The sequence below is a fragment of the Astatotilapia calliptera genome, chromosome 5 (assembly GCF_900246225.1).
Source record: "Astatotilapia calliptera chromosome 5, fAstCal1.2, whole genome shotgun sequence".
NCBI classification, from domain to species: domain Eukaryota; kingdom Metazoa; phylum Chordata; class Actinopteri; order Cichliformes; family Cichlidae; genus Astatotilapia; species Astatotilapia calliptera.
The window spans coordinates 31,039,206-31,327,563 of record NC_039306.1 but is presented as its reverse complement, the minus strand read 5'-3'; the positions used below and the strand labels follow the sequence as shown (position 1 = coordinate 31,327,563).

Genomic DNA, 288,358 nt, shown 5'->3' with positions numbered 1-288,358 from the left:
CTAAAGTGAAAAAATGCAATACAGTCACCAGGCAACCACTGATTTCTTCTGCTCGCTGTCCTGCTATTACTCCAGTGTTATTAGGCAATGTTTAAAATGATTATATAATAAAGTGTTATCTAAGAAATCGTTAAGAACAACATGATGATACTAACACCCTCTCATTCTTTTTTTAAATTTAAATTTTTTACTTTCTTTGTTTTTTAATAATTGGACACCTCATTATAATAGACATGTTTCAGCTGCAGGCAGTTCAAATGAACAATGAAATTAGCAGCTGGTAAGTGTAATGGCACCCACAGACAAATAGAGCCAGTTACTGCATGCAGCAACAAATACCATAAATCATCGAGAGGCATCGTAGAGTAACATGACATTAGCAGATTTGAGAATCACAGTTTTCATGTGCTCCTGTCCCTTTAATCAAGACCACTTAAATTCTGAATATTATAACCTTTGTATGTAAAATCATCCTCGAGCCCCAGTGCCTAAAGAGAGCTGTTTCTTCCTCACTAGTTTCTATGTTTCCAGTTTGTATGAAAATACTCCATTAGAAAGATTTTCTTAACAGAAAACCTCATTTTTGAAATATGCAGTCTGGACTAACAAGGGTGTTTCTTCTTTTAGGGTTTTTTGGACCTTTTTCCACAGAGCCACAAAAACAACTTCTCTCTTTGATCTTCCCATGAGCTATCATTCATACTGAGCTGTTTTCTCCACCTGTATCTCAGGCATTGTTTATCAGAAATTAGTTTATGCAGTAGTGGCATTTATTACTACACAGAGTGGAGAAGAGCTCAGTTAATGATGGAAGGTCTCCTGGGAGACCATGGCAACATAAATAAGGTGCGTGGTTCAGGATAACCTAATCCAACCGTAACTATAACCCAAAATGTAAAAGTACAGAGGGTGTTTAAGGCCAGACTGGAAGCTGGATGCACCAGGAGAAGTAGCTAGATAGCTTTTTATGACCTGATATTTTTTTAGTACCTCCTTCATGACCTGCTTTTTTCAGCCTTTTCATGACAGTAAATTTCATGACATAAAATGTGATTAGAGTGTCAGTTCTTCAGCCAAGGCAGGATAGATTTTTGGTATTCTTTCCAATACCAAAAAGCTATATATACGAGCTACATGTGCTCATCTATCCTTGAGCCTTGAGTCTTAACCTACCTGCTCCAGCGATGCTTAGGAAACAAGACTCCCTTGAGGGATAAATGGAGTATATAATAAAAACATTGCTCTGAGGTCACTTCCCAAGCAGCAAGGGCAAAAAGTGAACATGGGATGTGCTTTATTTTGATGTTGCTTCAGAAGATTTTTCCCTCACATATTGCAAAATGTATCCAAACAGAGCAGACAGGATATTAATAATCCATTTGTGTATTCTCTGGAAAGCAAAAGAAGAAATATGAGGTGGAGAAATCTAGGTCTTAATTTTTTGGCTCTTATTTATCCCCCTCTGTCTTTCTTTCTTTCTTTCTTTCTTTCTTTCTTTCTTTCTTTCTTTCTTTCTTTCTTTCTTTCTTTCTTTCTTTCTTTCTTTCTTTCTTTCTTTCTTTCTTTCTTCTTTGCTTCAGATCAAAGACCTTCTTTCAAACTGTTTCCATTCAGGTCTAGGTCCAAGCAGACTTAAACCGGCTGCCAGCTCAAACTGCCATACTGTGACTAGATCCATATGTTGAGGAAGGGTTAAACATCTGCAGATAAGCAAACCACTTTTATGTGAAAAGGAAATCAAGACGCCTGGTGCAGAACACTGGCAATGTGTGAACCAGAAGGTGAAGCGAGCCATGTTTCCTCTCACACCACAGAATCTGAGATGTTTACAGTGGTTTCTGCGCTCACGCGCCGGAAATACTCAGGAAAATAGACGATGTAAATAACTGTGCAACATCATCGACGACTTCAGTGCACTGCTGTTTATTCTTATTGAGCCGCAGTCGGGAAGAGGAAAATTTGAATGACTCATTCAACCCACTTCTTACTCACTACGCTACTCTAGCTGTACACCACTGAACTGATATTGAAAAATTTCAAGAATCAGGTGTGGTACGGTTCTAGTTGTGCATTACACGGGAAAATTCAAACTACAATATTTCCAGGAAGATGGTAACCAGCACCAACAGCTGTCAAAGCTTGTGCTGGTGCATTTTTGTCAGGCAACACTAAGAAAGAGAAAAACGCGCAGTTCTGATCTTTGCTGCACTTTCATCTTTCAACCAAGCTGAACGAACAAATCAATATTTCCTGTGTTGAACTGTCAAAATCATCTGAGGAACAGCTGACAAAGCACCCATAAACTGTATATAAAAGATGGACATAATCACTCTGGCATGAGCTACTAGATTCAGGACTCCACAATTTAAAGCATCGACAGTGACATGTTGGCATTTCTTAAACCAGAAGTCACACTAGATGTACGGTTATCACATTTAGGCCAACAAGATTAGTAAACACGCTGCATATATAAACTGTATGGATGCCTGTTTTTAGTAAAAACTTACAAGCTAATACAGTACTTGAATTTCACTCACCGAAACTGGAGCAGAGACGCCTTGGATGGTCTGTACTGCACAGAAACTTGTGTTATTTTTCAAGTAATAACACTGTAGCCTAGCAGACAGCGATCAGCTACAGCTGCCTGTGGATGCACGTTCAAAATGTCCTCGCTACATGTGTTACAAATGGATAATTAGCTACAAAGACCCTAAAGATAAACCAGACTCTAAATGCGTTATTTTCATAGCTGAAGTGGAAGTGGGGATTTACGGCATTGTACAGCAGCTGTTTTGTTTACTCTCAATTTTGATGGTGCTATTAAAGATTAATATCCATTTGTAAATGCTCCAGATAGCTCCAAATAAACTCGGCGCTTTTCCTTAACATTTTGCCGCGACGTTTCAAAGAGCCGGAAAGTAAATAAACGGCAGCTGGAAATGACGCAGGTCGAATGGTCTTACGTTTCATGCATGCGCAGTACAGGAACGTGGAGTTTTCAGCGTGGATGAAAACAATTGAAAACGACAGAGCATTTTTAGACATTTTCAGATGTATCCGGATGGCTAACGCAGCAATGCAGAGTCAAATGAGAGCTTTAGCTAAGTTCCTATAAAATGTGCCGCACCTCCTTGTTCTTAGTCTGTGTTCTTTTTCTTCCACTGTATTCTGCGTTCACCTGCCTCTGTCATCATATTCAGTGTTAGTCTACTCGTGTCTGTTATTTCTTGCTGATTTAAATCGAACATTAGTGTTTTTCTATGTATTGTTTTGGTTTTACTCTTAGACTTTCTATCCCGCCCTCACTCTTTCACCTGTGGTTCATTGTTTCCAGCTGAACCAACTGTTTTGAACACTTCAGGGACTTCTCATTTGTGACACTTTGAAAGTTGAGCTTTACTACTGGTTCCAATCTCAGCTCCACTTGTTCACTTCTCCCAGTACTTTAGAAAACGTTAAACAGTCCTCGCACAGGTCCAGTCTGGGTTTGCTGGCAGATTGGCAAGATGTGACATTTATTGACGGAGGCTACGGAAACCTTGGCAACAAGTGGTGGTAAAAATGATGGTCGCTCTGTGGGCAGAGCCCTGTTCATGCAAATTTGCATGCACGTGGATAACCAGTCAGCGTGTGCGTTTTCAACACTGCAGGGTGTACCCTTGTGAAAGGGCAGCACTGACCCCTTTTTGTCAAAGCAAAACTAAACCAAAAAAGAAATAAATAAAAATGATAAAGCAGCTCACCTTGCTGTTTTTAGGCTTTTTTCCGATGCTGAAAGGAAAGGTTCCCTATCATTTACGCCGTCCGCGCCTTCCTTATCAGCGAGGTCCAGCTGTCCAGAAGTGCCACAGCAGATCCACCACTTACAGTCAAACAAAAGAGATCTATGTTAGTGATGAAGACACAGTGGAGTCTTCAAAAGTTTCAAATCTCCCGGTAAAATTTGTGTAAAGATATCGTGAAGTGGACACCGCTGCCCTGCCTCTGAGGGCGACGCTAACTTCTGAGTGGATGCTTTGGGTGTTGCCACAGCGTGTTTGTCAAGTAACCGCTGTTGTGCCTGATACTGAAGCATCTTAGCTGTATGCTTGCTCACAGTTATGAAATACAAACACCCCAGGAATACTGTTAGGTAACAAAAACATTTGCAGACTTCTGTTGTGTTCCTTCTGTTGTTGAAATTGATTTTTCTTTCCTTTTTTGGGGGGATATTTCAGCAGGTAGCACCAGCCAGCCTGGCACTTCTCTCCTCTTTAAGTGCAATAAGTGTAGTAGTTTCTAAATAAAGCAGGGATGGGAAATAAACTAGTATTTTAAAAAGCCACATTAAAAGTTGGATTTTTGTTCTATTTCACATAAACTAAACTTAAAGTTTAAGGACTTTGAATGTGCCATGGTTGTTGGTGCCAGTCAGGTTGGTCTGAGTATTTCAGAAACTACTGATCTACTGAGATTTTCCCCATACAATCATCTCTACAGTATCCGGAGAATGGTTCAAAGAAGTGAAAATTTCCTGTGAGCAGCAGTTCTCTGAGTGAAAGTGCCTTGTTGATGTCAGAGATCAACAGGATAATAGCCATACTGCTTCAAGCTTACAGGAAGGCAACAGTAACTCAAATAACCGCTTTTTACAAGCAGAGTATGCAGAAGAGCATCTCTGAGCACACAACACACGGAACATTGAAGCAGATGTGCTGCAGCAGCGGAAGACCTCACCTGGTGCCAGTGCTGTCAGCTAAGGCAAGGAAACTGAGGCTGCAGTTCACACAGACTAACCAGAATTAGATGATAAAAGACTGAAAAGGCAGAAGTGGACAAAACAACACATCCAGCCTTGTATCAACAGTCCAGGCTGCTCCTGGTGGTATGGGGGATTTAATTGTTACAAACTATCTGAATGTTGTTACATCTCCATCCCTTTATGCCCACCATGCACCATCTTCTAATGGTGGCTGTAGGATAACCTGCTCTGTCACAAAGCTCAAATCATCGGTTAATAATAGTTTTTTTTTTGCCTTCACTCCTCAGTGGATGTGGTGGAACGGAAGATTCACAATCTGGATGAAGCTAACAAATCTGCCGCACTGTCTGATGCTGTCGTGTTAATATAGACCAAATTCTCGGGGGAATGTTTACAGCTCCATGTTAGATTTGTGCAATGAAGAGGACCCAAATGCTGTGGAAGTACTAGCAAGGTGAATGTATTCATGTGTTGGGAATCTTTTGCAATTAACGTGAGCATAGATGATGATTCAAATAGGCACCCAAAGGCACTAAAGGGTGGCTTACTTGCAGATGGACTCTGATGCAGGTAAAGAGCAAAAAAGGATGACACTTGGAGATCACATCCATAATCACAGGTTATATATAATGGCTATATAAAATGGCTTTTCAAAAAGTACCTAAATTCATAACAATGATGGTTTGAAAGTGTTGATTTCAGCTGGCTACTCCAGAAGCACCAATATCAGCCATTGTGCCCAGAGGAGCATCAGCAGACTTGCAGATGGGTTCCCAGATTAGTTATTCATAAACCCATTACTGAGTTTGTTCATACTACAGCAGACTTTTATTAAACAGGATATTACTTATTAGCAGCTGGGATGTGACCATATTTTCCTCTACCCTCGCAGCATCTGGCAGGTGTAAGTATATACTGAAAGCGAGGAACTCACTTGTGACGTGAAACCCATTTTTATTTGATAACGTGCACTCATTTAGCAGACACTCGGGTACCAGTCTAGGTCTAAACCTATGAAAAACTCAACACTTTGTACACATTAAAGCCTGCCCACAGCCAACCCACCCACCTCCATAAGAGGGCCAGACCAAAACAAGCTAAAACATGTACTACTTTCCCCTCTCCCACTGCCAATCTTTTAATGTTTTATGATAAAAATAATAATAATAAAAGGTGGAGGAGCAGTGGATTCTTCATGTGAGGTGGCTATTGTGACCAGCAGCTTGTTAGACAAGCTTTATATGGTACTTAAAGGTCACATCAGTGTGTTTAAACCATTGAAATCAGCCCTTCTTTCTGTCATTGAGGATCAATGTTGTGATAAGCAGATTCCCAATAAAGATAAGCTGTAAAGATCACACATATAATCACTGCCATTGTTACCAGGCTCACACGAACCAGCTGATATAAAAAAGTGCATTGTGAGACATAAACCTCAGCTGTCCCTGTTTAACCTTTACAGCTGTAAACAATAGAGGGAAACACTTATTTGGCGTTCATCAATCAACGTGACATCGACCTTCATTCTGAGGGAACGGATCTCTCATTGCAAACAGCGCTGTGCAATTGTGGCTGAGCAGTGATGATAGCTCATCCCCGAGATGTCTATTTATGGGCAGACGTCTGACTAAAGAGCTCCGTGGTGTAATTCTATTGACGTTGTTATGACAAAGCCCGTGAACATGTCTCAATCAGTGACACACCGTGCCGCGCACCGGAGTCCAGGCGTTAAGTCGTGCGCTCACGGGGGTCCACGGGGAAGCTCCAGCTTCAGCCGTGATTGCTCACCGCATGAGTGAGCATCGCTCAGCCGTGAGTGTTAACCACACCGACACGATCAGAGTGGGCTGCCATGTACGATCGTGCGCCAGTACGCGCGCGAACGACGCAGTAGCAGAACAAAGAGAACAAAGTCAGACTTTTTTTGTCTGCTGAGATCAAATCTCACAATAAAAAGTGGACGATAAAGGATTTATTGAGCGGCAGCCCGATGCTCATAAAGTGGGACAGTAAATCTCCGCTGAAGAACTTTCCCTCTTGTGTTTTCCCCTTCAGCCTGTCCACGGGTGGACATCCCCCCCCCCCCCTTTTTTTTTTTTTACAGCTGCTACATATTTTCTTGCTGTTTAATGCCAAGAGCTAAACAGAAATGCTCATTGCAGGCAACTGTGCACATGAGGGAGTATTCAATATACCACCACCACACACACGCACAGGGACACACACCCCGCAAGCTTCACTGTAAACGCTCACAAGAGCGATCGGCCTGTTTGTTATTATCTGCGGTTTGTCAAGATGATACAAGATAATGAGGATCATTTTATAACCTCAGACCGATATTTATATGTGCGTATCCATAAGCGTCTGCGCGCACATATTGAAAGTGTGTGTGTGTGTGTGTGTGTGTGTGTGTGTGTGTGTGTGTGTGTGTGTGTGTGTGTGAGAGAGAGAGAGAGAGAGAGAGAGAGAGAGAGACAGAGAGAGAGAGAGAGAGAGAGAGAGAGAGAGAGAGCACATAATGAGCACGCTTAAGGATAGTGTTAACATGACCGGCGGTGCAGTAAATTATTGATGAACCCCGGAGCTTTGGGAGGCTGGTAGAGACGCTTCACCTGGAGGTCAGAAATTCAGCTTCTGATATGTCACAGCTCGCCCTCAGGGCCTGCTCGCTGCTCTCTGACACCGTTTAGACATGATACTGAGGCGGGAAATACATTAAACATGACCGCTGTGAGTTTTATTTGGATTTGACTGTAGGGTTTGTTTTTCTTCCTAAGATCACATGACAAACTATGTATGCATCTGAGTGGAGTACGCTCAGATTTAAGCAAATAAACCCTTAAGCTGCACGGGCTGTTGTGGGTTCCTGTGCTTTTTTCCCCTTCTCCTGGATGCTCGATCTTCTCTCCCTTAATGGGGCTATATTACTTTATCATTTAGGCTAATTACTGCTGAACAAATGGTTTCTCGCTGCCTGTCAGCCTGCAGTGTGTAATCATTCTTGACCTACTCACTGAACTCTATGTTTTAAGTATGCGAACTGTATAATATTCGCCCTGCTTAATTATTAATAGGATCAAACAGCGTGGGATGCGCCATCCATTTAATCTGTGCTCCTAATAACTGCAGTTGCACAGCCCAGTGAATTCATGGGAGAGAGGGGGGGGGGGGGGGGGGGGTGAATTGGAGCCAGGATGACGGAGAGCTGATCCAAGCAGGCTTCTGTAATGAAATATGATAGACAGAAACACACGGGCCAATGCAAAACAGTTTGGAAAAAGAAACTCATTTCTGGTGGAGCATCTAGGTTTTCCACAAATAAAGGGACATTTTTATTCCTACCTGCAGTAAAAGGTCACATGCGGACAGGTTTCCAAACACCAGAGTGCTCCAGGAGAGCTTATAGGGAGTTCACCCCCACAAGTTTGTTGCCATATGCACGAAGAGTGGGGACGGCCATGTGGAAAATGTTCAGTATCACAAAAATGAAAACTACATGTTAGCTTAAGAGTGCAGAATTTATCTGCAGGAAATTAGGAATGTGGCCAGAAGGAGTTGCTTTAAACTGGGAATATTATCTGAATCAAATGTATGCTAAAAGTGATGCTTAATTGAGGTCTGATCAGAAAGTTCTGGGAGCACATCTCGAAAAACACAGTTTCAAATTTCTCATCTCCAATTCAAGGTAATCTTCTCAGGCATATCCAGGCAAAGTCCAGCATGCTCACTGTTTCTGCGTCACAAGTGTGTTTCTGTTTCAAGCTGGAGAGCTGGGCCTCCAGTTGTTTTAAAGAAGCCACTGGTTCCGAGCCCAAAAGGCAGCACATCAGCTAAGGAGCAGCCAGTGTCTGATTTTTCCAGGCTTCATTTAGCTGTTCACAGAGAATTATTCCCCCCGGGGTGAGACTGATTTCGTGGACTTCTGGGGAGTCCTGAGGAGTCTGGAGAGAACATTGAGCCAAAACAGGGTGAACTGTGGTGCGCAGCAAAGTCCTTTCAGGTGCCAGCTCAGGGGCTTTTGAAAATTCTTTGCTCACCACCTGGACCACATGCCTGATTTGCCTCCCTGCCACTTCTTCCACTTCTTGAAAATGAAATTCAAGTTGAAGGATAAGTGTTTTGCCTCATACAGCAGAGGCACGAGTCCGAAGGGACATAAATGGAATGATACAGAGGGACCTAAAAATAGCAGTGATGCTGAAAACACACCAGAGGCGAACAAGAATATGACCTTGAACTTGAGATCAGCCAAACTCATATCAGCTATGATGTTTGTTGGAAACAATTCCAACATTCAAATAAAAAATAATATATAAACATCAAAATATTGATGAGTATTTCCCTGTAGATCTCATAAATGTGGAACAGCTGCCTGGGCCCTGGACTTACGCTTTCATAGGAATTCTGAACATTTTGTGGGATAAACATTTTTTTCTCTGGGATTTTTCATGATCTTGCAAACAAAACTGTATGTTCTATTTTTGGATTTTTATGTGTTTTGAATATAGTAAAAATACCTCTCTGTAAGTATTAGGGACTCACAGAAACAGCACGTTGCTGTGAATGTGCCATTTTGATTTCACGCATTAAATGAGCAGTTGTTGAGAGTTTGTAGCAGCAGCACCCTGGGAGCCACAGCCAGCTGCTGCTTATTCACACGCACGTTTCCACTGTGATTTAAATAGTAGCACTTTACATTGTTAGCTTCTATTAGGTTTTAACATATATAGTTGCTGCAATCAAATTGAGCACAATGAAGTTCATGTCAGAAATCCTTAACGGGCCACTCTTTCTCAACAGACTCTGTAAGAAAAAGAAGTTATTTAATATTGACAAGACTCACTGATGCACATGGGGAGTGAAGGCTGGCCTGTGTGGTCCGACCCATGCCAAAAAAGTTCATGCTGGTTCTGATAGAAAGGTGTCAGTGCATCACAGTTTGTTTTGGACTGCATGGCTGCAGACCAGCCAGGGCGCCCATGACTGGTGTCCTCCAATGGGCACATCATCCAAACTTAAACATGGAGCAATGGAAGAAGGTGGCCTGGTTTAATGAATTGTGTTTTCTTTGCATCATGTACTCTGTGTGTGTGTCCGTCACTTACCTTGGGATCACCTGGCTTTAGGATGCACTATGGGGAGAAGGCAACTCAGAGGGGGACAGTGGAAGGCTTTGGGTAATGTTCTGCTGTGAACCCTTAGATCCTGTCATCCATGTGGATCTTACTTTGACGTATAGCACCTACCTAAGCACTGTTGCAGACCACAAGACTCTTACATGGAAACAGTATTCCCTGATGGCTTTGGCCTCTTTGAGCAGGATAATGCTCCCTGCCGCAAAGCAAAAATGGTTCAGGAATGGTTTCAGGAGCACAGCAACGAGGTGTTGACTTTGCCTCCAAATTTCCCAGATCTCAATCCAATTGAGCATCTGTCGGATGTGCTGGACTTCTGCCAGATTCCTGTACAAGATTAATTACCAGTTTATACAACTGCTTTTATCTGGATGGGTCATAATCTGTAGACACATATAAGCATGCCCATAGAAATAACAAAGGTTTGTCCTTGTTAAACTTTAACATCGCCACCCAAAAGTGTTTGTGGTTTACAGACTAATGAGACAACACTTTCATGCGATTCAAGGCAATGTTATGAACCCATTGTTGTCAAGAACCGTAGTTCTAACACGCAAGCTGGACCCAGAAGCAAAACACAATACGCAGGAATGCACGCAAAATAAACTTTATTTTTTAACTAAAGGTAACCTGGAATAACCAAAGAAAACACGCTATTTTAGTGTTACAAGAAGAGACCGGGAGATAAAGGATTCGGGGACGCTGTGATCAGGACCGTGGGAGGCTGCAGCAGAAAAGGGAGAGAATTACCGGGGAGCAGGGAGATAACAGCATACAACGGGGGTAGAGCTATTCTGAGAAACCATCCTACTCTGACAAAACATCCTACCCGTATTATAATTTGACGGTGACTTGCGACTAAACCTAACCCTACCCCCAACCTTACCCCTAACCATAACCCTAACCATAACCTTAACCTCTTAAGCCCCAAGCCTAACTGATCTCCTGCCTTTTGCCCCCGTATCAGGGGGAGTTGGGGCTTAAGAGGTTAAGAAGTATTCCGGATGGGTGAGAGAAAAAGTAGTTAATTTGGCGTTGGTGTTGTGCACATGCGCCGCATCTGCGCAGAAACATTGGGTAGGATGTTTTTCCAGGTAGGATGGATTCCCAGAACACCGGATCGTGGGAACAGGAGGGAGGGGTGAGTGTCCGCGGGAGAGGATTCCAGGGAGACGGAGAGGATGATGACGGGTGGTTTCTCTGAACTCCAGGCGGTAGTGATGTGTCGGTCGCGAACGAATCGGCTCTTAGAGCCGGGTCTTTGACGTGAACGACGCGAGCCGACTCCTCATTGCAAGCTGTGGGTTTGTTTTGTTTTCTTTCTCTCACCCTCTCTCTCTCGCACCTTTTTCCGCTTCACTCTGCATGAGAGCCTTGTGCTTTACGCTGGGATGAGGGGAAAGGGGCGGTAGTTACACTCAGTAGCACAGGAACAGAGCGGGAGGGAGAGACAGAGAAAGAGAGCCAGGGACAACAACGTCACATTAGAAAGGTCTAGTAATCATCCACAACTATTTTCAGTATTTTCAATAGTCCCCCTGATGATCGCCTGGGATGGGATGCAGGTGTGAAGACGACAGCCACACCGAAGGCGTGGGCATCCCAACCGCTCCTCAGACACCGAGCCGCAGACCATGACAGCTGTGATGGTTTTGTTTCCCCTTTTTTGTTCTCCACACAGTTTTTTTCTGCACGTAGCCAGAGCCTGCTACAAGTGGACTTGGAGTACAAGTGGACTAAAAACAGGAATATGAAAGTTTCTGGTACCCAAAGACTGGTTCCTTGCCCAAACTTATCTGCAGCTTTAGTTTCACAGATCTGTTTTCATTGGTTACCCACTCGCTGTGCCTCAAAACCATTAGAATTCTCTCCAATTTTCTTTTTAAAGGGAAAATATATCTTCAATTGGTTCCCACAGATAGATGTGTTAATATCAGGAAATCACTTTTTGACACATCACTGCACACTGAGGTTTCACTTGTGTTTGGTGGTTTGTTTTCATATGTGAGTTAAGACTGCGGCTTCCTTTCTGCATAGTGATGCGCACGAGTGAAGATTTGTGTCTGTAAATGTCTGGATTGCATGATTGGACGATAAGATACATGTTCGGTTTTTGCAAATTAACCCAGACACAAGTATCACCACATGTAACTGGTATGCTCAGCACACCCAAAGCATGCTAGAAAACAAAGAAGCTTTTACACATCTGTGAAAACCTGCTGGAGCTCACACCAGTTGCCTCAATATTTGCTGCTTTGTGCAACTCCTTATTTTCTGGATTGGAGAAGCTCAGAGCAAAGTTAGCATGATCCATAGAACCAATGTTCCCTCTAATTTTTCATGTGTCTGAGCGAACACACCAACTCCCTGAGCGGTCCCTTGGACCACTGTGAGCAACAGCAGACGTGTGCACTGTGGTCACGCCAGCATCGAATCCATCCAAGTTACATGGTTTATTAAAGTAATCAAATTACAGCATTTATGTTAGACTACTTTTAATTAACCGCTTTAGCCCACTTACAATGAAAATTAAAAAAAAATCTTGTTCATGACCTGTGTAGCATGTTAACACTATTGGAAGTAAAAAATAACTTGAACTCCAATTTTGAAAACTCAACTTTATTTATTTATTTATTGCTCTGACTTGTATTATGAGTCTGTGGTCTGTGAGAGAGTCTGTAACTCTCTGTCTGCAAAATACAGTAAATAATGACCAATGTTGGGCAAGTAATCATATAGTTACTTCTTCAAAAAAGTAACTGAGTTTTGCAAACAACAAAGTTTTTTGCAGCTGTTTACCTAAAAATGCAGCCAAGGTGTTTTTTTAAATAAACATTTCAAACTATTTACAGAACAATCAGCTGTTCTGCATCAAATCTGATGCCACACAGATTATTTGTGCCACTCCAAAAATAATTTCTGTCCACTATGAGATAAAGGAGAACAACAGCCTGATACCTGCAGGCCTGACAACAGGAGATGTATCACTCCTGTAACACCTGTAACATTCAGCAGTTGCCTCATTGTTCTGACACACACAACAAAACTATTGACTACACTACACACTAACTACACAAGATTTGTGCTAAATGTCGCAAATCTCTCACATCTTAAAACACCGCAGTCACTCCTAAAACTTCCCTCTTCCTAAACAACTAAATGCCATGTTGCCATGTCATTTTTTGATTGCTCCACATAGTACATTTTTCCACCAACAGGAAAGGCTGGGGGGCAGAGGTTTGCTCAGCGGAGAGCACTTTCGAGCGTTTTCCTTACAAAACGCCGTTTTTACCGTTTCTCCTGCAGTAAATATAAACAACGATAGTATTCAGGAAAAAAACAAAACATTGCAGATATTTTTTATCATAAGTCTGGTTTTACATGGCCTATCAACACAATTTAAAAACTAAATTGTATAAAACTGAATTAAAATTTTATTTTTTATGTAGAAAATTGTATACTTTTTTTTATACAATAAAAACTGTATAAAAACTGTTATAGTTTTTAAATTGTGGTATAAAGTCCACACTTTTTCCGTCAATTGTTCCGTCTGTCCTGCTCACATCTCCAATGGTTGGACACGTTGTCATTAACGTGGCTTCACTCCACATCAGCCACGCCGCTTTGCTCGCTAAAACACCGGTGTCGACACATAAGGACGCTGTCATAGCCTGTCAACGACGTTGATCAGCTGCGTATATACGAATGTGAATTGCATTACTGGCTGGACTATGGGATAAGGTGGCATCGTTCCAATCCCATACTGGAGCAGCCAGTCACTTACTGACTAACACTGCAAAACAGTGTAATGTATTTAACGTATTTATTTTAATTTCAATTCAGGTTAGGGTTTTTTTTGTGCGCAACACAGATTTTCTGTGCGCAGACACCGTGCCAGCAGTGCACAATTGTGCACGCGCGCAGCTTAGAGGGAACTTTGCATAGAACCACAATAACCGCATGAAATAAACCAGAACTGTCCTTTTAAATCTGCCGCAGTTCAGTTTCAACTGCCTGGCTGAAACACACCTGCATCATCTATTATGCACCTGTCAGGAGAATGCTTTAAGTGTGAGGCAGGCATTTAACAAAAATATCTGCAAACTCACTTATGTTCTCCTATTGTGCGTTTGTGACACATTTGAATGAGTGTTTGTGTGCGATCGGGCTGCTCTGAGTGATTAGTGCTTTCCTCATTTGAACACAAACTTTGTTCCACAGACAGCCCCCTCAGGGCCGCTCTACCCAAGCAGCCGACCATCATTCACGCTGCTGCTCATGCACCGGGCTGACAGTTTGGCATGACTCCAAACTTGTGTTTCCATTTGGGAGCCATCCAAACAAAACCTTGAGTGCTCAGCCAAGCTCCTAATGAGCGATCCAGGGAACTAGAGTTAGGCTAACATGAACTCATTCACTCGGGGCGTCCCTGGGCTTTGGTAGGTCTTTTTGCTTTTTTTTCCTGCTGGAATTCAAACATCACAGCAGAGGAAAAGAAATTCACTCTGAGGTCAAACTAGTTCCCCCAAAATGCATTCACATCACAGGATTGCTTAGCCCCGAAGAACACAGTTTGACAGCTTTGCCATTTGTGTTTGAGGTAGAGATGGAATAATGAAGCGCTCAACTCTCAAATCCTCCTCCAACTGGGGGAACCCTTTGCTGACAGTCTACATTTGCAACTACGTCTTTGCTGCTACTGCTCTTACACCTGTCAAATTAAATGCTTACAAACACCTAAAGTCTTCCTCCTTTACAGTAGTATCCCAGATTTCCCCAGTCACGATAAGAACAAGCTAACAGTGCAGAAGATTGTACGCTTAATGTGCGGAAAGCTGAGATTGTTTACAGGAGCAGCTATCACAGACTGACACATGAAGAGACCACTTCAAAAAAAAAAGAAAAAACACCACCTGATGTGCTGAAAAGAAGAGCACCCTTATCACCTCACAGATAACATAATCTGCAGCTTTGGCTGGTGGGGTTTACAGGGATTTCACCTGTCAGCGCCTGCAAAGTTGCTTGCGAAACTCTGATGTTTATCTGAGTTCTAGGTAGTGATTTCGGAGACTTGTGATCTTCTGATCTTCGCGACGGCGAACGCAGCAGAGGTGGCAGCAGCAAGCGCCACAGCTGCTGCCTGCGCTGCTGCAGCTGCGCCGACTGATAATGAAGAAGATGCAGGAGAAGAAGAAGAAGGAGAGGAATGAGAAGAGTTGGAGGAGGGGGATTAGAAATCTCGGGGGGGGGGGGGGGGGGCAAAATAAAGGGGCTTCTGCTGAGACATTTAATTCACAAGTGAGAGGTTGTCGTGTTCCGGGGTGATTGAAAAGTGCCTTAGCTGCTGCCTGATTATTTTCCGAGGCTTATGTGTAGCTGTGAAAAGCCCTCTTCTCTGCAGCAGAGAGCATAATGAGATGTTGAGAGGAGATAGAGCACAATATGTATGAGCCCCAGTCTTATTTCAGGCTCCGGTGAGGATGTCGTCTGGATTCAGGAACGGGGTGGAAGAATGAGGGGGGGGGGGGGGGCATATGGGATGCTACAATCCTGTTGAAGATGTCAGTACCTACAAGGGCTGCGAGCGGTGCCAGCCGACGGCTCCCCGTTGCCAACTGGCACGACCAGCGCTGCATATTGAGCGTCTCTCCTGCAGCGCCCACAGAGCATCGTGGGCCCCTCGGAGTCAGCGAGCCAGTGAATCATTTATGTTCTCGCTTCAACTTGCCAACGCTTGTATGACACACTTTTTGGGGGGAGGGGGGAGGATGTACTGTAAAGGGAATTTAGGTGTAAAACAAATATAACAGGAGAGAGGAAAAGCTGTGGCTCAGCTTTGTTTGCAGCAGTCATGAATCGCATTGGTTGTTTACACCCGTCTCGCTGTTCCCTCGCAGCCTCAGTCAGACTGATGTTTTCACAGTCTGATTGAGATGCAGGGGGACTTACAGGCAGAAAAAAAAAAAGGAAAAAATCAACCCACTCTCTCCACATCACCTCGCTAAACCTCACCACACCACCCCAACCAGCCAAGGCAGAATGAAGTGAAGGAGGTGTCTGTTGGCTTTAAGATAGAAATTGCCTCTGCTCCTCTCATATATTTCATCAGCATTGGAACTCACCTCCATTCTTAGGAATTAATGGCGAGGATTTCTATGAATGTGAAAGCAGGCTGCTGTGCCGTTATGCACCTCTGCTGCTTCATGTGCTGCCGTGGAAACAGGGAGGTAGCCAGCCAGCCACAGCAAATAGACCCTAACCAAAAATCATTAATGCGCTCCGTATTGTCTTAGTGAATCCAGAGTCACTCAATAATGCTTTATGTTGTTTACATTTACGGGTGCTCCTATACAATGAGCGTTCAATAGAGACGTGAAGTCTGTGTAGTGAGTTTTTTCCTCGTCTCCATGCTCCACAGACGCTGTTTATCAAAGCCCAGGGCTCTTTGTGTTAGACACTGGCTAGATGTTTACTTATCAACAGGTACCAGCATCATTTTCTTATCAGGACAAAGTGGGACGCTCTCTCCTGGGTGAACTCCAGCCGCTCAAGATTAGACGTAGTTGAGAATCAACCCGACGACGGCCGCTCTAGAGCTGTGACATTGTGTGTTACAGCTGAGCGGCGGCAGATTTTGATTTAACGTCAGGTTTTGATGAATCCTCTCTCTGCGTAGGAAATAATTACCAGTTAACATTAAAGAAATGAAGTTAATGCTCTGGTTTTGCCAGTCGTCATAGTGATCATGCTGCTGTTATGCTACAGATTCAGTAACTCTGAGGAAGGACCACAAACCGCTGAAGGCAACAAACCAGGATTCATTGATTATTGGTGAGTTAATAACCACTGACAGACAAGTCTAGCTGCACATGTTATGATAGCAGGCAGCATGAAGGATCTGAATCACAGATACTGCCTCAATGCATTAATTCAAACAACCATGTTCATCTGCAGGAACGTGCAGAAAGCACTTGATGATCACAGGCAATGACGATCCAGTGGTTTCTGCAGTATTATACTTTCACTTCATTGTAAAGTCATTAATCATCGATCATTGCAATGACTGCTAGTCATGAAGACATAACCTCATTAAAACTGCATGCACAGAATCACAATCAAAGCAGCATCTCTTTGAGGTCCTCCTGCACCTGCTCCTTCCTGCCGCCACACACGTTAAAGTGTTTTGAGCCTCAAGTGCGCTCTTGCATCAGAGCAACAAGACAATGACACTGATATGCTTCCAGGTTTAGACATTATGAGACAGATTCGTTTTTAGTAAAAGGAAGGGGAAGGATGTCAGTGTCACACAGCTGCTTTATTTCTGTGTTGGGATTTTCCCATAGATTTATACTCAGGAGGGGTTGATATAATAGTGCTAATGACGATGTAGTCATGTCATTACTTATTATACTTACTATATTTATATGTTACTATTATCTCAATAGCCGTACCTAAATTCTCATAGAAATGCGTTCTTCAGCTTTTCCACACTTTCCACAATGTGTCTTTTGTCTTGTTTCCCTGCCCTCAGCCTCCCCTCAACAGGTGGCGGCAGATGGACGCCCCTCCCCGAGACTGGTTTTGCTGGAGGTTTCTTCCTGTTAAAAGGGAGTTTTTCCTTCCCACTGTTGCTAAGCGCTTGCTCATAGGGGGTCATCTGATTGTTGGAGTTTTCTCTGTGTTAATTGTAGGGTCTTTACCTTATAATAAAGCACTCTGAGGTGACTGTGATTTGGTGCCATATGAATAAAACTGAATTGAACTAAATCCTATAGTAAGTGCTAGGATGAAGTTTAAAGAGGCAACCTGGTCATAACCCAGCTGGGAGAGTCAACATTTCTATTGGGATTTTCCTCTCCTGGCAGGTCTTGAAGCAATAACTTCAAAGGGTGACCTCTGAGGTGCCAGAACTCAGCAGCCAGTATAGCTATCCAGTGGCCAGTCCACATAAGCGCCCACATAGGTCTAATGTTATGCCTCTGAATGCGACACCAACAACCAATCACTGTTTTGTCAATACCAAAAGCTTGTGAACATTCAGTATGTCAAGGCAAAAACTAGGTCAAAGGTACCCTACAGTATCAATTATTAATGCCTAACAAGCCATTTTACAGTAACTATCCCCCAATCTCTTACCTAACCTGCACAGTCCCAACTTGTCATACTGTAACTTATATAAAAATTATATAATAATTGGTTTGATCCCAGAAAGCACAACAACACAACAGAACAGAAATGAGTCGATTTCATGGTTCCTTATATCATCAAAAATTATTTTCTTTCCTCTAACTTTCAGATAAAATCTGAAGCTTGGATTTTCTCTATCAGCACTTTGTAATGTTTTTCAAGGAGGCTTCAAGGAGTACAAAAAGTGCCGTCATTAAGGCAAAGAAATGTTCTGAAAATGTTCGTCCTGATTTTTATGTGTAATAATCTTTTAGCATAAGTAGAAAAAAAGCTTCAATTATTCTTGTATTTATATCAGGCTTAAATATAAACTGGGAAAACTGGTTTCAGTTCAGTGATTCACTGGTGCCTGTAAGCGCCTTTGTGTCTGCGATTTGGCCATTATTAAAGAGATGAACGTCTGCACACCCAAATACAATACCTGGCAGATGGTTTTCCTTGAACACGACTTCATTGGCAGGTCTCTTCCCATCAAGCTTCTAAGGAGGAAGCGAGGATGCGAAGAAAGGGCTCAGTCGATTAGATACCTTGTGTCTGTTCCACTGCCAGCTAGTGGAAATCCAGGCTCTTTCTGCACTGCTCAGCAGGAGATCTGGAAAACACACACTTAGGCGTAGTCTGCAATCAGAGCCAGACTGTCTAAGCATCAGTAAACAACACATTTAGATATATTAACAAAATGATTGCAGGTATTGTTTTTTCTAAGCTCTGAGACTGAGCTGATGCATGGATCTGACCTGTACTGCTGATTGCAGTGTAGATCTGCTGATCCTATAAACATCTACGGGTTTTAAAGTGTCATCTCTTCACTCTGCAGAGATTCATGTATGAAGAACTTTACGCTCTGAGATAAAACAAAGGTTACGAAACACCTCTGAAGAAAAGAGTGAGCAGCCTGGTATTTTTTTTGAGTAGTCCGACTGTGCCATCTTGTGGTTGACATTGGGGTTTTTTCCTTTAAGAAACTCCCCAAAACAAACCAAAAGAAAAAAGAGTTCTGGGGCTTTAAACCATTTCTGACTCTAAGAATAAATCAGCGGCCGACTATTCCCTGAGTGCTGGAACCTGTTGTGACAGCAGCCCTGGTCCCAGTCAATTAGGCCATTGATTGAGTTGTCAGGGGCGGAGGGGGAGCGATGATATGATGTGATCAGCAGTGACACCATGTGGTAATGTGTCGCTCCTGGTGCTTGATGCTCCATCCAGCTCATTTGGCCCCTGCGTCTCCCTCCACTTAATCAGATATGACAAGCTCCCCGGGTCTCCACTTACGCAACGATCACAGGCTACCCTTCTCACCCGAGACCGTCCTCTCGTTCAACGCTGGCCGTTAAGGAGGGGGTGATGCGCGCCTCTTAGCTCATTTGATCTCTCCTCTTCATTGTAAACACATTATTCTCAAGACAGCCTTGGAAACACAGCAGATGTCTAATTGGTGTGTTAATTATCATCATGCGCCACTTATGAGTCTGCCGACAGAACTCTGGCTTTAAACCGGAGCTGCCGTCAGATGGCATGTGAGCTTTTCCAGCACCAATTTCTGAGGCTGCCTAAACTCACTGATTAGATCCATAACTCATCATCAAAATATCATATCAAACAGGGGGCGAATATTCAAGAGTCTCCAGAGGGGAACTAGGGGTCTGTCTGGCTGTCATGGAGCAGCGCGTTAGGAGTCATGTCTCTGCTTTGGCACCAGCTGACCTGAATATTCACTCCACTCTGCAGGGCAGGGATGCAGAGCAGGCGTGTTGGTGGCAGGCCCTTCAGGCTCCTGTCTTTCCTTTCTTCCACCAGTAGAGGAAGTGTCATTTCACCTTCTCGCTCTTTGGGGCTTCTGTGAAATGGGCTTGCAGCAAACAAGCATAGCAGGACCCTCCCTGCTTTAGAAACGTTCCCAGTCTCAATCTTTCCACCCTGCCTTCGTTTACATATGCAGAGCTTCTCATTTTGCTGCGTGGAGCTTTGTTCGCCCACATGATATTCATTTATTTAATCACTTGATGATGGTGGAGGAGAGGACAATCTAACACCTCACTTGAATCTCACATCCTCTAAGTGTTCAGCTACTGATGTGAGCGTGAAGGCCGTTTAAAACGCCTCACATCATTTTCACACCTCTTTCCAGCGCATTCGCTCCGCAGTGCCGTTATCACCAGTGAACATTAGCACAGTTCAAACCCTGTCCACTTTATTTTAAAGTTCCTAGAGATTCCAAAGTTTGTGATATCAAGGAGGATTCCTTAAAGCTGACAAAATGGCAAAGCTTTTATTTTAATTGGACCAAAGCAGCCTGTGTTTAAAACTGATCTCGTGCCTCACAATATCAACGAGTTCCTTTGCTTTTTATGTGAGTTCATCAAACGTGACGTCTTTCACATGTCACTGCTGCCATCTTTCAGTTGTCTTGTTTATTGTATATTGCTGCTTGCTTTTGTCTTTCACTATGTGTCGTGATATTTTTGGCACTTTTTGATCTGTTCTGTGTGACATTCATGTTCTGCTCTGTGTTTAGTCCACCCCCCTAAGTAATCTGCTTTTCACTGTCTTACAAATCATATTGTAAACTTGTTGTTAATAGTGCTATAAACCCATCCATCCATCTTCTTATCCTATTCAGGTTTGCAGTTGGGATAAATTAAGTTTAATAATAACTTCCATCCATCCATCTTTCACTTATCCAATTCAGGGTCACTCTCAAAAGATGAGAAGCAGGGTATATCCTGGACAGGTCGTCAATATGTTGCAGGACTAATAGATGCCATAAAAATGAGGTTTATTAAAATTAATAATGTTAAAAAGTCTTTTCATTGTTCTTCTTGAGGTCTGTAGAGTATTGCCTCAGTAACTGGCTGCAGGCATGACATTTAGTACACACATGGTCCCTTCAGCATGGATTGTGTCGGCATGCTAACACGCTGAGCTGAGCTAACCAGCATGGCAAACATAAACCATAGCTGCTTAACTTCATGAAGTTAGACGCATCAGACTGAGCGTGCCAACATGCCATCGTTAGCTTTGGGCTAACATTCGCTGGTGTATTTATAGAGTGGTGTAAAAGTTGCCTGCTTTTTGTAGCTTTGTAACGCTTTTCATTGCATCGGTCCTCTTTTAAAATTCACTGAATTAATACACTATGGCCTTTCTAAAAATAACAGAGGAAAGCCTCTACTGTTTTAGCCTTAGATTTCCTAACTTAAATGCACTGAATTTTAAATGCAGGCTCTCAAAAAAACATTAGCTCTTGCAACAGATTAAAGACTGTAATTTCTTTCCTCCAACATGAAACAGTGGGTCTCTTCGGTCCGTGCGGCGCTCTTAAGACCCTCTGATGGGTATCTCCCCCTTTTAACAGACTGATATTTATAGGATAGCCATCTGAATAATTCATCTTGAGTTTGAAGGAGCAGGCCTCCGAAACTGCGTCACGAGGGCACAGAAAAAAAGCCCAATAGCGGCTCCGGATGGAGTTAGTGAAGCAGAAGTTTCTGACAAAGACGGACGAGGGAGAGCTGCACCGCTCCACTCTTTGCTCTTGAGCTGACATCTATTTGGAGCTGGTGGTTGGCGCCTTTCACTCTTCATTCTGCTCCTCTGTGTTTGCTAAAGGAAGCCGCTCGCTGTTCTGGAGCCTAATTTCATTTAACTGCATTATAACAAATGTTTTGAACTCTGCCACATCAGTATAAATTTGCATACATTTGCACATATTAAACTGATGCAGGGGGAATTCACACTGTAGAAAATGCAAACATGCAACTGTAGAGCGGGTACAGTATGCTGTGTGCGACGATACAAAAGCGAATCGTCTTCTTGTTTTATGGTAACAGAGTCTCTGGTGTTTGATTACCGCACACCACTGTTACAGCAACTTAACACTAGAGGTGGGCGAATCAATCTAAATATCAATAATATCGAAACCAATGCTGGTATTGGTATTGAATTCATACTAGAGTAGGCCTACAGGCTATAAATGTTGTTTTTTTTCCAAAAACTAAAGAATTAATTTAACACAATCAGTGGAATACATACTGAACTCAGAGGACAACAACAACATCCTATTAGGCCTATTACATTTAAACAACAGACGCTGACCCAACGTGCTTTAGAGGCGGACACGTTTATACTTCAGGTCTCTAAAAAACACAGTTTTAAAATACATGAAAAGGTGTGTTTTGGTCTGTTAGCTGATTATTGTGGAAAGTAAAAATCGCAGTGATTTAGTGGTCGTTAAAATGCGTTCAGAATTTGGAAACTGGTGATAATTCATCTCATAAATCATGAAACGCTACTCTCCCCTACATAGGCTGCCTTTAGGATTTGAAAGCACTGGTATCAGTAATATTTATTTGGTATTGGCTTGATACCAAAATTTGAACAGCGCTACACAAGACTGGTGGCAACTTTCAGTTTTGTGCTAATAAGACCTTCCTCACCCCTTCATTTTTAATGAACATAAGCACCAAGGTTGTGTAATTGGTACACAACAGAGCACTTTCATCATATGCAGCAAGAAATTGAAAAATCATAAAAATGTCACATGAATATTCAGACGGCTCCACGCTGCCTGAGACGGACAACAACAGCTGTGCCCTTACATCTTTATCTTCATCCTTCCACATCATCCTAATTATGGGGATATGCTAATTGGGCATCTGTTGCCTGGAGTCAAACTCCTTTTTTTCACTCTCACTGCTTTCCTCCCTACCTCCCTCCTTCTGCTCGTCCCTGTTCTCTGCCTCTCTGACTGGCTGAGCTGCCTCCGAGGTGAAATCAGCTCCTTGGCCCGAGCACCCACCACTACCAGCATTTTAAACGGACACGCATATACATGCACACGTGCATGCATAGAAACTATAAGCAGCAGCCGCATATATATACTCATCTCATGCATGTTAACTCTTGCAGTTGCCAAGATGCCCAAACTCAGCATATGGAAGCAATGGCAATCTGGAACTGGAGCTGTGAGGCAAGCTGTGAAACCAAATCAATTAAGGAAACATTAAATTTTTTAGGAAGTAAATATGCAGTGCACTGGTTGCTCTTATAAGGTTGCATGCTGCCATTTGGCAGATGATTTAAACAAAGTGCCTTGCAGTTTTGTGAGTTTCAAGTTCTTTTTTCCTTTTTTTCTGCGTGGAAACGAATCAAATGTTTAATCTGCGGTGGCAGTGCTGGCGCCAGGCGGGGGAACTACACTCTCTAGTAAAGGCCAGTGCAACAGAGGTTGCTTAAGGATCAGTTGGAGAGTAATGTCAGATGAAATTTCACAAAGAAGCTGAGTGCTGGCATGTCACTTTGTCATAAATGTTTAAAAGGCTCTTCAGTTTTCTGTCTTCCCATCATGTCTCGGGGTGGACGTATGGGATGCAGGTGTGTGCGGCAGGCTGAAGAGAGACTTCTCCCTCTCGTCCCCAGGAATGCCACGATGACATCATGAAAGCAAGCAAAAATAAACCTGAGGAATCAGCTAAAAGTAGCGATCACACACTGAAAACACAGAGAATTAGACTTTTTACTCCCCAAATCCCAAAAGCAATGGTATTGATTTACAAATTAGCGATCCAAGCAGTGGTAGAATGAATGAGATGCAATTGCAATGAACTAACCAACCAAAATAGGTTTCCTCAACAGGGTGGAGGGGCTCAGCCGTTGAGAAAAGAGTTAGGAAGTCAGACACTGGGCAGATGTTCAAAGTAGAGTTGATGCATGGATCAATCTGGGCTATCTCAAAATTACATTTCATTTTAATAAAATGCCTTTAAAATCAATAAAAGTGTTGCTAATGTCAGTGTGAGGCCATTTTTAACATAAAAATATATGTACATTAATAGATCAATGCTGACTTTACCTCAGTCACTTTGCCACAAATGATGTCTTAGAAAGAGGAGAACACACAAGGGTTTTAAATTCAAGTATTCGTGTCAACTTGAAAGATCAAATTGGAAGAAAAATACAGTTTCATTCAGAAACAGTGACATGGTTATTCACCTAAGTTTGAGCACAACTTTCAGAGCCATGAACAATTTTCAAACACACTCTTTCGAGCTTTTCGCTGCCCGCTCTTCTGTTAGTCTCTATAGCACATGTTGTCTAACAACTGCTATGGCCTTTAGCTCACCACACTCCCCACTTGACTATATTTGGCTCCCTGTGACTTTTTTGTAAAAATTCCAGTAGAAAAAAATGCACCAAAGATCTATGGGGTGTTTTTCTGGATTAGGACAGCCTCCTAGGAAGCTCATACTTGCACAAAATAAACATTAAAGACAAATATATGTGCTTTTATTGCAGCTAGTGCAAGGCCAGCTAAGCTCATCTGCTTGATTCACATTTTCCCTTCAGAGAACCACCTTAGAAACCAATTCTTTTAAAGCATTTCTTTCTATAGTTGAACTACTCAAACTTCTAAATTTTCTTTTCCTCTGTTGCCCCTGGAGGCGGGACAGAGTCCATTTATGGGCAGCATTAGCACTCTCTAACGATACATCCCTGGCTCAATTAGCCGTGCTGACGCCAACGCCTCTCTGAAGATATCTTGGAGGCAGGAAAGATGAAGCGGCACAGGATCCTGGGAAGCCAGAGAACTATTTCGAGTGACTCACAGCTGTAGTCCATTGCCCACGCAGAGGTGTGCTCGAGGTGCAAGATGGAGTATGAGGAAAGAGTGATGCCCTCTTATTTGACAGCTCTGCCAGATAATAGGAGTCCTTGAGAAATCTCAACACACTGTTCACTGTGCTAGCTAACAACACAAAGGCTTTGCAAACATGTCCCTTTGTTCAGAGTCAGCTGGGTTAGAGAGTATTTCAAAGGTATTCTATTGAATATGTATTCAGATCCACTTACTGACCAATTTATGAGATAGATGTGTTCATCTGCTCAGTAGACATGGCAGCATTTTCAGAAAATGCTGATTTACTGGGATTTTGCATATTCATCTCTGGGATTCACAGAGAAAATATCAACTGTGCGGTAGTTGTGCTTCAAGCTGATGTTCTACCAAGGTACGGAAAGAGCAATTGTGTGTTGCACACACACATGCAACACCTTGAAGGGCTACAGCAGCAGAAGACTCGGTGTCAGTGCGGTCAGATACACACAGGAAACTGGCTGCAGTTTGCACAGACTCATCAAAATTGGACAACAGAAGATTGGAGAAACCTCGCCTGGTCTGATGAGTCTTGAGTTTCTTAGTTTGGAAGGTATGGGTGATCAAAATGTGGTATAAATAAGATGAAAACATGGCTCCATCCTGCTTTGTGTCAGTGGTTCAGGCTGATTGAAGAGCAATGGTGAGGAGGAAACACCACAGTCTACATGAGTGTTGTTGGTGACCATCCCTTTATGAACCCCAGTGCACCCATCCTCTGACAGCTGCATGCAGCAGAATAGTGTGTCACAAAACTCAGATCCTTTTAAACTGGGGTTTTGAACATGACAACGAGTTCCCGCCAATAAAGCACTTTTGTGATGAGATTCCCATCATGGATGTGCAGCCGACACATCTGCACCAACTGTGTGATGCTGTCATGACAGTTTAGACCAAAACCTCTGAGGAATATTTCCAATCAAGTCAGAACTGAGGGAAACAGGCGGTTGATCCCAGTACACACAAAACAAAAACAAAAAAGATTGAAAGACAATTCCTTACCAGCATTTTAAGGGTTTAAATGTACATTATTGAGCAGGGCTGTCAGTTCTTTGTTTTTTCTCTGTCAGTGCGATAAATCTGTATAAAAGGAAGATGGCAATACTGGAGACAGCTTATGTTTAAGCATTGGGAATGGTAGTCCAGATACATTTGTCTGTTAGCAGCAACTATGCTACATAAACAGACATTCTCTGCAGTAAAAAAAAAAAAGAGGAAAAAAACTTGGAAAATCATTTCTTTTGATAAAGTCTTCAGCACGGAAAGGCTGACTACTGATGCACATCAGGTCTCACAGCGAGCTTTTCCTTTATCTTGTGCTGTACTCACCACACACACACTCAAGCCTCCAGAGGATGCAGGGAATCTCTGCTCCACATCACCCCCACCACCACTCCTACCCCCCCATCTCTCTCTCGCAGTGAAATGTCTGGCCTTGATGTTGGATATCACAGTGCGCCGGTTTCTGGCACGGCACCAAACTGCGCGAGGGATCTTAGTTCCGCCTTCTGGTCATTTCTCTCAGTATCAACACCGCTTTGCTTTCCAGGAGGTGGGAATCAGCCAAGAACAATATTATGGCTAAAGCAGGGGCAGCAGGGTGAGCCAATGCAAAGAAAATCATGCAGGAATATCCAAAGAAAAACACAACATTTGACATTAATGTGGAAGCTGTTAAATTAATGCTAATCTCTTTCACTAGAAAAAAAAACTGTTTTGTAATATCCTTATATGTCCACTTCTTTCACGTTTGAGTGATTCAGGGAGGACAGGACGGATTAAATCAGAACTGAATTCCACAACAGCAAAGTTTGCTGTCAGCACCTTTTATTAATGACTTTTTTAGTATTACACAGGTATTGCAGTTAACAATCTAAACAGAAATAACTACATCTGCTGTGCTGTGTCACAATGTTGCATCACATCCAAGAGATGTTTTTGTTTATCTGCCCTTTTGTCTTCACGCACTGATTCTTCTGAGACGGTGGTCTTTTTTTTACAAGTGAGCTCCGTCTATGAATAAATCACTAAAAATGAGTACCGAGACAAAAAAAAGGAACACATCTCCCAACAACAAAGCCAGAACAAACAGGCTGTGAAAAACACTAACAAAGCCCCACTGCAGACATAGAGAATAGCAGAGAGGCTGCAGTGGGGCTGGAAATGAACAGGAGGAAGAGTGGTACACACGGTGGTATACCTTCAAAATTTTGAAGAGCCAAAAACCGCAAAACTGGAATCAGAAGCGACATGATACTCATCTGAAAGGCTTAAATATTCCATCCAATTCAATTTGCAGTTCAAGTCACTTTAAGGCAGCTTGTTTTGTAAAGACCTACAATAATGCACAAACTACACAAAGATCAAAGACTATATGGCACATTACAGAGGGAAGCACTGTGTTTCTGGGCAGCGTGATTACCTGGTTTGGAACAGGTTTAGTAAAACATTAGAAGGAAACTACACAAACACGAGAAGCCATACAAAAATGACAAATAACCAAAGATTTAAAAGTAACAGAAATAAAACACAAAACTATGAAACAGACAGTTCAGTTCACTTTAATTAGGTTTTATTTATGTACAGGGAGTGCAGAATTATTAGGCAAGTTGTATTTTTGAGGAATAATTTTATTACTGAACAACAACCATGTTCTCAGTGAACCCACAAAACTCATTAATATCAAAGCTGAATGTTTTTGGAAGTAGTTTTTAGTTTTAGCTATTTTAGGGGGATATCTGTGTGTGCAGGTGACTATTACTGTGCATAATTATTAGGCAACTTAACAAAAAACAAATATATACCCATTTCAATTATTTATTTTTACCAGTGAAACCAATATAACATCTCCACATTCACAAATATACATTTCTGACATTCAAAAACAAAACAAAAACAAATCAGCGACCAATATAGCCACCTTTCTTTGCAAGGACACTCAAAAGCCTGCCATCCATGGATTCTGTCAGTGTTTTGATCTGTTCACCATCAACATTGCGTGCAGCAGCAACCACAGCCTCCCAGACACTGTTCAGAGAGGTGTACTGTTTTCCCTCCTTGTAAATCTCACATTTGATGATGGACCACAGGTTCTCAATGGGGTTGAACAAGGAGGCCATGTCATTAGTTTTTCTTCTTTTATACCCTTTCTTGCCAGCCACGCTGTGGAGTACTTGGACGCGTGTGATGGAGCATTGTCCTGCATGAAAATCATGTTTTTCTTGAAGGATGCAGACTTCTTCCTGTACCACTGTTTGAAGAAGGTGTCTTCCAGAAACTGGCAGTAGGACTGGGAGTTGAGCTTGACTCCATCCTCAACCCGAAAAGGCCCCACAAGCTCATCTTTGATGATACCAGCCCAAACCAGTACTCCACCTCCACCTTGCTGGCGTCTGAGTCGGACTGGAGCTCTCTGCCCTTTACCAATCCAGCCACGGGCCCATCCATCTGGCCCATCAAGACTCACTCTCATTTCATCAGTCCATAAAACCTTAGAAAAACCAGTCTTGAGATATTTCTTGGCCCAGTCTTGACGTTTCAGCTTGTGTGTCTTGTTCAGTGGTGGTCGTCTTTCAGCCTTTCTTACCTTGGCCATGTCTCTGAGTATTGCACACCTTGTGCTTTTGGGCACTCCAGTGATGTTGCAGCTCTGAAATATGGCCAAACTGGTGGCAAGTGGCATCTTGGCAGCTGCACGCTTGACTTTTCTCAGTTCATGGGCAGTTATTTTGCGCCTTGGTTTTTCCACACGCTTCTTGCGACCCTGTTGACTATTTTGAATGAAACGCTTGATTGGTCGATGATCACGCTTCAGAAGCTTTGCAATTTTGAGACTGCTGCATCCCTCTGCAAGATATCTCACTATTTTTGACTTTTCTGAGCCTGTCAAGTCCTTCTTTTGACCCATTTTGCCAAAGGAAAGGACGTTGCCTAATAATTATGCACACCTGATATAGGGTGTTGATGTCATTAGACCACACCCCTTCTCATTACAGAGATGCACATCACCTAATATGCTTAATTGATAGTAGGCTTTCGAGCCTATACAGCTTGGAGTGAGACAACATGCATGAAGAAGATGATGTGGACAAAATACTCATTTGCCTAATAATTCTGCACTCCCTGTAGTGCCAAGACACAATAACAGTCACCACAAGGCGCTTTGTACTGCAAGGAAAATATCCTGCAATAACACGGAGAAACAAACTCCAACAATAAAACAACCCTGTACGGGCAAGGACTTGGCAAAAGTGGGAAGGAAAACTCTCTTTTAACAGGACAAAACCTCCAGCAGAACCAGCGAAGGGCACAAAGGACAAGGAAGAGAGCAAAGTCCACTGGTAAATGTGGCTCTTGTAGATAAAAACTATTTTAAATAAAAACTTTTGTTGGGCTTTTGTGTCATCAGGTCTGAGTATTTCTCTAGACTGTGGAAAAATGAGCTCTTTTGTACACAAAAACCATTTTTCATAAAGTACAACAGCTAAAGTTTAAACAGTGGAGTCTGTGAGTCTGTGCTGTCTCCCGAGGGATGATTCATGCTTTGAGTTGATTGATGCATCCTCAGTGGGCTGGTCCACTGTCATTTTCTCTCTCGCTTAATGCAGTCTCGGGAACACTGCTGCCATTTACCTTTTTCTCCATTAGGATTTCCACATTGATGTTCAAAGTGCTTCTCTAGTCTACGTGTTTGTTTATAGGACACATCCCATCGTAGGATAGTCTGTTTCTTCGATAGCACCCCCACTCCCCCCACCGCGACTCCTTTCAGAAATAAACAGTGATTATTAAATTAGTTGCAGTGTGGAGCCCGGCTCCGCTGTTGAAGTCGTCATTAAGCATTCCTTTGATTCCCATTGAGTCAGAGAGAGAAAAAGATCTCTCTTGCTCTGCGCCGTCTCCCGGCTTTGTAAAATCTCATTTTTGGCAGGAAATTGAAAACTTAAATTACGCTACACCTGCAACATCCCCCCCAGGCAACTCGGTGGGATGCCTCTATCCTTTTAATACCGGCATATGAAGGGTAAGAGGGGATTTTTAGAACAGTTTTTCCTTTCTCCCCACATTTTGCAAATTTGTTTCTCTGTTTAGCTCACTGTTTACATCATCCCTCTTCTAGAGCTTTAGAAGAATCTGTGCTTTCAGTGAAAGCCCATATTTTTATTTATTTATTATTATTTTTTATTTTTCCTGCCATGTGACACATCCCCCAGAGCTCTCGGTTGTGTGCCCTATTTTTAGCGGAGCACTCTGGCAATTTAGCTGAACAATGTGCTGGAGTCGCATCTTTGCTTCCACGTGATCTGGTGGGATGTTGACTACGTGCATCGCATATTTGCATTGTATGTGAATCTATAGTATTTCTTTTATAGACCTAAAAGGCTTCCTTGGATATTATTACATAAAGATACACTGCATTCACTATAGAAAAAATGTAGAAATGAGTCATTAATAATTCTGAAATGCTGCACATTTGAAAAAGTCATTTCTTAAAAAGTAGCTGTGATGATTTTAAGAGTTACCCTGCTGCCACGAATAGATGCATAAATGGATCTAGCTGCATAGGAAGCAACAGCGAGTGTCCTATCTGTCTGTGTTACTATATTAACAGTGCAGCTGGGTTAATTAAATGGAAGCCTTGTCATGTCCTATAATTCAATAGAACAAAGCTCAATTAACCACCAAATTAGAAGCAGAGCTTGCATGAAATATGTGAATTCACCTTGGGCCCAATCCAATTTATTGATTGATGCCCTCTGAAAGAGTCGCACTAAAATCCAATAAATTAACAGAGACACAAAGACGAGGTTATATGCGTGGATCTGAAGGACTAATATTGTGATTGCTTGGTTGAGACAAGTATGTTTGCCTTTGCCTCACATGCTCTTCTTTTTTGCTAGAACTTGTATCTTGTGGTCAATGTGCTCAGTTGTCCTGGAGTCCTGTTAGCAAGAGATGAATTCAGGACTGAGATGTCATCATCAGTGCATCACTTACCCCCGAAGTAATACTTGAAGTGCACCTTCCTGCAGTGAAACGTGAATAAAACTCAGTGGGCTCTTTCTAAAGGAGATGCCAGATATGAGGGTATGCAGGGAGAAACCGTTGGCAGATGGTGTACTCAGAGGAGTAGTACATGGGACGAAGGCAGCCTGACGAATGGGACGAGAGCCATTAAAGTGACATTGACAAAAAGGCAGGATGTCAGATTCTCATCCAGAGGGAAGGAAGTGTATTAAAGGTGATAGCCTTGCCCTGCAGTAGGTAAAATGCAGAGTCTGGGAGGAGTAAATGGCAGGTTGGGTCTTTAATCATCCTGCCTATGTGATCTGCTAGTTCAGAACAGGTGGGGAAAAAAGGAGTCAGGAACACCTCCTGTCTAATACTGGACTGTAAACACAACAATAAAACACAGTCCACTCACAGACATAATAACACTTATGATTAAGTCTGGTGATATTTTATTTTTCTTGGTATCAACAAAAAGAAAATGATTTTACTAAGGATTATTGTGCACATTTGAGTTTGGCTGCAGTTGTAACCATAACCATTCATGCTTGAAGCATGCTTTGCTGCAGTCGACTCCTAAAGGACGGGTACGGTTGCTCGTACAAGTTGAGAAGCTGAAACAACACCAAAGCGTGCCACCAAGTGCCAGGACAAAGCTTAGCATCAGCTGCTCATTGCAGTGCTCCTTTGTTTAAGTCTGTCATTCACATTTTTTAATATGGGCAGTTTTCTTTATTTTTTTAATCCTGGTTACATTTTCTACCAGGACTACACACTGGTGCAAAAACTCAGCAAATGCATTGCCTCCAATGGTAAAAAAAAAAAAAAAAAGGCTGACAACTAATTACGGTTTGGCCGATCTCCCTCTCAAAGTAGCCTCCTCGAGCTGTAGCGCTTTCAGAGTGGCTGTTTTCACACACATGTGAGAACATTCAAGTGGAGTGGACAATCACAAGGATATCACAATCACAAGTGCCTTGTGGCCTTTTGTGCTGAAAACCTCTGCGTGGTGTCTGCTTGTAGCTGGAAATCTGGATCTCATTAGCAGTTGCAAGGAGTTTTTTCCATTTCCATCCAGAATTTTACAATCTGTGGTGTGGACACACAAGTGCTTATAACAGCACTTTCACTGGTCATACAGGACGTGGTCCAGAGGTGCACAGTGAGGTGACCTTGAAGGGGACATTTTCAAAAATAAATCAGAATAATGGACCATGTTTTGGAACTTTATCTTATTTAAAAAATGAGCCTTTATAAAATAACTAGTAATGGTGATATATTTACAAAAAAAACAAATTATACTTTTAATAAATCTTCTTCTTTTTGTTGCTTCATTTTTATTTTCGAGGAATTGGTGCTGCAGCTGCAGTGATCTGACGCTGTACCGGTCTATCGTGGTGAAGAGAGAGAAGAGAGTGTAAAAGCGAAGCAATCATGATGACTCACAATTTACCAGTCGATCTACGCCCCTACCCTCACCTATGGTCACGAGCTGTGGGTAGTGACCAAAAGAACAAGATCGCGGATACAAGCAGCAAAAATGAGCTTCCCCCGAAGGGTGGCTGGCCTCTCCCTTAGAGATAGGGTGAGAGGTTCAGCCATCTAAGAGGGGCTCAGAGTAGAGCCGCTACTCCTCCACATCGAAAGGAGCCAGTTGAGGTGGTTTTGGGCATCTGACAAAGATGCTTCCTGGGCGTCTCCTGGGTGAGGTGTTCCCAGCACATCCTGTCAGGAAGAGGCCCTGGGGCAGGCTGGAGAGATTATATCTCGCAGCTGGCCTGGGAATGCCTCGGTGTTCCCCTGGACAAACTGGAGGAGGTGGCTTCTCTACTTAGGCTGCTGCCCCAGTGATCTGGCCCCGGATAAGCAGAAGAAGATGGATGGATTTTTATTTTCCCAGTCTTTTGTTTGACTTGCATATTCACAGACATAGTTGTTTGAAGTGAGTGGGTAGTCTCCGTGGACTTTCACTTCTTTCTCTGAAAATATCTACATGAGTCTATAATGCTGCCTTTACCTGCGGGATACTGGGGTAAAAATTCTCTGTGGCTTCATAGATGACTCCATCTACAAATATATAAATTAATCTATTAAACATACAGCACGCTTTCTCTGATCACGTTTTAGCTTCTTTCTATTGAACTGCGACCATGCAGAGAACGCCGCCGCTTCCAATGAATGACACTAACGTCAACATTACAGGTGCGGCTGCTTATATTTAGCTTTGTCAAACAACTGTTTGCTTTCTGAGCACATTTTCCACACAATAAGCAGAGTGACAGATTGAAGGCTTTGGTTTGATATGTTTACAAGTGTCACATCACCTTAGCAGCAGACAGAAGTGCGTGTGTGTGCACGTTTGTGTTTGTGTGGGATTGTCATATGCTGCCATGTCAGATCCTGGGACATCTGTCATAAAAGATATAGCGCCGTTCCACTTCGTTCCATTTTAAACCAAAAAATCGTAAAGTGCAATTGTACCTTTAAGCGCAGACACAAAAATATAGCGAACTGTCACAACTTCCTCTTTGTAAAACTTCAGCTGTCTATATTCATATCCTGCCTGCCCGACTGGCACATCTGCCACGGAGGCTGCAGCTTCCGTCGGAGAATCAGGACAGTCAGTCAGCTGTTCCCCTGTAGACATGTACACATTTAGCTGTCTTTGACTTTTTCTGTCAGTGTTACACACAGAGCTGTGTGAGAAACAAGGACGTGCGATCCTTGGCCGATAGCCAGTGTCAATCCTGATGACTCACAACTCACACTGATCTCACAGCTCCTCAGTGGTACTTGGCCAGGTACAGTATGAGCCCAGTTATATATACAACGAGAGAGAGAGCTCATCTGCCTTGATTCAATAATGAGATATTTAGGTGATATTTCCAAAAAAAAAAAAAAAAAAAAATCCCATACTGAAATTAAGAAAATGATCAAAGCAATCAAGTAGGAAATATTCTGGGAATATAATAAAACATTTGGTAGCACATTTGGATGCAATTCCTCTGTAATTAAATGGAATTTTAACGTGTTTGACACCAATGACATGATATTTAGCGACACATTTTACTAGGGAAGATGAATGCACTCTATAATACGGCCTGTGCTCTCAGGAGTATACAGCGCATGTGCGGAGTAAGTAAATATCGTTTGTTTTCTCACTAAATTACCAAGAATTTACACAGTACCTAAAATTGTTTATTTAAAACTACTTACAGTATCATCTCTATCGCCTTTCCTGTAAAACACACAGAAGCTAGGCACTACTTACAATTATTTCTGCTCTGTTTAATTATTTCTTCTTTCTTGTAAAACACATTAAGTTGTGCAATATGTACAAATTATTACAAATTATTCTGTATAAGTAATTTGAAGTACTGTGTGCCTCCATTCCTGTAAAATACCTGAAGTTATGCAATACTTAAAATGACTTAATCATTACTTAGTTACAGATTAAATTTACTTATATTACAATTATTCCTTTGTTTTTCTGTAAAAAACAAAAAAAAACTTATTCCAGTGTTCACAGCTTTAAGAATTTGTAGGTAAATATAATTGCATCATAATTTCAAAGAAAATGCATTAGAATTTCATTTAAATACAGTGGAATTTAGTTGCAGGCTGTATTTTAAATTCTTACTAAAATATATTTCTTTCTTTCTCTGTATCCACAATCTATCCACTGTGTGAGTGGATAGATTGTGAGGTCCTCTGAGGGTCCTAACCCATTTACCAGCTCTGCTGCATTACCGACTGACACATCTGCTCCTCATCATCTAATCGCTCACCTGCTGTTTTTCAGGACCGGCTCATCCACCCACTCACCAGCAGAACATTACAGCAGTAATAGTGGTAGCACTTTCAGAGGGTTTCATGCTCTGGCTCTCCCTTGTGTTCTGAATCTCTCGTGTCTGTCGGTCAGACCTGTCTCTCCAAGTCAACTCACCTGAAAACAAGGCTCTGTTTACCCTGGAATCTGCTCCTCAGTTAACTCTAAACGCCTGGGCCCTGTGCTTCGTACGTCGCTTACTACATCCAAGATCAAATGAAACATCCAAGACCAAATCATCGCGCTAACTCTGAGCTCGCTATTCCGGTTCCCCGAACACACCTGTTGTTGACGATTAGTATAGCTGGATGAAGTAATGTGAGATCACTGGGTGGCCCAACAGGGGCTACGCATCGATAGTAGAAACATTGATCGGCAACCCGCTGATTGGTCGGCGAAAATGTCGAAGGAGCGCGCTCGGTATTTTTCGGCAGCAGAGCAAGAACTCTTGAGTGAGGGATTTCAGGAGTTTCAGAGTTTAATTAAAACGCAAGAGAACACTGCAAAGGCTGCAAAAGCAAGGAGAGAGGGCTGGCAGAAAGTTGCTGACAAATCAAACTCGTAAGTAATTTAATAATAACAATAATAATGGAGTGGATTGATATAGCGCTTTTCAAGGCACCCAAAGCGCTTTACAATGCCACTATTCATTCACTCCCACATTCACACACTGGTGGAAGCAGCTACGGTTGTAGCCACAGCTGCCCTGGGGCAGACTGACAGAAGCCAGGCTGCCATATCGCGCCATCGGCCCCTCTGGCCAACACCAGTAGGCGGTAGGGTAGATTTATCATATCACACCATATTATCCAATATTGTATTACATTATATTATATTATAATATGTTATATTATATCCCCTTTCACATTAGAGCCACAACAGGACCCACTAGAACATGGGAACAAGTAAAAGTGAAATATAAGAATATTCTACAGAATGGTAATATTTATCACTTATATTGCTTGTCGTCTCTTGGAAAGAGACCCTGGAATAATCTGTTTGTTTGTTCATAACAGCAACCAAGAAAAGGGCAGAGCAAAAAAAAAAAAGACAGGTGGTGGTCCTGCACCCCCTCGTCAACAAGTTGGTTAAGTGAATAATACCCTCACGGGAAAATCGATATCTCTCTATGAGCACACTGTCGCGCTGAGCTAAAGGATCCTGTCTGTCCCGCAATGTACGCTGAATTCTGAGGACTCTCCTTATCAATCTTGCACCTTCCGCAATGGGTGGCTCGCGTAAACGGACAGGATATGACTGCGACAGACTTCCCAAATCCACCTTCGCTTTTATAGCCGTGGTCTCTCATCTTGATTACACGAAGTAATTTACAATTACTACTCTGAAATATGAATTACATCTGTAATAATCACATACATGTAATAGAATGTTAATAGTACATTTCCCTTTTTTAGGGAATGACCTGTATGTATCTGTGTGAAATCAATAAAAGGATCAAGTGCTGCATTATCTTTAGTTACATTGATGTTATTTATTTATGGTGAAACAGTGGTGGAATATCGCTGTTGCTTTCGTATGAATGACGCGGGCATACCTGCGTGGCCGCGATCTAATCCTGTTTACATAAAGTAAACCTGCTCCCCAGCAGGTTTACGCTTACGGCTCTGTTGCTATGACAGCAAGTCCCGGATGGGCTTCGGGGAACCGAACGATCCAGGATCACGCGAAATCGTCAACAATCTCATCCAGCTAACTCACTTAGCGCGGTACGAAGCACAGGCCCCTGCTCACTATTTTCACTTCAGGCCACTTGATTCCAAATTCTCTGACTCTGTCCTTTCGAGCTGGTCTTTGCTGTCTGCATCCTGTCTTTTTAAGTCCATGGTTTTCTGTGGTTTTCTGTGCTTACTGTTGGCGACAGCTGTTAAGTTCAAATTACAAACACCATGACTTTTTTAGGGCATTTTTGTGGCATTGTTATGTCATTAGTGCGCAAGAAAATTTGATATTTTCAGATATCTGATATCGGATCAATCCCTTTATGCATTTCATTTTCAAGTCTCTCTTTACACCAGAAAGGTGTGAGATTTTGTGTGCAGAAATACAAATTCATTTATAGTCTGAACTGTCAGCAGCTGGCAGGTTCAAATGATGTGAGAACTCTCAAAGACTTGACACTTCTTGTGGTGCAACTAGAGTGTGAAGGCTGCTCTGGAAAGCTTTCAGTGTTAGATTCCATGATGGAATTACATCATCAGCTTGACCACCTTGAACAAAAATGCATCTCTGTCTGAAGCTCTAATTGAGATACAATCAGTCAGAACAGATGAACAACAACGGTTTGTTTTTTTTCGCACAAAACATTTTCATCAGTGTACACGGTGAAAAGTCTGACTTCCTGGAAAAGAATAAGGTGAATAATCAAATTGGGTTGCAAAGATAAAAGATGAAAGGCAATGTACTATTCTGCGGCATCCTGCATAATATATGTGATGCCCTTCTACAGGGCGGAAATTGTCTTTCTAAAAATATTAACGGAATAAAGGGAAATTTGTTTGAATGGGCAGCTGAAAATGATTGCATGTCCCTAATAACCACAATGCTTTTTTTAATTATAGATTAAATAAAATTGTATATTATATTTATAACTGAACCGTTGTATAACAAACTATTTTAGAACTAACTTTTATAAGTGAGGTTTGAGAAAAATAGAACATAGTGTCTTGGGTTTGGTACATTTTATAATTCAAGGTTTATTCTCATGTATACACTGCAAAAAACGATTTTCAAGAAAGTAAAAAAACCCTTGTTTATGTGAGTGGGTAAGTAGCATTTGCTCAATACCACTCTGTGTTAATCATGAGTGATGTATCTTATCATCTTTTAATTTTTACCGTTTGTACCTGTTAGGAGCATGTTGCTAAAAAGCTAATGAAGAGACTCTCCAATGTCAAAAGTCCAAGGAACGGCAAAAAACCTCCTGCGAAGAAGCCAAGAAAGGATGGGAATGAAAGCGTTGCAAAAAGTGACAGCAGTGGGGAGTCCAGTGCATCAACTATTATTCTAGATAAATCACCAGTTAGATCGATGGGCACCCCAGTGCACCACCAGGATGGCAGTGATGAAGAATGTAAGTATAATATAATGCACCCTCTTATTACAGCCTGAGTGTAAATGTGGTTTGGACGATACTTTTTGTTTTTTTGTTAAAAATTCTGCTAACAATGGAACACAACTACTTCACTGTTTATCTTGGAATCTTTGTGTTCCATTTAATAGTGACAACTTCACAGGATTAATGAACAATTTTAAGATAGGTGGTTAGTTAATTTGTTGATCTAATTTACAGAAATATTTTGGTATTTTTGTATTATTGTTTTGCACCAATAACAGATATATAAAGCCTTACTGTGGCAATAAATGATTTACACACCTCTGCTCTGTGTGTTTAGCTGGTTCAGCTAACTTCTTTGACAGCCAAAAAACCCAGGCAAGACACTACAAGACACTTCAAGAAATATACAAGACCAAAAAACCGAACAAAGCTGCTGTTACCCAACTGCTGAACCTGGAGTTTGAGTCTAGAAGACAATTCATTAACTCTGATGCTATAAAGGAGCAGGACAGAGCAGTGAAGATACTAGAGGCATATCCTTGTTTCAGAGAACTGGACCATGTAAGCAGCACTTATTTCTTTTAGCCATCCTGTTATTCCTTTGGGGACATTTTGATATGATTTTCAAATTTCTTAAATACTGGCCCTCATGTTTAAATTGTTATCACTTATTGTCAAGACCAGATACAGAGCTAGACAGATCTATCTCAGTTGGGTTTCTGTCTGTATTTTTCAGGTCCTTGATGAGCTGCGGAGAATTATTCAACCATCCAACTTGAAATACATTTCTGAGATGAAGGATAGATGGGAAATCTTCTACTCGAAGGTGCAGTTTTATGGTGTCATGAAGAAAGTTATGAAGCCGCCAAAAACTTTGGATGGAGGTAATGCTACAGTATCTTGATTTGTCTACATTTATGCTTTGCAGATTACATTATTTGCAATGCTTAATGGTGTTGCCCTGTCTTATTTTTCTTTTTTCAAACCAGTGGAACATGCAGCAGCTGTGTTCAGAGCCCTTCCCGTGCTTTTCCCTTCCAGCACAGTACCACCTAAGAAGCTGGGCATCTGTAGTGAGGCTTTTTTCCATGTCCTAAAGGTAAGGCTGCAATATTCTATGTGTATATATTGTTGAATTTTGCAGTTACTCATGTTTTCATTTTATATATTTTACTGTGGAGTCAGTCAAATATTCTTAAAGTTCAGATCCCCATAACATGTTGATGTTAATAAAACCTACAAAAAAAAGTTGATCTATTTTAAACTGTAATGCAACTCAAAAATTGTATTTCTTACGGTCTTGTTCTAATCCTCTTTTTTTCTGTCATGTAGACTTCAGAAGACCCTGAAGGCTACCTGCATCAGCGACCCCTGGCTTGTCCAGTTCTGCTTGTCTCTGAAGGCAACTGCATGATAGCTGTTGGAACCACACCAGTGAGCACTTTTGACCGGAAGGATCTTAATGAGGGACTGCTCTATCTGATGGCATATTACTATGCCCTCCACCTCACATATCCAAAGTGCATTTCCACGCTGCTGTCTGTCTTGCAAACTGAAATACTCAAAGACTCCATCCATGACCGAGATTCAACCCCCTCTTACAGGAAGGCGCTTGGTGAGTGGAAGTCATTCATTGAGTGAGTCTCTCAGATGACAGACTCCATCTGCCTTGTTTATCAGACTCAGTGTTGGTCAGTGAGGTTGTTTTTTTTCTCTCTAGAAAAGTTGTTCAAATGTAAAACACATGTTTGTTTGTGTGGTCGTTGAACTTGTTCTTCTAAAATGTTATGTAATATAGGATTTGAAATAGTGATTGTTTTAAGCTTCAGCAAAATTTATTTTTGATACCAGCCATGAGTGTGTTATACTGTTATTATTCATGTTAAGAGTATCTGGAATATGCACTTCTTATATTGGCCATGTTACACAGTACCCTGCTGAAATGTATAATTTTAGGCATGATTCTCCTGGAACAGACCTCAGTGAGTTACTGACCCATTGCTGTGTCAATAAAAGCGCAAAATCTAAGAGTGCTTTTGCTGTCTTAATTTAAGATGAATTCCCTTATTTTTAGTAGCTTTTTGAAGAGATGGTGTCTTATTCTCAGGAATTTTTGCTGATTATTGTTCTCAGAGTCGAAACATAATTCTTATAGTTAGCTCAATCAAGAAAGAAACAATTCAGTTTTAAGAAAATTTGTCCTATAGTAAGGTGTTTTTTTTATGTGAAAAATCTAAATTAAGGTGTCGAATCTTAAAGTAAGCAAATAATTCTTGAAAACAGCTTGTTCAAGAAAGCATAATACTCAGTTTAGGTACAGATTTTCTAAATATCAAAGTATCTTTTACTTATAATAAGTCATATTTTCTTCAAATAAGCATACATTTTAGACAATTTTGTCTAGTTAAAAGGCATATGGCAGTTAGATTAATTTGCTAGTTTTAAGAATTCTAGTCAAGCAACTTTTGCTTACCCCATTGGCAGATTTCTTTGCTCAAAACAAGAAAATTTTGTCAGATTTAAGAATATTTGGCTTGTTTCAAGTATAGCTGTTTTTGCAGTGTAATACAGTGTTTTTGTATTGTTCTAAATACCTTTTTTTTTTTACTCGTACATGTACTGTATGACCACAGTTTATCATTGGGAGATTGGTCATCAAGAAAGGGAGATGGTCAGCAACAATATCCCCCACACCATCACACCACCACCAACAGTGTGAACTGTCTACAAGGCAGGCTGGATCCACGCTTTTATGTTGTTTACACCAAATTCTGCCTACTATCCAACTTTCAACTATTATCAAATCTTGGTGAGCCTTTTATGAACTGTAGCCTTACGAGTGGCACCAGGTGCGGTCTTCTGCTGTTGTAACCCATCTGTTTCAAATGACTGAAAAAGCCAGCAAGTGATTATTTAAGTATTGCTTTCCTGTTAACTCAAAGCAGTCTGGTCATTGTTCTCTGACATCAAGATCTTCACACAGAGAACTGCAGCACAGTGGATATTTATTTTCCAGATTTTCCGTAAGCCCTTGAGATAGTTCCCAGAAAGTTGGTTCCGTTCATCTGGACGTAGCGTTCTCAGTGGGACAAACGTTTTGTCACTGATCCATGTGACTTCTTCAGTCTCAGCTGACTGCAGGTTTCACCAACCTTATAAACAGTACCTTTGCATCATGGCTGAAACTTACCCACCTAATGAACAATGGGCTGTGAGGTCAGTTCCTTGATCATTAATATGCAAATTGACCATTGATCAACAACCTCTGATCAATGGTCATGAGTACCATTCACTGAGAGTTGGGGAATGGCTGTAATCACAGTATTGTAAGATGGTGAAAGACGTACCCTTAGGCCCCCTCCTCGATTCAGAGATGGTCTTTCCATTTTCACGTAAATGGCCTCCTTGACTCCACGCTCAAACCAGCGTTCCTCCCTGCCCAGGATGTGTACATCCTCATCATTGAAAGAGTGTTCGCTGGCCTCTAGGTGTAAACAGAATGAGGAGTCCTGAGAAAAAAATATGCAGATCAGCCATGCTATGTTCAAAATAAACTTAAATCTCCTCTCTGAGATGAGAGGATGCTAGTTGTGGACCTTAGAAGGTAGTCTTGATGTTGTACACATGCTTAAATGTACTGAATTGCAGTTTTGTGATCGACTAATTAGATACTGGTGTTATTGTGCAGCTTAACAAGTGTAGCTAATGAAGTAGCTGGTAAGTATATTTGAAAAAGACATTTAAAAATGATCAGTTCTTTATATGTGTTTGAGATAAAGAGTGTATTTTAACAGAACACACAGACTGTATGTAAAGGAAGGACATAGCTACTGTGACATCCCACACTGGTTTGCAAACTCCTTTTTATTGATTCTTCATTTGAGCTCTGTGAATGTTGCCATGTTGTTTTTGTTGTTTTTAAATTTAGTGTCAGAAGTGACCAAATTAGTATGAGAAAATTATATTGTCAGCTATTGTTATCTAATGTGGCTAGCAGATTTCAAAGATTTAGATATCTTTTACTTAGTGCTAACTAAACACGTGGTCATTCATCTTACCTGTAAAATATTAAAAACACAACGGTGGATGAGTTCCAGTTCAGTGACTTAAATCAGCAAAAGTGAAGCCTAGCAGACAGCTAAAGGCTACAACAACCTGTGTCTGCACCCGTCTGTGGCTTAAACATGGGGACTTCAAGCTTTTATAGAACATAAATGGGTGCATTCGAAGGAAATCATTACCCAATAAAGTTAGTAATAAAGTTAGTAAGGAAAAATAAGTCTGGATACCACAACCTGTTTGGTGCCTCTAAACATATTTATTTCTCTAAAGTTGGGCATGTGAGAGTCTGTGGGGATTTACTCATTTTCACAGTAAGCCTATTGCAGCAATTACAGTTTCTATAATTGTGTGTTGCCTTTTTTTTTTACCAGTCCCAGAGCTGTTTTCAAACTGTTTCATTCGCAGGGAAGTTAAAAAATAAATAAAACTCAGGTGCAATATTGTGCTACAGAATTAACTGTGAGATTAAAACAGTCTCCTTGCTGTGAATTCCCACTCTTTCATTGTGTGATTCATTCAAAGGCACAAAGCCGAACAAATTATTTTCGCAAGCTGAGTTAGCTGGTGTTGTGTAGATTTATCTTTCACAGATACAGTTTCATGACACAATATTATTTGGAAGAACAGAGAAAGGATGTTTACCTTACATAGACTTGACCTCATACTGGCATGCTAAATGTAATGCAAAATCAGAAAGGAAATAGCTAAAGGGCTAAATCGAGGACACAGCAGAGTAACTGGATGATTTAAACCAGCTGGGCCATCGGCCTGGCAATTTCCCTGTGTCAACTCATTCAGAAACCTGAAAATATTAAAACTGTGTTAATGGACTCATGGCTACTGGAGGGCAGAAAATGTTATTACCCAAAATCATCCTTGTTAAAGTTAGCTAAAATTAGCCACCGAGCTACAGATGCTAGCAGCCTACAGCGTATCAGATGGATAAGGCAGGTTCTCTGGTTTAAAAGGTTTTCTTTTGATTTGTGAATGCATTCTTCTTCACTGTTGCTGTTCTAAATGTAGTTCAGATGATGTTTCAAACTCTTGGCTATTTATTCAGTGTTTTTGCTTCAGTAATAACAATAATAATGGCGGCTACACTGGTTATTGTTAACCTATCAAAAGGCAAGAGAGACTACATTTACAAGGTGTCTCTTGTGACTTTCTGTGCTGCAGAAACAAATGAATAAATGAACTTCCAGATCCATTTTCCAGCATTTCCTGCTGTTTTTAGAATAATTCATCGTCTGCTGCAACACATGCTGCATTTTCCATGCTACAGTGTTACACGGATCGCTTCACAAACAACTTCAGTGATGTTTGCGTTTTCTTTATAATAAAAAAGCCAGACCTGGCTGCTGTAATTCTGTGCATGAATCATGTTACTCATTAACACCCAGCGGTGCTATCTATGGACAAGTCTGCATATTTATGCACAGTAACTGCTGCTCCAATTCTCCCCACAGACGCGGTGTGTTTACTCACAGAGGATGTTTGACATGCAGCACGACCCTTCAGGATAGAGCTGTGCTTCATGTTTTTATCCCTCGACAAACAAATGTGTTTGAGAAGGGATGAAAACATGTTGTATTAGGGGTCCGATCCCATTACCAGATACAACAGCAAGATAAAAAAAAAAAAGTGGCTTCCAGATACCAGAGGAAGAAACACAGAATCACTGAATTATCACCCAGTCACAGCTTTAATGCTCTTTATCAGAGAGGCTGACCCTGTGGATGATAGAGGAGGAGGAGAGGGCTCTATCTTGACATACGAGGGGAGGAGAGAGTTTCCCAGAGGAGCACCTTGTTATCCTGGATTCATGCTGTTCATCTCTTACCCTGGAGCACATGTCTGAGGATGGAAGTGGTGGGGGAATCGGTGGGAAACGGAAAGCTTACAAAGGAAAAACATACACTAAGATTTGTGTGATTACTAAAAGCCCTAAAAAAAACTACAATTATACACAAACAAGGAAAATATCATGTCCCATCTAATACAGGTGGAATAAATATGAAAACAAATTAAGCTTTGGCAATTCATATGATACAAATACACATGAAAAACATTTAAAAATACTTTTAAAAAACTGTGAAATATGGCTGACAGTTAAATAGCCGAGTGCTTAGTAACTGTAGCTGTTTTCCATCTGCTGTTGTCCAGAACTGAGATATTTGTCTTACATTAAATAATTAAAATTAATCACACCTTATTAAAGCAACCAACCAAAAATAGAAACATTTTTTAATAATAACGGTACATCTTATACACATTTGATCCATTTTCTTTCACTCAGCACTTTTACTTTTTATGATTTATATTTCTCATAGATGTACTAAAATAGCCACCAGTGCTGTACTTTTCTCTTTATTTTCCATGCAGAACTTTATTTTTAATCTGTAGTATTTAGGATGGCAGCAGCACGGTGGTGCAGTAGTAGCACTGTAACCACAAACAGCAGATGGGTTTTGAGTTTGAATCCAGCAGGCAGCTGGTGTCCTCCCTGTGTCTGTGTGGGTCCTCTCTAGCTTCCCCCCACAGTCCAAAGACAGGCATGTTAGGTTAATTGTTGTTCCAAATTGGCTGTAGGCATGTGACAGACTAGCGACCTGTCCAGGGTGTACTAGTGATGTGTCGGTCGCGAACAAAACAGCTCTTAGAGCCGGGTCTTTGACGTGAACGACGCGAGCCAGCTCCTCATCACGAGCCGTGGGTTTGTTTGTTTTTTCTTTCTCTCACCCTCTCTCTCGCACTTTTTTTCTGCTTCACTCCGCATGCGAGCCTTGTGCTTTATGCTGGGATGAGCGGAAAGGGGCGGTAGTTACACTCAGTAGCACAGGAACAGAGCAGGAGGGAGAGACAGAGAAAGAGAGCCAGGGACAACAACGTCACATTAGAAAGGTCTAGTAATCATCCACAACTATTTTCAGTTGCCGATGATAAAGGATTCAGAAAGTTTATTCATGCAGGTCCATATGACAGAGAACATGCATCTTCTTTTTGTTTTCATATTTTAATTTATATTTAATTGTGTTGTGGTTTGCAGTGTTTTGTGTTGTTTCACTTTAAATTTGTTTAAAAGGAAAAAGCTGAAAATTTAAATAGTTAAAAGTTGAAATGGGTTTGAATGAAATTGGTTTTTGTATTATATGATTTATTTATTACATTTTATGTGGAGTGAATAAATAAATGTCTATTTATGGTGGCCCCTAGAGACAAAGGACGTACAAACTTCAAAACACGTACAAACCCTGAAGCACGTAAAAACTCCTAAACATGTAAAAACTCCAAAACAGGTACAAAAGACAACAGAAGTGCTCCAGAATGCTGGGGGCAGTGTTGAGCTTTTGTTACCTAGTGGCTACACAAGCCAGCAAGTACCAACGACCGGATTTGGTGTGTGGTAGTAACAGGTAAATGAACATTTTTTTTAAATTATTTGAATATATATGAGTGCCTGTGTATAAATACACAAACAACAAGATAAGATAAGATAAAACTTTATTAATCCCTCGGGTGGGTTCCTCTGGGAAATTCGGTTTCCAAAAGCACAGCACCGACAGAAGTTACAGAGTTACAGAATATTATATATATACACACACACACACACACACACACACACATATATAAATACAGAGACATATATAAATAAAATATACAAAGGGGATAAATAGAATCAATAGGAATAAAAATAAAAATACAAGTGAATTGCACATTTCAAGTATTGAGTCTATTGCACCATTGACTATTAACTATTAAGTATTGCACAAAAGGTATTGCACAGTGAAGTGAGGAGGCACTACAGCTTAGTTGTTCCCCCCTCCTTTGTCCACCTGTTTCCCCTCCCTCTCCCCTCCAGAGAGGAGTTAAACAGTCTGATGGCGTGTGGGACAAAGGAGTTTTTAAGTCTGTTAGTTCTTGTCTTGGGGAGAAGCAACCTGTCACTGAAAAGACTCTTCTGGTTGTTAATGGCCGTGTGCAGAGGATGCCCAGCATTGTTCATAATGTCCAGCAGTTTTTTTTAGTGTCCTTTTCTCTGCCACTGTCACCAGAGTGTCCAGCTTCATGCCGACCACAGAGCTAGCCTTCCTGATCAGTTTCTCCGGCCTGGATGAGTCCTTCTTTGTTGTGCTGCTCCCCCAGCACACCACAGCATAGAAAAGTACTCCAGCAACCACCGACTGGTAAAACATCCTCAGGAGCTTCCTGCAGATGTTAAAAGACCTCAGCCTCCTGAGGAAGTACAGTCGGCTTTGGGCTTTTTTATACAGGTGCTCTGTGTTGCATGACCAGTCCAGTTTATTGTCCACCCACAGCCCGAGGTACTTGTACTTGTTGACCACCTCCACCTCCTCCCCCTCTATCTGAACTGGCAGTGGACCTTCTCTGGACCTCCCGAAGTCCACAACCAGTTCCTTAGTCTTTGAGGTGTTGAGTTGCAGGTGGTTTGTGTGACTCCATGCGACAAAGTTCCTCACCAGACTTCTGTACTCCTCTTCCTGATCATCCCAGATACACCCCATGATGGCCGTGTCATCTGCAAACTTCTGAATATGGCATAATTCAGAGTTGTAGCAGAAGTCAGAGGTGTACAGGGTGAAGAGAAGAGGGGACAGCACAGTTCCCTGTGGTGCTCCTGTGCTGCTGACCACAGTGTCAGACGTGATGTCCTTCAGCCTGACGTACTGTGGTCTGTCGGTGAGGTAGTCGGAGATCCAAGCCACCAGGCAGGGGTCCACCTCCATCCTGTTCAGTTTTTCCTGAAGCATACAGGGCCGGATGGTATTAAAGGCACTGGAAAAGTCAAGAAACAGGATCCTGACCGTGCCTTTTCCCCCATCCAGGTGTGAGTGGGCTCTATGCAGGAGGTACAGGATGGCATCCTCCACTCCGACATCCGCCTTGTATGCAAACTGTAGTGGGTCCTGGGCATGTTGTACCTGTGGTCGGAGGAGGTTGAGGAAGAGCCGCTCTAGAGTCTTCATAAGATGTGACGTCAGTGCCACCGGTCGGAAGTCATTCAGCTCATTGGGCCGGTTCCTTTTGGGGGCCGGGACGATGCAGGATGTCTTCCAGAGGGCGGGCACTCTCCCCAGTCGCAGACTGAGATTGAAGACTCGTTGTAGCGGCTCCCCAAGTTCAGCAGCACACGCCTTTAGCATCCTAGGACACACCTTGTCTGGGCCTGCTGCCTTTCTGGGGCGAAGCTTCCTCAGTTGTCTCCTGAATACACATATGCTTTCAATTGTGTAATTTAGGTGAACTAGGTAGCTCTGTTTTGGAAGTTCAGTTAATGCTAGAAATGTGTTTTGGAGTTTGTACGCGTTTTGCCTCTAGGGGCCACCGCATATATTTATATATAAACATATATAAGTAAAACCACTTTTTTTTACATTAGTAATTCCTTTTGTGCATAATTTTATATTATTGTTAATAATTAATTAATTAAAGCAACAAAACAACCTGAAGAGCCGGTTCGGAGCCGAAAGAGCCGGTTCTCTAAAAAGAGACGGAAATCCCATCACTAGGGTGTACCCCACCTCTTGCCCTCTGTGATCCTAAACAGGCGGAGCAGTTTAAAAAATCGACGCCTTTAGCAACATAGTCCATTAAAAGAAAATCTTGGTCTACTGAATTTTTTCCATCTCTTTAACCAGGCAGCTGACACACAAACACCAGTGATCTGCTCACCCTAAAACAGGTTTGAATAAAGAGCTGTCTTCACTATGATTACATTGATTAAATCAGAGTTGGAGGTTACTGGAGTCTATACCAGCAGTCATGGGGGTGAGATGAGGGGTACGCCCTGGACGGGTCGACAAACAGGCAACCATTCACACTCACATTCACACATAGGCTAATATAGAATTACCAGTTAATCTTAGAGGAGCATGGACTGTAGGAAGACTCAGAGAGAGCCCGTGCAAGCACAGATGCAAACGCCACACACCTGGATTCAAATACAAATAACCAATACAGTCAACATCTCCCACTGTGATGCTGTTTTTTGTTTTCATGTGAGAGAAGACTTCACATTCAGCCCAGCCTGGGCCTGACTGCTGCTACTGACAAACACTGGAGTCATGAAAAGGTTTGCTGGATGTGGATAATTATAAAATCATTAAGAAACCAAACATATTGGCAGTGTGGTGGGTGTGGGTACAGCAGCTTAGACCTCATGAAAGTCAGAGCAGCAGTTTCCTTGCCATTGAGGATTCTGTGCGTTGAGAGCATATTAGCGAATATTTAAACAGTCAAACCTGAGACAAAAGTCACAGTATTTATACTTTTACTAAAGTAAAGGATCTTAATGCTTGAACCTGTGTGGTCTCCTTACATCGTAAAGGAAATTTACTTAGTAGCTTTGTAGTTGTATAATGAAACTTGGGGCTGTAGGGTTTACTGAAGAGTGCAGTACGGCTGAGTATCAAATAGCCAACAACCCAGGTATCAAACATGCATGTATTTCTATCCTTTAATGAAGTAAACATCAAAGTAAAACTCCAAAGAGGAATTGAAACAGTTAAAAAGATGAAAGATAAATCAGGAGCTGGACCCCAATGTTCCCGGACATTGACAGGCGTTTAAGACCCTGATTGCCTTCTCTCAAATAAGTGAGTGACCCATATCTGCACTCTCGTTCTGTGTTTCACTGCTGGAGACACGCTGTGTGTGGTCTGCATCCTCAAATACTCTCCGTACTCTCTTTCTGCAGGCAAACTCAACCTCTTGTAATGAGACATTCTGTTTTTGTGTTAGTTTTGCCTCACAGTCTGTACTGAAATATATTTGAGGGTTTTTTGAAAAGATAAAACTTGTTTTTAAATGTTTTTAAATATGCAGGAAATGGAAAGTAATTTCTCTATGGCTTAAATGATGAAAGGAAAAGGATGGTGACGGTATCAGTTATTCCCGAGTTTGCAGAGATCCTGCATGTGCAAATCACAGATGTATCTGTGCTGCTACAGTGTACACCACATCTATAGCTTGGCTAGTCACTGAATAAGGTCATGAAGCCCCGGGCCATAATTAGTCTTCATTATAAATGCACAGTTCAGCTGTGACATCACTTAAAGCTTCCTTGGGCATTTGAACTCATGCACTTGTGTGTTAAGGGTTATTTCTAGAATGTGCACTGAGCCTAAACATTAGATATTTTTAAGTAAAGTGGAGCATACTGGTGATTAGTAATAGTCTCAACAACAAGTGTGTTTCCCTGAGGCTAAAAAATGTTTTTAATCAGTCACCAGAGAGCCACACTAAGGCCTCTGTGAAACCTGGAATATAGTTAGGACTGATCCACTATCACCACCCACTTACGTGGGCACTCAAATATCGTATCTCATGCAGTGAAGCGTCATCCCCAGAGGCCATTTGAGCTTATGTTAGCATCATAGTGCAGCAACAGAAATGTGTGTTTTTCAAAGAAGCTCCAGTGTGTGCCATGTCTTCACTGGTTTTCACTGGCATGCTTTGAATGAGATTTATGGGATGTAGTGCCATAAACTGGTTGTAGTAGGTTACTTTAAAAGGATGTGTTATAATTTTTCTTGTTTTCTGTTAAGATGACAGATGCTCATATTAAGGTCAGTGTATATGCAAGTACTGAGCCAATAGCTCCGGCTTCAGATTGCTCTAAATGATTGATTTCGCACGCACAGTTACTTCTGCTCTTGGATTTGTATGATGTCAGTGAGAGCAGATATCCATGTTTTTAGGAAGGGAGGAAACAGCTGAATGATGGGCTGCACCAGGACTCGGTGTAATATCAAACAACAGTATTTTGAACTGTAAAACATGCAACGCTAAAAATATGTTTTAGTAGAAATCTGTTCGGTCCTGTGAAAACCTAAGAACACTGCATAATTCAGTAGCTTGTAGAACCACCTTTAGCAGCAATAACGTAAAGTAATCATTTTCTTTATGACTTCCTCAGACTCTCAAATCTGAAGGAAGTTCAGAAATTCCAAATGAAGGAATTTTGGCCCACTCTTCTTTACAACGTGGCTTCAGTTCGAGAGATTTGTGGAAAATGATTTATGCACAGCTCTCTTGAGGTGTCTCCACAGCATTTAGGATGAGTTAAAGTCTGGACTTTGATTGGACCATTCCAACACCTTGATATTTTTTTCAGCCATTCTGTTGTAGATTTTGTTACCTGTTGGACATATGGCCTCACACCTGACAGTTTCCAGAATACTTTAATATAAAGAGGAGTTTATGGTTGGCTGTGATTGCAACACAAGCCCAAATCATGGGCTTGTGATTAACAGTTGGTATGAGGTGTTTGAGTTGACATGCTGTGATTGGATTTCTCCAAACGTGGTGCTGCACATTATGGCCAAACATCTCCACTTTAGTCTCATATGTTCAAAGGATATTGTTCCCTTCAGTGTTTTTTAAATTCCAATATAAACAGTAAGGAAGGGTTTATGATGACACATTAGGGTCCCTTTGACTGGAGCTAAGGGGCTGAGTCCAACTCCAGGAAAAAAAAACACACCAAAATTTACACTTGGCAGTCAAGTAATGTTCTCCTGGCAGCCGCCAAACCCAGACAGCGTGATTCATCACTCCAGAGAACGCGTCTCCGCTGCTCTAGAGTGTGATGGTGCCGTGATTTACACCACTGCATATGATGCTTGTAGTGGTGATGTAAAGTAATTGAAACCATTCCATGAACGCTCTACACATTGTTCTTGAGCCAATCTGAAGGTCACATGAAGTTTGGAGATCTGTAACTATCAACCCTGCAGAAAGTTGACTTCCTCTACACACTGTGTCCCCCAGAATCTGCTGATCCTGCTCTGTGATTTTACATGGCATACCACTTCATGGCTGAGTTGCTTTTGTTCTCATTCGCTTCCACTTTGTTATAATACCAATAGCAGCTGATGTGGAATATTTAGTAGAAAGGCAATTTCACAACTGGATTTGATGCAAAGTTGCATCCTATCATGGCACCACGCTGGAATTCACTGAGCACCTGAGAGCACCTTATTCTTTCACAAATGTTTGCAAATGGCCTGTATTTGTATAGCGCTTTACTTAGTCCCTATGGATCCCAAAGCGTTTACACTACATTCAGTCATCCACCCATTCACACACTGGTGATGGCAAGCTACAATGTAGCCACAGCTGCCCTGGGGCGCACTGACAGTGAGGCTGCCAGACACTGGCGCCACCGGGCTCTCTGACCACCACCAGTAGGCAACGGTGAAGTGTCTCGCCCAAGGACACAACAACCGAGACTGTCGGAGCCGGGGCTCGAACCGGCAACCTTCCGATTACAAGACGAACTGCCAACTCTTGAGCCACGATCGCAGAAGCAGTCTGCATGCCCAGCTGCTTGGCTGTATACACCTGTGGTCCTGGAGGTCATTGGAGCACCTGAATTCAATTATTTGGATGGATGAGTTAATACTTTCAGCAATATAGTGTATGGCTGTAGTTAGAAATGAGAACAATAGATCTCTTTAAGAATTAGAACTCTTACCTTCAGCTTTTCTGAATCGCTTGACAATCCCTTGTCTTACCGTTGCAGCAGAGATGTTGTTCTCCACTGCTGGCGTTGCAGCATTAACACCAGCTGAATTAATGACATGGACTGGCATTACTGCATAATCTCCCACAGCTTTCTCTGTGTGTGAGTTAGCAAGACAAGGACCCTCATTAGAGTCAGTTAGGTTATCTGTCAGTTAAAGAGGACAAAGAGGTTTTTTTGTTGTTTAGTTTTACTGTTTATGAGTGGCTCATTTTTTAGCTGTAAAGTAAGAGCAATGGCTCTAATTAGGTACTCATTTAAAGCATGTCACAGTAACAGCGAATCAAGATATTTTATTTTTCCTTTTGCATTTTTTGACACTTTTGGATGCTTTGAGACTTTGACCCAACGGTCCCCGTGCACGAGATGCAACGAAGCTCGGCACCAACATCACCCCAGAGTCTCCGCTGGCAGCATTTTAAAAACATGTCAATGAAGTTGTTATGATAATGAGCATATATACTCTCTCTGTTTTGTTTTTTTGTTTTTTTAACTTAATGAGACACCTTGGGCTTGTTTACTGAGGATGACAAACACTAACAATCCTTTCATACTTGTGAACGGCATTAAAAACAACCTTTTATGTCCACAAGTTATGAGTCTACAGGGGAAGCGTTAGCATCCACCACAATGGTTGCACTGATCAAGCTCCTTAAGGTATATGCATGTGTGTATATTTAGCAAATGTGCTACCAAAGAGAGTTCATACAAAGAGCTTGACGGCTGGTATTTCCTCCGTGGATAGAGGTGTGTTTAATTTGGCATTATTCCTCGTTTGCTGTAGAGCCAAATCAACTGGTTCACCCAGGCTGCTAAAGTCTCGCTGGAACGTGGCGGCACCATTCACTCCATTTTCCCGCTGCAAAAATACATTAATCAGACAGACAGAGAAGATAATTGCATTCCCAGCAGCTCAAAGTGAATTTTGAATAGCAGCTCCTTTGGTGCAGATGATTCATGCACACTGAAAAGCTGCAAGTCCTTTGTACCGCTTCCCTCTGTTCTATTAGATGTAGACATGCAGACATGTAAATAGACTAGTAATATACACACTTTCTCATTTAATGTTTTTTTCTTTATTTTTACAACTTTCTACATTGTAGCTAGATACTGCTACGATGGTACTGGCTCACATGAGGACTGCCCCAGGAAAGGAGGACCAAGATCACCTCTGCTGCTGAGGATAAATTCATCTGAGTCATCAGGCTCAGAAATCACAAGTTAACCACATCTCAGATTAGAGCCCAGATAAATGCCACACAGAGTTCCAGGAGCAGACACATCACTACATCAACTGTTCTGTGGACACCGCACGATTCAGGCCTTTATGGTCAAATAGCTGCTAAGAAGCCACAACTAAGAAAAAGCACCAAGCAGAAGAGATTTGTTTGGGTCAAGAAACACAAGGAATGGACATTAGACCAGTGAAAATCTGTGCTTTGGTCTGATGAGTCCAAATCTGAGATCTTTGGTTCCACCTGCCGTGTTTTTGTGTGACACAGAAAAGGTGAAAGGATGGTCTCTACATGCATGGTTCCCACTGTGAAGCATGGAGGAGGTGTGATGGTGTGGGGATGCAACATGCATCTCATCCAGTTTGCATTTAGTTGGACCATCATTTAGTTTTCAACAGGACAATGACCCCAAACACACCTCCCGGCTGTTTAAGGGCTATTTAAGGAGAGTGTTTAAGGAGAGTGATGGAGTGCTGCACCAAACAGCCTGGCCTCCACAGTCACCTGACCTAAACCCAACCGAGATAGTTTGGGATGAGACGGCTCGCAGAGTGAAGGCAAAAGGGCCAACAAGTGTTCAGCATCTCTGGGAACTCCTTCAAGGCTGTTGGAAAACAATTTCAGGTGACGACCTCATGAAGCTCATCGAGAGAATGCCGAGAGTGTGCAAAGCAGTAACCAAAGCAAAGGGTGGTTATTTTAAAGAATCTAAAATATAAAACATGTTTAGAGTTATTTCACACTTTTTTGTTTACTACATAATTCCATATGTGTTCATTCATAGTTTTGATGCCTTCAGTGAGAATCTACAATGTAAATGTAAAAATAAAAATAAAGAAAAACCATTTGATGGGAAGGTGTGTCCAAACTTTTTACTGGTAGTGTTCATTCATATAAATCATTTCAGAATTTCATTCTCCTAAAACATTACATCCTCTATATTCTGTGGTAAAGGACTTTCCATATATAGGCTGCATATTGTGAACATTTTTTTCCTATTTACTAATATTATATATTTCTCTCACCTTTAAATACATTTATACACTCTGGATGCAAATGAAGCCACATACCAAGACATGTTTTTAGTCACACTGTTGTAGAATATTATATTCTGCCAGCACCTCTTTCCACACTCTGAAAAACGTCTGAACAATACAAATTGAATTCACAAAACAGCAAAGCTGACCTCCAGCTGTCAAAGCTCGGACAGCACTGACTGCTGAGCCTCAGTAGAGTTTAATGTCAAGCTATGTAATAATGTACTGTTGGCTGATCTAAAGTTCTAATGTTTTAACTCATTGAATTTCTTTTGAATGGTGTATAACACAGAAAAGCCACAACACTATTCTTTATCAGATAAAAACACGCAAACCCATGTTGTCACCTTTTATAGCACATATATTTGAGTGAAGACAAACATTCAAGAGAAATTTGGCCATTTTATTCAAAAATTGGATTCACAATTTATTCATATCTCTCCAAGTCAAGGAGCATTGATTTTGAATTGAACCATGGAAATACTTTCTTATCTTTTTAAAAAATCTTATTAAGAGTGAAAGCCTGTTATTCACATTACATTTAGCTGTTTCCTGCTGCAGGAATTAGAAGACAGCTTCAGGGCAGCATGCACTTTTCTGTGTGGTCTGAGTCCAAGAACCATCTCAACAGTATCTGCTTGAAGATTGTTGATCGGGACGATTAAAAAAAAAGGGAAAAAAAGACACAAAACAGGGTTGCAACCATTGGCTGGAGTTTATTACTAAATGCTTACATGCAGAACAAAACTGCAAGAGAAGCAAATACAAAATCTTCTTCAAATGGCAATTTTTCATAAAACACAGCAAACAGCAGCACAGAACATTTTTTATCATCCAGGAGCCATTGTGGTTGTTTACAAAAGGATTTTGTTATCTTTTAAGTGAGGTGGATCCCTCTTGCAATGAATAACATTTCTGAGAGGGGTGGTTACACGTCACACACTTGTTCATGTAGTGAAAAAGTATCTGATGCTGTGCATTTAAAAAACATTAGAATAGGATTTTTCTCTTGATTTGATTACAAAAGATAAAGTTTTATGTATTCTATATTCAGAGCATGTAAAGCGAAATATTTCAAGGCCAAGTCAGGAAAAACAAAGGGCCAGTATCAAAAGAATTTGAGTAAATTAGTATTCAATTAATAGAAACATTGTGCATCTCTAGTTCAAACACTGAAAAATAGTCTCATTGGCTGGAAGGGAAGTGTGGTGGAGATAGAGATTATCGAGAAAAGTCAATTTAGGAGCTCTTGAGAGATTCATAAGGAGTGGACTGGTCCTGGTGTCAGTGTATTATAAGCCACTACACACAAATGTCCTCAGGGAAGAGGCTACAGCTGTTGCATTCTTGACATCAAGCCACTCCTGAACTGGAAACAGTGTCAGAAGCGTGTCAGTGGGACTTCTGCTCATTGGTCCAAAGTTCTCTTTTCAGATGAGTCCTGAAGACTAGAGGAAGAGTGGAGAGATATAGAGTCCAATGTCTCTGAAGACCAGTATGAAGTTTCCACAGTCTCTGATAATTTGGGGTGACACTTCCTCTGCTGATGTTGGGCCACTTCTGCTTTACAAAGTCCAAAGTCAGCACAGCCATCTACCAGGAGATTTTAGAGCACATCATGCTTCCATCTGCTGATAGGCTTTAGGGAGACACAGATTTCCTTTTCCACCAGGATGTGCTCACACAAAAACTGCTTTACTGGTTATTACTGTGCTTCATTGGACACCCAACTCACCTGAGCTGAACCTCACAGGAAATCTATGAAGTACTGCCAAGAGAAGAAAGAAAAAAAACACCAGACCAAAAAATACAGATCAGCTGAATGTCACACGCTGAAGATGTGAAAGTAAACCCAAATATAGCTTCAAGCCTAAGTCGCATGAACAAAAATTAACATTTATTTGGCAAAGGTGTAATCCAGCAACAGGCAAAAACAAAGTCCATACAGAAAGTGTGAAAAAACTCACAGGCAGAGCAGCAGGGAACAAGGAACACCTACCACAGACAGGAAGGCTTCACAAAGAACACAAGAAATTGGAAATTATAGCCAAAGCTCTGAAGTCTCTGAACTGAGAGTATAACCCTGGACAGCAAAACTCAAAGCACCATACAAATGCAAAACCAGGAACCGAGAACTCAAAATAATTCAGAGGTTAGATAAAAAGGAAACAATAGCTACAAGTATCTGTAAAGCCACCAGCACAGAGAGTGGCCAGTCATGCGTCGAGCAAATCTTCACCCTCCGCATGATCATTGAACAAACGTTGGAATACCAAAGGAAGATTTCTATTAATTTCATTGACTTCGAGAAGGCTTTTGACAGCGTCCACCGGCCGACTCTATGGGCTATCCTACGCCACTATGGAGTCCCTCAGCAGTTTGTAGATGCCTTTCGTTGTCTCTACTCCAACTCCCGTTGCTGCGTCCGGACGGATGACGGCTGCACAGATTTCTTCAAGATCAATACTGGCGTCCGACAAGGATGCGTGCTATCCCCTTTCCTCTTCCTGTTGGTAATTGACTTCATCATGCGACGATCAGTTGACCAAGCTGGCATCGGTGTGTCCTGGCACGAAGCGCGTAATCTCACTGACTTGGACTTCGCAGGTGACATCGCCCTGCTGGGCTCGACTCAGGAAGACCTCCAAAAGTTGACCGCGGCCCTGCAGAGGGAGGCGACGAAAGTTGGATTAAGAATCAGCGTCAAAAAAAACCAAGGTACTCCGAGTTGGCTATGCATGTGCCCGCATTCCTGTCATGATCAACCAACAACGTGCTGAAGAGGTGGAGAATTTTACATATCTTGGCAGCATCATCTCGAATGACGGGGTCTCTGATCGGGATGTTGACGCCAGAGTAGGGAAGGCAGTTGGTGTCCTGCGACGTCTCCAACCTATTTGGAACTCGACCTCCCTGAATGTAAGGGTCAAGATCAGACTACTGAACTCTATCGTCTTCCCTACTGCACTTTACGCTAGTGAAACCTGGCGCTCAACAAGTGCAATTATTCAACACCTGAAAGTGCTTCAACAACATGGCCTGCGGCGAATCCTGAGAATTTCCTACCGGGACCGAATAACAAATGAGGAGGTCCTACGAAGAGCAGGCACCCGCCCATTAGCCGATGTTGTTGCAGAAAGGCGCTTCCGCTTTGCGGGCCATATTTTACGCCTACCCTCTCATCGCCCAGCTAAGATTGCCATGACATGGCGTCCACACACTGACAAGCGAAAGCAAGGCCGACCAAAGACCACATGGCGTCGAACATTCATGGACGATCTGAGAACTGTCGACATTGCCTGGGACGAAGCTGAAGCAGTCGCTGCTGACCGACATCGATGGAGATCACTAGCTGCCCGATGCGCCGCCCGGCGTAGGAGGAACTAAGTCTAAGTCTAAGACCAGCACAGAGAAATACAAAGAAAACACAACAGGGAAAAACGCTAGGTTCAGTACCCAGGACCACGACACTGATGCTCTATTTTCGCCTGTAAAGCAGGAGTGGGGTAGGCGGAGGTTTGCCCTGGTCAGTGTTGGGAAGGTTACTTTTAAAATGTATTCCATTACAGATTACAGAATACATGCCCCAAAATGTATTCTGTAACGTATTCTGTTACGTTACTCGACGAGAGTAACGTATTCTGAATACTTTGGATTACTTAATATATTATCATGCTTTTCACAACTACGTGAATGTACTATTGCTGTGATTTATTACTATTACTGAAGGTCCGTGGCTCCGAACCCGTAGTAAAGGGACTTCTGACTAATACGGCGGGGTCCGTGTCGGGCTCGTAGCTGAAAACTAGCTTTACTTTGTTGTCTGGGTCAACTTTGCTTGCAACAGACAAAGAGAGGCGTTGAAAGGCTGCTCCAACGGAACTTATTGTTTCGGAGGAAAACAGGAACACAGCGTACAGTTGAGTCTTAACAGCTTACTTACAACTGGGCTCATCAGGCACTCTTCTTGGCTGCAGTGGTTATTATTATATTTACATGCTTCCATCTCCCGTTTTTGCTCGATGACAGCTCATACTTTTCCACTCGCCTTTTTCTCCCTCCTCGAGTATGGCAGTCCATTCTCCCTGCAGCACGGACTACACTGCCCATGAGGCTACATTCTTTAGAGCTGTAGCATTCTGCAGCTTAGCACAACAACAACAACAACAACAAAAAGGCGCTCCCTCACCCAGGAAACACGCAGAGAGAGAGAGCGTCACCCTGAAACCACGGCAACCATAATGCTGCCGCCTGGAACAACAGAACGTAGCTGTCAAACAAAACCCAAACAGTCCTGACCCGCCACAATATGAAACAGGAAAGTACCGCAGTGTAATCCATTTATTTCAACAAAGTAACTGTATTCTGAATACCACCTTTTTAAACGGTAACTGTAACGGAATACAGTTACTCATATTTTGTATTTTAAATACGTAACGGCGGTACATGTATTCCGTTACTCCCCAACACTGGCCCTGGTGCAGGTGTGCCGAATTACGTCGTAGCGCACTCCGTGCTTGCTTGGAAGTACGCACACCGGACACTAATGTTTTTGTCACTTTTTATGGAATCAAACTCAAAGTAAGGTCAGTACTTCCACGCTTTAAACGCTGCACGCTCATACTCTCTCCCGCACTCGATATATTATTCATTGTTGATCTGCACACAGCTGTTGTCACAAACGTTGCACTCGCTTACCTCACTGTCATGATACATTCTCGCAAAAAAAACGCAGCGTTCCTACGGGCAAGTAACGGTAATCTAATTACCGTTTTTGCAATAGTAATCCCTTACTTTACTCGTTACTTGAAAAAAGTAATCAGATTACAGCCCATCTCTGATTACAAGAGTCACACACCATGTGTGCTTCCATGCCACACTGTGGTGATCTAGTACTGAGGGTATAATAAATGTGCTTTTCAGAAGCTCGACATTTCTGACTGTAAATCCAATTTTTGACTTTCATTGGAAACTGTCAACATGAAGTCATTTCTTTGCAACTTCTAAATAAACCTGTGTCATAGCTAACATAAGAAAAAGAAAATGTTAGCTTTCTAGTACATGAGTTGGAGAGTTGGAGAGAAGTATATTAACAACTACTGAACTGTTACACTGTGCTGCCTTATTGATGGTATACCAGGCCAATAGCGAGAATGCAATTGAAGTCAACTATCTCCTGCTACATGTTGCATTCGCCCAAAATTGCTTGAACTTCTATCATATTAGACTGTCACAAAGGTTTGAGGTGTGAGCCGGGTACCTTTTAGTGGGAGGAAAACGCAACCACATCCCTGAGAATAGATTTATTTTAACCTTGAGCGACAATGGAAGGCAACAGTGTTTTATTTATTTATCCTTTTTTTTATTTTTTCATGAGAAATGAACATGTTTTTGAATGTATTCTGGACCCATGGACCAGTTACTCAAAAACAAGAAATGAAATCCAACAGAAGGGCTTTGTCTTTTATATGGTGACATTCTTGCCTCACATCTATTTTAATTAGAGAAGGTCAGAAGCAAATGAGGAGGTTCTAAAATGTTTTTCCATCATTTAGTTTAGAAGCGAACAAAGTATAAACTTGAACTTCACTACCTTGATAGAGTGATTCAGAGCAATTTTCCACGACACACTATCTGCAGCTGCGTGCATGCCCTTCAGTTTTTGTATGCTCAATTCTTTGCTGTTATTTTGATGGCCAAGGATAAATTCTACGCTCTGCCAGTTTACTACTGCATGAAAGAATGTGTGGGAACAAGGTGAGCTGCTGAGCTGCTTTGCCCGATTGTGAAATGATGATGACGATAAAAGCGTTAATTTGGTTTAAATATATATATATATATATATATATATATATAGTAGTTGACCTGCTTATTAACACTAATATCGAATCATGTATGTCTGGGGGTGAGTTTGATCGCATTATACTCTGCAGTAAATGCTAGTATATTAAAAATATATATATATATTATATTATATATTTAAAAAGTGAAAAGCTCACATGCTTATACTCCTGCCTAATCTGTTCAGTGGGACTGTCCCACTCACATTCGGCCAACATGAATCCCCGAACAAAAGGATCGTGTAATCTGGTGAAAAAATCCCCATCAGATTATGTGTGAATGAGGGATTCTGTCACGTGCGTGTTGTAAAATAAGAGGAGAGGCGTGCTGCGAGCATGGAGAAATAACAGCAGTAACATTATGTCATCCAAAGTACTGATCCTCTGATAGCATGCTCTGGCAGAAGGACTCGGGTGTTCGCATAAACCCCATAATCTTATGGCATGTGTCCTTTCTGCATGTCTATGTATGTAGGGAGATTGGAGATAACAAACAGAGTTAGAGGGTGACAGAAATCAGCAGCAACAACAACGGCTCTAGCTGTTCTGCAGCACGCAATATCCAACATGTCTGTGCATTTCCACTTGAGAACATCACGGTTTTCATGATTTATCCCACAGCTCTCTGCTGTGGGATAGCTGCCAAGGCAACTGTTTTTTATCAAGGATGTAAGCGCTCCGTCATGGCTCTCCTTCTTCATTAGATCATAACCATTAGTGTAAAAACAGACGCCGCAATAAGGAGTGGGGGTTTGGCCCCAACAGTCAATAATCTCTGCTGACACGATGAGAAGCTGAAGATGTCGAGCCTGCCTGTCAGGCTGCCAAATGCTCGTGTCTTGCTACCCTTTTAACCAAAGATACAAGCACTGATTTCATCCAGGACGCCGTCTTTGCATGACGTACTTCAGTGGTGTGAGTTTGCAAAGATATTCAGGAAGGATGTGGTAGCAAGGCAACCTTTATGATTATGGTTATGTTAGTTGCCACTTAAATTGATGCCATTTTAGGGGATCATACTTGAATTACTTGGAATGATCAGAAGCATATGAGACCAAGCAGATTAACAATGAATGAATCAATAAATAAAATTAAAAGAAAGATCAAATCATTCCATAATATCGAGACCAGATAAATGAATTTTATTCCTCTTTTGCCCTTGGCCCCTCTTGTGTATTCAACTTTTCCTTTTCTTTCAGAACAATATGTACGAAAACTGAATGAAGAAAAAAACAACTTTCCAAAGCAGAAAATGCTGCTATTCTGCAGCTATGAGAGCATAAATAGTTGTGACCTTTAACTGCTCTGTTCTTCATGTTCGCACTTTCTGGTATTTTATTTCCTTTTTGAGGAGCAAAAGCCTCCAGCCAGGCATTTATCTATGGAAGCGATCGGAGCAAATAAGGTGTATTTTCAAGGTTTTAAAATATGCACGTCAACTAATGGGTGCATTAAATTGTCATTCGAACTTGAATGTTTAAGAATAACGAACTGTGGAGTTTTGATTTCTCTGAAGAATAAGACTCTATACTTGTGGCTTTCTGTGTAAGTCTGGGAAAAAAAAACAAAAATGCAGATGAATGACAATCCCAGTGCTGTCGGAGATAACAGAAAGCTGTCCTCCTAACTTTGCTGTAACACACTTCACTGAGACGGAGTAGTTTTGGGTATAAAAGACTTTTTAGTCTCCAGTATTTCTTCATATTTATTCATTTTATCCATTTGGGCCCACAGCCTGTCAGCGTGGCTGCATATACCTGTGTTGGTTCTGTCTAACTACTTCTGGTTTCTCCAACAATCTAAAGACTTGTATAAAGATTGATGGGTGATGCTAAGTTTGCTGTAAGTCCGGATGTGTGTATGTATGAATGGCTGGACAGATGGGTGGATGGGAACTGTTGTTTTTTATGCTATAAAACTAATCTGACTTAATGGGATTTGAATTGTTCATTGCAATGATTGTAACAGGAACAATAGATTTCTGGCACTTCGTTGCATGTCTACCAGTGTGAGTCAGTCATCAGTGTCAGTCTGCAGAGTTGTGATGAAGACAGATTTAGCTCGCCGAGCGTTGATTGGCCATGTCAGTCGGGTTCCTGTGCTCCGGTGACTTCAGGCGATTGCACACAGTCGTTTCTACCATACACTAAACCAAGGCCTCCACAGGATGCCTGCCCGGTCCATCTGCACTTGTTTGAAATGCTGCTCCACATCAGCCTTCAAAATTTACTTTAGCCAATAATCAGCTTTTTCAAATGTCTTAACAATACAAACTGATTAAATAATTATGAAGTGAATATAGCTGCCAAAAGATTAAGTGCTATTATGGAGCACTTCAGTCAAAGCGTATTTCAGTTATTTATTAGCTGTCTGAGTGGCTGTTGTGTTGCAGTCTACAAGATCATAAAGTCAGAAGTTAACAGGTTTTCAGAACACAAGGTGTTGTTTTGTCGCCATGTGTCTTAATTTGTCCCGAAAACAACACAAAGAATTAAAACTTTTTCAGTATAGACGCAGAGGACTTTTCTCATCACATTTTTTAAATTTCACATTATTTAAACCACACAGACGTTGTGGGATTGGTCAGGTTGATATTCGCATCAAGCTGAACTACTGGAATACAAGTACTTAATACATTTTAATGACACCTGTTATCCTTGTATTACTTCTGTAATAGAAATCGCAGTTTAAAATAATCTGCAAACTGTACAACTCCAGAGATTTTTTATTTCAGTATCTCAAAAATTCTCGTCCATGAACGACGGTGGCTTTTATTGTGAACTGCGTTGCGAGTTGGTTGAAAAGGACATTTTATAACTGTGGCCTTGCAATCTGAAAAGGAAAATTGTGAAGAACGTGACACAAAACTACAACAATGCTACTACGGTTTTGTATTGATGTCTGCCCAGCTTTAGCATGTACGAAGGCAACATAACCTTCACTTTTGCTATGAGAATGTGAAATAATAATGCAGGCACAGAGCGCTGTCAGAACAAATAAAGGAAGGGACATTCTTGGACAATTTATCTTTCTTTCTTTCTTTCTTTCTTTCTTTAAAAAAAAAGTCCTCCAAGGCAGTGCTGTGTGAGTGAGTCACGGAGTTTCTGAATGGCGGGCTGGGTTTATAAACCAATGCCAGCCCTCAACACACGGATTTGGAGGCCACTTGGCTTTGCAGTCTGTGACGGATGCACATGCAGGAAGGTCCATCAGCCTCAGCATCCTTACTTGTAACCCTGGCGGGCACAGGAACACAAAGACATCGCTTCATCATGAGGTCTTTCTTCTTACTGCTCTTCTCGCTGTTGTTTGTGTCCCACGGATCTTCAGCCGTAATCACAGGGGTAAGTACAGCCAAACAGGTACATACTTCATGGGTAAATAAAACGATTAGGCAGATGCTTTGTTTTTCTTTGATAGTTTTTCATGGACGCTGCTACAAATTAGCCTTGTAATAATGGGCAATATAGGGTTATCTATACATATCAAACTTCAAACACTTCAAATATCTTTATCTATATCTGTCTATCTACACACACATACACATGCACACAGGTAGATATAAAATACATAGTTCTTCATTGTGACATTTATCATTCACTTGTATTTTTTTTCATCTGACAATTCATCCCCATAGATAGATAGATAAGAAAAATCTGTTAATAGAATATGTAAATGTTTGTTATATATACATTAATTTGCATTTTTAATACTGTAATAGAAAAAAAAATCAAAGACAAAATATTCCTTGTATCTGACCACCCAGCAAAGCAAAGCATCCATATATAACAATAACAACACCTAAATGACCAATTACACATACTGTGTGTCATTTCAGATTCTGAAGCATGGCGGTTGATGACCAGTTTTTCCATTAATAAACTCATTTCATTTCTAAACTCCAATGCCTCTGCATCCTTTTTGATCATTTTGCTATCCGAGTCAAATCTTACATCCACACCCTTCCAATAAAACAGCCCTGTCTGTCACCACAGCCCTCTCACTCTGTGTCGCTCATTGTGAATTGAGAGAGGAGCGCGCAGCCATGAAACAGAAAGTGATTTCCATCCGCATCTGTCACATGAAATCACTTCTGTTCCTCTTCATTGTGTTCCCTTCATCTCATCTAAAGCGAGAGCTGTCACTCAGCTTCTCAGCTCTACACTCCAAGCGGTAAAATCACCAGCAGTTCTAAAGCTTTTTTTTTGTTTTGCTGAGGTATGACTGCAAGTGTAATCACACGCTCAAAATACAGCACAATGCACTGCAGTGTGTAATCGCGCCTCAGCTGCTATCACATTTCTCGCCAGCCTTTTCCTGTTAACGCTACCATAATTCTGCTTGACTGCATTTTTTATGTGTGCATGCTATAATTACATAAAGTCAGTACATCTTTCCGTTGATTAGACTGGAGAAAACACTGATGGGTGTTTGCAGAACTTTTACACACCTGACAAAATCGAGCTGTCTTTTTCATACGTAGTACGTGTGTGTGTGTGTGTGTGTGTGTGTGTGTGTGTGTGTGTGTGTGTGTGTGTGTGTGTGTGTGTGTGTGTGTGTGTGTGTGCGTGTGTGTTTGTAGGCCTGTGAAAGGGACTCCCAGTGTGGAGGAGGGATGTGCTGTGCAGTGAGTTTGTGGATTCGCAGCCTGCGTATGTGTACGCCCATGGGACAGGAAGGAGAGGACTGTCATCCTCTGAGCCACAAGGTGAGAGTTTCTATAACAGCCTGACTGCTGGTGTCAGTGATGATGCAGGAGGGCATGAGAAGAGGCGGCAGAAATTCACACAGGAGGCCGTAAAACAACGCCTCTGCCTCTGTTTTCCAACCATCCATTATGGCTGACGAACCTGTAACCAGCACCTCATAATTCTCTCCCTCTAGGTTCCCTTCTTTGGCAAAAGGCTTCATCATACCTGCCCCTGTTTGCCGAACCTGTCATGTATTACCATCATGGAAGGCAAATCCAAATGTCTCTCACCCTACAAGTATCCTGACTTCTACCTCTGAGGACCTGCATTTACACTGTAAATATTTTATCTGCCTTTAAAAGCCTTTTTTATTTGGAATAAAGAGATATATTTAACAACGCGTCACCCTATTGGCTCAAATTAAACCATCCATTTAAAGGAAAACCCTCTTGTCCTTTTGGATCTTACGCTACCTAAAATACATTTTGACATTTCACTTTGAGATAAACCAAAAATAATACAAGTATAAATTCAGGGATTGATTTCTTTGATTAGTTTATTTTATTTAACAATATCGTCTATGAATAAAATGCCCAAAGGGACACGCCAGCATTGTTAAGACTCATACTTTAACATCGTTTAAGTTCTTGGTGAGCTTGCAGTTGCCCTTTTGAGAAGCATGAGAAGAAACACGTGTTATTGCAGCAGTAATGAAATGACATGCCTGCTGAGTGATGCTCACTGTGTGTTACAGTTTCATTATCCAGTCATAACTGAAACATAGAAGTGACTTTGTTTTTTTCATGCTTAATCACTTTTCCAACCACAAAATACCAAAACAAGAACGGTGGAGAACATTTTAATTGCTGCTAAAATACAAATGTGCTTTTTTTAAAATTCACACTCACCACAACAGCAGCGTTTACACCACCAGGAAACACAGAGACTGCTATGAAATTAATCACTGTCAGGCTGTGATTTCTTCAAGGCTTAAGGCTAAAATTAGATTCGCCCAGTGTGTAAAGCAGTGACTCATATCTCCCATTTTTATAACAGATATTGGTCTTCTGTGGCTGTGAAGATCATTCAACCAACTTGAAACGCTCTCTTAGCTGCGCAACAACTTCAAAATATGACTTGACTGTCTAAAGCTTAAAAAAATATTAAAATCAGGGCTTCCAGGAAGTTTAAATGTCAAACATTACCAGGTTCTTGCCTCTTAAATGTGTTGGCTGCATTTCTGTGACTTGCAGTATATCAAAATTAACATCTACAGTTCTGAGGCAGCTGAGCTAACCAAGTCCAGTGATGATGACCAATGATGGAGTGAAAAAGTAAGTATGGAAGTAAGAAAAAACAATAATCACTAGAAGTCTTAAAGGGTTTACACATAAAGCTGAAAAAAGGTAGCAAGTGAAATCATGGTGTTACCTGAGCCAGCCTTAGGTGAAGCTGAAGACCACTCTGAAAATGAAAGATGTTCAAAGGTGGTGACCATACTCAGCCCTCCCTGTTAGCAGTAGCATCTGAATTGTGGGTAATGTAGTCACCAGGTGTTTAACAAGAAGGAGGAACAAGCTAAATCAATGAGGTGCTACAAGAATACTGATCGAATACTTGAATACTCAGTTGAGCGTACCATTTTGAAACAGCTATACCTCCATCTGTCCAAACAGTGTTTTAGTAAAACCCATTAAGGATGACAGAGGTCACTGTGGTTTGCTTAGGGGTTGGCTAGAATGAGAAGGTCACTAGCAAAGCCAGCAGGAAAATCCAGGTAGCAGGAATCATAATTCCCCAGCTTCACAATGCAGCCTGCGTGCCCTGAAGACAACATTGTGTACCTAAAAATACCCACCCTGTATCTGCATCGCATGAGAGCACGTGCAGGTGAGGATCTTCCTGCAGCTGTGGAGCCACAGAAACGATGCTGTGAGACCTCTGCACGCTGTCAGCAGAGCAGAACCAGCTGTCCTGAACAGTCATGCATGATGTGATGTTAATGGTTATAGATGCACTGAAGGCAGACAGTGTGTCGAGGAACCTGGTATACTGCTTTTGATAGAACGAAAAGGACTGAAGCTCAGAAAAAACTTCATAAAGCAAAGAGATGTCTTTATTATTATTATTATTCATCAAGGCCAATGCCAATTAGCAAAACAGCTATTGCTGAATCAATCAGGAGCTTGATTGAGTTTGATTAAAACACGGTTGGAAACTGTTTAACTGTTTAATGAGCAGTTAGTTGACACCGAGTCTGTCAGACTTTTTTAAAGGTTTAAATCAAACCTCTGGCCTTTAAACTAAACAGCTACGAGCAGTTTGTCATGTATACATGGTAACAATTTGCCGACACAATGACATTGTGACGTGAAACTGACGTGAGGTATTCCCACCGGCTGTAATTAGCTCGACGGGAGATTTCTTCAATGATAGGCAAATTGGTGGTAAATGTCAGGGTCGGTGTCAGACTGTCAGAATCAAAGAGCAAAGGTGTCTCTTTATATTCTCCATTTAAACCTGATGTTCACCCGTGCACAGAGAAGGGAGGTGGGGGGTGTGGTTGTTATGCCGTCGTCTGCAAATGTGTGTGGAAGGAGGCATGCATGCCCTCAGATCTGAGTTATAATTGTACACATGAGTAAAACTCAATGTAATGTCTGTTGTGAAGATTTTACCTCAAATCACAAGCAAAGGCTACAAATTCAGATCAATTTACAGCTTAGAAAGCTAACTAACAGTTTCGACTCATAATTAAAGCACATTAACATTTATTTCTCACGTATGCTAATCTTTATACATCCACGGATTTATTTATTTCTCGTTTCTGGTTGTTTCTTGTACGCATTCAAAAATGCCCACAGGGACAGAGTTACAATTTTGCAACTCTCCACACACATTTACAGACACTCCTGGGGATTTGAATGGATCAAAAGACACAAGTTTATGTCTTCTCAACACCCCACTAGCCTTATCTTTTGTTTAATACTAGATAACATTAAAGAGATTTCATCAGAGATTCCAGTTGTAAACAGCTGTTTCACAGGCAACAAATTAAATTCAAATAGAGAGAAGCATTAAAGAGCGTTTTAAAATGGTAAAAGAATAAAGTATGAAGTGAGTCTTACTGGCACCCTCCTTCATGGTGTTAAAGCAGTTATATCCAATTGCTATACATAAGTCCAGTGTTGAATTTGGGTTGAGACAGAATAAAGAAAATGTGGTCTTAAATAAGTGGACATTTGGGCAGTGGAGGGATTGTCTAATAGCACTTTCACTCAGTTGCATTATGGTGAATATTGCACCTGAAAATGTGTCCTACAAAGCATCTCACTCTCTGTTGCTTTTAAGAACTCTCTTTGCATGAAGGTGCAATACCAAGTTGCTCACATGCCCCTTTATGAAACCTTAAAGATCAGAAAGAATTCACAGGGTCATGCATTCACTCAATTAGCAACCAGTTTGCCAAAATATACTATAAATAGTTTTATTCAGCTGGGATATTCTTCCTTTTAAAATCTGTAGCTGACTGCAGCAAGTTCACACCCATCATCGGGGCTGTCAGCAGCTATAAATATATAAACACCAATATGAACACTCAAATTAGCATGCCAATCAAAGTAGTTTACAAAAACTTAATTGAAACAAACATATACTGTTATACTAAACAGTGGGTCTGGTATGTGAGGGCTGATTTCTCTCTTAGGGAACAGCTTACCTTCAAGCCATTCAAGAATGGAGTGATACCGTTAAATGCAGATGACTGAGTCAAACAACTTATCATCCATTTCTTATTTATTTGCTAAGAAATACAAAGAATGAAACTGTCCTTTTCAAAGCACCAAATTGTTCACATTTCTTCTCAGTGTTCCATCCATAGAAAACGAATGCTGCTTGTAATGTACTGTATGTTCTTTGGGGGAATGTAAATCGACCTGCTCAACACAGGAGATGATGGAGAAGAAGAATTTGCGAAATGCTTTTAAAGTGAGTTCAAACACCTCGTTCAACACAAAGAGTTCTGAGAGATTATGAACTATACAAGGATATATGGGTGTAAAAAAAAGCTCGAGGAAGGGGTTAGCAGGGCTTTACAGTATTTACAAATGTGATATTGCCTTCATTAAAAACATACTGTGATCTGTGTCTTAGCTTTAGTATTTAAATGACTGATAAGTAAAGCGGATACAGATGTTGGATGGGGGTGGGGGTCTGATCAAGTGTAGTTCTGCATTGCTTTTTGTAGTTTTCCAGTGGGCCACAACATCAAATTGATTTGTTGGGATAATATTTCTTTTTTTTTTTTTAATATCCAAAGAAAATAGGCAAAATGACATTCGTGTAAAATATGGAGATATGGAAAAAGGTCATTCATCAAAGGTAGGATTTAACAGGGCACATGTAAGTTGCATGTGCTACGTCTTACCTCTGGAATGAATAACACCTAAACACATGCAGAGGCAAAAATGAAGAGTGGTTTTCCCATGATACCCAGCTAGAGAGGCAAAAAACCCTCCAATACACTGCAGCCTATTTCTTTTTAATTAAATCATTACATATTATGCTTCATGTGAGTTAAATCAGTCCAGAAAGCAAAATATAGCAGGAATTTACACCATCAGTAAAGTTCTGTCAGATTAAAATAGCGTGTAAACCCTTTGCCACTGATAGAAATGTGGGTAAACTATTCCGTGTACATTCTGAAATCCTACACAAACGTGACTTTGGCAGTATTTGAGGGTCCCGCTGCGGTTCAGATGACACAGTACGGCTCCATGGGTGTCTGCGTTCCCAGGCAACAGGGGAAACACGCTCGGAGCCTCATCCGGAGCTCCTTGTTGAACAGAAAGCTGATGATGGGGTTCGCTCCCGCCTGGGCGAAGCTCATCCACACAGCAGCCGTCAGGTAAAGCTGCGGGACCGGGGCCCCTCGCACAAATATCCTCAGGTAACAGGCGCTTATGTAGGGCGCCCACAAAATGAGGAAGGTCAGCGTAATCATGTAGTACATCTTCCCGATGCGCTTCTCCATCTTAAACTCATCCAGCACCAGCAGTCTCCTGTTGCCCGGGTGCGAAGCCTGTCTGATCCCCACCAGCGTCGGGGGGGTCGGTCCGCGGCCGAAGCCGGCGATCCAGTTAGCTGCAGCTTGACCTGTGGCCCCGGGACCGTGGAAGGTCCAGTTCTGGCTGATAGCGGGCACCAGCTGGACAGGTTTCATCTTGCGGTGGTCGTAAACGAAGCACAGCATCTTTATGTAAACCACATGAGTCGTCCCCACGATGACGGCCAGCATCAGCATGAAGCCCAGGGTGTCGTTCGCCTTCACGTAGCGGTGCTCGAAGATGCACTGCTCCTCCTCACGGATAAACTTATAGGTGCCCACGTCGAAAACCGGAGGAAAAGCCATCGCCACGGAGAGAGTCCACACCATGCAGATCACCGCCACGCACGTACACAGATTCATCCGCTTCGAGTAGAACCTGTGGTGGGCGATCGCCATGTACCGGGTGACGCTGACGCAGAAGAGCAGGAAGGCGACGTGGAAGCAGAAAAGCACCGACATGAAGGCGACGATCTTGCAGCTCAGGGGGCTGTACGGCCAGGCGGAGCCGCCGCCGATCGATGCCATCACGAAGGGGAAGCAGACAGCAGAGCGCACCACGTCCGCCAGGCACAGATCCAGCAGGAAATAGTAGGGCGCCTTATGCAGCGAGCTGTCCTTCAGCAGCAGCAGCGACAGCGACGCGTTGCCCAGCAGACTGATGCCCATGATCAGACCCAGCGAGGCCAGCTTGACCGCAGAGGCCGTGGACGCATAGTTCTGTAAGGACGGGCTGCTCTCTCCTAACTCGCTTGTGTTTGCCATCTATGCAGCCCAGGTAGCGCGTATTCCCACATCAATTCACCGACGAGCAGCAGCGGTATCCTTTCCCCCCCTCTCTCTTCCAGGTCTGAATTTAGAACAAAATCAACACGATCCGCCGCCCCCTTCAGCTGAAAACTACTCAGGAATAAATCCCATCTGGATGCGCATTAATCCCCATCATAAACAAAACAGAACCAAACAAAACAAACAAAAAGAAAAATCATTTCACGTCTCTTTTTTTCTTCTTATCCTTCATCTCAAAGCGCGTCAGAAGCAGCCCTCTCCATGCTTCTGATCTCTGCTGGACAGAGGCGACCAGGGTTAGCTTCAGACACCATTTCGGAGAGCATCCGTTCAGACGAGCGGCTCAGAGAACACATCTCAATTTTCACCGATGGCGGAGGTCTCCCGTTCCCGTCTTGAGGAATTAAAAAAAGCAGCTGTGCGGCAGCATGGCGCAACACTTACGTATCCACAGCCTCGTCAAAAGGACGCCGAATTATAGCTGTCACACGGAGACTGCAAATAGCACACAGCTGAGCGGATGTCGAAGCTTACCGAGGTGGAAGCGTCAGTAGGCTACGGGTCTGTGTCGGTGTGTGCAGCGTCTAGTCTATGCGACGCACGTCCGCCTGCATGTAGTGAGCAGGCCTGGGATCAGTCAGGAGTTTCAGCTCCTGCCAGCTATAGGTAGCATGTGTCTGCGCGCTCACGAGATGCAAATGCTTAGAGACAGATCGCCTTTATGACATTATGCAATGTTTTATATTTAGGATGTGAAGAAAAAAAGAACTTTGATCCTACATCTGCACTTGGAGATTAAAAAAAAAAAAAGATGATGTTTTACTGCGTGTTATATAATGATTATTAATGAGATCAAGAAATTGCACAGGGGTCAAGAGGTCCACAAGCACACTTGAATGGTCTGTAAAGTCAGTATGCAGGCTACTCATGCACAGGCCATAATGTAACGTTTCTTTGTGGCCATCTCTCTCATGTAAAACCATTTTAAAATGAATGAAACACAGTAGCTTACATAGTCTACATTGTAACTTTTATTCAACTTTTTGCACCAAAAAGTTCATTAAGTTCATTTAAATGATCATTTCTGCTGCGCTAATCAATCCTGTTTTCATAGCATGGAAGTAAACATGTACAATGGATGTTTATTTCAGCCATGCAAATGCAAAGAATGTCTGTAATTTATATCAGTGCATTTAACCATTTACCACAGTTTTGATGTTCAGGGAAGTATATTATCTGTACCATCTGCTGCTGTTACCATAAGTTACTATTTGCACATATATTCAGGAGTATGGTTGTAAAACATTTTTCATTTCATATTTTTTTACATGAATGTTTTAAAGTATGAAACACTTTTGCTGATACTTTCTTAAAGAAAGTATCAGCAAAAGTGTTTCATACTTTATATACCCACCTGACTGGAGCGTGGAAATATTACACTGCAACGCACCAACTAAGTGTCCTTTTGACAAATTATAGATTGACAGGAATGATTATTGCTCTGTGGAGTGTGGAGCTGTCTGTGTTTAGATTTTCATTCTAGTGGATGTCTAATGTGGTTGCCAGTGTGCCTGTGTCCCCGGACATGGTAAAGCATTATAAGGTTGAGACTCTTATAGTAACTAATGGCTTCCTGTCATTGCCCGTGTTCAGGGTTATCATTAAAACCAGTGAAACCAGTGCTCCTGTAATTGTGCAATGTATGGGGCACAAAGATTTAGCAAAAACTGATAATATATTCATATATAATATAATGATTTGTATAATATTAACTTGGTGTTCCATTCATTAGGACATTTTGTGATTTATTTACTTTATGTTACTTGCCAGACATTTGCTTTTAAATTAAAGCTCTTTTACCTTGCTATGCTAAATTAACCGTTCAACCTAATCTCCTAAATCACTGCACAGTTTTTTTTTAACGAGCCAAGTATCACATTGACTAAGTTTTCTATTTTTGTATTTTTTGCATCCTTCAAACAAATGTCATTTATTGCTTTTATAAATGACATTGACTTTAAATTGGTTGTATAGTAATCTTTTTAAGGAAATGAAAATGACTGTTTTAAATTCTGATGCGGGGCCAGAGGTTTCCCCGAAGTTGACACACATGCCACAAGTTAGAATGGCAAGTTCACTTACACTCAGTCTGATGAAGTTGGTGCATTTTTAAGCATTTCTAAAGGATGTGGTGGGTTTTTTATCCTGGAAAAAAATTAAAGATAAACACTTTGTTGCAACAGCACCATCTGGTGACCCTTCATGAAAAAGAAAGGCCAGCACAACCCTACTGAATGGCCATACTAAAATACGGGATAGTCAAATCCATCTCAGCAGGGGTTGTGTATTTTTAATTAAAGCTAACATGTGACTAGACTGCACCTGCTGCTCGTGCTGCAGTGATTTTCCAGCATGCCTTGCAACCAACCGGCTTGCATGCTGAGTTCAATGAGCATAAGAGCTCCAGCTTTTAAGCCCTCAAAGCTATCGTAAAGACAAATATTTGGTTTGTTAGGGGATTCATGCATTCAAGTCCAAAGGAATAATTAAAGAGGGATGTTCAGGCAAGCAATACAAATATTATAAATCCCATAAAAACCCCTGGAACATCCACATGGTTCCATCTCAATGGAATAAAGATACAATAAAGGTGGTAAATTTTTGAATTTTGATTAGATGTTATAGGATCATACAGATTGTAAAACAGTGAGAAAGTGCTAAGTTCATATTTGTAGAAGTAATTTTGTCCCTAAAACTGTTATATTTGGTTATTAGATTTGAGATGTCCAGGTTTAGCACTGGTTTGCTTTGGTGGAAAGTTGAAACTTAGTGATCTAGTGGCTGCTCAGCTGAGATCTGCTGAGTAAATGCCCAAAGTGGAAATAGTATAAAACCTTGGCAAAACAAAACAGCCTGTAATTATATATACATCTGTCTTGACCTCGTTTAAGTCTTTGCGCTGACATTTCTGAACTTGAATATTTCCCTAACCAAAGTGTCCTAAAAACAGGCAACAAGAGGTTTTGGACCAAAGATAGTGAAATAAAAAGATGCCTTACTTGAAAAATACAGAACAGATTTCATGGAATCACTGTTTCCTGTTCTAGTAGACACCCTTCATCAGTACTTGGTGCAACAATCCAATGTTTGTTATAAATAGATCCACTGCTCTGCACAATCAGCCTTTTAGACAGATTTATTTTCCTACTCTTGGCTCTGTATGATACCAATGAGTAGTGAAGTCCTTAATATATCTCAAGCACACAGTTTTGACTGTGAGCACTGAAGCCAGATTCAAATGTTCTGTTTGTGAGGGGCAGCCAATCAGAAAAAGAGTTGGCTCAAGGAGAGGGCTGGGTTATAAATGAGTGGAAAGGTTTGTTTTCGATGAAGTGAGAAGCTGTATTTTGGAATGTGAATCATGCAAAGCTATTGTAGAAAAATCCAACAACAAAAATATGGAACTGGAAATGAACATTAGTTGTGTGCAAATTTTGGTATTGAGACGACACCAAGTACATACAGCGCCAGTGTTGTTGATACCAATACTGATACTTTTAACCTATGAATGCAGCCTATGTAAGGAAGAGCAGATTATGATTTATGAGACAAATCATCATCAATTTGCACATTCTTAACATATTTTAATGACCACTAAATTACTGTGTCTTTGTCTTTCTACAATAATTAGCTAATATATAAAAATAAATATAGGTTTTGTTTTTAAACTGTTTTTTTTTTTGGAGACCTAGAATGTAAATGTGCCTGTCTCTGAAGCACTTCTGTTGTTTAAATGTGCCGTAGGCTATAAATAAAATAGACGTGACAGTCAACACAAGTTCCGAAAATTTTCATAGTAGGCTACAGCACATGCCACATGATGTGACATTGCAAGGCTAGCATAAAAACACCTTTAGAGAATAGAAACAAAGTATCGATTCTATCGATCCAATACCAATCTGATACTAATACCATCAGTGCCGGATCTAGAAAATCATACATGGGGGAGGAGAAGGAGAGGGGCAAGAGGTCTAGACAGGGTGGCATATACATCTTTAGTGAAGTATGTGTAAAAATCACCTATATGTAAATGGAGCCAACAAAATAATAAAAAAAGAAGCAATCAGCTTTTACAAGTATTCTAAGAACATTAAAGTTGTGTGTTTGTTTTGGGGGGGGGGGGGGGGGGGACGACGACAAGGGCCAGCGTCCTGCAGGTTTTAGATGTGTCCTTGGTCTAACACAGCTGATTTAAATGGATAAATGACCTCCTCAACATGTCTTGAAGTTCTCCAGAGGCCTGATAATAAAACTAATCATCCGGTGTGGTGACCAGAGATGTTAACAAGTAACGCGTTACTGTAATCCGATTACTTTTTTGAGTAACGAGTAAAGTAAGGGATTACTATTGCAAAACGGTAATTAGATTACTGTTACTTTCCCGTAAGCACGCTGCGTTACTAAAACCGTGATTTTCTTGCGAGAGTGTCTCATGACAATGACGTAAGCGAGTGCGACGTTCGTGGCAACAGCTGTGTGCAGATCAACAATGGATAATATGTCGAGTACGGGAAACAGTATGAGCATGCAGCGTTTAAAGCGTGGAAGTACTGACCTTACTTTGAGTTTGATTCCGTAAAAAGTGACAAAAACATTAGCGTCCACTGCTCACTGCGTGGGAAGAAAACCCCTAAACTTCCGAGCAAGCACCGAGTGCGCTACCACGTAATGTGAAATTCACAGAGAAACTCACGGATTCTTCAACTGACCGCTGCGGCACACCTGCACCAGGGCAAACCTCCGCCTACGCCACTCCTGCTTTACAGGTGAAAATAGAGCAACAGGACCGCTAGTCTTTGATTTTATTTATTTTCTGCTGTGTTTCACTTGCATTTATTTGAAAGAGTGTAAACACAAAAAAAAAATTTATTTTATGTGCTGGAATGTGCAGAAAATAGGTTTAAATATTAAACAAATTTCTTCCAGTCAGAGAATGTTGCATATAATTAAATTTTTGCTTGATGCATAAAGTTAAAAGATTAAAACTAATAAAACAAGTTTACAAAATGAGACTTTTCCCTTTGATTACATTTTGTATGATGGATTATGCAGAAAAAGTAGAATTGGGCTGAAAGATCTATCACTTTATTACCTATTCAGGTTGTAAATCATGTTTTTAAAAAGTAACTAAGTAATTAATTACTTTTGAAAATAAGTAATCAGTAAAGTAACGGGATTACCTTTTGGGGGAAGTAATCAGTAATTAGTTACTGATTACTTTTTTCAAGTAACTTGACCAACACTGGTGGTGACCCCCCCCACACATGGTTGCACTGAGTAGGAGACTCTGTATGTCATTGTACATTGGTATAGTGACAATAAAGGTATTCTATTCTATTCTATATCTAAAACCATCAGGACACCGGCCCCTGAGGCCTGGAGTTCCCCAGTCCTGCACTACAGAAAGGAGGCAGTAGCCCCCCCCCCCCCCGTAGATCCGCCCCTGAATGCCAGCATCGGTATTTGATTGATCAACCCACTTCAAATGATCATAACAGGTAGGTTTAATACATGTACTGAGCATAGCCATGTCCCCTGTAGACAAAAATTGTAATTGTCCCTGTTCTACAATTATCGCAAAAATATATTTTGCCCCCTGTGATGCAAACTAATATTAGATTATTAATATGTCCCTTGTACTTCCGTGACTGCTATTTAGATATTTGGGCCACCCGAAAATGATGCCGAGTGAGCTCTCATCCTTTTTTCCCCTCATCTCCTGGGTGGACCAACGGCGACGTTTCTGCCCAGTGACGCAGAGACGTCAGCAGTCGGTGGGCGGAAAAGCGGTAGTGTGTTTCTGTAAGTGCAGATAAAGGCGAACCGGGTGTTTTTATCAAGTCCTTTCATACAGGGATAACGTACGACTTTAGTTCCGAGCCTGGTGAAATGGCGGTTCCTGCGGGTCAGACGGACGTCCAGATGGACCGCGGCGCCCTGAGCGGCCAGACGGTTTCCTCCGAAAACAACATAGACATCGACGAGAAAGAGTTGGAAAACATTACAAAGAAACACCGAGAAGAAGACACGGCGACGCTGCCTCTGCACTCGCCTTGGACGTTTTGGCTGGACAGGTAGTGATATTACTGCGTCTCCTTCCGCGTTGTCTTTGAGCTTTGAGCCCGGCACGAGCACAAACAAAGAAAGAAAAGAGAAAAAAGATGAAGAGCGGTGGTGGGGAGAGGGGTATCATTGTAAGGCCACAGCTTTCCCGGAGGCCTCCCGCAGCAAAATATAGCGGGAGAAGTGTTCGCATCTAACGCGACCTTGTTGTGTTCCCGGGTCCTGACAGTCACTCACAGTCCGCAGGACAAGTTCGCCTTGACAGGTTTTAGCCATTCAGACGTGCAGCAGAAGTTACTTTGATTAGCTTCTCTCAGCAGGGGGGAGCGCAGAAGGGAGGGTTTGGGGTGAAACTGATAGTTGTTGCACTTTTCTTTAAAACCTCGACGCCTTTAAAGAGCCCAGGCTCATCTCTCGTTGTTTTCACAAACGGCTAAGTGCAGCTAATCTGCGTCTTTTATTGCAAGGCTTTGCTACATAGGAACCCTTGCTCGGTGCAGTTTCGTCCTAAGCCGTCATTAAATGCAGCCCTAAACGTCGCATGGCTTCTTTTTTATGAGGTCATGGGAATATCCCATGTTTATCATGGATACTCTGCTGGTTATTGTTGATTTATTTATTTTAATAATAACACTTTTAGCTTATGTATTTGCTGGCAGGAGTTTTATAAAAAAAATGAGGACTGAAAAACACCCAGATTATAGAAACAATACACACATACAATAGTTACCTGCTAAAATATACGTTTGTATGTTATCAACGTATATTTTAGCGGTTTTTGTTTTGGTTTTCATTTATCCTTTTTTTTATGTTCTTTTTCTAACAAAGCTCTGTAACATGTTACTCAGCCTTCGTCTGTCTATAAAGTCAAGCAAGTGAAACTTATTCAGCAGTACTTTATAATAACAGCGGCTGCATCAAGCATATCTGGTGTCAGCTTTTTAAATATTACCATTATTTCCCTGTTAAACGCACTGCATTGTTTTTGGTGTGACATTAAGTCGTTTCCTGTGTTCCTGCAGGTCACTGCCCGGCACCACAGCAGCAGAATGTGAGTCCAACTTGAAGAAGATCTACACAGTGCAAACTGTTCAGGTGAGATCTGGCGCCAGCTTAAAGAGTTTTTTCATCTTAGGAGCAAAGAGATCAAGTGCGTGACTCGGCTAAGAGTCAGAGCCATTTGAGAAGAGTTTCTGTGACGTAAGGGAGCGAGCAGGTCAGAGCCACGGTGGGTGCAAAACATTAGAAGTGCAGTGCAAAGTTAACTGACAGCTTTTATGAAGTGCATTTCAGCCGTCTGTGTTATACTAAAGTTTTTTTTTTCTTTTTACTTGTATGTGCAAACTTATTGTTTATTAATATCACTAATGTGACTGACGGTAGCTACTGCTCATGCTCGTGTCGGTTACAGTGCTTTGATATGATGCTCTGAAGGCTTCTTTTGTAAATGAAGAGAAGACGCTGTGTTATTTTTATCAGGAATATCAGCGTGCAACGTGCTCTTAAACTTATTGTATGAGGCTTATTGATGATTTACACTTAAGTAAAGAATCTACGCCTTAAGTCATAACTGCAAACCCATCTGAAACCCTACAGCATAACCTGACATGTACCTCCTTATAGAAGATACACATCAGCGCAGCCCACAGCCACTGTTGGCCTGATCAAGGCTGTGGGTTGCCTTTTTAAATTTCTGGCAACTTTTTTGCTGCAGTTTTTCAGTAAGAGAAGTAACAGTCATTGTCTTAGTATAAAGAATAATAATCATAGTGTCAATATAAGCACTCATAAATGTCTGCAAATTTCCAGAGGGAGGCTGCTGAGACCATTGGAATGGGGCAGCTTGTGTAGATGACATCGAAGGCTCTACAAAGATTCCCCGCAGAAGTCTAAATCAGGCTTTACGATTGTATAGTTCAATGGAGTTTGAATCAAGCAGCTGGAAAAAGCAACAAAGTGTGATACAGCTGGGCTCATTCTGGAGTTTTGTGTGTGGAAATTCAAGCAGCGTGCAGAATGCGTTGCCATTAATTACAGCTGCAGTGGTGTGAAGCTTTGTTCGGGCGAATCAGATTTGTTTCTTAAATTAGATTTTTAGGACGGACTGTTTGGTTTTATTGTTTGAAATCACAGAGACACTCGCGATACACAAAAGCATTACGTTGCTCGCGCTAACGATGATACCACAGAACAGCACTTCTGCAACGCAGTGCAAGGCAATCTGTGACACAATGAGATCTCTGTGTAACTGAAGATGGAAAAGTTGACACATTAAAAAAAAAATTAAACTGAGAGCAAGGATTCTATTTTTACCACATTAGTGTTATTAGTGTCTGCCAGTATTAATATATAGTTATTATGATTATTGCTGCGCTGTTGTCTCATTTTTCCTATTGAGTTTTGTCTTCACTGCAAGTTTGTTAGCGTGTGCTTGTCCCTCTGTCGTTCACCACGAGGAGTCATGAAGTCGCAACTCAAGTTAGTTTGTTTGGCTTTGTGTCACATGAATCAGTTGTTCACCATCTACAAGCTGTGGCTGGTAACCCTGCAGCTCACTGGACCTCCAGAGCTAAAAAGCTGGTCTTACCGCAGCAACAACCTGGCCAGTAAGCCTCCAAATACATAGCAGATATTAGAATGCCTGGGCAGCCCACCCATTTAAAGAGGAAGAATTATATGAATTGCAATCAGTGTGCCTTTTCCATATTTGCAAGTGATCAGATCAAAATGTAAAGCCAGACGTCACAAACCTGTCTGCATAATTTGCCGTTCCAGTGTTGGCATTGGTGTCCATGTAGCTATGCTGGTGAAACAGCCTGATAAATTGTCTTGTTCCGGTTGGTTCCTCCAGCTTTGCCTCTTTAGAAGCCACTTCCAAAAGTGGCAGCAGATAAATTTATTTCAGTTTCTGTCTGCAGACTGTTGCCCTCTATGTTGTCCTCCACAGGGCTCTGTTGGTAGCAACGTGGATTCTGCTAAATATGTCTGTCACTCTGGATCTGCCGCTGTGCTTTGCATAGTGAGGGACTTGAAAGGCACTTTGAAACCCAATTTGGGCAGGCAGAGCAGGTGGACTGAAACATGTCTGTAGAAATCCAATTGGAATTGCTTGTCAAACTAAGACCTAATTTATTCCTCAAAGGTCCCCCCACAAGCTGTGGAAAATGCAAATAAAAGCAGATTGCCATAAACTGTAAATCTCATAAACCCCCATTTTATTCACAAGACACCATAGAAAACATGTCAAATGTTTAAACTGAGAAAATTTACAATTTTATGTGTTGTTGTTTTTGTTTGTTTTGTTTTGTTTTTAAAGGTATCTAGGTTTAAGTTGAATGGCTGCCACGTGTCTCAGAATAAGGTGCGACAGTGTCATGTTTACCACTGTGTAGCATCCACTTTTCCTTTAGCAAGTGTTGGGAGAGGGTTTTGTCCCGTTCTACATTTTTCATTTTATTATTTATCAAATATTTTGGGTTGGTGAAAGGACTGGATTAGGACTGCGGCTATTGGTTATTTTAGTAATCAAGTTTTCTATCAATTATTCCATCTGTTAGGAGTAATCAGAAGAAATTTATGTCTTTGTCTTATTAATGAACAATAACAAATATCCACAAGGGAAACAAACAGGTCTTTTAAAATGATTTCATTGGTTTCCATTGTAGAAATCGTAACGTTCTTAATATTTTACCTGCGTACATCTGCCAAAAATAAACTGTTTCATTGTATCTTCATGTCATATTAAAATCATATTTCTTTTGAAATGCCAAAATAAAGTATCACAAATACAGTAATGTAAATAAAATAAGATGGCTTCTCCTGGATGAGGCAAATTTGGTGCATTCATGTGTTTGTGTATATTTTATCAAATATTAATTAAAGCTGAAAAATAGTGTCACTAAGGCCTTGAAATAATGATGGTCTAGTACACGCTGTCATCTGTAATTGCTTCAGGTATCACTGTGATAGAAGGTGGGGCGGCTGTTGAAGAGTCGTGTCATGTTACTGTTGCAAAATGTTCCTCCAGCTGTTCCTTTTTAGCACCAGTTACTTTGTAATTACTTTTATTACCCTGGTTACATATTCTTTGAGATCTGTTGCTGCCATCAAATTAAAAATGAGCTAATATTTTTCATGAAACTGTAAAATGTCTCATTTTAGGGAGATCTGAGGACTTGGCGTCCCAACTTTTTGAAATTATTTTAGATTTGTTACCAGAATCACATTTTCTGAGCTTTCTTTCTTTTTCTCTTCTGTCCACACATTCAAAACATCAATATTGAAATCATGCAGCTCCATGTATAATGGCTAAAATGATAAACTGTAAATTACAGTGAAGTCATTAAAAAAAGAGAGCAAGAAATTGTTTTTGTAGCACTGCAGAAAGGTATTTTTTAGTTTAAGAAAAAAAAAATATAAAGAAAGAAATGGGGATGTCACTATACCAGAAATGTAGTAGTTGATACCAATGTGTTTGTTTATTGAACACAATTTAATACCACACTAAAGAAAAATGGGGGGAAAAGTAATGTATGAATGATGATGATGATGATAACAACTGTAATAATGATGGTAGTATTATATTTTATTGACATGACACTAATATGAGGTTTAACTGTTAATGTCATTCCATTAGCTTAAGCATTTATATAACATTAGACATTGCTAGCATTTAACCTTTGGTCTGAAGTTGATTTCACAATAACAGTGTCTGCTGTTTGAAACAAAATGGTAAAGAGTATTTTGGGATGACGCGAGAAGGATGACAATAACACTCTGTATGCTGTTAATATGAGCTGAAACTCCTTCAGCTTGGATTCTTTGAACAGATCTGGATGGCCATGTTTTAGGCTCTTTGCTAAATTGGAAGCGTTCCCAATGTGACTTTTACAAATCCGTTGTCACCCCTTTTTGAACCTTGTCAAGCACAAAGTACCAGCTTACCTGACTCTTATTGTATTTCTTATCAATGACATGCCTATAAAGAAATCAGCTCACCATATTTAAGCATTTACACTTTTCATTTTAATCAAAGGTAGCTAAATTTAAGTTTCCACCACCAGGGGCCAGGGTTTTCTTAGAAACCTTTAGTATATAAAATGCAACCTTTGTTACGATTTTTAGGTGGTGCAGTCCTTTTTTTAATTAATGAAAAGCTACAACCTTTTTCTGATTTAAGTCGGTCTTATTGGAAAAATAAAAAAGAGAACAAATGGACAATAAAAGCAAACGTAGTTACTTAAAACAGATTTGCTGTTCAGCTGGCAACCGTCCATTTATGTTCACTCCATTTATGCCTGCTAAATCATTTATCCCTGTATGTGAGCACACTTCACTGTGACTCAGCTTTGTGGCTTTTACGCTGAGGTACTTTGTGCTGGGGTCCCTACAGCAGATGGATGTTTGATTTGACACCGGATGTATGTATCCAGGCTTCAGACCAGTTCTAGGAGTACACTAACTTGTGAGCCTCTGAGGCCGGGTTCGTGTCTCCTCTGATTCTTGAACCAGGGATGTTTCAATCGGTGTAGAGCCGGTGCCAGGTGCTGACACTGGTGCTAGCATTTATACCCATGTGTGGTGTGTCTTGGTTGCTCTGCAGCTTTCCCTCCAAAATATTAGTCGTGAGTTGATAATTTGCTTCTAGTTAATCATAAAAATTGTGCCAAAAAACAAAGTAGCTAGAAATGCAAGAGAGAAGTCAGCTGCACCAATCGCAGGCATTGCGCACTGCATTGATGTAGCATGCAGTTACATTTCTATGGAGGTGCATATTAGGCTACACATAAGTTGTGGTATATGGTTTCAGAAGGGTTTGCAGTTACAACAACCCTACAGCACAGATTTAATATGGAAGTATAATCCCGCTGTAAGCCGCATGTATTAATCACTTGATGCTGAAAGTGGGATCTTTCTTTTTGTTTGCAAAGATGTATCAAGCAGCTACCTACAACTACGCACATATTCTGTATATTTGTACCACACCATTAGCTTAACAGCAAGTGCATAGCCTTACATTAACATGACAGCATTTTATTGTTTTACTCTCCAAGAGCTGTCGCCAGCAGTGGGAGTCTGCTACAACTTTTTTGTTTTGTTTTTTTTCTTCCCCCTCTGGGAGTTTGTACTTGTCATGATATGGGTTGCCTTCCAGGTGCAGACATTGTTTGGTGTCCCACTGACATTTTACCCGTTTCTCGTGTTTCACGTTGGCCTGCGGATGCACTGAAAGCCACACTGACTCACTACACCGTCTTATGATAGAAGTTACTATTGCAATTCACGTCTGTTTCTGAATCCAGCTGATATCTATATAATACAAAACATAGATGCACCATCCATCCAATTCCTTCCACTTATCAAATTCAAAGTTGCACAGGGGGAGGAGCCCATCCCAGCTGTTACACAATGAGCGCACCCTGGACAGGCCACAGACGGATTGAGAAGGATGACAATTCATGCTCACATTAAGTCTAAGGCCAAATTCAAATCACCAACAATATGCATGTGCATAAACTGTGGGGCTACCCGCACTAGCACAGAGAGAACAGGGAGACTCCACAGATCGCAGCGTGCTGGTGGATTTAAACCCAGGGTCTTGTTGCTTTGATGCGACACTGCTGACCACCACACAACTGTGCCATCCAGTCATTGGCATGTAGGCACGTGGCTCTCCAAGGCCCTGCCTCCGCTTTCCTCCCAGATCTACACTGGAACCTACTGGACTCACTGGTTTTCCTTTCTGTAACCAGTCCTCTTTTTAGATGCACGAAAATGTAAAATGCTACTAATGCTTTAAATCGACAGAGATGTTTTGGACATTAGGTCATAACAGTTGTTTCATCATTCTGCTGATAGCTGTAGTGAATAAATTTTGTATTAGATACTTTGTTTAAAGCCAGTTTCAATTTAAATACGACTTAGCTTGTCTAGCAGAGAACACTGACATTAAAAAGTCCTTCCATGTATATCATGATCAAATGTCCATTTCTGTGCCAGCCACAAAACTCCAATACAAGAGCAGCCATTATTGAGCTGCTTCTCTCTGTTTGCAGATGTTCTGGAGTGTATACAACAACATCCCTCCAGTCACAGCCCTGCCTTTGAGATGTAGCTATCACTTAATGCGTGGAGAGCGGAGGCCGCTGTGGTGAGTCTGTAACTGTCAATATTCCAGTATTCACGGGTGTGTAGAGATGAGCAAATGAAAAATCTCTCATGCAGCAGCTGCTGTATAATACTCCCTGATCTTGATTTTAAAAAGCCCTGTTATTTAATAGGCTGCACAGTAACGTGTTTTAATCTTTTACACAACAGGGAAGAAGAGAGTAATGCAAAGGGAGGCGTATGGAAGATGAAAATACCAAAAGAAAACACTGTATGTGCCGCCCTCTGATTATCTGCTGCCATCATGTAAACAAATCTGAATCATTCATGAGCTTTTCTGCCTTTTTCCTGTTTCAGTCTGTAGTTTGGAAAGAATTGTTACTCGCTACTATTGGAGAGCAGTTTGCAGATTACTGCGCCTCAGGTTTGTTTAGTTCTTAAAAAAAAAAAAAAAAAAGTAAATCGCATAAGTGGATTTACTGTTAACATCGCTTCTCTTTTTGACAGATGATGAGGTGGTTGGCGTCAGCGTTAGCGTCCGGGATCGGGAAGATGTTGTACAGGTGTGGAATAGCGATGCATCTCTCGCTAATGAAGCAAATATCTTGGGGAAAGTTTATGAGCTGCTCCCGTACATATCTTTTAAAGCTGTTTTTTATAAGTGTAAGTATGCCTGTTTTTTGTTTCACTTGTACTTTTGAATTCACGCTAAAGGTTTAAAGAGGGAAGCAGGTACTCTCTTTATGGTATGAGGTAGATGAGAGAATAAGAGTAAACTGTGCATACTTGAAGGACCTAACCAGAACATGTAAGCATGTCACAGAATGATTTAAGAAGGGTGCATGGCTGTAGGCTGATCAGGCAGCAAATTCCCCCCATATGCCTTCTTACTTGCTTCACATAACACATTGAGATGGGCTCTTTTTGTCTCTGCCTGTTACATATTTGTAGCCAAAAATGTAATGAGCTCCACTATTTAAGTGACAGTGTATAAGTTGTAGCTGAGTTCTGTTTCCTGCGTGTGTAGTGATCTAAATTTGTGTGTCTTTCAGCTCACATGGAGCATCATGCCTTTGAGGGAGGACGCTCAAGACATTAGATTCTACTGCCGCCCCCCCCCCCCTTTTTTTTTTTTTTTTTTTTTTTTTACCTGAACTCTGTTCCTGCCTTGGCGTGAAGGCGCTGTCCACAACCTAATCGAGGATATTATTTTGCTCTCAACAAGGAAATGTTATTAATCTATTTTTATAACTTTTAATGACTGATGCCTTGTTTCATTTAAATGTGGGTCCTAACAGCTCGAAACTCTCGAGAGAATGTTTATCCAGCGTAAATCTCACCCCGAGTTCGTTACTTCACGTCGATTTTTTTGCCTTTCCTGCTACACTGAACTGCACTGCCACCATGGTCCCGTCATGTGCACAGACTGTGGACCTCGCAATTTTATTCCTGGTAGAGGTAGCAGCTACTTAACCTAGCTAGTTTCAGCTGTTGTGTATGTTAGACGTATGCATTCATGTCGTGTTTTAATCAAGTCTGCTTTTTCGGTGCCAAAGCACTTTCCTGCCATTTAAGGAGCTTGTATCTTAATGGTGAAGGTGTCGTTTGTATTCAGCTGGACATTTGCCACTTGGATGGAGGTGGATGTCCCAATTGGTTTCTTGAATCTTCATCAAGTGTACATCAAACTGAAATCAGGGTAACATTTCAAAGATATTGCACATAGCTGCCAGTTCCCATTATGATGTTATCTAGTTATAAAGCTGTCATATAGCACAGATGTGACATTCAGAGCCTGCATATTTGGCTTGTGATTTTATCTTTTCTTTTTTTTTTTTAACAGCGTTATCCTGTAAGGTGCCTCTAACAACGCTCCTCTCCACACCCTGTTGGACATTTCTTTCAATATGCACGTTGAAAGACCCCACCCCCGCCCCGCTCTCTTAAACGGAGACATAGATTGTTTGGGGGAGATACGTGGCACATTTTTGTGCTCGGCTCTTTGGTGTTTGTCTCTACTTGTTTCTCCTACCAATAAATCTAGTAGTTTGCTTACTTGGACTGTGTCCATTAAAACACACACACACACACACACAGAGGGAAAGGGGGCTGGATTATTGGCTTAGAAGAATGTTACTGAAGGTCCTGCTTTTCCCAGATTTAGCAATGTTTGTAAAAGGAAAAAATATGATTAAGCAAAAAAACAGCAGATATGACAAGTTTCAGTTGTCACGACATCGATGAAAAAAAATTACTCTTATACTGTAGGTCATAATTCTGTCCCAGTCATACATTTTTATTTGTATTTTTAATTTTTTGTCACAAACCTTTTTTTCTGCGTCTCAAATCGGTTTCCTTCACTAACCCTGTTCCCGTGCCGTGGTTTTATTGCAGTGTAGGGCTTCAGTTACTGAAACGCTTCTGGTATGTCAGCACCACTTTTATAGTTCAACTTTGGACGGGTTGATGGTTACGAGAGGAGAATTTGTCCTTTGTAAACATATTGTGCAGCGATCCGGGCAAAGTAAATAAAATTGAGCCGAAAATGAAGTGCTCATCACGGCGTTTCATTTTGCACAATACAAACATCAATAACAGGCCCGTTAAAGGAAATTAATGTTATTTCATGGGGAATGTCTCGGTGTATTAAAAGCTTTTGCATATCCTCAGCCACTTTGTGCTAATTCATTCTGGCAGCGCATTGATTTTGGTCCTCACACACCTTGTAATCGTAAGACCTGATTTTAAATACTGACTGGTGGTGATTATATGACTGATAACCTCAGCTTTTCAGTCATGAATTTTTAGAGCTTCCATGAAGCAAGTTTGCTACTGGTAACATTAATACTGGCGTTAATTAGATGTGAAAGTTTAATCTGAAGAGAACAACTTGCTGTTGCTGTTTGGAAATAAGATGCAGGCCTCAAAATCACAAGAGGCTAAAGGATGCAAAGGATCATTACCACATATAATCTTTGTAATGTACCTCGTGGAGCTTTCAGTAAACTTTCTCAGAGACCAGAAAGGCTCAACCCATCTAAAATGACCTCATTCACAACACAAGTAGTTGCTGCAAAGTTCCTTGTAAGTTCACTGACCCCCTCAGTCTAAATATGTGTATGAAATGTTTTGGCAATAAACACTGCAACATTTCTCCGGTCTTTAGTGAGCACTGTACAACAAGCTGGAGCGAGCGACTGTGAAATTAGGATTTTGGGGCTCTGAACATGTCTAATACCCAAGATATGATGTAAATAGCCCCTGTGCAGCTCCTGGCCGTGCACAGATCCATTCCTAGATTTAGTTAAGTTACATACTGTCTGTTTTCCTACTGATCGTGCCTGTTATGAGCAGCCAGTTGAAATGGTTTATACAGTTGTTTGTAGCTGACCATTGGCCCAGTGTGGACATAAAGGGATGGACATGGTCAGCAACAATGCTCAGTTGGTACTAAGGTGCCCAAAGTGTGCCAAGAAGATATCCCCCTCACCGTTGCACCACCACCACAAACCTAAATTAGTTATACAAGGCAGGATGGATCCATGCTCTCACACCGTTTACATCAAATTGTAAACATGCACATGTCACAGCAGAAGTTTAGACTCATCAGATCATGCAATATTTTTCCAACCTGCTATTGTTCAATTTTATTGAGCTTGTGTAAACTGTAGGCTTCCTGACAGGACTGTCACCCGGTCTGGTCTTCGGCTGCTGCAGCCCATCTGTTTTAGGGTACTGTTTTATATAATCAGAGATTCTTCTGCATACCTTGGTCTATAACAGATTATTTTGCCCTACTGTTGTCTTCCTATCAAAATACCCACAAACTGGAAAACGCCAGTCAATCAGCAATTCTCGGATCAGCCCGTCTGGCACCAACAACCATGCTTTGTTCAAAATCACTCGACTCACCTTTCTTCCCCATTTTGGATCTTGACCGTACCGACATGGTTAAATGTACTGAGTTGACGCCATGTGATTGGCTGATTAGACATTTGCATTAAACGGTTAAACTAGTGTACCTAAGAAAGTGACTGGAGAGTGTATAATAAGTGTTGTTATTTTCCTGCTAAAATGTGAATTACTGACAAGAAGACTGCTTGTTAGCACTTCCTCTGGTAACAGTCACACCAAATGTCTTTGTTATCACACTGGCATTAAAAGAGCTGAAAGGAAGCTTTTGTGGGTTCATGATTGCATGTGTTTGGCAAAGATGTGTGATATGTTTCCAATTAATATGGACTGTAAATGAACAACAGTCCATGCAGCGCCTCTCGCCCTATGACAGCTGGGATAGGCTCCAGCACCCCAGTGACCCTGAAAGAGGACGGCTGTATATTCCAAATGCAACATTGTTTAGGTTAGCTTTAACAGTTTAAATAGAATTTAAATAGAGTTCAAGTACAACATGGCAAGATGTGTCAAGACGATACGTAACTATGAATGGTTAAAACTGAAGCCTGTGCAGTGCCTTAAATCTGCATTCTTTTAAATGACCAGCAGGCGGTGACTTACACTTGCAAAAAGAGGAAGCATTTTAAAGGGAAGTCAGGGGGAAAACAGCATTGGTCTCTCTTAATGTGTGGTTTCAGTAAACATTTTCCTGATGTGTTTTAGTTTTCAGTCACTTAGTCTTACTTAATGCATCATCATCTTCACTTTGTAAAATATGGTGCCGGATAAAGTAAAGAAAACTATGCATTGTTAATACAGCACCATAAAAAAATACAAAGTGCTTTGACAGACAGGCAGAAAATAAATACTCAAAGGTCAGATTTAAACAGAACGCAAGATGGCTAAACAGCTTGAGGGAAAAAGGCATCACATGTAATGGAATCAAAGAAATGCATGCCTAGAAACATGTGTTTTAACATGTGATTTTCAAGCTGGTTGCTGGTTGGTAACTTTATCTCCTCAGAAGGTCATCCCAAAGTGAAGAGGGCCATGTGACACATCAAACTTATTGGTAGTGTCACAAGAAAAACAATGGTGTGCTTGGTTGCAACGTAACTTTATTCTTTCATGAGTTATTTACAAGTTTCTCACCACTTATAAAATGTGTTCAATGTGCTGCCCATTGTGTTGGATTGTCAGTGCAACCCTCTTCTCCCACTCTTCACACACTGATAGCAACACCGCAGGAGAAATGCCAGCACAGGCATCCAGTATCTGTAGTTTCAGGTGCTGCACATCTCGTATCTTCACACCATAGACAGTTGCCTTCAGATGACCCCAAAGATAAAAGTCTAAGGGGGTCAGATCGGGAGACATTGGGGGCCATTCAACTGGCCCACGATGACCAATCCACTTTCCAGGAAACTGTTCATCTAGGAATGCTCGGACCTGGCACCCATAATGTGGTGGTGCACCATGTTGCTGGAAAAACTCAGGGAACGTGCCAGCTTCAGTGCATAAAGAGGGAAACACATCATCATGTAGCAATTTCACATATCCAGTGGCCTTGAGGTTTCCACTGATGAAGAATGGACCCACTATCGTTGTACCCCACATACCACACCAAACCATCACTTTTGTTGTTCCAACAGTCTTGGAGGGATCCATCCAATGTGGGTTAGTGTCAGACCAATAGCGGTGGTTTTGTTTGTTAACTTCACCATTCACATAAAAGTTTGCCTCATCACTGAACAAAATCTTCTGCATGAACTGAGGGTCCTGTTCCTATTTTTGTTTTGCCCATCCTGCAAATTCTGTGCACCGATCTGGGTCATCCTCGTTGAGATGCTGCAGTAGCTGGAGTTTGTAAGGGTGCCATTTGTGAGTAGCTAATATCTGCCGAAGGGATGTTCGACTAATACCACTCTCCAGTGACATGCGGCGAGTGCTACGCTGTGGACTCTTGCTGAATGAAGCTAGGACAGCCACTGATGTTTCTTCATTAGTGACAGTTTTCTTGCGTCCACATTTTGGCAAATCCAACACTGAATGATGTGTCACATGGCCCTCTTCCTATTGAAGAAACAAAAGTTGTATCCAAGATGGCCGACTTCTAAATGGCCACCATGGTCACCACCCATCTTGAGGAGTTTGCCCCCTCACATATACTAATGTGCCACAAACAGGACTTTAATATCACCAACCATTCCCATGTTATTACGGTGTATCCATATAAATGGCCCACCCTGTATATAGTAATGTCATGTGTGTGTATATATATGTCATTTTAACAGAGCATTATCTTACTAACTTTCTGGCTCACAAAATTTGGAAACATATAAGGCCTGTGCAGTCTTGCCATTCATATTTTCAGAGGCAGTCTTTGGTAACCTAACCCCTGCTTCTTCTTCTTCCTTTTATTCATTTAACAGTTCTTTATAGGTCATTATCTGTACACTTCCTCCTCAAGTCCTCTTCCTTTCATCACACTTTCAGTGCTACAGCCCACGGCAGCAAGGGGAAAAACACTGTATGAAAGCCATCTGCCCCTCCCGTTTGAAATCAAGAGGAGCTCCTATTCATTTGCTTAATTACCTAATTAACAGAAAGCTAATTACTTTGTTGTGTGCACGCGTATGTGTAGAGAGGCTGTTACGTAACTGATAGTGATCCTCAATTAATTTGTAACTACACTCCATCAAGTCGGGGCCTTAATCCGCACGACACATCGCCAGCATGACACCAACAAAACAGGATAATAAATTCCGACACAGGCACATGGCTGCTGGGCTCTGCTGAGCTCATAGATCCAGTATTGACATGCAGATCAAGCCCATGAAGGAATAGAAAGCTGGGATTGTGTGTTAGATTAACGCCATAAGACTTTATAGACATTTGGATTTTTATCTTTAATTACACCAGACAATCATGTTTACAACCTTATGTTAATCAAATGAAAAGCTGCAGAAAATACAACTCAGAGTAAAGTGCAACTCCTATAGGAATTTTGTGGTGATCATGTAGTTGCATCACAACGAGAGTGCAGACACATTCAAAAGCCAGATGTGCGTGTTTTGGGTGTCAAAGTTTGAGTCTGACAGTTTAGTATTTGAACTGAAATGCAGTGTAGGCTCACAGGAGGCTCTTCATTTTAGGGCCCACAGTGACTGATCTGTCTGTGAATGCTTATAGGCTACAACAGGTAGCGCACCACAGAGACGTATGCTCGCTTGTGTGAAATCTTATCTTTGGTTTTGGCCATTTGCCTGCATTTAATTGTTTTTATTTCTTCAGTTGTGAACACTTTGGTTTTAGAGGAAGGTCCCGACATTATAGTTAAACATATAAATCCTGCTAGTTTGGATTCAGGAGACACCCTCTCTGCTTTTAAGATTAGGCTTAAAGCTTTCCTTTTTGATAAATCATGTAGTTAGTCCTGCTTTCTTCCCCTCATCCCCAACCGTCATGGCAGATGGTTGCCCTTCCCTGAGCCTAGTTCTGCTGTTGTTTTTTTCCTGTTTAAAAGAGATTCTTCCAATTGCTTGCTCATAGGGGGTCATCTGATTGTTGGGGTTTTCTCTCTATCATTGTAGTGTCTCTGCCTCCGTGATTTGGTTCTATACCAATGAAACTGAATTAAAATGAATTGAAATAAACTGCTCAAAGGACAGCTGTCTTGTGCTCTGGCCTTCAAGGGCTGTAAATTTATACAACACCCACGAGCTACATGCTATAATACATACACTGTAAACAAAGCATTTTTAGAACATCATCTTTTTTCTATAACTTGCACTTGTACACTTTACTGATACAGTTTATTTAAAAAAAACTAAACACAAAACACAAACAAAATTGGGATCTTATTTTACTCTCTTTAACTCTTTTATTTTAAAAATGAAACCTGTTTGTTTTTCTTTTTTAATGTTTAAAGCCTTTACAGACCTAGTTTATGTGAAGCATTTCAAGAGACAACAGGAAGTAGTTGGTAATGCTGTATTTTACTGTTTGTTACTGTCACTATGAAGTAACAGGGACAATGTCAGCTCACTGTGACTTTTGGTGCACTGCTGATGGTGTCAGAGGTAACTGCAGCAGGGCAGAAGATCGCCTGACAGTCTCTCAGTAACATAAGAAATAAGAAATCTGACATTTAGGTGCAGAACTGTAGACAGCAGCCTCCTGCAGGCAACACAGAAATATTATTAGGATCATGACACAGTGTTTTTATTTGTGTGGAATAATCAGTGTTTGGTGCCAAGTCAGTGAGCAGTATATGTATTACGCTCAGTGACAGACACCAGACTCCAGTTGGTGAATCGCAGGAAAACTTACCAGGCAAAAAACATATATAAAAATCTTTATCATCATTAGTAATGGTATATTAAAGGTTTAAATGCTATATTATTTTAAATACCAGTGCAATGGGATGCTTCAAACTTACAAAGTTTATGCCAAGACTTAAATAACAAAACAAAAAAGCATATATTAATGGATTATGAATATCAGAGAAGCTTGTGGATATGAAATTGTGCATGTTTTGTTAGGGGGATTGATTATATGAAGTCAAATATCAATAACCTCAAAATGCGAGTGTTTGTTCAGTGGAAATATTAGAGTAATTCGTCTCATGACAGTGTGCTACCAGAGGGTGGCGCTCTCTACTAAGAAACAGTCTCTCATCAGAGGTCCATCAGCAGCGCTCAGCTCTGATGCGGCCATGATAAATGCAATGTCCTTTACAGTGAAGTGAGCTGTGCTTCTCCAATATTGATCAAGGCCAAAAAAGAGGAATGAATCAAAGAAATTCAGAGTATTTTCTGAGGGCACATTAATGCTGCCTTACACTCAGCGTTAACTGGACACTTAAACCTTCCCAGTCTCTTCTCCAGGGCATTTGAGTTGTGGTTGCATTTGTATAATTGCTTTTGTGTAAGAGTGAGCAAAACTTTTAAACCAGAACAGTTACTCCAAACAGTGAAACAACTTTGCTGAAATGTAGGTGTGCTGACATTCCCTTTAAAACATCCAGAGGAGCTGGCTTACATGTTAGAAAATGATATGCAGCCCATACTGAAAAGAACCTGGACTTTGATTATCTATACTGTCTGTACTGCCCACCACCACCATCAATGCTTAAAATTCCTCAAAGCTGGAGATTAAAACATGTATGATGAGTATGTCAAAGCATTTATCTCTTTTTTATTAAGTGAGGCTTTGGAAGAGTTATGATGAACCATAGATCAGAAAAAATAATAGTAAAATAATAATTTTAAAAAAAGACAGGAGAGTTTTTCTGAAATAATAGAAGTTCATTCAGCCTCAGTTATAATTAGTGAGCTTAGAGATTTTAGCTTTTCTGACAGCCCCCTCTCTCCTGTCACATTTTCAGCTAAAACTAATGCATATCATTACATTTCCCCATAGAAAGGACCTACTAAGTGCTACTAAGTGCTACTGAAATGTACTTGTGACTATGATGTTAGGATCTGCAATGCAATGAACGTTGTTTACCTCAGGTGGATATGACGTCACGGATTTGGAAGATCAAAACAACAACATCCAAATCAGCGATTCTTCCTTTTTTTTCCTCCTTCTTTTCACAGCGTGTTAAAATCTAATAAGAACATTAAGCAAGGAGCTCGTGCCTTTTCCTGCGAGAAAGACTGGCAGGCAGCGAGTGTGAAACTCCACATTTCGCTTTATTTCGACGCCCTCGGTAAGATTATCTTTTAAGTTACTTAGTTAGTTCCCCCCCTCCACCTCCCGGGCGGAGTAATATTCACTGTTTACTGTGTGATTTGTTGTTGCACGCATTCTCGGTACACAAGCTCGCGTGCACGGCTTCGTTATCTCATACTAGCGAATCGGTACCCTCCGCGTGCGCCCTGTTAGCTGCTGTAAAGCGTTTTTTTCCGTTCTGGTAAGTTTCACTACTATTCTAATGTTAACGTTAGCTTTGCTGTTTCGTGTCTAGATACCTGCTGCGGCTGCTGCAGCTGCACTCGGATACTCGCACCGAGTTTGTCTCGGTTTTGTCTTGCTGTTTGCCGAATTGTTACAAATAGCGAAATAAATATACACCTGTATTATTATAACGTAGGGCGATAGGTAGCGCCGTTTTAATGCAGCTGTACCGAGCGGCTTTTACAAGAATATCTTTACGACTCTATATTTACCCTCTGCTTTTTTGTTCTTTTTCTTTTTTGGGAAAAGTTGGGTTTCTAACTTAGTTGAGGCTACTCGTGAGACCCCGGGGGGAAATGCACCTCTCGTCCAAAAAGTATTTTCAAAATGAATGCTACATGTTTATAACGTGCTGCTTAGCAATGGCCGCTAACAGACCGTAATTACTACGCTACATATTAAGGATGCGCTGTAAAAGTTGTTTTTTTTGTTAAACTTTACACGGTGAAGGGGAAGTTTTGAGTGCCGTGATTTCTTTGGAGTGAAACCAGGGATGGAGCTTTTCCCCCACGTGTTAGCTGTGCTCCAAACTCAGAAAGACCGGAGGAAGTCAGAAGTGTAGCAAGCCCTCAACTTTGAAAGTTATCATTACTTTTATTTAGCTGTCCATCAGTTGCGTTATTCAAGCGTGTTCTTTCGGTGTGGCTTCCCTGCTCAGCGGTAAGGCTGTGTACCCAACACAAGTAAAAGCGGATATTCATTTCGTAACGTTTCATTAACACAAAGGAATTACGGAGTTAATTCCTAATTATGGCTGTGGTAACGTAAAATAGCGCTTTGAAAGTGTTAAACGTTATATATTTCAACTTTTATAGTGGTTTGCACAGGATGTGAGACAATGGTTGTGTTGAATAAGATGTGCTGTGGGTTACAGTTGAACATTTTCATAAATGTAAATTGGCTGGAGCTGCGATCACTGTACGGAAAATGGAGATTGTTTTGTTTGTTAATTTAATATTTGCAGATCAAGTTGTTGCAATAGTGTAGTTAAACTTTTTTTTAAACTAATAGACAGTAACATTATTATTTGTGCAAAGGAATGTTGTACAGCACAGTAGCATTTAAGCTCACCTATTGCAAACACGTTAAAACATTTTCTTAAAATTATTTTAAAGTGTATTTTTAAAAGGGGTCTTACAGGCAAATAAGCACTATTTACAAATACAGTGGATAACTAATAAACAAATTATCTGATACACTCAGACTGTATTAATTTTTAATATTAGGCAGAATTAAAATAGTGCCAAAAATTATTATAGTTTTTTTTAATAACTAAAGTAAATAAATATAAATAAATAAAGTCTTGCCCTAATGTTTCATACAGTAAGATTGCAGCTGACAACTAAAATCTGAAATTTTACAAAAGGGAAACTGCAGCTTTAACAACTATTGCTGGCAGTGCTCCCTCCTTCTTGGTCTTTGGATTAGTCATTGTCTGAGGGGAAAAAAACACTTTTTTGTAGGAGAAGTAAAGTAAACAGCCTCCAACAAGCGAACCTTGACAACCCAGATTAAGGAAAACATTGGAGATCAAACAGTGCTGCTGCTGGGCTGTTGTCATGAGCTGCCTGAGAGAGAGCTGCAGACTATTTGAACAGGCACTGGGGTTTGTGTGCTCACTTATGCAGAAATGGACCTTCGCAAATGCTGACCCAGGTTTCCCAAAAAAAAGAAGAAAAAAGGAAAAACTCAGGATGAACTTTCTTTGCAACTTTTCCAGGGCCTGCTGTTTGACACGGCTATTACATACAGACGTTCAACCTTCTGCTGTTTCTGATGGGAACGACCTAAGTGTGTCCCCCACGCCTCCGTCTACAAATGAGAAAGACTGTACTTTCCTGCTCCGTACTGAAACTGAATAAATTGAGTTGGCAAGGGGGATTTTAAAAAAATAGCTTGAAATTTGAGGAAGAGCAGCTGTATGCATTGTAATGACGCAAGATGCTTAACACACCAATCTGTGATTTTGTATAATTTAGAAAGCCCTTGTTACTAGTTTGGCCTCTTCAGGCTTGGGTAAGGCTCTTCTTTGTAGAGAGCCGAGGTTCAACTGGTAAGAAAGTAATCAGTCACTCATGCATTCAGTGCGAGGACTCCCATCCCTGAGTGGAGCGGCCCTCTCTTTCATCTGACGGCTCAGTATTTGTGAACACACATTGAAATACCCTGTGCTGGGTACAGAGGGGCTGTAAACTGACTGTGCACCCGAGCTCGCAGCTGAATGATAAGGAGAGTTATTTTCGGGTCCAGTGTGGGAATAAGGTTCTGCTTTCACTATATTGTTTCCTTCAGATTTATTTGCCTGCTTCACCCCTCATTTGATTGCAGATTACAAGACGCCCTCAAAACCAGTTGCTCGAAACCTTTTTTTTTCTTCCACAAACCAAGACAAGTGACAGATGAATAAAAGGGAATTTTCTGGTAAATGAATTTGTCGTGTGATTTTTGCATGTTTGATTCACACGACACAAAAGGGGGAGAAGAGTACCGGCAATATGAATATGAGTGTAGCATGCTCATTAATGCCGTGTTACATGAATGGATAACAAAGGAAAGCAGAACAATATTTCCAGGGTAAAGGTTAGTGTGTCCCGGCCCCTGTGGCGCGGCCCCTGGCAGACTGTTCTCTGTGACAGCAAAGGCGATTGGTCAGAGAGTGGACAGCTTCAGGTGAGCTCTGCGCAGCTCCTCGGTCTCTATGGAGACTGCCAAAACGCTCAGGATGGCTATTAACTTGGGCAGCCATTAATTACTGTCTTCTACTGTCATCTGTCCTTAATAAAGGCAGGGATGCTGACAAAAAAATGTCATCCGCCTGCATGGGAGGAGAGAGAGCATGCAATTACAATCAATTAACTTGAGTTACAAAATGAATTTACTACTGGTGTTGTGTTTTAGGAATACAGTGTAACATTGGAGCACAGCCTGTTTATTGCTGGGAAATAAATTATGCTTGAGCTGTTTAAATATATAAGAATATTTACTTTATCCTCTATGGTGTTTTTACATTGGATTTCAAAATAAAATGTATTTATTTTAATCACATAAGAGAAAGCAAACAGGAACAAACAATTTAAGAGAAGGGACACTGGTGTTTTTAGGAGTGCAGCGGAACCCATCCACATCTATATATTTTTAGTAAATAATCAAAATATTCCAAATTTAGCTAGTTATAAATAAGTGAATAGACAGTGTTATGAATTGTTGCTGGTAGACTTATACGAATATCCAAACAGTTTAATATGATAATTGTGCTCTTATTCCTACGAGTCCATGTTTTTCTCTCGAGCTACAATGCAGTAGCTTAAAAATCAGAATTTCCTCTGTAATACAACACCACAGAAGGTTTGGGGAAGGATGCAGGTAAGCTACAAACATTTTGGTCCAGACATGAGGGGCTCAGGCATATGCTGCAAGCTGTGCTCAGCTGCCAGGCTGAACCTCAGCACCTGTTTCTATCAGCTGTCCAGTCTGTGTGTGTGTTTATGATGTTGCACGGTTGGGCTGATAATATCATTTTTTAGGGATTTTTCTCCAAAATGTATTGATAATCATTCACACAGATTAACTCACATTTTCGGCTGAATTTAATCAGGCTTTTTTTTGTGTCAATGAACCGTATTTCTGCAACATCCCGGTTTGTTTTGCTCACAGATTCACTCACACATTACTCAGAAGCTGTGACCTGAACATCAGTGTAACATTATGATAGAAATATGTTTATTATTAATATTTGCCAGTGTAATAACAACATAATAGCGTATTTGTTTTATACACTACCTAAAGATGTACCACATATGTGTGTGTTTTGAGTGTATATAGGTTGTTTACTGACCCCCTAGATAATAACGTGCTGTTCTGTTTGTCATTCCAGGACAACATGGACAGGAAGTGAAGCCAGCTCTGAGAATAATCTAAAGCCACTTGTGACAGTTTGTGACATCAGAACTGTAAGTGGTTCTCAACTCTGTTAAAACTTCCATAGTTTATGTAGACACTGACTTATGTTTGAAGCCTCTCTCTGTGTGTGATTTGTCTCGCAGATAAGTATTTTTTCCTTACAGTGTGAAGTGATGTAGACACTAACGTTTGTTGCTTTGCTTGTCACTGCAGAAAAAAAGATAAAACCGTAATCACAGATGAACTAATTTAATGTTTGGATAGAATATCAGGAAAATCCTGACGTCAAAACCTGACTCAACCATCAATGACAGCAATATGATCTAAGTTACTATGCCATATATCAGCAGCAGTGAATCAGGTGCAAGCAGAGAGCTAAAGTAGCATCGAAGAAGCTAACAGGAAAATCTCAGCAGTTTGGGGGGTTTTCACGCTAGTTATGTCAATAGATTTCATGGCTATGTTTGCCAAAATTTGAAGATAACCTGCAAACTGTGGTCAACTGAAAAACTGCAGTGATGCTTTCTTTCTCTTGGTCTCTCTCAGTGTTTTTATGTTTTGTGTTTACTGCACTTGTGGTAACATTAAGTGTTGTTGCCAGCTCTTTTAATATTTTTCACTTCATTCGTATCCTCTCTCCACTCCATGTAAACGTGTGTGTGTGTGTGTGAGGAACAGTAAAATAAAGTGCACTCAGACTGAGTGGAGGAAAGGTGAAACTACACTACTATACATGACCGTAAATAACAGCTGCCTACACTGAAGTGAGATTAAACTAGTGCAAATGAATTCGATGATTAAGATGAATACGATTTCTAAACTTTGTATTTGGTTTTTTCTCTTTAAAGTCGGTAAAATTGATGTATTTATTTGTTACTTTTTATTTTACCAGGTTTGGAAAGCAGTGTCTGAGTCAAGACCAATGTTGTCTTATACAGTCCCACTCTGTTTCTCACAGTGAGGAATGCATCTTATTTACACCTAACCACCAACGGTGTTAAATTAGGACATGGTATAATGGAAAAAAAGGTGATTGGGTGCATCCCTAATGGTTACTGTTGAGATAAAAGGGTCAGCTGTGTTGTAATTCCAGAGCTCATATGATGCAGGGTGTTAAAAAGTCAGCCTGTTTCACTGGTGTAGGAATTGTGATATTTATCTAACGTAGACGTGACTCAATACAATGTGAAAAATCATAATCCAAAAATTGTAATAAAAAAAGGCAAAAAAAAAATGTTTTCAATATGTCAGTGGCAACTTGTGTGGTTTAGTATCTTTAAGCTGACTTCACTAGAATCCGTTTTCTAGTTGAGCCGTGTGGTTAGATCTGCGATGTAGTTTGTCTGTTCGTGAAGAGTTTGATTCTTGTGTTGCCACGCTGTAATTTTCACTTTTTATCTTTGGTGGCTTTTCATGCTATGGCACAGATTTCTCTGTTCATGCAGAAGAAAAGGAGACTTTACTTGAATCGCACTGTGTAAATCTTAAAACCTATCCAAAGCTGGATCTCTAGCACTTCAAAATAAAAGCTTTCAGGGCTTGCTTGTAGATTAGATCAATACTATGGTATGTGGGAATAAGAGTAGCAAAACTGACATTTATTGATAGGAAAATGTCACAGACTACTATTTAAGCCTCTGTAAGTATAGTAGGGATATGAAAAAATAAAATAATAAAAATATAAAATGAGGTTGCAGGAGAAATTTTTTTAGGGCCTCATCTTTGACTTCTTTGCTGTGTTTTCACTTGCCAGTCCAAGCATAATAAGAAACATAACATGGCAGAGCCTGCTCTTCCATCATCATTGCTGGGTGGAAAGTTGGTGTGCTTTGATCATGTCTTTTGGGCGCATCACTCCGGCTTAGCCTGCTGCTCGCTATGTGATAAGCCATCAGAGTACTCAGATCTGAGCCGGCAGCTCCGTGGGCTTGAGGAGAGACAGGAGAGAGTAATGGAGATGAGGAAAGAGCAGCAATGCAAATTTTGTTGACAGACTGTTGCTGCAGCTGTTCTCCTTGCCTTTGAATTCGACAATGTTACTGTCCCACTTCACTCATCTGTGAAGAAAAGGCCACATTTCATTTTTAAGTCCATTCTCAGTCAACAGCACCATCACAAGCTGTATTTTTTCACCCTGTTTGTAATTAAAAATACCTTTAATTAGAGTCTCATACTAGTTGTAAACACGTGTGATTTAATTATTTCACAAACTGCTATGCTCAGATGTACTGTAAGTGCAGTTAACAGATACAAGTTCACTTTGATGTTGAATGCTACCCCTTTCTCTCTGCTTTCCTCTGTTTCTGCATAAAACATCATTTTGTACCCCCATTATGAAACGGCGCTCCTAATTGACGGGTTGTTGCTTGTTTATTTGATATATATTTACCAGCTGGGAGGTAATTGGGAAGCAGTAATTACCCAAGATGCAGTGCAGCGCTTAAGCAAAGGTGCTACCTTGCTGATGAATCTGGAGCACAGATGAAAGTATGCAGGTTACTATTATCATCCTAGCAAGCTGTTTAAACACTTGACAGCTGAGAGCAGAGATGGCTAATTGGGCCTGTGTCCCTTATACAGCCTCATTGTTTACTATGATGATGTACAGTGTGAGATCAAACACACGATACTTTCATCTTTTTTTGTACAATTGTTAATGGCATACCTTAGGAGATAATAGCGACAATAAAAGGCCAGTGGACGTAAGGGCCTTATGGATCCGTAGTCCATCGGGATGATGTAGCTCTCTCACTGATAATGGCCTTGTTAACTGAGATTCATTACTTCTTCATTCAGAGTCCCCTGGATATTGAGGAAGAGTGTTCTCAAACTATTGTTTTTGCTTCGGTGAAGTCATTCTGATGTGGTTTTGTGAGCTATTCATGGAAAGCGGTGACGGTATCTTCCCTGACTCCTGATGATTCAGTTGACCTGAGACTGGGGCGGCGCGGGTGGTATTTGACTTTTCTTTTGCTACTCAATTCCACTTTCACACCGAGTCTCGCTTTCTCTCTCTGTCAAACACACAGACTTTCTTTCAGTCTCCAGTTCACTCCCTCTGACAGTTCGAAACTCTCACCTTGTTTGTGTGCAGGCTGCTGTTGTTTGGTAGCCCGCTCTCCCAGTAGATCCTCAGATGTTGTTGTTGTTTGCCTGTATTGGTTGGAGTGTGTGACTTGCATTTGCCTGGCCTCCTTGGAGGGAGTTTGTTTTTGTTCTCAGTGTTGTAAACAGGGTGGGGCTCCATTCCCAAACCACTCAGTTGGAGATGGTTATTTTCACAGGAGTTATTTCTTTAATCATTTTGGTCAATAGATTAGCCAGGGCTGGAATTATGTGTTGAAGCAGATAATGTGGATAGCCATTTGCTGCATGTGCTGACTAGATAAACACTGTTGTTTTTGTGATTAAAGTAGTTTTGTTGATATCGCTAACTTTGGTAGTACTGGATGATATTTTTTTATGCATCATTCCTTTTTTTTTTTTGTAAACAAAGCAAAGTTACACAAAGTTACATTTTACCACAGTATAGTGTCTTCAGATGATACTGTCACAAATGAATTTAGACAAATTGAATGAAGTCTACACCCAGTTTTTTAAAATAACGTTAATTGTAATAAAATAATTTACATTTAAATGACTAACATATGAATAGCAAGATAATAATGAAAAATTTAAAAGGAGATTGTGGGAAAACAGTGTATAATTTCCTATTTAATATTTCCATTGTGTGCGACAGTATTTGCCAGTTTCAAGTAGTTACTCGTTTTTTTTAATGTTTTTTTTAAACCAGAAAAAAGATTTACGTTATTTTCAGCTGTTGTTTCATTGAGGGTTTTTTCAATAATATTTTAAATACCAAAAAGCCACAATGAACTCAAGTCCCAGCCACGTCCACAAAGCAATTATTATTAATTTCATTGTAACCAATTGGCGAAACATGTCTGAGTTTGGCGTTTCTTCAAAATGCAAGTTTGCAATTTACACAAAGTTGCTGAATTGCGGCGGGAAACAAAAAACCAGACGTTGACACTCCTACAGCCACAGTTGTTTTGAAATAATTTTAGTCTCATATTTGACTTGTTCTAGACTCCCAGTCTGTATAATATTTCCGGGTTTGTGTTTATCAGGTGTAAAGTTGAGATCCACAGAGATCCTTGTCAGGTATGATACATTTGTGGCTTTCACAGAGCGGCTCAGCATCAGAGGTTGCAAACGTGTGTAAAGTCCCTTTTCGATGGGAGGCGGCAACCGCAGTGGCTGTCGGTTATCCTGCAAAAAGTAATCAAATGGCAGCAAACAAAGCAGTGCACTAACAACCTGTAATAGCGTTACACACGGCAAGTGGCACAGTAAAATGGAACGGAGGTGAACTTGGTCAAATCTGTACCCTGAAATCTGAATGCAGTGCTTTGTCACCCTGCAGTGTCAATACTGCACAGTTACTATCAGAGTTGTTAATCCTGAGACGAATGCTACAGTACTGTTATATCATCATGTAAGTCTAAACATTTCGTTGATTTGTTTAGTATGTGGGGGTGACACTAATAGCGTTTCATGAAATTGGTGTCATGAAATTAGCTGTTGATCTATTCATATGCTTGTTTTATTTCCAGTTTGTTCAGGTATATAATTTATGGAACAGAGCTCTCTTAATAAAATTAAACAAAATATAGTATTGTAGTTTAAATAATGTACTTTTATTGTATCTTCAGTGCTGTCTGAATCGTGTAGAAGGTGCTGTAGCAGCATTTCAACGGCAGTATTTCTCTGTTTCCTAAGACCAGTCGGCTTTCTCTCTTGACAGTAAGCGTGCACGTGCACATTGTGCTCAGGTGACATAACAGCATGCTAGAACAACAGGCACATAGCTTATTTGTAAAACGTGACCTGTGAACAAAATGAGTGTTTACGGTGGCAAGAAAAAGACAGCAGCAAAAAGTAGTTGTAAAAAAAAGGCAGACCTTAGCGATCAGCTTCTGTACAAGATTTACATAAGCTCTTAAATATCTCTCATAAATGTGCAATTGCAGTTGATGTGAATGGGGACTTGGGTAATGCAGCTGGTCTAAAAAAAGATGGAGACAGAACAAGAGAATGAGTGGGTGAGTCACAGAGAGAAACTAAACTAGAACTGAAACCTATTTGTTGCTTATTTTGTTCCAGGTAGTAGAGTTAAAAGCATGAGAAAAAGTCTAATTGTGTACTTAAGGAGTGATGTGAACAGCACGTCACTTTCAGGTCGCAGTCTCTGCAAAAAGTGACGCTGGGAACGCCAAAGGCTGACTTTGTGTTTATAGTGACTTATGTACCGGTCAAGCTTACAACACATTGAAACAGTGTGCATAAAAAAAGCAACCAAATTCTTTTCCCATGCCAGGTTTCCTACCAGACAAACAAACAAAAACAAAACACACACACACGTATGTATTATTCATTTCACTGTATATACCTTTAATACTTTTGATAGAATCACTGAACGTATTTGGATAATTTCCTTAACTTTGGACTCGAGGCTGTAAATGACTGAATTTTGGAATTCAGAAATCAAAAGTCGAGGCCTCTCGAAACTAATGCCTCGTCATAACTCAAGAAGTCATATGCTGAGAATTTCACACAGAGTTTTTAACTTGAATTGATGTCCTTTCAACTTCCCGTTCTGCAAAAACACTTTCTGGCAACTTTTTTTTCAACAGGAATAGAAGGGGGAATTGTAACCATAATTCACATCTGTTGTGCTACTAAAACCACCTACACAAGGTGGGCTTGTGATTGGTTTTGTTTCTCTATTTATTTGTTTTTCTATTTTTAGGTGATTACTCAAAAGGCTATGGATTAGAGCTGGGCGATAGAACGATAACGATATGTATCGCGATATAACTTTTACTCGATAGAGAAATTAAGCTATCGCGATAGACCTCGCCGCTCTTGTCCTCTTAAAAAAAAAAAAAAAAGATCAGCCAATCCAAATTAAGTAGCGCAGAGCCGAACCAATCACAGCCGCAGCGTCACGTCGCGTGACTTGTAACGTACAGCACAAGTGCCAAGCCGCACGTGTGTTTGTTTGGGAAGCAGCCAGCGGGTAATGGAGGAAATGAGTGTGCCGACTAGAAAAATCAACCGAGCGTGACCGAAGAGAAAACAGATGATGGTTCCAACGCCGGAGAGATTGTCGAACGGAAGAGCCATAGAAGTTCCGTAGTGTGAAGGTATTTCGGCTATTTCAAGTCTGACAAAAAACAGAGTAGCGTGCACTGTAAATTGTGCCGAAAGCAAGTCTGGAAATACAATGAACTGGTGCATGCGTCACACTGTGCGCCACGTTATTGTTTCGGTGAAATGAATTTCTACAATACTGTTACTGTTAATTCTACTCTCTGCAGTGTTTAAATGCTTACATATACACACAGTTACTGTCCGTCCACACATACGACTCGGTTCTGCTTCTATGCCCCAGCTTTGTTTACTTTTTCCCACCGAGGCTTCTAGACTTCTGATTGGCCAATATTTCTGCACGGTTAGGAATCTAGCGCCACCTGCTGCTTTGGCATGTTCATAGCAGCGTTTTCCTTCATTTCTGCCTTTATGTGCGGACGGGATTATTTTTTAAAACGAAAACGGAAAATCTCAGTTTTCAAAAATACCCGTGTACGTGTGGACGTAGCCTCAGTCTCTGACTGGAAGCGCTAATTCGTCATTCGGCTTTTGTCAGACTAAAGTAACTGTTAAAACTGTTTGAAAAGCTAAGCTATACAACAAGGAGAGATTGAGAATTTCCTTTTAGTTCTCAGTTTATTTGATATTGACAAAAGTTAGTCAGTTTTGTCTGTTCTTCTGTAAAACAAACTAAGATTTATTTTTAGAATTAATATTTTGTTTTTAAGTGGAATTGACAATTTAGTCTGTTTCGTTTGTTCTATTTTGAAACTTAAACGGTTTAGCGGCTGCCTTTTGTGTAGTTTGCAATATTTGCCTTTATTTATCTGAAAAAGTCTCATGTTCCTTAAGTACATCTACCCTGTTGAACTTATTATGGGAAATAAATATTTAAATAAAAACAAGCTGCTGATTTCATTTCATACTTTTTGAAACACTCGTCAAATCGAAATTAGAAAAGTAGGTGAAAATCATCTACATGTACTCTAGAAAATATTATAAAGGAATTCTAGATATTCTTTTGGGTCCAGGGTCTCACACAAGTCGTGCTTTTCTACAGTGTGTGAAAACTGACTAAAAGTCCAGACATTGTGAAATGTAAGACTAATAAGAGCGATACTGGCAAAAGACATCAAAGTACATTCAGTGTCATGCTCCATGGTTGCTTTCCCTCTAGCTCACGGCTGGTACAATTGACATTTTATAGTTTACAGCCTTTTGTCTAAAAATTTCTGCACCTGTTGTAAATGCTATAAATGTAACTTAAGCAATTAGCTGTTTTGAGTTATTGGATATTTTTCTGAAAGCCTTTTCATGTTGTGCATAAGGGGTGCATGATGTACAAGGTTTTAATGTGTTGACCGATCAATTTCTCACACTGAAAACAACTCATAGTGAGAAATGAGTAAATCAATCTTTTCATATCCTGCTACAGAGAGGAGCCGGGCCAGGCTTTTGAGTGCATTTCTGTGTACTTTATATGCAATTGTATGCCGAGATTGAAGGGCTAATTCAAAGAATTTTAATCACTCTGACAAACCCTCTTGCAGTGTCATCTTTTTTGCAAATGCCCTATAAAATGAATAGATGAGCAGTCTCTTTTTAGAGCATAATGGCTGCATTAGAATATGAGATGGATAGTAGATGAAAATTCTGAATCCTACATCTACGCTTTCTCTTTCACTCAGTCACTCTGATCTCTTTTATCAATAGTGATCCTGTTTAAAAGACCTTCCAGGGCACAGTGAAGTGTTTAGTTCAACCTCACATAGACAGAGCAATGGAAAAAGCAGAGGTGAGAACAATTTGAGCAATAAATTTTAGAATCACTGATGCAGGATTGACTGTTTCAGTACAGGATTAGCTAATGCATGATTTCATGCTCTAGAAGCAATAATAGATTTGTTTTGTTTTTGCCTTCAAATCCCTCCACCTTCATTGATTGCAACGCCACACCCTCCTACCAGTGACCATCATAGTGACAGCTTTTTTTCCACCAAGTGAGATCATGCCATTGGAGACTGTGAGTTGTTCTCATCAGGGTCAACCACATAATGCCAGTCAATATGTAAACAATGGTGGAGACAGTTTCTCATAGTCTAACTGACATTTTCTTGGCTGATGATTCATCTGAAGATGTCATCTCACAAAGTGTTTTCAGGGTGCTCTGTACTTAGAGAATGAATATTTCACTCCGTGATCTCTGTTCACCGCATTCACTGCCATATGCAGCGTATGTTAGTATCACAGGCTGTTCACGGCAATTGACTTCTTGTCTGGACTCTGGTCCACTGTATTCCTGACATCAGAACAGAAGTTCTTGTCTAAACAAACTATTATTGCTGACAGAATGGACCTATTTATTTTTATTTTTCATTTTTACTGTAAACTTTCCAGTCCCTAAAACACAAGCAAAACCCCTGAAGAAATGGAGTGAACATCAGAAGTGGCTCTGATCATGTCCAAACAAACCCTGAATCTCTAAAGATAACAGATAAAACGTTGTTTAATTTGTTCTCCACTGCTTTTTAAATACGATATTTCCTTCTCTAATTGGTGATATGCACAGATTTGAGCATTTAATTGCAATAGATGCACTATTTTCCTGTGACAGCCTACAGTAAAAAGAGTGAAAACACCCGTAAAATGAGTTTCAAAGCACTCCTGCAGCATCATCTAAAATGTTTATTCATACTGAATAGATATCAGCATGTGTCGTTGAATGTGTCAGCTGACAAATGATGAGAAACTTTAGTTTAGAGCTGCCAGAAATAAATATATTTCTATTTGATTTTTTTAAACACACAAATAAAACCACAAGGGTAAATGAGTATTCACCTCAAATTATTCAGTACAGGATGTTTTGGTTTGTGATGACACTTCCATTCGGTTTGCCCTGTGATTGATGTCAGAAGTCTTTCAAAACAATAATGTAGAATGCACCACCAGAATCCACCTGAACATTTTTGCAGTTAGCAAGTTGTTTTTGATCAGATGACAGATGGATGATTTTTATCAGATGGTGGCTACGTGCTACTATTGAGAGAACGATTAACAGGCGTTGTATTATTTACTAAACATTTTCGTTATCAGTATTGGGAAATAAGAAAACATATGCAGTGCTAATTCACTTACAGCCACAGAGTTGTTGTTGTTGTTGTTGCTTCACCGGTAAACGTTTTAATATGCTAATGATGTTGTGTTGAGGACACCTCCACATAAGGAGTAAACATAGGCGCCTTGTATTTTATCCTCCTTTTGTTTGTTTTTTTGCTTCTTTAGATGGTGTCAGCTAAAGGCATGTTTCTGATATAAAGAGCCCTGTTACTGAAGTTACAGGAGGCAAAGGAGTTTCCTTGCTTTCATGTTGTGAGAGTGAAACCACAGATATTTTTCTGCTTTCTCCACTCGTGCTAATGTAAATGATTTGCATGGAGTTTGTCCCTGCTGATTAAGGCTGTTTGGACTGTTCTTCTTTGGAACCATGCCAATTGAATTTTCTGCCTTCTAACACGCTTGGAGAGTGGGGAATATGGTTCTCATTGGGGCCTGAGGCTTGATCTCCTTCTAGCCTCCCCCAGTCCTTTCACATCACTCTGACAATTAGTAAGCTCGACCATTCCCAAATGACACACGTAATTAAAGAGTTGGCATTATAATTACAATATGCTTATTGTCTGTTTATGGGTTCTGTGAAGTGCATAATGCACTTGGAGATTTCTTTGGTGTAAATGGATTTAGGGCTCTTAATATACTTGGTGGCAAATGTGATTTCATGTGGTTAACATCTTGAAAAACCTCCTTTATCAGCCCGCTGACAGTTGCTCGGTTTGTCACGCATAAAACACAGTTTTGGCTGAAAGAAAAAGGTGGCACCAGAAAAAAAAAAAAAATTTAGTCATGGGCTTTTAACAGGTACAACAGTAAATGCATGTTAAGTAAATGATGCAATTTATTTCCTTTTTCTCATTGCCAGATTGGCTGCCACGGGACCTCTGCCAGCTTTAAATAAGTGGTACACAGATGGTATTCACATGGTGCCCACTTGGTTACAAAACGGTCCCAGGGAATAAAGCCCTGCCACAACAACCATTAGGTCAGCTGGTGAGCCTGTTGCTTTTGCACTTTGTGTGTACAAATGGGTTAATGTTGTGTCATTGGGCCGAATTCTTTGGTTAGCACGGCTCGTTCTCCGGGCTCCAAAGTGAATTGAAGATGCACTGGTGAAGGCTGGGATAGAGAAGTAGGAGAGAGATCCTCTCCTCTCCTCTCCTCTCCTCTCACTCTGCAGCTGTGCGGGTCTCCAGGCTCGCTGGCTTTTTGGAGAAGTGGTGAACTGTGTCATCTCCAGTCACTAACAACTAACAGCTGCAGCGCCAGCCGCTGCTGCAGATCGAGGGACAATGTGGAACCGATTTTCTAACATAGAGAAATAAATAAACAAACCCTGTGGAAAAAAAGAAACAATACCACAAACAACACACAGCTTATGCAAATGCGGGGAAATGTGTTCGGGAATCGATAAGCCCTATTTGTGTGCAAAGAGACTATAGGACAAGAGTGACCATTTTACCAGAGATCCACATAACCTGTGTGCGCTATTTTATTTGCAAGTGATACCTCAGAATATGTGTTTTTTTTCTCCGTTACAGTATATGTCAAAGCTGCACATTATTAGTGTATTTGCTAGTGCGTGTACTCGTAACATACCAGATGTTTGAACTAAAGTTGAAGCAAAGTTTTAGTCGCTTGTGGTGAGAAAGGAGTCAAACTTTTAGTGGGCTAAAGGTTGAATATCATAACAAACTGCACACTCACATAGTTAATTAGAGATATTTTTCAGGAAATAGTAAATCTATGTCAGCATCTTAAGCCCTTTTACTTTTGGTCTCATTTGCTGCTCTTATAAATTTGGGCATTCTGAGTGTGGCAAGAAAAATGAAAACTTAACATTGTTTAGCTTTTAATCCCAGTCACCTTGTAATTGTTTCTTTGTCATAAGCAGCTATTAGTATTGCTAGAAAATGGTAATGCTTTGAGAGACTCATCTCTTCCAGAGAATGGCTCTCTATCACACTCTCACATTCTTTTAAAAGGGAAAAGGAAGATGAATTTTGTCCATAAAGGCTGTATCACAAGGGCTTTTTATCCTAAATGGCTCTGGGGATTGTTATCTGTGGGAAGTGTGTCCTGCCTCCGTCGTGTTCAATCAAGTGTCCACTTAGCTGTGACTGGGAGTAATTGTTCCCAAGTGGGCCACACACTGACCTGTTAATGTCTGTGTTGACCCTGTAACCTTGTCAGCACGTCTTAGGGAGGAGTTTAAATCATGTGGATCTCCTCGGTGTCTTTACGCTACCGGGTCAAGTGGGCGTTGGTCCTGAAACACCACTCTCTTGTAATGGTCCCCGGTAGCATGGGTCAGCTAGGGGTGTTCCCAAAGATCGCCTCTTATTAAATGAGGTGCTGGGAGTGCTGTGACTTAATGGGTCAGGCCATTGATCCGATTCACCGCCAGTGTCCCAGTCTCTGCTCTGCGGCCCAGTCGGTGACTTGACTCTAGCTGATTTTAAGTTACACTAAACCAGAGAGCCATCTCACTTTGAATGTATCTTACTGAACCCTTCCCTTGAATTTCAGACTTTACACAGTACACATTCAAGGCAGCAGTGATGTTCACACATGGGCCTCTGCCCAGTCGGAAGATTTAAATAGTCCTGGGTGACAGAGCAAGCTTGAGTGTACGTCTAGAGGAGGATGAAATATAACTTTTAGTTGTTTACTCATAAAGTTGCTTACTCAGTTACATTCATAGAAAGCTATTTCTGATATTTTTGTATGATATATGGATGCACTGATATATAGTCTGATTATGAATTTAGGTCAGTTTTGGCACTGCCGACTAGTATTAGCATATAGATAAATAACCAGAAATTACTAGGATATTGTGGTCGAGTAGTATGTTATTTCTCGAAAAGGAGATGTCCTTGTTTACCAGGAACAAAGAGATAACTAAATAGATACAAAATAAAAAGACTGGAAAATATCATTATTAGCTATTGGCCAAATAGTTTTTTAAACATCAAATCATAAGAGCGCTTGAGAGCTCATGAAATCCCAGTCTATTTGTGATACAGCGCGTAAATCCCATCATATTTGGATCTTCTCATGAAGTCTGAGTGCTGTACTTTTGATGTGGCAAACTTGGCAGCAATCCTTGGCCGAAGTCACAGACTGCCCTCTGTCGTCAAACTTGAAGTTAGGGGACCGTCTGAAAGCAAGTGCTTCAATTGAAGGGCATGGGGACACAATAGAGGAGCCATCAATCCATGAGGGGGGCTGTCTGTTGGGATCAACATTTTTTTGTGAGTAATGACAGGCATGCAACAGAGTAATCAGAAGGGTCTTATCTTGGGCCAATGGTAGGCCCAGGAATGTGGACGGCCTGTGGAAACAGCAGTCGCACTAATGGGGTTAGTTGAATTCCATACTGGTGAATTATGAGGAGCTGGGACGTTTGGGCTGTGGTTTGTTGTGTCTGGTTGGAAAGCTACACCGCTCCACACACAGAGTTATAGATTTGGTTTTTAACACACTTTCTCATAGAGCAGGCCAATTAACTGGGAGCTGCACTGCTTTGCTGTGTTGCTAGAGACACAGCCACATTAAACAGCAAACATGTACACACATATATCATGGGCCAACAAGCCACACATGCAGCCGTGACTCCTGTGACAGGGACAAAACCAGATGTAATCTGTTATGCAGCCTCATTTGCATGATCTGAGTTGTATATGGAAGTCATTAGCCTCTTTCCACTTGTTTATCTGGCTACAGATGAATGCTTTTGAGCTAAACAGGTTTTTAAATAAACTACATGCGTGTCGTGTTACAAGCTATTTTGGAATGTACAAGTGCTGTGACATTTATGTCAAAGACTATACAGTAATATAAAATATGTTACTCATGTTTCTGTTTTACACTCATCAAACCACTCAGAGTTGTGGCATTTTTCTTGTCATATCACGACGGTGATTAACGCCTATTACACAACCTTAATTATCCTTTTGTGTCACCTTGCTTATTTTGTTGTGCGATTTGGTCATGTTCTTTGCTGTTTTTCTTTTTTACATTTACATATTATAAAGTACACGCTGTATAAAATCAATTCAGCGTATTGTTATGTTGATATTGCAAATACTCAAAGGGAATATTGTAACATCTTTACTGGTTTAGGGTGAGACATAAACCACAGATACAAACACTTTTGATATTTTTCATTGTGTACCTGTCATAGTTTCTTATGTGCATGTTCTGATATGAAAGGAAGATAACTTGGTATGCATATAGGCCAAGAGATGCCAACAGGAATCAGTGTGTCATAACTTAACAAATACCTGTGGCTGAAGACCATCACGTTTACTTTTGACATTCCTTATGTCATTTCTGTACGCGTGGGCTTCGCGGACCGGGGTAGGGGCTTTCCCCACCTTTCACTTCCTGTTTGTAATCTTTGTATCTTTCCCCTTCCTTTTCTCTCTCTCTCTCTCTGTTTGTGTCCTCTGTGTGAAACCCCCGTGGTCCTGCCTTCAAGACCGTAAGCTGAAGTCTGATTGGAGGAATGGCGTGCCAGTCGACCCTGCACCAGTGATCAGGGTATGTGTCAGTCCTCCCACTATAACTCTTCTCTTACTGCATACAGTAATGTGCCTGCTGTTTGTCTGTGAAGTGTCTTCAAAGCACTGTAAGATGTGACTTTTCGGCTTACGTGTTTCAAGCCATAATTTGTTTGAAACACATCCCAACAGAATATCGTCAGTTTTTTAGCAGTTTCACTGTTAGGCTTCACTGGCTACTAAGCACAGATGTGAATAATAGAGACACAAATAGTCCCGGAGAGAGTTTACTGTTTTGGGGAAAATATCTAATTTTAGTGACCATTATTGCAATTATTTTAAATAAATAAACTTCAGCTCTGCATCTGTGAGGACTGGTCCCAGGCTTCTAAACTGCTGCCCCACTTGTCCAGATTTTGCCAGCAGTTTAAAAAAGGCTGCTCTTGTAAGTGGCTGTTTTCCCAGATGGAGAATCAGGACAGTCAATCAGGGGTACTTCACTACCCCCTATTCCTGGAGGTCCCAATTCAGACCTTTTAAATGGAAACTCTTAAAACAATGATATGATATTGTTCGATTCAAGTATGAAGGATAATAATACAAAAGTTTAACCATGATTTGGGTAACATTTTGAGGGTGAAGTTGTAATTCTAGCTGTTCTGGCCATTACAACCATTTAAAATGTCCTTATATTATCTTCTTGAAACAGTGAGGTGATTAACTGAATAATAATAGTTGACACCTGATTTTTGGATGAATTCAGAAAGAGTATAAAAGCATAAAAATTCACAGCTTCCTAAATATTTGCTGGTTTTCAGAGTCTTCTGTGAAAGTAGCTTAAATCTTTGTATCTTTGGGTTTTGGATTGCTGGTCAGACAAAACATGACACGTCCTTGAGCATCAGAACTTGATAATGGGAATTGTTTGCATTTTGTTAGAGATAATAAAATTAGCTGTTTCTCTGCTAGTCTGAAAGAATAACACAAATGACTGCTTTAATATATTTTAAAAAAAGCCTTTTCTTCTTCCAGAAAAATCCATACTTTTTGTTTTCGTGAATGTTATGTCCAGAAGTTTTTAGTGCCCCATTATAACAACAGTCTAAAATCAATAAATTGTTTAATATCTGTTAATGCAGCACGTCACGCGCCGTTTAAACGTTGCACCATCTGCTGCTTTCTGTTTGTGACTCTCCTTTGTTTTTTAATATCTTTGGTGTGAAGTAGTCTTTCCATCCCTCTTCTCACCTCTGTCTGCCCCGGGAGCCCTGATTGGCTGAACACTTTCTGCACTATAGTCTGGCTGCTTGCCAGCCATACTGCCAGTGGCTGCCGTGCCCCCTGATCAGAAGAGAATGTGACATTTGTGCAGAGGTAATGGAATCTGCGTGCAATTAAATCTCTGACTGTGAAGAGGAGTCTATCTCCTCCTGCTCCCCCCATCTCCTGCCATTCCCAGCAGCAGGGGGGGTCAGGCACGATGATGAAACCATCCCAGCAGGCCCCTTCGCTGCACTCTGTTTCCCAATCTCCATGTCAGGTTGTATTTTTTAACTTTGCCGCACTAGACCTGCCTCTATCTGGCAATTAATTGCAGAAAATGTCAGTTAGGAATCTCTCCAAATATTGTATAAAAATTAATATTCAATTAGAAAGATTACGTTACACGGCGGTAACATTACCAGCGTTGTGGTGAATACTGCTGCAGGTGACAGTTGTTATTTAGTCGTGAGCGTTGTTGGGTAGTTAAGCATGGTTGGATGTGTTCTTTTCTTAGACGACTGGCACAGAGCGAGAAAGAGAGGCAGAGGGCAGATTCATGCATGGATGAGAAAAGGGTCATATCTCTCTGCTCCTCTTTCTCTACTGGCCTGCCACTACACTTAACGCCTCATTTGTGGGCTTTGTGGCCAATGGCTTGAGTCTGCTATCCGTTGCCATAAAAGGCAGTTTTTTCCTCTCTGCTGATGGGGCACTTGCTTGTGGGTTAATACCAGACCCCCACTACAGGCAGACTCATATCTAATGGATAATGGATATGCATATCCCCATCAGGACTGCTCATAAACATAAAACTCGCTGCTGCCATTGTATTGGTGGAGCTAGCTGAGAAGAACAGAGCAGCACCATGTGAGCATTTCCCTTGAACTTGTGTAGGAGTAGTTCATATCTGTGTTCCTTGTCCTCACAGGGTGGACCGAGATGCAGGATATCCAGGTCAAGGTTTGGCTAAATCCTCCCTTGTTGTTCACACCCTGTGTAGGTCTGTCCTAAAGGCACAATCTAAGGCTATACCTCCCTGCAGATCGGCCACTCGATTAACTACATAATGTGATTATTGAAATGGGAATTCATCTTCCTGTTCCTTCGAACAATGAAAGATTACAGTTTATTTTTTCACGTTCTGCTGCTGAGTGTCAGAGCCCAGCTTTAATGTGACTGGTTTCCTGTCACAGTTGACTCTTCTTTTCACGTTCAGCTTTCTCTGGTAATGTATTTTGTCATGATGAATTATTAATATCAGCGCTGGTTGAAGGGAGTGTTGTCTCAGAAAATATGAGAGTCACTCTGTTTCTTTGTATTCCTGCAACCAAGGGTTAATTTACACCAACAATCAAATGAACCGTCCCGTTTCCTTGCTGCCGTATGGATCGTGCTGAAAAGCTGCTGGTCTTAACTTTATTCGCTAACATCCTGCTAAACATCAGAGAGAGCCATTCCTGTTTTCCTCTGTTACAGATGGCTTTGGTGTGTTTTGCGATAAAGAGAAAAAGGCTTTGCTCGGAGAAGGAGACAGAAGAGGCTTACGCCATTAGTGTCATTCGAATGGTGAATTAGATCAGACTGACAGATAGATGCGGAAAATTGTTTTAATTGTATAATTATCTCTGGTTAGCCACTTATGCGGAAAAGTGCTGTGATGTGGGTGAAGGCCAGGGAAGAGCACATTTTGGCCTTTATGTGCTTATTTTGTCTTTGCACAGCAAATGAACAACAATTGGGGGTCCTAAGGATAAAACATAAACACACCCAAACGCACAGACACTCACACTCCCCCTGGGCAGGTTGAGACGTGTTCATTGAAATGCTGCCCTTTAAAGTAATGTGTCTGGCCAGTGAGCCTTCTCCTCAGGCAAAGAGGAAGGCGCCTATAACTGTCTGCTGAAGATGGCACAGCTTAGCACAAGTGTAACAGCTATGCACAACATTCGGAGGAGAAGGAGAGGCTGAATATATTTGTGGCATGCCTAACCGCATTCAGCTGATTTCTGATCGGATGCAAAATAGTAGACTACGCGCAGATGGCAGTAAATATGTGGCTTAATAACTGCCGCCTGCTTTGTGCATTTTTTTCTTTTGTAAAACATTCCCATGAAAGAGTTTGCATGAAGCTCCTATCTTCAACTGCCAATTTGGTTGGAAAATATTGCTGTTTTAAACAGTGACGACTTACTGTTGCAACATGTGCTGCTGCGTAGCGTCCGATTTATTAACGTAGTCCTAATTTGTTAATTCTTTTTCACTTAGATCATTATTTTAATAGTTTTGGACAGAAGCAATCTACCATTCCATCCTTTGGGCAAACATTGTCATTACTGTTGAAGTGTCAGCTGCTTTTACTGAATACTGCTGCTGTTTTAAAGCTTCTGTAGAGGTCTTGGGTTCAGATTTAAAGAAAATGTCCTGATCTTAATTCCAGCAGACTCTATCATTGAAAGAATTTGATGCAGTTTTCTAAAATACCTAATGCTCTGTTTGGTGTCCTCTAAATGTACAATTTTTATTACATTTTCATAGAGATAAAAGCATCCTGGCTGTAGCATATAGTCTTATTTTGACAGATCAGTTTCTGAGTGATTTTTTTTCTAGCCCGGTGGGCAAAGCTAAGCCCAGGCCAAACACTGATGCGCTGCAGTCAGCAGCTGCATGCCATTTTCAGCTCAGCTCATTCAAGTGTAATAAAACAATGCAAGAAGTGCTGGAGGATTGCGGCCCTGGATGCTCTCGCTCTTGAAATAGGACCACCTTTCGGGCAACCGTATAAACAGTAAGGGGAGCTGCTATCCTGTGAGTTTCTGTCGTTCATTTAATTCATCGGGCGTTCCTGTTCCTGCTGTGTCCCCGATCAGAAATATTTGATTATGTAACAGGCCTGGTGGTTTGTAATCGTATCAAGAAAGACCTTCAATAGTTAATCAAAAAATGAATGTTTGCACACTGCACCAGTCTCGAAATCCACAGCGATTCATGGACTGCGAGCTTGTCATGTCTCAGTTGTTACCTTCGTCATGCTCCGTTGTTCAGTTGCATCTCCTGTTATAATGCACAGGGGATTAGCAGGTAACAAGGCAGCAGCACTCCTCTGAGGATGTTGCGCGTGGCTTTGAATGTCTCACACAATACAACATAAATGAGGCGGGGGGTGGGTGTCCCACCAAATGGTGATTTCCCAGCTACACAGGGAGCCTCCTCCTGGATAATGTGGTAATGAAAGGTGACAGGAAGGACTCAGGGTCTGGAACGAAGCCGGGGCAGCTGGTCAGAGCAGGAGTATAGGAAGTAGTGCGCACCCGGGCTAAAGTGCAGCGAGAAGCAAATTAAAGCTCATATCTGCCATCTCCCTCGCCTCCCTGCACTTTCCTGTTTGGACTTGAAGGTGATTGGGAGCCAAGGCGGTGACAGTTGACGGAAGCTGCGCGGAGGAGAGAGTATTTATTTACAGTGAGATGCAGCGATGCTTGTTCAGGATGCGGTTTCACGCAGGATGTGCACCCCCTTCTCCACCACCACCACCACACACACAGACACACACCTCCTCCCATCTTTCTCATCTCCACCCTTACACTACAATCCCCAGGTTTGATCAAGAATGGGAAGTGGGTTATTGGAGAGGAGGGGCTGGCCTGCTGCAAGCCAGGCAGCCTGCATTGTGTAAGAGGCTGGGTCTGGATCCAGCCAGCAGAGAGCTCACTCAGCATGTCTTCCTGCCTAACCCAGGAGGTGGTACCAAAGTCAACATGGGTCACTGAAAAAAAGGAGTGTGTGAAGCACTAAGATTGTATTGTGTGACAGAGATTTTCTTGAGGTGTTACATAATCTAATTAAAAAAAAAAAAGGCAGTGAACAAAACGGAGCCTGTGAGAAAAGCTTACATTTAAAAGAGTGTGTGTTTTAAGAAATGAGTGTGTCAGGTTCCCTTCCAGGAATTCTACCTTGTAAAGCAGGGGTGGGCAGGTAAGGGTGGGGGTGGGGGTGTAAATCCCAATAATTACACTGTACACTGGTTGAAGTGCAATTACCATTGTTGTCACCCTATAATACACTATTCACTATTTTAGTAAACTGCTCATTTTAAAACATGCAAGTGTGTGCAACATCCTTTCATACCACCCAGGAGGAAATATCCTGAAACTATTAGTTGATTAGTCAGATAAAAGTGAACCTGCTGCAGGCACACCTTTTTTGCTTTTTCATTAGATTCCAACTTCGGCTTTCGTCTGGTAGGATATCAGATGGTAAGCATGTGAGTGTGTTGAAAAGGTGAGCCGTTCTGATCTCTGCTCACTAGCTGTCATGTCGGCATTAATCCGTCCAAAGTTTCAAAGGCAGGTTTTATGACCCGCCTTACGGCCTCATCTGTGTGGACAGCAGCATCTAAACTCTGGAGAACCTGCCACATAAAATCCACATCTGTTAAAGCCTAAATTGTAAAACAGCCCCCACATGTCCAGGCAGTGTTGAGTTAATAATATACTTAAAGTACAGCTCCCTGCAGCAACGGCAGCCATTGTCTTACATTCGCTTCTTTGGGCAAGACTTACAGCTTTTTGAATGCCTTTTTGGACCTTCACAGACTATTTGTTTTTTATTTTTTTTTAATGTTTTTGACAAGTAAAGTTTAGTAGTCAGTCTTGTAGATTTATCAAAATTGAATTTGTAACAACCAAGTGCTGAAACCAACAAGAATGGACTGAATCTACTTTTACTTGTAGTGTAGTTAAAGATCAATATGAAAACGACAGACAATTTTTATTAAATCAGAAGTAGGATTAGAAAGCAAAAGCAAGTATTATTCTCAGTCTTGAGGTTTGCCACCACTGTCCAATATATAAAGGATGATTAACACATCTGTGGGTGATGCAATTTAAACAGCAGTTGTCATTACAGATACACAGTTGCTACACACACGTTTGTCGTCACAGTCTCTAAAAGAGGAAGTATTGCTTCTCCTCGCTGGTGAATTCAATCATTGCTTCCATCAGTGCTCTCAGAAGTCAAATGTACTGCGCGTTAACAAGTGCTTTCTGTGCTTCTTTTATCCCTTTTAGTTAGCCGTGTGCTAGTCATTTCTGTCGTGGGACACATCTTCAAATCTGTGAAGGTAGCTATTGACCTGACAGGAGCAGCATGTGGATGTGACTCACATATACAACAACATAAATTTCAGTACTGATTTGAGGTTTCTTCAAAGGCATCTGGCAAATAACCTAAGGGAGAACCACAGTGCGGCAGTCGAGGGGGAAAGATACATTTAGAATAACCATGAAAAGCAGACATTGTTGGTGGGAGGGCAGATGAGTAATGTAAGATAACCAGTTACCACATAGTTCTTTTTTAGGTGTCTCGTGTCAATGACTTCAGAACGTTGAGGATTTATTTAAATTAACAAGGTACAATTGACAGAAAATACATTTTAAATGTTATGTGACTCAGTAGCTAGAGCTATCGTGTATTCTACATGTGTTTGATAAATTGGTTTCACACAGTGAAGTAAGTGTAGGCACAAGTAAAAAGCTAAAAAAGTTTGGTGTCAGAAAGCTTTTTATTGTTATTTTTACTTTTGGCTCTGTGTGATGTCAGGTAGAGGGGATATTTTTGATATTGTCTTCTAACAAAGTACAACTGTGGCTATTACTACAGGTCCACCCACCCGCTATTTATGACAGTTGGGGGGAGGGGTACATGAAGATTATTTTGAAGTGTACAAAAACTGTTTTACTAGAGAATAAGAACAAAAAATATGCAGCTCAAAATGAGCAGAATTGTGAATTAATTAAAATTAGTGAATTAAAATTCACTAATGCATTACAGCACAAGTGATTTGATCTAAAAGTCTTGACATAAATAGGCAATGGCTGAAAGTCTAGGACTTTCTGTCTGTGCTTTTGTAATATCTGTATTTATGGGGGTAAAAAGAATTTGCAATAGCAATATACTGCAAAGTTTATTTCCATTCACAAACCAAACATTCCCTCTTTAAAAAAGTGTATTTTAGCAACATTAGGAAGTTCAAATAGTCATATAGTATTGTTAAATGCTTTTATCGGGTCGGCAGACTCAGCAACAACACTTGTAACTGCTCTAGACGCAGAGGGAGCAGTCTTAAAGTGTTTTTATTCATCTATGGCAGTGTATGTAATAGATGATGACAGCCTGGTCACCTCTTCCTTCAATTGGTTTGGATTTTCTATTTACTGCTATACACAATGCTGTGTATAGTTGGGTCTTAGACTAATTGATGTTTTGGAAGATGAGTCCAATTGGATGAGTCATTAGGCCTATTACCAGAGTTTTATTAAATGCCCCCACCCAAAAGGGGGGAAAAAGTCCGCTCTGGAATATTTCCTTCCTAGAATAACAGGCGCTTGGATTGGTAAAAGGCAGATAATATATGTGTGAGATTGATCAGTGAGTAGCGACCCCATTATCTCCTGAGATGTTAATTACACTGTGCTCAGCTTGCATGTCAAAAGGCAGATAATTGAAGAAGGTAAAAGATGTGCCACACTTTATTTATGCTTTCACTTGCTGGTAGAGGATTTGCTCTCTCTTGTATGTCCTCTTCCCACCTCATCTTTCTTCTCTCCCTTTTTTGTCTGCAGTGTATTTATTCTTCGGTAATATCACATTGTCATATAGCTGATACATTTTTGGAGTTATTATTCACAGTCCTCACTGTGACAGATGTTCTGTCCTGTCTCTATGTCACAGCTGTCTGCAGGGGCTGTAAAAATCCTAAAATGATTTAAATGAAATTACCTGAATTCAAGACCTTTAAAGGTTCTTGTATTTAGATGTTAGATAAATAGTTTTTTTGGACCTCCTGAAGATCTCTGTGCTGCATTCCCCCCCCCCCCCCCCCCCCAATTTTTTATGTGTCACTTATGCATGTGGACACATTGATAATTGCAATCTGTTTCTCAAATCAGCAAAGTGGAGTACAACCTCTTACAGGCCATCAAACTGAGGGAAGCTGCAACTTCTTAAACCTTATTAAATGTCTTAAACGTCATTGCCAGTTCTAGCTGTTTAGTCTTGGATTGTGATTCATGGAAAGTAGCTTTGCATGATTCACAGTTCAGAATATTTTCTTATTCATCATTTTGGAGCCCACCAGTTTTCTTTTAAGCAAACTCTCATCTGATCGGTTACCCTGAGATAACCATATTAATTCTCTCATTGGCTTCGTACAGGTCAGTGAGCAGAAAATAGCTGAAAGTGAGTTTAAACCAGTGGTTTGCAGTTATTGCTCAATTCTTTGACCTGATTTCATGAAAACCTGGTCATGGTTACTAGGAACATTCACCACACCATCAGTGTACATTTGTTAGAAAATAAATAAAGACATTACAAGTCCTGTTTAAAATTAGCTGTGATTTACTGTACTAGGATAATGCTGTGTAACAATACACATGAACCATATATATATGCTTGGGCTGCAGTGGCTACAGCTGTTAAAGCATGAGCCAGAGTGTTGGAGAATGACAGACGAGTAAAAGAATGATGATGGAAACATTTTTGGGTGAGTTTTAGTACTTTAATCCGGCACTGGAATTACAGCATCTGTCCAGCGCAGTCTTCCCAGGTGTACATTGAGATGAGTCTGTGAGAAGCAACAGAAACTTATTTGCAAAAATACTGTTGCTATTGTCTTTTTGTTCTTTCTTTTCTTTTCTTTTTTTTTAAAACATTGTTTGTGTCTTCAGCGTAGTTCCCCCCACATCTGAGCACACGGTGTCTGTAAACTTCCTATTGACATTGTATAAGCCATAGGGGACATTTTGTATTTAAAAGAAAGAAAAAAAAAGTCTTGTTTGTTTTTCGCGTGCTTATAGAGATAGCGTTTCCTGTGGTTTCCTGTGGTATCTCTGTGTGCTGCAATTTACAAGTGCACGTGAATGCCGTCTGCACTCCCAAAAGTGAGAAAGTGCACATACATACACACACATATACGCAGCTATACATACACTCTGATGTTCTTTTCTTCTTTCTGTGTTGTCATCTTTGCTTGGGGCGGAGCCTCAAGCAAGTGGTCAGGCTGTGGTCATCTGTCTTTAGGGCTGATGGACAGCAGCATGATTTAGTGCATCACCTGGTGGACACTGTTAAAAATGAGCCCCTTAGATGACATAGTTAGACATGTTTTTTCAGCTGTTGTCTACTTTTATGCACTTTTTCCCCCCTTGCCTTACGTGGGTGAAATTCATTTAATCTTTGAATCAGAGTTTACAGTGACATCATCGGTGCAGAGAATAAGCAGCTGCACTGACGGGAAAAGAAGGAAAATTCACCCCTTTATGAAATTGTGTTCGAAGGCAAAGTTGAAGGTCAAGAGGGAGTTTATAGTAGGACTTTTTTTTTTTTGGAAGTGTTGAAATAAGAGAGCTGCTTAAAAGCCCACCTCTTCCTAACAGGAAACCCAGTGCAGAGATGAAGCCGTGGGGTGTAGCGCAGTTTCACCTTTGCTTTGACATCTTCTGGCTTTTCTTTACTTTGTCTGACCAATATCTGAAATCCATTAGCATCTTCCTACTTGTTTATGTGTAGGCCAGGAGGCTCCAGGAGGCAGACGGTGAACTTCATTGAATTTAAGGTTTTTATGGTATTAAGTTGAAGTGTCTTTTTCTCATTTTGACCACTTTTTGTGTGCCAGAGAAAGACCTCTGATCTCTCAGATGCTAGCAAGCTGTATTTTGCTGTGGCAGTGCAGCCTTATCTGCGCTGGAGGTCTGTACTTTAATGGGCTTTATTGATCTAAACAACATCAGGGGTTGCGGTGATGTTATTAAGGCAGAGATAACTTCTGTGTAATTCCACTCCAACAATATATTAGCCTTTTATTGGTCTAAATAACTTTGCCTTTTAGACAGTAATGCACCAGTAAGTCACAGCAGCTCTTCATGTCGGCAGGATCTTAATAAAGCATTTCCTCTGGACATCCTGCTGCAGAGAGAGTGAAAAACGACAGGTTAAAAGGCATGCTGGGAAGTTTCCATGCCATCACTGTAAATTATCTCTTTTGAATACATAAATAAAACTAGAAGCGAGCTGTGAACAGGAAGGGGTGGAGGTGGGATGGATTGGTGAAAGTTAATACAAATATCTTCCAACACTCTCTGTTTCACACATGGAGGTGCTATAAGGAAAAACATAGGATGTTCCAAAAGAAGCCAAACTGGAATACGTGCAACGTCATGTAGGCAGTAGCCGATCAGTGTTGTGTGCATGTGTCTGGTTTTTCTTTTTTTTCTTTTTTTTAAGAATGCTTCTATGTAATTTTTGAGGACAAGTGTAATTTAGATTTATCTACATTTGTGTTTTCATTTGAAATTTTGAGAGAAAATATATACATAACATTACAATTGTGGTCATTATTGTAGTAACAGTAAAAAAACACAGTCTAACTCAGTCATTCTGCTTAACAGAATTGATTTAGATGCAATTAATTTATAAAACAAATGCACGGTTTGATTAAAAAAAACAGAGTAGGGTTTTTTTGTGGTTTCTACAGGTTTGGAAAACTGTTTATTTCTTTATGTATTTTTGAATAGTTATTGACGCGTTGCCCATGGTGCATTGTGTGTATGCAAACTTATTTAATGGACAGTTGCAATATTTTTTTCCTTTCAAGGGCAGAATGCTGTATATCTAATATTTATATGAAATAACGAAGCCATTTATCTAGAAGTGTATTTTCCAGGGGTTGGGGGTAGGGCTCCATAATTTGCAGCTATTTAAAGCCTTGGTTTTGGTAATGAATTATTTTGTCATCTCGGCTGTGATGAGATTCATCTTTAATAACTGTAACAATTATTTTATTAAAAAGAGAAGCCATGCATTATGGCTATCTCGCCAAGGTCTCAAGCTGGAAGGAATTCTCATTAAGAGCATTATATTACCCCGGTGTGCTTTCAGCTGGATGTCCCGCTGAAATTACATTAGGTGTCAACAATGTTTGTGTTAGAAGTAAGCAGTCATATTTACAGAGGCTAGCTTTTTTCATTTGCTGCCTGACACTGGGAGATGTATTAAAAAAGATACTAATGCTCCATATCTGATTAAGTCACGTAGAGTGAAACTCCTTTAAAGTGTTGACTTTTAATATAAAGCAAGCACTGTTCTGTCATCAGCAAAGACGTAAATCTTTATTCAGAACTTTTGATTGCTTGAGCTTTTTTATTTATTAATTTTTTTGTGATTTATTTAGCTGGCACACACGACTGTAATCACCCCTCATTCCCTCCATTTATAGCTCCCAAACTATAAGCATCAGGTTGTTTGTGTCATGATTGATTTATCAGTGATTTTCATCTACATCCTGTGTTCCTTCTGATGGTTAGCGTGGTGTGCAACATTGTATTTTGTTAATGGTCCCAGGCCCAGGGTTGCTGCTAATGACATGGTTGTAATTGTTTGTCAGTGTGATAATGTGTGATTTCCTATTTCCATGTGAAGTTGGACATTTGATGAAGGAGGGATCTTGTCAGGAAGACAAAGTGCTGTCATTTGTCACCAGCTAAATGAGCTTCTCACCAGACATCCTCTCAGTTTTCAATGGCAATATCATATTCACGGATCCCCTTTTGGGCCATTGCCATGATTTCCACATTATCCAGTGCATGGTATTAAAGAAATGAATTAAGCTTGTTCTGGCTTCCTTCAACACGAAGCACAGAAATCCAGATGAAGGCAGAGATGTATTAAAATCACCTGATTTTGATGCAAAGGTCAGACATTGTAAAACTGAGATTTGAACTAAATCAACTATGAGAAACATGGTTTCGCTCTCTTAGTTTGTGCTCTTTGCTGACATATAGAAATATGTTAACTGTATTTCCAGAAAGACAGAAGTGAAATTACCGAGTTTGGTAATCTTTTATTCTTAGTGTTTGCAAGCAGTCATCACTTCCTTAAATTTAACATTTTTAAATGGAGAAACGGTTTCATCATCTTCACAGGAAAGACTTTGTCAGTTCATGTCACCGTGTACCTTTTTTCAGGGGCAAAATATAGAGTCAAGTTAAGTTGAATAAATATGATTTTTGATTTGGGAAAATGAAAGTTGGGAGTTTGCTGTTGCTGCCGTGCTAAACATTATTTTTACCGAAATTTGGATCATTTCTTATAGTTGCCAATTGATTAAAAATAGCTGCGAGTGATGCATGAACTGGGTTTGGGTGGTGAAATGGGGCATGCCAGAAAAAGTTGGGGTCAGTAGTTGTCGTAGAACATGAACATGACAACTTTCATTGTTTGCCTGAACATTGTATATTTGTCCATTTCACATCTCCTGTAACATTAGAAACTTATGGGGCACATGATTGCAGCACTTGAAGGTCTTTGAAGTAGTTGTTCCCTTAACACACTGCCTTTGTTTCTGATTCAGCTTGTTCCATATTGTGGGGTTGGGGGGCAGATTCTTCCTAGTTAACAATCTAATGAGCCAAACAAGACAAACAAAAGAGAGGTGCACCGAATAGGCCTCCTGAGGTCGGGGGAGCTGCCTCATGTCACAAATGCTCTTCTGTCTTCCTTTTCCACTCAATATCGATTCATGTCTTCAGTGGTTATGCGCTGTCCGCTGTACACGGGTGGTGTAATCAGCTAAATGTAGCCTCTGCTTTCTTATTATTACCTGGGTGCTTAACACTGGTGGGGTTTTTTTTCTCTTCAAGGACAAATGGTGTAGGAGAAGGCAGATCCCGTGTGAAGTCCCTGAGCCCTCGCCGAGCGGCAGATCTCTTTTCAGCGCCAGCTGTTCTCTCAGATACACCAGGCCGTGCTGAAATTCTCTTAATATAATTCTAGGGGCTCAGGAGAATAGTGCAAAACAAGCGTGCCAACGAGGAGAACGTTGAATTTTTCATCAGCGGGCTTCAACTAGCTGAGTTAGTGGGCAGCGCTCTCATTCATGAGCAGATGTTCAGTGCAGTTACACTCTGCAGTTAATGTGAACTTACTGGCCTCTCTGCCATTGGCTGCAAGGACGTTGGCAGCAATCTGGCATCTGAGAATTACTCCCAGTAAAAGGCGCAGTCCTGGAAAGCGTTGCCCCGGCCTTTTTTAGCCACTTCCCAGCCCAGGAGCTGGATTGTGGACAGGGGAAGGCACTGACAGCTCATCCGTCTTCAGTCCGACAGTGATGAAACACTCGCCACTGTTTGCCGGGGGAATAGCACTGAAATTCCTGCAGATAATTTTCACATTTTACGTTCACTTCTAGTGACTGGATAGATGTGAACCAACGGCACTCAGCAGGTGAAATATATTTCAGGTGTGTCTGAAAAAGAAGTACTTAAAGATACCTGCCTCAGTTGTTACAGTGAAAGAGTACATACAGATGTATTATTCCAGTACCCCTGAAAGAGGAAACTCAGAGAAGAGGCACCTGTAAGGGGGAGCAGTTTGGCTCTGGTACGTCTGTAGCTGTAACCAGCTGGTGCTGTGGTCAGCCTGGTGGGCTGTATCCTCTCCCAGCCTGGTGCTTCAGACATCTGCATGCCCAGGCTGCCTAGCTTGAATTTGATGTGGTCGTACAGATCTGTAATAGTTTCATCCAACTAGGCAAAAGGCTGTTTGACTGGTGTGTGTGTGTATGCGACATCAAATTTAGTAGGTGGCATGCCAATCATCTCGAGCTTGTGTGAAAGTCATCACAGTAAAGTTGTGCATATGGGACTTAAACAGTGCAAATGACAAGCTCTTGTTTCTCTGCATGTCTCATTTTCACTTTCTAATTGGTCGTTTTCAGGTTGGCTTTACGAGAGCAAAACTAATTAGTGTTTCTAAATTCAGCAGAAAAAAAGGCAGTTGGGTTGATTGTTCTGGTTTCCTCTCCTGTGTCAGGCGCTCAACAAGAAAATAAGACTAATCATTTTCAAATTGCTCGTATTTTTAAACCCCAGAGCTGAATGTCATTCCTGGTCTCTTGGCATTTTGTTTGGCAAGATCAGGGAACCGTGGTTGCCCTCTCGCCTGTGTGCTGTCTTTGTGATTCGTGGGAAGTTTGGACTTGGGGCCAGTGGAAAAAAACAATGTGTTGTGTTTTAGGTGGGGTTGTTTCTGCTTTGATTGGGAATGTCCTGCTGACAGGAGCAGCCTCGCAAGTTTACAGTAGCTGTGACATTGGCGTTACCTTTATTCAAAGTCCTCCAGCTGCATTGAGCCCTCAGGAAGCCCAGCGCAGGCCCACATGGGCGGCTGACGGCCCAGAGAGAGGAGAATGAGCCCTGTTTGAGTTGGCAGACGCTCCCCTCTTGGGGAACTTTTGCTGCCTTTGCAGAAAGGCCAGTGGCGGCAGCTCTGGCGGGGCGGCGGTGATTCTTGGGGCAGGATGGGCTTTTTCCACCTCTCCTCCCATTCAGGAAACACATTTCGCCGTCTCTTCCCTGCGTGTTTGCAAACGGAGGGAAAGAGTTAAGGCGAAGGGGCATGGGGCAGTAGAGCTGAATGACAGAGCATGGCTGTAAGAGGCTGAGTGCTAATGTGTGGCAATTTGAAAAGGGCGAACAAGCTATTTCAGAAAGCACGAGTGTTGTGAGAAGTCAGTGCAGTGGAGCTTTATTTATACCGAACAAAAACATTTACATTTTAGTGTTCTGTAAAACATGCTCTATTTTTATTTTTCCACCGCCACTGCGGGGATTCATTCTTCAGAAGGCAGTAATTAAAACGCGGTTGATCTTAGGTTAGGGAGGAGGAGTGCTTAAATGCAATTAGAGCAATGTTCAAATTAATTTGGACTCAGTTACAGTTGTTGGAATTTGTCATTATTTGTTTAATCAAGGGAGTTCTTGTTTGAGAGACTAAATCTAGATCCACTGATATGTAAACGGTCCACTGAGAAGCCTGTTCAAACCTATTATCTGCCTGACATGAATATTAATTTGAAAGTGACCTTTTTTGTGACCTTTCAGTTTTGAACTCACACTTAACTGAGAGGTGCATGTGGTTGCGTGTTGTGACAGCATGGTTATTATTGAAAAAGCTGATTGTGGAAAAATAGCTATGTTCTTGCTTTTGTCACCTTCACGTTTGAAATAATTTCCACTGTTTCTCTTCTTTTTTCCATTCTGCCACCCCCACCCCTTAACTTTCCTTTACTACCTCCTCTCTTCTTCTCTCCTCCCCTTCTGCTGACTGCTTGCCGATCCAGCCAGGACCCTCCAGTGGTGACATCCTGTGGAGCCATAGATTAAAGTAAGTACCTCACAGAAACATCAGTAGACACCAGCATTTGGTTAAGAAACACGACTCGTGCACCAGCTTTTGGTGCATTCTTCCTAATGTCTTCTCAAAGAAGGGCATTATATGGTAATAGTTGTGAGTTTGAATGCCACAGGATGATAAGAAAGGTTTTGCATAGTAACCGATTTCCTCTTTTCCTGATGCCGTTGCATGTTGACATGAGTTTGAATGCTTAAATGCGTGCAAGGGGCCAGGTCAGTGAGTCGTGCTGGTGTTCAGAGTTAACTGTGAACCTGAAAAGTAAAGAAAATTGCAGATAGTGTGCTGGCTCATGTCTGCATCCCCAGACTATCCTAGAAGTCATTACTCCTTGTGTGGTGTATAAACACGTCAAAAACAAACAATGACCCTGGGCAGACTCCACACTGCAAAACAATTTCAAAGCCTGCAGTGTAGTGTAAACACAAAACATGGCTAACCTTCACGCAGGGAAGACTTCACCTTAAACCCGGTGTTTGTTTTATAGTCCCTGTCGACCTTGGTCAGATATAGTTTACATCTCTTTGGTTCTTTCAGGTCGATGTAGCTTGGGTTCTGTGCTGACATTTACGGTTGAAGCTTTTCAGTAAACAACATGTGGCTCGGAAACAGACTATTAATGGAGATCTTATTAGTCAGGTGTTCACATTAAAAAAAGATAGAGATGAACTTTGCTCACAGTGGTGATTGTGACATGACTGATATTCAGTGTTGTTGTAAACCAAGTGTAAACACTGCCTCGCGGGGTGTAGATTTCCCATACAGACACTCTATGTATCGAGCAATGAATATTCATTTTCTCCTCTCGTAGACTCTTCTGCCTCTGTGAGCTCTTTCACACTGAGCCGGGGGTGACTGTAAGGCGAGGTGAACCCATATTTTTAATAAAGCCCAGCTGCTGAATGATCAAATAGAGTCTCTAATTAAAGCCTGAGTGTACACCCATGTAAAATTCTCTCTGGAATGCTAACAACCTGTGATATTTCCAGAGGAATTTGCTGTGAAGGTCTCAGAGAAGGAAAGGGATTCAAGTGTTTGGGGTTCAGAGGGAGGAGGGGCAGTGTTCGTGTGGCAAGGCAACATGTTGTTCACATCCGTGTCAGATTGAGGCTAATGAAGGCCAGGCTGATCCTTGGATGCAAGCCTTAAGTAAATGATCCCTCTTTGAATATATTAGCGCTCCGTAGCAGCGTTGTGCCTCCCTGCCGTGCCAGCGCTGCTACGTGTTGTCTCGTGGTCTGACGAGGCCAGTCGAAATGGCAGTCACGGTGTTCGATCACGCCGTGTGCCGTTGAGTGTGATTTCAGTTTGTTTTACAGCAGTGATGTTACATTGACTTGGTGGTGAGGGAGTACTCTGGCTGATCATTTCCAGGTTAGTGTGTCTGCAAAACAGTTTGATAGTAAATGGAAAGTATGAGTGTTGTGTCATTTGGCAATGTAAATGAGCCATCTCAAATTTTTCCCCACCCTCTTAAGAGGGATTGCATTTACATAGCAGGCAAGGGTTTGATACTCAAGCAGATGGTTCGTGTAGACAAAAGCTGAATTTACTGTTATTTTTAGTGTAGTTTTGAATTTAGTCATTTCTGTTCATTTTTGTCTTTTTCGATTAATTTATTCAACAATAATCGGAAAAAAAACACAGTTTTAAATTCAGTGAACAAACATTGCTATCAGAACTGTTTCCACTGCAATTTATGGTCACAGCAGCACTTAACATGGAAATGAATCCTAAGCTAGTAATTATAAAGCACTTTGGATTATTAATTGGAAAGACAAGGACATAGAAATGAAACAATTGTGAATGCACCCCTTCTAAGCTGCTGTAGCATCTCATTAATAAATACCTTTCTGGTTCTTTAGTGCTGTGCCCGCCTTGCTGATTGAAACAATGTCATTTGATTTTCGCTGATAAAGCATCTGTGCTTCATAGATGGATGGATTGGATGGATCCAATTAGCCATAGTCATCGCTCATGTATTTAAGCTGACAGTGGAAGTCTTGCGTAGAATATCCTTGATTTTGGTAGTTTTGTGAGGCGCTCATGCAGAGTACTTTGAAAGCCCATAAAGAGCGGACTGTGAAGAATGCTCCCTTGATGCAGCTTTGATTTACAGCAAATTTTTTCAATTAGACGTGGGAGGGAAGTAATTGATTTTCAGTAGGTAGTGTACAATGATTGGAAATTCTTAAAGGATGAGAAAGTGACCAAGATCCATAACTTTTTTCCTTTCACTGTGTATTATATACAATCAGCGCCGCAATTACTTGGGGCTTTTACTTAACATTTCATACAGGTTTTATTAGTAGGTAATGCATCTTTTTATACAGAGCACTCACATTCTACAACCTACACATTTACAGCAGGTTATGAGGATTGATGGCTTGTAGTAGCAGCTGCACAGGTGCACCTAGTGTCTCATAAGGCATTCTGACCTTCTGCACAGCACATACCATGCTGGCCTGTTTGTAAACGCCAGCCCTGTTTGTAAACACGAACAGAGAGATGAGAAGCAGATTTGCCCCGGTCGCGCTCACAAGACAGGCACAACACAACGTGACAAGCAACAGATGTGTCACACAGGCTGAAATCAAAACAGCCGTCCAGCATGGAGTTGTGCACACCATCAGACATGGATGCTGTGATGAGGCGGGGAGGCAGCGAGCACTGCTGGCAGATGAGACAAGGCAGCGCCTCTGCTGCTCCCAGCTTCCTGTCTAGAAGAGGACAGGCCTGTTTGTAGGCTGCTTTGACACTCCTAGTCACTTTGTCATCTGGGGTGCTCACTGCAGCTCTGATCACATGTACACATTGCATTCAAAGAGCGTCATATCAGCCGTGTGACAGGTAGGCTCCCAATGAGACAACAGCCAAAGGGGATGTCCTTTTCAATACACTGTGCGAGCACAAATGCACAGTGCGCCAAGGCAAAATAACATCATATGACATCATTCGGAATGCTCTTATGCTGTCTTCTCTGTTTGGAAAGATGGTGCGGGTTTGGTTCTGCCCTGCCTAATAACAGAAAGGTCTTTATGGAGATGCATGTCCACTCCGTGCAAACCGACAGTTTGACAGCAGCAGTAAAAGTGCAGCTTCACACAGGCAGCACACTAATAATATTCTATCATATAATCTGCCTTTTGCCACTGCCCCATAAGCAAACAACACGGCTTCACTTTGAGCCATGGGAAGAGAAACAGGAATCCGTCATCAGAACAAGTGCATGAATGAAGGTGCGGCAACAGCTGCTTGACTGAGCACATACAACAGACTGTCACCCCACATCTGTTTACCACTTTGACAACCACATGAGTGTTTATATCCATGAGTGTAATTGAGCTATTTTCCCGAGGGCAGCTGTAACCCACACTAAGTTATAGCCCAACTTTCCATTAAAGCGTGGGGGGAAGTTTTACTGATAGCAATCACGCTCAGCAACACTGCTATGTAAATACAGCTTATCAGCTTTGCCAATTTGGTTAAGTGGCATGTACGTGGGTGATTCAAACATCTAGCTCTGTGGCTGTGACACTGGCCACATACTGGAGACATTTAATAAACATTGGTAACTTGCATTATTAACAAGTATATATGCAGCAAGAACATAATAATGAAAATGATGGCATGTCAAACCAATATTGTGCGGAAAAGATGCAAATAAACTGAAAAAATATTCAGGCTGCCATGTGGTCAAACTTAACTGTCTGCATGCAGCATGTACAGTATATGGAAATTGAAATGGGAATATCTAGATCTAAAACGTGCCATTTAAATATTCAAATGTTAACACCAAACAATATAATGCATTATGGCTTTTAGTATTTGCATACAACTCTGTTTGCTGCTGTAAGCTGGGGGTAATACAAGGAAGAGAGAGGGAGAAAGATAGTGAGGGAGAAACACTGAGCGGATATGGAGCACACAAACAAAGCCTTTGTGTGCCAGTAATAGGAAAATGACATTTGATTACTGTGTGAATTTTTATGGTAGCTTAATTTAACAGTTAATGGTTATTTTGTATATCTTTAAGTCTTTACTGTTTTAGGGAAACTACAACTTCCATCACACACTGAACCTGTGCTAATTTGTAGATGGCTCTGTCTTGATGCATGCTCAGTCATCCAGGTAAGTAAATCCCAAAAGGTTGATTCTGTTCATCTGGACGTAACGTTTTCAGTGGGAGAAACGTTTCGTCACTCACAACAATGGGCTGTGACCTCACAGTTCCCCATTGTTCAGTCTGTGGTGCTAGTTTCAGGCACTGTTTGTAAGGTTGGGGAAACCTGCAGTCAGCTGAGACTGAAGAAGTCACTTGGACGAGTGACGAAACGTTTCTCCCACCGAAAACGTTACGTCCAGATGAACAGAATCAACCTTTTGGGATGTAGACGGATATTTTTTAAAACAATGTAAATCAGACGTTAGCTGAAACTACCATTTATTCTTGTTTGATGGAGGTCATGTTGATACATGTTTTTTCTATACTTTCCATTTTTGTAAAATGTATTCCCAGTTGCAGCGTCTCATTTTCAAGTGAAGTTCATTCAAGATGTTCAGAATTTGGCCATTATTGAAAAGCTATTGCACCTGGTAAGGTTGGGGAAAATGTTAAAATTATCTGTACTGTCTTGGTTTGCAAGTTAATCATTTCCCAAATTGAATTCACATAGGGGCAGGCCAGTAAGCGAGGTCAACCACTCACTGACAGCCATTATACAGTATTTGTCCAGTCGACTTGCCCAAACACAGGAGAAGTGCTTCTGTAAAAGTAGAAACCTTTAGCTCTTGAGAACTGTGTCAGATTTATTTATTTCCTTGTTCTTAATCATTCATTTACGGTTACAAATAAACTGCTGTATTTGTTACTGAAGAAAATGCTTGTTTAAGGAAATGAATGTATTTATTTATTGTAGCACCTGTGACTTGCTAGGTGGCAGGATCAGATATCACATAGCTACAGACAAATGAAGCAGTCGTTTGACCACAGGAACAGTGGCTTAGTTTCACAAAAATACATTTCAAATATAAAAAACATCATCCACAGATAAAAAAAAAACAAGGTCAGTGTACAGTGTTGATGAGAAGGTCGTACAAAGTCTGAAATTTAACTTGCTTATAGCTGTAGATACCCTGATAATGAGGTTGTTGACTGTTAACTGATGCTTTACCATGAGGACACTTCTTCACTCTGCACCACTGTCTGCTCAGCTGTGATGCGCCTCTACTGCATGTGCCGTTGACAGTACTGCAAAGATGTGAACGGCAGAGTCAGTGCTGCCCTGCAGGACAGACTATAGGACCACAACATTTATAAATACACCCCCCCCCCCCCCCCCATCTTTTTCTGCTTTTTGTTCTTGTAATAAAATTTTGTTATTAAGTTTCAAATCTGTGCATATCAAACAACAGATTTGCAAATATGCAGCACACTGGTTTGGAAGAAAAGGGCCGTGAGGAATAGATTTCACTTGAGATAATTTTAGATATGTTATTAACATATTTCTCTTATATTAGAAATATACAGCACACAGATACAGAGGGATGGTGAAAAGAAGACAGCAGGACAGGAGTCGACCGTGGTCACTGTCTGACAGGGTTAAACTTAGTGAAGGATTGCCAGTCCAAACTGTGACATCTGTAGCCACCATCAACACGTACTGTAATTAAGTGGAATCTGTGAGCTTTAATTCTATTTGCTGTCCAATAACAGCTCCCTGTAATGAATAATTTAAGGAATAAGGGAGGCTGTTACTTGACGCCTTTTCACTTTGCGTTTAAATTTAGCTGGTGTCATTGTCCGGCAGTGTGATTAATAGTTTATCAGTCTCGACTATACATCTCCATGAAATATCTCTTTCCATCTGTCATTGAACTGCACATGGAAATTGGTTAGATTTTTAATCAGGCACAGCTTAGGCCAGCTGAAAAAGGAAAATTACCAAAGGAACCTGCTCTCACAATGCACTCACATGCAGGTAAGACACTGGATGTCGTTTGTGGAATAAGTCTTTCTGCCTCTGTGCCTCTGCTCACAGTTCATCTCTTTTTTTTTTGTCTTTTTCGTATGATAATTACATTGAGACCTCATACAGGCTAGAGTGTGCAGCCTAAATGTGGTTTTAAATAAGCCTGAGGTGTGTAACAGTGAAAGTGAGTTGTGAAAGAGGCGCCTGCCACAAGGGGGTTGACCAGTGAGCCAGAGATTGGCTTCCCTGTCAAATAAAGATTAGGTCTTTATTTCACAGTCTAATCCCTGCAAATCTCTTATTGAAGAACTTGGATGGTGCAGCGCTTCTAATGGCACAGAGACTTCACTGTCTGCGTTTCTTCTTTATCTCTGAATGTACACAAGTGGATACAGCAACCTCTGGTCCCGGGTTAGTCAGTCTATTTAATCTGGATTACAACTCATATTAAGTTGACCAAGGTTACCTTAGTTCCTGCTAACAAGCTGCATTGCATTAAAGCTGCTCGTGGCTTTTTACATTCTGCTGCTACGCTGTAGCCAAGTTGGGGCTGTATTGCGACTTTTCTAGTTATTGAATATCTTCATTTTTCCCCTCTCAACTATGCAGAACATTCTTTTTATTGAATTATTAATGTGAATTTTGAATTATTGAAGGAAGATAATTTCTGATCAGATTAATATTAACTCCCTGTGAAATATTAATGACTAATGTTAAAAACGATGAACTTACAGAACCATTAATATAATCATAAACAGACATAGTAGTGGTGACACAGAGCCAAATGTGCCAGGGCCGCTCCAGCCTCTTTTAATGCAGCTTCCCTTGAGGTTGGGGAATGTGAAATATTGCAGGAGTCTACTTTGTACTCAGAAGCTTGGCTAATGTCATTGGCCAGCCCTGCCCCCGGGGCTGGCGGCGGTGTCACGGGGGGAAGTTCACCAGCATTTGTCTCCAGGTTACCTTTGTGACCTTGTCCACAGATGACCTGAACTATGGCCAGGGGAAAAGTCACAAAGATGTTTTGTTGTTAACATTAAGCTGGTCCCCTTATCACCTCCACTGATTGGCAGCGCTCCACTGACAGCTCGAGTTATTCTGCTCCACCCCCAACTTTTGCTCCGAAGCCTGGTGGCTAAATACGACCGACCATTCTTTATCTGTTTTTCACAAAGAGTGGCACAAAGTGAGTTTCATCATGCAAGCCTTGAGCAGGTTAAATCTAGTCTTTTGTCAGTTTTGATTAAAACTCTCTTTAGATTAATGATATTCAGCAAAGATTTGATCTATCATTTGCCATTCTTTGGGTTTGTTATTACGATCGTCCCATTGTATTTATAAAATATGGAAATCAGACAAAAATAAACCATTATTCTAACATAATGGTAAGCACCTCGAAAATATGGTTACATTAATTATGTTTTAAATGCTAATGCTAGTGAAGAACATAATAACGAAGACATGAAAGACTCCCTATTCAAAATCTGATAGCCAGGGAGAAGCAAATTATTTCAAATATTTGATATTTAAATTATTTTCAAATGAACTGAGACATGAGTAGAGTAGAGGCGAGTAGTTTCCCCTGGTGATCCTTCAGGGTCCTTTGTTTCCGTGGTGTGTCTCCAGCTCATTAATGTTCTAAGCATGTGAGGGAACCAGACCATACCCCATAACCCATAGCCGGATGACACCTCAGGCCCAACACACATGCAGTGCATGCGCATACATTCACACGCATGCACACACGTACACAAAAATCCCTCAGCTGTTTAAAGTCCACTGGCTCTTTCAGGAAGTGATGGCCGCCGTGCTGTCCTGATTAAAATGACAATAGTCTAATTAACTCGACCCCAGTGTCAGTGCACTAAACGGCTGATGGCCCGCCAGTTCCTGTTTGAAAACCCTTTGTCTCCTCATCATCCAAAAATATGACTTTTTTTTTCTTTTTTTACAGCAAAATGCCTCAACCCCATTTGACGGGATTTGCTAATGGCAATTATTTCTCATGAGCTAATTAAATCTAGGCAAAGTTTTCCATTCTTTTTTTCTTCCTGCTGCAGAAATCCGTCTATACAATCCTCCTGGGATTTTTCATTCACGGTATAATATCACAAGCAGCTTCAAGCAATGCTAGTCATTTAGATTATATACAATTGTAAAGAGGTGTTTTGGTGTTCAGACTGATTATATTTGCTTTTTTTTCTACCACTTTTAATCGAATCGTTTATTGATCCAACATCGTGATCCTTTCAGAGCCAACCCAAAGCCCCTGCTGGTCAACAGGTCAAACCGCCTGATAAAAAGGAGCCAAAGATGACGCATTCAAGCAAATCGGCCAAAATCTTTTAACCTCCTTAACTAACAGTTTTTGAAAATGAGACTTTAATCCAGCCCCCATTAATCTTTTGCATTGTTTGATGGACTCGTCTAAAGTGCGGAGGAAAGGAAAAAAGAACAACAACATTAAAAAAAACTTTAATGACTGAAGAAGAAACTGCTTTTTGTTCTATTATCCTTCTGTTGGTGATTAAGGTCTGCAGGGAGATAATTACGCTTTAGTCTGGAGTTAATGAAATGAAAACTTCTCTTTTCTTGTGGAAAGGAAGGGCAGATCTTTTGTACTGCTATCTGCAGACATCTCCCACCCTTGACAGGACACACAGAGAATTGGTTTTGTTTTAAGGTTGCAAGCCCCCTCCGCTGCCTGTCAGTCCATGGATGATATGAGGGATCTGTGAATGAAGCCAGAGTCAATGAGGTCTGCCTCCGCTGCACTAGTGAAGCTTTCTGTTCTTCCTGTGAACATAAAATATGCTGTAAAACATCAAATGACAACATCACAGGAGGTCATCAGAGTGAAAGAAAAATAAATAAATAAAATGCATGTTCATTCTGTGTATTACATGCTTTATTGTTGTTACAGCAACAAGCATGTGTTCACCAACAAATGACCCCGCTTTGTTGAGCACCAAAGGAATGCACAGATTTGAATTTATCACATGGCAACACGGGGGCCATATGTGTCATCTGACTTCAGATGCCCCTTTTGAACACGTGGTGCTGTTGACTAAACTATTGTACGGTACAAATGGTGGCCAGAGAGCACATATTATGCTGTCCTTGTAGAAGTTCACATCTGGTGTGAGGAGCTGTGTGTCACTTTATGTGTGTGTGTGTGTGTGTGTGTGTGTGTGTGTGTGTGTGTGTGTGTGTGTGTGTGTGTGTGTGTGTGTGTGTGTGTGTGTGTGTGTGTAGGGCAGCAGCACCTCCCCACCCCTCCTGTCCCTCTTGCCCCTCCAACAGCACTCTCACATTTCATCATCTGTTCTCCAGCGCTACGGTGCTCCGGCACAAGTTGGCCGCTCTGGATCCATCTGTTGTTATTATTTTCTACTGATAATTGGCTTGAACAATGGAATGCCTGTGTCCCCCTTGCCTTTGAAACCCAACACCCTGTTTATTTTCCCGAGGTCTCATTTTTGCTCTTTTTCCCTCTATCCTACCCTCTCTCACCCCTCAATTTCTCTCTCTCGCTCCTCTCCTGTCAACTTGTGTCACCTCACCCCTAGCCCCTCCTTTTCCCCTGATCCATTTGAGAGGGTTTCACATGAAAATTGCATCTTTGACTGGCCACATCAGTATGTGTCACTCAGCATCTGATGCTTCTCTCTAGACTTTCTGGAGGGGCTCAGCTTCCATTCTTTTTGTTTTGTTTTTACTAAGATAGGATTTTCTTTTCTCTCGCTTTTTTCAGGAGCTTCCCACTTACAGCACAAACTTCTGCATTCCTGGCCCAAGAAACAGATGAAGCAAATAAGAAGGTGTGGGGGAGGGATCAGGGGTGTAGAGAGGAGAGTGGGAACAGCAGTGTCTTTAGGAAGAAAGGCATTGGACGATGGATGTTCGTAAAAATCACTTTTTCCTCCCTGCTAAAATTCAGGTTTTCCACCAGGGGGTGGGAAGAAGAGAAGCATATGTAAGGAAGAACAAGAAGATCACAAGGTGTACTTTCATTTTAATCGAGGACATCATTTAATGAAAGCCCACACCAAAAAATGACCTACTTACATTAATTAAATTTGATATTTAAAAATTTAATTAGTATTTTAGGTTGTAATTAAGTAGTTTCATGTTGAAGACTTCATGCTCTGGTGACATTTTTAGACTGGTACATTTTATTTAGTCAGAATTTTATCCTCAGCCTTGCAGAGTGCCTATTGATGAAGTAATTAGCTGTGTGGATGTAAAAGTAAAATGCTCATGTATGGTGTTTGACAAAGTGTAGAGAAAGTCAAGTGCCTTCTGTGTAACTGTTGGGAAATCCTCTGTTCGTGTCATCAGAGGCATGAGGAAGTTTTTTTTTTTTCTTTTTTCTTTTTCCTGTTCTGTTTTTTTGACCTCGCTGATGTTCATTTGTTCTGTATGCTCTTGTCTAATTAAAAGAGGCTAGGACAGGTAGGGCTCCCAGCAGGCGTCTGCTCCGTGCTAGTTCTTCATTTGCTGAGTGTTTGTGTTTATGCAAACGGGCCTCTTCCTGCATGTTTAATTTAGAGCACGGCGCCGACTTTTGTTGTGTTTTGACCACATACCTTTAGTACCTCTCAGCTCTTCCGTCTGGCCAGGCTAGTTCTCTCTCTCTCTCTTTCACTCTCTCTTATACACACATGCAAACTCACTTGACTACCTCATTACTACTTAGACTACTTTCACCGCCAGCTTTCTCCTCTTCTTCCGAAGTGGATTTCAAATACTCAGTGCTTGGAGGAAATATGAATGAATATACAGTTTTGTAAACATGATGAAAGTCTGTTTAACTGTTGGAAGGTAAGTCTGTGAAGATTATATTATCTTTACACTGTTTTCTCCTCCTCGTCATTCCTTTTATGGCACAGTGCTCCATGACTGCGAGTCTGTACGAGCGTCTTTGTAGGTGTGTTCTGTAAGTGATTGACAGATTTTATGTATAGGGTGTAGATGGCAATGCCTTTCTCTATTGGTCATAATACAATGCTACTCAACATGTATAATAATTGCCGTACAGTGTAAGATTGCAAAAGGGTGAATTCAGTGAAGTATTCGAGTGTTTAGAGAGTTTTCTAAAGAGATGAAACAAGCAATGAATCATTTTGTTAATTTGTTCATTTCTGCTCATGCTCTGGCAAACAGAATTAAATCTAAATTCTTTAAGATAGACGTGCAAAACAAACAAACAAACAAACAAACAAAAAAAGACTCAAGGAAACCTCAAGGAACGTTAGCTGCAGCAGTACTGAGGGGTGTGTGTTGTGCTGTCCCAGTTAAAAACAGCCACAAATGATTGGAAAATATATGACCTATTAGTTAAAGTTGACATTGTCCGGCTTTACATGTGCAAAATATTCCTTTTGTTCAGTGCAGCAGGGTTGGAGGTGAGAGTGACTACTAACCCCACGATGCGTAAGGGTATTAGTTCCTCCCCTCACTCATCGCATCTTGTTCTCCCTTTGTCTTTGTCTGGGGAAATGGAATCTGCAGCTTATTGATATTAATAGCGCACAGGATCTGTGGTTGGAGAGGAGCTGGGACCTGGGCGAGAGTGGTAACTTGATATGGCTGGGTAGAATTGACAGTCCTCCTGCTTGACAGGGTGGAAAGGGGTTTGTTGTAAAAATGGGATTGCATAATGTTCTGGCCGTGTGTGCTGTGCTGTACATTGCTGTACATACAGGAGCGGGGTTAAACATTTCGACCGGCCTGATCTGATTTTGCATGTTAAGTGTGAAACCTTTCTTGACCGTGGATGCTGAACTGCACTGGCTGTGACTTCTCTGCTGACAGAATAATAAACAAAGTGCGATTCTCTGATGGATCAGTAAACAGCGGCATGCATTCAGTGGTCGATGAGACATTTTATATTCAGTGGGCACATTTGAATAGTGTAAAGAAATGTTTGTCCTTGCTTGTTTTGGGTCCACTTCATTAATATTAAGACAGCAAAGCACTCCATGGAGAAAAGCTGCGCTCTGTGTACTTTGTTCTTAGCTCAGCAAAACGTGAGGGCAGGTCCAAAGAATCTGGGGGATCAGACAGGCCTGACATTCACCAGACTGCACTGTTGCCTTTTAAGCTTAGAAAAAGAGAATCTGAAAATAAGCACCCAGAATAAGGGCTGGCTGGATTGAAGTTGGGTTTAATTGGTGGGTTTTGAGTCTGTTTGCGTGTCAGAAAGTGCTGTTGTTTACAGTCTGTGTGGGTGTTACAATATAACGCCCTGATCCTGCCAATCACATTAAAAAGAAAAAAACACAACAATGCATTTTTCTCCACTTTTTTAAAATGCTGACTTTTTAGACTTTATGAGACTTAGCCATGGTTTTCATTTAATCAGTCCTTCTTAATAAAAGCCCAGAAGAAAAGAGGGGGAAAATAGTGTGCAGTCAGCCCTTTTGGCAGATCAGATCATACAGTAAGCAGCTGCGTTTGTTGAGAAGTGAGTCATGCTTTAGATTTTCCTGTGTTTCATTGCACAGACAGTGACTAGGAAAATCTCCTGCACACACCCTAAAAACAAATACCAGTGACCCTGCATATCAGTGACTCTACACAACTACAACTCTTCTACACACTATTTTATTTACACAATGCTTTTAGCTACGTTAAACCAGTATCTCAACTTTTTTTGTTTAGATTCAAACAGACTATTATAGCCTGGCATGATAAATAGATGCTGTAGAATTATTCAGATGCTGATGCTAAGTGGACCAAACATGCAGGATGGGCTGTAAAGAACCACGAGACAACTCTGGCAGCCTCCTATTGACAACCATTGAGTTGAGCATTAATTAATATGGTAATGATATGTGAAGGTTCATTAACAAGCCGCCACAGAAGTAGCCACAGATATAGTATTAAGCGTGCTTAGAGTAATTAATGGAATAACTTTACTTAGTGGTAAATATTCATGGGCCCTCATCTTTTTGTCTGCACGGTGTGAAGAGAGAGGAGAGCCTGTCCATTAGAGGAGCTGAAGAGCTGTCCACAGTGAATGCAGGCCTTTTGTTGGGATTGGGTGCGTTTCAGTGGAGGGGTATTAATTCATATTTTGAACATGCAATCTTACAACAAAGCCAAAGGCACTGATAACATACCTGTGACTAGAGAGCATATTGTGAAGCCGTGAACCCTTCAAAAAATAGGAAAGTCCACTTCACAGGTTTGTGGACAGAATAAAATGAGTCTTTGTTCACACTCACATGTAACCACAGCCGTTCATTACCATAGCAAAAAACCCTTCTGATTGTTCCATTTCCTCTGAAAATAAGGTGTTTGCATGTTTTTCCCACCATGACTACAATGAAGCCCTGTGGTATTTGCATACAAAATAGAAACATTTTTATGGATCACCTGAAAGCTATCGGGCTAATAAAAAGGTCTCGTAGCGGCACAAATAAAAATTTCATGCATAATTAACTTAAAAATGTAATGTTCATTTTTGTATCATTTCATTATGTATATCTTACATTGTAGTCTTTGTACATACTAGTAGCCAGTTTTTAAAATTTCTCAGGCTACTTCAAGTGGCATCCAGTAACAGAAGTAACACTATCAGTATTCCACTACCTCTTCAATGAAAACATAGTGGAATACATATTTCAATTAAGTGTATATAATTAATGAAAGTCAAAGCTTCCTGCTCATTATCTTTTACTTTTAAGCAATCGCTGCTGAGATATGTGAGTCATTTTTGACAGAAATCAGCAAGACATCAAGTCTTGTTTTGCTTTATACCTCTTTCCAGGAGTTGTCATCAATCCAGCAACCCACCCAGGTAAAGAAAACACAATCCGAGTGACTGTACTGGAAAGATAATATGGAGAAAATACACAGAGCAACTAATTATGACAGAACATGCGTTTTTTTAGTAGCTTTGCTACTACAAGCCTGGAACATGCCCCCTTGGGAAAGTCCAAGATTAATGGCTAACTGCAGGCTATAACTGACAAACAGGTATTTTTCTATTGAGTTTGTATCCAGCAGATTATTGGAATTCTGTGCTCACCAAGATGTTGTTTGTTGCACGAGTTTAGCTGAAAGGTTTAGGTGGAACAAAGTGCTGTTTTGTTTGTATCACTGGTGTAACTCTGTGCAGTTAGTATCAGTTTTACGTGTCACTGCACTGTGAGATTTCCATGTCAAAAGTACTTTGTTGTCCTATGTGCCGTTGTGTTGGTTTTTTTTTTTTTTTTTAACCAAATGGCACGGCAGATATGCAACAGCCAGCCAAGACTTTGCATGAGAACCTTAGAAAATGCTTCTTAGTTTCCTTTGTCTTTTAAAATTGTTGCATTTAGATTCATTTTCTTAGATTTGGCCTCTTACTGAGCATGCACATAACCCACCTTGGTGGGTAATTATCTCAACCAGGAGTTGTTCTATTCCCTAAAATCTCAATGTGGGAGTGTGTGATGGGTTCCCTTTTCCCAACCGGGCTAAGCAGCATGTGCTTGTTTATCCTCACCCTACGATCTGTGCACCCCCACTGTTCTAAATGGCAATATTACAACCCTGTGCTGTTTGAAATGGAGACAATTATCTGTTTAGGTATTACAAGATGGGCTTTATATTACAAGGAGAAAAGGCGTACAGCTGCTATCAGGATCCCGTTGTTGCCTTTTCTCTCCAGTACAAATTTTCCATCATTAAAATGATAGAACATTTATCTAAATGGATGTTATGCATTGGGTAAACTCATTTAGCTCCCGGGGCTCTTTCAGGTGATGGGAATTAATGATGTTTAGTAGTTTGAAACTGAAAATATCTGTCATTTGTCACCACTCACCATTGATTTACGATTCCATTGATGATATGTTAATTGAAGTGTAATGAATCACAATAATAGGGTAGTTGTGTGGGAATGGTCCATTTTCAATGATTGTTCAACCCTCGGTAGAGTTCAGAGCGAGCTGCATGTTGACTCGCGTTTTCAACAAGGGCGTTTAACTCATAATTAACGCTGAAACTGGGCACGTTGGTCCGGGTTGTTTTTATCTGCGTTCGGCATGCTTTAGATATACACTTTCACAAATGCCCGGCCACATTTTTGACTGCCAAATGTAAACGGCAAAAAAGAACAGCGGGAGAGGGAGTTGGAGCCTTTTTTTCATATTTGGATATGCTTTAATGCTTTTATTCAAATTCACCTGAGATATTGGTCCACAGTCACTTCTCAGTTTACCATAAAAATAAGATTTTGTTTCCTTCTTTCTTTTTTCATCTTTCTTCGCCTGGGTTGAGTGCTCACTTAGGAAAGCCGTGAATTCAGATCAGGTCCACCCAGGGGAGTAGAGCGAGGGCAGAGCAGGTATAGATGAGGTGTGTTCACCAGCAGGGGGTGCCAAGAAGGGCATCTTCTGTCAGTAATATGAAAAGTTTTTGTCTTGCAAATAAACCATTCACTCACAGACAGCCCCATTGTTCACTTGTTATCATCAGTGGGTGTAGTTGTAGTTAACAGGCAGATGGAAATGCGAGGATGTGTCGGACGGTGACAATAGTAGGCTACAGGAAGATAAAGGAAAGGTGCCTCCTGCCCCGCTCTGAGCTGAAATGGTTGCTTTTACGTTCCTAGCAGCTGAGGAAGGTACACTGACTGCTTGTACAGCTTCATACAAACAAGGGGAGGCAAACAGCACAGGAATGTAGAGAATTGATTTCTTTCTGATGGTTTCTCAGAACATATAAGACTGTTTGTGCCGGTTATCAATTCCAATCGATAGCAACTGGTGGAAGCCGCTGGCTCGTTGCCGGCTGCTTGTAGTTTACACCTGTGTACCTCGTGTTTCTTTTTTTTGTAATTTGGCTCGAGGGTGCTGATGACGAACATTGCAGCGGTAATTATTTCAGAATTCTAAATAATTCTCCCGTTTTGTGTCTGCAGGGCGAGGAGGCTGTTTCACCACCGCTGGAACTGAAGATTGCTTTAAATAAGCAAGTCCTCGTGGAAGGTAAACACACAATCATTTACCAGACTCCAGACCCAGCATGTGTGTGCGAATGCTCTATTGAAAGGGCTTAATAAGTAACTGAATGCAGGGTGGTTTTCTTGTTTGTGTACTGTATTTTTGTGTGTGCATGTAGGGCCAAGAGGGTGGGCCGGGGACTTGACAGGTGCACTCTGTTAGTGTTTAGAGAAGCTGCTGATCAGAAACTAGAACCGTGGCTAGTTAAGAAAGTTAGTGGTTTGATTTTAAAAAGGTTTTTAGTGTTGAAGGACTAATTGGACGCAGGGGCGTACGGACAGTAACTAGATTTTTAGGAAGGTTTTAGCTAAAATAAGGTAATGCTGTGTTTACCAAACAAGACAAGGGAGTTGGAGTACACACACAGCTGCTATGGTTGGCATATCACCCGTATCTCAGGTTTGCTTCTCACACCCGTGTCTCTGTCTGAGAGAGTCTGAGGCCCCCTGGATGTGAACTTCTGGATGGAGCGATTGGGTGAGGCTTAGTAGGACTTTGGAGAAGTGCTTTGCATGCGGGGGGTGGGGGGTGATAACACTTCAGGAGCTCAGGGCTTCAGAGGAGGAGTGCGTCTGTTTTCTTTCTCGTACAACTTAAAGCTCACCTCATCTCCCTCTCTTTGCCATATTTTCTTTCATCTCTCTTTGTATTATTTCTTTTCTGTCTCTCACTCACTAGCTCCCCCCCAAAAACATGCTGTGACTTGTGAGTGGATATGTTGGACATGGGTAGCAGTGCTTTCATTGTAGGTAGCTTTTTAAATGGCAACAAAGCTATTCTGAGTAATGTAACTCATGTTTGTTTGGTTTTGTTTAGTTGATTTGATAAATATTAAAATGAATAGTTGTGTGATCAGTAAAAAAAAAAAGAGATTGTACTCTTTGTACTCTTGAACCGAGAGAGACTTTGCAAGTGTTTTTCTTTGAATATATTTCTTCAAGTGGCATGTTAAAAATGTCATATTGGATTGCTAATAAAAAACACCTGCCTGTAGACAAATCCTGTCTTAAATATTAACAGCTGCAGCTTCTCCGTACATTCTGAAAACAAATATCTAAGTGTTGTTACAGTTGCACTGTAGGACTCTCTCTTCTCTGCAATGTAACAATGTATCAGTAAGCCTTTGGTCTTCTTTTTTGGGATTCAGTCACTACCACGTTTACAAGATTCAGCCTTGGGAAAAAAATGGAAGCAGAGGACTCATGTTGAGAGTTTATCTGGAGTGCATTCTCCGCATACTCAGGTCCACTCCACCAGAGCCCTCAGCTGCCTGCTCCAGATGTAAGATCAGCACTGAAATCTTCCAAATGGTTGTGTAATTAATGTTAATGTGGCAAGATCAGCTTAATTGTTGACACAAGCTTCCAATGTGATTTTGATTGCATCACTAATGCAGAAATCCCCGTGGCAGCTTATGGGATTAATATGTCTTGGTGTTTAAAGCTCTTTTAAAGTGCAATCGAGTCAAAGAGGACGAGTGTGTAAAAAGCATGTATGGTGCTCATTTTTCTCTCCATTTGGACCGAACGCACTTTTAAAAATATTTATTTTAAAAGCATGCACTTTAGAGTATGACATATACTTGAGGTGCAGGCTACTGACAAAAGTTTTGATTTGGATATCTGGAATATTTATCATCATACGGGCATATTTCTGTGATAGGGCTGCTTCTGATGTGTGCCGTGTGTTTGCCTCCTTTTTGGCCAATTTATTCAGACCTGATGACATCCAGCTTTCCAACCCAATAAAAAAAAAAAAAAAGACAATCCTCAGATGCCCAAAACATGTTCCCCTGTTTTGAGGTCTTTCAAAGTCTTATCCTCTCATGTTGGATGTCATTTGAATTTCATGAATCCATGTAAGGGAGAGAAGAACACAATGTGCAAAGAGGCACGTCTTGTAATTCTTGCTTTGCTGTGAATGCTTATATTGCTTTCATTTAACTGTTGAAGTTGCTTTGTTTAATCTACTTTTTATGGAAGCGTTAAGAATAAACAAGTGGATTCATGAGTTGGACCCGCAGAAAGGTCGTGTTGAGATTTATGCCGGGATGAAAATAGGGCCTCTGTAATCGTTCCCTTGACTGCATTTATTGCTTACTTTAAAAAAGTAATTTCTTTATATCAGCATCAAGCTGAAAATTGCCATGTATTAGTATTAGGCTCGGTAAGCTTCTAATTCTGTGGCATTTACAGCCGGCTGTGTTTCCATGCATTTATAACACTTTGATTCTTAAGAGCTCCTTTAATCGCTTATGCCTAGCTTGGAACATAATAAACAACTCGCTGTAGCGAAAGTGCCACATGGGGGAGATTTCTAGCAAGAAAGTAAAACGCTTCTGTCATTTGCAGTTTTGTTGCTGTGTTTTTCATGCACTGTAAGTACCGTAATCTACTCTCTGAGCTTATCTGCTGCGGCTAAAAACAGTGACAGGCAGAATAGATGCAAGGCAGCGTGAAAATGAAAAATTATCGTCACTACAAAGGCGTCACAATACAGACCAGCGCAGAGACATACAGCGACCGTATGCCTCTGCCTTTTCCTGTTGATTGAGATCGCAGGATGTGTCAAAGCATTCTAAACACCCTCACCTGGCCACTGTCTGCGTTCCCTATCTGATGCTCTGCTCCCATGGGTGCATCAGCTGCTATCGGTACACACTCTGGCAGATCGTCTGCCTTCGTATTGTCTGACTAAACAGGTTGCACAGTTAAATTCGCGCCTTATGTTCAGTACCGTATGTTACACAATGGGGCGAGATTCTTTCCGTGCAACTCTCTGAATAGGAATTATCTGTAGTCGTGAGGTAGGTGGAATCCTACTTATAATGTCATCACAGATGTGCGATCTTGAAGCTACTTAAAATATCTTTTTTTGTAGAAAAGCGCATTTGACAAGTTTCAATCTATTTTTCTATCAGCATCAGACAGCCATGTCTTCTCTTGGTCTGGAACATATTGATGGATGTGTACTCTCTGGTCTGCCTCGGCGAGTGAGCAGCTTTGATAATGTCAGTCGGCTACCAGGTGCAGACGGCTAACGTGACAGAGCCCTCGTGTGAGATTGACTGAGGTGACAGAAGTAAGCAAATTCCATCTGCAGATGAGTTGTCTTATAGCGAGATGAAAAGAAAATCACAAAAGTGAGAGGAAAAGTGCCAGAGCTCTCTTTCTCAGTCTTGGCCTTGTGTCTCAGCTTCAGAAAAGATGAAATAGAGCTAATAAATGGGATTGATTTGTTGTCTTCTGAGCAAAATGACTACACAGGGTTTTTTGTGGTAACCTAGGGAAGCATCTGTCAGACTGCCTTTACAGCAAAGCAGTGGTGCTGAGACGGATGGAATATCTTATGTACATACACCCTCACCACCTAAAGCACAGCAGTACATTTATATATTGCACACATTCTACAGATTCCTGTTTGTTTCCACTACATGAATGTTTGTGGCTATGTATGAAAATTCCATAAAGTTCCTTGAAGCCTCAGTGCCTCTTATTTAGATAGTTTGACTTTGTTGCGCTCACTTCATGTCATGGTAGATATCACTTTGGCAGTCCTTTGCTTTCTCCGTTTATTTTAGAAAAACAAATCCCTTTTAGGGATAAAGCACCTGGTGGGGCTACTTAATGGAATGGTTTCAGACCTACGCAAATAAACAGCTTGCATTTTTGGTGTGAGATTAGGAATGAGGCTGAGATGGAGCGAGAGCTGAAGAGAGGCGGGTAAAAACCAAACAAAGAAAGTCAACATGTGGAGAGCACAGAAGTGGAGGAGTTGCATGTCTGCTTCTGCTTCCTATAGTTGACTGTATGTACTTGGTGCCTAAAGTAATACTCATGTGAACCTGGACTAAGACTTTCCTTTAATAACTTCAGGCCGAGGTAAAGCCCTTTTTTTGAATAGCTGACCAATGACTCAGCAGTAGTTATTCAAAGGGCTGGAAAATATCAGAGTCTTTGTTTTTCCCTACACACACACACAAACATGCGGTTATATCTTAACCCCGAAAAGATAGCGAGGGAGTGGACAAGGAGAAGAGCAAGTGACCAGTGAAACATAAAGCAGAGTGACGGCTACATTTGTTTTTAAATAGCTCATAATGGATGTTGAAATTAACAACAAATTGGGCCTTTGAACCCAGACACATTTAATAATATCTCCCTGTTTTTATTCAATCCAGAGTTTGGCACGGGTCTCCATTTCACACCATATACTGTTCCCACTCATTAGCTTATTTGATTTTCTGGAGAGTGTCAAAAACTTTTGACTACTGAGTCATAATTAAAGCTGGAGCTCAAGTACAAAATTTGTCCACACTAGTGATTTACTCAGCCTTAGTACTGACTGAATGGCAACTAAAACATGGCTGTAGAAAGTACCTGCTAAAATTAGCAATTAAGAGTTATTCTCATGAGCTAACATTTTGAAAACTGAGACACTTGGTCTCACCTGAAAGTGCCAATGCGCTTTCTCAGGGCATGCAAATGTAGGTTCTTGGTTGCTGGTGCGATACCATCAAGGCTCTTCAGCAAAATAGTTGGTAAATACTGCAGAATGTGCTAGCACACTAGACACTTGTGTTTGCTGTTTACTGTTTTTTACCACGCACGCCCTTCTGACTGGGTTTTATTAAAGGGATGATAGATTTCAAATTTTAGTCAACAAGCTAGTTAAAAAGAATGCTAAATGTACACTGTTTGTTTCAAAGGCACACTTCTACCATCAGCTTCCTTTTCATAACCATCTGCAGCCCTGTCTCTTTTGTAGAGCAGAGTAGGATTTATTAAAGTGAATAATGTGACACAGTTAATGAGCTTTGATAGCTTCCTCCATTGTGAACTATTCTGCTTTTGGCCCTTTAAAGGTCAGTATTGTCAAGATATTTGGTATTGGCCTGTAGTGTTCATATAATTTAAAGTTGATTTTAAGAATTCAGATTTAGATTTACTTCCTGTGACTTGGTCCCTTTGAATGGATGGGATCATTGGCGTAGGTCTGATCTGATTCTGTTGTAATGTTGTTAGGACTGCTTTTAGTTTCAAGCTGTTAGTTTTATTTGACCTCTGCTGTGAATTTGTGTTCAGACATCTGCATCTTATTTTCCTTTATGATATTATTTCTATGTCAGTGAATGTAACCACAGTAGTATATTGAAACAGTTTCATGAGCTTATTGTTTCTTGTTGGAATTGTCCACATGTTCACCGTTGCAGTCCCTGTGCGCTTTGGCCTTTCGTCTACATGCAGACGCAGGATCTCGGACAGCTTTACTAATTCCAAGATGAAAATATTGGAAATACCTTGGGTTAAGGCTTGTTGTGTACGTGTAGTACGAGTGGAGACTTTTCATCAGTGACACCTCGAGACACTACGAGACACTGTACCTTTTGCTGATTGGCAACTGAAAAGAAAGCTCCTCTGCTTCCTGTTTGCATGGGTTCATGCAAGCCCAGTGTAGGTAATGGTCATGCTATATGTTATATATAGAATAAAAATGTAATACGGTATATATAGCGATAGACAGCTGAAATATTGATGTTACCAGCTGCTGCGGGGAGAAGCAGAGAGGTGTTTTCAGACTTAGCCGCTATTGTGTGAACATGGCCTGAAAGGGAGAGAAAAACTGAAAAGCTATTTCTAACCAAATGTGGGTTTATTTATGTAATCAAATGAAAAAGGTAGAGACATTTTTTAAAGTAACATTTATTTACAGTCTTCCCCCCTCACTCTTTTTTTTAATACTGTGGTTTTAGCCTTGGCTCCTGCCTTGTTTTCATAAACAAAGTCTCTTTGGCCAGCTAGAAAAAACATAGGCCTGTTCAGTGCACTGAAAACAGGAATGACAAACACCATTAGCTGAAAAATTTCCATCTCATTGCAACTATGTTATTGTTTACTTTACCATACACGTCCTAATATGGTTACCTCCCTGTCAAAGCGGGCCAGAGCAAAGCCGAGGGGCCCTCGCAGGGAGATGCTTTCAGCTGCCACTTAGACAATAAGAAACAAATGTCACAGCTCGGCAAAATAGCCTGGCTTTCACAGTCTTACAGTACTTGGCCTTCGACGCTGCTTGGCTCAGGCTCCTGTGTGATATTTAACTACTCTGTAGTGTTAGATGCCCTCACAGTGTACCCCCACATCTCTTCGTCGCTGTGCCCTCTTTTCTCGCCTTCCTTTTGTCTTTCTTTATTTGTCTGTATCTCCCCATCGATCTCTGTCCCCGTCGCGGTGTTAGCTATGTGTGGGCTGACTGATGGGCCTCTGTTTGCTGTGTTAGGTTATTTATCGGGGTGGTGGGAGGGAGAAGGGGGTGCGGTGATGTGTTTGGAGCGGCTGTTGCCCTCCTCCCTGTGGCCGAGCGGAGGCCAGTTCAGCTGCAGGTCACGCCCTGGCCCGAAGCCGACGCCGCGTTTGAACTGGAAACGTCTTGGCGAGACTTAGAGGCTCTTTATGATACTTGGATGGAATCACAACCGCACAACCTCCAGAAAGCCTGGGATACTGCAGAGGAAATGTAGCGTTCTGGTGGCTGTGGCTTTTTTTACTCTAATTTTTTGTAGTTTGCTGAAATATGGGTTGTTGTAACTACCAGTTTAGTTGATTGTATTGCAGAAGTGCAAATTAATGCTGTTACAGATAGAAAAACCCAGGAAAACTGTCATTAAAATGGGAAAAAACACACGATACTCAAATTGGCATTCATCTGAGGTCGGCATTGAGGCTTTTTAGGTATTAGGGTCAGGTAACTTCACCACAGGTTAGTCTGGCAGTAGTTGGAAATGGGGTTCTTTCAGATGCATGGGCTTTCTTTTCCCCAGTTGGTAGAGGATGATGGCGGCCTCACCTCAATCCTAAAATCCTCACGTTTATGATATTTGCCCAGTATTATCTGTGCCTGTGGATGAATGGGAGGACAGAGCATGAGGAATGTAGAAGGTCAGACTGCGTGATTTACACAGTACAGAGCCATAGAATCCTTGGGAAAATACTTGGGCTCGGATCAAACAGACGTCATGTGATATGTTCTTAACACTGACCTTTAAAGTCATGCTTTTTACTGCTGCACTCTGGTAACGGATGCACTAAATGTAAAGTAATTTCTGTGTGTTCACCTCAAAACACAAATGGATTTTTTCTTTTACTAATTATGGCGGTGTGAGGTTTGTTTGTTTTTTTAAGATTACACCTCAGAATAATACAACTTTCAACCACATCTTTTTCTTCCTAAAAAAATCTTTTGCATTGCATTTTTTTAATCTGATTTTCACAGTTGCTCTTATTGAATACCTAAATGAGTCACGGTGACCTTAAAACAACATGACACATACACAGAGGAAGATGCAAAGAATTTATCAAATCATTACCCACCAGTTCACATTTTTACCTGGCAATGAATGATTAATAGACCTTTTTTCACGTTTATTTTGAACCATAGTTAAGACTCACATCCTGCTCATTATTTCATCAGTATTTGTTCAGGCCTAACTATAATTTCCACTCCATTGCAGTTATATTTTCTTGATAAGCTAATGGCGCTGACCTTTTCTTTATTTTGTTTTTCATCTAAGGGAAAAAGACTATACCCTCTTTGACGTTAATGAACTTTGTGAAGAGGTTTGTTTACTGGCTTCAAGGTCAGTTTCTGAGAAAGGCACCGGGTTTTCTTGTAAACATATTTACAGCCAAAGATGTGTAAACATTGTAAATGCGTACATGTGCAGCAGGGGCAATGCTGGCATATTTTCCCTTTTTTTTTTTCTTTCTTTGTTTTTTCATGACCTTTCCCCTGTGACACACGCATAAAGGCTATGTGTGCATAAGTGTTTATCTCTGGAAGCACTTTAAAGCAAAATGTGCACTAACAAAAAGCAGCAAACAAAAAAAGAAAAGAAAAAAAAATACTCTTAGAAAGCGTAATGATGTGCTTACTCACAATATAAAGCTGATAGAGGCGAGAAAAGGTAGAGTAGAGGCAGGCAGCATGGCTAACGCAGGACTGGTGAGGGTATTAAAATATGAATTAATGGAATGTTGCTCAGGCACATCTCTGGGTGTAGTGTAGTGTTAAAAAATAAAATTTATGTTGCCAGCTAGTAGCCGTGAAGGTGCATTTGGACTTAGTATCCTTTAATTAGAAGTGAGATATTAGCATTTCATAGGGCTTTATGCTGGGTGAGGGGATCGGCCGGCCACCGCGCCTTCATTAGCCAGCTTCTCTGTGTAATGAGTGCCGTCATTAGCTGATGGAGTGGATTTGCCCCAGCTCTACCTTGAAAGGCACATCTTTTACATACTTGCAAGGAATAAGGCCTTTTAATGGATTTCTTAATGAATAAAATAAGATGCCACTTCTTTAAAATTTGACGAGTGCATTTCTGATAATGCACACCACTAGCTGCTGCCACTTTTTTGGTGCGTTATTAGCAGAGGTGGAAAAAGAAATGCTGTTGTTGGGGAAACAAAGGTAGTCGTTGGGCTTTTTATTGTGCAAAATTTGAAAAATGTCTATAATGTGTAGCTGATGAAAGTGCCAGATCATTAATATGCGTTTGAAATAAGGCGTATGTGATTTCTGTCAGGGTCTGAGGCTCTATGCTAACACTCGCCATGTTTGTAAGGTAAAGCGGCAGGACAGCTATTGGATAAAACCTGACTGCAAATTATATGTGCGGCTGTTGATGAAGCGTGTGCGCACGCTCAACAACAGTCAAGACAGTCAGAGGAGAGGTGTTTTTTTGCGATATGGAAGTCTCCCTAAGCCTTTGGCTGCGGCTCCACTCTCAGAATCAGCCGTGAAGTGATTAGTATTTTATTGATGAGCTCCTGAAGTGGCAAGTGTGGGAAATTGGATCTTTGATCTCCTGGAGTTTGGGAAATATATCCTGAGTGTGTGGAGCTCTCCAGGTAAAACACCCCCAGCCCCCCCCCCCCCCCCCCCCCCCCCAGCACCAGCAGCACTGTGATGCACACAGACGCACATGTATACATACGGGCATGTCGTTTGTGGGGGCTATTCCTCCCCTTCTCCAAAACACATATTTGTTTTGGATGTTTTCACTGAGAGTCTACACGGTGATTACAGATGTTCATTAACAAAATTGGGTATTTGTTTTAAACTTTAACCAATCACTTTGATATGCTAATTACAGTGTAATTTAATTTGAGCCCTGTAATGATGATGCTGTTATTATGGACATAAATGATGCAGTTAAGCTGAGAGTAATCTCATTTGCATACTGTACATGCCAGTAAATTAAGCCCTTTCCTGCGTTGCTTCAGCTTTAATTTTCCACTCCTTTTCACACAGCATCCCTCAGCCCCTGTGCCTAATAGCAAGCCGGCTTGTTTGATGTGGAGAGCCGCTTCCTCACAGTAAATCTAGTCACAATATGTTATACATAAAGGCTCTCATTATAACTCTAAGTGCCCTTTTAAGAAGTTGGTATTAATAAGCAGGCTGGCTTTTCATGCTTTGTAGTGATACACAAAAACAGTTTTGTCCCTCACCATAATCATCTTCGGGATTCTTTAATCTGCATCTGAGAAATAAAAGCTATCATGCTTGTAATAATGATGTGCCCAGGAATACTTAAAGAGCCCTAATCAGATTGTATATGTCCTCCACTATGTGCTGATCAGACATATCTTCAAATAGGTGATTTTATTTTGATATTCCTACTTTGAAAAAAAAAAAAAGGAAAGATGAAGGGCGTTTGGATGTGTTTCTATCCTTGCATAAAAAACTAATTGACAAATATTGCCCTGTTGTATGTTTAGCACAAATAATTTGGATTCATTTCTTTGTACAAATGTTATTTGATGTCTGTATGAAAGAGCCACATTTGTGACAGAGGGACGCGGCCGGCCTTGATAAAAGCTCCTGTGTCTTCATTAGAGAAGCAGCACCTCATGGTGTCTGATTGTCTGATGTTTGCAGGGAGAAGGTAAACATGTTTGTCATACGGCGCTGTATTTATGCTGCTCAAACATGCGAGGTAGGCCGCGGTGAATGTTAAGGACTTTGGCTCGGCGCACGTCTGAACGTCTCAGTGAAACGTGCAGCCTCACAATGGTCTGAACTTGCCCTGCTTGCAAACAATAGTCCAGCTCCCCCTTTTTTTGCGTTTGGAAGGAGGGTTAGAAGGCTGTTTTATGGACTTCAACACTGACAACACAATTGCCCTTCACTGAGAATGCGCCTCCATTTTGTGCCATAAAGAATATTATTTTTCTGCCAGCCAATTTTCTCTGTTAGTCTCTAATTGGCTACATAAATCTCGGCCGTTGAGGGTGAGAAATGTTGCGGTGTCACACAGTGTAATCTTCACCCTTATTTACCAATTCATTAAGATTCATTGATGCAGGATCGGTGAGAGGAAATGACAACATAAATCAGGCCTCCAACATAATGACCCTAATCAGTTGGGAATTGCAGAAAATGTCATGATGAACTATGTCCTTGTATTAGTGCCACTGTACATTGTCATTGTGCTGCTTTATGAGTGGGACGCATCATCCTGACATGGGCTGTATTTAACAAAAAAGAGTTGTTAAAACCTGATTCTATTAAAAGGAAGAAATTCATGTAGGGTCTTCTGCTATTTAGCCGTTTGCCCTTTATCTTCAATTTAACTGCTTGATGGAGCTCCCTTCCTTTTTAACCCTTGCTGTCCTCTCTCTGGGAAGCCATAACATGCTTCTTAGGCTTAAATGACCCCTGTCGTGGCACGTTGAGGAAGAACGTCTCCATGAGGAGGAGTGGGGGGACTCAGTGGGTAAGGCCACACCCATAATAACGACAGCCAATCACACGTCAAAGAGCCGACTGCGTACGTTTCATGAACAGAGAACTTGGTCAATTTTAAGCAGCGGTTGAAGGAATGACAGTTGTGAGTAACTATTTAAACAAAATAGTCACTCCATTACCGTGCCATTATTTGTGTGTAAAGGTTAATGACTGTGTCTGGGAAATCAATAGCTTAACTTAATCTCTTTGTGAGTAACTCTAAACAAGAGAGGTTGGAGACATGCACCCGCTGTGCGTTTTTGTCTGCAGAGGAACATTTAACACCGTCAAGATTTTTTTAAATAGCAGGGGTTTGACCAGACCATGCTTTCTTCCACTTATCGTGCATGGTACTGAGAGTGGAAATGTAATAAATGGATGTAGCACAGCTGATGACTTACTCAGTGGTAATTAGCAGCTTACTTTGTCTTTAGAGCTGTGGTTTACCACAGGTCTGTGTTTGCGATTTCACAGAACTGCAAAGCTTTTACCAAAAAATGATTAAGCTCATGTTGTCAGACGACAAAGGAAGCGTGCACTTTGATGAGTTGACACCTGCCACCCCCAAAAGGCAGCAATGCTAATAATATTTTCCTTTCTTTGCATAGGCACACAATATTAATTAGACAAGTTCGTTAAGGCTAACCTCAGTTTTCCCAGGAAAATCTATGTGACACATTTGGGAGCAGCACATTGGGAGCAGCCCTTACATGGATTCTACATAAGATTCTAGTAAAAATGATTAAAAATGTATGACACACTTTAAGTAATGTTAAAACAATAAGTGCTTTTGCAACTCCCGTAGGACGCTGATAGATTCGTGTTTTTCTTTGGGTTTTTTTGTGTTTGACACATCTAATTGGTAAGACGAGCTTGAGGGCAGCAGTGCTTGCTTTTTTTCCCCCTTCCATTGAGCCCGTGGTCAGAAAAAGCAGCCCCTCGTCTCCTGGTGTCTGTCCTCTCGCTGTAGTGTTAATGGGCATAAGCCACATGTGAGCGAGATTATCAAAGTCAAATGAAGGAGAGTCGCTGAGAAAATGTGTGGCGTACCACTCCTAAAAGAGGCTCCACATCCCAGAATTACTATTCCATTCATGCACAACCAGATTTAAACTCATTAGATTTCTCTATTTACTTAGTCTCCATCGGCCCTAGTTGCACTAAAAATATCATGGCCTGCCTTACTTTGGCACATTCCGTCATTGTCTGTGCACAGCAGGCCGTTGCACAGAGGTGTTTCTCTCATGGCTCCATGCAAAGGAGACAAACGGCTTTGTGTGTTTTCTGAAATTGCGGATCTACTCAGCTTCGCTACTGGAATCTGCCTTTTTGCGCCCTGCTTGTTGTTAATTTATCTGCACTTGTAGCGTGTTAATACTCAGATGTTCGCGTGAATCATCCTAGTCACCTCTGCTTGCGGTGTAGTAATAGGTTTGGATCTAAACTTTCATGCTTGAGAATCCTATTGTAGTCATCCCGAGGTGATATAAATATGTGTTTTGATCATATTTTATGGCTTCCTCTCATGGGGCTAGCAGTTTTTTAGGGGGACTAAATTATATCAGTAGGGGAAGTGCAGGGGGAAAAGACACCAGGGGATCCTGGGTGAGGAAGCCTTGTTGGATGGCTTCATCTCAGCAGATGGCAAGTTGTTGTATGCATGAAAATTTAATGGTCAAGGTGATGTGCTGCTTGAAAGTCCCCGCTATACATTATCTACTGTGTATAATCACTTATTTGTGGGCAATTACATTTTTGATGTAGCAGGCAGACTAAGTCATAATCTTACTATTCAAGTCACACATAAATCAAGTAATCAAAACCAGGCGCTGTGATTTATGAAGGATAACATCTTTTCTTGCTCAGTTCCACCTAATTCCTTCTTTGTTGTTTTTCTCTCCATGCCCTGGTGTAGTGAGTGCCATCTCTGGGAGCCCTCAGACTTCCTTTGTTATTTCCACAAACCCGGTTACTGAATAATTGAATGAGGTAAATGTTTAACATGTTTTTACAAGTTCCTCGCTGTGCTGTTGTGAAGCGCCACTGTTTGTTGGGCCTGGAAGAAACACACGATTGCTTTGCTTGACAATGATGTGTTTCCATAGGAGACCACCCCCATGGCTGCCCACCCCGCCCGTCACCCCCATCTTGTTCTCATTCACGGTGGCTTGCGAGCAGCTGCAACACGCCAGCCTAATGCGTCTCGAAATGTCAGAAGAATGACTTTTTGTTTATCTTGACTTTTGCCTCGCTGTTTATTCTAGTCAAAGCTGCGTTTGCATCGACCTTGATTCCCTAAAGCCTCGCCCCTCCTTCTCCCCTCCTAGAACCTGTTTACACTCTGCCTGCCCCTAGTGTCACCTAGGAAATTGGCTGATCATTTCACCTGGTTAATATTAAATGGCTCCTGCAAGGAGATGTGTTTGTTCATAAACACAAACCCCTGCTCCTCGTGTTTACTGTAGCCATGGCAGCAATCACTTATTAAACAAACAGCTGCTTTGTTTGCTGGTGTCAGTGGCCTGCTTATACCCTGTACAAGGTCTGGGAAGAACTTCTGTGTCTCTTGTGGAGCAGAAATCTAGGATTTGCAATGGGGGTATTATTTGCAGAAGGGTGGGTGCAGCGTGTTTTACTTCTATATTGTCAGAGAGGTCTGGAGATATGCTTTGCTTATCTGTGACTTGGTTGAAGTGGCTGACAAGATTACACGGTTGTTTGGTCTGACTGTGAAGTCTCCTTTGGCAGAATGTCACCACGGCCGTTCGTTTCTCTCAGAAGAGGAGCGGCAACTGGATCCACCTTCAGGCTTTGTGACTGAGGTGGTTCTGCTGTGTGGAGATGATATGTATGAGGGAGTGGGAGTGCAGTTTGTAAAGCTTGTTGGAATTTAGCCCAATTTCTCCGTGTTGTGTTGTCCAGTGGAATATTTTCAAGAGATACTCAGAGTAGTTTGTTATCAGTGATGAGGGCTGCGATAATGGATTATTTAACATGCAGCTTGTGTTTGCCTTTCGACTTTTCCCTCACATCAGGAGCCAAAATACAGCAAAACACAAGCCTGTTCAGCAACCTTCAGAAGCATTCTGTTGTTGCACCTTTGGTGCACGCCGATGTGTTGTCTAGTCTGGCAACCAAGCTGAACCTAAACAGCTCTAAAGTGAACTTCTCCCTATTGTGTCCTCCTTTGTATGTCATTATCTCCCACCCAAGAAATGTTGTGCTTTTGTTGTGTGCTTCTGTAAACAACGTCTGTGTGAGAACTTGGCGAATCGAAGCAGGTGGCTGCCGAGGCTTTGCTGTCATGAGCATTAGAGAAAAACAGAACACGGAGAAGGGTCAGAGCACAGCTGCGCGGACCAGCCCTACCTTGAATCCACCGCTGACTCGTTTGAGCTGTTGAATTCCGGGCAGGCATGACAGGGGGACAGGCATTGGATTTCCATTGTGGTGATGAGCTCTGGCCCGCTGGCTGTTCTTAACCTTCAACCTGTCTGGTCAGGTGGGAGACCCATGTGACTCTTGTTTGTACTGTACTCCCTATGCCATTTGAAGCAGGGAAAACAAAACAAACTGTAAACAAACAGGAACTCTGACCTTTTTTTTATTATCCAGTGTTTGTTCCAAACACTTGTTTTATTTTGCAAGCAACTCCCCCCTAAAGACCAGGCAGGCATCTAATAATCAACAGCACAGCTAGTTCTCTTTGTACAAACTGTTGTTGCCTTGTTTTGATCTCCTGGAATTTCCATTATTTTCATTCTCTTTTGTTTTTTTAAACTTTTTTTCCAGCTCCGAAAAAACTGACATGCTCCATTAATAATAAGAGAGCTTTTCTTTTTCTTTTTTTCCCCTCACGTCTCCTTTTGTGTATTTTATTATGTTGAAATGTTTGTGTTTGGACCACGAATGCATATGTTCTTAAACCGAGTAACTACACCCCATTTAGCATGATGCTTGACCCATAATTACAGTTGAATTTGCACGTGGTGTATAAATGGAACAAATGGAAAAACTTGGAGCTTTTCGAGTCATCGTCATCATCATCGCAGACACACACACACACACACACACACACACACACACACACACACACACACACACACACACACACACACACAAGGCTTTCCCCAGAGCAAAGTGAAAATAAATACATAGATAAACAAACTCAGGGCCGAGTCACGTGGCCAAGTTGCCCGGGCCTCAGCTGATGATGATGGTGTCCGTGCCTCAGTGCTTCACAGATTAACATTGTTATCAGCACAACTCTCTAATAAGGCTCTTTCCTATCTGCTTGATATTTATGATGGATAATGCCCATTTTCCATTTTCTTTTTTCCCTCCAATTTTTTCACTCATGATATTGCAGCTTTGAATTATTCTGTGCTAAAATTAATGAGAAACTAGATTTATGGGTTTCATTTGTTTGTCAATTCGAAAATTAATTGGGTGTTAATTTTAGCCATCCCCTCATCAGTGCCGGTCGCAAGCATGCGCGCATTACTTTGCATTCATTGTAGCCTTCCTCTCCTTTATTGTGGGTCACTAGTTTTGCATACATTAAAATAGCCCCGCGGCTCATTCTCTTGATTACTTTTGGAGATGCTGTGCATTTGGAAATTTACGCCTTTCCGTTACAATTATGAAAATTTTTGCATGGAATGACAGTGCATGTATAATAGCCATTACCCCCCCCCCCCCCCCCCCTTATGTAGCTTTAGAGAGGGGAAAAAAAAGAAAAAGACAGCTCTTTTTTTCCCGCAAGTGGAAAATATCTTTTATTTGAAAAATAAGTGGGGGTGAATAACGTCAGCACATGGTTTATTTCAAATGGCATTTAATTTCGCCTGAGAATGTGTGTTTCTAATTGGTGTCTCAGAAGGGGAGTTGGTGCAGGCAGGGGCCTGTAGATGGAGTTGTGGCTGGCTGGGTCCCATCCCACAGTATTCCTCTTGCTCACTCCTTGTTTAGAAAATCCCATTATGGAGGGAGGCTGTGCCAGACTGGAAGGGTGAGCCGGGTCAACATCTGTCTGGAGGGAGAGGGGGGCCAGCTCAAGCTCCAGCCCAAAGAACAGGCCCTGTAGGCCGGGCCCAAGCTGCTCAGACAGGCCCCTGAGTGTGGGGGCGTTGTGACACACAACTGAACCGGCACAGGCCACAGTGTCAGATGACTCATTCAGTCATGCTTCTTGCGAGGAGGGCTGAGAGGAAATGTAAACTATAATGCTCTTTGGAGTTTGCTTTGTGTTCTGGTACAGTTTTAGCTCCTCTTAGCCCCAAACTGCTGCTGATGATAGTGAGCTACGAGCCTGTCCCTAAAAAAAACTGATTTTGAAAGCGCAGTTCTCCTCACACCACTGTTTATTTTTTTAAATAATCCCATTTCTAGATTATTATCTCACCTCTGCTCTGTAAATATTCTTTTGTGACAAGTTGTCAACCCCAATTTCCTGTCTGTCAGCCTGAGTGTGTGTCCCCTTGGGTGTGTGTCTGCATCTTGTTTAGATGGGATCTCTGGAGACGCTGTGCATGTGTACCTGAGCACATATAAACTCAGACTGGCCTTCCTATTACATGCGTTAAATGCAACACCATAAATCTGCATTTAGTTCCACTTTCACATTCTTTCATGATGAGGCCCAGTGTTTTAAAGGCATTTATTCTGCTTCATATAAATAATTAATCAGCCAAGTTAATTTGCTTCTGCCTGACTTGGTCAGCTTCATTAACTGCCCTGGAATTGGGGGGATAGATGCATTGCAGCAATGAAGCCTGTGACCAGCACACAATAGCTGTAAATCATTCCACTGATTTGAGGAATTCAGGCACAGATATGCACCAGTGTCACTGGCACTTATCCCCAGAGAGACAGAGGGGGTGTGCTGGGATAGATGGCATGTCTGTCTGGCTTTTGTGTATCCAAAAACAAAACTGAGGACATATCTTGTAAGCAAATAGCTGTGTATTCACTGATTGCTGCTGCCATAATTTTACAAAAAGTGTGCAGTGGTGCTTAAAACGACTGCCAGTGTTTGTATTTTACCCTTTTCAGTTAGATTAAGTTATGAAAGTCAACATTTTTTTCCAATGCAAAAGGATTTATTTATATTCAGACCTTTGTTTTGGTGTTAATTGAGCACCCCTCAAGGATTTGACTGTTTTCGTTCAGCCTCAGATTGGATGTTTCTCATGGAGATCCTTTGGCAGGCCTCACAGAGTCGCTCTGTTTCCCATTAAAAAGCCATTCTGCCGTGGTTCTTCAGGGAGCCATGCAAGTAAATATATCCATTTCCATAGAAAGTGTTTTGTTTTGGAGGTCCAGTGTTTTCTTGGGCTCCTCTGCTCTCACTCAACGCAGGTTGGGTTCCTCTACATGTGTGCCGAACCCCAACCCCTCCACCATGCCCCCCCCAGCGCTCTCCATATACCCTATACTGAAGGATACAAACAAAACCCACTTGCTTTTCTCCTGCCCGGTATGGACTTGTCATCTGTAAAGGATCTGCACTGGAAAAGACAAAACAAAGGAGCTGTTCATTACTGTGTTTAGAGGCAGCCTGTGAATGCGTGTGTGTGTGTTTGCCTCATTGCATATGCTACACGCAAACAAACAAGACACGGGGAAGCACAAACCAACAGGGAAACCTGCAACAAAAGTGAAATTGTGTGGGAAGAATATGACAGATGTTTATAGTTTGGCCCACAGTTGAAATGCGACCTCATTGCAGTGTGTTTTAACAGCTGCTTCTCTCTGTCTCTGTCCCTGTTTTCTCTTCTTCTGCGCCTTCTCTCAGGTTTTTAAGTCATGATGCAAGAATCTGGGACGGAGGCGACGAGCAACGGCCCAGCCAATGAGAATGGAGGAGCGAGCGTGGAGGGAGTACCCAGAGAGGGGCGACCAAAAAGTGCCGCGCCGTCAGCGGAAGTGACTGCAGCAGATTTCCTGCATCTCCAGCAGCACCAGGTAGACCATTCACACCTGTCTTCACTTTATTAAGCCATGTCAACAGCAGGCCGATCCGCCTCTTAAAGTGCCTCTTAATATTTAATTCCTCCTCAAAGTACATCTAGTTCATAAACACATTATTATTATTATTTATGTATACTGAGGCCCTTTTTGAATATTTAAAAGACGAGGAGTGCTCTTTCTGTGTGATTGTTTGGTTGCAAACGTGTTTATCGTAGCATGCAGCATCTGCATTTCCATCAAATATTTATTATGATGTTCTGACATATTTTAAGTATGTAGGTGCCACAGGATTTTGTAGACAGTTAAGGAACTGTGACATCCAATTGGATGACAGCGTTTTCCTCCGGCTCATTGTAAACACACCTCACACTCACAACTAATGCCACACTCTGCTGTACTAACCAATGAGGTGAGGAGACAGACGCCGGCGTTATCGTCAGTGAAGCCGAAACATTTTCACCATCTCAGACTTGAGGCAAACAGACAAGCTCTTTCTGTTGGTGTCAGCGTTATGTGTGGCACACGACACTGCGTTTAAAGAAACAACACTGAAAAGATCAGTGTGTCTTCTACTATCTTGGTCTTTGCGACAGCACAACTAGGGTTGTTGTCAGGAGCTGTTTGGTGATGATGCACGGCTCTGTGCCGCTGTCTGTTGTCACAGCGCATCCATCAGCATTTTTACAGGGAGGCAAACAAAGCTGTAGCATGGAACAAGAGGGAAATGGCATTGTAACACATAGAGCTGAGCAATAACTCAGTATTATCATTTATCATCTTTGAACACAATCATCACGGTGTTCTGATGCTGTGATATTTGGCTACTGATGAACAGTTCTGTTTTTCGGAAATGATGGGAACATTTTGATAATAGGACAAAATAGCTTAGCCGTTTAAAGAGTCATTGCTTGGCATTTTAGGTGACGTTTAGACATAACATAAATTTTATTGTGAAATTTCAGATGTGTAGCTCAGGTTTCACTTCAGCAGTAAGATGACCAGGGCTTTTGCCAGGAACTTTGTAACACCAGCTATATGCACTTATAGCACTTTCCCCTCGCTATAATGCTAATTGCTGATCATGTGCTAGCACAGGCAGAACAGCAGGGGTACCAGTCTGTAGCTCTGCACACAGGAGAACAGAGATACTGGAGGATTTATTTCCCAGTACCACCGCGAAAGGGGAACTACCATGTATTGATATATCAGAAGGGATGTTTTAATCCATGTAAGCATTGAACAGGTCAAATTAAATGAAGTCATAACGTTTGCATGATTCTTTACTACAAATTTTAACTTGTTTAGCATTTATTTATCTGTAAAATCAGGAACAATAAGTCACTAATTTTACAGGAGCTTTTGGGCTTTGGACTGGGACAACCCTGTAAGGTCACTATTTGTCAGTAGTCATGTTTTTGAATTGTTTAAAAAAAAGTTTGTTTTTTCCCTTTTTATTGTCGAGTATGGGTGTATGTAAATATAATTCATTGGTCAAACATACACTCAAAGCAAAACAATGCTTTAGGTGTCGTCATCTTAGAAGTGTGGTGCTTGTTTTGGTGCAAGATGCCCCTGTTAATTCCATTTCCTCTTTGTAAGTGGCAGAAGAAGTGTTGATTGTTCAGTAAGTACAAAGGATGAGTCAGTGTGTGTTCTGATTCTCAGCCTTAGTCTGTGAAGCCTTTAGGCCTCTCCAGATCATCCCCACTACCCCAGCTAGACCCCAGGCCCCACCTCCCACCCATCTTTTTTCCAGCTCCGAACGAGCATGTCGTCAGTGAGAAAATCACAGCCATACTGAATTCATTACTGCAGTAGTCACACAAAACCATGGATAAAATTTCAATAACTGCAGGCCACAGTTGAGTAAACAGTTGCAGTGAAACTTAATTCCTGTTGACTTTTCCTTCATTCTTTGCCAGGGGCACATTCTGATTCGCTCTGCAAAGACAACAGGGTTACAACTTTGATAAATGCGAGGCAGGGGAGAGGGAGAGAACGGGCGAGAAAAATGTCATGGATGTGCACTTGACACCAACAAGGGATGGAAATAAAGCCTTCCCACTAGAATAGAGCCAGTCGTCCAAGCATGCTCCCTGTTTTCAAGTCGTCCAAAAAGAACTATTGCTCTCCAGCATCTGCCCTGGCATTTAAAGAAAGGAGAAACCAGCAACTCTCTCCATCCTGCTTCCATATATTGCGGAAACATTCTCTCTACTGTAGCAAATGCGGAAATAATTCCTGGTTCATGCCGTTTGAACAAATCCAGTGGTTAATTTGTGTGGCCCGCATGCAGGGAGGTGTATTAATTGTTGCCTGTGATAAATGACGCGCGGATGGGAACGAAGGACGAGATGTCTCACTCTCAGCTCCTGGCACTGGACTTTGATAGGCTACTTACCATGGTAGTGTTACTGGCAAGACAGGCAGGCAGTCTTTTTATTCTCCCATTAGCCTAGCCGAGGATTTTCCCTCACGCACCATGAACCATGTTAATTGTCCCCGGGGCATTACGATCTTCACTCAGTTACTCGATAACTTTTTACTTTTGTGACATTTCACAGTCGTTCTTTTAAGTTTTATTTGTGGCTTGCACTAATATGCCTCTAACTGACACACTGAGAGTTTTTTTTCCTGCGCTCTTTGTTCTCCACAACACATGCAAGGTGCCATTACCCCTTTAGGTGACGCAAAAATCAATCTAAAATGTTTTCAGACTCAAAGTGCAAATGTCTGAGAGTCCCTCGAGTGAGCCGGAACAACAAACCTGGCAGTGGCATATCATTTATTCTTATTAGGGAACATAACTATGAAAGACAGTCCTCATTAATAAAGATGGGGGATGAAATAATTGTAATCTGTTTGATCATCTTGATTCTGACAGGGGAATTCATCTTGTTGACTAGTCAGATTTGGGGGAAGTGGACCATAAGCTTGAATTAAGCATGTCTATTAGTAAGTCAAATATTTTTTTAGGGTGAAAAAGGTGTTGCGTTTCTTCTCTTTTTTCCCCAAGATGCTGTTGAAATTCAGCAGATTTCTCTATAGGAGGAACTCAATGTCCTGTCTGTTGTGTTGTAATAGTTAGACAACTGGGTGCCCTTGTAAACATTTGTTGTGCATCTTGTTGCTGTGCTCGTTGTGTTCACTGTTACCCATGTATTATTAATAAATGTCTCTATTATAGCATGTGCAGTTTTTTTCTTTTCATAGCACACGTGTCTGCACCCCTGAACCACACTGTTTATTTGCTTTCTGTTTTTGTTTGTGTTGCAGAAGTTGTGGTTTTAACGTTATCCACATGAGGAAGTGAAGATACTGCAGGGGCGAAAATAAAACAAAAGCAATAGTATGAAAAAGTTTTGCAATAACCTGTTATGTGATTTGTGATTTAAATGATTTTGCAACAGGAAACGGTGTTGTGCAGCTGTAGTTGTCACATAAATGCACGGTGACAGTAATATTCTCAAGGACACCCTGTTAGCTCTAGAGCTGCTGTCTTCACGATATTCACATTTCCTGTGATGTGTGGTCATTTTCAGCAAAGCATCTTACCTGTTTAAACACACGAGTTACTCTTTCGCTCTAAATTTGGTTCGTGTGATGCAACTGTAGAGCATTAAATATTAATATCCTGTCCTTTACAAGAGTCCTTTTAATAAACTTAGGCTGGTGTTCACACGAGAGAAAATACCTAAAACAGTTATTAATAACTGCTTTTCTTTTATTGCATGCACATCCATCTAACATACCCTGTCCAACAAGTGCTTTTAAAGATTTTCTACATATTGAAAGATAAGACCGGCTAGCTACTTCTTTCGTTTTCCTCCTCTCTGCCTGTGTGGTTGAGGTGTCTTTCGTGAGGTTGACGGCCATAACAGTGGCCACAGAAAGAGCTGAGTGGGCACACATCCTCTGCTTGCATAATTCAAATCATACACTGTCCCTTGTGGGGGCTTGTGAAGGTGGAACTGCAAATCTTAACTGTTCTCTGATGGCCAAGTGATCCATGATTAGCCTTGCTCTCCCAGTACGCACACACAGACGTGAATAGTATATATATGCTCACGTAGAATGGAGTTGCAAAGGTCAGGCCTTTAAGTGTAGGACCTGCTGGTTTTGGGCGTCCAGTCCACATTATGGGCTAGTGGTCAGACTGAGAGAGTTAACAGCACCAGGTCAGAGAGGAGACCAGAGAGCATTTTCTGCCTCAGATCTCTGCTAATCGCATGCACTCTGCAGCAGAGCTGAGGGCAAAGAGAGAGCGTGCTATGCCCAGATTGAAATACATACACTGTTACACAAGAAGAACGCACCCTTATCGCTGCGCCTTTGAATTGAATTCCTGCCAGTATCTCTGTATTTGCTCTACAGCAGAATAAGATAGACGTGTGCAGTGCAATGCTGAATATTTCACATGAATGACAAAGCCGTCCTCTCTGTGTGTGTGTGTGCTTTTTGACCAATCGCTTCGCTGCAGTATAGTGGCTTCGTGGTGTAGCGGTTTGTGCATCACACTGAAAGGACACTCCAGCATCTCTAGCAGCTCTCACGTATCTTCATGTATACTGTTCATACTGTCACAGGAGGCCAAGCAAAGGCTCGGGCTTATTGGAAAATCTGGCAGAGAGGATAACATCAGTGTTATGACACTGCATATTGCCCTAAATTGCTTATTGGTAAAATGATAGTGCTCGTCCAATTTGAATAATTTTATGGAATCCCTCACAGAACAGTTTAATTATGTTATCACACAACTGGCAACATCTGTCTTTATACCACAGCACATGACAGTTTTATTACAGGCTGAATTTCTTTGCTGGTTCTGGCAATTGATGTGTGATCTGATTAATAATCACACAGATGGAGGTGAAAATTGAACAGCAAAGCGTTGCTATGTGGAAAAAAAGGGGAAATAATTATTAAAGGAAAAAAAGCAAACTCTCTGTCTCTGAAAATATCCTGACCATTTTTACAAACGCTCGCACCCTCAGTGGAAGCATCTCTTTTTTTTAAACGCTTTTACACACATTTATAAATCTGAAAACAAAATGTGTTTAGTCTAGGTGCAACTTTTCATATCCTCTTGTCACCCAGGTTTTGTTAGTGAGCTTTCAAGAGGTAAACCACCCAGCACCTCATTTTTGGCTTGTGGATGCTTTCCAAAGCAGCCTATGAACTCATCCATTTTGTTGAGTCTACCTCCAGCTGCTGCTGTCCGACTGACAAGAGATGAAGCGCAGGTTACATGTGTGCTGAAACCCAGAGTTTAAAATAGTTGACTGTTGCTTGGGTCGACATCCTGTTTACACACCCTGCCTATGTGGGCAGCAGGAGGGGGATTACAGGAGTTGTTTGACATTGTGGTAATCAGAATGGCCACACTTAGAAGCGCACACATTCAAACACACTCACTCATCTTTCCCTGTAGCTCAGAGGTTTGAGGTTGTTTTTTTTTCTTTTTACACCCACATAAAATAAAACATGTTAATGGAGCCATGTCAAAAGTTGATTCATGGTAAATAATTACATTTTCACAAAGTTTTTTTGCATATGTTGGACCTTTAAAATTGCTATTAGAAAAGAAAAAGACAAAGAATTAAAAAAAAATATATAAACTTAAAAAAATAAATGACATACACTGAAAAAAATGTTACTTTGAATCAAATTACTCTAATGTGTTACAATTAAATGTATTAGTTTTACTCAGACTATAATTCTGATTTAATAAAAACTGTAACTGTGTATTTAAAATAAGCCAAAAATATTTATTTTTCCAGAATCATAAATGTACATTGAAACAAACTAAAAAGATCATTTTCTGAGTACATTTGTTCTGTGGACTCTTCGGACACTGTAATTTTGTTACATGCAATTTTATTAAGTTCTTTCACATTTTTAGTCAGTCTAATAAAATAGAGTTTCTACTGATACATAATTAAAAATTGGTTTCTTATGTCCTTGTTCAAAATGTTACTTATTTTTATTTTTACTCCACAGAATTCACTATAAAACAAAAGCGAGAGCTGATTTCTCTAAAGTAAAACCAAGGTTTTGTCACAATCAACTTGCTAGAAATACAAATAAATTCTTCTTTGAAGGACCAGATTTATTATGGTATGTTTAAAAAAAAAAAAAAAATTTATGTGCAAAAAAAAAAATACAATAAAAATTACAAAATAAAGCAATGAAGACTTCAGTTCTATTTACACAACAGCTGATAAAGAGAAAGAAAAACAAAAAACAAGAACAGACCAGATGAAATGAAGCAAAACTGATTTCCCTACGCAGCCTCCACCCACCCTCACCAAACCCCTCTTTTTAAAACCTTTTCACCTTTAAAACATGAGATAGGTAATGCAACAGCCATTAACATTAACAATGTTTCTAACACTGTGCAAACAGTGGCTACTTAAATAAAATGAATATGACAGACAGAAAAATCAGATACTGTGGTTCTAATTTCTAATTTCTCTCATATTAAAGTCTGTTCCTTCCCAATACAATCTAACAGAAATTCCTTACACTTCCCTGGAGTGCATCTGAATACAAATGAGCTATAAAAGACAAACAAAAAAACACAGAGTCCACTTGTCTCTTTGGCTGATCTGATGCTTAGAGCTTGACACTGACACTACAGACTACAGCCTTTTTGTTGATTTTTTTCCCATGGTAAGTGATTTTTAATTTAGTTAACGTGAAATAAACACCTTCAACCCAGAAATCCCAGTTTTCTGTTGCAACAATGTAAAGCTTCAGTTCAACTAAATGACACAGAAGCTTCACTTTTCTCAGTGTAGACAAGAGAACCAGTTTCTCTTATCACTGGTATTCTTATACATTTAGTAATTTAATGGTGAAGATATTCATCCATGCCATAAAAAGAAAGCCTTTTTATACTTTTCCAGATTTTATAGGTAAGAGCTGGTGTTAGTACAGGCTGTTTTCTAAACATTTTTCCTATAATTCATCAGGTTTTGTGTTTGCATCTGTACAAGGAAGACAGGGTTGGGATTAATTAATCAGCAAACCTCTCTAAACTGAATGACCAAATAGGTTTCTTTTTTATAACATGTTAGCAAGATAATGTTGAAAGTGTCTGATTCAGAAGTGTTAGCGGTGTTACTGACAAGCTGGATGTAAACCCGGGTTTTGGACTAAACAGATGGCCGAATAGTATCACGATCCTAACCAGATTTATGATATTAATTGGGTGCATCCTCAGTCTTTAGTTGAAACACACTGTTTGTCCTAGTGGAAAAATTGTGGAATGTTGTCAAGGAAGTGTGGACGTACAAATGCCTCCCATGTAAATGATGCAAGTGTATGCTGGTATCATTAGGAAGAGTGAAGTGGCTCTCATTGTGTGGTGCCCGGATCATCTTTGATGGCCATGGTGTGCGTGTTTGTGCTGAAGTGGGCAACTCTAAACTTTGAGCAGGTGTCTGAAGCAGCTGGCTGGAGGCAGACAGGGAAACACGTCTGCATAGGTTCAGTATTAAATGGCTTAGAGAGAGAGAGAGGCCTCGGCTAGCCAGAGGACTAATGCATCCTCAATGTTTTATTTAAAGTAGTGCCAGCAACAGCTTCTGAATGCTCCACATCAACATGCACACACAAATCATTGCACACGGAAACACGTGCACACACACACACACACACATTCAGGCAAACAGAGTAATTTAGCACTGTTTAGCTGAACAACTTGTGTGTTTAGTGTTGTAAATAAGTAACCGTTTTAACAGGGCCTCAGGAGGCTGTGGTTGGGAAAGTACACGCTCAGACATGACTAGCTTTAATGGCCATTGTCAAAACACAGTTTAAACAAAACCCTTTCTTCACCCGATTGCAATGTTTACATTTAGTTGAATAATAATCCCGTTTTAAGGAGATGCTGTTCTTTAAGGATATCCAATCTGACCCAATTTATTAGGGATAGACTTAAGGATGCACAATTCCTCATGGGAAAACATTCAAGCGCAGTGCCTATTCATTTTTAATGAGAGCACTACTTTAAAAACTTCATAGAATTAATATGTATCAGTGAAGTCTTTCCTGTGCAGAAAACTTCAGGGTAATTAATATTCATAGCCTGTGCTTGTTAACACCCCCAATGCTTGTGCAATGTAGATCCAATTAACATAGAATGGACCCTAAGGATTTGGGCAGATAAGGGTTAAATGAGCTATTGAAATTGAAACCGGGACTCTCCCCTTTTAAAACACTTATTTGTTCCAATAATCCTTGTTGCAGATTAAGGCATTTTTGGGTGTGCAAAAGATGTCTCTACAAAGGTAGAGTTGCCTCAGATAGAGTCTGTATGTGCATGAAAAATATTGATGCACGTGCATGTATGGATGCATGTTTAAGTGCATGTGCATGTGGAGGTGTGTGCACGACACTTGCAAGCACGTGCACTTGCTTGTATACATGTATGCATAGGGGGCATCCCCTTACACAGCCGGGCTAATGTGAAAAGCCTGTAGTGAGCCTGACTTTTATATCTTATTCATAATCTCTTGGCACAGTGCGGGTAATAGACAGCAGTGTTCACCCTTGGCATCTGGCTTCAAGTCCTGGTTATGCTGGGTGACAGAGGAGGAAGTCCTAGAGTTCTAACAGTAGCTAGGTGATTGCACAGTAGCAAAATGCCACCTGCTGCCATTTGTTGGCACACAGACTGCAGATATTGCTCCCTGGAGTACCCTGAAACAACTGTGCTTCCCAAGGACTCAGTATTTAAGACCAAGTCTAAGCTAAATGATAGGAGGTAAGAAGGATATTCATGGCTTAAAAAGAAGTGAGCGCAGAGACCGTTCATTACGTTAACCTCTTAAAGTTTTGCTTTATTTTCACCAAAGTTAATATGACGACCTGAAAAAATCATGCTAGGGAAAAATTATCAGTGAAGCAGAACGAGCACAGATGTGTTTACATTGAGGAAAAGAAACTCAACTACAACTATAATCTGCTTTTAACTACATGAAGTTAAGCTAGGAGATTTGTTTCTTTTAACTGGACAAGATATTTTGGCTTTAAATCTGTAGCGTGGTTTGGGACCCAGAACCCTAATGATGACATGATCAAGGTTGATTCGTCAGATGTTTGGAACGTTGCCGTCAGAGCCACGATCCAACTGTTTTCACAGGTTGTGATATAGTCATCATGACAAGAAGACTGACCTTTATAATAGATAGATAGATAGATAGATAGATAGATAGATAGATAGATAGATAGATAGATAGATAGATAGATAGATAGATAGATAGATAGATGGATGGATGGATGGATGTAACCTTTCAGTCAGTACAGCACCAGTGCACAGTGTATACTCCTTGTTTCTGTTATATGTTAAAAAAGTTGACAGCCATGTTTTTTGCACGGAGGGTAAAATATGATAAACTACCAGTTCTGATGATCAAATGAGCCTTCATTGAAGCAAATATCTATGGACAGCCACACCATGCATAGGTCTCTTGGAGTAAATTTGATTGTTTGACATGTATTCACCCATCAAAGTGTGTATGAGTGATTAATAACAACCCCCTGTGCACGTTCAGCGGTGACATGGCCTCTATTTGAGAGAAAAATGGTACAGGCCGGTATTCACTGGTGAATAGCTGTGTACCATTTAGAGAATGAAATGGCATGATGGGATGTCTTGTCATAAATAAAAGTGATGGCACCTCGGCATCCTGTCAATGACATGTGCCATAAATACTTAGCCAGGCCAGAGACAATGGTTCAAATAAATCCTCGCACAGACCTTTTCTCTCTATAAAGAAAGATATATATTATTTAAGTGAACTATGAAAACAAATGTTTTTTCCCTCCCTAGCTGGTGACAGAGAGACCTCCAGGACAATGGGTGCTGCACCCTCTCTGTGGTCTCTGATACGCTGTTGTTATTTGCTTGTTTACAATCTTTGACATGATGTAATGGGATGGCTGTGAAAGTACTAGCCAGTAAATGGCACAGAAAATAAGACAGTCCTTTATGTCTCCCTCCTCTGCTTTTTTTCTTTGCTCCCTCCCTTTCCCCCCCCCTTGTTTTTCCCTGCAAACGGGAAATATGTTCTGCATTTGACTGAAGGAACATGAGCCTTGAATATAAGTGACTGTTTTTTGCATTAGGTACTCCCTGGAGGTAGGGGGGGGGAAATATCATGTCCCTGCGTGAAATGTGAATGTGAAATCTAGCAGAAAGAAATATTTATGACCATTTTCTGCTTGATTAGACCTGGATGACATGCCTTGGGAGACAGTGAGTGGACAAAAGGCAGCAGCACTGCTTCTGGGCAGATGTTAAAGAAAGAGTTGTTTAAGGAGGACACCGTTCTGTCCGTGGACTGTCTGTGGGTGGGATGGGGGGTTTCGGTTGAAGCATGGCAGGGGAAATTGAGTAAGGCCAACAGGAGCGTACTGAGAAGCCCATGATCCATCACGGGTCTTGTTCTCACTGACACGAGGAACACAAGTAATTTCTCTCAGATGGCCAAGCTAAGTGTAAAACCTAAAACAATAGTGTAACTGTGGTTCATTGAGAAACAGAACTAAACACGAGCATGATTTAGATGGCTTGGCACCCATGCACGCTTTAATGTGTCAGTTACACATTTAACTCCTGGCAACAATTTATTAATCCATTTAGGTGAGCTGGGATTTAGTCCAAGGCACACTCAACTGTTTGACATTACTGCCGTGTTAGACAGACATGTGAGTTTGGTTTTACTGCTACTGTCCAATTCTTTAAATCAGAATGCCTGAAACTAGTAACCTTTACTCAGGTCTCACTGCATGTTGTGCACTAAAACTCTGATCTGGATTCTGTACTCTTAAACACCGAAGCTGTTTTAATTCACGGATTCACATGTAAAACCCCCCTGTTATTTAAAAATATGTATTTTTAACCAGGTTAACTTGTAACATTGACATATTTGGAAGTCTTGATCAAAACTGCACTTCTTTTCATTTAAAGTAAATAAAAATCTATTTAGCCACTAGGGCTGTGCGATATGACCAAAATCTCATATCCCAATATAAGACATCTATCGTCCCGATAACGATATAAATCACAAAAATTTAACATTTTCTGTAAATTCTGTGAATCTCGGGCAGCTCGACTTGCGGGAAGTGTTTCCAGCTGCGCGTCATGTAGCTGGAGTCGAGTGTTTTAACAGATGCATGAAACGATACATTTTTAGACATAAGTTGTAACGGCCGCCGTTTTCTTTGTGAGTATTTATTACACATGGTGCTGTGGGTAAAAGCCTGTTCTAACATTTGAGTCTAAGGTTTATTTTTTAGCACCTGGCGGCTCTTTTTTACTTCTCATCCGTAAATAATCTGCTCTTTCACGTGATTCAGTTTATTTTGAAAAGTCTCAACAGGATCTTGAGCTTTATTGTGAAAGGTTTATGTGGAACATAAACAAGCGGACACGCGATGCTGTTACCGTCGCTGTTGCTAACGACAACGCATAAAAACAGGCGCTTGTCCGTCTGTAGTGTGGTTATATTAAATATAAGAGAAAGAGAGAACTTTAAGAAATTAATATAGTCACTACAGTGACCATCAAAACGATGAAAAAATATTGCTGTAAATAGTTTATTTTGCGACACCACGACACAAATGATAGCGTAAAATGAAACGATAGACGTTTTTATATCGTCATCCGATATATATCATTATATCGAACAGCCCTACTAGCCACTGATGGAGCCCCCACAAGTTCCATTTGTTTCATCTGTAAATATCAAAAACAACCACTCACAAAATAAAAAGATGTATTTGGGAGAATTTTAAAGAGGGCCTTCTTCACCAAGGGTCACATGGCCTGACAGGCTTCCAGCATGTTGTTTGATGCAGTTGGTTACGGCGCTTTTGTAGATCATATGTCAGTTGTTACTCCAAACAGAAATAAGAGATATTTTTTAAATCGCATGTGTGCTGTAGTTGATTTGAAATTTAAACACACAGTGAAAGGACTGTACATCAAAAGCAGTCTTTTATGGGAAACCTTAGGCAGTAGTGAAATTTTAGCTATCGTTATTTTGCATATTACATTATTTTATTCTGTTTGTTCCTTTTCAAAAGCTAAAGTGCCACTTAAAAACTTTGTATTGTGTGGGAATATATCAAATAATGTGGTTTTGTCTGCACAGTGGCATATTTTATATTCAGTACATTATATTAGCATGCAAGATCTCAAGATCTTACAGCAAGATTTCTGGCTATTTTGTTAAATATAAAAAAACCTCAGTGCTCCTCCTTTATGACACTTTAAGTAGTTTGATTGTGTGTTAGCATGTGTCATCAAACAAAAGGTGGCCAATATATGACACAACTTCCTGGGTGATAAAGGCTGACAGAGTTGTGTAATGTTTTTGGTAATTACCCCACACACTCAGTATTTCTGTTCCAGGAAAGAGAGAGAAGCATTTCTGTTTGGCAGCGCATCAGGACAAGTGCCAACATATAAATAATCAGTTAATTACAGTATTGACGCAATTGTCTTGGTTGCACAAGCAACTCATCTCTGGCAGCATATTGATTGTGTTTAGATGAAGCCCGTGACAGGGGAGATGCTTCCCCCTCTTAAAGCCATTTCCAATGGATCACAGAAGTACAAAATTGAGAGTATGATTAATTTTTCAATTTCTCTCTGCGGATATCTAATAATTGTGCCCATAGATAGCCAAGGGCTCTTATTAAACATTAACATGCAAAAGAAAAGTTAGAATCAGAAAGATGGTATTTTGGATTGAATAATGTAAAATATCTGTAGGGCAACAGAGAAAGAAGCAAACTATTCCAGGTTTATTCTTCAAATGTTTTCCACCACTGCAATGCCTCCTCCTAATTACTGAGCTCTTATCTGCACACTCGACACTATATTTATTTTTTCCTCATTGCTAAATGCAAATTTCTTTAACCTTTTAATAACATGTACATGTCAGTAATTTTTAAAAGCTATCATTAGAAATGTCATTTGGACTCGGCTAGGATTGTGTTTTTAATTGGTATGTAACTCCACTGGACAGACAAGTTTTTATTTTTAATTCAAGTTTCTGATAATTAATGCAAGACTTTCCCCAACATATTAAATGTTTGGCTCTTTGATCTGCTAAAGGGAGTGTTGGTGAGGCGCGCGGCATCTTATTAGAATACATCAGCATGTTATCTCCTTGCTTTGCAGCAGAGAGACACTTTGCCTTTAAGAAGTGGCACCTTACAGGAGGTTCCACCTTCAGGTCTCGCTCTGTCTCCTTCTGTCTCTCTGTGTTTCTCCCCGTGCTGTCTCCATCACTTTGCTCACTTCCAAATAATATCATCATCATCTCAGATAGCTGTGGCACAGGAGAACTGCATTTGTTGATCAGATCTGGCTCGGCTGACGCCTCCTCTCCTCAAGTACGGGGATGTGCGTGTAATGCTTGCCTGAACCCGGCCGTCGGCGGCTGATTGAGTGATTCTGCCTGTCAAAGAACAAGATAACCGCATCAGTAAATACTCTCCACTCCGCGGCCCCTCACCAACGTCCCACCACTAGCGGGAACAGAGGTTCTCTTCACACACATTTCCAGCTCGTTGTTATACATGTATACACTGTCCTTGAGTTCATCCACTCATTGTCTAAGGCTACGTTCACACTGCAGGCGAAAGCGCATCAAATCCGATTTTCTTGACCCATATCCGATCATGCTATGACAGTGTGAACGGCACAAATCCGATATTTTCAAATCCGATCTGGGTCACTTTCGTATGTGGTACTGAATCCGATACATATCGGATGTTTTAGAAAGCGACTGATGTTTGAACGATCATGTCGCATTAAATGCGTCTTTTACGTCACTGACACAAGACAGATGCCAATTATCAGCACCGGAGAAGACATCGTGAACGCTTCCTGGCCATCCAGTGTAGATGTCAGTGAAACTATTGGGAAGACAACGTTGGAGAAACGTGAACATTTTATTTGTACTGTATAATCTGCAGATTCTGACAGAAATCTGCAACTATCCTTTGAAGCACCGCTCCTCTAAAACAGCAATGAGGATCAGTATTAGGTTATTTACATTATTATGTAAATAACAAAATAACTTAAAGCAAAAATTGGGAAACGTAAAGTCCGAAGTCTTTATATTAAGGGCCATCAGTCAAACAATATTGTTTGCTCTGGGTCTAAACAGAGCGCGTTGTGTGTGGCATCTTCTTTTGCGCATGCGGGCCGCTTTGAGCGTTCACACTACAGCGCGTTTGCTGTCGCATTTTATTTGTAGAGTGAACAAGCAGACAAAAAAAATCGGATTTGATCAAAAAATCTGAATTGAGCATTAAGACCTGCAGTGTGAACGTAGCCTAATAGAGCTTTGAAGGAGTCACACAAAAGAGAATTTCCTATTTTAACACATAAACAGCTTATTGCAGCCCTCTGCCTCTCCAAGGGGACTTCTAACTCAGGTTACAGTTAGTTTTTCTTGTCATTTTGATGAGGTCTCTAGCCAGTATCACACCACCAGATTCCGGTTTCACAGTGTGATCTTTTGATAGCCCCCCTCTCTTCAAAGCATCACCAGCATTGAAGATGGATTGAATTAGTGATTTGTGGTGCATTTATCTCGATCTGAGAGTAATTTAGTGCTCTCTGTCTTAGCACTCAAGCTCAATGAAAACAATAAATGGTGTCCTTATCTTCCAGAGTGAAATCAAGATAGGCACAGGAGGCTGTGAGTTATTTGTGGTTGATTTGGAAAGAAAGGAAGGACAGGAAATGGACACCCCTCTCACATTACCTCTCGCCATAGAGCAGGAGAGAGGTAGAGAGACGCTTTTTAATCAGCAGAAAGCTGTGCTTCTAATGTAAAAGTGTCAAAGATGTGCCTTAGCCCTGCAATGAGTGAAATCTGGTCAAGCCTTGTGTTAAATTGAAAACGGGGCCGCTGGGATTTGAAGGTGAGGGGACAGGGGACTCCATGGTAGCAGCATCCTGGTCAATTATCACAATCTCCTATGCTCTGTTCCACTCTTGAGGCCTTCGCTCCTTTATTTGGCTCCACTACACAACCAGGATCACAAAGAAATATAGTAAAAAAACAAAAACTAAACAGCTACAGAGTACATTATTGATCAGGAGTGGCTGTTTTTTAACATTACATTACTCAACTCCCAGATTATAGCCCATTTTTGGCATTGCATTGCATTTCAGCTGCAGGTGAGTCCAAGTCCTGGTTGGCTCATAATGGGAGAAAAAAGTTGCTGTTTGTACCTGTAACAGCCCGTGCCTTGCCTGTCAGAGCATCACGCTTAATACTCTCTACAGCTGCAGGTCCAGGCATATCCCAGCAGCCTCTCTGGCTGGAGAGAAGAAGGTTCACTTCCTGGCAGCTTCTGCCTTTTCGCTGACTTGCCACAAGTAAAAGAAAAGAAAAGAAAATTTAGCTAGAGAAGGAAAAAATGTACCACCGCTCTGTTTATACGTGCATGTGTGCAGTCTATTTTAACCACCTGAGCAGGAGCCAGAAAGCCAGCACTTGCCCCATATTTTCACCAGATGTTGAGGAGGGGAAGGAAAGCCTCGAAAGAGTCTTGCAATCAAAATAATTATCTTTATGGGTGGATGTTTACAAAGTGTTAATGTGATATTCTGCAGGCAGGCTAAACTGAGCCTGCTCTTTGATAAATGCCCTTGTCTATTAAAAGACCAACACTTCTGCTTTATATAGGCGCAGTGCAGTTTATAAATGTCTTTACAGCTTTCTTTTAGAAGAAGGGGAGAATATCTAAAGTGAGCCATGATTCTCCTCCTCTGTCTCACCTCCCCCCTTCCTCCTGCTGTGAATCATAGCAGACGGTACAGACATGAGTGGATGCGGCCTCCTTGATAGACAGTCAAAGAAGCAGCTGCAATGATTTGTAGCCACGGGGCAACAGTACTGCTGTAACCTGTCCTCTCGCAGCACATATGACATGGAGGCATACTGTAAGTAGAAGCGCCTCAGCAGATTTTCATCATAATTCATATTCCACAAGATCAAATTGTGATTTCTAATTTGATTCTTTTTTTAAACCCTTTATTTATCACCTGATTGGGCAAAGCAAATTGAAATTTACACTATGTAGGCTGACATCTAATAGAATTCCCACATTTTGCTTCGGGGGAGTTTGTTTTTAGAGCATATTAGCTTTGCCGCATTGTAGCTTGACAGACGTTTTCTCTCAGGAGTCGATGTTTAATTTGAATAATCACAAAAAGTGTGTTCGTTTGGTTTGCAGGGACATCAGTGTCCCAGATGAATAAAGAGGTAAATGAGGGGAAGAAAACAGGTAATTATGCTGAACCAGTAAATGAATGACCCACTGACCCTCAATCCTAATTGATTTTGTACAGACAAATTGTTTTCTTTAATTTTTTTTCTCTATCACCCATTTTGATATGTTTTTGTTAGCTGTCTTTTAGTTAGCTTTATTTAGATGTAATTAATTGGGTATGTGAATCAAGACTCAAATACTAGAAACAGGGAGGGAGGGAAGCTGTGTCTCCTCCATTTACCAGCAGGGCAATTATACTTGGCAGCTCGTACTTTGTGAAATGATGTCATATCTTGGAAGAAGCGCAAAGACTTCACCTCCCTCCAGAGTCGTTTTTCCCGCAATGTTATTTGTTTGTTTACTGTTTAAAAATCATACGTGCATAACATTAACATACAGTTGGCTATGTGATGGAATAGTGCGACTTCTAGATACACAAATTATGCAAATTACAAAGTGGAGGGGGGGAAAAAACAAAGAAGTGTGCAGCAGATGTGTATATTTCAGAAATCGCTCTGTTCTGAGAGCGCCTGCCCTGGGTCAGGCCATCAGCCTCACAATCCCTCGCAAATATGTGGCGGTCATTGAGTGTACGCCAAGTTACAGTGTAACAATACAGGCACAAGTGGACCGTCTGGGTGATGACATGTGCTACTTTGCATGTAAATTCTTTAGTGATTCACCTCCAAGTGAACCCACTGAGAGCGATTCTGGCGCTGGCTTAAAGACAGAGGTGTGTTTTTATGACTAGGTGAGGCATGTCCTCTCCAAGGCCCTCAAGCACTGTATCCCTCTACCCTCCCCTTTAATCACTGTAGCAACTGCTCTCATAAACTCCATGAGCTGTGTATTAGTGTGCATGTTTGGAAGCCTGTTTGTGTGCGCGCGCGTGTGTCTGAATGTCCTGTGTATGTGTCCGTGAGCATGTGCCCTTCCTTGTTACCCCATTTTTAAACTTAATCAGCAAAAATAAAGCCATTGTAAGCTAGCTCATATTAAAGAGGTGATTATTGGTAATAAATACTTTTTATACATACTTATTACAGAGGCAGTTTTCTTCTTGCGCTTAATGAGAGTAATTTGATTTGCTTGAGAGATTACAGTTTCCTAGAATTAATGCGGCAGTCCCCATTCCAAGATAGAGTGAGATCTAAGATTCTTCACAGGTCGTGTGCTGCTAGATGCACCCCTCTCACATAGCAGCTAATGGAGTTGAACAGCAGTCTGTCATCCCCCCGCCCACCACCCCAGCAGCTCTATAGCCCACATGCCCTTGGTTCCTGCAGTGCTTGTTGTTTTGGCTACTTCTGCCTCCTGCTTTTTACTTCTTATGCATGCCAGCCACTACTAAGTAGCTCTCTCTAAAAAACAGGAGGCTAGTGATTTATTGTATATATGCAATGCTCACTCATCAATGAAAATCCAACATCTGGCAAAAATTATTCACCCAATTGCACTAATTCAAATGATGCTCCAGTTGCATCAAGAAGCTTTTTTTTTTAAACCCATAGTTTTTCTCCTCGTCTGTTTCCTCAGTTTGACTTTGTTTAATATTTTCATCACATGTTTATGTAAGCCCTTCAAGCTTAGTGCATAACTTAATTTGAGTTTTGATCATCTTCTCTTGCGACATTTATTGAAGCCAGCAGCCTGCAGGTTTCAGCGCCTAAGGCTGAAGGTGGCTCAGGCAGATTGAGGGCGACCAATTCTGTCACCACATTGCACTCTGCATGTTAATTAAGTTTAAGATGGTTGAGGAAAGTGCTTACACTGAAAGCAATGAAATGACTTGTTAGTCCATAAACACTCCAAAAAACGATCACGTGAAAGAGAATTTGTAAACCAGAGTTGTGAGCTGGGAACTAGATGCTCCTTTGGCCAGCATGGGTGATCAGTCTTATCTTTAGTGATACACAAGTGCATCTAAGATTTGTAGATTCAAATTAAAATCACCAGAGGTTAGTTGTAGAGATGGACCGATCCGATATTACGTATCGGTATCGGTCCGATACTGACCTAAATTACTGGATCGGATATCGGAGAAAAATAAAAAATGTAATCCGATCCATTAAATATCACGAAAGCACCTCACAAAACTTGCAACACGCCGTAACTCACCTCAGAACGTTAGCACTCGGAGCAGTATGCATCACGTGATAGAGCGGCTGTGGCATGCGGGACCTGTCGGTGGTCTGGATAGCATTTGGAGCTTCGCTAGCAACCTGGCATTTCATCTCCGACAAAGTTATCCCGAGAGAAGTAAAGCAAGTGTGTAAGTCCATCTCTGAATGTAAAGCATTCCTGCGTTAAGCTTAACAAGCGATATATGGAGCGACTGCCTCTCCTGCTGCTACTTCAATCATGAAACTGCTTAACGATCAGCTGATCGGCTTTTCTGTCGCCAGTCCGTCTCTCTTGTATGTTTTTGGCCCACTTTGCACCAGAAAGAGGAAACCAGCGGCTGAACAACAGCAGCACGTTTAAGCTTGATCAGCTATTGTTAGAATGTATTTAATATTACTTTCTACTCCAGGATCTTTTTCTACCTGACGCTGGTAACTGTGCAGGGGCGGATCTAGCAAAGTTTAGCCAGGGGGGCCGATAGGGCATTAACAGGGAAAAGGGGGCACAAAGACATACTTTTCTTTCTTATTCTCATTTAAAATGTCGAGCTTTTAATAAATAATTATCTGACACCCAAAGTTTTAATTTGATGTAAAAGGAATAGAAGTCAATTACTGTATATAGTGACTATTAAGTCTAATATACCCTAGTAAGCTATAGTACTTTTTCCCTTTGGGAAGGTACCATCTGTGCAGATGAAAGATGTTGAATCTATTTAATATTTCTTGAAAAATAATTGATTTCTGTGCATTTTTTTTCACACTGCATCAAATTAAGGTTGATTACGTCGATTAAGCATCATGAGGTGGAGTGTGAGGGGTGGTTCCCTATTTTTTATTTTTTTATTTTTGTTGTTGCTGGGAGTTGGAACCCTATTAGTTAGGTTGCTTAATATTTATGCTAAGTACTCTTTAAAATACCAGAATAGGGAGGATGGTGTAGGTCTAAGTTTATTAGATTGATCAGTATTGCTGAACTATGAAATATTTTTTTTTGCATACAGGTATAACAGAATAGCTTTAGTGTAGTTGTTGTTTTAAACTTGAGTATGAACTTATACAAAATGCAGCAAGATATTTAAAAAACAGTTTTGTTGATTAAAAAACACTATATCGGATTCATATCGGTATCGGCAGATATCCAAATTTATGATATCGGTATCGGTATCGGACATAAAAAAGTGGTATCGTGCCATCTCTAGTTAGTTGTTACCTTAAAGGTGAAGGAAACTCTAAACCCTCATTTAATTAAGCAAAGAAAAAGAAGAGAAAGAAATGTTGGTGCTGTAGAGCTTGCCAACTTTTGAAATAGCACCAAACATTCTGTAATTTCCTGGTTTAAATGCTCGGCCCTGAAGAATTGTCAGTTGTTTTCTCTCAGTTCTGAATAGATAGCTCTACTGGGTTTCAGTATAGTTATATGACCTCCAGGATCATTAATCAGCTAGTTTACATTGGAAGGTTGCAGGCAGATACTTTTAGGTCCTGCGGTTAATGCGGACGGGCCTCTGTGAATCAGTTTTGTTCCAGCTCATCCCGCAGACGCGCAATCAGTTTGGGATCTGTTGAGTGTAGAGGCTCGGTTCATGCCTTGATTTTTCTTTGTCATGTTCCTCAAGCTGTTCCTGATGGCAGCCGCCTACAGCACATTATTCTTCTGGGGTAGGCTCCAGCCATGAGGGGAAATGCTGTTTGGTTGGCAACAGCGTTAAGGTGAGTGGTATATGTCAAAGTGACAACCACGTGAGTAACAGCTTATGGTTTCCCAGCATAGCATTGTAGTCTAACAGGCTGATTAACGTTTCACTTCACTCGGTAGCGGTATTAATGATGTGGCTGTTCGGTGTTCATCAGCAAGGAGTCTACCAAGACGAGAGAGTGAGGCACCAGAACTGGCAAACTTTTGTTTCTTTCATTCCATTTACCTTCCATATCTTCCCACCAAGTCAATGAAGGTTAATAATTTCTAGAATAAGAGAAAACCACTGAAAAAAGTGAGGCTCACCATGTGTCACATCATCTGCCTGTGAGACTGAAATACATTACAGTCCAGTGTGACGGGTGATGTGTCTGGACACTGCTGGAGATTACTCCTCTTTATGGCCGGGGCAATCAGATTTTTTTCCCTGCTTTTCTCTTCCCTTCCTTTATTCCTGGCGGCATAGGATCATATTACCCATCTTGGAATGACTTCAACAGAGACACTGCTATTCCCAGGGAGCTGTCTCTCCCCGCTGCAACTAAATCCATAGCCAATTGGACTGGCCTGTGATTTATAGAAAATCTTCTCCTTCGGAGGAACTTTCGTTCAACACACACACACACACTGGGAATTCTCCCTCGGCAGCTCATGATGTGTTAGGTCTCAGGTCAGAGCAGTTCAAGGCAGTGAGTGCCAATGGGAAAACATGTACAGTCAGAAACTAGAGAAATACTATAAAGGCTGTAGTATGGTTGTTTAAAGCAAGATACATAAAAGCTTATTTACTTCATGAAGACAGATTGTAGTTCTAGTTTCTTAATCAAATCAACAGGATGCTCGCCTGCTCTTTGGCCGCTTGACATTTCCAATCCATCTTCAAGGGAAGAGTTAAAAATTTGCTGTAGGGAGTGTCACGCTTGTTGTCTGCTTTACTGATTAGTGGGATTATTCATCTACATGAGTTGCTTTTGCATCTATTCTGAGTTAATCAACATGCCTCGTGGTCTCGGGCCCACAGAGTGGTCAGCAGTCAGCACGGGCCGTCGGTTCAGGCCCCGAGCGCTGTGACCTTCCATGACTGTAGCAACTCATTCTTCCCCTCCTCAAACTCCTTCTTGTACTTGTGTGCAGAATACATTCATCTATATTCACCACAACTAAATTGGAAGATTTAGGGGTTTTACTGGTCGTATCTCGCGAGTCTCGAGTGTATCGATAATGTTGAGTCCTCCGTCTATGAGACCAGGGCAGATAGAGCTTCCCATTCTAAACAATATCATTCGCGCATGATAAAATCTGCTCACAGTATTCTAGGTCTCACGCTGGGTTTTGGAAGCACCCATTTTCCCAAGCACAACACTCCTTGCTACAAAGTGATGCAACACTTCCAACAAAGATGCAATCGGCAGGAGTGTGTGTTTTCTAACAGTCCATCTAAAGTACCCAGCACAGTTGGCACGCCTCTGCTCTTTTCCTCTCACTTTATCAACTCGGGGGATATTATTGCCGATTCAGTGGTGGGCATCCTGAGGCATCATATGCTCAGAACACAAAGCTAAGGTCAGGGGGAGAGGAAGTGCTGAGATCTGCCCGTTGCATTGTTCCCAGGTCGTTTGCGCTTTTGCCTTCTCTTTTTCTTTACTCTTTTTAGCTTTGATGATATCGACTTCTCACTCTCGTACTCCTTCTCTGTTTCCCTCCATCTGCTCCTAAATGACACCTAAGCACAGGCTCTTCCTCCAACTGATGTCCCCATGTGTGACCTCACTCCTTTGGAAAAGCCATTCGCAGTCAGTGCTGAAGTAGAATGCCGAGCTCTTGGTGGGTACACATAACAGAGACTGTGACACGCGGCTGTGCGCTGATAGACTTTCCACTGGAGTGGATTAAATCAGCATCAGGCTAGTGGAGCTGATTACCTCAATATGAAAATGCAGTATCTTAATGGTACATATTTTCATGAGGCAGCCCAGTTGCCTTTCATTTTGCGGCTAATATGTCTATTCTTATGAGTCATTTACTTCTTTAATTACCTTTAGCAGCAGATGCACAATGGTGTATTAATGTGAATGATTTTTACTGCCACTTTATCATACTGAGCCTGTGAAGTTGAAAGGCGTAATTGAGGTGGAAGAGCGACTCATGAGAGAAACAATATTTAGTTGACAGTTGCTCTTGTACTCTGGGAGGGTGTTTATGAGTTTACACCACACTAAAGCTGTAATAAACGCGGTATTCGTTTAATAATGGCAGGGGACAGAAATGCTTTCACTAAGATGTGTTCAGTTATTGAATCATTCCAGGAAGTTGTTTGGTATAATCAGACAACACTGTGCATGCATATGCGGTCACTTGTTGTCGTTACATATGTCTCCACATTGAGTCTTTGCGTGTGTTTTGTGGCGGCGAAATAACTGTTTGCTGCGAGCAAAAACCTTATTTACTCTTCTCCTGTTTGCAGCATGTGCAACTCTGACAATCCATGTAATTTGCATGTGCGTGCTTGCGGTGTGTCTATGTGTTTTGTCTCCAGCTTGTGTGCTTTTCTTGGTGTGATTTTCTGATTCAGACCTCTCTGAATAGAGGCCTTCTTTAGCCATCTGTTGTTAAGCTGCTGGCTAAGCAAGGCTGGGGAATCCAAACAAATGCAGAGCACACAGCAAACGGAAGCTGTCAGGCCTGCATAGCTTAGCTGACCTCGCCGGGTTAGGGAGAGTAGGGGGAGGGTGAGGTGACCCCCTCTGTACCAGGCTCCAAGTGCCCGAACTGCCTGGTTGGGGCACTGTTTACCCTTCGCTCTGCACCTCCTGCAACCTCTGCCTCCTCTCTCTTACATTCTCTTTTTTCCCTCTCTTTCTATCTCCCATACCCCCCTCCAGCTTCTCACTCTTCTCTTCCTCCATCTGTCACCCCCCCCCCCCCCCCACAGCCTTTTTTTTTCACTCCACTCCCTCCATCATCAGTCCTGCTTCACAGCCCCCCTCTCTTCTATCTTCACTCACAGTTAATAACTTTGCTTTAGTCATGTTTTTCTTAGTCATTCTTTTTTTCTTCCTTTTTGCTCAGAAAATATTTTCCAGGCACTGTATTACCTGTTATGGAGAGAGAGGGGTGTGTGTTCAAGGGGGAGGTGTGTTGGATAAACAAAATGGGGTTTTTATTGAAGTCGGATTTAGTCTTATGTAAGTGCACGCACTGCCTTATTGTTTAAACGTGGATATTCAGAATGTTTAGTGTTGTCATAAATATTAATAGATTAGTTGAAAAGTGCAGCGAAGGAAGGGAATCTAATGGTTTGAAGTGGGTATAAAACGTTGATTTATTTATGTATTCTACATGAATTAGTTTGGAAATCTAAACACAGACTGGAGAGTGTTGTTGCGAGAGCCCCGTAATGCGCAAGGTTTGAGCATCAGGGCCTGTTTTCCATGTGGAGTGGCTTTTTGGAAATGGCATTAATTATATACTTACTGGGAAACCAGACTTTCCCTGCTTTGCATTGCAGATAAACGTCTGTATTACTGAGGAAAAAGAGAAAGGGGAAAAAATGCAATTAATATAAATAGACATGATCCTCACTGCTTATTCGCTTACATGTTTAAAAAGAATCACCCCACGTGCATTTCAATTAAAATGACAAGTATTCCAAGTGAATTCAATTTCAGTTTGTTTGCATTGTCAATGCTTATCTAACGTAATAGTTATCAGTAATATAGGATCGGTTAGACTCCGACTTTACAAAATTTGTTGCCACGAGCTGCAACAGCCCTTCCAGTTTATGAACTGACTAGATACCGCTGGATTCTTCAGTAGCCCATAGAAGAAGATTATTTCAGGAAATCTGGCAGCGACTTGCATGGGAAAGCTGGCGAGAAATGATGCTGGCCTCTTGGCTTGGTTACCGCTGAGAAGCAGAGGGCCTCGTCTTTGAAAAGAAAACAGCAGAAGTGATAAATGTCAGGTGAGTTGAGATGCGCAACCAGTCAGAAAGTCAAGCAGATAACCTTGACATTTAGGCCGCTGGTGTTGAAGCCCCGCAGAGGGTGCGGAGCGGGACCAGAGGGCCCAGTGTCTTCTGAGCTGGACTACATTAAGAGCTAACCTATTAGTCGTGTTGTTACTGCCTGTCTCTGAGCCGCGCTCTCCTGCCTAATAAAGCCTGGCGAAACGTGGCCGCTCAGTAAATATACTGCTGCACTCACACAAGTGCAGAAGCACACAAACAGATGCACATCTCGTTCTTTCTCCTTTTTTTTTTTCTCGAGTGGCCGCAGGGATCTGGTTACACCTGCTTGCACATCTTCTAGCAATTAGGGGCAATCTGCTTGAAACCATTTCACGTTCAAGGTCTTCCCCAGCCATGGAGAGAGGAGCCCAACATATATTGAGCAATAGAAAGGTCTTTCTTTTGATTGGCCTGAACAAACAACACTTTTCCTGTCATTTTCCACTGTCAGATTCTTAATGGACACACCTTGAATAGTTTTTCCTCAGCATTTATCCAGATCATATCTATTTTTTATACTTTTACCAGGCTTCTTGTCTGCTTGACAGCCGTAGGACTTAATTTGTCTATGATGCATCCGTCACATCTAACGCAACTTGAGTGATTGGTGTAATCCGGTCCTTATTTTGGGGTTGTTTGTGCACCATTTGAATGTTGCATGAAAGTTGTATAAAGAGGAAACAGAGAAACCTGTCTGAATTATGTCTGGGTTTTGTTTGTAGTGGGAAAAGGTGCAGCAAGGGATTCAACAGAGAGCAGACTTGACTGTGTGGCAATGCTCTGAGCTGGGATTTGTAAGACACCCAGAGCTGGCTTTAGCAGCAGGAAACCCCAAAGCCTGTAAATAATCCACATGTGCAGACTGCACATAAAGACATCCAGTACTTAGCAGTTCCCTTATCACAGCGTGATAGCCCAGGGACATGAGAGACGCTCCTGCCTCTATTCACTAATATGCTGTGAAAGTAGATGCAGATAAAACGCCTGTTGTTTATTGAGGAAGTTGTGTTAACATGGGGAAGAGGATGTGAACTTTGAACACATTTGAAATGTGGAAAATAAAAGAGGATTTCAAATGACAAGGATACCAAATTGCTATGTCTTTGTTGCTGATAAAATGTTGTTATGTGCTGGAGGGTGTTTTCTAATCAAAAGCACCTAGAGGGTTCACTCCCTTTACGGTTTGTGTGTGTGTATTTGTCTTCATGTTAACTCACAAACAATGAATGTATGTTTGGTGTATGAATGTAGGCGTCTGTCTTTGCAGTTGTGTCCTTATTCCCGTAACAAGCTCACCTGACAAAGAACCTCAGTTTGAGATTGTGATAGGACTACTGTAGTCTTGTTTGTTTAAGCAGAAACTGATTCAACATACACACTGTTTTCCCCTCACTCTTTACATACATGGGATATATAACATTTCTGGCTCCATAGTGAGCAAAGACATATGAGTGATATTTGCAGTCATAGTCTTCTGTGGCCGTGTGCAGTGCAGACTCAAAATGGCATTTATATAGTTCTTTTCCAGTTCACTGCCCACTCAAAGTGCATTTTGCCCGCTTGTGCCATGCTGAAAATGCAGACCTTATATTAATACTTTCATACAAAGGCACTGCACATCCCCAAATTACACTGTGATCATTTATGCCACCACAAAGGCATGAGCCATGTTTAATCGCCACAGTCGATCTTTTAAGATTTAAGATTTTGGATTCAGATTGCATTACATTAGACCAGGGGTGCCCAACTCCAGTCCTCAAGGGCTGGTGTCCTGCAGGTTTTAGATGTGTCCTTGGTCCAACACAGCTGATTTGAAAGGCTAAATGACCTCCTCAACATGTGTTGAAGTTCTCCAGAGGCCTGGTAAGGCCTGGAGTTGGACACCCCTGCATTAGGCCATAGTACAAATAAAAGCTCAGTAATACGCAGGTCCTTGTTTACTGGTTTTAGATCAATATAGCTGCGGCCTGTGGAGATGTCATCACAACCAATGGCAACATTTGCCACATTAGTCGGATAACTTACAAACTTTGAGAATCTTTCTGTTGTTTTAGTGAACCTGCCATCAGTAGTCTTTAATAACTGATGGCTGGAGGTCATGAAGACATTTGTGTGCTATTGTAGCCAACAATACAACATGTAGTCTGCTTTGCTTGTGACACTGAAGTGACTGAAGTGAATATTGCTTGGTATATTCTTCTTTTGACAAAGTAGCCAATAGGCATTAAAAATCAAACTCTACATACAATGGACTCTTCAAGTGTAAGTATAAAATAGATTTTTTTAATTAGTTTTGTCGCCAACCATGATTGTGTTTGAAGTTGCTCAGTCATTGACTATCTGTGATCTCTTGTCACCATATCGCTGTTAGTGGCTGTGTGTGTCGATTCCCCTTCAGTTTTGTTGTTTATCAGTTGTTTGTCAGAGTACAAGTTTTAAGTCACACATATGTCATGGTTCAATCCACAAAACCAGCTGAACTTCACCTGTAAGACAAAATGGGCTTATTAAATTAGTTTCCACATTAAAGAATAACAAATCATCACGGAATCAAAATCTTGGAGATACGTAGCGGGGTTTTGAGAAATCCTGTTTTGTGAGTCAGCTGGTGCGAAGCGGTAGTGTGAACTGTCGATCAGAGTGACGTCTTTAAGATCCAAAGTCCAAAGATGTTCGCTTTATTGCTGTGTGGCAAAGACAAGCAGGGATTATTTCGCTGCTTAACAGCTGTACACCATAAGAGAAGTCATGTCTTGTTTATAAAACCAAAAATATAACAACATTATTTCAGAATTTTTCTCTCTTGTTTTTACAAAAGAGAGAACTAGCCTAAACACTTTTTTAGCTCACTCATTTAGCCCTTATCGACAAAATAAGATGTTTCACTTCACCATGATTCAGAGTCTGCGTGCTAGTTTCCAGTTTATCACATTTTGTCTGGGGCAGCTCTTGCATGTGTATGATGCATCCAGTTCCTTTGAATGTGAGATCAAAAGAAGATAAACTCCAGAGGTGGAGGGGAAGGGAATGAGACCTCTGAAACAGAGGAGTTGGTGGTGTGTAAACATTGCAATGACGGTACACAATACATTTTTTTAAACCCAGTATTAGGCCTCTCAAAGACATGCCACCTCCAGCAGGTTTTCTAAAATGAGCTGAAAACAACATTCCTAACCCCGATGCTGACCTCACAACACAGCATCTCAGCTTGCTCACCTTTTAGTCTCTTTATGCCAACATGTGTTTACTGTTGTTGCAGCTCTGACCGTCAAAAGTAAGATTCTCATTACGCCGACGTATTTGCTGTCGGGCTGCAATGTGATTTCAGTTAATTTGCCTATGTCAAGATGATCATCGACTGTGTTTTCAAGGGCACGATCACATAATTATTGCCCTTACTTTAATTGGAAGTATAATTTGATGAAGCTGTTGACGTGAAAAGTGGAAGGCTGTGTTGGTAATTTTCTCGTTTCATGCAATGTGGCAGAATGCTGTTATTGTTTAAACTGCCTGTGACTCCTTTGCTTTAAGCTGAGGCACCTTAATGCAGTCATAATAGTCATATTATTACTATTTATGTGTGATACACACAACTAAACAGCCTTGGGTTAATTTGGCATGCATGGAATGCACTGAGTAAGATATAAATATATACTTATATTCTAAAATATAAAGATTTTATTTTCATTGTCACAAGTCTTATCTACTTTTCCCTAAAAGACCCTTTTCTTTCTGCGCTTTTCTTTTCTTTATACTCTGATGACAGTGAGGAAAGACTTCCCAGAAATGTATCTTTTCATCCATTACTGTCTGAACTTCCTATCATATCCTGTTGACTCAACTCTCTTTGTTCCAACACCCTCGGTTGTAAACCCAGACTCACACACCACACACACATTTCACTGCATGTGTCATCAGTTACAAGGAAAAAGAAAACAGCACACTTTGTTTATTCTTCAATGTGCCCGTAATACCACGCCTTGGGCGTAGTGAATGATTTTGTTACTGCTTCTTTGCTTTTTTTTTGAATTTCATTTTGAATTTCCTTATCACATATCGGTATTACAGCGCAAGTACATCTTGAAGTCACATTTGAATGTCTAGTCCTAAAGTATGTAGTGCTAACAGAAAACCTGGAGATTATGAGAGCTACCACACTGAAGATAACACCACCGTTTCCTAAATATATTTAAGGTATCAATATTGTTTTAGAAGCTTTTGACTTTGGTAACTGGCATAGGAAATTGACGTGAAATATCAGATTTTTAGCTTCTTATATAATTTAAACAAAATTTTTTCAACCACTAAAATCTTAAGATGGAAAAAAATAAAATAATCTTTAATAAACCAATCAAACAAAAAGCCTTTGGGATTCCATGAATTCCCAAAAGCAATTCTCACTATTTTATTAATATTTATTTTTCTTTTTTACAGTCTGCGTGACAAGAAGAGACAATATTATTATTCATTTGTATTTTTCCGATCTCCTCCGAGTGTCAATTAAGTTCACGTCCTTGCGATTTGAAGTTGCAATTGTGAGTTGCTTTGGAGTAAAAAAGTTGATGCCTAAAATGTAAATATTGCCGTCATGTGTGGGAGTGAATCTTGCTCACATTGTTCTTAGTTTGAATTTCGACACTCTCTTTATGAGTGTGATTGTTTTGAGGGGGTTCCCCTTCTCAATTTTCAAAGCAAAAAACAATTAGGCATGCAGACTGAGATATGTTGGTCTCATTTATATTTACGTGACAGAAGGACACAGATAGGCTGAGAGAAGGAGAATTTTTCTCCTTTAAAAGTCGAGCACGGTGACATGCCAGCAGTGTAGCCTCTTTGTTGCCTGCGGTCATATTTATGACTCATGATGTCATTGGACAGCCGTGTTTTTGGGAGGGTCAGCGCGTACGCCCACACACAAACGGTCACACAGCTGTTCTCTTCATACCCCTAGCTGTCTCTCCCCTTTCGGACTTAAAGTACCGTCTGACTTGTCTGGCATTAGGACTTTACTGGCACGTCTTTTCTTCTGTCTACACACAGCTTTCTGTTTGCTCGTTCCCTGTTTGATATCTTACTTTCACACAGTCCTTCGCAAGTTTCACTCACTTTTTCACACATGACTATAACGTTTTTCTCTTCTGTTTTTCTACTCCCTCTCTTATACCGTTTACTTTTGCAGGTTACAAACTTCTCAAGAAATTGACAGAAGAACTAATAGGTTGCCCGTATATGAGATGAGTTTGGATGCGCCCCCTAACTGTTTGTTTAATTGTGGGAGCAATCGTCTGAGGAACATGGAAAGAATGAGGCCAGTTATTTACCCAGATGGTTTACTGGTGGAGGTGTGAGGCTGGCCAGCTCACTGTGGGAACACAACGCTTGCTTTTCTTGGTATCGCTGACCGTTTTCAAGACCACTGTGTTTTTTTCCCCCTAGCTTTCTCCAGCTTTGTTTGCTCTGGATGGCATGTTTGATTATTTATCGTAAGGGAAAAGGGAGTAGCTGGAGCAATAAACATGTGACTGCACTGTATTTTGTTTTCCACTGAGAAGGCCGTGTCCTTTAACAGATATTTGAGGCCTCTATAAAGTCTTTTATTTGCTTTCTGAAGGGGAGTTTGACCGAGCTAAAGGAGGATCTAAAGAACTGATTTGTGTCTTTGACAATTTGTGTTTTCTGTAAGTGTGAGTTATCAACAGATAAATATTTCTTCTGGATTGCTGAACTTGTTTTGGTCTTCTCTGTCTGTGAATTTGTTTTGACATCTAAGCATTGTTTATGCCAGTCTTAGCTTTATGACACCGAACAGGATAACATGAAAGGAGGTCTGTGGTTTTTGTTGTCTTTCATACGGCAATGAGAATATTGCTCTAAGGGTTACGTCTGCACTGATAATAGGCATCAAAGTGTTCTCCGGGGACGTAACTTTTCTTTTTTAATTTCTCTTCTAGGCTCTTCAAATGGCTCGGCAAATACTTCTTCAGCAACAGCAGCAATCCCAGCCACAGCAACTGCAGTCTCAGCAAAATACTGGTCGCAAATCCCCCAAAGCCAACGACAAGCAGCAAAGCCTGCAGGTATTGTTGTCGTTCTCAGATGTTCTCTCATATTTTAACTCAGGGTTATCTGATGGCTTGGTTATTTAACTTTGTGGTTATTCAGATAATAAAAAAAAATGAAGTGAACTTGTGCAACTCTTGCTAGAACATAGTGTGCGAGAAAAAGTACAGCAGTAGTCTAAGTTCACAAACAGGAAATTAATATTGGCAGTGCAACATTTGCAGTTATGTATGCTCACGCATTATGTGTGATTTAGCGGCACACACGCTCAACCCTGTGTCATCCAGGTAGCACTGGAGGTGGTAGCACTACGCAGAAAGGGGTTCTGTTTAGAGGCCAGACACACAGAAAAATCTCATTGTGGCCGGTTGAGATCACATGAGCTCATCCAGTATTATCTGGATTATCACTGTTTGAGATTACCGCAGTAGACAGGATTGTCCTTATTGGCTGCATTTTGTTTAGGAAGTTTGTAAGCAGGAGAAAGTGTGGAAAAGAGGAAAAGCTAGAAGAGAAAGAGCTCAGTTCCTCCCGCTAAAGGGAGTTTGGCTTTGTTCTTTCCTTGCTTTCTTTTCATCACACTCATGCATACAGCAGAAATAAAAGAAGAGGCTAGTCTATACCTCTGGCAGCAGGAGGTGCTCTAGAGCAGACCGCAAGTGGGGTGTGTGTTCCAGGTGGAGGGTTTAAAGCTGGAACAGAGAGACATGAGCACGGGGTGGGAGAATGCAAAGGTATTAAGAGGTAAACAGGTGGTGGGACACTTATTTGAACTGCCTTTGTAATGCAAAGGGAAAAAAACAGTGGGGAAAAAATTGGGGGGGTTTTGTTTTGTTTTTTCATCTTGCTTTTAAGATCGACAGTGCTGTATTTCTGATGCAACATTTGCCTCACAGATGTATATCTTTGTTTGAACAAGGAGCGGTTGTTTGTGTCAGTGTGAAATTGCAAACGACTTCAGGGCATATTTGGTAATTAATACGGAGGCCCTGTTCTCTCTGTGTGTATATATATAATATTTAATACCCTTACTATCCCATTGGGGGCCCTTTTTAATGAGCTATTGTAGCAGCTAGGTCTAATGTCAGGTTGTGGAAAAGCCTCTTTGTTGTGCAGATGTCTTCGGAATAGCTCCAGAGGATGAAATATGACTGTGATGACCTTTCAGTTGTGTGCATATTTGTCAGGATTCAAATAAGTTGAAAGGATCAAACTAAACAGTTTCCCCAGCCTGCCAGGGAATTGTGCTGCAGAGGTCAACAGAGGGGACCACAACGGCAGATTCCAGCATACAGCCAGTTGTTGGTACATAGTAAAGTACTAAACCATCTCCTGCAGACAAAGACAAAATTAAAATTCTAATTTATTAATGTATACAGAGAGCTTGGCCAAGCTGTCACTCAGCTATTGAAAAGAGAGTCGGGCCCTTTCCCCCTGCCCCCCCCTCTCTTACTCCCCTCTTCTGCCCAGTTCTTGTGAAGAGAGCTCAGGCTCACTGTAGTATCTAACTAATGCTGTAAATTGCCTGCTCTCTAATGTCCTATGCTACATTTTGCTGAGTTGAAACTGCCATTATGAAAAAACCACAAGTCCAGACGAGTGTTTGTTTATCTCCAAATTACATATTCTACTAATTAAACCCAGCCCAACCACTAGCAGTGCACACACAAGGATAAGTATTCAGGCGCAGACATCACTGGGCCATTCTGTGCAAGTGTGCATTGCATTTAGTTTAACGTTTTCAGTTGGTGGCATTTCTGTTATGTTCCATATCGCAAACATTGTTTTTTTCAAACACCAGATAGTCATTTTCTCTTTTAAGAACAAACCCTGTGCTTAGAGGAGCCTCCTTCACACAGAACATTCACTATCTCCATCACACAGCCTGGATAATGATTCTCTGTTGAGCTGGACTGGGTCATCAAAAGACATGATCCAACAATTATGGGACTGTGTAGTAAGCTGACACCTCATAAAAGCACCTGATCTGCAGACGAGACTCCATTCATCTCAGTGTTCTTCCTATTAGGCACGAGGAGATGTGCAGAGAGACTTTTACTCATTTGGAGATGTGACTCACTTTCCAATTCATTCAAGTCAAAAATAATGAAGCACTGTATATATGAAACATCCAGGAAAAAAACTGACCTGCACAGAGCACTAAAGGGAAAAAAAATATGAGTCAAACAAGCCTCAGAATCCTTGATCAGCATTAAATGGCTCTTTGGTTTTATATCTTCAGCAGGGGTGCCCCCGAAGCCCCCTCACCCCTGTACCGCCCACCCCTGCCGTTGGATAAAGATGCCTGCGCTGTATACTCAGCGGCCTAGAGGCCTTTTAATCATGCTAGATATACAAACAGCTGCTATGCATGCTGGAAAGCAGCTAAACATACTTGACTGGTCAAAAAGCCAGTAAATTACATTGACAGAATGACACATGTAATTAAAAGAATCCATGCCGCTTTTACCTTTTGCGCTTCACACCTACAGTGGCACAACGACGAGAGCCGGCAACTCCCACCCCGCTAATTACCATTATCAGTGAAATGGTAGGGTTTGACTCATTAGTTCCATGTGCATTTAATTAGAGGCAGGCTGAAATTGGATTTAACTTATTACTTTTTCATGGATCACTTTCTTGTCATCACTTCAAATTGGATTGCAGCCCCAGGTAACTAATTATGCCAGCCGCAGGATCAGGAGTGGAGAAATAGGTAATTAGGAACAACACTGTCGGACCCTCGCTGATAGTCCACCAGCACCGAGGTGGGGGGAGGGGGGGAATTGATGCTCGTTTGTGGCAATGCACACGAGACCGGCTGGTTAACTACACCTCATTCCAAGGGAACCTGTGCACGCATCCACCTACTACAGGGGATTATGTGGCACCCGGGCAGGAGATGTTGTGTCAATATGGTGTCTATGCTCTGAGTGTAATATCCAGATTATGCTTGTTTCCCATCCAGGATTGTGTTTAAGATCAGCATTCAGTACGGTGAGGTACATGGCCAGCAGCCAGTTTCCTGCATCTACTGCTGAATGACAGCGACTGATTTCTGTCAGTCTGTGCTGATTGTAATGAGAATACATGAACGGCTGCTTTGAAGAGAGGCAGGTGCATAATGTAGCGTGTTAACAATTCAGGCTTTTAGCAGAGGTAGTTTGCTTGTGGAGAGGGAAAGTGATTGCTTTACTGAGAGCTTTGTTGTCCATATTAAAGTAAAGATCATCTTCTACCCTAAAAGTTTTTGCACTTATTGTAATTATGTGTTGGCCTTCTATTTTAAATGAGAAACACTATTCACAATTCACTGATAAATATTTCGCTGAACATTTTCATAATGTCAAAGGTGCATCACTTGTTATTCTTCAGACAGAGAAACTACAGATAATGTTTAAAAACCAGACAATTTCCTTATCTACACTATTACCAGCTGAAGCCTCGATCCTCTCTTCTTTCCCTTTTCTTTTCTCTCTTTCGTTCTCCTTTGCTCACTCTGTTCTCACACCATAGTGTACAGCCTCGCGGAGGGCATCTCCAGGTCAAAAGATAATGTCTTTTCAGTTTACAGGATGAAAGCCTTTTAAGTTAGAGAGCTCCCCTCCAATGCCCCTCCTCCTCCCCGCATTTGCTTTTCACATCCTTCATTTGTGGTCTGTTGGGGGGAAGCGTGATGTGACACAATCCAGGGGCCAAGCCTCTGTCTGACAGGACAGGGAGAAGCCGGCGGCTTTCCCTCCCTCTCCTACTGTTTTTGCAGTAGGCCCATGGCATTGTCCTGACACATGTATACCACAGAGCTCCAATCTGTAAGTCATTAGAGCACTAGGCCAAAGCCTGTCAGCTGGAGCTCAGCCAGTGCTGCAGGCTGATCTGAGGCAGCACTTCGAGGTGCCTCCGCAGTCTGGCCGGCCAGTGGCCCAAAGTGGCACAGCAGCGATCGCCCAGTGGCGAGGTGACAATAGGCAGGACTCTAGATTCATGTCATGGGTCGGTTATTGTGTGAAAAAAAAATCTCTGTGCATTTAGATTTAGTTTAGAGTGACATATAAATATATTTAAAGCATTATAGACCAGAAATATGAAGAAAAAGAAGTGCTGAGCATAGTGATAGAAGGAATAGTCGTTGATAATGCCGTTTGTAGCCTGATTTCACTCCGCTGTTACTGAAGTGAGTCATTCTTAGGGAAGTCGTTAAACATTTTAGCAGAGATATGCCCATTCACAAGAAAGTCACTTCATAAAATCATAGCAACAACAATGCAGTGTGTTATTCAGTTAGGGGCTGTCTCAAGGTGATTCTGTAATGAAATCTCATTCTGATGTGTGCATTGCTTTGAGGTGATAAATACTGTCAGGAAAGATCAGCACAAAGCCAAGACCGGTGCCGGGGAATAGGCCGTCTCTATGGTCGCTTGTTTTGCTTGTCATATTGTAAAAATGTATTATGTGTACTGTATATATTAGAACCAGGTTTGGGATAATCCTGTCAGAATGAAGTCATCTGTCCTGATTCCACATAGCCAAGTGGGAGGGAGGGGGGTGGTGGCGGTGGGAGCTCTCGCCCGGCCAAGTTGATGACTGTCGAATTGACTCCAGTCACAGAGCTGGGAGCCACTCTGCTGTTTGCAGGACCCTCTGTATTCATTGGAGGCCTGATGTTTCCCTTCAAGCAGTCAGCCTTCGCAACACTCCACCCCACTCAGTCATCCCCACGGATACACAAACATATACACTTCCCCTGAAATTTGTCGTATCTTTATGTCATCCTCTGGCGTTACGTCTTGATTTTAATGCTTGTCGTTTTTTTTGGAGTGATTCACACGCCCTTTGGAGAGCGGTAGAAGGATGGATGGGTGCACAGTCAGCCATAGCATTTATAAACACTAACAGCTATGCAAGGTGCAGTCAAGTCAGCATCAGCTCACAATGCAGTTTCTCTTTGGGTGTCAATGCACACTTTTGACAGCTTGGCAATTCTCTTATTCCATTTTCACTTTTGGTTAAGACTCGAATAAAGTAAACTGTTACTGCTTAGACAGCAGAAGAGTGATACAGATATACAGGTCGACACGAGGGCTTTATTTGGAGCATTTTATATTTGTGTTGGATGTTTAACAGCAGACCATAATTGTGCTTAACCGCTTTATCCATATAGTGTGCAGAAAAAGCCAAAGTAATGTAGTTCGTGATTAGACTCCTCTTTAGTCTTTAAAAAGCGATGACAGGAGCCACCCAAAGGCAGACAGGTTTCTACTCAAATCTGATAACTAACTGTAAATTTTATGCATAGCTCATCGCCCATGATAATGCATTATTTTGGTACATAGCAGAACCCAAATATCAAATGTCGCTCAGTAACTTATTTGCAGCTTTAGGTTTACTTGTGACGCTCTTTTAACCCTGGCAGCCACCGCAGAATCATTGTTATTGCTTAGTAAAAAGAACTGGGTTTCTTTGTATTAATATGGTTTTCGTTTTAAATCAAAGATGAATCAATCGCCAAAAAAGACAAGACAAAAATTCCCCCACCTCCCTAAATCGATGTTGCTCAAACCCAAAAGTGTTTTTGTTTTGACTAAGTGAAAAACCACACTAGTGCGCACTGGAAGCTCCGTTATATACTAGCTGGCATATCATCTCAGGAAATATTTTGCAAATACAGACTTCACATGTGCTGACTAAACAATGTGCTCCTGGTTGTCAAAATTAAAAGTAAATAACCAAAGCCATATATAATAGACCACGAGGAACATGGTGAGTCAGGCGTGACTTGCTGTAAGTCCTCTCTGCTCCGGGTGATAACCTCATTCGCTCAGAATGTGACTTACTCCTTCAGTAGTGTGCAGATATTTAAAGGCGGACTCGCTGTCTTTTATTTTTGATTGACTTAATAAACAGTAACAATATGCAAGAGTTTTATGCGAGAGAGGAACAAGGGCACAGAAGTGTAGAAAAAAATAATAACACGATAAATAAAAGATGCGATCGGTTTTGGTTTGGCTCTGAATAGAAACTCTCCACCTCTTCAAAAGTTGTTTGTGCTATTGTTTTACTGCTGCAGAAATGACATAGCGCTCTCCCGTGCGGCGTCAGTGCAAGTGAGTGGGTCACCAAATAACAGTTTTTTTTCCCCTTAAATCAAAAGTCACTTCTTTCTGAACTTTGCAAAGTGTGAAGTTTTGCTGTAGCTCGGAAAACACACTTTGTTCGATTTACAATTGTTTCTTAAAAGCTTTGTACTTTTGAAATAACATTTGAAATGGAAATAACAGGGAAAAAATATGTTATGTAGGTTATATTAAATAGAGCAGCTGTTATTTATATAGGTCCCACACCTGCCCTGCTGAGTCTCTGCCAGTAAACAATAAAATACTCCAAACACACAAGAGGAGAGGAAAAAAGGGTGTGTTTGTTTTCTCATGACAATGGTCCAGGTCACCAGCGCTTTTCAAGAAAAGCAATGAGAATGAATTTGTTCTCCGCTTCCACTCCATTTCCCTACTTGTCTTAATGTAGTAGCAGTAAGACACTGGTTGGCATGCCGGTGCAGCTTATTCACTGGCTGCGTTAGTGTTTTGGGAAGGCTTTGTAATTGGAGCCGAGTCGTTATCTTCAGCCATAGCTCAGGCCAGACATTAACTCATACTTTCACTCTAACTCGAGCAGGAAATGGGAGTATTTTATAATGTCATCCACTCTGTCATGAACACAATCGCTCAGTACTCTCGGTAAACTATCACAAGGGACGGGTTCAAGGCTCAAGAATATTGATGTTTCTGTGTGCACAGGAACAAAAAAAAATCCACATAGGGTGTGTATCACATCGACACATATGTGTAATTATTTTACATGGCGCAGGCACAGAGGCAATGGATTAGAAAGACAGTATGTGAGAGGAGAAGCTTGAACTGTGTGTCTGCTAAATTTATCATGAGGCCTTTGGGAGCGTTGAAATGAGAACAGTGGCCTATTACTGCTAAGAAGGTGTTTTATTGAGAATACGCCGACATGCCACCCCAGGGAGAGTGCCGGGGGAGAATAGCGTGGCCGTAGCCTAAACCACTTTGTGCGTGTTTGCGTGTGCATGCGTGTAGTTGCAAGCACATGGCTGCGTGTCACTCTCTTTTTGTGTGAGGCGTCTTGAGGGTGTCAGATAGAAAATAAAAGCCCCTTTTCTTCCACTTAATTATTCACTATGATACGTATTGGAATTGTCACTTTTGACACTTGAGGTGTCCCAGTCAATAATTTATATAGGTCAGGCCAGCTTAGCAGAGCTCATTGTTAGTTATTAGCAGATGAGAGCAGTGGCTTGTTATGCAGGCGCTCTGTTTATTTTACCAGTGTGTTTGCGGACTGGAATGTATCCCATGAACATTCCTTCATCCTTGGCCAAGGGTTTATAGCTGTTGATATGAGCTGTGTTTTAGAGCTCTGTTATTCAGCTCTGTGTTTATTGTCATGATAATTAACAAAGTGAGGTGTTAATCTTTCCTCGTGCTTTTGTCTAATTCTTTTAAGTGGGTTGCACAACTTAGTAACCCTGATTTTAATGTTGTTACAGAAGTGGGACTGATTAAGAACTCATTCCATTTTCTCATGTTTAGATGTGCTACAGAGTGGAATGTAATTAAATGTTTATAAATATTGTTCAGGAGTAGGTAGCTCAATTGAAAGATAAGACATATAGGTTGTCAGCAGTCAGGGCTTTCGCCCTACTGTCTCTCCCTGGGAGTTCAGTAAGATCTCCAGTAGGTGGCAGGGTCCTGTTTTCTTCTTCTGTCTTTTCCACTTGCTGAGTGCACACGGGTGTTAAAGAGTGTGATGATATCATGACAGCTAATTGCTCTCATTGGGATGGAGTTGGATGGATTGCCTGGTAGCTGGTGTAATGTTAGCTGTTAATGTAAGTGGTTTTAGCTTGTCTGAGGCCAAATTGAGGGATAAGTGTTTAAAAACTGGTTTGAAATTTTTTTTATGCTGCTGTGGTTGATTTTATGGCTGAATACTCGCAAACTTGGTTTTGCATATTATTACTGGTTGATTCCTATAGTAAACTCTGTAAGTACAAACTATAAAAAGATTGGCATTAGTACAGAAAATACAAAGCTACCCTAATCTCATAATTATATTATTTTAGGCTAAAATAGAATTTGTTTTTCTTGGGAAATTTTAAAGGAAGAAAATAGCTACAAAGCCTTGTGAATTGTTTGTGTGCATTTAGTGTTTTCAGCATGTAAAATGAGTTGTGCCTTTGTTCCAGCACTGTAAACAATTCCATTTAGCAGAACAATAAAGAGGCTGATAGCAAGGCCAGTTTTCTTTCTTTCCGCTAGATAGCTGTGTTTACTTATCTGTTGTTTAATTAAAGGGCCTCTTTTCTTTAAGTTCCCATTGTTTCAATTGCACGGCCCGAGTCCCGGCAGGGGTCAAAGGGTTAACAGCCGTCAACTGTGCCTTTTTTTCTCTGCCTCTCCCTCTCTCTCTCTCTTTCTCTTTCTCCTTTTTTTTTAAAGGGGCCCCCACACAAAGGCACAGTTTCACCTGCAGCCCAGCCCGCGGCTTCCTATTGTGTGGCCCCATTTGAATTGATTATGTTTAGAAGGCTGGTTGTGATTGGTGGAGAAGGGCGTGGTTGATTGGATAGTTTTGTATCTTGTCAGCCAGGGAGCAACCTTGTGCGTGCAATCTGTCTGTATCCTGAGGAAGGTTGGAGACTCCACAGCACAGCAGCGCTTGTTCTCAGCCTCTCTGCCTGCCAGCCTGCGCGCCCCTACCTCTCTCTCTCTCTCTTACTTACTCACACTCGCTCTCTCTCTCCCTCCCTCTCTCTCTTCCCCTCGCTGCTCGACTCTCCGCTCTGCTTCACTCCACACCGCGTGGCCCGGCACTCTGTTTACCCTGCCAGCTAAATGGAGTTTGTCAGGTTTGTCAATATGATTGATTTCTGTGATTTTGCCAGCTTTCTTGTATGAAAAAACTTGACAATTTAATTTGAAGAGGGAAAAGGAGAAAAGGAGTTTTATTGTCTGTCCATTGTTGACGTTCTGTCATTGTAGCTGGTTAATTTTGTCATGCTTCTTCCTATGGGAAGAGTAGTTATCCAGGGTTTACTTTGTTGTTAAGATGCTGTCAGTTTGCATGCTTGCTGTGTTAAGAGAAATATATAAAGTCATGTATGTTAGATTTATTGTCTCTAAATGTGTTGCCTTTCAGAGCAAGACTGTATGGAGATGATGTCTCTGTTTGTCTGTGCTGTTAGTTGTTTTCAGGAATTTGGCTTTTTACTGTAAGCTTGTGCAACAGTTTCCTCTGCCTTGCCTAACCACATACATGAAGTTTCTCACTGACACTTTACAGTGTTTGTTTAGTTTTGTTGACTTTGCTGATAGTGAGCTAACCAGTTAAGCAGGATCTAATACTGTACACGTTCAAATTATGGAAAGTTCTAGGAAAAACAGGAGACAGGTTTGCCAGCTCTTTTACTTTCATTTGTGTGTGTTTTTGTATTTTGCTCTTTTTTTTTTTTTTTTTTTTTAGAAAATACTTGTTAAGCTTCATTGTTTACATCCTTGAATTAAGGGTGTGCGAGTACTTGTTTTCTCCAAATTATGTTTTGCTAGTTGTGTATTTTGTGACTTGTTCCCCAGAGTTAATGAGTGCTGGTCAGACTTTGCTTGCTCTAATGGCCTGGACTAATCCTCAGTCTCCTCATGGTGTCACAGTGAATTAAGACAGTGGCTGGCACAGCTCTATATTTGACACTGTCACCACAAACCACGTTGGAGACACGCTGTCACTCTAAATGTCATCGCTCATGTCTTTCTGAAAAGTTAGTGTGCGAATGTTGGTGCGGGCCTATGCGTGTGTGTCGGCACTTGCAATAAAAGGATTGCAAAATACATTTAAGGGGGAAAGTTGTGGTCAATTTGCTCCATTTTTCTACTGTCAAGTTTGAGTCCTCCTTGACAGTTTTGAGGTTTTACACAGAAGACAGTTATTGACTTTCTGTTGTTTAATGACCTCAAGTATTTTTACTGCAGTCATTTAAGTAATACGCTCATATAGCAACAGAAGAACTTGTGTTTTTTTTCCCTTTTTTGAAGTGTTTTTGTTGTATTTCTCAGCATTTCTGAAACTTTTTTTCCCCTTTGGTACAGTCTTTCAACTCTCACAGCTAAGAAAGTGGACAGGAGGAGAGATGGAGCAGATTATCAGATAGTTGAGAAGCAGGACAGCGAAGCCTAAACAGGGCAGTGTTCGCCGTAATGTTGTGCAGCTGTGCAGCCGAGACTCGCAGTTTGGGAGAGCTGGAGTGCGAGCTGATTGGGTTGACAGTTTGTAATCAAAGTTGATTTATTGTTCATTAGTAGTGCATTAGCCCTTTCAGGCTGGGGCGTTATTTGTGCAGTGGCCTGTCAAGGCGAGGGGCTGCCAGCACCTGTCATTTCTAAACCATGACATAGGCAACCAGATATTAGCTGTGTACCCGGAGAGGGGGGCACACGGGGGTAGCCTGCAGAGCCCCACGGCTCACTGGGATATCCTTTACAGGGACGGTCTTTGCTTTGTACTGGAGCAGGCAGGCAAGACAGAGAGGAGAGACGGGGGAATAGTTTAGCAGTGATATAGTGAGCCACCAGCTGCTCTCTGCTGTTATTCTCTGGCTTTCCCGACTAAAACATGTTTTTACTTGAAAAAGGCTTGCAATCGTTTTTCCTTTTTTTTTTTCTTTTTTTTGCCCGTTGCTATTTGGAGAATGTGCATCTCTGTTTCAAACGGGGAAGATTAACATTACACTTGAGATGCCATGTGTTTCAAAAGGTTGAGATGGTAGGATAATGATGAGATTACATGGTGTAGAGTGTTTTATGGCAGAAGGTCTTTTTAACCATTCATCTAAGTCCCAGCCTATATATTTCTAAAGTATTAAAGGGAGCCTATTGTCATGTTGCATCTAGAAAATAAGGGTGGATTATTGGGACTGAAACACTTCTTCTTCTTTTTTTCTCCATATACTGGTTTTTACTTAATTCCAAAAACATGCTGCTGTCAGTGTGAATTTATTTCAATATAATTTATATAATTTAATTATTTGGCTGTTCACTTAAAAACAGCATTAAGAGTGTCAAGAAGCAACATAATTTGTGTCCCTCTTGTCTGCCGTCATGGAAACAAGGATTAGCTTTGCCTTGCTGGTGTGCAGAGAATAGAAACAATCTGTACGAGGATGTGTCAGCCATTGTCTTTTGACTACACTTTCATTTCAAAGGGATTTCAGAGGCTGTGATCTTAATTAAATCTCAACTGACTCGAATAATGCATCTGAAAACACGCAGCGTTGCGTAACCGTGTAAAGCTGGTGAACTAAAGATCACGGGCGCACAGTTTATATGAACAGCGGTCGTAAGATGTTTCCGGGAAAGGTGCAAACATCGAACAGTTGTGTGTAGGACATCACTCACCGAGAATTTGGTTTGCTTGGTTTCAGAACTCAAAATACCTTGTAAAATACATACTTGGAGGTGTGGCTTGAAAAGGTCAGAAAGAATGACAGGACAGTGAGTCACACACCAAAATGTATGATACACTCCTTTCTTTTAATTTTTTTGTAAGCAAAAGAAACAAAGAATTGTATCAGAAGTATTTGAACCACCTTTAATATAATATTTTAACACAATTTTCATTTTTTTTTATAAAATCCAAGTCAAATCTTCTTTTTTTTTTTTTAATACAAAAGTGAACATTTTAAATACCAAAGTGTGATCGTGATGCGGCACAAGTGTGTGCGTTTGAGGGGGAAGAGGGAGGGCGACCTATGTGCGCTCCCTCAGCGGTGGTCACCTGCAGTGGCGGCTCCCTCCAGTGTGGGAAACGGCGTCCAGGTCGCAGCTCGGCTGTTATTGCTGGGGCGAGAGCTTGCTCACGTTGCCGTGCAGTTTGTTTGTTTAAACCCGATGCTGGGTCGAGCTCCGGCGAAAACCTGTTTGTTTGTAGTCGTCGAGTTAATTAAAACGCAATCTTAACTTTTGTTTTTACAGTTGTTGCAAATAATTTGAGTCTCGCTCCCCCTCACACATCTCCGCCCCGAACTCAGAAGATATAGTGCATGGTAAATGTGGCTGTGATTATCCTGTTTATCTGAGCTGTAAATATTTTTAAAACAGCTTGATTGTGGATGACAAGAAAGGAATTATGGTGGTCTAACATATGTTGGGATTATTTAGTACTTGTGTCCTACTTTTTACATTTAAATTCTGCTGCATAATTCACATTGTGTTGTTTTCCCAATAATGACAACCACAAACAAAATATAAATCAAGATATTCTGATTATTACTATTATTATTATTATTATTATTACAATAATCATTATTATTATTGTTGTTGTTACAATTATTATTAGGGGGAAAGGTTATTGGTGTGAATCTATTTTTTAGGGGAAATTCTCTCCACTCCAAAGATTTCAATCAACCTGAATGGCTAATGTGGAATTAGTCTTTCCAGTCTTGTCGACGACTAATTATGTTCACACATCACTTAAGTACAATAGCTCCCGTGAAATCCTCATTTTGGCAACATTTTCATGCAGGAGATCATAGTCGGGATGGGAAGTCGTTTCCTTGCGCCACAGCAGGCCAAGGTAAAACAACAGCATCAAACGGACTGGGGCTGGTATTTCTTTTTTACTTCTCCATTCCATTTGATGCCCCCACAAAACAACACGACCCCAGGGAATATAAATGAAAATTTGATAATTCTCTCTGCTTTTCTTTCTTTCTCCCCCTTTTTTTCTGCGTCTTCGTATCTTTCAGTGAAACGTCTTTGTCGGGCTCACTGACATTCACCTCCTCATCCCTCATTGCTGCTCCTCTTAATTGCCTTAGTGTGAAAAAAGGCGCTATCGTGCAGCCTCATTCACCTTACTCCTCTTCGCCGTGCTTTGACCTCTGACTTGTGATAGGAGGGGGATCTTCATTAACTCTGAATCAGTGACTCTAAAATGTTTTCAGATCTGGGGTGTGTTCCCTCATTAGATTATCGCATTTTGCACTCTTCTCTTGTTAGTTTCTCACAGACAGACGTTGTCCCACCGTAGGTGTCCCTTTATGACAAATGTTTCCTGTACTGTGTGCTGGCGCTTTTTCAGAAGTGGAGCAGTAAACAAGAGGAATATTTTAATAATTTTTTAGTTTTTTCAAATTGAGGAAAACACTTTTTAAAAAAAATAATTTTATCATGTTAAGTATTAACATTTAAATTCCTTTTTAAATGTTTTTTTTATAGTATGACATTTTTATACTCAATGTGCCGTGCATGTTTCTTTTTGTGCATGTGAAAAATGTGGTTTTGCTCTTCATATACAATCTATTATGGGCTGCACGTGTGCCTGTATGTACTTGTGGCAGTTAACATGCCACAGTTCTGTGCATGGGTGTGTTTGTCTGCATCTGTGTGTTTGGCCAGCAGGCCTGTGCTGGTACAGTATATTGCCTCCAGTCACTGTGCAGCTGTGTGAGAATGTTCCAGGTTTGAATGTTTATGTATGGGAGGCACCTGGAGAGCACCACACCTTCATGAAATTCATAAACGTCAGCTATTTCTGGCATCCTCAGAATGTCCTCTTTTTCACACTCTCATATTGGTGGAGTAGATTAGAGCTGGGCTCAGTGGATCCCTCCAGTTATTAGCCCAGTACGGGTCTCCTTTTAGACTATCTTTAGATGGTGATATATTTTTGTGGATCATTTGGAGTCATGATGTTATCCAAGAGATAAGGGAGTGCACCATATGGGAGTGCTCTAAATGGCGACTGGCGTCCTGTGTTTGCGTTAAATGGGCACGATACAGCGGCCAAGGCAATATTTTTCAGTTAAAGTGCTCCTCCCGCCCTTCCACTCAATAGGACCCAGTCTTAGGCAGATTTTCACTCCTTCAGCACAGGATTAAATGGTAGTAGTTACATTGATCAATAGGTTAAGAAGCATACAATCCCTCTTGCTGCTAATGACCTCAGTAGTAATGGGTAATAAAATGGGGGTCTGTAATAGCCTCTTGCTGGGGCTGTTCACGGAGGAGGCTGCTCTAACTGTAGTTACTGAGAGCCAGATGCTCTTGACAAGGCGAAGTGTGAAACCGTGATGAGATACACACCTCAGGTGTAAAGAATTAAGACAGTTACACTGAAGGAAATCTCTGTGTAATTTGTAATGAAATCGACAGTTATTGAGATCTGGTTAAGTGTATAAAACCTCTGTGTTAACTCGAAGTTTGCTCTCCCCTTTTCCACATCACACTGTGTAATATGGCATGACAAAATGATTATACATTTGAAACGAAGACAAAATTTGCAGCCTTTACACGCTGGTAAAAAATAGAGCATGACTAATATGGAGTAGATTTTTTACGCATGTAGTAAAAGTGAAGTTTGTGGAGAAAAAGGGGGGGGGGGGGGGGGGGGGCATTTTTATTTATCCTCTTTTGGAGGGGGTAAATGCCACATTTCGACGTGCACTGCATATCACATCACGTACGGGTTTGCATGTCAGCAAGACCAGGCTGCTTGGTTGACCTTCAGAATAGTTCATCAAAATTAGTGATGCCCAGAAAAAAGGACTTCGCTGGATAATGACTGTGAAATTAGGAAATGGGAGGCCGAGGCTATGCAAATGACAGGACAAGTCATGTGCAAAAGTCAAGATGAACTGCATATTAAGACATAATACAGGGGGGAATTAATATTGCATTTTCCTCCTCGCACCCCTTGCGCCTCCTGCTGAAAATAAGAAATGTGAAGTGTGTGTTGGTCCTGGGTGGGGCTGACCCTCCTTCATTCTCTTGGGTTTGGAAGAACATATCCCAGTGTAGTCTGGCACGGCTCAATAAAGTTAACAGAGAGCATCAAAGCTGCTCCGTTCTGTTTGACATCACTGCCCTTTCCTCTGCATTTTCACTACAAGCTGTTCATTATGGCAGTGCTTTGTTTTTGTTTTATGCTACAATGGGGAGAGTGAATAAGGTGATATGGATGCAGGGCGTGTGTCAAGAAAAGCCCCTTCGTTACCGGACGAGATTTTAAACAGCTAAATTGCATTCAGAAAAGCATGAAAAATTCAGAGGGGTGTCATTAGCTTTAAGGTGACCACACAATTTGGGTAACCTTGGTGAAGACAGTCTGTCACCGGTTATGTCTGCTCTATCGGCTGCTGACATCAGCCTGAAAGAGTACATTTTAATACTCGCTTATGCACACACAGATACTAATGTATTCGTGCACAAAAAGAACCACAGCCGCAACATGTTAACAACTGCAAAGACGCCGCAGTATACAAGCATATCTCCATCGCTGTTTGTCATCCAAATGTCAGGGAAAGGAGCTTTTAATGGTATTGCACATCATAGCAGTGAGTGGCAGCATCCAGACACACTCCAAGTCCCCTATGTCGCTGGAGCAATTAAGGCACCCTGACAACTGTGGGGGCTCTTTCGGTGTCACAACAAATCACTTGTTTTGAGGAGTCATGCACTCACACCTTTCTGCAGGGAGTTAGTTAGGGGCCCGTGTGTTCTTCACCATGGCTCCTCCTCCAGGCGCTCTATATCTTCACAATAATAGATCGCTGTTGACAGCATCTCTAATGAAATGTTCTCACATGACATGTCGTGCATGCGCGACAAGCGAACCACAGCATTTTTGGAGGCAATCTTTCACGTCTTCAGGTATGACACATTTGCCGCGTCGTGCAAACGGCGATGCTTATTGGAGCTTCGCCGTTTGTAAATGCAGATCATATCGGGTTTTGTGGAGGGGGTATGTGCGAGAGAGGGGAAGGTGGAAGGATGGAAGTCGGGGTGGACGTGTTGACCCACGCCTGGCTCTCTTGTGTCCTTTAGCCTGTCTCAGTCTGGTGTGGTGTCATAATGGTTAGAGGGGCGAAATGTGTGTGTTAGATGTTTGCTGGAGGTCATGTGCAGATTGCAACACTTCAAGATGACACTTGAGATGAATTCCTAGAATGCATCAAAGCCTCTTATAGTCTATTATGTTTGTCTAATGTGTGTCTTTGTTTTTTGTTGAGCTACATTTTTTTACCCTACCTTGCTTGTAGGCTGTAGCACACATGTGACAGTAAACAAGAAGGAGCCAGTGTTGAGGATGGATTGCTTTTTGCTTCCTGCACTAATTAACAGCTATCTGCTTGTTGTGTGTGCAGGTTCCAGTGTCAGTGGCTATGATGACACCTCAAGTGATAACTCCACAGCAAATGCAGCAGATTCTTCAGCAACAAGTCCTGAGCCCTCAGCAGCTCCAGGTTCTTCTCCAGCAGCAACAGGCCCTCATGTTACAACAGGTAACGTACATTCATGCTACCAGTAATCTTCTTCAGACGGGGCCATCAAGTTTCAGATGGTGAATGTCTCAGCTTGAAATGAAAATCTTCTTATGTATAGACCATGTTTCACAAAGATAAATTCACTTTGAACTGCTATTCTCCTTTCTTTTCTAAGCCTCAAAGACAGCATCCCTCAAAGTGTTGAAAATTCTCACAAAATCCACTGCCAGGTTTGCATGACTGATAGACTTTGCTTCACATGTCACCCTCCCGTCTCTTCTGCAGCAGCAACTCCAAGAATTCTACAAGAAGCAGCAGGAACAACTCCACCTCCAGCTCCTCCAGCAGCAGCAACAGCAGCAACATGCAGGCAGCAAGCAGAGTAAAGAGGTAAGCTGACATCACTCCAGCCGCCTGCCATTACCAAACATTGGCCAGACAGAGTACGGAAGGCATGCGTGCTCCCTCCCTCAACTCCATCTGCTTTCAGCCTGTGGTTAAAGCAGAGACGGGGGGAGAATCAAGTGCACTCATGCTTCTGATTAGCATGTCAGACTGGCTGGATAAATGGTAACAACTGACTTATACTGTGCTAAGAATCCAGTGTCTCTTTTTTGGACCTGTCTCCACATTAAATGTATAATATGTTACAGAAAAGACTCAGGCCATTGTTGTAGTTTTTTTTCTAGTAAACAAGTGTCCTAAGCAACAAAGAGATGACCGTTCCTCTGAGCCTTGTGTAGGACATAATGAAAGGCAGAAGGGAGAAAGGCAGAAACACAGAGCATATAAATCTGAGAGGCTTTTCTCGGTAATTAACATGGAAATGGCAGAGGAAAAGAAGGCATGTAATTGTGAGATATCAGTGCAGAGAGCGCTTCCAGCTTTGTTGCCCATGTTGAGTTTTTTTTCACCATTTTTCTTTCTTGCTTTCCCTCCTTCGCTCCCCGTAGTGCAGCGAGGCTTGCTCATAGGCAGCGGCTTAATGCGTGTTAATGACAGGCGGATACAGGCATCACTGTGGACGAAGCAAATTATTATTGTGCGGTCAGAAGAAGTTCAAAGACGATCTGGGAATTTTCACTCTTGTCCCCGTTGAGTTCCAATGTTTGGAGAGTAAAGGAAACACAGAAAATTAAGCCCGGCGTTAAAAGCGGACCCACGCTCATCCACGCATGCTCACTCCCGCACACGTCCGCGTGCTGTCGAAGCACCCAACTTCAAAGTCGTAGCTCCCTAATTAATGAACTGCGGGCTTCAGTTTGGACAAGTTGTGGCGTGATGCTCCCATAAATCAACATGACAGCAGAGCTCCTCGGCCTCAGATAGGGCCTGTCACCAAGTCGCATCTGATGTAAACACTAGAGGAGCAAGGGAGAAAAAGAGGGGGAGGCGAGGGGGGCAGACAAGGAGGTGCAATTGATCAGTTGAATGGAGCATGAGAATAAAAGAAAAAACTACTTTTGAAGCATATTATGTATGATCACAGGAAATGGATGCAGCCTCGAGAGGCTCTCCCCTTCTGCCGATGTTTTCTTTCTCTTCTCCATCGCACTCGCTCTCTCTCTCTCTTTCAGTCGCATTTCTAGCAGCCATCAAAAGACAGAATAAGAATTATGCAGTGAATCCCCTGTGGCTGCCAGACAATAACCCCCTGTTGTTGCTTTGTGCCTCTTTTATTTTAAAGACATCAAAATTTAGTTTTTCAAAGATCTTTAACTTTATATTTGAAGCTTGACAATAAAGGGCTGCCAGTGCCACTCTTTATCATTTGTCAGGGACTGTATTTTTCTCTCCCTCGTGCCACTTCTTGTTAACCTCTTATTTGGTCTATTGGGTCTGGGGGTTTTTAATGTGTCTGCATGCTGAGAGTGCACAGGAGCCGCTGTCAGCTGACGGGACTAGAGGAAAAATATGAAGGGGAGAGAGTTAAATTCATTTGCAGCACTCCATTTTCTTTCTTCCTTTTTTTTCCCTCAAAAGCCACCCCTCTATTTATTTAGCCTATTTACTTAGCGTTTTGATGAAAGACATTGTTCCTTCTAAGCCCCCCTCCCCCTCCCATAGCACTATTATCTTTATCTGTCAGGGAGGAGCTGCTGAACAGAGAAAAACTCAAGACAAGAGAAACTTCTCTCACACTGATGAAAGGAGAAAAAGAGCCAACCATCGTTCATAAACAGAACACATCAGAGAGGATCACAGGCCACCTGCATCCTGAATGTGATCTTTATCGAGTCGCTCTTTTTTTCTCTGTCTCACTTTCTTCCCTCACATTTTGGGTTAGATCACACATGAGCCTGAGACTGAATGTAGTTACTCTTCAATTATGACCCTCCGTTACCACTGACAAAGTGCCTTCTTCCTCTGATTGATCCAATGAGACGACACCGCTCGCTGTAATGGGCCAGCGCTGCCCAGAGCGTTATTTTTAGTCAGCCAGTGCAGAAGCAGCAGGCTGGGTGCAGGGCAGGAGGGAGGTAGAGGAAGAGAAAGGAAGGCCGCTCGACCCTTTTGACAAGCCCGGCAGGGGTGGGCGGAGGGGACCCGTTTTATCTGGCTGTTTCAGTGGTTTCAGAGCCGCCAGCCAGTGACCTGACTGCCGCATTGCACAGAGACCTTTTTTGTATGCACTCAATTGTGAGAAGTAAACAAAGTGGTGTATCCTGTGTTTGGTAAAAGGGTGCGGTGCACGGCTTGGCAGGCACGGCGCTGCTTTTAGTGCCCCTACCTCTCCTTCCACCCGCTTGACAAACTGGTCTTGTATACTCATAAACAGACCTAGTGTCCTGTTGGGTCTCAGACGTGTTTGTTATGTCCTTAACTGTTAGAAAATACAGAAGGTGTACAGCTAGGTCCTGTTTAATCAGCAACAACACTTTGTTGAGCTGACTGTGGATTATTAAGAACGTCGGTTGATGAACGGGTTAAAAGTCATCTCTCTCCTCTGTGTCCCTGTTATCTAAATTCCATCTCTCATTTGTTTTGACTCATGGCGGATTGGGGATATTAGCAAATTTCCTTCTATTTATTATTCTGACTTTGTCTTTTTCCTTTCCATTTTCTTCTGTGCCCTTATTTCACTTTTTCATCCCATCAAAGTTCACGTTTCACTTTTCAGAGCCAGATTTTTTTTTCATCTCCCTGACTTTAAAATCAAGTGAAGACGCGCGACTGTTTCATTAACTGTTTCTTCACGAAGCGGTCTTAACACAGTAAGACGAACAAAACAGCTATCACATAGACCGTCCACAGCATGCGATTGAACGCAGCTTGCCACGCTGGTTGGGGGAAGACTGAATCCCTGAGCTCAGCGCCATGCCTGGGAGAGTTGTGAGAGTTGCTAGGGTGGTTATTAAGCACTTTGATTTAGTCACACGTTGTTTGCTGAATTATGAATGGCTGTAATTAAATTCCTGTGGCTCTTATTATGAATGATTAACTATGTTGTTTCATTGTTTGTCATTTGCCTTGCGACTCCTCGTTAATTAAGAGAGAGAGAGATGTATAGCGTACCTGTCTTAAGTGGGCTCTGACAAAACCAAACTAAAGGCAAAAAATAAAAAAAGGAAAATTAGGCTTCGTGGTAGCACGCGTTAAATCCATTAACCTTGTTTTTTATGAATGAACATGTTGTTCTAAAGTGCTTCATTTTACAACCCTAACTGTGAACTCTGTCACCTTGATGTTAAAATGGGTTTTTTAAATGGTGTATGCAAAGGAACCTGAAATTCAAATGTACGTGTTTGCACTGGCTGTTGTGCTTTTACATACGGTTTGTATGTGTTTGCTGATGGTGTGCCTCTTTGTGTCTCTGTGTGCCTCCAGCAGCAGGTGTCAGCACAGCAGTTGGCTTTCCAGCAGCAGCTCCTGCAGGTCCAGCAGGTGCAGCAGCAGCACCTCCTCAACCTTCAGAGGCAAGGCCTGCTCAGCATCCAGCCTGGACAGACTGGCCTGCCACTGCACTCCCTCACTCAGGGTTAGTACCTCATATGTGACTGCAGCACAGCAATCTTCCTGTCCACCAGCTTTAACATTTCATCCACAATGAAGCAGTTATGATGACCTATCATGTGGCTGTATGTAAAGCACAGCAACTGAAGAACACTCGAATCACTATAAAAACACATATTTTAAGAGCCTTTAATTTGGGGGCTAGGTTTAGGTGGAATAAAATGTTGATTTTTCCATACTGAAATAGTCCTATTAATATAAATGCTTCACTGTAAAAATAGATATTTTCTTCCTGTGGATCAGCTATGTCACTCCAACAACAAAGATATATGTCTGGAGTTTAAGTTTGATCTTGCACGTCTTTCTTCAGGGTCTCTAAACAGGACTATCCTGTCTCTGCACCTTTTGTATTGCTCAACCAGTTTCACTATAACCTTGTTTATGTTATTGTTACAGGAAGCGTTCTATTGTCTTAGATAGTGAGAGTTGGGAATGAAACCGATGCCTATTATTTTGTATTTGATATTCTTACCTACTTGCTTGGTCTTGTCATGCCTGAGCTGCTTAGTTATGTGTTGTACTTGAAAAATTACACAAATAAACTCTTTAAAAAACACTTAACAACACCAGCTGAACACAAACACACCGAATAGTCGTAGAGCTCGACCAAGAATGTAACACTAGAAGTATCTAACCACATGCTGACTCGACGTCCGCTTTATATCTTCAGCGATCGCTTCTCCACTTTACTAAATGGGATCTAACTCCTTTACGCCAAAACATGTTTGCTGCACGATTTTAGTTTGGAACACTGAACTAACTCAAGTAACACATCCCACTGCTCAGAAGCAGAGATCCACACTTTGTCCTTCAGCTCATTGTCCTGTTCCTGTGATTGGCATTCTGGTGTCAGTCTCCTTTAGCCTGGAGGAAGACTGGATCTATTGTTCAGAAACCGCCAGTAAACTTGTCACTGTAAAAGCGCCTGTAACCTGATAGGAAGTCAATACTTGCTGTTTGGCCAGGAAGTTTATTTCTTCATTTATTCCTTAATGTTATGTTAAGGAGCGGTCCCCCTGTGACAAAGACGCCATCATAAGGGTTTTAGAACATGACATTGACTATTCATTCACAGCTAAGACAAACAGTTTTGAAATAATAAGATAAAAATGGGAGGGGATGGGAGAGTGCTTAGGTAATAGGCAAACACAAACATGGTTTGTACAGTGCTGTTATTGTTTGGACTGGGTATGGAATAACTCATCCGCTCATAGACGATCGCCGTGGGCACAGGCGTGGAGCACTGCTGTGTTCTGTGTTGCGCTTTGCTGAATTGCTCTGTGTCAGATGTCTGGCAAACACTCACACACCCCTTGAGTAAAGCATTGTGTGAGTGATATGGCTAGGCACTGAACTTTTGATAGATTTCACAACAGGCTTAGAACATCCTGTTTATTTTGTGTCATCATCACATACCTCTGAGGCATCTCATCTTATCAGAGAGCGGGGGCACTAAGTTTATCTCCTTCATATGCTACCTTTTCAGTTTTCGCTTATGCTTTGTTGGGGCTACGTGGTACTGAAATAGTGATTTCAGTCGCGTGTCACTGTGTCACAGACGCCATATAAAATGACAGAATTTATGTTCTAAGAGAAAATCTGACTTTTAACTCCGTGCAAATATATTTTCATGCCGAACGGCAGATTAAAATAAGTTACACTCGTAGTTAAAGGGAAAATTTAACTAGGCTATTGTTCGCATAAACATCGAAATAAGGAACTGAATCTTCCCACATACAATTAGCGGTCTGTTTCACTTTTGTTGCAACCAGTCAAACCTGGTTAGTTTGCCCTCGTGGTTAACTCTGTGTCTGCGACAGCTGTTACAACACTTAGGCTAGTGCTCCAGGCCCCCAGTTTGTCTTCTTATTCTACACATTTTCTGCTTGACTGTTTGAAGTTATTGATGACCTTTCTGTTTTCCACATCACTAAACTCTTTCACGCATCAGCGGGCCAGGCCTATGGTACTCAGATCTAATCTGCAATATTCAGCTAGCACTGCATCGGAAGCAGTGAGTTGATCTTCTCTGTTTGGGTCCCAGTGATTATGGATTCAAACTTGGGGGCAGTAAATTGCGGTGACTTTCTAACTGATGATTTTTATTTCTTTCATTTAAACATGAAGATATCGATATAATTATTTTAAAATCCCATTATTATAGCAGACGGTCCTCTGTCTCCATTTTTCATGTACAGAGAGAATGAAAACGCTAAAGGTTAGCAAATAATAGGCCACTGAAACAGAATAATTAAAGAAAGTGTCCTTTTGGGTACTGCAGTGCAGTTTAAACCTCAGTCATATATCACTCTTCTGTCTGGTACAGTACATTGTTGGCTGAGACAGATTACAGTCATTGTTTTGGACTGAAGGAATGCATCTGAATTAGCTTTTCAAAAAATTGATAGCACTAATTAAGTATAAACTTGTAGATAGCACTTTTGAGTGAAAAACAATTTCTCACATTATCTTGAGCGTAATTTGTTTCTCTTGTCGTAAATTCTTTTGACATTAATGTCCAAAGTCTTGGAAGCGGCCAGGCGCTATCTGTTATAAATTACAAAAATGTGTTTGGGGAGGATATAACTCTCATAAATATAAATTTGATCCAACCAACACCCCCACCTGCCTCACAAAAAGCCTGTCCTCTTGACCTGATAAGTGAGTCAGTGGTTGCTCAGGCTCGCGTTGCTAAGGTGTTTGCATGTTTTTTGCACATGTGGCTGTGTGTGTGTGTCACAAAGGTGGCCGGTGTTTGTGTACATCCCGAATAAAATGGACCTTCACCCTGTGAGGTTGCTCTGCGAGAGAGCGAGTTCCTCTAGCTGCACAACATCATTTAAGCTGTCTAAGAGAGGCCAGTGGGACAGTGACAAGACAAATTTGTCGGTAATATGAAAGCAAAGAATGTGGCGAGCCATGAAGTGCTCACAGAACAGCAGCACATCAGGGACAGCGGCGGGTAATGCAGCCGACCTGTCAGTGATTGATACATCCAGCAGTGGGCTACTGGTAATAGTTCCAGCAGCATTAGGACAGGACATATTTCAGGCCAAAGGGGTGCATATCAGCAGGCCGGTGATTACGGCAACATAAACAGGGGTGCAGTAAAGGTCCCAGTCTGACGGAACAATAAACTAATAGCGATGTCACTGTCCCCCCATGGCACCGGCACTGTGTGAGAAGTAGCAGCACGGTTTAAAGAGCTCGGAGCACTAGGGGCCATTTTTTATTTGGGGGATGATGGCCTGCAACTGATGTCATTATGAACCTTAAATCAACTTTCTGCTTGCTTGAACATGGTCACCTGGGTGCAGGAGGACAAGGACAGGAAAAGGTTGAAGAGCTAGGCCTGTCTTGGTGCCAGAGCTACCTGCGGAGGTAAAATTGAGTTGGGAGGCCGGTGATCAATCAACTGTCCCAACAACATACATTTTTTAAAGTGCTTGTCCGTATTTCCCGCTCGTAATGAGTGGAAGACTTGTGTTGAAAAATGGAAACAGGAAAGATAAACCAATCTGGCGTTTAAAAGATGGACAAACTGGGTACCAAAGAAAGAAGGACTTACAGATCAATGTCATTATGTGTCCCACAGTAATCAGATGGAGAGAAACTCGATGCATTTTTGTCCCAACACAAAATATAATACCCACGGAGACTTTTGTGTAATGATATTTTATTGGCATTTATGTGGAATCATGAGCCATAGCTGTTGCAGAGTTTGAAGAGGTTGGGGTAGGAGAGGGAAGTGGCGAACGGAGAGCAATAAAACTGCAGACTAGATCCAGAAAGAGACAGGTTGGTCCCACTCCGTTACCTCTCTCATCAGACCGGTCTATGTGCTGTGGTTTCATCTGAGTAAACAGTGGTGTTGGGGTCACCAGGACTGCTGGGTAATTGAGCCAGTGTGGGCTGCCCTGTCAAGCACATCGGCTAAAAATACATCGCCCACTGTCACCGGGCACCAAGTGGGGGGAAAATGATTGTTCCCTCTGTCAGAGCGCAGGACACTCACATCACCAGTGACCTTCCTCTTCTAAACCAGCTATCACAGGGAAAAAAAAGAAGGAAAAACAAACTTTTGCTCCAAAGTCCAAAACAACAATGCAGCCTTTGATAATGAAACTGGAAATCAACAAGCGCCGGATTAGCATGCTATAACATGGAGCGCGAAATAAAGCATGTTTAGCCTGTCATGAATGCGCACTTCGATTAGGGCACATCAAGGCAATGAGGAGAATAAGGGAGAATACAGGCAGACAGAATAGAGCGAGTGTGCTGAAATATCCGAATGAGGGAAGACGCTCCTTGGAACGTGGAAAGGTTATTGATTTGTCCTGCAATCATTTCCTGCTCTTTGATATGCAAACGATCTAGTGTGAATTTACAGCAATCCTATCAGACTCATTTCACAGTTCTTAGCCCCTGCGTCTCTCTGGAGTCCTCCGCCTCATTAGGCCAATGTTCTCCATTACCAGCATAATTAAAATCTTTAGTAGCTTATCAAATTAAAAATATTTTTGCTGATCATATTGAGATCTTCACCTCACAGTTATTTTCCACAACAGGAATAAATTAAGACTAAGCATTTTGCACACAATGTATTACAATCTGGTGCTTGAAAGGAGCACTTCTGGTATCTATAGAGCTGGTGATGAGAAACAGGGAGGAGTGGGGGGGGGGATCCGGAGAATATAAACCCGAGTAGATAAGCATGTGCAAATCATCTTTCATTTGCCAGTGCTCATTTTGAGAATGGATTTAATTAATTGTAATGTTAAACGAGTGGTCTTGCCCATTTGCTCTGTGGTTAAACTCACCACATATCCAAGGGGCTTCTTCCGCCATGCTTAAAACATGTGGCTTATTTAAGCACAGACTTGAATCCCCATTACAAATGCACATATATTTTGATATTAGATTTTTCAGCGCTATTAAAATCGGGCTTGCCCGCACGCACCGTGTTTTGACTGAAAACACTCGTAGCCACAGATTTTCGCCCATGAGGTTTAATCTTATTTTACATATCAGCTTTGTCCTCATTTGTGTCAAGTGAAAGCAGACTTCTCAGACACACCATAGATGGACACATACGTATTGTGTGCCAACAAAGACTCTCTGCTGTGAGACACGGAAAGTAGGGTTCACAAGCACTGCATTATCCTTCTTCATCCCGAGTCTGGCCCTGAGTGTCGGGATCGCTGTCACTCATTTGCTGAAAAAACACACACGCTCTGCAGATGTGTTTTCAGCACGCAGAAAAATGTCTTCTGTCTTCAAGGGATTTTTTTCCCCTTTTTTTTCAAAGGGCTGTGTGAGCTGCAGTGTGCTTGACTTGTTAAATGAGGTTTAAGTCTTCTGTGTCAATTGGAGGCGGTGCAGAGCTTTAAGTATTTTGCACATTAATGTGCTTTTGAGAATATTACCCCAGGGTCCTGTTTCTCAAGGAAACAGGGGTGGGATGTTTTCTAGCGTCGCTATTGTAAACTTTTTGTTGTGTGTGTTCTGCACATCTCTGTTGTTGGGAGAAAATGATGGTGATTATTCAGATTTCATGCCTTGTCTGGATGTTAATTATTTACTCTGGGCATGAAATTTGCGTGAATGCCAGGGATTTGTGTATACAAACACGCTTCAGATCACAGAAAATGGGAGGGAGAGAAGAGAGGAGCGAGGGAGCTCTCAGTGCATTACCCTGTAGTGGAATATTTTCTAATTAATACTCGGCTTTGTTTACAGACGCTTTGATTTAATTAAGTGATGAAGAAGAGAGTTGGATTAGCTGTTAATTGATTTAATTATCCAATTTGTTTGTCTCAGGCATGATTCCGACAGAGCTGCAACAACTGTGGAAAGAGGTGACAAACGCTCACGTAAAGGAGGAGCACAACAACAGCAGCAGTAACAACGGCCACCGGGGCCTCGACCTGTCCTCCCCGGCACCGCCAAAGAACCCACTCCTCAACCAGCATGCCTCCACCAACGGCCAGTACATGAGTCACAAGAGAGAAGGGTAAGTCTCATCTGCAGGGTGTTGTCGGGTCGTTGTTGTTGTTTTCTTTTATTTGCATGTGACTTGCAGTGCTTGTGTGATCTCACGATACTGCTACAGGGAAGAGGTTTTTATAAAACTGTGACCTCGGGAAACATCATCTCGCTTTAAAGAAAAACTCGTTTTGCTTTATATGCCACTTTAAATTACCCTTTTTTTCCACATGGATTGAGTTGATGGAGAAATCCCTCTAGACTTGAACAGATTACTGTTTTAATTTATAGTTTGTAAGTATTCCTGAAGACCAGCACAGTTACCTTTCTGTGCCACTGAGTACACCTGGGGATTACATAGAAACATCAGGGAGAAATGTGCGTATAGTTGAAATTAGATCTCGGTAAAATTATCAGGGGGGGATCACCGTGTTTTTTTATTGTTTTTACTAAGTTGTATAGGGAGAATAGCTGAATTATGATTTTCCACTGCACTTCCTTGAGAACATTTTGATCACCAGGAAGTAAAAACATTCCTTTGTGAATGGGGAACTTAAAGAATCATAAATGTCTGTTTGTTTTGTTTATTTACTGTGTTACAGAATAAATAAACAAAACAAAAACAACAAGCTGTTATATGTTAGGAGAAGCAAACACTGGGTGATATTTTCCAAACCACCATAAATCATCCCTGAAAGGCATGTGCTCTCTGAGCTGTGTGTATGTGTCTTTAAGGAAGGAATTAATTTGGCATCTTACACATTTGCTTGTTTTCTTGCACCAAAGCCTGATCTTTGAACTGCTAGTGAGGAGCCTCCAGGCACCATGAGCTCACTGCCTAACATCTGACTTGTGTTTCAGTGATCAAAACCTACGCGTCATTACGAAAGCAATGCAGATGAAAACATGTTTAGCACAGTAAACTAAGCAGGTCTTCAGAGGTGAAGAGGGGCTGCTTATGGGGAGGGATGTGGAGGATGGGTTACAGAGAGGATCTGAGTGACACCAAGGGAGTATATCATGATGTGCTGATAGAGAACAGTTATGTCTTTTCAAGTAGAGCTTTTGGTTCTATATAGATTAATGGCATACTACCTGCACAGACTCATCCTCTTTAGTGTCTTTCAAAGTTATCTCCTGCCGCGGTGCAGGGGAAAAAAAGCGGGCATAAATTGTTCCTGCAGTTGACAGTATTCACAGGCTTCCAGTGCTCCATCCAGCGTCTGGCTGAGTGTCTGGTTTCTGTGTAGTTAAAGACAAATCACAGGGGAGGCTATCGACTCGTTGCTCACTCCACCGCGTATTGTCGCAAGTGGAGCAAACAAGGTGAGCGTCGATGGCAGAAAAAGGCAAGAACCAGCTTCAGCTGAGGGCTCCATGAAACATCGGGGAAGACATAACGCAAGAGCTGGCAGCTCCTCTGCCTCGCGCTGACTGTCAGAGATTAAAGAAGTTGTCAGCAGCAGTTTAACACAAGCTTAAGTGAAGAAGGCAGCCTCGGTCTGAATATTCTCACCGTATCTTAGATCTGTCAGAAAACCAGGCAGGTGATTTTCATCCACCCCATCTGTTGGAGAAAGTGGATTACCTACCCAGAGTTTTAACTGCACAATTACTAAAAAAGATGACTGATAGCAAGCGAACACAAAACATTCCTTATTAAATGCTGAATGATGCTAATTTAGATTCACACAACCAATAATCCTTTCTTGTGTTAATTTTAAATCGCACAACTATCAAGAGCGTTATGCCTCTCTTTTGATGATGCAGCCTCAATTCTAATCAGACTCCATGGGAAGAAAAATGAAATATTATTAAGTATGATTATTCTAAGCAAGGCTCTGAGAAAACGTCTGTGTTATAATCCAGGGATTTGAATAATCAGGTTGAAGATAATGGGCTGGGCCGGCCCGGGCGTAAATAGAGAGCATCCACTCATCCTCCCGGTGCTGAACTTAATGAACTTTTAATTGATGCGGTTTTGCAAGTCCTTTTGTCATGCAACAGAAACAAGCCTCTCTGCTGATGGGCCTGTTTTCCCGACTGGCTTCAGATTGGTTTACAGCAGGCCCTAAGTACCATGTAGTTAGTTTCATGTGTCATATAAAATCTGCCTAGGCACAACGACGCCTGCAACTAAAACCTTAAGTGCATCCACAGGAATCACTCACCGGCTTTGCACTTCCGTCTTAAGGAAGGAGGAGAAATTCAATCACTGCTGGCTTGACACACCGAAGATGAGGCACGTGTTCCTGCTTTTAGTTGTTTGAAAGAACACTCTGGCAAGGCAGGCTGGGATTTTTGTTTGTCTGAATAACATCCCTGATATGACCAGATCCTGAGTCACTCAATCTGTCAGCCCGTGTTGTTTCCCAGCCCACGAACTGTTATGCACAGATAGAGATATACCCCTGTGAGTCAGGTCATCTTTATTCAATGATTTGCTTATTCAAATCAAATGTGCATGATCTGTATCTGACACAAATTCCCAACACATTGCTGCATCAGCTTTATAAAGTGGGAGGGGGTTGGGAGCATCCTCACAAAGTACTTGGCCCACTTTACTTCCCAACAACCATCAGTAACCACAGCTCTGGGACTGTAACACAGCAATCTGTTAAGGAGATAAATAATCAGATTTGGCACAGCACTCCCATCTCTCTCTTGCCTTTCATTTGTCTTACACCAGAAGAAACTGATAATTAAATCATTTAGGTTAAAGCATGCAGTGGCACCGAGAAGACAGAAGGAAAGGATCCTGGAAAGTGAAAAGAGGGGAGGAGGGTAGCGGGTGTGAATTGGGGATGGACACAAGGCGATAGGCTAAAGTCGGCGCTAGTGCCGAGGATGGATGTAGTGATTGGCTTCAGACGCTGCCATCTAGCATGGTGGATATCAATCTTCCCACGTTTGCTGAGGTATTGAGTCCACCAGGACAGAATCTCAACCGTGGATCTCCACTTGTTTATGGCCCAAAGCATCTCATCAAAATAAGTGAGCTGGAAAACAACTGGCTAGCAGCTGTCAAAACCACCTTTGTGTGCACTTGTGCCTGTCTGTCTACACATAAACAGAGTGCAACACCTGGAAGGTTAACGCACTGTCTGGCCGGGTCTGTAGGCACTTTAATGTTCCTTCTCCTCTAAAGAAGCTGATGACATGGTTTTCCTCATCGCTCTTAAGAGATCATTAGAGTGTTCTTCCCCCCCCGGCTGGCTGACAATAATAACATCCTGACAAACCTGTCGTGGGTGCGAGTCAAATTTAACGCAACATGGGAAGCTGCATTTTCCCCCCCCCTCCTCTGAACATGTTCTCAAATGGGAGAAAACCCCATGAATACTGCACTCTTCTCCTATTACACTAATGTAGCTCATTTGGTGTAAATTCTGTCATTTACTAGTGTTTAGCCATCCACCGTTTAAAAGGGCTCTTCTGCCGCCAGCCCCTCATAGCGCTTTGTGCTCACTGATTCCCAGTGCACTCCTATTTCAATATCTTGTTAATACAGAATTAACCAACAAGCCTCCTGCAAAGAATTAAAAAAGGATCCCTTTAAATTAAAAGCCAGTGTTACCTTCACCAGTCCGCACATTTCCTTGTTAAAAACTCATTATAATAGGTCTTCCGTCATCTATTTATTAGCTGTATCAAAACATAGGTCTTAATGTGAATGCATAATTCATAATTGAATAAAAAAATTCAGACTTTTGAAAGAGGGAGGAGGAAAAAAAGCTGCTAACCACATTCATGAATGCTTGACTGCTCCCTAATTGCAATGCAATTATCACATGTTATGAACAATGTGAACTCTTAAGCAAGTAATTATAACACAAGGAAACCTGCGACGACCTTTAAAATTTCCTACTCGAGGTACAGTTTTACTAACATTGATACAAATGAGATTTTAATCCGAACATCAGATTTTTTTTAATCCTGCAAAATTGGCACGCCGCGCTTTGATTTCTTTTCACTCGTTCGTTTTATGTACATTTTGAAATCAGCGCTGATCGATCGTTGCCAAGAAATGCAAAACATTATTAATGTCAGTGCATTTATTTTTCCATTCCTGTCCCTAAAAGAACCCTGTAAAGTTGAAGAGTTAGACATTATTATCTCTGATGGAAATTGTGTACGTGAATGGAGTTACTCCCGTGTGACAGCACAACAGTCTAGTGCAGTGACTCTCCTGATCCATCTTGTTGTCTTAGAGAGCGAGGCTCACACTAGAGGAGGAGAAGCAGCAGCATTGTGCTCATGAGCCGCCAGAAGCACAGGTGGTAGCGATATAGGCCAGTCCCCCAGGCTCTTGTAGCTGAAAGTTGTGTGTCTTGTATAGTGCCTGTGTCCATATGGCTGCCTGTCTTGCTCTCTTAGCAGACACTGCCTCCATACAGACCGCTTTCTCTTAGCGCTGACTGTGGTTAGCTGTGCTTCCGTGCCTCTCACCATATGGAAGATGTTTCAGAGTTTGTTTTTCAGGGATGTTCCTGCTATTTAGACTGATTGTACCATGCCATACGCTCCCCATAGATGCGTGCTTGTCAGCCCCTGGTGACACAGATTGGTCAGTAGATAAATTGATACCAGGCAGGGTTGTTTACAATACGTGCATGGTGTGAAAGTAGGGGTTTTAATATCATGGTACAGGCTCCTCCAGGTGGGCTCTATGACATGATGCAGCAGGCGGCACAGGAAAAACAGCAACTCAGGGAGCCCCCTAGCAGTCTAGATCAAAGTGAACCACAGCATGGCTCTGTGAAACTGAATAAATACACACTGATTTGATTGTGATTTCACAACAAGAGTCCCTTCCTTTAAGAGCAGAGCAAGCCAGATCACACAGGTACAGTGATTCCACAAAGCCCAAGGGTCACAGATTAAGTAGAAGTCAACGTTTTCATGCGGAAACAAGATACAGTACAAACAAGAAAGCAGTAACCGGACTTCGTCTGAAATGGAGAAAACGGGTTCTTTGGCCTGTCGTTAAGTTACGTGACTGCAGGACTGTCTTTACTAAAAACGTTTTCTCTGAATCTCTTTCCCAGATCCACGCTAGAAGAGCCTTCCCCCCACAGTCACCCTCTGTACGGCCATGGCGTTTGCAAGTGGCCCGGTTGCGAGGCAGTGTTTGATGATTTCCAGTCATTCCTCAAGTAAGTAAAAGTCATAGTCGGAGGTGCTTTTCTATCACAGTTTGTTTGTCCTCTTGTTGGGTCGATTACACTTTTCTTTTCCTGACCCCCAGCGACTCAAAAGCACTGCAGGTGCAGCTGGTTGTTATTCTCGAGTCTGGGTTGGGCCTCTCTTGACAAGGGTACCGTGGGGTCTCCTTCTGGGAACGGCATGGGCCTCTAATTCCTGTGATAAGCGCAGTTCCCATGGTGACAGGGGCCATTTTTCCCAAACAAACAACGGGAGGATGTTTATCTGTGGCAGCTCACACTTTGGGCGCTCTGCATGTTTGCCCTTGTCACCGGACAGGAGAATTGGTGTATATGTCTTAGACTGCCTTGCTCAGCTTTTTCTGTCCTTCTCCTAGGAGTCTGTTTGTTTTCTCTCCTGCCTCCTGTTTTACTTCTGTGGCTTTTTGGTTTACATTGTTGTTTAGTTCAACAAAGCCCAAGTCTCACCTCCGTGTTAAATTTAACCATGTGTAGAGTAATTAAAGAGCCCCAGCTAAGTGTTTAGCATTTTTCTAATGTGCGCTCTATGACAGGTTTGACTCTGTCCAGCCTGACACGGGAATTGTTTTGCTCCCCGATGCCCGATTTGAGTCAGACCCCTGGTTTACTAATCAACGCTGTGTGCAGTGCGCTCTAGGTAATCCAACACATAACAGTGCCATGGTTACAGAGGGGATGAAAACATCTGCGTTGTGGCAGCAGATCAATGGCTCACTGTCACCCCGGATTAGTCGCACTTTAAACAAGATATGACACAATTCCATTATCCTAAAACAAGCACTCAGCGAACACACACTTTCCCGAGAGATGCAGGAGAGAAAGGTGCTGCGTAGGACCGCCTCGCAGGTCTGCTGAAAGTTTTGACTCTCTTTGTCAACATTTAGAATCCTCTTTTGATTGTTTACGTGAATCCGCTTTGAGCTAGCGTGCGTTTGAAAGGCTCATCGCGCCACATTGTATGTTACAGTTTCTGTGTGTCTAAAAAGAGGCAGTTATGTAGTTTTAGTTCAATTTAGAAAAACATCCTGGGACAGGCAATTATTAAACCAAGTATTACACACACACTTTCACACACTTTCACACATGCACTTGCATATTTCAGCTTTGGGAGTGCCCGCTTAAATCCATCACTATTTATTGTATTCTGACATTGCCTCACCCTTTGTTTATAGAACAGAGGAGAATTAAATTCAGTGCGCCCGGTAGAGCTCTGCCTTAAAAAGTCTCTAAGTGCACTCAGCTATGTTTTTACAAGTGTTTTTATCATGGCAACATCTTGTTTACTTTAGTTGCCTGCTCAAACTGCTTGGAACACGTTAAAAAAACATTTGGGGAGAGTCTCCACAAAGCTGCCTTTGTTTAACAGCAGGCAAGAGTGTGAGCAGCTCACCAAGGTGTTAACTCTCAAACCCTTAAGCACTTCCACATGAAACCCAGCAACTGATACTGCAGGCCTCTGAGAGGAATCAAAAATAAAAACAAAGAATACTTCGGGCATTAGAGAAGAAGGAGTCATCTCTGTAGGTTGAAAATATATGTGAGGAGAGATGTGTGTCTGTCTGCGAGTGTGCAGTCAGCAGAACACAGTGTACTGTGCACCAGAGAGAAAGAAAGGTGAGGAGGACTCTAACGTCCACCAGATTTCAGCTCCACATGCCAACAGTAACAACTAACACGGGACTGAAATGTTGTTTTAAACTCTGTGTATTTATTTTATCTTTTAAAGAAAACATTACATACCTACACGCACTATCTCGATAAATACAAAACACCCAAATCCCTGTTCCTGTTTTCGAGATCAGCACGCAGAAGGGTGGGGTTGGGGTTTAAGCAGAGCCTGATGTTTTTACAAGGGTCAGGACCCTTCTTTTCAGTGTCCAGTCAGAGGTCAGAGCCAGCGAAACACTCCAGTGCCCTCTAGTGCTGCACTGTCTGTCTGCTCAGACCTCAAAATCTCCTGCACGTCGCCACGATGTAGTGACTGCTTTATAAGTTATGTGGCCTTGCAGCTCTGCAAACATCCATCCATCCATTCGCTTCCGCTTCTCCTTTTCAGGGTCGCGGGGGCTCTGCAAACATATGAAACATATAATATAGAGTAAAATACCTTCTCTAAATAAAAAGTAGTAAAGCTATTATTTTTTTAAAAATCAAAAAATCTAAGCTTTTTAAATGTAATTGTTACTGTACAGATGTGTGCTTGTAAATTAAATTCCACCCAGCGGTGGAGAAGATAAACCTTCCTCAGCTGCGGCTCCAGTCTATATAATTAGAAACTGTAACCGAAAAATAAATAAATAAAAAATAAAATCAGGCAAACTAACTGATATATAAAACCGACTGTGGGAATATCCATTTAACTTGTTTTATTGTGGCAATTTACATTAGTCTCTGTCATCCTGCCAGAGAGCTTTTTAAAAGCGGCTTCATTTGAAGTCCAGAAAGTGACACATGCCAACGTTCATAGTCTCTCTCGATGTCAATTCCCCCGTATCCCCTGCTCCCGTGTCCAGACACTCCTCTCAAGGCTGCATTAGGGCCATTTGAATATTTCATTTCCTATTAATTATGCACTGTGACTCTCCATGTCATTAGAAGAAATAAAGTGGAATGTAACAAAGGATGAAAAGAAGCAGGGCACATGTCTCCTATGAACACAGAAATTCCAAAGCTGCTCACGTAGGCCAGTCTTCATTGAAAATTCAGCCTGTGCCAGTTAAATTGGAGTTGAAACGTCTTTACCTATTATTTTCTCCTTTGAAATTTAGTAAGATGTCCTGAAATGTTTACCAGTTTCATTTTCTGACGTACTTAATTAAATTGGCATTTATTTGACTCAAACAAATGGAAAGCCCAGAGAGGCCTGAATTGTGAAAAAGGGTGTTATTGCCCACCCTTTTTTAAAAATATGGCTTTTTAATTTCTTTTTCTTTTTTTCTTTTTTTTGCCACAATAATTAACTTCAAGTGCTAAATGTATATATCGGAGTCATTCTTCAAAAATAAATCATCAGAACACAATAGGAAGATGTGAGTGTGGTGGAAGGAGCCTGGGTTGCCTGGGAAGATATAAATCATTCACCTCAAGGTTGAAAACACCACGGCAGAACAGAAGCAGGGCCCTATCAATTTTACCTTCCTTTTACATGTCTGTTTTGTGAGTGTAAATGTGCTGTTTTATGCACAAATGTGTTGTCTATACACGAAGCAGGGGCATCACTGCAATTTACCGGGCTGTCGTACCGTGCTGTGCCGTCACAGGTTGATTCTGGCTATTTTTGATTTGCAGTAAATGACAGAAAAAGTGCATATGAAAAGGCAGGCGCACCTTTCTCCCATCTGCCGGCGCCACTTTGTGCACACGCAGACACGCCTGGTGACAGTGACCTACATGGTCACTGAAAATGTGATATAATTTATGATATATATAATATATTGGATCCATTAGCGAGCATAATGAAGTAGTGAAATGAAAGGGTATTTGTGAAATCAGTTCAAACATCCTGCTTGGATTATGATTAAATGATTAATGAAATGCCCCTGCATAAGCATTTTCAAACAGTAATTCATGCGGCAGCTGATAAAATTCCTCCAATCATATTTCCTTCACTCATGAACCTTATCTCCACCATTTTATATAAATCACGGAAAAAACCCTGTCTGCTACCCGGCGAGCTACTTATTTAGATTAGTTATAAACGTACAGGAAAAGAGAACATCTTCCCCTGTATAAAATAATCACGCATAATTATATCCATAATTCAACTTTGTGACAGATCCCATCTCCTTGTCCTGTCCTCTGCATTTGGTCTGGCTCTGTTTTTTTCTTCTTCTTTCTTTTTTTGAATTCTCTTAATTTTAATGGTATAATTAACAGTCAAAACACCAAAAAGGACAAAATCATCCAGGCAAGGGAAAGCTGCAGTGAGAAGAAATGGCATTAGGGCACTGGTGCATAATTTAGCAAAGGAATCCAACCTGAAATTCTTCAATCATCCCTCTTATCTGTAAGCTGTAGTTAGAGGAGACATGACCGTCATGAAATATTGAGAGTCATTCTTCTATGTTAAAAGAACTATTTCTTTTTGTTCTGCAGGTGGAATCATTACAGTACGCAGTTAGTTTTATGAGTAATTTTTTTTAATGTTATCACATGGTCTATATACATTGTGCTTTGCCCAGTGATCAGATTGCAGTATTAAACCACGCACTGCAGGACTGTGAATCTGACTTTACCTTCTTTCTGGTGTCTGTGTTTTCATTTTTTGTTCTTTCTGTTTTGCAGACATCTTAACAATGAGCACGCCCTGGATGACAGGAGCACAGCCCAGTGTCGGGTGCAAATGCAGGTCGTACAACAGCTGGAGCTGCAGGTATTGTCCCACTGAATGTTTTGAACCAAATATTTATGTGTCTTCTTCTGCTGACACTTCCTCAGTGTCTGTCCAAACGCCTCCCTGTCTGACTGATATCAGCCATGGGGTCACTCATAGAGGGATGGGGGTGGTGGTGGTAGTGGTGCAGCAGATTAAATAATTTTGTACATTTGCTACTAACCAGTCATTAAAAATGTGTTATGTATGCATGACAGCCAGGAAAAGATATATGGAGGGCCCCGGGCTAAGTAGAGAAGATAATTACATTTTGAATTTTACTGGGTTTTAAAGTTATTTATGACTTTTAACTGTTTGGCACCAACAATAAAACATAGCATAATGTGGATAGGCGCTCAGTGTTGAGTGGAACAGAAAGGTTATTGAAGCTCAGTGCAGAAAACTGTTGATACAGTAATCAGTATCTTTAATACCGCGTCGCTCATGAACGGGCTTTAATGTTCTTTAAAAAATATGCATGCGCATTAAGACTGTGCTCAGGGAAAAAGACGCAGTTTACAGTCATTGTATTGAGGGGGCTTGGAGTGTCCAATGAGCCGTGTGTGTGTGTGTGTGTGTGTGTGTGTGTGTGTGTGTGTGTGTGTGTGTGTGTGTGTGTGTGTGTGTGTGTAACAGTGTTTGACTAAATGGTGACCACTGAACTAATGTATAATAAAGATATTTATTAGTGTTTCAGGAAAAAAATAACTATGTTTTGTACAAGTTTTTCTGCTGTAGCAAATACAAAGATATTCATGCTGTTTGCAGCTTTGGGTCACGTATTAGTCAAATATAATACCACCAAAATGACTAACGACAAACAGTTGTGGTTTATTTTAAATTGCAAAAGGCTAACTTCAACAACCAACAGTGCGATGTTAGTTGCACCATGCCAATGTCCTGTTATTTCCGCTCAGCTGGTGTATTATCCAGAGATGGAGTGAAGGTTTATCAGACACAGACTTCCTCTGCATGCAGCCTGTCACCATAATTTAGGCTGGCAGCTAAGACAGTGCAGAGTTTCAGACAGGTAGAAAGGCCCTGAGCTTGTTATTGGCGATGATTCGCAGTGGATTTTAACCTTGACTTGGAGAGTGTAGTTAGACTGTATGATGTGCAGGCTTGTTGACAGCTTCCAAAAACAAAAAACAAAAAAATAAATAATTAAATAATGGTCTGAAGAAGAATAAGGGTGTTCACGCTCTAAAAGATGCCTTCACTATACAGGGATGTATATAATTAAAACATGGGCAAATATAGATTTTTATTGTGTATGTTCATTAAAACTTCACCGCTCTCCTTTCTTCTCATTACAGCTAGCAAAAGACAAAGAGCGTCTGCAGGCTATGATGACGCACCTTCATGTCAAGTCCACGGAGCCCAAAGCCACCCCACAGCCGGTGAGCAGCAACCCCGTCATACATATCTCTCTTGTCCCCCGCTATCCTTTTGTTTGTCTTAATTGGCACACATGTATTCATTAATCCTTTCCTCCATCTTATTTATCTGCTAAATAAAAACAGCTGTTCTCTTGAGGCAGGCAGTAAATATAGTTTGGAGCACATCTGCTGACATCCAGGATTCAATTTGGTGTCTGTGATGAACTGGATGCACACTCTGTAATGGCCCCTTTTCTCAGCTTCAAAGAACAAGTGGCTGCTTGGGTACAGAGAGAAGATGAGAAAGCAGAGAAAAATAGAAAAAAATAATACATATTATATTTAATCAACTGAATGTGATGTGGCATGTATTCTTAGTGCTTTAACAGCAAAATTAGTGTTTTTTTGACAGAGGATATAAATGTTATGAGAATCATAGAGTCACGCCAATGTGTGTTTGAAGAAAAAACAAGAATAAGATAGCATGAACAAATATAAAGATAATAATAATTTATTGATTTTCAATAAACTGGAAGCTAGCTGATGTCACCTCAAAGTAAATGTGTTAGTAGCAACTTTTATTTTAACCTCCTAACTAATTCTTCCCTGACTGTATTCACATAAATTAGCCTTAAAATAATGATACTAATTACTAATCTCTAATCTGTCCATGAGATCAAAAAGAATCAAATCACTAGCATCTCTTATTTATCAGGAAGCTTTAGATTCAACTTTAATTTTATTTTAAAAGACCTTGAAAGTTACTTCCACATTTGACCCTGTTTAATTTTATTTGACTTAAAGCTAATTTTAAAATATTTATATTTCTATGAAAAAGATACAACAGAAATGATTTCATTCCATTTATTAAAAAATTTGTAAGGGGGAAAAATGAAAATGTGAGTAAATGCAATTGCAGATCATTATTTTTATCTCCTTGGCACATTCCCAACATTTTACCTTCTGTATCACTCTCAATGTGTTTTATGCCGTAAAGCCTTGTGCTTAATCCCTATCCTATAGGGGCAAAGGCTTAACATATGGCATTTAAGTGTCTCTATTTTGTCATGCTTAAGAGGGGGGCTCAGCAACATATTTCAGTCTGTATGACAGTTAATTCAGAGAGCCCAATGAGCAAAGATCATTTTACTGCAGGGCGTGAGTGTGAAATCATGCACACACGAGCACACAGATGCACAATATACATGCAGGAGTGCCGTCCCTCGGCAGCCTCACAGCTTGGATCATTTATTTACAGTCAGCGAGGTAGCTATTGACATCCAGAGGCAGCGTGTGCGCTCTACAAAGCGCAGCCCGTCAACATAAAGCGCGCAGAGATGTTGAATGACAATAAGCTGTCTGTAAAGCTGCGCCTGTGTCACGCGCTCTGATTGTGTAGATTAGAGTGGAAAACGAGGCCTCTGACATGGGGACATTTGTATATGAAAAGTGGTAGGGTCTGCAGATAGCATCTCGAGTTTGCTACCTCTCCTCTCTCCCCGGGGCCCAGCAGAATGGCTGTGTCAGAGCTCAGCGTTAACACTCTCGAGGGGGCGAGCTGGGTTTTTATTCAAATAAATAGACTCCCAGCTCCAATGCCACTTCGCCCGCTGTGAGCTGCTGTGAAAAGCTTGGATAAATATACGTGACTTTAGCTGGGCAAGTGGCGGACTTACACAGGTCAGGGCCAAAGGTTCCGCCGAGGTTTTAAGTGTAGATTGCAGCATCAGATGCATCCACAGAGAAGACGCAGAATGAAAGCATTCTTAGAGCTGAGTGGAAGCAGAGCTTCTCTGAAGAAACAACGGTATCTGCTTCCAGTAATTGCTAGTTTTGCTTTTCTGCTGCTCTGGACTGTTGAATATAAAAATGGCATGTGTAAGTAGCCTACTGTCACAGCAAAGTAGCTCAGATGAACTCGCTGGTTTACATTTAGTTATAATTAAAGACAAACAAACTGATGCTGTGCATTCGCAGCGACAAATGAATGGGATTCATTTTATTCTTGTGAGGTGGACGAGGGTGGGGGTAAGATCAAAACAAAATGTGCCACATTAGCAATGCGTGTGTCTGCCTGTGTGTGTGTTTGTATTTGCCTCTGCATGTGTGGGTGGGTGTCTGCACACGGTGTCACTAAGCATTCTTGTCAGAAATCTGACCTTTTACGCCATACATAATTAAGGAGGGACTTTTTGTTTATTTTCTTTAGCAGCTTGCCGAGTCAAAGCCAGTATAATTAGATCACCAATTACCATTTAATTAATTTCAGTCTGAAGTCTCATTTTGTCTAGGCACTGGAGTGAGCCCAAATGGTGAGGCAAACAAAGGCAAGGCTATTACCAGCCTGTCTGGCCTATTGTTGAAGCCTCTCTGTGTTTATGGCCAGGGAATATGGATGAAACATGAAACAAAGCCTGCTAATCCACAGGAAGAGAAGTCAACACCGCAGCCCCGTTCTATTGATAGCATTGTGTCAGAAACACGCAAACCCAAGTGTAATTTATTTTGTTCATGATTTAGAATAACACGTCTTCAGCTTCTGTTGGTGAGGATGTAGTCCACATTCATGCATCCATCCAGAAATCCAAATTATTTGGGCAGACTCTGCCAAAAAGGCAGAGTTCAGCCTTGCAAACATAAATACACATTGTGAGGATGTGGGCACAAGTCTGTTAAAATAGGAGATTTGCACTACACAAATGTCACTGGTTTTGTTTGGAGCAGTTTGCAACTTAATAATGAGAGGGGTGTGTGTGTGTGTGTGTGTAAAACAAGTTGTAATTTAAAATGAAATCAAAGGAACAGTGCCGAGTTCTGGGGATAGAGAGTTAAAAATGTGATTGGTAATTGGGCAGCTGAACAGAATTTACGCGTTTGCATAGAGTCAGATGTTAGAAACCATCATCACCTTGTCAACATTACGAGCAGAAATCACACATTTGATCCCTCGTAATCAACATGTGATGTCACAGATGAGATATTTCCAGCCCCACTGTCCTTTCTCCAGCTCTTTAGCTCTCTTTCTCCATTTTCTCTCTTCATTTTTCTTCTTCTCACAGTCTGAAGTCATGTTTAATTTGGAAAGTGGCCTCCTTCGGCAAATTAGCAATTAGAACAATTTTGCAGGAATATGTATATGTGTCATTAGTTTTCCTGCCAATTAATAGCTGGAGCAGGGGGTCAGGCTAGAATTTTCCACTTGACTGCTGTATGGAGGTTTGGCAGTTGGTTCGGAGCTGCCACAGCTGCTGGAAGCCATGCTATACCTTTGGAGCACTCGCTGTAATTAGTTTACCTTGTAGCCATTATTACTTAAATACCTCCTTCGCCCTAACCCACACATCCCATCCACAGACACAGACCTCAGTGATGAAACCAAGTATTCTCTACAGAAGGCTATGTGTGAAATACCATGTGTCCGTCTTTACCATTGGCCATCATGGCCCTCATAATGGAGGTCAGTCAGATACAGTAGTTAATCATCAGATCACCTCCATAAGCAGCTCCTAATTAGAGTCTTCACAATACAATTTCAGCTTATAATTAGCCCAGATTGGCTTCTTCCTCTGGCTGCCTTATTAGCGGGGCTGCTCAGCAGTAGGTGAGAATCACACTGTCATTTTTCAGAGCTGTACAGGCTGCCCTTCTTCCCTCCACAACTCAAAACTCATGGGTTACCATGCTGGAGACCCTCAGCGGGTAGATGAAGTGGAGGGGGGTGTTTGTCCAAATGGGACAAAAGCTCCAACAAAGGCGATGAAACAGAGAGCTGGGAGAAGGCCTGACATGGCAGCAAGAGAGGGAGGGAGGAGAGGTTTGCAGAGTGGGGGCGGTGCAGGAGCGGGGCTCCAGGGTTGTTTTCCAAACATTTAGCAACCATTCATGGATCATCTCAGGGCCCAATTACAATTAAAGAGGAGGTATGCATAGTCAATGAGGCGGCTAAGACACGGGGGTAATTAGGAGACTAACTGAGCTCTGTCTGTCTGTCTGTTCTTCTAGCTCAACCTAGTGTCCAACGTCACGTTGTCCAAGTCGGCCCCAGAGGCCTCTCCTCCTCTGAGCCTTCCCCAGACCCCCACCACACCAACAGCACCGCTTACACCCCTCTCCCAGACCCATTCTGTCATCACAGCCACAAACCTCCACAGCATGGGCCCTATGCGACGGCGATATTCAGAAAAGTACAACATGCCCATCTCTCCAGGTACTGCAGAATGCTCACACATAGTGCTATATATACATGAAGCTGTCATCTGTTCTGCTAAATAACTGACGTGTTTGTTTTGTTACGTTAGGCTGTAACTTGTGTTATCGACGGCTGATAGGACACGAATGTTGACACTTGTGTTTGCTCTCTGTGTACAGATATCAGTCAGAACAAAGAGTTTTACATGAATACAGACGTAAGACCACCATTCACGTATGCCTCACTAATAAGACAGGTAAGGAACTCTCACTGATTTCTTCTTTGTGATTTAGTGAATAAAAACTTTCAACTCCTCCGTCCGGCTGAAACTTTTGTCTACACACTCAGCAGTTAAGAAAAAAATGTTCATGTTTTGCTACATGTGAACACAATTTAGACAGAAGAATAGATAAATCATCTCGAAACGACTGCAAGAATGCATTCAGGATTCAAAACACAGCCGCACATGACAAAAATGTTTGATTAAGCATTTCAGTGACTGTAATTATTACCAAATTCATTTCACACAACAGTGGGGATGAACCTGTTTTAAGATGGCCAGTCAATTATCGCTCGACTGCAGTAATCTGGGATCTCAGGAATTAATCTGAGCGGTCCATAATTGCTGCCCTGTAATCTGCCTGAGAAATGTTTTCACTTGCCCTTCATTTACACCCGCAAAAGAAAATATATTCAAATCTGCCGTTTCGAATAAAAAGTGCATTACACTTCTAGGAACACTTTACATAGACGGGTTCTCGTTTGGTTTTTTTATGGGGGTTTCTTCAGGAGAACGCACACAAACCTGCATGCCTTTTGTGAATTATTAAATGTATTGTGAAGGGAGCAAAGCTGAAAATGTTTGTTTCTGTCATCCAGGCAATCCTCGAATCTCCAGAAAAGCAGCTAACACTAAACGAAATCTACAACTGGTTCACACGAATGTTTGCATATTTTAGGCGCAACGCAGCAACGTGGAAGGTAATTTTTTTTCTTTCTTTAATTCCTCCTAATGTCTTTAAACCAACACGGGAGAATAAAGAGTCATTGTGTAGATGTTAGGTGGACTTAAATGATAGTCGTGCATAATAAAATGTAAAAACAAAACTTAATCCAAATACATAACAATAGCCTACTTATTCGATTCAAATGAACCACCCTTTAAACAAACATGTGAACCAGACAGAGCAGGCCAGGGGAGGAATATATGCATTTGTGTAAAAAAATTAAAAAAAAATTTTTCAAAACAGTCACCCTGTAATGTGTGTGGATATTCTGATGGTGGGTGGCATTAGTTTAACATAGCAGTGCTCTGCCAATGACTCCTGGCTGAGCCCCTCACACTCACTTCAGAAGGGAACACTCTGTTTTCCACCAGGCCGCAAGCACACGTTCACACAGACACACACAAAACAACAGAACAGTAATGACTGGAGACAGAGAACGTGAGATTTGAATGAGAAAGGCAGTGATGAAGCAATGAAAGCCTTTTCTGAGCCACAGAGCAGCTCACACACACACCACCATGCTGCTGCACTCCCGTCCCCCATCACCTTCCACACATACTGACAGCCTTTCCATAGGGGCACATTGGTGTTATAAACACTGGATTCCTCTCCGCACACACATTTAGAACATACACATGCACTCAGCATAGCTCCTGTAAAAAGGTCGACTTTCTGAATAATTTGGACTGAACCCTCGATTTATGTTCGAAAAGCCCTTTTTTTCTTTCTCACTTTGTAATGGGAAATGCCGACGCAGAATGAGCCTAACGTTTTCTCATCAGTAACAAAGTAGTGATTAAAATGTTCAGTTTCTATATTTTGTTGGTGTAATTTGTTCTGATTGATCAGAAGAGGCAGCTTTAAAAAGATAAGGGAAAAAAGGGGATGTCTTAAGAGTATCGCCATGGAAATGAGTAAATATTTATGTGCTGTTTAAGTCATTTGAAACTTCAGACCATTTACTGCCCGTAACCCTCTGCTTTATTTATTGGTTTCATTCAAGTTTCATCCAGAGCCTGTCACAATATTTCTACTATGAAATGAATTTTTTCTTCCCATGCAGCCATGTTTACTGTACTGATAGAAACCCTTTTTTTCTCTCTTTGTTTTTACATCAACTGCAGAATGCAGTCCGGCATAATCTTAGTCTTCACAAGTGTTTTGTGCGGGTAGAAAACGTAAAAGGGGCTGTGTGGACAGTGGACGAAATAGAGTTCCAAAAGAGACGGCCTCAAAAGATCAGTGGGTAGGTTTGGCCCTGTTGAGCCCTGCCTAGCGTCTGTCTCAGCGCTGACTGATGGGAAGAGTCTGCTGCTGCTGCTGCTGCTCCATCTCCATTGTCTGTGTGCCATACCATCCAAAGTCCCTGCTTGCTTTGGCGTGCCTCCCCTTCATGCTTTTAGAAGCCTTTTGGTGATGCCTCATAACCCACAATGGCTTATTTTCATTTTGATCCTCACCCTCTCCCCTCCTCCCTGTGTCTGTGTGTCTGTCCGTCCGCTGTCTTTCCTGTCGATCACTGCATCTGCATCTGGCTGTCGCCTCCCTCCTCCCGCTGGTTTGCTTTCCCAGGGTGCCATTCGCACCAACCTCTCCCTGCATAAGTGCTTTGTGAGAGTAGAGGATGAGTTTGGGTCCTTTTGGACTGTTGATGATGAGGAGTTTAAGCGCGGTCGCCACATACAGCGAGGCCGCCCTCGGAAATACGCCGTTGATGAGAACTTTGACGAGCTGCTCGTACAGTAAGCACTTCCGCCTGCCCTGCAAACTCCAGTGGTCCCCGCCCCACTTGCATGCTTCCATCCCTCCCCCTCCCCCCACCTCCCCTCAGTGTTGCCATCATGCTTTTTGTGTTAAGCTCGTCATCCATCATGCTTCCACAAGATCTGCCTCCATCAATCTGTTCTTCCTTCCCATGACATGCAAAGTGTTAGAGATAGTTGTGTGGTATTGTCAAGTGATTGAACGTCTTAGAACTGTAGCCTTAATATCCACATTACTACAGCAGTAAATTTGTTAAGTTCTTATACAAAGTGCATTGATTTCTTTTTATGAAATAAGATACTGTATCTGAGGAATGCATGCTAGCTGAGACACGAGTCTGTGGTTGTAATTGAATTTTTCTGTTTGCAGAAGTCCAGCCTTAGTGAAGAACATTCAGACCAGCTTGGGCTATGGTCCGACCCTCTCTGCTGCCTTCCAGGTAAAAAAGAAGTGACTTCATCTCAAGCTGCCTCGCTCAGAACTTTGAAAGGCAGGAAGGAATAAGCGTTTCACTGTGTCACATGCACGTAGTCTTTGTCTTTAGGATGATGTACTCGCATAAAAGAGTGATGGGAAACTGAGAAAGTGCTGACAACTGGCTTCCGTTTCACATTTAATGCTTCGGGCTTTGCTTTTCAGGCTTCAATGGCAGAAAACAACATACCTCTATACACTACTGCTTCCATTGGAAGTCCCACCCTCAATTCCCTGGCCAACGCCATCCGTGAGGAGATGAATGGAGCAATGGACCATGGAAACAGCAACGGCAGTGACAGCAGCCCGGGACGCTCGCCCCTGCCAGCTATGTGAGTGGCACACGCGCTTTCTATCTTCACCGCAGTCTGTGTAAGAAAAGTGAAGAGAGAGGAAAATTTTTTTGAGCTGCTTATTCCACTGAGACCAAAACTCTTCAAATAGACAAAAAGTAGTGCCAGTGCCCACCCAAAAGGCTCTAAAGTGACCTAATGCATGGCAATAGATCAAACAGAAGGGATTGCCAGAGGTACAATAAATAAAGTGGAGAGGGGGATATTGGGGTGGCGTGTGGGGTCACGGCCAGTGCTGTGGCAGGCCTCCCTGCCGAAAAGGAAACTCCACCTTTTCAAAGCTTCCATCACCAGAGCGGCCGGGAAGAGAAGACCGGAGCCCCTCTGTTATTTTAACAGCGAGTTTATGAACTCTCCTTTATGCGTCCTGCTGTCTGTCTGAGCCCCGCCATCATCGGCCCTTTCACTTTGTTAAAATATTTACAAAATGCCAGCACGCAGAGTGACACAGCTGCTGGCTCCGACAGTGCAACATGAGCCGCAACACATCTAGAAACGCCTCTGAAAGAAAAACAACACAAAAAGCATAATTAGTCTGGAGGACATCATCCAAGATTCTCATGTAGGAAAGTTGTGGTCGGCCTGGAAACCGCAGCTCCCCGTTCACTTGTTGTATGGGAGTGTCTGCTAAGTTGTTTGAAGCCTAAAATAATACAGCACACGCTGCATCGTTTCCAGATGTGGGGGCAGACCACCGATGTGCAGCAGGGGTAGACTCAGGGATGGCCTCCTGAAATGTCTGAGCTTGGGGGAAATTCTACCTAAAAACAAAAAAAAGGTGCAGTAATAAGCTCCTGGCCAAATGGAGGAAAGTGCCATCCTTAATCACTGTGAACATAGCTCTGAGCATGGCTCTGGAACAGGAAAGGCAGAGACAGGATGGGTGTGCTGGCCTAAAGGCAGCCTGCTCTCCCTCTACCCCTCTGCTTCTATCTTTAGGCTGACAAAGCTCACGACTCCTTCTTCGTAATTATGTCTATAAGCTTTGTGCAAGTACAAAACGAGTTAAAACTGTGTTCTTTTGCTTTTAAAGAACTTTATTCTCTTATTAACAAAACACACCTGGCTCTTTACGTCTCTTTACGTCTCTTTATGTCTCTTTATGTCTGTGGATGGAGCATTTAATGCTGCGGTTAATTCAGTCCCTGGTTTTCTATACTGCTCTGACTTACCCTGTCCGAATGCGAGTCCATCACCGCTGTGTAGTAACATGTGCTGTCCACATGTGCCAGGGAGCTGCTGGTTGACAGGACACAGCTTTTTTACCACAGTGAAGAAACCAGAGCACTTCTCTTAAACAGCCAGATGAGAGTCAGGCATCCAGAGAAGGCTAATTATAAGCAAAGTGTGGAATCAGCATGCAGTTCAATGGCATAATAATAACAATTTCATGTCTGCCCCGCAGCCACAGAGTCAGACCTGAGGCAACAGCACTTGTGGAGTTACTTTGATGTGAAAATGATAGAAAAGCTGACTTTACTTTTCCCCCCTTTTTTATAATTTACACCAAAATATGTCAGCTCATTAGCATACGAGTGCTTCCATCACAATAGCTGCAAATCACACAAGACGTCCTGGTGTGAATAAATCAAATGTGGGCCGTGGTGATGAAGAATGTGCCAGTTGTCCCTTGTTGTTGTAGTAAATGAGCCCGGCGCCTCATCCTGACATCGCTCTACCTCCGCTACAGCAGCCTGGCACCGCAGGTTAGAGCGGCAAGTCCCCTGCAGCTGCTCATAATGTTTTTTTTTCCCTCTCTCTCTGCCACAGCCAGGCCTCCTCTCCCCCTGTGCTTTCTTCCTGCTCTGTTTCTGTAATGAGAAATTTGGCAGATCTCATCTCTTTAGTGGCTCTTTTGCCCAGGCTGTGAGCTGGAGGGGCGGGCGCTCATGTTTTTGCCTTGTTTACAAGTGACAGCGTTATTATTCTCATAAGGGCTCTGTTTCTTATCACGGTGTTGTGCCGAGTGCGCCGGTGCCGCTCTCCCCGCACGCCTTTCCTGCCAGCGCTTTTCTTCCCTTATTGACACTTGCTTGAAAATATGCATTAATTCTGGAGTTTAAAGCATGTATGGTGGTGTCTGGTCGCTGTGTTTGCTTGAAGTTGATTAATGATAGAAGCCGGCTCGGGGTCGTCCTCTGGAGACCCGCCTCGCAGGTTGTGCATGTTAACGAGCAGGAAGAGGAACACACAGCGCGCCGCTGATCCTCCGCCACCAGGAGGCTGACAACGGCAGCCTCACTCGCTCCGCAGAGTCCATTCTCTCCTCTGCTCGTCTCACGTTGTTAATCTTCCTCATTTATCAATTCTAAGTGAATACCCTGTTGTCGGTTGCCATGAAAATAAAAAGCCTGCAGCTTTGCCGGGATTGGAATACCTCAAAAGAAAGCTGAAATTATCAACAGTGCCAGTGAGGCTCCCACTCACAGCCTCGCTGAAGCCAGACATTTGTTTTTGTTCCCCTGCCTCTTCCTTTCTAAACAGAATCGGCACAGCTCGTATCACCCTGGGCCCGATTGTGTGAAAGGTTGGAAAAGAATACGGAGGAAAGTTAAGGATAGCGGACTGTAAGTTTTTCTCCTCTTCTCCTTCTCCTCCAGGCATCACATCAGCGTTAAGGAGGAACCACTGGACCCCGAAGACCACGACGGGCCCCTCTCCCTGGTAACGACTGCCAATCACAGTCCGGATTTCGATCACCACAGAGATTACGATGACGAGCAGGGCCACGACGACATGCTGTAAGGCTAGCGCCGCCCACCTCCCTCCCCAGCCTCAGAGGCCGAGGCAGTCCGGGTCATTCGGGAGACAGAAACGCTCTGCAGATAACAAACACTGAACTGCAGTCTCAGCCACTGATGACAGCTCGCAAATGTCTCCAAGTTGACTTTTTTTTAGTGCCATTAAAATACATAGCAAGAACACACATGAGAAAACACAGATGCTGCCCCCACATGAGGGCTCTTTTTTCCCTCTGATTCCTTTCTACTTTTGATTTAAGTAGCGCTTAAAACGTGAAAACAAACTTTGTTTCTACTCATCTGTCGGACAGACTGTATTTTTTTTTTTTTGGTACGGGAGGGGGGGGGTGCGACGTGTCCGTGCTATGGGATAACCCTTGCCACGCAGCCAGGACGGACTGCACTCAACGGACTGCAGAAGAGGAGGGGGAAGGTGTTTGTCTCCCTCTCCACCCTCCCCCCCGCTCCCCCCCCCCCCCCCCCAATTCCCTCTCTCAGACACACATCTGACCAGAAACTGAAAAGAGAGAGAGGGAGAATGACTGACGTTTAATTTACACCGTGTGTATGTGTGTACGTGCGAGAGAGAGCGCGAGTGCGGACTTCTGTTCATTGTCACTGCCTTCAACACTTCTCATTGGTTTAATCCCTTCTACGGCGGGAGGGTTGTTTTTGTGCTTTTGGTTTGTGTTTTTTTGGGGAGGGGAGGGGGGTTTAAAAAGTTATGAAATATAACATAATGTGTCTTCTCCATCATTCAGTGCTGTTCTAGATGTCTTTTTGTTTTTGTTATTGTTTCTTTGAACTGATCAGACCTCATGCCCATGCTGTGGAGATTCTGTGTGGTCAGCACTTAATGATGAATGTTTATCATTTCTTTAAACACACTCACATGAAGCAGAATGTCGCATACCAACTAGTATTTTTCTGTCATTTATTCCTCAATCTTGCCACACACAAAAAAAACCACCACTCTGATGTGTAGCCCGCCCCCCACTCCACCCCACCCCAACCAGACCCCCCTCCTGCTCATGAAGTCCATTGGCAATGCACTACTCATAATGAAGGCTCTCTCCACGCATCAATGAAGTTTAATTTAAGATGCGAATGAATGACAGAGAAATCATGCAGGTTATGATTTATCCTTATGAAATTATACTTTAAAACAGCCCCTCACGGCCGAGCATGCTGAGCTGCAACAGAATTTCTGATCACTTACAAGCTCCGGGTTTTTTAAAGCAAAATGAAAATGTCAGGTGTGCACCAGCGAGATAATGATTTAGACCAACTAATTGTGATTCCTGAACACAACTGTCATTGTTAATCAAACGTGTCTGCTTTTCCCCCCTTTTTTTCCAAGCTGTAATTTCATTCAGGGCTCGGAGATAAACGTGCATTCCCTGTAGTTTTATTTGTATCACGCGCATGACTAGTTTTAAGTTTCGAGTGTTAATAATTGCACACCGGACGAACGGCTCATTTTCTTTCATTAAGGGAACAAATCCCCAAGACCTGCAATAAGCGTTGCACATTCCAGCATTTGACAGTCATCGTAAAAGGGCCCAAACATACAGCACATACCATTTTATGCGAAGGTGGATGCTTCGACGTTCGGTGTCGCCCAACAAAAGTCTGTTGGGAATCCACGGGAAAAACTTCCAGCTTTGCTGAGAAGTTACATTTTAGACATGCTGAATTTCAAGACTGCAATCAACCACTTTTAATCTTTTTATTTATTATTAGTTTTGGTATTATTTGATGTTTATTTGGCTTTTTACTTTTGTTAATGTTGTTGTTGATTTGTATTAATATCATTCTGTGCCTACCAAAGATAAACTACAAAGTCAGTGATGTGTTTTCCATGCAATAGCAGATCAGGCCAAATATCTCTCCTCCGTTCTTTCGGTAGCGGCGGTGTAGCCGGCGGCAGATTGAATCGAAGGGGGGGGAGGAAAAAAAACGCTCCTCGCACTGGTGTTTTCATTCATTATTAAAAAAACAGCAAACAAACAAAAAAACCAAAGGGGTGGAGCTGCATCGAGGTTTTGCAGTGACCAAATCTGAACGGGAGGCACCGACAGTCTGACTACACGATGACCAAACTAGGGAAACTTCTTATCTTTGGGCCAGTGAGCTGGGAAAAGGGGAGCAGATGACACATGCAACATTAGAGCGTATGTAGATAAAACATATACCGGTTAAATGGGAAAAGCTTTGCAGAGAACAATGTGAAATGGATTCTGTGCTTCAACTGGACCACACAAATGATTCAGTGTTTCTCTTCTTTTATTCCTTTACCTGTGTGTATCATTTAAAATGATTGTATGCCACTTTTTTTTTTTTTTAGGGATTTTTGTTGAGATTGGCAAGACTTCATGATTGTGTTTAGTTTCTGTCAACTTATTACTTTTTATATTAAAAAACACTCCTGTCAACTAATAAGCTGGGTACAAGGTACTTTATGGCAGTTATTGTTATTGTTATTATAATTTTTTTTCCTCTAACTTCACCGCTCATTAGCTAAAAAGGAAAAAGGGCAATCTGTGGCTTCCAGAAAATGTATTTAATATCCAGGCAGCTGTGGGATGGGTCAGTTACATCCAGGCTCAGGACCGTGAGAACAGGGGCCGAGCTCATCCACAACCCCCCACCCCCCAGTCAACCGGCTGGTTTGTTTGGTATTCAGAAAGGAGGGAAAAGTGCCGGTCGGTTAGATCATTCTCAGCATGTGTAGCTTGACATTACTAAAGATAACAGCATGAGAAAACCGTTAGGATGCATACCTCAGTTCAAACCTATAGGGAATGATTCAATTAAATGAGAAAAAATAAACATTTCACTCAGTTGCACTTAGTTGTGTGTCTTGCATGTGTAGTCTGATACTGTAGAGAGAAAATGACAAAAAAAATAGAAAATGAAATTAGAGCTTGTTTATCTTAAAGGTTTCATCCTTTTTTTTTCTTTTTTTTTTAAAGCCAAACCAATCCAAACCTCAGGCCTTTTGTTCATGGAAATGTCACTCGGCTGTGTGTGAGTGTGTGTGTGTGTGTGTGTGTGAGTGTGTGTGTGGCACCGTTCATCCTGTCAAAGTTTGTTCTCTGATGTACTGATGGGTTGTTTTAAGGGCGTTCCAACATTAGGTTGTACATACATGTCGGTATAGCCTTTGCCCCCCCGCCCCAACACACCTTTTTTTAAGATCAAAAAATACATTTGTGTTATGTTTGCTTTATCGCTTTGTATTAACTATGAAATAGCTATGAGAAAAAAAAACTGCTGTATGTATTGGAATAGCAAACTGTGCTGCAAATGTATTTTACTTAGTAATCCTTGCTTTAAAAAAAACAAAAAAGGAAAAAAAAAGACAAAAAAAAGGAGTCACACAATCCATGCAGACGTCTGGGTGAGCTGGGCATGGCCAGGCTGGGGCACGGGGGATAATCTCAGATTTTGGATTACAAACTGTAATATAGAAAACAGACTTTTTCTCTGTTATCACTGACCTAAGCATTTTGTACAGATTCTTTTTTCCCTCTTTGTGTTAAGCTGTTTTTTGATACTTCCCTTTGACGGTCCAGCCGCTGCCTCGCGAGGCTGCGCGCTAAAGAAATACCTGCTCGAGTAAAATGGGGAAAAAACCCGACACTGGGCAGGACTGGTATATTTCCTCTACGAGACGGAGATATCTTGCATGACTAATCCCAGGGTCACGGAGATTTTAGGGGGGAGGGTGGGAGGGGTGGTTTAAGTGGTCAGTAGTAATATAAGGGTGTATCAATTTAATGATATTTTATATGAAATGAATAGGAAAAAAAGAAAAATATGCAGTGCCAAGATGTAAAGAATATTGTTAAATGCTGTCTTTTTTTTCTTTTTCTTTTTTTTTTGGAGATTCATTTCACTCGCTCATTAAAAGATGTCCTTTCATGTCATGTAGGTTAAACACACACACACTCTTTGGTTAGCATCAAGATATTTATATTTTTTATCTCAAGTGGTCATTGTAAATGAGTTGAACCAAGCACAGCAGGCAGGTCAAAGGTCAGATGCTGCTGAAGACTCGGACCCTGCAAAATCCAGCTGCGTGGCATCAGACCTCCCCCCCACTCACACACACACACACACACACACAGCCAAAGTATATCACACACACTCACACACACTGGCACCCGAGCTAAAATGCCATTGTTTCATCCATCACCAACCATCCAGCCCGCTGTCATTCCGTCCCCCCCACCCCAACCCGTCTCTTTCTCCCACTCTCGCATCACACTTTGTTTCTTTCCAGATGGAGGGGGGGAGGGGGGTGCGCAGCCCAGGAGCTGTCACGGTGCTCTCATCCTGCGGCATCTTCTCTTTTTCTTTATCTTTCTTGGGGTTTTTTCTCTCTCGCTCCTTTTCTTTGAAGATGTACTCTGTAGTTTTCTTTTTCCTGTTTTGTTTTTTTGAAGAGAAATATTATTGCTCATCACTTCCATCAGTCTGTAACCTCCTCATCATTCCTCGTCTGTCTGATGCAGACCACTCTGTTGTAGTCGGTGGCGATGACTGACATGAGCATTCTAAACATGCAATAAAATGCTGGTTGTTCCGACCGTTTCTTCCAAGTCTCTCGTTGTGTCTGTCCGAGTGAGGGCTTTTATTTTTTTTACTGCAACGCATGCAGTTAAACTCACAGGAGCTAAAATGCAGAATCCAGCATCGCGAGCTCGCTCGAGACTGATTTTCACACAACAACGTGAGCCACTGCATCAAATGAGAGAGTTTTTTTTTTACCGACACACATTCATGAAATATTTCCCCACTGCAGTTTTTGTCGCCCTCAGTACCTCTTTCCTCATTACTTCGGCCTGCAGGACAGTCCCACACAGACCCTGTTTGTGCCGTCTGCTGCAGGACTCTCATCCCAGCCTAAAACATTAAATTATCTCGTAATTAAAAAGAGACAGTTAAACTGTCTTTTTCCCAACAGCAATTTAGGTAACTGCATTTGATAAGCTATAAATTGCAACCGCATTAAAAAATCCCAGAAATAATAGCGATATGGATTTGGTGACAGGAGCTAATGCTGATGACCAAGACTCCTGGTCCTGGTGTTTTTACGACAGAGGTTGCGGGGCATGTTGGCCACTAAACAGGGGACAGAGATCAAGTCTAAGCACTTTTAATCTTGTGAAACAAGCAATTACAAATAGTTGCATTGATTTGTTAAAAAGCTTTAGGTGACATAAATCGTTTCTTGCTTAGCTTATTGCTGGAAATCATAAACGTCAAGTGCATTATTAATTAAGGCCTTTGAAAGACAAGATTTAATGGAAATGATATAAAATCACAAGCAACGTTTCTGCAGGTTGTATTTCACCCAAACGCGTCTGTGTTGTTTCCCCTCACGCTCATCGCAAGCGTTCAGATAACATAAAGTGATCACAAAGGTATCAAAAGTATTTGTGTTTAAAAAAAACCCACTTAACTTATAGAGGGGCATTAACATATGATATAATTATAGTCCATAAAGTCTGATGAAACACGGGGTGAGATATACTGCACTGTCACACCCATAAATCTGAATTTCTCTGTAGGCCGCTGGTAGACCACCGGCCCAGCGTTCACGTTTGAAGCCGTAAAATGAGCCTATGAGCACAGCGTTGTCTCAGTCACTCAAAGCCCTGGAGATCATTTGTGGTTTTATTTACCCAACAACAGGGATAGGAATGGAAATTTAACGACACAAACACAATGTGCTTCGTATTAAAAGACCAGAAAAAAGTCGTAATAAACATTAGAAAAATGCAGAAGATGTGACTACACGCTGGATATAAACACGCACAGTGATTAGCTGTGAAACCGTCAGGACAGGAGTGCTTTCAGCTTCCATTTGAATGTGGAAAAAAACACTTGTGATGAATCTCAAGTCAGCAGGCAATATGTGTCTCCAGGCAGGGTTGGGCAATACCACAAAATTTGTTTTTGATCCAATACCAACTAATAGCAGGAACAGATTCACATATATTGATACCACAGTGCGGTATTGTGTGGAGAGCAGAGCCATGTGTCATGTTCTAGAAAATTTCAGATTGCATTTTCACCACCGTTAAACATTTCCTTTCACTGGTAATAAATTGGTTAAGTGTGAAACCTCTGAACTGCACATTCATATCTTCAGCGCAGGGGTGATGGAACGTGGCTTTTCCTTTTGGTGGCTGCTGCACGAAGTTATGAGTTTGTTTTGTGCACACTTGTGTGTGTGTGTGTGTGTGTACGCGCGCGCGCTCACGGCAACGAGACACTGAAAATGATTCAGAAAATTTGCAGAAAGGATGTCGGGCCTGGCGTTATTAGAACAGGTGGACTGTAGCAGCAGATTTTGTTAAGATGTTTGAAGTGACGTAGCTGGATTGTAGAAACACGATTGTCACACACCCGGGACTAATCAAGACTGGATGGCGCTGCTTAAAAAGCTCAAATATGTGTGAAGTGGTGCTAGAGAAACATGAACAGCTGAAACTTTGTTTGACAAATTAATAACTAAAAACTATTAACTAAATTCAAATATAATACTTGAATCTCCTTTTGTTGACCCGCTTAAACCCTAACCATCTTCACCATCTTCACCATCATTTTCCATCTCTTTGTTCTGCTCCTTGGGAGGTTTCTATCAAAACTTGGGCAAAAAACTATCTCGATCCCAAGTGAGGTAAGTCAGAAAATGACTCAAACTTCATTAACAGATTACTGTTAATTTCTCTCATTAATCACAAATGATGCTATTTAACCCCACAGACATGCTCTGTTGCTCTATCCTGCCCTACAGACAGAAGACAGATCAGTCACATTGTTTAGCCCGGTTAGATTGCGAAAAAACAAACGCGGATGGCTGCTGTTCACTTTATTCTAATTACAGCGCGGCACTGCCTCAAATAGTCAAAGCTGGCACACTCCCAACATTGCAGTGAGACAATTAGCAGTCCTGCAGTGTTTGTTATTCATGGTTTGATGTAAAAAATTTGTTTATTAAGATGGGCTGCAGGCGCTGGTGTGCAATAGACCTGCTTGTAATTAGATTCCAATTATTTGTCTGTTTCTGATATTGTAAACTGGCACTTACCACATCAGTTAAATTGACACACTGCACTGCTTGGTTTACTCGGTAATTAAAATGTGTTCTGTTAATTAGATGATGACCACTTTATTCCAGGGCTCTTGTGTTTGGGCTCCTCGGCGGCTCACTGTTTGGATCATGAGTTGCCAGACGCTTCCCTAATCAGCCCTTGTTTTGTTTCAATTACCACCTGCTGTTCAAAAGGCATGCCTCGCTGCCCCCCACCCCTACACGCACACACCCAGCATGCACGCACACAAACACAACAATACCACCAGGCTTGCTTCGCTACCAGCTCCAACACAACAAACAGCAATTCGCAGCTGGGCCTGCTTTCTTCTTTATTAGAAGGCACAGCTAGGTTTCAAAGAGAGTTTGAGCAATTAAAACGGAACTAAAGGAAGATGAAAGTATAAAGGTTATCACATCAGTTAGCGGGCCTCGTGCGAGTAGCCAATGGTAATTACACTCATTGGGTAAATAGCTTGGATGCTCAGATGTCTCCTTCTCTTGGTAACAGAAGGTTAAGGGTGGGGGAGCTGTTATATCCACTGAAGGCTTTGCTAACTGGAGATGACCACCACTGTAATTCAGGTGCTGTGATGATCGTGGATGCACTGAATGTAGGGGCACTGCTGGTTAAAGATACGGATGCTGATGTTGTTATAGCAACCTCAATCCCCCCCCCCCCGAACAACATCTTTTCTTTGAAGCTGTGGACTGCATTGACCCTCCACTCTTAGTAAAATTGTTTGTTAAGTGTTATTATCACAGCACAAGTTAAAAACTGTAGTGCTGCTACAGCAGTGGATGCTAATATATATGAGATCTGAATATTAGCGAGTACTACCCAGACTCCTTTTTTTTTACTCTTCGGTCTGTGTGATGTCAGTGATGTGTGTGATACTACGCTTAATGTGGACACAGCTCTGGCTGTGAGCGCTGAAGCTCCGCCCACCTGTTGTTCATCGTGGTGTCTGAACAGCCAGTCAGGAGAAAGCTGGATTAAGAGGAGGGGGTGATGTATTAACAGGGCTTGTTAGAAACAAAACTGAGGGGCTTCTTCAAGGCCAAGTATAAAATTAATAAGGCTTAACTAATGATGCAAAGCTACTCTAGCAGAATCCAAGAATAAAACACACAGAGCTGAAAATGAGCCTAATAGTTCCAATTTAATGCAAAACTCTAGTAATGTGTTCCATTTTTATTTTAGATTTTTTTCTTCTTCAAATTGCAGAAAATACCAAACTTATCAATAAAGCAATTGTGCAAACAGTCACTGTCCACACATCCAAAGCCTGATAAACCCATATTTGAAGTACAGACTGCATATCATTGACGTAGCTGTAAAATAAGGTTTGGTTGGGGTGGATGTAGCTCAGGAGGTAGAGCAGATCATCTACTAATTAGAAGGTTGGTGGTTCAATCAAATCTTTGTCATGACTGTTATGCATTGACAACTAGACACATTATGAGTGTGTCCTCAGTTCAGATCCACCCTGTGCACAAGTCTGGGCTTCAAAACTGGACTTGCCAAGTCAGTGCATTGAGGTGGTTCCCAAACTTCTTCTAGCATGGACTCACTTCAAAAGCAACAAAAGGAGTACCCTCTGTCTTCACCAACTGTATATAAATCCTCAGCTGAAAGAAGTCCCAAACAAAACTGGCCTTCAATCCAGTCTCTGTAATGTTTGCAGAATGTTTACAGCGCCGTGCCGGTTGGGGAAATTACTCAGCGTTTCTTTTTTTAACCATATGTTTGTGTGTTACTTTATTAACAACTTCAGTGGGAACCAATGGACTGGAGGCTGTGTGCCACATAGAGAGCAGGGCAGCGAGAGACTGCTCTCCCGTGAAATCTGTTTACATTAAAGAGGGAAAAAAACTCAGAGTCTGGAGTTATTATTATAGATGGAAATTAGAAAGCGAGGTGATATTGTTAGAGCCGCACAGTTCACATGAAGAAAAATGCGGGGTGGATGGATAGGTCCACAAAACACCGAACTTAAACAAAAGAGGCCACTCTGCGTTCAATAAAAGCTTTAATGGATATTTCTTTTTAATCACAACTGATGAAAGTGCATCAATTATCATAATCGTGTTGATAAAAATGCTTTCTTCTCTGAAGCTAATAAAAATGTTCCCCATTTTATAAAGTTTCCTAACCTCTTAACATCCACCGATGACCCATCTAGGGTTAGGGTTAAGTTTTGTTTTCACTAAGGCTAAATATATTGTGGCATTGCTGACTTCCCCTAAAAAGATTTTCTATTTGGTTCTTCAAGAAAGGTGAAAATATTAGAAAAGCAGGCAGATATCACCAAACCCTACACTTAACCCTGATCTTAGATGGGTGCCAATGATCTGGTGAATGTTAAGAGCTCTAAGGACTTTTACAGAACGCCAAATTTTCAAGCTTTTACACTGTGCAGATCCTCCTTGCTCCACCAATCATAATTTGGCTGCAAGTCTTGTTTCCAGTTTAAGAGTATTAAGTGTCTGGCTAGCAGCTCCTTGTTAAGTGGGATACCAAAAACAGGAAGAAAAAAAATAGATCTAAAGCCATCAGTACCTTGTATTTTTGTACTGTATCCAATATTTGAGCTTAAAAGTTTATCATTTTGGGGTCTGATTGCTACTTATAGTTGACCAATTCTCTTAAAATCACAAAATAATATATTTCAGACAGTCTAGTGTTATTAGAGGGCATTTCATTAGATTTGCTTAGTTCTTGGAAGAATGAAAACTTCAGGTCAACATTTATCATCATTCCATTTTTAATTTTTTGAGGTGAAATTGAGTCAGCAAGCGTGTCTGTGTGTTTAGACTGGACTCCAGCGTAGTAATTGAACACTCCACCCCGGCGATGTGGAGCAGCTGCAGAGTGCAGAGCCTCAGGTTTATCCTCATGTGCTGTAAACAAAGTAACTGCAGTGATGAACTGCACTGCGGGTTCACCCTCAGCTCCAGTCTCGACCGTCTGACCTGCGCTCGCGTCCCAGCGTCCGGCCTTATTGGAACAAATGTTTTGTTTAAATAATTGAAGGGATGCAAAATAACATGAATAATTACTTGCCTGCACAATTTGTGTCACAGCGTATTAGCGGAGATGCGCCCGTGCTTGATTTGCTGGAGCTTGAAACCAAAAAAACAGAGCTTTGACTGTTTGTTTGGTTTGTTTGCAGGCTATGTTGGAGCTAAGCTTTCTAGGGTGCAGAACAAATGTTTCGGATTTGGGGGATAAATGCTGTCATCGAATAGTTGCTCGAACAACACATCCTTCAACTAAACACTCGTATTGTTTGTTTTTTCATATTGTTTGACATGAGTGAGAGACGAGTGCTGCTGAGATATCATGCAAGACGTTTTCTATTTCAAAAGGAGAAAAAGAGGTTGGAGGTAAGTGGAGGGTGGAGAAAGCGTACACGTGTAGGTCAAGTTTCACCTTATTCCTTTCCAATATTAAACACATTTAAAAAAAGGAACATTTTCTAGGTCATCTACGACATAACAACGGTGATAGTTCAGTTATATAGTGTAGGGAAATTGAATTCTCTTCGTATTTTTAGAAAACGGATGAAAAAAGTTAAGTGCAGTGCTAACAAGGAAGCTAGCAACAGCAACTGTTAGCTTAGCACAATATCTGAAAATAGGTAGAAAAACGTATTTTTAGATATCGGAAGGATTCGAGATCCTTGTTCCTTCGTTCAGAAGCTGCTGCTTTGCCCTGTTTCCTGTGTTTGTGCTAAACAATGCTAAGCTACCCTAAGCTACATCATTGCTTCCATGGGCTCGGTGTCAGTCTGCCCATATAACTTTGCAACATCGAGGATAAGTTGCATTAGTTTAAAGTAGCTTGCTAATGTAGCGATGTAGCTTGCCATCGCCAGTGTGTAAATGTGTGTGTGAAGGGAGGAAGACTGAATGTAGTGTAAAGCGCTTTGGGGTCCTTAGGAACTAAGTAAAGCGCTATACAAATACAGGCCATTTACCATTTTTTACCATTTTATTTATTTTTAAATGACAAACTGCCAACATGCCATGTCATCTCTGGCTGCCACATCCTGATCCTGGATCTGCCGTAGGCTTCTTCCTGCTAAAAGGGAGTTTTTCGTTCCCACTGTCAGAAGTCCCAAAAATTCAGAGAAAACAGGTTTTACATTGCCCAAACACTCCCACCGTGACAACTTTGAATCCAGATCCCAAATCCTAGCAAACTATCGAATCCAAGTCCCACCCTCCAACACACCTGGCAAGTATAAGTGCCAGAAACCGAATGTCCTCAGAGGTCCTAACTGCATTCTGCTGGTCTGCTGACAGATTTAGTTGAAGAGCAGTGTATTATTGCAGACAGTAGACCGACTGCATTTGGCCTCATTCTGTATTTCTATTCACTTCCATCTTGCTGTGATTCCAGTATGGGTTTATGCTCTCCTCCTCCTGTGGATTTTATTGCTTTTTTCCCTCCATTTCTTTAAAAAAAAAAGCTATCATTTAAACATGTCATGGGCAGTGTTTACCTGCAGTGAACCTTGATTGAGGAAGCCTGTGACTTTACACTGATGCCCTTCTAATCTCTATGACTGGCATGCTAATTTCTCTGACGCTGCCATTCAAAACACAAACATGAAATGTTGGTTTTAGAACTGGGAGACCTGGTAGAGTGAATTTCAAGTGCTTATTCAAATATTTCATTAAAATGTAAATTTTTACAACACCGTACGTCTGGCTGTGCACAAGGCATGACTTAAGAAGTTATGAAGTTATAGCAGCATTTCTCTCTCTGATGCCAATTAACTGCGTATGGGGTGGGGGGTCTGATGGGAGGGGACCGGGGCTTAATGTCCTTACCTTGTTTTATCGCCGCATAACAGCGCGCCAGCAAACGCATCGCATGCAACAGGATTTTCAGATATTGACAGCTGAGATTGGAGGCCTGGACGGAAAAACGAAAGAGTGCATCAAACAGGAAGCCTCCTGAAGATTGGTGGTTAATCAATTCTCTTATCTCTCTCAAAGTGCAAATGAAGTGATTAAAATTAAGTTTAGTTCAGGCCACACAGCCAGCTGCTGGACGTGCAGCTTTATCTCTCCGTCAAGGCTGGAAAACATCTCTGAGGTTCAGTCGGGGTGATACGTGGATCTTTATTGTATGTTGGAATGCATATACTCAAATATCTTCCTTTAAAAACCAAAGAGTAAACTCTTCTCACACATTTGTTTATTTATTTCACAACACACGTAGTGGGCTTATTGAAGAATAAAATCATTTGGCCTTACTGGACGAGTTCAGTAGATCTTCAGTAATCCATCAGCTGGCTCTTTTAACTTTAAGTTAATTCTTATAATCAGATGAATTACTGAACCAGGCATTTTGATAAATAATGTTCATGTTTAACCTCCTGCACCAAGAAATAAGGATTTCTCCACAGCCTTTTCAAATGTACTTTTTTTTTAATTCACAAAACTTAATTTGTCAGAAAAAAAACTTTAAGTGAAGTGTCAACTTTCCATAAGTGCTCTTTCATCTTTAAGGCAGTTATGCTTTTAGTGACGGATGTGTGCTCCTCACGCACTCATGCTAATTGAAATTTTATTGACTAAAGTAAATTATATATGTTGTATGCACATCACCGTACGTATACTTCTTCGATCCTGTTATGTCTGCAGTCAGCTCCTCAAACTCAACCCTGTATTTTAACATACAACAAACAAACTACAAAGCTAATAATCAGTGACGTGGGATTAAGCGTTGGGGTATTCATCATCAGCGGCCATGACTTGGAGTGTGCAGCTGAAACTGTTATGAAGACCATAACTGAGGAGCTAGCGATGGGCTCAGACACTCAGCATGAAGATAATAAAGAGTTCAAATATATAGCTGGGCAGGTTTAAGTTTGTTTTGAAACATGCTTCACACGCATAAAGCCATTTTCCTCATCAATCACTTATTCATCATCTTTAAGTGTGCGCCTGTCACAAGATGAATCAATGAATAAACAGTGGCATGTTGACATTTAGAGTGTCTATGTAGCTTATACTTTGTAGCCCCCCACACACACACACCTACTGCATCAGACGCCGAAACTTCAGCGAGGAGCACCTCCGGGCTCGTATCGCTTGAGGTTCTTCGCTCTCTCCCCTTTTATTTCTTTATTTATTCTCTCATTTTTTAACTTGCAGGGTGGGTGGAGGGGAGTGGGGTGGAGACAAAACGGTTGCAGGTGGTGATGAAAATAAGAGCCATCCATCATTATTTATTAGGCATGAAAAAGATACACAATAATGTAATTTAATCTCTCAGCAGACAATTATTTCCACATATTGATAACGCAATGCGAAAAGTGCCATGAATCCTAATATGATGTTTGCTTTTATTGGTGTATGATACAACCAGAACAAATAATGTAATTGTATCAGCCAGAAAATGTGATTATTTGCACATGCTAACATTATAATACCAATCTGCCGCAGACAATGGTATCATATTATTTTGCTGTGCTTAACTAGTTACAATTTGCATTAAGTTATTATGTCTGGGTGGCAATAAAGACGGCTCTGTCTCCCTCCGGTCGCCGCTTTTCTTAGTTTCTCATTACAGCTTGGTGACGATTTTTAGAAGCTTTCGACTCCAACAGCCGGCGTGATTTTCTGATTTAAAGGGGGGAAACTTTCACATGGTGTTTAAATGCGATTGTTTATACACATCTATATAGCTACTCCCACCCCCATGTGAGCAGCAGCACTCTTTATCTATTTTTTTTTGCATGCTGCTTCAAGCACAGGTGACTCTCCAGTGCTCATCCAGCCTGATCTGAGGTTAAAGAAAGTGGCACAATAGACACAATTACTATGCAAATGATGGGTGCCCGAAACAAAAAAACACCTTTTGCATTAAAAAGTAAAATGCTTTAAATATTTGCATATAGGTGCCTCGATTTGGTTATTCGCATCAACATCAAGACGATTAACATTAATGAAGGAGCGGCTTGATGCACCGACTGTCAGGCCACATCAGGCCACCTCTGCAACCTCCTCTGTGTTTTGCATGGCGAGGCATTCACGCCATAGTGAACTAATGACCAAGTCGGCCTGTGTAAAATTAGACCGTGCGTCTACACAAGTGTCTCTCTGACATTAGGAGAATGTTTTATTGATGAGTCATTATTAGCAGTCCAGCAGTGAGGTGAGCTCGATCCATGCCGAAGATGCAAAGTGTTATAATAAAAAATGCCTGCTTAATTATTAATACTCAAAACCTAATCCATCTCTGCACAAAGAATATGTACATATTTTAGTGTCTCATTTGAATTTTTGCAACAAACACACACCTAAAAACCATTAGATGGCCGTGGTAATGACAGGTTTAAATGGGCTGTTTTTTAAGAATTAATGTGTTACTGCCAGTGCACGGCCTGAGCTGAAAGAAAGAGGTCTTCCTGTTTATTCTGTTGCAGAGCGCGCAGCGTCCCACTGCAACGTCCCCGTAGAGAGGCGAGGCGAGCGCACACTGTGTGAAGGCGTCATTCTGCACCGGAGGGTAGAGGAGTGTTTGCAAGTCATTAGTGGTTTGTAAATGATATTTGTTCCCATGTGACATATCATTTGAAATGGTTTCCTAATAATAACACCCACTGATAATAAAATAAGAGGGCCCTCATGTTGTGATTATGCTTTTCATAAATTTGGACTGGAAAGAAAAAGCACAGGGAGACATTTCAATATGAAAAAGAGCTCGAGATATTGATATTGACGCGAGCTCGGGTGATACCCTGAATGGCAGCTCAGCTTCGGTTTGACCGGCCGGTGGAAGCTGGAAGAATTTTCAAAATAAAACCTTTTTGTTTTAGCCTGGCTCGGCTTTGCTGTGAATAGAGAGCATCTTTACGCTAAAGCTCTCTGTTCTGTGAGGAAAAAAGGAAAAAAAAAGCTTGAACCGTTGCCTCCTTTCTTAATGACTCCTGACAAATACCCTGTCTTCCTGCGGTGCGTTTCCTGTTCGCCACAGCACAGAGCCGAGACAACTTGGCACGGGACGCAGCGCGCCTGGTGAATAGGGAGCCACGCTGTCGCTCCAACACCGTTCGCCTTGTATTTTATGAAATGAACGAGTGGCTCGGAGATCAATAGGCCCCTGCGGTGAATGCGAACAACGCCGCTGGGTCCTTATCAGGGCCCCGCTGCCAATCTGTGGCAAGCGAAGCCTGCACCTTCCCTGGATACACCATTGGTCTTTGAAATTAAAGTTGACGCCTGTAATCCAGGGAAATGGTCCCTCTACTCTCGCTTAACACCGGTTTAGTTTCACCCCAGCTGATGATAAAGCATGACAGAAATACAGAGCACTATCTTCTTGCTAGGGGTTGATAGGTTCTGCCAGCTTATCAGGAAACAGGCAGCTAACCTTCTTGTGTCTGGCCCGTGGACAAAACTGAGGAGTCAATTTACAAAAGAAACCACAGTGGGTGGCTTGTAAATAAAACCATTCTTTCTGCGTGGAAGACAAAAAGAAAAACTGAGGAGAAAATAACCAATTTTACAACCCACCCAAAAGTGAGTGAATGTATAACACAGGAGGCTAAGCGCTAGTGATAGAGTGTATTCATGTAAATCCTCCCAAGCACAGCTGCAGGAAATTGACAGGGATCTACTGGAGCGCTTTGCCTGTAAAGGGTGGGATTTACATGCCTAACTAGGGCTTAACCACCCTCCCTCGAGTTTACCTGTTACTCTCTGGCCTCTGAGCACGCGTCTGGATGTGCTAAGGTTGCACTGCTTATACTTAATGCCTTTTCATCCCCCCTCATATCTGTCAGTCTCAGAAATAAACTCATAAACTCCACCGGGCCTGCTCCGTATCGAAAATTGGTTTGGCGTGACGGCACATCGGAGGTTTTGTTTGTTTCCTGTCCCCTCGAGGCCTCAGAAGTTTCCAAAGCAGCCACAAGATCAGCTCAAGCTAAAAACAAGAAAATACGTGCATACGGCAGGATGTGGTGGACGGCGAATTAGGCCGCGAGGTGCGAGTCCTGCTCCAGGACTGCTTTGTGGGTAATTGAGATCACATTAATTCATGTGTTCCTCCTGAGGAGAAAGTGCAAGTCTTTTCCTTTTGGACAGGATGTGGCTTTGGGCAGTTCGGGACGGTGGGCGTTGCTCCTGGGCTCCACAGCCCCTCAGCTGAATCTCGGTCCCTGCAGGCAGATTCGGCAGACCGCTGACGGCAGTTTAGACTAAGCAGAAAAATTGTTTGGCTTTCTCTTTTTTTTTTGTTCCGCTTTCTTTTTCGTGAAACTTACATCTGTACACGTACGGCACGAAACCCCAATGCCAAAACAGTCTCAACAAAAACATCAAAATGTTTTCTCATTTGTTTTTTCCTCTCAAGCTAAGATCCTTGCAAATGATTAAACACACACACACACACACACACACACACACACACACACACACAAATAGTTAACACTAATTCTATTAATGCTGTCGTCCTATCACACAGGAACCAAACACAGATGCAAAGTGTTCCTTTTTGCCTTGTGTGTTTTGTATTTCCCTCCTCTTCTAAACAATGATTTTCAGAACTGGAGCCGCCGCCAATAAAATTAATGGGAGACTTGCTGAGTCCATACAGGAAGTGGGCTTTTTAAATAAACACATTGTTTCCAAACTAATCCACACCCCATTGTTTACAGACTGGGCTGGGTGCAGACTGGGCCGGTCCACCTCGATTAACCCCCCTGTCAAGGCCACTCCATTTCTAAACAGAGGAGGAAAAAGATAAAACTGTCAAACAGGAGTTCGCTTTGATGTTATTTTAGGGCAGCATTGCAATCTGTTTATCTTTTGTACAGTGGGGCCTACCTGACTTTATAGCATGAATGTATACAAGGCCAGGCTACGGTTGCCCAAGTAACAGCTCACGTGCCATCTTTAAATGAGATGTTAGAGTAAAATAACAAAAAATATATATATATTAACATTTTGCCGTTGCGATGATGAATAAAGTCAAATCTAATGAAACTGCTACATTATCCAAACCTTTGATAGGTATGCCTCTTGGGCTAATTCAGACTTGAAAATACTGATGATGCATGAGATTGTAATACCCTACAAAAGCAGAGAGAAACCCCAACAATCAAATGATCCTCTATGAGCAAGGACTTGACAACAGTGGGAAGGACAAACTAAATTTCGGGAGGAGACCTCCAGCAGGATCAGGCTCCAAGAAGGGCAGCCATTGTAGTTGGTTGGGCTTTTCTAAGTGGAGCTTGGTTCTTTCTGGTTCTGTGCAGGTTTGTCCTTCCACAGTGATGCCTGTTGGGTTAACTGGTAATTCTAAACTGGCAGTATCTGTAGCTATCAGTGCCGTTTTGATGGACTATGTCAGCTTTGACATCCTTAGTTGGAATAAGAGTTGAAAAAATGGATGGATAGATGGATAAGCAAAACTAGCTTACTGCTTATAGCTAGCTTGTACTTGTAATATTACATCGGTCCTCCTTTTGCTGCCAAAACAGCAAACAACAGAATAAATAGCTGTATTCTCACACTTTTTTTGTCAGAACCAGCATTGGCTTTTTCAGCAGTTTGACCTACAGTAGCTCCTCTGTAGGATCGGACCACAGAAACCAGCCTTTGCTCCTCACGTGTATCAATGAGCCTTGCTTGCCACTGACCCTGTTGATGGTTCATCACTGTTCTTTACTTGGATCGCTTGTGATAGATGCTGACCACTGCAGACTGGGAACACCCCCACAGCTGCAGTTTCCAGTCTAGCAATCACAGGTTGACCTTGTCAAACTCGTCCTTACAAATTTTGCCTCCTCTGAGGACAAAATGTTCACTTGCTCTCTCATATGTCCTACCCACTAACAGGTGCCATGATGAAGAGATAATCAGCCGGATTCACTTCACCTGTCAGCAGTCAGAATATTCTGACTGATCGATGTGTGAACAATCAAGGTAGCCACCATTCTGCTCTTGCAGTCTTGGTGTTTTGAAACCAGATGTGAGGAATGAGGGGTACCAAAGGACACTGATACGGTACTCATACTCAGTGACTGTCAATCTTCATTTTTGACTCCAGTGGAAATGACAGTTTACAAAATGAATATTATTTGATTTATTAATAATTAAGATCAAGTGAGGAGTAGGATAATTTTTTACATAGACTTTTTTTATGGAACCAGACACGCTGCCCCTCGCTGGTCATCAGAAGTAATGCAGGTTTAAGGCATTCATGAACCGGCTTTATAGAGAGAGAAAACACTGAGGTGGGGCAGACAAGGAAAACACACATTAAAAAGTAGCCTCATGATAGTAGTGTCACATACCTATTCCATACAAAAATTCAAATAAGTAGGATTTCTTTAAGAAAAGACTTCACATCTGATCCACGGAGCACCTGCCATATACCCCATGAAATCTCTGAGTCATGACTTTTGAGCCACAAATATGTGCTAACTGGGTTGAAAGTTAGCACATGACTGAAATGATTAGACTTACTGAACTGACAACAAAGTAACGGCTATTTTAAATTCTGCCATACCCAAGAAATTTGGATTTAAAAAGCTGTGAACATTCTTATTCTTAATTGTGACAATAAAAACATGTTTTAGAAAAAGCACAGCCACAAAGCTCCAAAGCCAGGCTTGTTAATATAGATATATACTGAGACAAGTGGTTTTTTTCTAGAACAAGTGGAAGAGAAGTTCTTGATCCACCAGTTCAAAGTGTTAAACAAACAGGAAAACAGAAGAAAAGCCGGTGTCTCTACATTACATCCCACCCAATATGTTGCTATTTAGTTGAATTAGTAACTAAATACAGATTTGAAACAAATATATCCAAATAAAAATACACTGGCAGGCCATGTCAGAGCCAACCCAAGTATCCTGTTGAGAAATAAATATTTGTAATTCCAAAATATTTAAATATTTTACCTTACAGACTAGTAGCTGTGATGTTCCTTCAGAGTCAGCAGCCCAGCTGAGTGCAAAGGAAAGCGCAGAGGAAGGGTAAGCATATCTGTATTGATCTCTGTGGGGAAACTCATTGCCTGCATTTAACCCCAACCTCAGTATTAGGAACAGAGTAGTGTCTGGGGATCAACTCCTGCCATGAGCCAGTGCCCTTGTTGAGGGTGCCGTGACAGGAAAATTAAAGCAGCATGTTTGTGAAGAAAACTAGCGCTTCAACTGCAACGCACGAACTAAAGAGAGGAAACAGTTGCATACAACTGAAGTTTCATTTCATCAAGTACATTTGGAGGTAGGGGATGTGTTGTGATGTGGGGGAAGATCAACTTGGCTCACATGTAAGTTAGCTAGTTAGCATGAGCAGCTACAGTATGCACTTCACAGTGCAGGCTAACGATAACATTAGCTAAGTAGAAACCTGGAGAATTGTGACCTGACTCACTGACTCAATAATTCAAAATGCATTTTGAAAACAGAGCAGTTTGGGGGAGACTGTTTTGCTAGTCAAGGTTTATGTTACATAAATGCAACATATCTGCTAAAAAATAAGTGTCAGGTAAAATAATCAGTAGTAAAAAGGATGGGATATGATATTCCTGCTTCCTAAACTTTGTGCTCTGTGAACAATCATGGGCTGGATGCATAAAACTGTAGATTTATAGCTGCGTCTATGTCCAAAGTCATATTTGCATACACTCTCTTTTGTCATATTTATAAAGCTGCGTATTGCTAGAGTCTGTTTCAGAGGCCTGTCACAGTCTTTTCCAGTCTCTGCATTAACATCTGACTGAAACTATTTTTTTTTCCCCACGCTTTTTATATAAGAAAAAAAAAGAATGACATAAAAGCCATTATGCAAAAAACTTCTCAACTTTTCAAAAGTGGATAAAACCATTTTTAACATAATTGTAGAAACGACATCTCAGCATCCAGCCCCCGGTTGGCCCCGGCGGCATTTAAGACCAGTCACACTCGAGCTGTGATGGGGACTTGTACACTAAAGCACCTAACACTACAGCCTGAGAAACATTGCATTATAACAGCACCGATGGAACTGTACCTGCATGTTTTTTGCAACTTTTAAGCAAACCTCTGCTCTCTGAAATCAAATGCACCATTTATGGCAGAACCAGCCACAGACTTTCAGCTCGTCCATAGTTGGCCTCTCAAGTTAAGATGCTTAACCTTATGTGCTCAAGGTTTTGTGGCGTTTGTACAAAAATAAAAAATAAGTATTTTCCAAGAAATATCAGCATGTTCACTAGAAACTGTTTTGTGTCAGGTTTTCTTACTTCTTACTTTCTTTCTTCCAGAATGAAGCTGGAAGTCTAATTTTCCATAACCAAATATTCACAGAAGTAAAAACACAGCAAGAATACAAACATCCAATGATTTCACATAAAAAACTTTAATAGGACTGTAAAAAAAACTTTTTCCTCATGTAAATATTAACTTTATAAAACACAGAATGTCTTCTATTAGCATGCAGGGGCCCTTATGTAATGAATATACTTTGCATGATCAAATTATAAGCCCGAAATTCAAAATATGTGCAGATAACCAGAACCACTCTGTCAACCCCTCTCACTTATCGCCTCCTGCATCGTTTTTTTTTTTGTTTCAAATCCTACCAGTCACTTATACTTCCATTTACATAATGTCCGATGAGAAAAATTTGTCAGAGGGATTGCAATTCATATCTCCGCTCCGTGCGCTCGCTGGCCCTAATACTTCAGTTAGCTACCTCACATTTACATTTCAATCAGTGATTATAGCCTCTCCTCCTCTCACCCCGCGGAAAGTAAATACAGGACTTCAAAATATTGGTCTGAGCTGCATTTTGCAGGGACCAGAGGGACGGCATGAATATTCTGTTTAGTGTCCGGCGCACTCACTATTTACACTGATCACTCTGTTCTGTTTGTTCAGGCACAGATTCAAAGCTACTGCCTTATGTCTTCACACCCTGGGGTTTGTCTCTCGGTACGTTTCTGAAAATGACACTCCAGCGCACGAGCGCACTTCCTGCGTGTTTTCATACAGCTGCAGCGATTAAACACATCGGCGTGGAAAAGGTCAAGCGAGTGGAAAATGTGTGTTTTGTTGGTTTACTGTTAACCGCGACTGTGAGATGAGCGTTTGACATGTTTGTTCCTTGGTGTTTTCGCGTAGATGGCTCTGTTTATAATAAAGGAACAAAATGCTGTGTGTGGTGTGTGTGTGTTTTTCAAAAGCTGACACCCACACAGGCAGCTGCTGATGACAAATGCTGGGCTCCCTGCAGTTGCACTGAAGCCTCGCACAGAAAGCAGGTTATATCTTCACTGTGCTGGAAGCCACAGTAGGAAAGTCTGCTACATTTGGAAAAGCTCACTTCCATGTCCTCCACCACTGGACGCCTGCTGTCTGTTGACTTCTCTGTCAGTGGTAACCCAATATCCAACCTAATGGGGAAAAGTCTGTCAGTTGATGAGTCATGGAGAAGCTCACGATCATTACTTTTTAATTGCTCTCCGAGTGGAGTTTTCTTCGCGTCGGGCCCGGCACTATAAGGTGAGCAGGGAACTGTGAAGCACGGAGGAGAATTGTTTGTGTGTTTTCTTGTTTGCTTGTTTTGGAACGGCTCTGCGACTCATCTATCACGGAGCGAGTAGAAAAAAAGAAAAAAAAGAGACAGATCATAATAATCACACTTTGCCACAAACTGCTCTCCGCGGCCCTCTGTTTTCCAAGTCTGGTTACACACATGTTGGCTCTGCAGAATATTCAATAGACATTTATAGGAAATAAATTAGGAGATGAATGCAAACCATATGGCATTCAGAGGTTTATTTGTAAAGCCCCTGCATCAAAGCTTTTTCCAGATCACACCATATTAGCTATGTTTTTCCAGTCCAGCAAAATCAGGAAGGTAACCACAGACTTCCCTGATGGGAAACATATGAGCGGCAGTTCGCCGAGACGAGGAGCCTCATACATGGACGAGGCATCATCAGGGAGCATCAGTAAAAACAATTATTCCCTGCATGTCTGGATGTCATATGTCACCCCGGGTTGACTTTTATAGGAGGGGAGAGCGGTGGAGCTGCGTCACTTCTTGGAGAAAACCTTTGTAGCCTCACAGTGCCGCCACCCCCCCGCTAGATTAACACTTCTTTGCATGTGAGGCAGCCTGGATGCCTGTGTGGGGTGTGGGCTTGAAGACAGACAGGGAAGCAAGCCAAGAGGAAACGCCAGTGCCCAGGGTATACACTTCCACCCCTGCATGAGGGCAACCCCCCCGACTTCCCACCCAAGCATTTCATATAGGCCAGACGAATTTACGGTTTCATGCATTTCAGTGTGACAGCAGCAGCCCTCCTGTGTGTGACGGCTCCAACAAGCAGCGGTCTGCTGACACCTGGGGTGGTTTCTCCTTCTTCGCTGTTGATCTTGGGCTCGCGCTGCACACGCTCAGAGGGCCTGCCAATGTCAGACATGGAGCTCCACACCGCCGAGAGTCCACAGCTCTTTACCAGGGAGGTGTCATTTCTGCTGTGGAGGCGCAAGATGTCAAGAGTGAGCTTGGTTTGCGGTTGCTTTTCCAGAGCTTCAAAGTCTAGAGTCTGCATTCGATGCAGACTGTGGTAGGATCCGGTTCTTGTCAGCATAGCGTGGGGTCAGTCTCTCTTTCTGCATTGCGCACACACATAAGCTCCCTATGTGCTCAAAGTGATCAGAGCCTGCTGAGGGCCATCGGGGAGTTTACCTCGGGACAGACAGAAAAGCACTTCCAGGAAAAGAAAAGCCGGGGATTCCTGCTGAGGGAAAATGCATCAAAGCGCCTGACTTAAGGCTATAATTAGCCGCCGCGGTGTTTGAAATGTGGATGAAGTCTTTGGAGAAACTGAATTGTTTATTTATTTGTTGTTGTCGTCATTTTTTTCCCTCCAAATGAGTAAATTCACAGGGTTTGAGCACGCTCAGGTTTGGCAGCGGTGCTGGGCGCAGTTGGTGTTCATTAGACGATTAAGACAAACATTAGAGGTGCCATGTCACAGAAAATTACTTAGTTTGCGGGAAGAAAGTGTTTAATTTTTCCCTTAGTTCTGTCTTTCAGGTTACGTAAGCGATTCAGTCCACTTTCTGATGATGTATGATATCCTAAACTAATACAAATGTCTCCTGTCTAGTAGTCCAGCCCCGCCAGCGCCCACGCTGCTGGCTTTCTTAAAAACCACGGCCTTCAGAAAAAACTTGGTGTTGTCCTCCCTTGAGAGAGAACAGAGGAAAAAAATCCTCTGTTCTGCTGACAGCTCTCCGCTTCACCAGCTTTTTTTGAATAAAACGATTTATAGATATTTAAAAATTTATTGATGTTTTCATGCTCCGTATGTGTGTGCGGAGATTTTATAATAAGGCACATTCGACAGCATGTTCCCCATTGTAAAATAATCTCCGGTGCCACGGATTTCATGAAAAGGAAAACATTACTAACAGCATGAACATTTTTTTTAAGTATGAATGATATTTGCACAAGTCAAACTGTTTCACAGCTCCGGTTTAATGTGGAACCGTGTTCCAACTAAGCACTGCTGTCAGAGCGCGCAGGGACCGCAACCATCGGCTCACATGGAAGTGCTTCGGCTCCGAGCAATCACGGCTCAGTTTACCTTGGCTACTCTATACGTTGCACCTTTGCAGCACCTCATCAACACAACGAGAAACAGAGAAAGTCGTTTCTTGGCAGCCGAGGAGCCGCCTCTCAATCGGTGGAAGCACGGCTGCCGTCGCTGTGTGGGAAACATGCGACGTCCCCCGTCGAGTTAGCTTTATCACATCTTTACGCTGCCATGTTTCTCGAAACAGGATCAAATAACATTTAACTCTTATTTTTTTTCTAGCAGATGAAGTCAGTATGCAAAAGCTTAAGAAAAGCCACCTCACCACATGGGAGAAACTAAAGATAACTCTGACAGATTTAAATGTGAAACAGGTATTTGCGCGCTGTCGAAACCAGAAGAAGTGCTTATAAATATTCTCGGAGTGATTGGATCCATAAGGTGGGTAAATTTGTTTCTGTTTTTTCATCTACAAAGGCAGAAGGCAGTAGCAACTGGTTGCTTAGAGAGGCCTGCCAAGTCCAATGATATTCTTGGGCTTAGATCAAGTTTCCCTAAATATGGACAACAGATTCGTGCTTTTAAAAATAACACATTTATATTGTGCCACAATGAAAGGAAGGATATTTGGAAATCATAACATGTTAACACTAAAAAATCCACAAAAAGGACTCCAGATGACAAGAAATCCGTTGAGTTTGTTACTGTGTGCGTCTCATCGTAGCTTCGTGTGTTCATAATAATCGGCAACGACCCACGGGAGAATTGACTTTAGCAAGGAGACGTACTGGCAATTTAACACCAATTTATTTAGCGTTTGTGACACCTAAACAATAACTTCATGTCAGCTACATGATAAATTCATGAATACTGATTCAGTCCTTATGTCAGCTTTCATTAGCCGCGCGTGCGAGCTCGCTATCACTTCTGGTATGAAGCTGTGAAAAAATGCATTTGCACAACGTACAATTGTCGCGGAGAAAAAACCAAGATAAATGTTTTGCTTTTAGTGATGTCATGCCTGTGAATGCATCTGCAACTCAGATGCATTTAAACATTCTTGGCACTTAAGAGTTCTCTATTGGACGTGAGACGCATGAATTTGATCAAATGTGAGGGAAAAGGCAGCTTATCACAACTGATACTTGAATTTTGCTCCACCAGTGTCCTTTTTCATGGCCTCTTCCAGTGGAATTGACACTCTCAAGTGTTGATGTTGCTTTGCTGAAGGAAGCAGCAGGATGAATATGGAGCTTTACAGGATTATTCAGTGTGATCTGATTTCACCAAATGCAATAAAAAAAAATTGGACCACATTTCATTATTCAGCAGAACAACTCTCCCAAACACAGAGCCAAAGCAAACAGAAAGCTTTTCATGGAGAAGAGGTGGGATATTCTGGCCAAGTCATTCACATGATTTTGATCTGACTGAGCTGCATTCCAAGTGAAAACCAAAGTAAATGAGCTAAGAGTGACTCGGAGCGCATCTTCAGGGAGAATACAAGCATCCGCTGGTCTTTGTGGGTAAAATGTTTAATGAAGTCACTGACTGAAAAGCAATGTTCTGGGAACAGATTTTATTAAATGCCTAAATTTCAAGTAGATTTAGATCTGAAACATCTGGGAAATGTAGCCTTTCTAAACAAACACCGCTCAAATTAAAGCTAAAGTTTGGAGCTTTCATCTAGTATCCAAGATTTGTCATTAAGGAAAAAGAAAAACAGCTCAACAGTTGACATACTTACACTCTGGACTGTATCTTCAAAGCAAGATGCTATATAAAAAATATATATATATATATTTAAATCACAACAGCTGGCTCAAAGTGCTTTATATTGTAAGGTAAAGATCCTACAATAGCAGAGAGAAAGCCCCATCAGACAATCTCCTATAAACAAGCATTTGGCAGTAGTGGGAAGGAAAAACTCCCTTTTAACAGGAAGAAACCTCAGCAGGTAGGGGCGGCCATCTGCTGCGAGAAGAAGCACTCAGTGCATCATAGGAAAATCGCCAGCAGCCTAGATATATCTGAACAACTCAGGGAGGTTTCAGGGTCACCTGATCCAGCCCTAACTACAAGTTTTATCAAAAGGGAAAGTTTTAAGCCTAATCCTAAAAGTAGGGACAGCGTCTGTCTCCTGAATCCAAACTGGGAGCTGGTTCCAAAGAGGAGGGGCCTGAAAGCTAAAGGCCCTGCCTCCCAGTCTACTTAAAGTTGCTCCACATCATCGCCTCTGTTTGGTTTCCTGCGTGTGAACTGAGTTACGTTTGAACCATCGATTTCTTTTTTCACTGAATAATGTGACGCTGAGTGTCCCTTGAATTTCCCTTGATATTGTCTCGCTTATTTGCTCTTCCATTCGACTCCACTTGAACATCCTTTCTCCCCAAATAACAAGCACAAAAAGCACTGATCCTCATCCTTACTTAAACCCCTCTCACATTAATCATCAGTTCATCAGATCACTTGTCTTTGTGTTTGCCTCTCACGACAGATGAGAGTCACCTCCAAATAACGTCTTCATCGCACAAGTGCCGAGCGCAGAAAGTCTCACAGTTACCCGTTTCTTTAACCAATGTCACCATCTGACAGCCTTTCAAAGTCAAACGTAGCGTCTGCTTCAATAATTGAAGCTGTTTGTATTTCAAATAGAATATTTCATTTACAAAAAAAAAGAAGAAGAAGAAGTCATATGTAGAGCAATACCGCTGGATAGACGGCTTTACATTAATGATAGAAAAGAGTTACTGCAGCAGGCGCACCCCCCACCTTTGAAACTGATTATATTTTATGATTAAAAGAATAAAACTAACTGAATAACCCTGAAAAACTCCAGTTTTTATTGACATTTTTTTTTAACCACAGTGGATTTTGGCTTGCAAACAACACGGGCGATTCTGTTATTGTTGTATTCTTTAGATCAAAGGAGGCTTTAATAAGGCCATTATAAATACATCTGAAAATTCACTCTGATATTCAGCAAACAAATCAATACAGGATGTGCACCATTCATTGGTCTTTTATTGCAGCACTGTAGGCCGTCTCTGAGGTACCACGGAATAATGAAGAAAAACCACGCAGGGCTTCTGTGCCCCCGCTGTGTTCAAAGTCAGTCATATCCATACTTTATAATTGAAATAAAGGTAATTTCTCCATCCATTTGAGCTGCGCCTTGCATTCTTCTGGTGTTGAATAAAATAAACATGCAATCATCAGGTGGCGTTTCTTAAAGAATAAAGAGACAATTTGTGGTCATTTCATTAGACAGTGGCAGGCTTCGCTGTCCCTCCGTGCTCTGCTGCTGAACCCAGAGGTGAAGCTGCCCTGGACTCACTCATAACTGACTGGCTGACATTTCAGCCATGAAACTATGAATCAGCATGATACACCGTATTGATCTCTTTTACTACCAGTACATTTATTGAAGCCATGGCTCAGGTGGTGCTTGACCAGCACTTTGAGTCCTGGGTGCCTCCACCTGCCGATGTGCCCTCCAGAGTGACCCTGGACCCCAACTTTCTTGTCGACGAAAGCTTAGCTACAGTTAAAAACGGTAATATATTGGTGCAGACCAACACCATATCCTCATCATTTATTAAACAGCCATAGCTAAGCATGTCCCTTAACCTGTAACCTCTGTTACTACTGAAGCACGATGATGGCTGATCTGGCCTCAACGCCCCAGTCCCTCACCACACTTTATTCCTTTGCAATATTGATGAGCTTGTAGCCCCCTTAGTATAGGAGCATGGCCTAAAAGCCCCCTCTCCTGGACCCGAGACCAGTGTAAGAGGGAAGGTGAGTCCTGTGGGCACCATGGGTATCTGTGGGTTATAGTTGGCGGTAAGAGGAAGGAGAAAAATGTGAAACAAGCTTGATATTCCATGAACACCTGCATGAAAACAGCAGGATGGCATGAGACTAGAATCTGTTTGTTAAATTTGATCAATGGAACTCAAACATGGAGACATGGAAACCAGAAGCTCTTTCTTTATTATTCCTGATATATTATGAAACTTCATTTGTAAATTTGAATAAATAAGATGAAGTATTTGTCATTTCTTGTGTTTGTCAAGCATCAAATTGACTTACACAACTTGAAATTACTCCCCTTTGTTTTGCTTCCAGTCTCAGTTCCTGCTTTCTGTGATTACCATGTCATTTTGGTTCCCTGGATTTTATTTTTGGACTTTACTCTGGCTAATCTTGTCTTTGGTTACACCAACCCCCCTACAGACCACCATCACATATGGGAGGCCATAGCTGCTATGATGATGATTTTATTCTCATCAACTGATGACACCAACATAACACTACAATCAAATGAAAGGCCTTCCTCTAAAGTACAGTCTTAGACTTAAAGTAGTGGTGTCATTTATCTGGGGAAGGTAGCCATCTGCTGGACTATGTTCTGCTGAGAATCACTGAACCCTTCATGTAGATGAGCCTTTCATTCATATCACCTGCCTAAATATTGTTGCAGACATCTTTACATGCCTCCTTGGCATGTAGAGCCATGCGTGTCCTCTTTCAGTGGGATAATGTAGCCTCTCACATGTAGTTGTTTTGGGAATCTAACACAAGTTCAATCTGTCTTGCAGTCAACCTTTCCAGCAAGTTCTTGTGACCATGCCAACATGGTCACCAACCTTATTTTCTTAACTTCCTATTCGATGTGGGGTCACAGTGGGGCTGGAGTCTATTGCAGCTGTCATATTGTGAAGAGATAGCCAGGCTATTGCAGGGCTTCGGGCTTGTCATGGTCCCGGGTCTTCTATTCACTTCAATTTTCTTTATACAGCGCCAAATCACAACAGTCAGTCAGTCAGTCACAACAACAGGAGCGTTATATTTTAAGGTAGACCCTACTTTAATACATATAGAGAAAAACCCAACAATCACATGACCTCCTATGAGCAAGCACTTTGGCGACAGTGGGAAGGAAAAACTGCTTTTTAACAGGAAGAAACCTCCGGCAGAACCAGGCTCAGGGAGGGGCGGGGCCATCTGCTGCGGCTGGTTGGGGCGAGACTCTGGCTCAGTGTTTATGGTTTTTGAGTATTTCTGTTCTTTGTTTCTGTTTATTTCTGGTTATACTTTAGTGTTTTTGAGATCTTAGGTTTTGCACTGTGTCTCCTGTATGTTCCACGTGTCACGTCGAGTTAAGTTGTGTTTTCTTGTCTACGTTTGTGTCTCTCCCCAGTCAGTTGTGTCTCGATGTCGATGTTTGTCACTCTGGCCTCTGTGCTCCATGTTAGCTCTGTTTTTCCTGTCAGCCGTATCCCCTTGTCAAATCCGCGTCTCTGTGTTTTGCTTCCTGTTTTACTTTGACAGTCTGTGTCCTATGTCAGTGTATTCTGCTTTATTTCCTTCGTCTCGTTATGTCAGATTAGCCCCAGCTATGCTTCCCTCCTGTTTTCCATTCCCCCATATTTAAGCCCTGTGTTTTCCTCTGTCCATTGTTGTGTCGTACCATTACAATGCTGTGTGTTTCCTGCTGTTCCTGTGTGTTTTCTTGTTTCTAGTTTAGTTTTTCAAGTGAGTTATTTACAGCCAAAAGAAAGCTGCCTCTTTTAGTTCGCCCTTTCTTTTATGAGTCCAGCGTTTGGGTCCTACATCCTGCCTGCCACATAGCAAATCCATGACAAGGCTAACAGAGAGGCAAACAACCATTCACCCTCACTCCCAGTTTCAGATCTCCAACTCACCCAACATGCATGTATTTGATCTGTGAAAAGAAGCTAGAGTACCCAGAGAAAACATTTGCATGTACAGGGACAACCTGCAAACTTCACAAAAAAAGGCCCCAGCCGGCAGATCCAGCCATTGCTACCTACTGCACCACCGTGCCTTGCCAACCTGCAAGACTCAAAGGATCTGCTGCTAATGTCTTTGTGCTTGATACCACACCTTCAAAAGTTTTGATATCTCTGTGGGTCAGAGCTGAGCTAAAGGATCATGGTGTGGTTTTAATGATGCATTTTGTTAATGTAAAAAATCATTCATTCCTACTTAAATCTTTTGTGTGGTATAGAGTTAGTTCAGTGGATAGTTCCTGGATAAGTACAGATTTAGATACACATTAATATTATATAAAAGGAAACAGAACTTGATGGCTATAATGAAACTAATCGTGTCACTTAGGAGATTTATGAGTGATCTACAGATCTTTGGGCCCATACTGATAATAATCAAAGCTGCGCTGTGATCCTGTTTGCAAGTTTTAAAGTGTATTATTTCAGCTATATTATATTAATATCAATAACAGCATTCACCCAGACACATTTTTTCTGTAGTATGTCTGAATCCTTACACTCCACAACCCCAGACAACACTGATTACAGTATCAGCTTCCTCCCTAACCTACAGCACATGACCGCTACACTCCTCACCTCACTATTGTGCGCTGCAGTGTATAATAAACCTTGTTTGAAGTACATTAACCTGCCTCACAACAATGGTAATGTGCACCCTGAGGGGGATACAGGCGTTATTGACTTCCTGGTCCTGGAATGTTTTTCTCCTCACTGTTAACTGAATTCACTTTTAGTTTGCAGGCACGTGCGTGTGAAGTGGATGTATGAAGGATCCCATTCTTTAAATGTATCAGCAAGGCCTGGCTGCTGATTGCAGTTAGGCCTGGAGTACATTCGGACCTATGAGGCGTTAGATAGCTGCAGTCCTCCAGCTTGAAAAACTTCCTGATTGAATAAACTGATGTTAAAAAAAAGGAATTTAATTTTATTGTCAAAATGTTACAAATATCAATCAACTTCAGTGGAATCTCAGAAAAGTCCAAATTTCAGTGGCTGAGAGGGAACAAAATGTTTTGATTCTGCTAATCAGCTGAGGATTTATGTTGTATTCACAGTGGCACCGTTTTACACAGCGTGAGTTATGTAAAATCAATGATACTGCATTGATCAAACTTTCTTGCCTTTACAAATCAATTTCAATTGTCCAAGAGGGAGTAGGGTTATGAGCCGAAGCTCCTTCTGCACAGGCGCTATCTCCAGCATGTTACACTTGTTAGTTGGATGATTTTGTACTTGATTCAGCTAAAAAATAAATAAAATAAAAGCAGCAGATGGACATGCAGCTATTCAAAGCACAGGTAGATTTGTAAAAATAAGCCTCCTGTCTGAGTGCTGTGATATATACTGGAGATATAGACATATTAGACATTTTTGTATAATGACGCTTCTTTGTGATTTGTGCAATAAACTAAAACTGTACAAATCTAATTACTAAATTTAAGCTTTATATCCCCTCTATGAGCAGCATGTTAGCACAGGCTGGTTGGATGCTTAGACACAGATGTTTCCACTGCCGACTAATTATTCCACTGCTCGGACTGAAGGACGCTCCAGCTACGTGAGGCCAGCGGACTCCATGAACAGCAAGAATGACGAAGGTGTGACTTGACAGGTGCAGCAGGGTCAACGAGACGGCAGGCCGCGCAAACACACGCTGCTCTCGCCGGTCACATTAAGTGGAAACACCTGAGTTACTTCGGAAGATCTCGAGAGTTCAAAATGAAACCAACATATCGAATAAAAACAAACAAAGCGTGGCAGGAAAAGTTGATAATTAACATCGTGATATAATCCTATAAAATTTTAAGTCAGCTCACAAGCATCCAGAATTACTTTAACCTGCATCTTTTTCTCATTTCAAAATGTCTACAGCTTGTGTTTTCTATTATAAAACGTCTATTTTTCCTTTTTTATCTCATGCCAATTTTGTCTCTTAATCAAGACAGGCTGGGCACGGCCAGGTGTGTGATTAGCTGGTGTTCTGAGTGAATGAGGCGTTATTTGTGCAGCATGAGGTCACGGACTGGTTGTCCTCCAGGAGACAGAAATCTCTCGTCTTCTCTACGGTAGTTGCTCAGCACTAAACAGCAAACAGCTTCAGCAAACTTGCTTATTGTCTGAGTTTCATTTGCTGTTGTGTTACGCACAAAAACAGTTTTGTTAGGATAAAAAAAAGACATGGTTTAGGTTAGAAAATACACGTTCACAAGCCTCTATTTTGAAAAATAGCACAAAGGGATCCTGCCCAAGTGAACTGGCAGTGAGACTGCCCCCAGCTTTGCACGTGGCTGTTGTTGCAGATGTGGTATAGGTATTTAAAAATGATCTGCACACCATTAATTGTGAGGATTTAAGACGATTTCTCCTTTGGGGTGATGCAGTTCACGATACTGAATTCTGATTTGGCTCTAACGGGGATGGTGAGTATCCAGTCGTTAAGTCTGATGTCACTAGCCGTGTCTGGACCTAAACTCTGCTGCAGGTCCATATATCAAACGATCACTATGGCATTACTGAGAGTTGAAAAACTGTCTAAAGTCTTTCATCTTTAATAAAATGATCAGCGTTCTGCTCTACCAGGTGTAACAATTGAGTTTAACATCCAGGCATCCATGAAAACAGAATTTATGACATTTAACGGAGTTAGAAGTTAGCAGGGAGTTAGCTCGCTAGCTTCTATCTAAATACAATATAGCATGTCCTGACTGCGGGGTTTTGGAAACAAATTAAAACGTACAGCTCTGTTATCACTTCCAACATAAATAAATACAGAAAACTAAACAGCAGTGACGTTTGTAGGGTTACTGAAGTTTGGCTAGCTGGTGTATAATGATGTGCTACGTGACCGCTAGCGACACAGCTATGTTAGCATAATATAAACAAGCTAACTTTTTTTTCACTCGATAAAAGTTAACGTGAGTGTTCTCGGTGGTCAGGAACAAATGTAATCGCATGGCAGGATGCTGTAAAAGGACCAAACTTCAGCCAGGAGAACAACTGAGATAATCCATCCACAATACGAGGTTAGTCATTCATATGCATGGGCTGGGCTGTAGCTACATCCTAAGGTTTTAAAAACTGAGCTTAAATAAATGATTAGCGGTAATAAAAGCCGAGGGAGGTCAACAGTGATCACTGACTGTTTTAGGAGCTTTTTGAGATCAAATAGAAGAAAATACAAAACATTAAACATGTTAACAACACAAAAGCCATATTAAACGCAGACTACTTTAGGCCCGGAAGTAGGATTCGTCACGTCATCACTTAACGACCGGATTGTGGTTACAAAGAAACTCTGTTTATGGCTCACATAGAAACCCCTAAGAGAAACCTTTCAAGGTACCGAAGCTGAACTTTTCTCTCCAAAAGTCAACTGCTACCCATATTTTCTTCGTTTGGGTTCGGACTCTATTATCACCGTTTTATCATCTGTCTGTTGTGCTTTTCACAGTCCAGAGCCATTCACTGCACGCTCCTACTGTGCAGACACAAACCGTAGCCTCTATAAAGTCATCGGCATTACATCACGTTAGAGTCAAGCTGTTATGTTCATCAGTTTCTTGTCATCGTCCTTTTCTCTTTGATTTTTGGATGTCATTTAAATAAAAACCAAAAACCACTGTCTTTTTTCCCCAGATGTTTGAAAATTAATTCCAAAAGCTCTTTGTGGAGTGATATAATTTCTAACAGCTTCAGCAGATCTTTCCTTGAAGCAAATAATCCAAATCTGCACAACATTTGGTTAATGTTTTTTTCCCCTTCTGATGGTTGTCTTCACTTATTTTCACTATTTCTATGGGTTTCAAGTCACCTTAAGGATAAAAAGCACATATTTATCCCTTTCACATCAGCATACTTTATTAAAAAAAACACCCTGTTGTTGTAAAAATGTCATTATGCTCTGAAAAGCATTAAAGATTCATGAACCTTCCAACAGAATGCAGTGCATTTGTGGAAAAACTATGAAGTACAATGCAGCTGTGGAAAGTAAACTTTTGAATCAATTCACGCTTTTAGAGCAAACACACGAGGACAAGCTTCTGAACAGGTTAAATCCACAGAGCTGTTTATCAAAATAAGCAGCCAGTCCAGAGTGGTCAGCCTATTGATTTTCCTGCCAAATATAATCTGTTTCACCATCATAAATCTGTGTCTGACATCTGCACAAAGCCCCATTTTAGCCAAACACTGCCAAGTAAGGCTGTTTATTCACCGATGGCCTGATAGTCTCCATGACAACGCTCACTACAATTAGACAACTGTAATCCCGCCTTCAAACATGCACACAGTTAATTATTTCAGCACAAAGTGAGAGGCAAAACGCGTAGAGGGGAGATAGAGGCAACTGTGGAATCCTGGCCGGCTGCTGTCACTCCTCCTCTACAGTGTGTGTGTGTGTGTGAGTGTGGGTGTGTGTATACACAGCATAGCCAGCCTTTAATGAGGACTGAACCAAAACTAAATAATAGGAAATGAAGGATGAGAATGAGAAACAAAAACAAAAGTGTACAGAGAAGTCTTTGTTTTCAGTATGCGTCTACTGAATACACAAAATACCAGAGTGTCAGTTCACACAAATCACACACACAAGAAAACATTATTAATCAACTACCTCTATCAGCCATGCAGAAAGTTTTGGTTTCATGTGTTTCATGCTTTTACCACAAACAAAGGAATGGAATTCCACTTGTGGTGCTGTGTGAAAAAATAAAAAACCCCGCAGCAATCCGACAACAGCCATTTCTCTCTGGGGAACAAAACCAGGACCGGTTTCTGTGGATAATGCACAAACATACTGTTTATGATTTCTGAAAGGAAAAGTTTTCTGTCTAATTTCGGATTGTTTCAGGACAATACTGCACTGTTATTATTATAGGTTATCATCTCATATATTTTGAAAAGTTTTTTAAAAATCTGAAGACTTAATGATTCGCCTTGTTTGAAATTTGAGTACTGCAAAGTACTATGAAGAGAACTGTGTGCCTCAGCACTGGTTGAGGTCCATCATTTGTTGAACACAGACAAGATTTTTGTAGTGCAGACTTCCAGCTGTAAGCTTTGCATTAGCTGTTGAGAAATTACACCTGCTTTCATACAAACACCCCCATTTTCAGAAGTTCAAATGTAATTGGACAAACTGACTTTACTGCAGTTACAGCTTCCACTACAGCTGCTTTAATATAAAATGTTAATATAACATAAAGCAGTTTTTAAACATGTTGTTTTTCTGCTGCAAAGTCGCATATATTAACATTTGAGTCTGTGGGAACTGATTCACTGCTGGAACTACCCCCAAGTGGCCATTTGAGGAACTGCAGTTTTTAGCACTTTATTCTTCATTTTTGATTGGATGTCAATAATAATTGTTCCATCAACAACTGACAGGAAGGTTGTAAGAGTGTAATTTTACAAAGCTAACAAATGAAATATGAGATAAATGTTAATGAATGATTAAGACTGTAATAATTCGGAGAGGATATTTCTCTTCCAGCAGTTTCTTAATATTAGCTAATATTGAGAAATTCCCATAATTCTTATCACAAGCCTGCTGAGGATTTCTATCAGCACTGTAGTGTCTCTTTCATGACTTTCAAGCATGTTAGAAAGTGGAAAACTAGAAAACAACAACATTATTGTTTCTGTCAGCTGTTGATAGATATTTCTGCTACTTTTTAACCTTAATATACTGCTTCAGCTGTAGTATCCGAAAGCACTTTGAAATCCTTACACACTATTCTTTCAATACTTACTTTATATTTATATGGAAAGATATTTGTAGATATATGTAAGGAAAGAGGCATTTTACTGGGATTTGATCATTTTGTTTACATTACACCAGTCTATGAATAAAAAAAAATCACTTGTAGCTTGGTTAAGGATTTGAAATGATGAATTAACGTTCATCATTGTGGTCTGTTCTGTCAGCCTGTGTTTTCTCAGTTGTTACCTGTGCATGCACTCCTGTTTTTCCACAGGATGCAGCGCCACATGCTTTCTTTCTTCTCCAACTTACTTCAAATGTTGACTCAGACAGCGCCCCGTATTCCCCGGAAGCCCTCAACAAGCACCATTTTCTCCCGCTCGTACCGTGTTAACAGAAAAAACTCATTTGCCATGTATTGTTAAAATTTTTATTAATAGCAATTTATGTCACTCAGACAGGGCCTCTGCAGAGAAAGAAAACATTTGGGCCTTGTACGAATCTATCACTCAAGTTGTCAAAAAAATTTGTTCTCATGCAATATAAATAGGCCTCGAGTCTTTGGGTAGAGAGATGGGATCTGTTTCTGTGAGGGCGATGGGCTGGCTGTTTAGAGACTCCCCGTAAAACAGGTCATGCTGTTCACATCATGAAGCCTCAATCACAAACAAATGTTTTATTTAAAGGGCCAAAACGTTGTTTACTCCAGTCTGCTTACTCTCCTTCCCGTCTCTTCCTCTCCCGCCTGGGTGCGCTCTGTGTGTTCAGCACATTTGAATGCTGGAAGCATACTAAGAGGAAACAAAAACACTCCTGACAGGAAGCTCTACCCTGTCATGTAAAGGAACAAATAGGTGGGCATGTAGCTAAGTGAACAAATTGCACTGACGCAGTTTACTAAATGAAGTATTCAGGGAGTACAAATGTGTTAACCGTTGCAGAACTCGGGACTGCTGTAAATAACCTCGGCAGCACATGTTTGCTGAGTGGACAATGCGAGTAAAGTACAAGAGAAGTATCTACTTCGGCTGCATTTGGGATACGGGATGTTAATGTGGCGCTGCAGCCTGTTGGACTGTCAACATTTGTCGGGTTATTGTGAGCATGGTGAAAAAATATGCCTCGTCACAATCCTGCCTCTTGTCCTATTGACAACATCTGTGACCAAAAGCCAATTTTATTGACAAATCTGTTCAGGAGGCGCCTGCTGCCAGTGTTAAACTATTCATATGGTTCCATAATTCATCAGCGTTGCTGTCTCTGAAAAGAGACTTGCACTTGCAGACTTTGGGCAACATATATGGTTTAAAAGCAATGCTACTGCATTTAGATATATTATTTTAAAGAATTTATTTTGTATTTGATCTAATCCACACAGGGTCAGAAGTATACATACAGGCTCAGGTTTATGCATACACTTCCACCAATATTTGGTTAAATGTCCCTTAAGAAGTTTCCCCTCAACCAGATGCTTTTGGTATTTGCTTGGTTCTGGCATCATTCTGTCTGGATATCTGACCAATCTAATTCACAGAGTTGCAGTATATACATTTAAATTGATTGGTTTCCTGGCATGGATCCAGCTCTTTGTCTGGCCATAAAACATGTTGGTAACTGCAAATTTAAGCATGCTTGAAGGTGTTAACCCTAGAGCAGGGGCTTCTTCCTTGATTGGCACCCTCTTGGTCAGTGATGAGGTAAAACTGGCTTCACTGGCTAAGTGATGCTCCAACAGTTTCCAGTTCATGGCAAGTTTGAGCCTTGGTGGTTCCTGGGTTGTTCCTGAACAACCTAACCAATTTCCTCTCATCTGAACATGAGAGTTTGGGTCTTCTATGGACTTTGGAAGTTGAGGGCTTTAGTCAGTCATAATCACTGACTGACTACAAGTTAATAGGCCTCGCCAAGTGAAAGGACATTGTACTTATTAAAATGTTTAACACTCTGTATGTATATATTTGAGCTTGTATGTAGACCTTTAACAATGTGTGGATTAGTGTGAATTCAAACTTGGGCACGCAGTTCTTGTTGTTTTAAAGTCATTAAAGATGAATGCTCTACGATCATTCCACCCTGGAAAAAGAAAAATTCAAAGCCCAAATGACCATGATATTCAAGCCCATGACACGTGGCTGTAGACTTCTCATCGCAGTTGTATATATATCGCTCTCATAGCAGTTATTTTAAAATACAGCTACTAGCATGAAGAGCCTCTTACCAGGCAACCAAAAAAGGACTAGTAAGTAATAATGTCAAGCACTTACCTGCCAGAACATTATGTCATTTTTACAGCTACAATTTGGACAAAGCCAAATTAGCTGTTTGTCTAAGTGAAGCTAAAACATTTAAACTAATACTTAAATGAAATTTTAAAGCAATTTTGGAAAGCTATGGGCTAGACTCTTGAATTAGCATCTAGGGGCAGTCGTTTTTGGGGGCTTCACCGACCTGTTGTGACTCCCAAGTTGTTATATACTGATTCTCAGTCAGAAGTCATAGGCTTCAACTTGTAAGACAATGTAGGTTATATGGTTAAAAGTTATAATTGAACTCAAAACTATGATGTTTCCCATAATGAACTTCCATCCTCGGCCTCACCTGCAATCTATTTCTGCCATTTGTAAGTTTTTGTCCACGTGACGGTCAGCACCACAGCAGAGAGAGCCAAAACTTGGACTGTACATGTGCTTATGTTCCACTTTACTTTGATGACATTCGCTTTCAAACACAAAATCTTCCCATCTTCAGCAAACGACATGCTACTCAGAAGCACATTAGAAGCGAGTGTTTCATTAGTGCGGCTGTTGTTGTTGTTCACACTGGAAGGCTGCTGTTTTGCATATGATGAGATGATTGTGTGTGAGGGAACGAGTGGTGCTTAATGTGGTGGACAGTGATCAGCGGCGGCCCCCTCCCCCACCCTCCTCACACCCCCTCTCAGGACCGCGGGCCATCTCATTTAACAACCCCCCCACACACACATTTTTTGGACAGATCGCTGCAGCTCTACAGTAAATGTGTCCTGCCTGCAACACTCACCCAACACACAGGAGCATCTGTGCTACTGAGGAGTACTTCTAACAGGTTAAAACATCTAAAAAAAATCTTTTTTTTGTTGTTTTTTTGCTTATTTTGTTTGTTTGTTTGTTTGTTTGGATCCCCGTCAGCTTCCGCTGCAGCAGTTGCTAGTCGTCCTGGGGGTTATTCTCATGACTAATTCATGAGATGCTGAATTATGGCTGACAAACAAGAGAAATTTAAATATGACAAGCAATAAGCCATAAAGGTTTGTACTTCAGTGCAAACTGCAGAATGATTGGGGGGAAGACGGGAAGCCTTCGGTTCTTTGGCGCCATGTGAAAATCTGACAACAGCAAGTGACCACGTCAAATACAGCTATACACTCTGTTCCTTGAGGCTTTTGATGTGTTTGTTTTCCCCCCCCTCACCACCACCACCGCCACCCTGCCCCCACTCTAACAGAGAAAATATGTGTTCATAGCTGCAGGCCAGCAAGATGGAGTGAAAGCGACTGAAGGGGTGGGAGGGTGAAAACCCAGGCAGGGGTGCCATTCTGCTGGCCAGAGTCTGGCTCTTCACATGTCCTCCTCCAGCACTCACAGCAGCACCACACAGTGAGACAAAAGGTGAAGGGTAGGCAGGTCATCTCACACACACACACACACACACACACACACACACACACACACACACACACACACACACACACACAACACTTTGCTGCGGAGAAAAAAACCCACCTTTTTTCTCCATCTCCCTCTTCATCTGCCTCTCTCCTCACTTCAACCCCATTCACCGACACCAGCGCCAAACCAACCTGCGTTCACTCTCGAGCAAACGACGTGAAGGTTAACGGGCCTCTTATCCCGCCTGAAACAACAACAAAAGAAACGTGGAGTGATAGTGGCGCTTTTGAATAGTTCAAAAGATGTCGGCGTGCATAAACCCCATGTCTGTCTTGATCACAAAGGAGGGTGACATGGGGGAAAATAGCACTTCAAATGATGCAACAAGACAGTGGCGACAATTTGCGGGGAGTTGCTGCAAACTGTGATCACATGTGTGAAACAAAGACCCCTTGACATTTGAAATAGATGGTTTGTTTGAGCTAAGATCAATGCTGTTGGCGAAGAAGAAAGAGGATACAACACTAAAGATTTTCTTTTTACTGTTTTTTTAAACAACTTCTTTCTGCCTGATATGTACCTGCTAAGCAAACACAGCTTAACTGGATTTTTTCCCTATTACACTTCTTATTCTGCAAGCAGTTCCTCTACAGGCTTTGAGCAGAGCTTCTCTCGGGGCACGAAACATCAGCATTATTGTTTGACTTCCTTTCCTCCCATTTTCCACGATTTCAAAGGAGTTGTGTTTATATGATGGATCTACGGTATTGACTGAATGATTTCTATATAGCGTGAATATGCAAATATCTTCTCAAACGGTAGAAAATACATATCCTACGTGCAATTATGTAAATTGTCTTTGGTTATTCATTCAGTTATTCACACTTGTATTCGCTCATGCATTCATTTGCTATATTAGGGGCTGGCAGTGATGCCCTGAAAACGGCAGGCTCTCTCCGCAGGCTCTGTGGACAGACAATAGGCAGGGAGAAAATCCCCCTCTCCAGAGTTGTGCTGCAAGTTGACCCGCTTATGGCACGCAACGCCATATGGAGAGCGATTGCTTTGAAGAGGCCTGCACGGCCCTGCTCACCGATACACGACAAGGAGCGCACGCGCGTTCCTGCGCATGAGTACACACCCTTGACCTCACGCACACGTGTGCGCTACAGTTCCACTTTTCTTGTCTCCTGCTGAAAGTCGCACACTGGGATGCTGTTGCTCTGCTACGAATGCAGTCTTATGTTTCGGATCTTTTCAGGAAACAAATGGCACTCTGAATCAAAAGTGTCATCAAATCTCTGCTGCTTAGCAAGAAGAGAAATTAGGTTTTGACAAGCAATATTGGACAATGAGGAAAGCAATCTTCATGAGAAACACTGATGCGGTGAAAGATGGAGGAAAGACATGCAACTCCAAAGCAGATCAAAACAAAGTTTAATCGTCGAACGGTTCTGTTTCCTGCACGAGGAACAAGTAAACTCATAAATATGCTTTCTGGGCCCACATGGGTGGGTCATTGAAAGGATTGATTTCCACGAGGACTGACGTGAAAAATGTACGCATAATGTTCACGACACATGGTTCTGATCAGACTTTTGACCTCCACGTAACCTGCAATCACTAATATGGAGCTTGCTTCCATATGGGGAATGAGTGCTGTATTAAAGGTGACATGCAAAGAAAGAAGGCGAGCTTAGAAAAATAAGGCGCTGAACTGTACTGTGTCATAACTGGCCAGTCACACTGAGATATTTCCATTCCTGAATAGCTTCACTGTATAATGTAATGCACGCTCTGGTGCTGATATTGTGAGTGTGTGTGCGTGTGTGTGCCTTAAGAAGGTTATTTTGCCATTTCTCCCACCTCTACCCTTCTCTCCTGTATCCACTTTAATACATTAAAACTCGTGCATTAAGGTGGTATTGATTAGTAAAAGCATGAAAAGCAAAGGGGCATACGTAAGCGTCTTGACTAATATAGCAAAGCCTGTGCTTACCAGCTCTAAAAACCATGAAACAAAACAAAGCCCACAAAGTGATAGTGCTGTAGTGCAGCACTACACAGCATACACTGAGGCAACAGTCTAGTATAAAGCATTGCTGGAGGGTGAGAGCACGTCCCGTTGCGATACCCAGGGTGACTTAGAGATATGTTGAGCAGAGGAACAAAGAACAGGAAGGAAATGCAGACGGCACACGGAGCAAGGAAAACATTTTCAAACACGACAGCAAAACACAGCCTCCAACAGTCGTCTGGATTTACAGAAGAAGTTGATGAGTTCAGCTTGTTATTGGTCACCCGGTTTCATCCCTGGGTGCAGCATGTCTCATATGGGAAAACATTACAATGTTTAATTTGTAGTTTAAGTCCATGTTACGCATTAGTTACGCATACATTTTCTTCATATAAAACCACTGCTGGAGATCAGTATCTATCAAATCTGAAACCATTTTTTAATAAGGTAAACACTCTGTCAGCTGGTAATTTGGTAAACTAAAAAAGTAGAACTCAATGGCGCCTAAGTCATTTTAAAGAGCATACTATCAAATCATATGTTGACATCCACAATGTCAGAAAATAAAGTACTGTTTTGTATCTTTATTGGTACTCTCTATGGTATAGCTGTTGTACTATGATTACTTTTTTATGCCTTTGTTATTGATGGGCATGAAGCTAGAACCTTAAAGATGTAATGCAGCAGCTCATTGTAAATGTGATGCGCACAGAGATTTCTCCAGATTCTCAGAATCTTTGGACACGATTGTGTTCTGTAGATGATCCTTCATGATTCATTTAGAGATTTAACACTGACCAACGTTATTTTGGAACTGGTCACAGTTTGTACATGCAGATTTTTGCAGACTGGTAAAGCTCTTTAATTCAGAGAAACTCTCTAACGCGCTCTTTTTAAACACAGTCATGTTTCTGACCCTTTTCTAATGAACATAATTAGCAACAAAATATTCCAGCCTTTTCTTTTAAGGTCTACTTACTTTTCTTGCTTTTTGTGCCCCCTCCCAGTCCCCACCTTTTTTGAGACATGGTGCTACCCTCAAAATCAAAATGAGCTAATATTTTTTGTGAGACAGTAAAATCTCTTAATTTAAACATTTCATATACCGTATTTTTCGGAGCATAAGGCGCACTGTCGATTTTTGAGAATATTAAAGGATTTTAAGTGCAACTTATATTCCGATAAATACGGTATATCTTCTATGTTCTATTGTGAATAAAATATGGGTTTATCGTTGCATTCTTTGTTTCATTTACATTTTCCACTGCAGGTCAGCTTTTTCGAAACTGCAGGTTGTAAGAGTGCAATTAATATTTTCCTAATTTGTTTTTTATATGTCCAACACAGAATATCTCCTGATGATCCACCTTTGAAATTCAGACGAAACATTGAAAACATTGAAAGCATGGACCGTTTCATGGACATTAATTAATATATGAATAATTTAAATACTTTAAATACTCCCTCCACTATTGTGTAACAGTTTACCAGAGACATGTAAATGATCAATAAATGTTTTCTTTATTATCTTCCACGTATCAGAAGGATTGCTTTAGGAGCTCCTAAACACAAAGTGAGGGACATTTAGTGCAGGTTTAACCAGCTGATGTCAAGATCTTCAGTTTGAAGCATATTCAAACTTAAGTTTCTTTTTTTTTCTTTTTCTCACATGACCTAGTGACATGTTGATATCGTCCATGTTCAAATGAATGAAGCATTACTTTTTAGTTTCACATTTCTCAAAACACACAAGGAGTGCTCGACTACTTCTAAATATCCGAGCTACACCTGTTAAATGATAATATCCACATCTTTCTTCAGTTCTTCACTTTGTTTGTGTTTGTATAAGTCACTGTAGAGGGTTAAGCTAATATGAGCACAAACACTCCTTTCACTTGAAACTTGAAGCCATCTTTTGAAGAAAGCCTTTTTTTTTGTTTTGTTTTTTCTCCCTCAATAAGTGCAAGTTGTCCCCATGAGCCACACGCAGGGCCTGAAATGCTCCACGCTCCATGTTTGGGTAAACTGCGTAACAAATTGGAGAAAAAGGCTGAAGCTGGGGAGACAGAGTAAACTCCCTCTTGGACAATAGCATGCTGTATTATTAATACAACAGCATAGGTCCCGGCATTGTAACCTGCTAAGATGGGGAAACATGCTCATCGATGATATCAAGGTGACTGAACACACACGGAGCAGCAGGCCAGCTGCTGTTCAGGCTGCACGGTGGGGTTCACGCTGCGGACTAGGTGCCTGGCTTCATAATTGGGAATTATTAAACAAGGCTCTAGCAGCGAGGTGATCATGAAATTGTATTTCCAGTCTTGAGGGATGAAAGCAAGAAGTGAAATGTTGGCGTTTGTTAGGAAGCGAGGAAAAAAAATTGAAGAGTCTTGTCCTAAACCTCCCATGATTCAATTTCTTTTAAGAAACAAAGGAAATGCATTTGGACAAGCAGGGAGATGGATGATACAGACTGCTGTTGTAAATTGTACAATGTTGTAAATTGTAATCTGGATAAATATTTCAGCAGCAACCGTACCAGCATGATGAAATGCGTGTTGAGATGTTGTCCATTTTTCTAAAAGCGAAACAAGCTAGCACAGACAAACTCAGAGTCAGCTGAGAGAAAGACCCAACGCGTGCGATGACAAACGACTCGATCAGTAACCGTGACGCTGACCGTTTGTGCACTTTTATTTTTTATTATCAACATTTATATTTATCATTCTGGCTAATAAACCTGATGTTTTAAAGTCATTAAAATAAAAATCATGCATTTTTTTAAAAAAGCTGTATTTTTTAATGCAGGCCCATGTTTGACTACCTTTACTAATTAAATATTGTTAGAAGCCAGAAGCAAAGAGAAGGGTGTAAGGTAAGGCATAAAATAAAATATCAAGATGATATGTGGTCCCTCAACAAAGTCTTTACTCATTTGTTTTATTTCCAGAACTCTAAAATTTCCTTGTGATGGAAATGATAATGTGAGCCATACTAGCGGGCGACATGGAATTAAAAAAACAAACAACAACAAAGAGTATTGCATAAAACTTCATTTACATGTAAAGCTGATCCTGTGCGAGTGGAAACATGAACCTCCTGCCTGGGCAGAGCCAACCAGAGCTCACGTGGCTGCTGAAACAACACAAAGAGTACAGAGGAGACGAGAGTGTGTTTTACACGTCGTGCATCACATGCATTTCTACTTGCAGCATAATTGTTAATAATAAACATGTATCAAAAATGATATAAATAAATAAATTAGAAAGGGGCCACGTGGCAAATCCCTTTCTTTCCACGTTCCAGCAAGTGGAAAATTATTCAAAAAGTGTGTTCAACCTACATATATAAGTACCTTTTACACCAATCTAAGGTGACTGTGACAGTGAAAGCATCTCAAACTGACCCTGATGTAAGTGCTTTACATTTTTAAAGCTTTGTCTTCAATGACTTTATAAACAGTTAAGTCTGGCTCAGAATAAAAACTGTCTTTGGGTGAGTATAAAGTAAAGTAAAGGCAATAAGTGTGTGTGTCACCTACCTTGATCTCTTTTGTCTCTCACCATTCGATAAACAAAAAAATCTTTTTATGCCTGATGAAAGGAAACCCCAGTTAACTAAAATGGTTGAAATAAATACTTTCATAAACAGAAATAATTTTCCTTGAGCTTTTATGGGGTGTATTGTTGGGTTCACAGGGTATCAATTTGTCCCTGACATATAAATATAAGAAAATTGGGTACATTCATTTTATAAAGGAGACTGTAGGATCGCACTTCAAATACAGGCATCACGGCACACGGTGGCAATATAAAAATAAGCAAATAAATAAATAAAACAACCAACAACCTTGCTGTGTTTAACTAAATATTAAGTTAAACTTTCTAAGGGGAGCAAATCAGAAAAGTGTGACAGCCGACACGCGTCTCTGAAATGAGTTCATCTCACTGGAATCATTACTTTGGAGCTGCGAGCCGAACATTTTCCTCCATTGCAGCAGTTTCAAATCACAATGCAATAATATTTTCCAGCATAATCTGAAATGATGTTGGGGGTGGGGGTGGTGGTGGAGGGGGTGGCTTGATGTGGCAAAGGAGCAGTGGATGTTAGTGATTGTCCTATATTGCTCATGCTTTCATGGATTACTTAATTATCAGCCCGTGCCGACGTTCTGCTCTGTTAATGGTAGGCAATATGGCCCTTACCTCACTTAAGGAATAAATTGCATTGCTTCATCTCGCTCCATCTTGTAACGAACACACCCTCCCACACATATAAACATCCCTTCCTTCCTCTCTTCACTGCTCACGTAGATCATTTAAGCCGGAATGGAATAGTTACTAAAGCAAATTCCCAATGAGATCTGGCGTTTTCTCACAATAACAATTCCTTTAATTGGACACTTCTACCTATTTCCCCGCAACCTGTTTTATTCATCTTTGCAGAAATCGGGGATAAGATCCACATCAACACACGCTGGGTTTATGATTTTGAATCATGAAGAGTGAAACTTCTTAGAGAAATTGCTATTGCCTCAGTGGGAAGCATTGTTGTGAGCAGAGGTTTAGAAGATTAAAAACTATATATATCAAGTTAATCATGAACTCAGTTAGTCAGAGAGTCGTAAGGCGCGGCGTGAAGAGAAAGGCACATCTGAAGGAAGGGGACTGAGAGACAGGCGATACTGTGGGAAAGTGACATCAAGATGTGAGTGTCATTATCAGAGGACATGGTGGCCTTTAAAATGACAAGGAAGAAACAGAAGCAGACCACCCTGCTGTAACAAAAGTACATTCTTTATATTTGCTGATGGCGCTCAGAGCGCTGTCACATCTTTCAGCGTAAAGATGTCTTTTCCCATCCTAGATGTACAGTCGGCATCAAGCGTTCGTGTATGCACGCATTCGGCAGACAGAGCGATACGTTAGCGTTCACTTGTATGAATACAAACAGTGAAGCCGAATACCCTCCCTCCACTTGTAAGTAGTGGTACGAGTACTACTGTCAGCGTCAACACCTGAGAGCTGCGCAGGTAGTGTGCAGATGGTTTACGAGGCCGTGTTTAGCTGAAACCTGCTGCTCGCTGCTGCCAGATCTGAGAGCACACTAAATCAAAACAATCAGCTGGAAGACACTAAAATGCTCCGTAGATTTGAAGCTTTGGGCGTTGTGTCTCTGCGGGTTCATCACTAAAAGTGATTTCTTCCACTTTATGCACAGGCATTTGATTCATTCTTATTGTGATCAAACCGATTAAAGCAGCTCCAAGCAAATATAGAAAAGAATCACGTACAAAAAGATTCCCCTAAGTGAGAAGCATATTATTTAACTTTAACATTTTTTTTTATTACTGGTGCATTTGTATATGCAGCATGCTAGTGTTGCTGGTTTAGCTTTTTTTTACCTTTTTATGGGCAACTTTATAATTTAACGGATAAAAATGTATTATATTTTGCAAAATAATGCATACACATTATGCATATGTGTGTAAAATCTGCAACGCTTCTACAGGTGGTAGGGTTTTATTCAGTAAAAAAAGCAAATGCTTGGTTACATCCCATCACTGGTTAATTCAGGAAATATAATATTTTAATGGACACTCACAGTGAAGGAAAATGAAAGTTGATGTTAAAGGGATAAAATGTCCCCTTAGAGAATGCGCATATTTACAGTTTGTTACAGTAAAGTGTAATTACGCAGCATGCCCGTAAAGACAGCGAGAACAGTGAGAGTCTGACACCTCTCTAAAGAGTCCCGTCGACCTCATTGTGAGCTGCAGTCTCAACAGGAAGTCTCCTCTGTTTTACACTTTGACTCTCGTAAGATTGTGACTCGCAGCAAGGCAGCACAAACAGGCTCCTAAACCCTCTTAATACTTGTTGTCCAGGTCCGTGTGTTTTCCCCGCGCGGGCCTGTTTGGAGTAAATATCCACACTCGGATCCTTTGCCAGAGGATTATTGAACATTAATTACATTAGCATTTTCTCTCTGACAACAAGGTAGCGTCTTATCTGTGATCTTCAAACTGCGACTGGGAACTATTGATCTGGGCCATGTTGTCATTCAGATGATAATTAGGTGCAGGTGAGGGGTCAGCCTCCAATCCGTTTGAACATCTGGATGAGAGTTCCTCAAGGACAATGGGAGCCACGGGGTGCCGCCACTCTTTCGAGCCCCACGTGTCTTCATGTGCCTAAGTCCATTATACAAATTGTCTAATTAATTCCCACATTCCAGCAGTGTGGCCCAACAATCAATGCAGACAAAAGCACTGGGAAAGAGAGCCGTGCCAGAGCCCAGTGTACAGTTACAGTCCAAGCTAGAGGGGATGCACCTGCTGCAAGCTCTCGTCCTGACCTTTTTAATAGGAGAACACACGCATATACACACATATAGAGTTTAAATTAAGATCGTCCAGGAGAAAATGTACATCCACTTTATTTTAGCAATTATTTCACCTGTAATGGTGGAGAAACTGTATGATCAGGTATGACTGCACATATTATTTTGTGACTTTGCCTCTCTTTTTTTGACAATCTTATCTTCTTAAAGAGGGAAAACCATTAACATTAATCTGTAGAGATTCTGGGCTAACAACATACTGTGAGCGTGCCATAGCTGTAGAGGTGGTGCTATCACAGGTTACTCTTATCTATAATTAAAACTGTATTTTAAGGGACATGCAAATGGGAATATTAGCAGCCCTAACATATAACCTTCTCAGTGTGGTGGGGACAGAGTTGAAAAGAACCGTTTTACAGAGATCCCACTCCCCCCCAAAAAAAGTAGTTCACCTATTCTTTTTTTCATAAGTAAATAAATGTAATCTCCACGGGTGCATTAAATTCTGTCGCCGCTGCATTTATGTTATCATTAATGAGATGAATAATTCCGTTTGCACACTGCAGAAGTGCTTACAGCAGAACTTTGGAAGAATCAACTGAACAAATTGTGTTAGAAATTCCTAAATGATCTTGTTCGGAGTGTTTAAGAGTGGGAAAGATCTCCTGCCTCACAGCACTGTGTACCAAGCCTTGCATGCTTGACCACTTTGAATAACAGTTTGTTAATCCACAGTTCAAAGGAACCCAGGGCAGAGCAGGACAGCATCTGTTGTTCTGGAGAATTTTTTCCCCCGAAAGTATATATAAGCACAGGATATAAAAGAGAAAGGGTTCTTTTAGTCTGTAAATGATTATTGCCTCTAAATTATAACACAAAGAGCCCGTGGCCCTGTTAGCGAGACTGTGTGAGCAGTTGTCGCTACAGGAAACAGCTTATCGTGGTTTCTGTTAACATGTTGCAATGTAAATGAACAGCTAAACTGTACTTGATCCAAATGTGCAAATGCAAAACATAAATGTAAATCAGTGTGTGTGTGTGTGTGTGTGTGTGTGCGCCTGGGGCAGGATGCAGACAAACAATGCAAATATTGCCCCCTTGTGGTTCATGAGCACTCAAGGGTGTTCCAGCCAGCTGGGACAGCAGAGCCACAGTACCTGTTACAGTCAGATTACAGGAGCTTAAAATAAAGGAAGGTGCTTTCTTAACATGCAGTGGAAAGAGTGACAAGAGGTGTGTGTGTGTGTGTGTGTGTGTGTGTGTGTGTGTGTGTGTGTGTGTGTGTGTGTGTGTGTGTGTGTGTGGCTTTTTAGCTTTTGCATGAAAATTAAAATAAATATTTTCTTTCTGCAACCAAACCTGCATTTTAGGTCCCCCCCCCTTTTTTTTTCATATCTCCACGCGTGTCCCTCTTTGCTCCGCTCGCTCCCTCTCTTTCTCTCATTAGAGCCGAGTAAATTTCAATGTCACTTAAAGTCACGGCTGTAATTTATTGGCTCCTTAATACTGACGGACAAAGGTCACGAGGAGCGCTGTGAGGCGTTCTATCAGGTTTATCTGTGCGGGTCATTAACCTTGACCTGGTGTAAATGCACTCCAGTCCAGGAAGGTCCCCCCACCCCCGTTCCACCCATTGCTACACATGCACGTTTCTCCATGCCCCCAAGAAGTTCCAGTCTGCGACAGTCACTCACTCCACTGCCCCGTTAGCTCAAGTGCTTTAAACTTGCCTTAATTGTCATATGGCAGCCAACGCAGCTTTCTTAATTGATCTGACCTTTCACAGCGCTTTCTAATTTCCAATCCCGCTTTCATTGTTCCATCTGGCACTTTTAAAGCGACATCTGGTTGACTGTACTTTTACCCGGTGATCTCTGCACAGATATTTTTAAACTTAATGTATGCTTCAACAGATGTTAGTTTTTATAGGTGAGCGAGGCGCTACGCTGCAACCTCCAACACCGACCCGTGCCCATAACACTTCCTCTCAACAATTCAAATATTGACAGCAGAAATTACAAGCCCAGGTCTCTGGCAAACTCTGTGTTATTAAGTCAGGCTCCTTGTTTTGCTTCCCCATTAGTCAGACAACAATTCAGCCCAGTCTTCTCTAATAACTGGCCATAAATAAAACATCAGCTTTCAGTTTATGAACAAATAAACAAGTCGGTGTCCACACAGGGTTTGTCTTTTGAGTGAGAAGGCAGGAATATTTGTTTAATAAATAATAAGGAGAATGCAGGCATTGGTCAGCGTGGACACTCTGAGGAAAGCAGCCGACTCTGTTGTACTGCACTGTCGGCTCCTCATATCTCCCATCAGAAAAAAGAGTTTCCTTCATAGCTAAGACCCCAGTTGCTTCTTTTTTTACTCTTTTCTTTTTTTAAAAAAAACTGTGTGATTAAAATGCCTCGCTGCAGAAATGTTATTTTGTAGATCCCGTCTACCATGGGGGATCTCCTGCCCATTTCCACTACGTCTCCACACGATATCAATAACTCCAAGCTGAAATCTTTCCTACTCGTACATAATCTTGTTTTAACCCTTTCCCTCATTACTATCTTGCAGTGTAACAGACATGTTGTGGACTTCTACATCCCTCTCTTTGAAAACTTCATTTCCTGCTCTGATATTTTTCCAAAAGATAAATTTCCTACGGCCTGTATTTTCATGGGGAAGTGCTCGGAGATGGCTTCACTCGCAGGCTGTTAAATTAGCGCCATATAATCGACTGATTAAACGCTTATTGATTGCAGAGATCTGGATGATGGAGGCAGAGGATATGGATCTTCTCGCCCTTCTATTTCACTCTGTCCTCTGTTCGCGAGGAAGGATAGCACACAGTAAGTGAAAGAGAAGCCGAATCCATGGTTTCTTAAAAAAAACAAACCCTGACTGGTGCTACATTTTGAGGACTGACTTGGTTGAACTTTTGTCAATATTACTGAGCACTCGTCGGGATTATAACCAGCCGCTTTAATGGATGCAGATCTGCGATTAAACGGATTTTGTTTTTACAATTTTCCGTCTATCTGATGTCCAAGCATGCGCAAAATAGAATACAGGGATTGACACGCTGCAGGCTCAAGGTCAGAGTCTGCCGCTCCCCTGAAAGCCTCCAGCCACTGATAGACACGTCTTCCCTCGTGAGCCGTGCTGGAGCGAACACACCACAGAACATCTGTTCGCAAACAGCCCTGATGGAGCCGTACTGACAC

At 41.5% G+C, this 288,358-nt stretch overlaps 4 protein-coding genes across 14 annotated transcripts; 3 read left to right on the top strand and 1 right to left on the bottom strand.

Moving 5' to 3' along the window:
• Positions 1-62,532: 62,532 nt before the first annotated feature.
• prok2 (prokineticin 2) lies at positions 62,533-64,508 on the top strand. The gene is made up of 3 exons (XM_026166454.1): positions 62,533-62,691; positions 63,930-64,055; positions 64,232-64,508. Exons 1-3 carry the CDS (start codon positions 62,536-62,538, stop codon positions 64,355-64,357), a joined length of 408 nt encoding a protein of 135 aa, XP_026022239.1. The 5' UTR covers positions 62,533-62,535; the 3' UTR covers positions 64,358-64,508.
• A 1,628-nt stretch (positions 64,509-66,136) lies between these two features.
• On the bottom strand, positions 66,137-70,680 carry gpr27 (G protein-coupled receptor 27). The gene has a single exon (XM_026168903.1). It carries the CDS (start codon positions 69,905-69,907, stop codon positions 68,792-68,794), a length of 1,116 nt encoding a protein of 371 aa, XP_026024688.1. The 5' UTR covers positions 69,908-70,680; the 3' UTR covers positions 66,137-68,791.
• A 5,010-nt stretch (positions 70,681-75,690) lies between these two features.
• Positions 75,691-87,337, top strand: eif4e3 (eukaryotic translation initiation factor 4E family member 3). 2 transcript variants are annotated; one of them, XR_003272472.1, is made up of 8 exons: positions 75,691-76,065; positions 77,077-77,149; positions 83,110-83,204; positions 83,372-83,432; positions 83,519-83,585; positions 83,669-83,824; positions 84,214-84,860; positions 85,005-87,337. XR_003272472.1 is itself a non-coding variant. In XM_026168902.1 (7 exons), exons 1-7 carry the CDS (start codon positions 75,881-75,883, stop codon positions 84,258-84,260), a joined length of 684 nt encoding a protein of 227 aa, XP_026024687.1. In that variant the 5' UTR covers positions 75,691-75,880; the 3' UTR covers positions 84,261-87,337. The 2 variants fall into 2 exon arrangements, 1 of the variants encoding a protein (XP_026024687.1); XM_026168902.1 differs by having other exon boundaries at positions 84,214-87,337.
• A 5,193-nt stretch (positions 87,338-92,530) lies between these two features.
• foxp1b (forkhead box P1b) lies at positions 92,531-240,451 on the top strand. 10 transcript variants are annotated; one of them, XM_026168893.1, is made up of 21 exons: positions 92,531-92,771; positions 96,894-96,969; positions 110,670-110,731; positions 126,128-126,171; positions 142,087-142,153; positions 159,753-159,922; positions 190,022-190,147; positions 206,350-206,487; positions 206,755-206,859; positions 210,301-210,448; positions 216,304-216,496; positions 221,517-221,624; positions 225,939-226,026; positions 227,343-227,426; positions 231,408-231,612; positions 231,774-231,850; positions 232,474-232,575; positions 233,726-233,847; positions 234,735-234,804; positions 235,005-235,171; positions 237,793-240,451. In XM_026168893.1, exons 6-21 carry the CDS (start codon positions 159,764-159,766, stop codon positions 237,935-237,937), a joined length of 2,037 nt encoding a protein of 678 aa, XP_026024678.1. In that variant the 5' UTR covers positions 92,531-92,771; positions 96,894-96,969; positions 110,670-110,731; positions 126,128-126,171; positions 142,087-142,153; positions 159,753-159,763; the 3' UTR covers positions 237,938-240,451. The 10 variants fall into 10 exon arrangements, with proteins under 10 accessions (XP_026024678.1, XP_026024685.1, XP_026024683.1 ...); XM_026168898.1 differs by lacking the exon at positions 92,531-92,771 and adding an exon at positions 92,830-92,975 and having other exon boundaries at positions 206,758-206,859; XM_026168892.1 differs by lacking the exon at positions 92,531-92,771 and adding an exon at positions 92,830-92,975.
• Positions 240,452-288,358: the final 47,907 nt, after the last annotated feature.

What these genes read in the sequence shown, in the direction of transcription:
- prok2 (XM_026166454.1), top strand. Translation starts at nt 62,536, where the DNA reads ATGCACATGCAGGAAGGTCCATCAGCCTCAGCATCCTTACTTGTAACC. An exon ending in CTTCAGCCGTAATCACAGGG is followed by an intron (nt 62,692 to 63,929) that starts GTAAGTACAGCC and finishes GTGTGTTTGTAG; the next exon opens with GCCTGTGAAAGGGACTCCCA. An exon ending in GTCATCCTCTGAGCCACAAG is followed by an intron (nt 64,056 to 64,231) that starts GTGAGAGTTTCT and finishes CTCTCCCTCTAG; the next exon opens with GTTCCCTTCTTTGGCAAAAG.
- gpr27 (XM_026168903.1), bottom strand. Translation starts at nt 69,907, where the DNA reads ATGGCAAACACAAGCGAGTTAGGAGAGAGCAGCCCGTCCTTACAGAAC.
- eif4e3 (XM_026168902.1), top strand. Translation starts at nt 75,881, where the DNA reads ATGGCGGTTCCTGCGGGTCAGACGGACGTCCAGATGGACCGCGGCGCC. An exon ending in TGGACGTTTTGGCTGGACAG is followed by an intron (nt 76,066 to 77,076) that starts GTAGTGATATTA and finishes GTGTTCCTGCAG; the next exon opens with GTCACTGCCCGGCACCACAG. An exon ending in TGCAGATTACTGCGCCTCAG is followed by an intron (nt 83,586 to 83,668) that starts GTTTGTTTAGTT and finishes TCTTTTTGACAG; the next exon opens with ATGATGAGGTGGTTGGCGTC.
- foxp1b (XM_026168893.1), top strand. Translation starts at nt 159,764, where the DNA reads ATGATGCAAGAATCTGGGACGGAGGCGACGAGCAACGGCCCAGCCAAT. An exon ending in TGCATCTCCAGCAGCACCAG is followed by an intron (nt 159,923 to 190,021) that starts GTAGACCATTCA and finishes TTTCTCTTCTAG; the next exon opens with GCTCTTCAAATGGCTCGGCA. An exon ending in TACAACAGCTGGAGCTGCAG is followed by an intron (nt 226,027 to 227,342) that starts GTATTGTCCCAC and finishes TTCTCATTACAG; the next exon opens with CTAGCAAAAGACAAAGAGCG.